Source organism: Panthera onca, chromosome D1 (genome assembly GCF_046562875.1).
Source record: "Panthera onca isolate mPanOnc1 chromosome D1, mPanOnc1 haplotype 2, whole genome shotgun sequence".
Lineage (NCBI taxonomy): Eukaryota > Metazoa > Chordata > Mammalia > Carnivora > Felidae > Panthera > Panthera onca.
This window is the reverse complement of record NC_138348.1, coordinates 98,901,377-99,159,709: the sequence shown is the minus strand read 5'-3', so window position 1 is coordinate 99,159,709 and position 258,333 is coordinate 98,901,377. Positions and strand designations below refer to the sequence as shown.

General features: G+C 48.5%; 7 protein-coding genes, 1 long non-coding RNA gene and 1 other non-coding gene across 39 annotated transcripts; 6 read left to right on the top strand and 3 right to left on the bottom strand.

Annotated features, from left to right (window-relative positions):
* The first annotated feature begins 16,922 nt into the window (after positions 1–16,922).
* Positions 16,923–102,931, top strand: KMT2A (lysine methyltransferase 2A). 10 transcript variants are annotated; one of them, XM_081790364.1, is made up of 38 exons: positions 16,923–17,447; positions 19,541–19,639; positions 44,494–44,563; positions 47,263–49,916; positions 51,483–51,660; positions 52,530–52,764; positions 54,683–54,747; positions 55,166–55,543; positions 55,866–55,939; positions 56,925–57,056; positions 57,810–57,923; positions 62,239–62,385; positions 63,042–63,137; positions 63,375–63,495; positions 64,540–64,662; positions 65,117–65,301; positions 66,484–66,657; positions 67,567–67,677; positions 67,985–68,058; positions 68,686–68,879; positions 69,215–69,321; positions 70,160–70,297; positions 71,343–71,501; positions 71,756–71,873; positions 71,996–72,074; positions 73,114–73,274; positions 73,647–73,829; positions 74,049–76,648; positions 77,447–78,291; positions 79,029–79,109; positions 80,178–80,236; positions 81,585–81,755; positions 83,581–83,655; positions 95,517–95,691; positions 95,852–95,959; positions 96,673–96,756; positions 97,184–97,313; positions 97,786–102,931. In XM_081790364.1, the coding sequence occupies exons 1-38, from the start codon at positions 17,016–17,018 to the stop codon at positions 98,059–98,061; spliced, it is 11,205 nt and encodes a 3,734-aa protein (XP_081646490.1). In that variant the 5' UTR covers positions 16,923–17,015; the 3' UTR covers positions 98,062–102,931. The 10 variants fall into 10 exon arrangements, with proteins under 10 accessions (XP_081646490.1, XP_060460871.2, XP_081646486.1 ...); XM_060604888.3 differs by having other exon boundaries at positions 74,049–78,291; positions 95,517–95,695; positions 95,856–95,959; XM_081790360.1 differs by having other exon boundaries at positions 16,924–17,447; positions 63,045–63,137; positions 74,049–78,291.
* A 622-nt stretch (positions 102,932–103,553) lies between these two features.
* TTC36 (tetratricopeptide repeat domain 36) lies at positions 103,554–107,507 on the top strand. The gene is made up of 3 exons (XM_060604903.3): positions 103,554–103,733; positions 104,275–104,463; positions 107,213–107,507. The coding sequence occupies exons 1-3, from the start codon at positions 103,616–103,618 to the stop codon at positions 107,473–107,475; spliced, it is 570 nt and encodes a 189-aa protein (XP_060460886.2). The 5' UTR covers positions 103,554–103,615; the 3' UTR covers positions 107,476–107,507.
* Positions 107,508–107,630: 123 nt separating this feature from the next.
* On the top strand, positions 107,631–112,323 carry TMEM25 (transmembrane protein 25). 5 transcript variants are annotated; one of them, XM_060604897.3, is made up of 8 exons: positions 107,631–107,730; positions 108,248–108,341; positions 108,631–108,942; positions 109,375–109,665; positions 109,871–110,002; positions 110,331–110,361; positions 110,518–110,618; positions 110,753–112,323. In XM_060604897.3, the coding sequence occupies exons 2-8, from the start codon at positions 108,272–108,274 to the stop codon at positions 110,941–110,943; spliced, it is 1,128 nt and encodes a 375-aa protein (XP_060460880.3). In that variant the 5' UTR covers positions 107,631–107,730; positions 108,248–108,271; the 3' UTR covers positions 110,944–112,323. The 5 variants fall into 5 exon arrangements, with proteins under 5 accessions (XP_060460880.3, XP_060460879.3, XP_060460881.3 ...); XM_060604896.3 differs by having other exon boundaries at positions 108,170–108,341; XM_060604898.3 differs by having other exon boundaries at positions 107,631–107,827.
* Positions 112,324–123,408: 11,085 nt separating this feature from the next.
* Positions 123,409–140,873, bottom strand: IFT46 (intraflagellar transport 46). 2 transcript variants are annotated; one of them, XM_060604901.3, is made up of 12 exons: positions 140,719–140,873; positions 139,915–140,011; positions 137,437–137,516; positions 133,153–133,286; positions 130,203–130,277; positions 129,962–130,055; positions 129,156–129,284; positions 128,001–128,122; positions 127,678–127,744; positions 124,730–124,790; positions 124,358–124,443; positions 123,409–123,870 (listed from the first exon to the last, which is right to left on the bottom strand). In XM_060604901.3, the coding sequence occupies exons 2-12, from the start codon at positions 139,967–139,969 to the stop codon at positions 123,775–123,777; spliced, it is 999 nt and encodes a 332-aa protein (XP_060460884.1). In that variant the 5' UTR covers positions 139,970–140,011; positions 140,719–140,873; the 3' UTR covers positions 123,409–123,774. The 2 variants fall into 2 exon arrangements, with proteins under 2 accessions (XP_060460884.1, XP_060460885.1); XM_060604902.1 differs by lacking the exon at positions 140,719–140,873 and having other exon boundaries at positions 137,437–137,496.
* A 6,267-nt stretch (positions 140,874–147,140) lies between these two features.
* ARCN1 (archain 1 coat protein complex I subunit delta) lies at positions 147,141–173,604 on the top strand. Its single transcript, XM_078432826.2, has 10 exons — positions 147,141–147,295; positions 159,250–159,513; positions 160,323–160,502; positions 160,613–160,818; positions 161,481–161,645; positions 164,367–164,532; positions 165,931–166,078; positions 166,398–166,506; positions 169,658–169,862; positions 171,824–173,604. Exons 1-10 carry the CDS (start codon positions 147,293–147,295, stop codon positions 171,911–171,913), a joined length of 1,536 nt encoding a protein of 511 aa, XP_078288952.1. The 5' UTR covers positions 147,141–147,292; the 3' UTR covers positions 171,914–173,604.
* LOC132662581 (U6 spliceosomal RNA) lies at positions 162,467–162,573 on the top strand. The gene has a single exon (XR_009602608.1). It is a non-coding gene; the product is annotated as a U6 spliceosomal RNA (small nuclear RNA).
* Positions 173,605–177,189: 3,585 nt separating the features above from the next.
* PHLDB1 (pleckstrin homology like domain family B member 1) lies at positions 177,190–222,875 on the top strand. 17 transcript variants are annotated; one of them, XM_078432822.2, is made up of 27 exons: positions 177,190–177,260; positions 183,898–183,978; positions 184,628–184,751; positions 185,718–185,888; positions 193,139–193,264; positions 194,706–196,051; positions 198,697–198,978; positions 199,398–199,538; positions 199,669–199,806; positions 202,386–202,514; positions 202,879–203,034; positions 206,131–206,241; positions 206,416–206,505; positions 207,085–207,216; positions 208,833–209,006; positions 209,541–209,681; positions 211,065–211,205; positions 211,372–211,474; positions 211,922–211,966; positions 212,529–212,823; positions 212,904–212,994; positions 214,816–214,962; positions 216,414–216,530; positions 216,792–216,894; positions 220,574–220,659; positions 220,782–220,814; positions 221,532–222,875. In XM_078432822.2, the coding sequence occupies exons 2-27, from the start codon at positions 183,919–183,921 to the stop codon at positions 221,670–221,672; spliced, it is 4,623 nt and encodes a 1,540-aa protein (XP_078288948.1). In that variant the 5' UTR covers positions 177,190–177,260; positions 183,898–183,918; the 3' UTR covers positions 221,673–222,875. The 17 variants fall into 17 exon arrangements, with proteins under 17 accessions (XP_078288948.1, XP_078288947.1, XP_078288949.1 ...); XM_078432821.2 differs by lacking the exon at positions 177,190–177,260 and adding an exon at positions 178,347–178,454; XM_078432823.2 differs by lacking the exon at positions 177,190–177,260 and adding an exon at positions 178,780–178,978.
* A 62-nt stretch (positions 222,876–222,937) lies between these two features.
* On the bottom strand, positions 222,938–228,789 carry TREH (trehalase; the record flags this gene model as incomplete). Its single annotated transcript, XM_078433926.2, is given in 15 exon segments — positions 222,938–223,246; positions 223,494–223,529; positions 223,532–223,549; positions 223,793–223,905; positions 224,273–224,384; positions 224,653–224,870; positions 225,384–225,688; positions 225,904–226,026; positions 226,135–226,251; positions 226,342–226,415; positions 226,417–226,435; positions 226,595–226,695; positions 228,226–228,313; positions 228,399–228,543; positions 228,663–228,789. Coding segments are annotated over 15 exon segments (1,737 nt in total), but the record flags the coding sequence as incomplete, so codon positions are not given.
* A 17,316-nt stretch (positions 228,790–246,105) lies between these two features.
* On the bottom strand, positions 246,106–248,542 carry LOC145712451 (uncharacterized). The gene is made up of 3 exons (XR_014135271.1): positions 247,893–248,542; positions 247,594–247,649; positions 246,106–247,346 (listed from the first exon to the last, which is right to left on the bottom strand). It is a non-coding gene; the product is annotated as an uncharacterized LOC145712451 (long non-coding RNA).
* Positions 248,543–258,333: the final 9,791 nt, after the last annotated feature.

The following is a 258,333-nucleotide window of genomic DNA, read 5'->3' as shown; positions in this document are numbered from 1 at the left end:
TCACCTTCTGCCACTCTTCCCCTCTCTCCTACTGCTTCACCGGTCTTGGTCTTCCTCAAACATGCCTGTCTCAGCACTGGCTGGTCCCTAGGCTTGAAATGCTGCTCCCCAAGATCTCTCCAGGGCTGGCTCCCTTCCCACATTCAATGTTTTCATTGTGGGCTTCCCCAACCATGCTAATTACAATTCCAAGAAGCCTCTCTCCAAATACACTTTTTTTTCCTGCTCTTCCCCCCCAAAATTTCCCAAAATCAACATCTAACATTCTATATGATTCACTGATTTATTATGTTTATTGTTTGTTTTACCTTACTGAAATAAATGCAAGCCCCCCAAAGGCAGAAATTTTTACAGGCTGACTGGGTGCCTCAGTCAGTTGAGCGTCTGACTCCAGCTCAGGTCATGATCTCGCAGTTCGTGGGTTCGAGCCCCGCATTGGGCTCTGTGCTGACAGCTCAGAGCCTGGAGCCTGCTTCTGATTCTGTCTCTACCTCTCTCTCTCTCTCTGCCCCTTCCTCCCCGCCCCCGCAGTCTGCCCCCCCAAAAGTAAATAAACATTAAAAAAATTTTTTTATTCTGTTTGTTCACTGATGCATTCCAAGCGCCAAGCTCCTAGAAGTCACTCACCAAAGATGTGATGAATAAACTAATTTACCCTTCAGTGAGCGCAGACCTTTATAAACTGCTGTTCCCTTTGCCTTCATCCTGGCTCTTTCTACCTGGCACATCCCTGTTCCACTCTAGGAGTCTCTTCTGATTTTCCCAGACTGCTTCTTTTTGCCCTCCTGTTGGACCTCTTACAACACGTACCATTGTACTCTAATGATATATTTACGTCCGTTTATTTCCCTTACTAGACTGTAAGCTTTTTAAGGAAGGTACAATATCTAACTCACCTTTGTAACCCTGGCCTATCACATTATCTGTCTGGCTTGCATATAGTAGGTTTTCAAACAGTGAGGCAGCAAACTCTCCTTACTGTGTTTGGAACCTGGTTGATAAACAGCAGACTTTAGTGGCAGTTTGCCACCGAGGGAGATGCAGGCCTGGGGGAGTCATTTCCTGAAGGCCTGCAGGCTGAGCCTGCCACAGAGCCGATGCCCGCTGAGTCACTCCTGCACCTCTAACTCCTGGCCTCTAACTCTGAAACAGAGATTGGGATCCCTGATTAACAGCCCCGACTGAGCAAGGTGAGTGCCGCCCTGCTTTGGCACAAGGCTTGCGAGGAAAGAACGAGACGGTGGGCAGCCGAAGATCTTTGCTAGAAAACCTAGCTTGAAACCTGCGAAGTGCAGAAATTCCTGAGCAACTGACCATTGTAACTCCTTTCCTCGGCCGAGCTGCATTGCTGGGTTTATTTATATCCTTAGAAGAACTGAAAGGACCACATCATAGACAGGTTTGCAAGCCCACACTCGTCCTCATAGGATTTACACATACAACCCATGGGGGGATTTTTCTAGGAATTGTATGTTGGACACTTGCAAAGTAAGAAAGCTTATCTTTAGAGGCTCCAAGTTTTAATGCACTCCAGCTTGTCAAAACCAAGAGCAATTAAAGCCCTGTTGTGTGGTTTCGAATGATAGCCTGCTTGTTAAAATAGCTATTGTTTCCCCTGAGGACAGCCTGCATTTTTACCTTGATGTCGTCTCACTTTGGGTCCCAAGGGGGCAGGGAACTTAACAGAACGAATAGAGTTCTGAGATAACAGTGAAGTCTAAGGTGATGAGAGGAAATTAGTTACCAATTTTAATGACCTTCGGGCGGAGTTATGGCATGAAAGCTACATAAAGCCCAGGATCGGACAAACAAACAAGTGACATCAGCCAACTAAATCTGAAGTCAAAAGTGGTATCTTGATTATCATTACTCTACCTTGGACGGTGTTAGGAAGTCATCTGCCTCGAATATGCTGGTAGAGAGGACTGTGCTTTATTATGGGATAGACGCGTTACTACCACATAGAGGAAACTATTTTCCGCTTCACCCAAGGCTCCAGATTTCACCCCCGCTGCACTGAGGGTAAACACTGAGGCCAAATGGTCCTAGATTTGGGACCCTTGAGTCTGTTTGGCCATCACCATCTGACTCTTTGCCCCAGAAGAAAGCTGCCTGCAAAGACGGAGTAATAACCTCTCAAAGTCGTCTGCGGGAAGAATACAAATCAGCAACAAAACCCACTTTTTATCTCTCTTAAGACCGTGTCTGTCGCTACATGGGTCCCTCATTTGTCCATCTCGGCGACGGCAAAGACCTGGTGCAGGTTAACAGAAGCCACTCGTCTTAGAAGATTGGAAACAAAATGTCACTCTCCTCACTTTCCACCGCAAAACGAAATGAAGTCCAACCATTTGCCTGAGGTGAGTGAGTCAGGGACAGAGGACTGGAATGCAGGACTTGATTCCTGGTTTCCTAACCCTAACCACATCCTCCCTATCTCGGACATTTAGGCTGGTTATTGTACTGTGAGTGGCAGGAATGGGAAAGGGGATGGTTTCCTTTTTATATTTTTATTCAGAAACTTACTTACATCTGAACTCTAAGCCACATGTAAGACACTCCATTTAAACTCTAGGAGGAGCAAGTGATGATTCTTAACATATAATTTGCATCGGAGCCTCAGACACCACGATTTTTCCTGCATCTCAAGCAATGGAATTGACTAGGTGTTCATAGGGCTCAAAACAGACAAGAGAGTAAGGCTAAAGAGGAGAGGCTAAAACCTAATCCTAAACGTCTTTTCTTTTTAAGTTTATTTATTTATTTTGAGAGAGAGAGCAGGGGAGGGGCAGAGAGAGGGCGACAGAGAATCCCGAGCTGGTCCCCCACCACTAGCTGGAGTGCGATGCGGGGCTCGTGAACCGTGGGATCGTGACCCCGGCTGAAACCAAGAGTCGGACCCTCAACCGACCAAGCCACCCAGGCGCCCCCTGCTCCTAAACATCTCAAAAGTCAAATGAACCAATGACCATTTAATTACCTAGTTTCTACCCATAATGTCTCAAAATAAGTTCTCAGTTTTTAAACTTCGTATCAGGAGCTCCTATGACTTCACATAGGAGAGACATTAATACATGTAGCTTTTAATTCAGGTTTACATTTTGCATCAGAGACTATAAGGCCTTTGCCTTGTGCAATGATGGTCATATTCTCACAGGTTTCTGGTTTTTTGGTTTTTTTACTCCAGTCATCTACCAAAAGAGTCTAGGAATAAACAACTAAACACAACGCATGCATTGTAATATAGATTCAGAAACATGTCAAAGCAACCTTACCCAACTGGCCTTGAAAAAGATAACCTTTAGGAAAACTTCCAGGCCTGTCCTGCTTGCTGAAGAGAAAATAACTAAACGCTTATTACTCGAAGTTCTTCTTCACCAGACAAGAAATTCTAGTCTTTCAGTATGAACACCTTCACTTGTGGAAACTCATCTCAGAGTGCAGGAACTGGTAGCATCTAGTTCCTCAGAATATTCTTCAGTCAACAAGTTGTCCACCTAGCTAAGGGACAGCTTCCTGGAATTAAGACTGCAGAACCTAGGTTATAATTAACTCAGACTTCCTCCTCCTTTTGTACCTTGGCCATGACCTTAATCCTCACCTAGATTTTCCATCCCATCTACGGATAAAAATTTGTTCTAAATTAGATCAACTGAACTCTATTCCTGTTAGCCTAAGATAAGTTGGCATTGGTGGCTGAAAGGAATCCTAAACCAATTTTAGACCATTTAGTTAGACTTTAAGCATGACTCCAAAAAAAAAAAAAAAAAGCTAGACATCTCGGTGAGAGGATAATATTGCTCACTTGTACCCTTTTTTCCCCCCCTAGTAAAAAGAAAACACTCACTTGATAATGTTAGGTCCAGTGAATTTTTTCAAAGTAATTTGGAGGCCAACAAAATGCCTCCCATTCCAGAACTGCGGGATCGACAACACACAGAATTAAAAGGAGTGATAAAATGGAAGGGACTTTGGAATTTAACAGGTTTCAACTGCATGGAATTGAAGTCCTATTTAAATAATGGTCAGTAGGTCCATTGCTACTTATTTAAAGAGCTCAGAGCCCTATCCTGTACGATCTCCTTGGTTCTTGCAACTTGGCAGAAGATAAGGTTTTGGGGATAGAGAACAGAATAAGTGTTTTCCAGGTGTGAAATTTGAGATTCGAAGAAGCTGATTCAGAATCTTCACTCACATGCAAGTCTTCCAGAAAAGAGGTATACTTTACCTACTGCATTAAGGAGAAAGTGGAGGGGCGCCTGGGTGGCTCGGTCGGTTGAGCGTCGGACTTCAGCTCAGGTCACCATCTCGCGGTCCGTGAGTTCGAGCCCCGCGCCGGGCTCTGGGCTGACGGCTCGGAGCCTGGAGCCTGCTTCCGGTTCTGTGTCTCCCTCTCTCTCTGCCCCTCCCCCGTTCATGCTCTGTCTCTCTCTGTCCCAAAAATAAATAAACGTTAAAAAAAAAAAAAAAAAAAAGGAGAAAGTCGAAACTGTCCAGCACGGACTCCTTCAATTTCCTCCCCTTCGCCTCAAACTAATCTGTTCCTAACTACCCTTCCTCCCTTTCTATCGTCCTAGAGGGAAGCATTTTGGACGTTCTTTCCAAAACTATCCTTCTATATTTGCTCTTGATTCTCTCCCTTTCTATTCTTCGGGGCCCTCTCCCTATCCACCCCCCATTTTCGTTTGTTCATTTATTGGTTCAACAAGCATTTATCACACTCTTGTTACAGGTCATATTAGGTTCTTGGGACACTAGAACAAAAGACATCTTTCCTACCTTCACAGTGCTCACAGTCTAGTGGAAGAGGTAGCAAAATGAACAATTTCAAACCACACAGTGACGATACAGCATGTAAATAGCCACAGCAGAAGTCTGCATATTACGCGGTGGTTGTACACACAGGACAGTTCAAAGAAGGCTGGAGCAGAGCGGGTAACACGTGAGCCGGACCTAGACGTTGGCCAACGGGACAAGTGGGGAAGGAACGGCATTTTAAACAGAGGGAATAACATGCACCAAAGCATGACCATGCAAGAAAATCGCCATCCAGGAAGGCAAACAACACAAGGAATCAGAGGTGTGTTTGGAGGTAAGAAGTGAGGGAGCATTTGAACAAATAATAAGGATCTTGAAGACGATAGGAATTATGCAAGTATCTTAAATATTTAAGTATTAAAAGTACGGTCTAATTTGCATTTGAGGAAGTTCAGTCTTGCAGCAGAGGACGATTAGACTGGGAACTATTGCAGTAACCCTGGAGACAAATGGGCAAGCGGGAGTGCACGGTGAGGCCATTAGAAGAGGTGATTCAGAAAGAGGCAGACTTCAATGTAAAGAGGAATTCAGTTTAAGGACATAAAAGTGAAGGTGCCCAACAGAATATTGGTTATATGTGTCTGCAGTTTAAAAGTTAGGAGCGCCTGGGTGGCTCAGAGCCCCACATTTGGGCTCTGTACTGACAGCAAGGAGCCTGCTTGGGATTCTCTGTCTCCCTCTCTCTCTCTGCCTCTCTCTCACTCTCTCTCTCTCTCTCTCCCCAAAATAAACAAATCCGGGGCACCTGGATGGCTCAGTCAGTTCAGTGTCTGACTCTTGGTTTCGGCCCAGGTCACGATCTCATGGTTCATGAGTTCAAGCCCCGCTTGGAGCTCTGCTCTGACAGCACAGAATCTGCTTGGGATTCTCTCTCTCTCTCTCTCTCTCTCTCTCTCTCTCTCTCTCTCTCTCTCCCCCTCTCTCTGCCCCTCCCCTGCTCGGGCGCACACTGTCTCTCAAAATAAGTAAATAAATAAACTTAAAAAAAATAAAGAAATAAACATTAAAGAATTTTAAACTAATATTGCCCTGTATGTGAACTAATCAGAATTTAAATAAAAACTTAAAGAAATAGGGGCGCCTGGGTGGCGCAGTCGGTTAAGCGTCCGACTTCAGCCAGGTCACGATCTCACGGTCCGTGAGTTCGAGCCCCGCGTCGGGCTCTGGGCTGATGGCTCAGAGCCTGGAGCCTGTTTCCGATTCTGTGTCTCCCTCTCTCTCTGTCCCTCCCCCGTTCATGCTCTGTCTCTCTCTGTCCCAAAAATAAATAAACGTTGAAAAAAAAAAAAAAAAAAAACTTAAAGAAATAAAGAAAACTGAAAAGTGGTTAGTGGCAGAGATGTGAATTTGGAAGTCACAAGCACATCGGGGATGACTGGGGACTTGAGTATGAGGTGAGGTTGCTTGGGAAAAGTGAGTAAGCTCCATGGGGGAAGGCAGGCATTTTTCCAGGTTTTGTTTATTACTATTTTCCCAACACCTAGAATTGTCCCTGGACTTTAATAAACAATCAGTAAGGTGTTTTTTTTTTAATGTTCTTTTTTTTTTTTTTTGAAGGAGACAGAGCATGAGCAGGGGAGGAGCAGAGAGAGAGGGAGACACAGAATCCGAAGCAGGCTCCAGGCTCTGAGCTGTCAGCACAGAGCCTGACGCGGGGCTCGGACTCACGGACCGCGAGATCGTGACCTGGCTGAAGTCGGACGCTTAACCGACTGCGCCACCCAGGTGCCCCAGTAAGTATTTAAATGAATGAAATACTGGAAAGAAAAGAGGGCTAAGAACATAACTCTGAGAAACACCGACATTTACATGAAAAGAAGCCAGTGAAGGGGTTTGAGATAGAGAGTTGAGAGAGGTAGGAGGAAAAAGTAGGAAGGAAAGAGTGGGGGTCACAGACACCAGAAGTTCAACGATGCTACGAAAAGACCGAGAACAAGAACTAAAAAGTCTTCATTAGTTTTAGCACCCCGAAAGTCACAGGGTTTTTTTTATGACAGCCGTATCAGTGGGGATGGCAGGCAGGTGATAGTGGTTTGAAGCGTATAGGCATGGTAAGAAAATGGAGGCTGTGAACGTAGATATTCTTTTCAGAAACTTGGTTGCATGGTCATTAAGCAATTTTCCCCATTTATTTTATCTTTTTTTAATGTTTATTTTTTTGAGAGAGAGACCGAGACAGAGAGAAAGGGAGGGGCAGAGAGAGGAGGACAGAGGATCCAAAGCGGGCTCTACGCTGACAGCAGAGAGGTCCCATATGGGGCTCGAACTCCCGAATCGTGAGATCATGACCTGAGCCGAAATCGGATGCTTAACCAACTGAGCCACCCAGGCGCCTACCATTTATTTATTTTCTGACCTAGGCAGCTCTTGTAATCTGTCACTCTATAATGAGCATAAATATATACATTCAATTCACTTAATCATTTATGTATCCATTCATCCTCGATGCTCTTTCTCTCATGCCCTACGCTTAACACATCGGCAAATTCCCACTCTGTCTTTGTAATATATCCTGAATCTGACCATTTCTCATCACTTCCACACTACCACCCAAGGCCAAGACCCCGTTATCTGTCACCTGGACCAGTGTAGTAATCTTCCAGCAGATCTCCCTGCTCCTACCCTTGCCTCTCTCTTATCTATTCTTTTTCCTTTTTTTTTTTTTTTAAGATTTTATTTTTAGGTAATCTCTACACCCAACATGGGACTCAAACCCAAGACCCGGAGAAAGAGTCACAGGCTCCACCCACTGAGCCAGGCAAGCTCCCATCCCTCTAGTCTGTTCTTTTACCCGCAGCCAGAGTCACCCTTCCAAGTACGAAGTCATGGGGCACCTGGGATGCTCAGTCGGTTGAGCGACTGACTTTAGCCCAGGTCATGACTTCAGCTCAGATCACAATCTCACGGTTCATGAGTTCAAACACCCGCATCGGGCTCTGGGCTGACAGTTCAGAGCCTGGAGCCCGCTTCAGATTCTGTGTCTTCCCCTCTCTCCGACCCTCCCCCTCTCGCGCTCTGTCTCTGTCTCTCTCTCAAAAATAAACATTTAAAAAAGTGTAAAGAAAATCCTAAGTCATATTTTGTCAGTCTTCTCTTTAGAACCCTCCAATGGCCTGTCATCTCCTTTTAAGTCCCTGTGTAATCTGAACCCCCACCCCCACCCCCGCCATTACTTTGTTCACCTCATCTCCTACCACTAGTCCCCTCAGCCACTCCACACCAGCCTCACTGGCCCCCTTCTCAACACACTCCACCTCAGGCCTTCGGTATTTGCGGGTTCACGCTCGGAACACTCTCTCCTCAGACATCATCGTCTCCCTCAGCGCTCTGTTCAAAATATCCAAAGGTCTTCCCCGGCCAACCTTCACAAAACCATCGCACCGCCGCCTCCCTCGCAGCCTTCTCTTCTCTTTGTCCTGCTTAATAGCACTTGTCCCCAGCCTGCCCATCACAGTCATGCATTTATTGTCTCTTTCCCTTCCCTAGACTGTGCACACCTACCAAGTACAGCTACCAAGAGCACCTCCTCCAGAGAAGCGGAGGTAAAGATAACAGAGAAACTATCCCTGCCCTTGAGGAACCCACACGTCCGTGAGTCATAGAACCTAACGAGTAATTAGGATGGAAACGCTCAAAGCAGTTGGATTCGAGAGTCTGAGGCCCCGGGGAACAGTGCGGTTTGGGCCACTCTGCCAGTAGTTCAAACCATGAGTTCACCCTAAGAGAATGTAAGAAATGAAAAGCACTCGGGAGACACCGATGTTTAAGGGGTGAAGGTCAGAGAAAGGAGGCCAAGAAGGGATAATAATAATAATCAAGGAAGTGAAAAAGAGCTGGAAGAAGGAGCCGCTGACCTCCGAGCTGCTAGAGCCTTCGCAGGACGCTCCGGATAATCAAGCAGGGATCATGCCTTCCGATTCACTCCGTGTCAGCTACCGTTCGAAGCACGTTTCCTATGTTCGCACCGTAAACCTCACGCCAACCCGGGGAGTTAGGCACTGGTGTGTCCCTATCTTGCAGAGAACGCCGATTCACTCACCCAAGTGCACACGCCTCCGGAGAGAGATCAGAACCCAGGCAATTTGAACTAGCCCTCTTAACCGCTGTGCTGTTATCCATACCGCTATGCTACGCTACCTCTGTACATTTTCTTTCCTATTTTACTGAGTACCTGCTAAGGGCCAGGAATTCTAGGCCCTGGACATAGAGTAGTGACGTAGACAAGGTCCCTCTCTTCACAGAGCTCATATCCTTGTGCGGGCCACCTACACCCGAACAGGGCAACAGACGCGTAATAGACAAGAAGTGCTGGGAAGAAAAATGAAGTCGGGTAAGGTTCCACAAGTGATAGGGAGTTGCCTCTCTGAGGAGGTGACACTGAGTAGCGACCTGAAGGAAATGAGAGAGGGAGCCAAGAGGATATCTGGGGGAAGAACATTCCAGGCAGAGGCAACAGCAGGTGCAGGAGCCTTAAGGTGTGAGTGTGCCCGGTGTGTTCCAGGAACTGCGAGGAGGTCAGTGCAGCGAGAGCACAATGAACTAGGGGAGAGAGAGGCAGGTGATAAGGTCGGAAAGATCTGGAAAGGTTTCCAGGTCGTATTGTTAAGTGAAAAAAATGAGGGCATCAGGCATACTAGTTTGTATGTTATAATCACATTGAGTATCTCTCTATACAGACTGTGTATGTTTCTATACGTAGAGATTGGTGAATTTTATATGTATATGTGCTTATTTATATTCTGAAGTATTAGACCACAAACTTAACAGTGATTACCTTTGGAGGGAAGGAAGGGATATTCAGACTTTTAATTGTTCCATGCTGTTTGAAAAATTTCACCTTGCATATATTACTTTTATAACAATCAAAAGTTAGCTTAAAAAGCTACAACAATGGGTCACCTGGGTGGTTCAGTAGGCTAAGCATCTGACTCTTGTTTTCGGCTCTGGTCATGATCTCGCGGCTCATGAGCTCGAGCCCCATGTCAGGCTCTGCGTTGGCAGCCAGGAGCCTGCTCGGGATTCTCTGATTCTGCCCCTTCCCTGCTCGCTCTGTCTCTTTCTCTCAAAATAAGTGAACTTAAAAAAAATCAAAATAAATAAACTTAAAAGAAAGTGACAAACGAAAAACTCTTAACCACATGTGAAGGGGCTCCAGCGAAAGTCTTTCTCTTTCCTTTTGCAGCCGAACCCCTCCAAAGAGTTGCCTCCACTCGCTTCTCGTCCTTTTCATTTCTTCCTCAACCAAATGCGACCTGACTTCAGACTTTGCTTTTTCCCTGCAACTTCTCTCACCACGATCGCTTGTGACTTCCCTAGGACTATGAGGGACACTCTTCAGTCCTTTTGCCTCTTGATCTGGCTGCCACATTTGACATTGTTTACAGCTCTTCTGTTTGAAACGCTTTCTCCTTTGGCTTCTCTCTAGCCCCCTTTCTCCCTCACTGAGCATTCTTTCTGAGTTTCCTTTCCTCGGCTACTTTTTGTCAGCCCACCCAGCAGATATGGGTTTCCTCTGGTTCCCTTCTTGACCCATTTGTCTCTGAGTGCTACCCACACTCTTTCTGTGTGGTCTCATCCAGGCCCATGGTCTTGGCGGCCAACTCGATGCCTCCAAATCCCAGATCTAGATTTTTTTAGCCTGTTCTCGAGCTCCAGTCGGATCTATCCAGCTGCCTATTAAACAGCCACACCTGCAGGCAGCTCATCACCTCCAAAATCACCTTCCTCCTTTTGTCCTTGTCTTCGAGGGTGGTGTCAGCATCTGCTTGATCGACCCTAGCTGGCAACCTGAGAAAAGCCTCTCTTCTTCACCCTCCATATCTGAATGGACACCAAAAGTCTTTCCCTCTACCAACTATCTTTGGAATCTCATTCCTACATCTCCACTACCACTGCACCCATAATCTACATAATCTGGGCTACCGCATACGGATGTATGAGTCTTAAGTCCTGGAAGAGCTCAGAGATATTCTAACTGCATTCTCTGCTTCTGGTTTCACCATCAGCCTGTTTCTTACACCCAGTTGTCACAGTGATGTGGCACAAAGTTCATGATGTCGGTCGCTCCCTGAAATCTTTCCATTGTTTCCTAACCTGGCTTGCATAAAATCCAAAACCCTTGGTATGATCTGTGCAGCCCTCTTTTGACGCTTTTCCACATGTACCTTTAAAAAACATTTTTTTTTTAATGTTTGTTTATTTCTGAGAGAGAGAGAGAGTGCGAGAAGGGGAGGAGCAGAGAGAGAGGGAGACACAGAATCCGAAGCAGGCTCCAGGCTCCGAGCTGTCAGCACAGAGCCCGATGCGGGGCTTGAATTTGGGAACGGGGAGATGGTGACCTGAGCTGAAGTCGGGTACTTAACCAACCGAGCCGCCCAGGCGCCCCTTAAATAAAATGTGTTTTTAAAACAAGTAAGTATATGCAACTGCTGAATTCCTCTGATAAAACAAGAGTCTTTGGGCATGAATCCTAACGACTGAGAGTTCAGCAGGGAAGGGTCACTTATTCTGCAAACATTAATTGGACTGGTACAGACACTGCTTAGCACAGAGGATGCAAAGACAGGTAATACACGGGGCACCTGGGTGACTCAGTCGGTTGAGCATCTAACTTCGGCTCAGATCACGATCTCAAGGTTTGTAAGTTCAAGCCCCATCTTTGACTCACTGCTGTCACTGCAGAGCCCCTCTCTCTCTGCCCCAACCCCGCTCACGCTCTCTCAAAAATACTAAAATAAAATAAAAGAGAAGTAAAACACGATTCCTGTTCTCAAAGAGTTCCTGGCTCCCAAATCATCTAGTCCTTACCTTTGGCAGGGACTATAACTAATCCTTTACTTAAAGCCAGCTGTCCACACTGGGGTCAGTACTTAAAGTCCTTTTAGTCACAGACGTAGCTATACCTAATTCTTTTGGAGCTCAGAAATGGGAACTCATGGATTCAGGGCAGTAGCAAAATGTAACCATTTCTTCCTTTAGGAAGGATGCCTGTGCAAAGGGTAATGGACTTGACCCTTTCTTCCCCACAAGACAGTAGCATCTAAAGATTCTGAACTGTCTTCTGTTCAGTGATGCTCAAGTCTTCCAATGGGCAAGTTGAAACGACTCAGCCACCGTTCTTTTTTTTGTTTTTCAAATGTTTATTTATTTTTGAGAGAGAAAGAGACAGAGCATGATTGGGGAAGGGGCAGAGAGAGAGGGAGACACAGAGTTCAAAGCAGGCTTCAGGCTCTGAGCTGTCAGCAGAGAGCCTGATGTGGGGCTCAAACGCGAGAACAGGGAGATCATGACCTGAGCCGAAGTCGGACGCTTAACCGACTGAGCCACCCGGGTGCCCCATCAGCCACCGTTCTTTCTTAGTTCAATGACTTTTGGGACCACTACTGCAATGTTTTCCAGTGGGGGCCTATTTGGAGAAAGGAAATTGCTGATTTGAGAGAGGGTATCTTCACTAATGCCTAAGGAAATCCCTGAGGGGAAATGTGTCTACCTGAATGAGAGAGAAGACACTTTATTTACATTATGTCATTCAACCTTCATAATACTCTTATGAAGTTGCTATTAATATCCTTATTTTTGCAAATTAGGAAACAGGCGTAATGAGCCTGGTGGCCTGCTTCAAGATCACATGGCTACAGTTTTATCGGACCTACAGTTCAAGCCCAGATTTGTGGCATACTGGTTTGCTATGAAAAGTCTTTCCAGGGAGGAGAAAAGGGAGTAAACATCTCGAGGTCCATTCAAACCAGAACATGAGCTTGCGGAAAGGGGCACGATTTGGGGTTCTTGTCTTAAATGTTTCCTTTTGTTGTTTGGGAAAAAAAAAAAGTGAAATATGTGCATTTCCAGTAGGTTGTCAAAGATCAAGAAGTTAAAAATCCTTTCTGGAAGGATGGGGGGGAAAGATGCTCTCTTAAACATTGCTGGTGGGGGTATGAATTAGTACAATCTTTACTGGGGACAACATCTCTCAAATTTCCAAATATACGTACCTTTTGACTCAGTAATCCCACTTCTAGAAATCTGTACTACAGATATATTTGCACACTGGCAAAATTACAAATAGTCAAAACAATGCACTGTAAAATTGTTCGAAAGAGCAAAAGTTTAGAAACAACGTAAGTCCCCACTGACGGAGAACTGGTGAAGTAAATTATGCTATATCTATTCCGTGCAGCCCTGAGAATGAGGAAATGCCATCTACTAATAGGAATTATTTCCAAGATATAGATTTCCAGGCAAGATCCAGGAAGCGGGGGTGATATTCTTTCATTTATGAGAAAACTTCTATACGCACTTGCTTGTATAGGCACAAACTATCCCTGGAAGAATTATATGAGACACTGATAACGTTAGCTGCCCCTAAGAAGAGGTAAGCTATGACTGCAGGAGGGGAGTTCAGAGCAACAGTGGAGGAAAGACTTTAATTCCTTTAAACATTTAACCATATGAATATATTAGGTATTCAAGAAAAAGAAACTGGGGGCACCTGGGTGGCTCAGTTGGTTAAGCGACTGACTTCGGCTCAGGTCATGATCTTGCGGTTCGTGAGCTCAAGCCCTGTATCCGGCTCTGTGCCGACAGCTCAGAGCCTGGAACCTGCTTTGGATTCTCTGTCTCCCTCTCTGTCTGCCCCTCCCCTGCTCACGCTCTGTCTCTCTCTTTCTCTGTCTCAAAAATAAACATTTAAAACAACTGAATTAAAATCAACAGATAAAGCACATGTCTTTTTAGTACATTCATAGTTGTACAGCCATTACCATCATCCAACCCCGTAATTCTTTTCATATTGTAAATCTGAGACTTTATACCTATTAAACAGAAAATCACCATTCTTCCCCACCCTACCCCTGGCAACCACCATACTTTCTGTCTCCATGATTCTGAATACTCTACGTACCTCACGTAAGTGGAATCATACAGTACTTGTCTTTTGTCTTCTTGTGGCTGGCTTATTTCACTTAGCACGATGCCCCCATGATTCATCCATAGTGTAGCATAGCACAGGTTTTCCTTCCTTTTTAAGGCTGAATAATATTCCAGCATATGAAGGTACCACATGTTGAATCCATTCATCAGACAACGTGAGTTGCTTCCATGTTTTAGCTATTACGAATAATGTTGCGACGGGCATGGGTGCACAAATCTCTCTTTGAGACCCCGCTTTCAATCCTTTTGGGTATATACCCATACGTGGAATGGATGGATCACCCGGTGATTCTATTTTTAATTTTTTGAGGAACCCCCATGATTTCTGTGACTGCTTTCCACCGCAGCTGTACCATTTTACGTTCCCACCAACAAGGGTTCCAATTTCTCTGCATCCTCACCAGCACTTATTGTCTTGAGTTTTTTGTTTTTGTTTTTTAGAGAGAGAACGCGTGTGAGTAAAGCCTGAAGTGGGGCTTGATCTCACCAGCGTGAGATGATGACCTGAGCTGAGATCAAGAGTCCCACGCTCGACTGACTGAGCCACCCAGGCGCCCCTATTTGCTTTTTTATAGTAGCCATCCTAATGGGTGTGAGGTGGCATAGTATGTCTTTTGGGGATCAGCAGTATGATTGGCGGATATAGGCGTCAGACCCCCATGACTTTGAGTGCTGCCGCTTACTAGCTGTGCGACCTTGGACGTTATCCTAGGCCTCAGTTTCCCCCCTTGTAAAATCAGACTTATCTCAGAGGGTTGGTGAGATGCGAATGCACCCAGGTCAAAGAGAGCACCCAACAAATGTAAGTTATTATTCTTTCTGCCTTAAAAGCCCCAACAATAAACCAAATTCTGCTTTGCTCTGGCTCCTTTTGGACTAGCCTGGAGGCAAAGAGACAAGCTAGATTTCTCAAGGAGTTTTTCTACCCAGATGCTTGAGTCTAGAGGACTTCTGACAATCTTCACTGGCATTCTTCCTTCCTGCTGCCCCCACCCAACCTACCGACCTCCCACCTGTGCCAAATGAAGTGTGCTTGAAGTGAGGTTTCTCAGAACCCGGCCGTTTATGTTTTCTCAGGGGTGGAGGACGGGAAGAAATCCTGTTGACATAGTTATGTAAAGCCTGTCACTCAGTCCCCTGCCTATTACCTCTGCAGACCGTTATGCATATTAAAGAAGGGGGGCGGCAAATACAAAAGAAAAATAAGCGAGAAAGAGTGAGAGAGTGAACAAATCAGGATGCATGAGGGAATCCACGTGGTCGCCAATCTGTAACTGATCAGAGCAGCTACACTGAAGCAAACCCCCCAGCTCCTACCGCCAAATATATTGCAATGGAGAAACCGTCCACAATGGGGTGTCTAATATCCTTAGCACAGTCCTGGGGCTGCCGTTTAAGAGACTCTCCCGCTACTCCCACCCTTTTTGCACCCAGTAAACCAGGCGATGTAACAACGGAATCTGGTTCTGCGTGTGCCCTGTGAGTGTGCGCTTTGCAAACCATCTGGGCTCCATCCTGCGCGGTTGGAACGACGATCGATCCCGGACGAGTTGGGGGAGTTGGAGCTTGCCCGTGTCTCCTCCCTTTCTCTGCTCCCCTCCAGCCCCCACCCGGTCGTTCGCTCAGCACTGTTTCGGCGGCGGAGGGACGTAGGTTTTCAGCACCAGGAGGCCGTGGACCTTCTCTGGAGGCGTGCAGTGCACCCTCCAGAGGGCCAGAGCTGATTGCAACCTGCTCACCACGACCCTCCCCCTCCTTCCCAAATTCGCCGCCCCGGGCTGTAATATTACAAGCAGTGTGCGCCGTACCCGTGCGGGAGTCCGGGAAGGCTGCGTGACCTTCCAGCGAACTCCACCTCGGCTGGGGGGATGGAGGCTACCCCGGGGCCTGCAGGCTGTGTGTATCGATCCCCCAGCCTCGGCCAACACAAGTTCTCCCGGCACAAACCCCTCCCTCCCCTCTCCGCTCTCCCAGCCTTGGAGGCTTCTAACGCCCAGCTTGAGGCGCCCTCCCCTCTTTCCCGCAATAAAGTAAACCGGGTGGATATTCATCCCCCGCCCTCGCCCTCCTTCCTTCCCCCTCCCCCCTCAGCCTACTAACCCCGCGCAATGAGCTCGCCGCCGGCGGGCCCCTTCCACCCAGTGTATCATAATGCCCAACGCTCTTCTCCTCCCCCTCTCTTAATCAGAAACGTGCTCGCGAGCCCCCCTCCCTCTGCATGCATACATTAGGGTCTGCTTTGCATGCAGCGGCAGGCAGAGAACTGAGGAAGAAGGGGCGGGGGCGCTTTTGCCCGCCTCTTCCCTCCAGGCCCCGTTAGCCATCCAGCTTCAGCTTCGTTGTAACACCGCCTCGTTAGCGGAGCACGCCGTGGCCCCAATGCCCGGGCTGGAGAAACACGACCCAACTCTCTGCAGAAGGGCACGAGAGACAGAGGTTCCAAAGCCCCGAGTGCGAGGAGGTGGCGGGAGACCTGCCCCTCGATGTGTGCATTTTGGAGAGAGCTCCAGCGTGAAAATGGGAGGGGCCCCCTCTCTCTCTCTCTCTTTTTTTTTTTTTTTTAATTTTTAAAGCGCGTTCATTGAGGGCCTTTCTATTCTGCATGTAGTAAACTGGGCAACGCTTCCGTTTTGCATATGGTACAATAAGGGCTCTTTTATCCTAGAAGCGTTAAATGAGGGCTAACCCATCTTGTCTCCGTGCCTCGAGGCAGAGCAGGAGGCTCACTCGTCCCCGACCCGGCAGCCGCGCTATACTGGAAGCTGCTCTCCCGGGCGGTTCGATTCCCAGCGCATCCCGGGAACGTGTGTAAGCGGCCTCTCGGCTCTCGAGGCTGCAGGCGGCCGGGCTCCCTCCGCCTCCATCCTCCCTGTAGTCCTCGCCCCCTCCCCCTCTCCCCGGAACCCGCGCTCCGCGTCGGGCTCCTGGGCTTCCTTCCCCCCTCCTTTTCCCCAGCAATGCCGCTCCCGGAGGGCGGGGCATGCACTTATCCAGGTTGCGGGGCGGACGGGCGGGCGGGCGGCGGCGGCCCGGGCCTCGGCCTGGCGTAGCCGCGGCCCGGCGTCTGGAGCGTAGGCCCGAGCCCGCTATACAGATTGCGGGGCGGGCGGGCGCGGCCCGGCGCTCTGCATAGCGGCCGGCTGGGTGCAGGCCGCCGGGCGGCGCCGAGCGGCTCAGGCAGGTTCCGGGGCCCTCGGCCCCCCCCTCCGCCTCCCCGCCCCCCTGTGTTGTCGCCTCTCCCTCTCGCTGCTTCACTTCACGGGGCGAACATGGCGCACAGCTGTCGGTGGCGCTTCCCCGCCCGACCCGGGACCACCGGGGGCGGCGGCGGCGGGGGGCGCCGGGGCCTGGGGGGCGCCCCGCGGCAACGCGTCCCGGCCCTGCTGCTTCCCCCCGGGCCCCCGGTCGGCGGCGGCGGCCCCGGGGCGCCCCCCTCCCCCCCGGCTGTGGCGGCCGCGGCGGCGGCGGCGGGAAGCAGCGGGGCTGGGGTTCCAGGGGGAGCGGCCGCCGCCTCAGCAGCCTCTTCGTCGTCCGCCTCGTCTTCGTCTTCGTCATCGTCCTCAGCCTCCTCTGGGCCGGCCCTGCTCCGGGTGGGCCCGGGCTTCGACGCGGCGCTGCAGGTCTCGGCCGCCATCGGCACCAACCTGCGCCGGTTCCGGGCCGTGTTTGGGGAGAGCGGCGGGGGAGGCGGCAGCGGAGAGGTAAGGGGGCGAGGAACCCCCAGGCCCGGGGTCTCGACCCTCTGCGGAGCCCCCTCCCCTCCCCCATCCGGGATTGTGGAGCATCCCAATTCCGGGACCCTCCTGGGGTCCCTGACCCGGGGCAAACGGCCCTCCCATCTTGGGACCCCCCCCCCCCCCATACATGGGTGCAGACCCCTAGGCGCTCCCACCCCGGGGTTTGGACCCATCCGGCTGAGGGCGTTTGCCCCCCCGCCTCCTTCCCCTGACCCTTCCCCAAATCCCTTGGCACAGACCCCTCGCCGGGGTTTCCCATCCCGGGACTGAACCCCTCCTCCCTTTCACAGATTACCTCATCCGAGCAAGATTCCTCCCTCCCTCCCTCCTAGAGACCTGATCCCGCCACATCCCCGCCTCCCTCTCTGGGCAGATGTTTTACTCTTGGGGCAGTTTTCCTCTTGGGCATCTCTCGGGTGATGGCCTCATCCAGGGCCACGTTCTTCTCCTACCCCTTGGGGACCGATGTCTCTTGCAGCACCTTGCTTCCGAAAACCTGATGAACCCTCGCCCCATCCCCGGGCCAGGTCCCTGCACTACCAGCCACTCCCCCTTCCTTCACCTCCACCCTCCACCCCCCACCCCGTGCAGAGAGATCCTCCCTCCTCCTTCCCTACCCCGCCAGGAAGAATCTACTTGCCTCTTCACCTTGCCTCCCTTCACCTCCTTTCCCGCTGAAGATAACGGTGATCTCCTCGACCAGCAGTCTGTTTCCCCCATCTTACAGAGCTACAGTTTCTAGCCTATTGGTAGCAGGGAATTACTCTACCTTCACTCCACCCTTTCCCTCCTTTAGAATGAAGGATTGGTGGCATCTTTGAGAGGAAAACAGTCCACTGTCCCCTAGGCTCAGAGAGGAGCCGCTTTCCACCGTTCCCCCTGGAGAGGAGGCAGGCTTTCCCTCCAGCTCTGGGGAAGGGGGCCCCTGTGAGGGGAGGTGTTTGTGGGGGGACTTGGGCAGCATCCTCCCAGGGGAAGCAGCTGCTCTCCTACCCCACCCACTGCGCCTGAGAGCACGCAGTCTCCAGCCCTAGCTCCCTCCCGCCCTTCTCCTTTTCTCCGTCATTTCACTATTGATCCACCTTTTCCTAGGCCAATCCTGGGGCTTGGAAGGGGTGGGGGAAGCAGGGTTGGGGTGAGGAGAGTAGATAAGGGACAGTTTTACTTTATTATGCTTCTGGTGGTGGTTGCTTTTGGTTGGGGGAAAGAGGGGGGGCCATGAAGCAAAGTTATTCCTTAGAAGGAGGAGTTAGGGTTATCTCTCTGATTCTTATAGGGGGACCCAAGGTGGACGAAGGCTCAAGAGTTTTGCCCCTTCCCCATTAGTACTGGGGCAGGAATGGGGATGCCTTGATCAGCGTTACTCAGCCCCCTTCAGCAAAAAGGAAAGTTGCCCTGGGAAGGGAAGTTGAGTTCAGGTTCAGCCAGTGGCGTTGCGTATTTGTTTTCCATTGGATGCAGAAGGGGGAGTTTGAATTGTAGGGGAGGGGGGATGAGATGGGGGATGCTAGGAGGAGGAAGAGCAGCTGCTAGGGGCTGAAGCGAAGGGGGGGGGTTAGGGGGTTGCTGCTCTGGAGTGCTCTTGATTGAAACAGAAAGGGAAAGATAACAACCAGCCGTTTCCTGCGTGCTCTGCCGTTGGTCCCGGGCAAACCCCTTGTCCCCTATTGTGCCCTGCACCCCTTTAGATATACGGAAAGATCCTGGGAAGAAGGGGAGGGAGAAGATCCCAGAGACCCTGGCCCCTCCTTTCAAGGAGCTGGCATTTTTTAGTTGTTAGTCTTCCTGCCTCCTTTTAAAAATCGTTTCTAAGGCAGCCTGATCAGGAGACTGACAACAGCCCGCCTTCTGACAGAGCAAGGAGGACATGATGGGGGCGTGTTCCTTGCTATGTAGCTAGCCGCAGCGTCCCTTTTCCCTGCCTCTCTCCGCTCTGTCTCCACCTCCTTTTCCCAGCCTTCAGAAGGCAGCTGCAGTCAGCAGGGTTGTTTGAGACTATTTATTGGTTGCTGTAGATTATTATTTTTTTTTGAAAGGCCAATTCTGTATTTTTTAAGCTAACAACACAGATCCCATGTAGTTGGAGAACCAAAGGCCTCATACATGACAAAAAGACTGAACCGTTCAGGTTACTTGCATGGAGTTGGTGCTTAAATGTGAGTTGATTTTGCTTTTTTAAAAGATACGGCAGCAAAAAAAAAAAAAAAAAAAAAAAAAAAAGACTTACTGACATTTCATTTACCTGCTTATTTTCAAAATTGAGACTTGCCTGGTTATATGTAGAATTTTAGCCCCATGTATATTTGAGTATGATAAGAAAGTCTCTATTAGGAGAAGTTAGTCTATTTTAAAGGGATCTTGAGACGTATTTTCTCCTTGTGTAGCATGCTTATGTATTTTGTATTGAGGGACCAAGTGTTCACATTCCAAATGTTATCACCTATTCAAAAGCAAAGTTTTATGCTGACAGCTTCCAATCGTAGCTTTTCAAGAGACTGGTTAGAAAGAGAACCACCTGGATTCAGGGACCTAATGTCTGGGCACCAGAATATTTTATCTGTTGGTCTTTGACAAATCACTTTTAAAGTTTTAATCAGGTGCTAACACTTCCTTATCCACTGGCATTATTTTGCTTAGCAGTAGTGTGTAGTGTAAAGCCTGTTAAGGAATTGCAGTTACTTCAAATAAGATCATATTAGTACTTTTTTTTTTTTTTCTTTAAAACTTTTGCCTGAACAGTTGTTGCTGCTTGACAATGAGAAGAGTGGTTGACTCCTTATATTAAATTTCAGTATTTTTTCTGAATTGGGTTTGAATGAGCTGTTGTTCCATTGGTAGGCTTTTTATGTGGTAGTTAGAGGCAATCTAAGATGTATACGGGTTGATGGTATGTGTTGATTAGTACTAACCCATAGTACGGTTCAGTACTAAACCGTAGTGATTGGGTCCTTTGACCTGGTAGTTTTCAGTGTAGAAACCAAGCGTTTTGTTACAGAGTCTCACAAATCAATGATAAGATTCCAGAGGGGAAGTTCAGGGTTCCCCTGGGCTGACATAGAATTCTAAAGATTGTTTCTCAGAATTCACTCACAGATCTGTATCAAGCCTTGTCTGGATTCATGAAGAAATGGTTTCGTGACCTAAAATGAGGCTAGCCTCTTGAAATTCTGGTTTGCTTTAAGTGATGACAATAACTTGTCTATAACAAAATGTAAGCTGATACTTACACAGCTAGTAAGTTCAGGTGGTTGAAAGGTGATAGAACTTCCAGATCACTTCCCTGTTTAAACTCCTTTAGCCACGGAGACTTGTCCTTCACTGCCACAGGTCCGTAACTTCCCTTGTACTGAATATCTCTGGGTAACGACTACGTGTAACAGTTCTTCATGACCAACTTCTGTCAGAACGGGATTATTTTAAGCAAATATTTAGGTGTTGCTGGTCTCCTCTGTTTCGGCTTTTTGTCTGACAATCAGGAAGCCGAATTTAAGTTTGACTTAACTGAGCACAGTAAGAAATCACAGAGGTCTGCTTCTTCGTCTCCCTTTCCCCTCCACACTGTCCCACTTTTCTGAGGATTGTCTCAGGTCCTGTTAATGCCACCATACGGTGCCATCTCAATAAACATGGCACGGCATCTTCTCTGTCGACTCGAATTTGAGCTGTTTTTAATAGAAACCCCAGAAATGGTTTATATATCAGCAGCTAGTCTTCGGTTATTACTTTCACAGTCCACTTACCTTCTTCCTTAACCACCTCATAAAATGTTAAAGGCAGAATTTCCCTTGCGATCGTAACATGGCACATTTTAAGTAGATCTAAGTGGAAATTGAATGACAGCATTGGTTGATCTTTGTTTTCATTCGAAACGGCAGTTTAGTTGAGGTGGACCAAGGCACGCTCTTGGGTTGGGCCTAGAAAAGATGATGTTCCTGTAGGCCAAGGGCAGTTGGAGAGTGATTTTGTTTTTTGTTTTGGATGTTCACTGGGCATGTGTACCAAGAGGGGGAGTTGTTCCTTCATCACCTTCACAGCTAATCCTGAGCTTGACAGAAAGAAAGTGAAGCAGAGAACACAAGCGGAGCAGAAGAAGCCTCAGCATGGAAGTCAGCGGACAAGGGCTCTCCCCGCCCTCATCTCTCATTGACCAGTGATGGGACCTTGGGCAGTTCACTTTTAACCTTACATATCTGATCTGTACAATGAAAAGGTCGGGCTAAATATTAGCTCATGAATCTTTTCTGCTCCAGTATTCTGATTCGTTTCTATTCTATTATTTTTGGGGGGCCGGGTCAGAACTTTGTATTCTGAGTTTATTTAAAGAGTCAAGAGTCGGTGAGCCTACTTGGTAATTTTTAATGTTAGTCCGTTTGCCCAGTTAACCGGTGTTATCCTTGGGAAGAGAAATTCCAGCTTAGTGGGAAAGTTTTCATTGTATGAAGATAGAAGGACTTACCTGTATGGGAGAAGCTCTTTGTTGAAATTGACCAATTTCATTTATAGACAGTTGAAGATCAGATTTTAAATACAAGTCATTGTCTTGTGTTTAGAGGCCCTCTCGTTTGGCTGACTTTTGTTTCAGGTTTTCAGTGTTGTGGATTCCGGACTGCAAAAGGGAAGTATTTCAGTCCAGGTGGTGTATTCCTTTAGGTGGGACAGCTTTTAAATGAGAAGAAAACTTCTGTGCGCTAACGAATATATGCATCCAGAGTGACAGTACCTACGTTGCCCGGAGTAGCTGTTACTAAGCTGTGAAATGCAGGACTTTGGTTTATACTGAGCATCAGAAAGGCAGTCTTGAGAACTTTTCTTCATTCTCACTGAAAAGCATATGACATGTGCCAGTCTTTTCCTTCCATTTAATATTCTGAAGGCACAGTTCTTCCCCTTTAGTGAATCATCATTCACAAAATAGTGATTTGCCCCCTGACTGGAAGTGGAGAAGAGAAAATACTCCCATCTTGACTCACTTTCCATCTCTTTGCTCACCTTGGAGCTGTCCCTCCGTGGAGCATCTGTGCAGACTCCGACTCCGCGAGTTGCCTTCCTTGCCCCGTAGCTGGGGGCGGGGGAGGGGGGCAACGGTGCCTTGCTTGCTCGGAGGCAGAACAGACTCTTCTCTCTCTTTTGGAGACTCACTGTTTTAATTGTAGGTCTCCTAATTAAGACCTCTTTGTGCCTGCCCACATTCCACTAGTGTTGGCACAGAACTTCAGTTTCCTTCTAGCACTTAACTTGAAGGCCTTTGGTAGGGCCTTTTGTGAATATCTTGTCTTTCCATTTTTCCTCTGCCAAGGTGGAGAGCCCAGTGGCATAGACCTTTGAGAAAGGGGGAAGCTATGTGACTGTCACTACTTGGGGAGGAATTTATTCTAGGATTGCTGGGATGGGAACTTCTTTTGTTTGCACATGTTATTTCCAGGGATTAAGAAAGGTTACATTACTAATGAGTCTGACATAACATACCTGTACTTTCTAAATCCTATTTTTAACCCCATGGGCCGTAGCGGAAAGAGGAAGCCTGAAGAGCTCACTGTTAGAAAAAAGTATTTGTGTGGGTCTTACCTAGTTTGGTCTAAAGCTTGATAAATACAACTTTATCATGGAGTAAATCACACACACTCGGGATTTGTGTGGACCGGTAGGTTGTGAAGATAATCATATGAAGTTATTGATCTGCTCCTAAACTGTATCAGATTGTAAAACGCAGACTGAATGAACATTAACTTTCAGGTTTGAATGAACTTTTTTCATTAGCAAAGACTTCAGGAGGTTCTAGAAATTATTGAGTTAATGAAGAATACTCTTGTAGGTTCCAGTATTTCTTGAGAAGTTCAGGAATTGGCTAGGCTTCTAGAGTAGTTTCAGAGTAAAGTCAAATAATTGGAAAATGTCATTTCACTTCACTTTCCATCATCATATCACTGCTCTAAATGCAGCCTGGCCTTTAATGGATCTCAATGTGGCATGTGAGAGGAAATGGAGTCTTTATTAGGAAAAAGGAATCTTAAATCCTTCACCTGGACCCAGATGGTTTCATTGATCACATCAGTATGGGGCAGGCAGACAAAGGGCTACTTTTTTTGTTGTTATTGTCATTTCGTTGGTTGTGAAGAAGGCCTGAAAGAAGGAAGTACAGGATCTTTATGGCATGCATTAAATAAAGCTGGAGGCCCGCGCTCTTATACCTGAGTGGGTGGTTTTATGGCCTAATTCTCTAATTGCTGGCATTTATGACAGTGTGGATGCTACTGGCCCTGTGGCCGAGGCGGATTATATTGGGAATAGGGAGAGAAAAGGGGTCCTTTTGTTAGCCTTTTCATTTTCCCCCTCAATAAGATCTCTGAGAAAGCCCCGAGGAAATACACAGACACTTGAACAGAGGGAATGACATCCCATAAAATGGTTCTTTATGTTTTTAAAAAGGATGAGCTGCTTTTCTTGACCTATCCAGAGAAATCCATACCACCACTGTTAAATATTTCAATGAGCTTTGTACCTTGTCAGGTTACACACCAGGGGAAGCCGACCATGAGGCTACACTGCCAGACGCTTGCTTTCAAAGACTAAGATATTTGAAAGACGGGTTTGGTCGTGTGATTTGTAGTTGTTTGGGACGATAGAAGTCCTCTGGTAGGATTAGTACGAAACTTCTTAGAGGCCACACTTGGCTAAACTTTTTAGATGCCGGACATATTTAATGAGCCTTAGTTTTAAGGAAATAAAGACATAAATGTAAGAGTTAGTTGGCAGTTTTCTGTACTGGGTATGAAAATTCCCCTTCCTTTGAAATGAGTAGTTGTTTTTCTATTTGACAAATAGACCGAAGGGATTTCCCCCAGAAAACTTACCTTTAATTATCACTGCAGCAGTGCTCTGTGTCCTACCAGTGGGTTGGATCTATCCCGCTGGCATTTAGCTCTAGAGTTGGGAGTCTCTCTCATATGTTTTATCTGTTTTCTTGCATTTTTGGTTTTGTTTGGTTGGAATGTTTGGGCATAGATGGTTTGATGTCTTTGAGCTGTATGAGCGATGAACCTTTCAAACATGGGGACTGTTTTAGGGAGGTCCAACCCTTCCGATCTGTGCTTTGCTGAAGCACCATTGTTTCATTCTCCTTTTACAGCATCAAAGTAACTGTGGCTTTCTGTCTTGAATTAGGAGAGTAATATTACTGCTGAGGAGTGTGGTTGGAGTACAGTTTTTTCACCAAGCCGTCCTTTGTACTATCTCAGCTCTGAAAAACTGGGGGAAGTTAATCACAAATGTCTCTATAATAAATATCTACACCTAGAGGAACAAATACGTACACATGTGTATATTCAACTTCTGTCCATCCATGAGTATTGACTAATTTTTAGATCAAACGCAAACATACAACAGTGTTCCTAGATGATTGCCTTTAATTATAAGCAGTAAAACCATGTGGATAACATCTCTTTCAGCTTGGTTAATGAGGAAATCCTTTTGTAATCTCTCCGGCTAGGATTTTTTATTTGTGCGTATATAAATACCTTTATAAAGGATGGGGAGAATCTCATTATCTAATCTGTAATAGTGTGAGATAGTATAGCACAGTAATTAAGAGCTGTTAAGACCATGGGCTCTGAATTTAGACTGCCTGGGTTCAAATCTTGGCTGCACCGGTCTATTGGCTGAATGACCTTGGAAAAGTTTCTTAACCTCTCCATGCTTCGGTGTCTTCATTTGTAAATTAGCAGTAATCAAGCTTCTTAAAATTATTGTGAGGCTTAATTGAAATTATGCATGCAAAGTACTCAGCAATTTGCCTGGCACATAGAAATCCCTAATTATTATTAGGACTCAAAGTCCACGAAAGTCCATGAGGGCTGTCATCTTTTTTTTTTTCTGCCGAGATAACTGGGTTTTATTACTCTGATGTCTGCGTGTATATGTGTGCACATACATACCTATTTGAGGGCTGTATAATCTTGATTTTAGAATGTTCTTGATTTGGGTCCCCGTGTCAAGTTCATTAACAAGCTAGGTGTAACCAGATTGAAGGCCAGCCACACACATCTTGGCAACAGTGGGTACCGTCGGTGTCCAGGTAGCCCATAATTAGAGATAAGGCAAAAAAGGGAGGAGAAAGAACAAGACAGTAAATAGGCAGGTGGGATACTGAGGAATTCAGTGCCTCGGTGAGTTGCATAGTTATCAGGCCAAGGCACCTTTGTGGGAGTTGCTACTTTTTGTCCCTGTAACTAGTGTTCTTTACCTTTTTATGAATGACTATAAGTACTTGGGTATCCCCTGCCATGATTCTGAGGCTCTTCAGGGTCCCCAGGTTCAGCTCCATTCGTCTATACTTGGTAACTCGTTGACATTTGCTCTCAAGTTTCAGCGTGGGGAGAATTAAGTGTTGGTCTACAGAGATCAACGCGATTAATAATTTAATTATAGAATAAATGCTGAGTTGTAGGTTACCATACTGGGGCTTGGAACTTAGCTTGAGAAATACAAAATAATCACGAGTAGAATAATCAGAACCAGATTAAAGTTTAAGAATAACTAGTAGAGGGTAGTATGCTTAAGGAGGAAGCATACAGTACTCCTTACCTCTTAAAAAAAGGTTTGCTGAGGGGGCGCCTGGGCGGCTCAGTCGGTTGAGCCTCTGCCTCCGGCTCAGGTCACGATCCCACGGTTGTGGGTTCGAGGTCCGTGTCGGGCTCTGTGCTGACAGTGCGGAGCCTGGAGCCTGCTTGGAATTCTGTGTCTCCCTCTCTCTCTGCCCGTCCCCTGTTCATGCTCTGTCTCTCTCTCTCTCCCCTTCAAAAATAAATAAACACATTAAAAAAAATTAACAACAAAAAAAAAAGGTTTGCTGAAATACCGAGTACACCCCATCGTCTACAGCTGGAGAAACTGAAGCACAGACAAGCTAAATGGTTTCCCGAAGTCATATGGCGAGGAAGCAACAGAGCTAGAATTCACATCTAAACCTGTGTCCATCGGAAGGCTCAGTCGTGCTCCCTCTGTTGCTGGCGTCACCTCTTTGCTCTCCGTACCCCGTCCAGTTAGTTTCGTGAGGCTTGTCCGTGATACCCTTGCGGCGTTTCCTTAATCTGTCCCCGCCGTTCTGTTTTTACCATCCTACTTTACATTTCCATTACCTTTGCGTGGATTATTACCATAATCTCGTAGCTGGTCTCCCTGCCTTCCTTTTCACTATAGGCAGCGTTGCCAGTGGTTTTCTTAAATATACATCTGATTATGTCACTTTATTCCTAAAACCCTTTGCCTCCTCGCTGAATATAAAATAAGATTTAAAATTCTCAGTCCTTTATGGCCTACATTTCTACGTTTTCAACATTATCTCCCGAAACACACATTCTCACTTCTATGCTTCGACCATCTTGAGATGTTCTCTGTGGTCTGTCTGCACTTGCCTTTATACCTTTGCTAGCGCTTCTCTTTTGCCTTAAAGTCTTTCCCATCTTGCCCTGCCTCTGGCTTATTTTTCTTTCACGGCTCAGATCCCCGGATCCCACCTCTTCCAAGAAGCTTTGACAAATGTCACTACTAGTGGAAAGTCAACTTCTCCTTTCCTCTTTTCTTACTGTACTTAATACCACCCTTAAAGAATTTACTCCAGGTTGCTTTATGTTGTAAATACTTTTGATTGTGTCCGTCTTTCGCCCGCTAGACTGTGATTTGCTTAAGACTTGACCATTTCCAAGTCACCGATTAGGTTTTGTATTGTTTATCGTGGTGACTTTCCATATAGAAGGTGGTCAGTGAATGTCTGTTGAATTGAAAATTTGGTACACACACAACTTTTAGGAATACTTTGCCAGGACAGTATGACATAAGCTATTACATTGTACAAGACTTATTAATAAGCAGGATAATTGTGAGTAATGTTTTCAAAATAGGAAGCTAACTTAAGTGTGGCAGAGGAACGTTGAAGAGCCATCGAAGATCATTTCTGTAAAAGTACCAGGTGGGGGGTGCCTGGGTGGCTCAGTCGGTTGAGCCTCTGACTTCGGCTCAGGTCGTGATCTCGTGGTTTATGGGTTCGAGCCCCATGTCGGGCTCTGTGCTGACAGCTCAGAGCCTGGAGCCTGCTTCGGATTCTGTGTCTCCCTCTCTCTTCCCCTCCCCCCTCATGCTCTGTCCCTCTCTCTCCTTCAAAAATAAACATCAAAAAAAAATTAAAAAAAAAAAAAAAAAGTACCAGGTGGGGCTTTACAAGTGATGTTGAGCTATCCTGACATGATGCCGTCATCTTTTGTATAGATAATGCCAGTGCTGACCATCCCCTCACTTGAGTGTTGTTTCCGTTTCTAGGTTCCTCAACTTAAAGGGGATGAGGAGACGTTGGAGGCGGTTCTGAGGAGACTCAAAAGATGATTATATGATTGGAAGTCAGTCCTGTGAGGAAAGGTTGGGAGAATGAAAGGTTAAGAGGCAACTTAATAACTCTTCAAAAGTCACTGAAAGGGTCTATTATTAGGAATGGTAACCAGTTCTTTTCCAAGTCAGTGGATACTAGAGTAAGAGAAAAATAGGTTTAAACTGAAGCAAAGGGTAGATACGTAAAGAACTCGTTACTAATGACGTTTGTCACTATAGTGACGATGAAAAAGATAACCAGAATAGCTTTATGATCTTCTGTGGAGGTGAATTTTTAAAGTACGGTCCTGCCTGTATATGTATAAGATGACCTCTCAAGCTACCTTCTCATTCTGTGAATCAATAAGTGTATTTTTATTCAGATCTTAGAGGATCTAAATAAATAAATAAAGCATGGATCATGTTTTAGACTTCTTAATGTTCCCCCAGGGGTCCTGGGGCCCTACTGGCTCCCTGAGTATTTGGCTTGAATCGTCAATTTGTGGCAATAATTAACTTTCAGTAGTCAGCTCCAGAGAAATGTCTTTATGCAATGATGTTATAGTGGTTTTATAGGCGAATAAGACTTCAGTAAATGGAGCTAAGAGAGAAATCTTAACATCCAGAGAAACTGGGGAAAACAGTAGGTGCGGTCTCAATATAGGAAACAAGTGTTTGTAGCTTTTATGTCCGTTTTCAGTTGTAGTTTCAAGAGATGTGCTGCAGAATAGCCCTTGGTAAGGTTTCCACTGCTTGTGGGCCTATTCTAACGAGTGCTTTGTAAATCCTTCCCTGTCTAATACAAGTTTGCTTCATGCGAATGAGGATTACAAAGGCTTCTGACCCTTGGTTTTTGAGGCTGCGTGGAGGGCTTGCATCACTCAGAATGAAACCTTTTTAGATATGTTGGGTTGCAGAAAGCATTTCCTGTACAGTCAGAGTGAAAACTGTGAATTGGGATTATTCATATAGATTACAAGAGTCTGGGCAGAGCCGATATTTACGCCAGCTCTTTTTCCTCCCAATTCTTAGTTCCAAAATGTTCATTGTTTTACTGAAGCTTTAGGACTTTGAATTTAGTCCTGGAATTGTATATAAATTCCTTCTTTTAGGTGAAGTGGTCACGAGATTTATTTAAGGTCATATACATATAATGAGGTTTCTAAGTTGCATATAGTAAATGCTGTCTACTCTTAACCAGACAGTCTCAGTAGATGACTGGAGGTCAAAGACGTAGCTGGCTTCTTGCAGGAATTCTGCAAGGTGGCAAAGTGAGGGCACTTTGGACTCCCTAACTGTAAGATCGGGTGTCACTTAAGAAACTCTGGGAATTGGAAATATAAGAGATTCTTACTTTTTCTGGAACTTTTCATTGCTAGTCCTACAGGTATAAATTCAGAAAGCAAGCGATTATGAACGCAAAGAATAATTCTCATGATTCTTTATTCTACTTGAGAGACTCTAGAGGTGGAGTAATAATAAAAAAAAATACCGGGGACTTTTTTTTTTTTTTGAATAGGTTAATGCCACAGAATGTAGGCTTCTCAGAATGTGATGGCAAACTTCCAAATATGATGTGGTAGTCAGAGGAGAGTCAGTTGGTTTTTCAAGATACGAAGAACACAAAACTTCCCAGCTCCTATATGGAACATTAATTCCTGAAAAATATTAGGTCAAAATGATGTTGGCTGACTCGGTGGCTTTGTGGTTTTGCCAAGGAGAATGTTGACACTTTTGACATCTAACTTCATGTTGCTCCTTCAGAAAACTGACTTTACCGAATGATAAACCCTGTTTACCTTCAGAGAGAAGGAAGTGAAAACCTCGTGTTACTGTAGTTGCTATTGGTCATTCAACAGTGCGTCTATCTTCCCAGAAGGAAGGATGCACCCTGACTTTTGTACCAAGATATGACCAACAAGCTGGAAGAAAAAAGCTGCAGTTTTATGGTAGAAACTTGTAATTGAATGAGCGTATAACTCAGAATGAAGTTAACTACTTAAAGTTGGCATATGGGGGGCCCAAACCTCTTGGAATAAAAAGAACCATCTCTGAAAACAATGTTGGTGTTTGTTTGCTTAATTTTTCTAGCCTATTCAGAGGGATCTGGTCATGTTGTGGTACTTTCCTTTTAGAGAAGAAGAAACCCTGTGAATGATGATGATTAACTTCATTTCTACAGTATATCAGGCTTATTTATTTCTTCTGCTTCAGACTTGGAACCTAGGAGTCTGGAAGTATACCTTTCTTGATCAGTTTTGGCTTGGTTTTTTAAGATCCTGCAAAATCATTTGGGACATTGCCAAGAATCTGTCTAGCTTACTATCTGATGTAGTGTGTTCATTTGCTGTGTTTCTTTTCTTCTCTTTTTCTCCTCTCCTTTCCTTCCCTCCCCTCCCCTCCCCTCCCCTCCCCTCCCCTTTCCTTTCCTTTCCTTTCTTTTCCTTTCCTTTCCTTTCCTTTCCTTAGACCAGTGAGCCACTTTATGAGTACCTCTTTCTGAAGCAGGATGGGTGGAGTTCACCTGCTCATTTGCTTGGCTGTTTTGAGCATCTTTGCTTCTTGCTCTTGTTGACATGGAATGAGGATGAAGGGTGCCACTTCTTTTGTTTTAAGTTTATTTATTTGGAGAGAGAGTGCGCGAGGGGGAAGGAAGGGCAGAAAGAGAGAAAGGGAGAATCCCAAGCAGGCTCCATCCACGCTGTCAGCATGGAGCCTGACGCAGGGCTCAGACTCGAGAACTACGAGACCATGACCTGAGCTGAAATCAGGAGTCGGACAGTTAAGCAACTGACAGCCACCTAGGTGCCCCAGGGGTGCTACTTCTTTCTCTAATTACAAAGTGGGTAATATTTCTTACGTAGGTGACAGTTGCTAGGTAGAATTGATTAAATATTTGAAAACTGAATTTCCTTCTTCTGTGGGTGAAAATTTCACCGACTACTGTTATTGAAGAAGAGTTGGCTTTACACTCTTCAATCCTAGGTGACTTTCTTACGTTAACATTTCTCAACATCAGGCAGAGATCATACTTAAAACAGTTTGTCTCTTCCTGTCTGTTGTATATGAAAATAACCACTCTTCTCTTTAATGTACCAGTAACCAGAGAGAATTTGGCTTTGGCCATACCTCTGCCAATCTGTTGACAAGACTATGATATTAGTTCAATAACTGTGCACACTTCTTGACTAGCTGGATTTCAGAAACCATCTTGGCTTAGGAGGTTTGTCTGTTAATGTCTTGACTATGCCTGAGTATACTATACTTCTCCCTTCTTGTAGAATCAACCAGCATTATTGCCACATTCCAGTTTTTGGAAATGAGTTACAGATGTCACTATATTTTCTTCTATTATAAATGATGAAAAAGTACTCGCCAAGAGGCTCATCTTCCCCCTAAATGGTATTCATAAATGAAATGTAGCACTCTACACAGTAAGAAATGGAGAGATTGGAAAATCTTATTTGTTTATTTTTGAGAGAGAGAGAGAGCACAAGTGGGGTGGAGAAGGAGAGGCTGAGAGAAGAGAGAGTGGTGGGGGGGGAGGGTGATCCCAAATAGGCTCCCAACCGTCAGTGGTCAGTGTGGAGCCCGATGTGGGGCTCGAACTCACAAACTGTGAGATCATGACCTGAGCTGAAATCAGGAGTTGGACACTTAACTGACTGAGCCACCCAGACGCGCCCCTCTAATTCATTTTTCAAAAAACCTCTTTTATGTACCAGACAGATGACCAAGTGTTGGCATTAGCATTGAACAAGTCTCTTCTCCCATGGAACTTGTTATCTGACCTCTTTTTATGGAGCTCTGCTTAAAATATCGCATGAGTGTAAGTACTAAAGTTATAATACTTTGTAAGGTTAACTTTGGAAATTGGCCATTTGAAGGTTGAAACTCCCAAAACTAATATTAACAGAATTGTTCGTGGGAGCAGTTTGAGTAGTAGTCTTCGTTTACTGATCTACTGATTCTTGAATCAGCTATTGAGGTATTTTACATAGTCTCAAGGTCTTTAATTGTTTTTCCCTTCCTGGTAAAAGGGAACTTAAGTACTACCACATCCTCTGGCACCTTCTACAAAGTACCACTCTGTTCTTGCACTCCGGATTCCATCCCTCTTTTCTACTCAGGGTTGTGTCTGCATTGGCAGTTTTTCTCACCTCTATCTGGACTGGTCTCAAAGCATCTAAAACTCTCTCTCTCTCTCTCTCTCTCTCTTTTTTAAGATCTTATTTATTTATTTGTTTTAAGTAAATTCTATGCCCAACATGAGGCTCCAACTTAACGATGCCAAGATGGAGAGTCGCGTGCTCTAGTGACTGAGCCAGCCCGGCGCCCCTAACTGTCTTAATATAATCCTTATTAAAAAAACAAACAAACAAACCCTTGACCCCCACATGCCTCCTCCAGCAACTACCCCATTCTCTGTTCCCTCTTACAGCAAAACTCCTTGAAGGTGCTGTGTGTCATTGCAGTCTGCACTTCCTCACCTCTCCCTCCTCCTCAGCCACTGCAGCTGGGCTCTTCTCCCCATGCTTCTACTGAAATAGCTCTTATCCAGTCCTCAAGGAGCCCACTCTTGCCAGATTGAATAGATAATTCTTGGTCCTCATCCTGTTAAACCTCTGGGCGGTATTGAATTGGCTGACCGCTCCCTTCTTGAAACACTTTTCTTGGATTCTGTAACACTGCACTCACCTCTTTTTTTTTTTTTTTTTTTAATGTTTATTTATTTTTGAGAGAGACAGAGCATGAGCAAGGGGACGGGCAGAGAGAGAGAGAGGGGAGACACAGAATCCAAAGCAGGTTCAAGGCTCGGAGCTGTCAGCACAGAGCCCGACACCAGGCTCGAACTCGTGAACCTCCAGATCATGACCTGAGCCGAAGTCGGACGTTTAACGGACTTAGCCACCCAGGCACCCTCACCGGCCCTTTTCTTAACTCACTGGTTGTTTACAGTATCCCGTATGGTTTCCCTCCTCTGCTTAACTTTCCTGAATGTTGGGGTCATCCAGGGGGCAAACTTTGGCTACCTTCTCTGTCTACACCCTCTCTTCCAGGCCTCGTCTACATGCCCAAGGACTATTAAATCTCTGTCTCTTATTCTTACTACTTCTTGGAGTCCCAGGGTTATTTGGCATTTCCATTTGGATAATAATAATAATAGAAGTAGTTAGCATTTATTGAATGTTTATTATGGGCCAGGCAGTATTCTGAGTACTTGACATGGATTATGTTACCTAATCTTCTCCACCAATAGGTGGCCTCCATTACTACCAGGCAAGAAGACAGGTGTGCATTGAAGCCCTTGGGGGTGTAATAGATATCTTACACTTAACACAGCCAAAAAGTCTCAGTTTTGTCCTTTTCTGTGTTTTGGAATAACTCAGGCCTAAAACTAAAAAGGTACCTTGGATTTCTCTCTCTTATTCATATCCCAAATCACCCATCAGCACATTCTTTCTGTATGACCTCCAAAATGCCCTAAATCCCACTTTTCCTCAATTCTGCCACCCAAACCCCAGACTTCTTATAATCTTTTGGCTGGACTACTCTGTCGTCTCCTTGCTTGCCTTTTCTCCCCCCAACCTTTTTTTAAAAAAAGATTTCATTATTAAGTAATCTCTACACACAATGTGGGGCTTGAACTCACGACCCTGAAATTAAGAGTCACAGGCTCCACGTACTGAGCCAGCCAGGCACGTCTCCTTGCTTGTGTGCTTATCTCACTGAAGGTCGTTCTTCACACAGCAGCTATGTGCTCCAAGTGTAAATTAGTCAAGTCTTATTATTCCCTGTCTTTAAACCTGCCAGTGACTCTCCCCTCACCGTCCATCCCCCCCCCACTGCTAGAATAAGTCCAGGTGCCCTGTTGGGGCCATCCAAGCCACACAGGCTCTGGCCTCTTGTCAACTCTGCTACTCTGGTACCATCTCTTCTTATTCTCACTCATTCTGCTGCAGAGCCATGCTGGCTTTTTCGTCTACCACACATGCGTGCTTATTGCTGTCTCTGGGGCTTTGCACTTCCTATAAAGCAAGAATACTGCCCTGCCTAGATCTTTTATTTTATTAAAAACCATTTTTTACGTTTATTTTTGAGAGAGAGAGACGGTGTGAGCGGGGATGGGGCAGAGAGAGAGAGCGAGGGGGACAGAGGACCCAGATAGCAGGCTCTGTGCTGACAGCAGAGAGCCCAATGTGGGGCTCGAACTCATGAACCATGGGATCATGACCTGAGCCCAAGCAGGACGTTTAACCGACTGAGCCACCCAGGTGCCCCTCTACCTAGTTTGTATGTCTGTCTTTTTCTCATCATTTAGGGCTAAACCAGGGTTCAGCAAGTTTTCTTCTGCAAAGGGCCAGATGGTCTCTGTTGTTTAACACTCACTTCTGCTGCCGTAGCGCAAAAATAAAAAAAATGAATGAGCATGGCCGTGTTCCAATAAAACTTTATTTATGTACACTGAAATTTGAATTCCATATAATTTTCATGTGTACAAAATATTCCTTTTTTATTTTTTAATGATTATTTTTATTTATTTTGAGGGAGGGAGAACGAGAGCAGGAAGGGGAAGGGAGAAAGAGAATCCCAAGCAGGCTCCTCACTGACTGCCCAGAGCCCGACGCAGGGCTTGAACTCATGAACAGCGAGATCATGACCTGAGCCGAAATCAAGAGTCATAGGCTTAACCAACTGAGCTACCCAGGTGCTCCCAAAATATTCTTCTTTGATTTCTTTTCAACCATTTAAAAATATTAAAAACCATTCTTAGCTCATGGACTGAACAAAAACAGGTGGCAGACCAGATTTAGCAAGTGACCCATAGTTTGCCAACCCTTGGTGAAGCATCACTTTAGAGCAGCCTTTCCTGACCCCAGGAAATAACCCCCACAGTGAACTCCCATCATCCTGTTGCCTTTGTCTCTTTATTTATTTGTTGTGTGTTTATTTTCTGTCTCCACCAGATCGTAGCCTCATGGGGCAGGAATTTTGTCAGTTTATCTTTAGAGTCTCATACAGTGCCTGGCAGTTCTCAGTAAATACTTGCTGAGTGAATGAATGCCAAGCATATTTAAATCGTGGCTGTAGACTGCTATCTGGTCTCTATTTATTCAGTCTCTGTCCTATTCTGTGTGTGTGTGTGTGTGTGTGTGTGTGTGTGTGTGCGCTTCCAGGGTAAACTTCAAACAGAGCCCCGGCTTTTCTGCATTTGAGAACCGATGGTAGGTAGCTCCCTGCTGCTTATTGGACCAGCTTTGACCATACCATCCCAGATTTAACAAGGTTCTGTTACTTCATTTGTCTTTTATCTTGGCCCTGCTGTGGCTACCCCTTTGCAACCAAATCAGTTTCTACTAATTCCTGCATCTGGTTTTTTTCTCCATTATTCTGCCCTCCCATTTATTCTTAATTAGCCATTGTCCATGATTTATGTGCCTCAGAGCTGTGTTCTTCAAAACTGCTGTAGGTTCTGAGCCTCTTTGAAAGCTGGAGAAATCTGTCGTGTTTCTCATCTGACAGGTCCCCATATAAACCAATTTTTGCCTGTCGTCTCAGAGAAGTTTCTCTCCTTACTCCTGCCCATAAACTTTTTTGCAGCTAAATCCTTGCTTAACCCCTTTCCTAGAAGAAGAGAATTTCCATCCCTTGTGCTTTGTATTCGTTCCCTCCCAGTGCTGATGCCTCCTTCTCCCAGTGCCTTTTCCGTTTATTACCGCTTTGCTTTTGAGGATTTTCAGCATCTTTTCTGCTGCTGTGTTCCCCTTTGGCATCTAAACATATTCCACTCAAGAACTAATCCTCCAGGGGCTCCTGGGTGGCCCAATGGGTTGAGTGTCCGACTTCAGCTCAGATCATGACCTCACTGTTTGTGGGTTTGAGCCCCACGTCAGACTCTGTGCTGACAGCGCGGAGCCTGCTTCAGATTCTGTCTTCCTCTCTCTCTCTGCCCCTCATGCTCTCTTTCTCTCAAAAATAAACATTAAAAACAAAATTTAAAAAAAAAAAATTCCTCCCAAGCTAGTCTTTCCCTATTTCTCAACTAGTCTGTACTCATTTCCATTTTGTCACTTTTTTTTAAAAATGTTTTACTTCTTTTTGAGAGAGAGACAGAGTGCAAGCTGGGGAGGGCAGAGAGAGAGAGAGGGAGACAGAGTCTGAAGCAGGCTCCAGGCCCTGAGCTGTCAGCACAGAGCCCGATGCGGGGCCTGAACTCACGAACTGTGAGCCAAGCCATGTTCCCCCCCGCCCCCCCACCATTTTGTCACTTTCTAATCACACCTCTGCCCTTTGCGGTTCGTTTCCTCCTACCTCTAACGCTGCATTCAAGTCAGCTGTGCTAAGGTTAGAGATGCCCTCCCAGTTTTGTTACCCTACTGTACAAGTTTCAGTCCTTCCCCAACTTCCACTTGACCATCCCTTGCTATGTATTCCTTCCCTTGACTGTTGTGTACCTTTCCACGCATGACCTTCCTCTTGGCCCTTCCATCTCCATCTCCTTCCTTGGCTTCCCTTTCACCTTTGTGTTAAGTGTGGGTATTCTGTAGACATCTGCCTTTGCCCCTCCTCTTCTCTTTGGTGTTCTCTCTTTGGGTGATTCCATTTATACATAAAGGTTCAGAATTTATAAATATATTCTGTGAAAATAAATATATTTATTCGTGGACTCAGTTGTGCTTTCTCCAGATCATTATCCTATCTTACAACTTGGATGAACATTTCAAATTCAAATGTCTGAAGTGATCTCCCTTCCCACCTCTGTAAACCTTTCTTCTTCCTTGTATTCCCAATCTTGGTAAATATCATCACAAACTAATCAACCCAAGCCAAACACTCGCCAGTCTTTACTGATTCTTTCCATTTCCTTAACCCTTCATATCAAAACTTTGTCCATTTTGCCTCCTGTCTGCGGAATCTGTCCTTTTCCTTCAACCCCCAATGCTGCTGCGGTCATTTTATAGCTGTTTCTCCTGCCTATGGTTTTAAAGGCAGTCTCTACGTACCCACAGCTGTCATAGTGATCTTTTGAAAATATCAATCTGATTCATACTTCTCTGCTGCCTGAAAGCATCACTGATCAGTTATAGCCTTCAGGATGAGGTCTGCACTTCCCTGAAGATAAACTTCAAACTCATGAAGTCATTTAACACCTTTTGAGATCTGCCTATGCCTTTTTCTCCTGTTCAATATCTGACACCCCTTTCGCACATCAGCTAGGGCCCCCTCAGCCATTCTAAACTGTTTGTAATTTCATTCCATGCCATGGTCTTTTGTACTTCTGTGGCTTTGTATGTACTCTTCTCTCTGCCTGCAATATCTCTCCCTGACCCTGACTTCTCATTCTTCAAAAGTTTTCATCCTTTCTGTAATGCCTTTCCTGACTCTTTCTCCTTGATTGGGTTCGTCTTTCTCTTGTGCTTCCATATTCTTTCCATTAGCAGGCAACACACTTGTATTCCATTAATTTAATCATCTATTCTTAACAGGCTAGCAGGTCCTGGAAAGCAGAAGCTGTTTTTTATCTTTATGAGCTGTCTTCAGGGTTCCTGAGTGGCTCAGTTAAGTGTCCAACTCTTTCTTGGCTTTGGCTCAGGTCATGATCTCACGGTTTTGTGGGTTCGAGCCCTGCATCCGGCTCTGTGCTGGCAGCACAGAGCCTGCTTGGGATTTTCTGTCTCCCTCTTTCTATCCCTCTGCCACTCACACTGTCTCTGTCTCAAAATCAATAAAATTAAAAAAAAATAAGGGGGGCACCTGGGTGGCTCAGTTGGTTAAGCCTCTGACTTTGGCTCAGGTCATGGTCATAATCTCACGGTTCGTGGGTTCAAGCCCCAAGTCAGGCTCTGCACTGGTGGTGCAGAGCCTTCTTGGGATTCTCTCTCTCTACCTCTATCTTTCTCTGCTCTTTCCTCATTTGCACTCTCTCTCAAAATAAATAAACTTTAAGAAATTCTTAAAAAAAAAAAAAAAAAGGAAATATATGAGCTGTCTTCATCCCTTAACCCAGAAAGGGGCTCACATATTTAAATGAATGAATGGTTGAATAGATGAATGAATTGCTTTCCTCTGTCCTGCTAGCTTGAGGACATTCTCCCTATGCATTCTTTCTTTGTTTTTCTAATGTTTATTTATTTTGAGAGAGAAAGCGGGGGAGGGGCAGAGAATCCCAAGGAGGCTCTACAGCTGTCAATAGAGAGCCTGACGCAGGGCAGAACTCCTGAACTGTGAGATCATAACCTGAGCAGAAACCAAGAGTCGGATGCTTAACCAACTGAGCCACCCAGGCATCCCTCCCTATGCATTCTTTTTTTTCTTTTTTTAAGTTTATTTTTGAAAAGAGAGCAAGCATGAGTGGGGGCGGGGCAGAGAGAGAGAGGGAGGGAGGATCCGGGCTCCACCCTGACAGCAGAGAGCCCACTGGGGAGCTCGAACTCCATGAACCATGAGATCATGGCCTGAGCCAAGGTCAGATGCTTAACCGACTAAGCCACCCTGGTGCCCCTCTCCCTATGCATTTTTAAAAGGAAGAATCATATTGTTTAATTCTTTGGATTCCACCAGTATGTTCTATTACAGTGCTACTACCACAGTAGCTACTCAGTGTTTTATAAACAATTGTGTTTCTTTTATTTTCATTTTACATTTATGGAGTGCCAAGTTTGTGCCAGATACAGAAAAAATACAAAAATGAATAAGTACACTGTCCTTATCCTCAAAGAGTGAACACGCTAGAAAAGAAAACAAACAGGGAACATTTTTTAAAAATCCCTTATGCTAATTAAATACTAGTGATTATGTATACCTGTCTTTAAAATGCCACATCAGGACTTTGGTGTTTTAGAGCTTGTAGCAGGAGACACAGAGGGAAATATCCCAGCAGAAGCGGCAGCTCACTGGAATAAACTCCTAAAGGAACAGTGTTAAGTGTTACCGTTAAATTTTTTTAATGTTTATTTATTTTGAGAGAGACAGAGTGTGAGCAGGGGCGGGGCAGAGAGAGAGGGAGACACAGAATCTGAAGCAGGCTCCAGGCTCTGAGCCGTCAGCACAGAGCCCAACTTGGGGCTCCAACCCACGAGCAAGATCATGACCTGAGCCAAAGTCGGACGCTCAACCAACTGAGCCACCCAGGTGCCCCAAGTATTACTCTTTTTTAACTAGAACTGAAATACACCGTACGCTTCTTGTATGTGTCTTCACCTTCTTGAGTTGTTCTTCTTAATTGTCTTAGTCCTCCTGTGGCCTCCTCATATGGTGAAGCCAATATATGATGATATCAACAGTCAGAAGCTTCAAATTTCAAAGAATTTGGAACAGTTATGGTATTGGGGTGATTTTTGATGCTGTCTGTGGTTATTGATGTTAATCTTCAGTTGATTCAATGATGAACCTTTGTAGTTGAAAAAGTTTGATTATTCAGACTCTTGAGACTAAAATTTTGAAGGCCCAATGAGAAGATACTATTGCCAAGGGGCATGTCTGAGAAACCTACCACTTAATTCAAATTGTGATCTGAAGGGAGGAGGAGTCTCTTGCTAGAAAAGAAGGGTGTGAGCAGACTCATCCTAGACCTTAGTCATCTGAGGCTAGAAGAGGTTGAGCTCGTTTATTTAATGGAGAAGTTTTCAAAGTAGCTTTGGAACCTCCACCTTAGCCTGGGGAGGTGAACTCCAGGTGAGTATTTTGCCCTGACAATGGTAAATTGGGAAGAATCTAAGAGAGGAACCAAAAATCGATGTATTTTATTTAGTTGAGGGTGGGGAGGAAAGGCGTTGAGGTCGACCAGTTGAAAGTTTATCAGATCACTGGTGTTTCTGGGAACTGTGTCACATCTAATCACTGCGGATGGTTTAGGTCGATTACCTAAACTCTGATCGCTAATGCTGGAGTGGTGCCTGGTTACAGTACTGAGGGATGGAGATATATATTGCTGTCTTTTGGAAGGATTTTGAAATTTGTTGAACATTTCTCTATGAACCAAATACTAATATATAAGAGGAAGAATGAACTATTCCAAGATGTAAGCCAACTTTTCTTCCAGAATATGATTTTCATGGTATTTTATCCTTCCCTGGCATTGGTTTTTGAAAGCAAGAGTGACATTGTGAACCTGCCTGTCTGCCTTTAGATACTTCATGGGATCAGGAATCGTGTCTTAATTATCTTTGCATCTAGAGCAGATAGCATATAAAATGGCAGGCGTATAGACGGTTTTTGAATGAATGAACAGGTAAAAGAAATAATACTTTGTTTGAAAAGTTGGCTTGGTAGTACACAATTCCTTGAGACACAGAATTTCACGTATGTTTCTTAAATGTCTTCATTATATTTTATATATAAACATTGTTATCTGAATACTTACTTTGGGTTCACTTAGGTTATCGTATGGAGAAAAAATATTCTTACTGCTCTAGCGCTTACCAATAAAACCAGACACAAAAGCTTTAAAATTCTTTCATTAAAATAAAAGCCGTCAGGGGCGCCTGGGTGGCTCAGTCGGTTGAGCGTCCGACTTCGGCTCAGGTCATGATCTCACGGTTCGTGGGTTCGAGCCCCGGGTCAGGCTCTGTGCTGACAGCTCAGAGCCTGGAGCCCGCTTCCGATTCTGTGTCTCCCTCTCTCTCTGCCCCTCCCTGGCTCACACTCTGTCTCTCTCTCAAAAATAAATAAACATTAAAAAAAAATGTTGTAAATAATAAAAAATAAAAAAATAAAAACCGTCAAATGTCAAGACATTTATGAGTTAAGTGGAATTTAGTAAAGGTATACCTGGTAAAGGTACGCTGGAAGTTCTCAAATAACTGGTTACCTTCGAGTTAGGGGTATGGGTAATACAGACATTCTACACCGTTAACTATTTTTGCCATTAGGTTTCATTTAGGAAGTGACATTAGACAGCCCCATTGCATTCTTAATCACTGGAAGCTAAATATGATATCACAGTATTTTACTTGGCAGGTGTGTTTCTATGTTTGGAGAAAAGAAAGTGTTAAAATCTTGGCAGTCTGGTCTCCCAAGGACATCACTGTTCAGAAGGCATCGGTTTGATGACTCTTGCCTGGACTCTGTCTTGGAAGGCTGTGCTCATCAGGGAAAGCCATATTGAAAGGAGAAGTATGTGTGATGAATGGCCATTTGGGCCCCGTTCCCAGGAATACTTGACCATGTGTAGCATGGTGTCTCCTGTCGCCTCTCTCAGGACTGTCCGGGCTTATGATGCCACGGTGCCAAACGTGGAGTTAATTGCAGCTCCTTTTGTCGTCTTTTGTGTGCGTGTGTAGTCATTTTGCCTTAGCCTTTTGGTTTTTTGGACAAGTCTGAATCCTTGGGAAGCCAGCACTGTTACCTTGCTGGCTACATCTTCCAGGAACCCCACGTGTTAAAGGGTGTGATGGGAGCAAGATGAGAGGGAGGCAGGAAGGGCTTGCGTTGAGCACCCTCCTGTAGTAATTCTCTCCCAGCGCTTTCTCGGCTTGGCGTCTCTCCTTTTTTTTTTTTTTTTTTTTTTTTTTTAGAGCTCTTGGAATTGGAAGTTCAGAGTCAGAAGGCTAGGGCTCTTTAACATAACAATGATGGCTTTTGTTTTTGGCTTAACTGTCGGGATTATTTAAACAATGGGTAGTTATTTTTTTTAAGCAGGTTTGCAGAAGTCAACCTAGATTTCAAGTGAAAAGAAAGTTCTTGGGTAGAAGTGTAGCCTTTTTTCGACTACTCATTCTTTTCTCATTCCAACTACAAGATCACAAGGAAAGAGTTAACGCTTTCTGTCACGTTGGAAAGTACTTGCGAAATTTAGACACTGGCAGTTCAGTTACCACTCGCTAGCTCAGTAGTACTCTGTTTTGGAGCCCACTGTGATTAGGAGTTTGTAGTTACGTTTTGTGAAAAGTTTGAAATAGAGAAAAGTGACCCACTAAGATCGCTGATGGTGAACAGAGCAGTGTGGAGCTCTTCTAATTTTCAAGATTCATAATCTTTCATTACCTCACCTGTTGAGTACTTCACCCCATAGTTTATTATGTGCACAGTTGCTAGAACTCTCTCACGGCCACACTGGGAGCATAAAATTCAGGCATTTAGCATCGTTGTCCCCTGGCGAAGTGTTCGGAAATCTCCAGGTGTCTGTGACGTGTCTAGATCCACGTGTTTGTTCCATGAGGATGATGCAGGAAAAGAATGAGTAAAATCAAACTTTAAAGATCTGAAAAGAGTTAACTTTCATAGTAGTTGAAAGAATAGCTGGAGATGATTTACTTGGTTCCTTGAAATATTTATCATTTTAAATTGTCACTATTTTGGTAGGAAGTCTTTGTAACTACATGCATGATCTTGGGCAAGTCATTTGGCCCCTCAGAACTTCAGTTTCTGAAACCACATCAAGAAGAAGTAGGGTATGGATGTCGCCTTACAGTTTTCTGAGTGCTTTTACATAAATTACATAATTGACATAAATTATTTCGTTTACTCCTTACAACACTTCAGTAAAATTAAATCGAAATACAAAAGTAGTAAGAGACTTGTCTAATATATAGCCTGCAAGTGTGAGAACCAAGTCCTCGGTCAAGTCCTTCGTGCTCCTCAGTCGTGTCATGTGCTCACATGAGAGATTGGGCTGGCTCCCTTCTAAAATTCTAAGGTACTGTCGTTCATTTATTTTTTTATTTTTTATTTTTAAAAATTTTTTACAGCATTTGAGGCCACTTACCCTGGGCTGTTTTATTTGTCTGCTTTTTTTTTTTTTTTCTCAAGGTACATTTTAGGATTAACTATTTTAAATGTCCTTTTTCTAGCCAAAAGTACACTTAAAAAATTAACGGGGGGCACTTGGGTGGCCCAGTTGGTTGAGCGTCTGACTCTTAATTTTTAATTTTCTTACTTTTGGCTCAGGTCATGCTCTCACAGTTTTGTAGGTTCAGGTCTCCTTGGAATTCTCCCTCTCTTTGCCCCTCCCTAGCTCGCTCTGTCTCTGTCTCTCTCAAAATAAATAAATAAACTTAAAAAAAAAAATTAACAGTATGGGGGCCCCTGGCTGGTGTAGTCGGTAGAGGTAGAGCGTGAGACTCTTGATTTCTGGGTCGTGAGTTTGAGCCCCACGTTGGGTGGAGAGATGACTTAAAAATAAAATCTTAAAAAGAGATGAAGAGGTAGATTTATTCTCACTCACAAATGATATTCACGATGAAAACTTTAATGATGAGAGAAGATACTGTAAAAAGCAGGCCTACTTCGTACTTTTTAAATTTGGGTTTTACACGTTCTTGGAGTTACAGTGCCTTTCAGACAAATCTCTTTGAAGAGGACAATTTCAGGTTTTTCTTAAATAGTTAAAGGCGTGAATAATGTTAACAACATCAGAACAAGCAACTTAGATTCTAAGAACCGTTTCTCAGTTAGGTCGTGTGCAAAGCCTCGGACCCAAACATTGTGCTACTCAAAGCATTCAGATTTAAGAGCTGAACCTGCTAATTTGTCTAAAAGGTTGTATGTATCTTTTCATAGCTTCCTGGTGAATAAGTGGTTAAACAGATTAGCACCTGACTGTAGCCTTAAACTAACTGGGGAAGCAACTTTGCAGAAAATCCAGATGTTGTCCATATGCATGTGGTCTTTGCTCTTGAGAGGAAAATCTGGGGGCTTTAATTGTTGGAACATAGCTTGGGGCTTGGCTTATCAGTATAAATTGGAGGTTCAAGAAAATCTGTCTTTCGATCTTTATTTTATTCTTGTTTTTTGTGGATTTTGTTTCGGGAATCTGAAATTCTCTCTCTCGTCTCTCCTCTGGAAAGAACTCAGTTTCTGAGTCAGTGAATTTCTGTTCATCAGTTTGTTTAAATAGACCACCTTTCTTGAGAACTCGTCCGAAATAAGTTAAATCCTTAAGGATTTTTTTGAAAGGGCAGGTTGAAAATTAGAGGTAAGGGAAGTTTTTGCCTTTTGCCTTTCCCAGGAGTAACTGAGAATAAGATGCTTCCCTAAGTTATTCTTGAATGCATTTCATCCTGTATGCGGTCAATTCATGATCCCTTTCACAAATGCTGCTGCCCACCATTAAGTCTCTTATCACAGGGCATTTTCAAACGATGCCATAAAATGCATGTTGAGAATCTTTGGATCTCAAATGTATAGAAATCACATCTAAATGTCAATTCCTGAGTTAAGGAACTGACAATTATGGCAATTTCAGTCTCTTCTATTAACATTTAGTAGACAAGCGATTATGGTATTGTTTATGTTATTCTTTATGTGTGCGTAGACTTAACTACTTGTTGAAAAGATTTGTTTGTTTTATTGGGGCTGTGTATTTCTGCCATTGAACTGATTTGCTTACTTGAATTAAAGTCGTTCTTTAATTGTTTTGGGCTGTATCTACAGTTTGAAATTTAGGACTATCCCCTGTGTACTATGCACCAAAGATGACATTTCAATGCATTGTTCAAATACTACACAGCTCCTATTTGTCTGTAATGAAGCTGTATGACTGGGTCCATTTATTTCAATATCAGTTATTTTATATTATCCATATAAATGATAATGATTAATATATAGAGTCTGATTTTCCAAATTCATTTGTGTCTCCTCTGGGCATTTCTTTGGGATATGTTCACACCCATGTTTTTGTTTCTGATTTTAAAATAATTTTCCTTTGTTGTAGGATGAGCAGTTCTTAGGTTTTGGCTCAGATGAAGAAGTCCGAGTACGAAGTCCCACAAGGTCTCCTTCAGGTATGGCCAGTTAAGTGCTCGGTGCCTTTTGTTTATGAAAAAGACCGTGGCTTCCCCTTGCCTTCTTTGCATTTAAAGGATGATCTTAAATACCGGGGTTTTCTTTGTGCATCCTTGCCTTTCCCTCACACTGAGTAGGAGATGGCTTATGAACTAGACCTCTTTACGGGGCTCTTTGTCAGGCCGCTTCTGCCTTATTCTTTATTATGCTTCCCTGTGGGAACCACTTGAGGCATGGGAGGCTGGGAGGGTTGATTTCCATGGAATGACTGAAAAACCAGGGAGTTGCATTGAAGGTAACCCTGAATGAGCATCCTCAGATTCTTGTGTTTTGAATGATAACGGTAGTAGATGCAACTGCGGGAATAATCTGGCTATTTTTTACAGATGAAATTTGGTCTACTGTTGTCAAAGAAATAAAAACAAAATATTAGCACTGTATGAAACTATTTTATGTGATCCTTCAAAGGCTGTATTAAAATAAAATAAAAATGATATGGGGGTATCATTTTTATTTTTCCATAAATAAGTTTCCATTTATAAGCAATATTTGTCACTGTTCTCGCCAAGAAAATATCTAGAATGTCTTGAAATTCTAGACTTATGGCAGTTTCCTGAGAGACAATCCTCGGTGGAAATAACATGTAATGGCTTGCAGAATTCCATTCTGTATAGGAGAAGGCTATGAGTCTTTTGATGAAAAAAACATTCCCCATCTGTGCTGCCATTCTGACTTCTCGTTTGGTTTTCTTTGCTCTGATTTGGGTAGACAGTCTAGTTAAATGTGATGTTCTTAGGTGGTTTTGCTCTTTGACACTGACTTAGTTTGTCACGTATGTTAGTTAGCATTTGAGTTTCATCTAAGACTCACCGTATGTGTGTCGTAATTTGTTTCAAACGCGTAAGTTGACAGTTTCTTTTTTCCCAAATGGTGGTAGTATTGCCATCCCAGCTGGGAGGAGTTACCCAGCAGTATCACGAGATCTGTGCTACTTACACCATAGCCACGTTCTCCTTGAGTTGCGATGAAATCTTAAAACTTCCTATAGGAACATGATTTTAGAGACCATCTGGTCGAACCCTTCCTCTGTAGATGACAAAATGAGGTCCAGAAAATACACGACGCAGTTGCTCATAACCGACTTAGGACTCCTTCGTGTGTGTTGAGTTTTGTGGAAATCAGCAACAGGGCCGAGCTTCTCTCTGTTCTGGTTTTTCACGTGTTCATTTAAAAAAATTCTTTTTAAAAGTGGTTAGAAGAGGTTTTCAGAATCAACAAAGCCCTATGAGTGGCCAGGTTTAAGTCTACCATGATGATAAGGAATCTTGTGATAAACTTCTGGGTAGAAGTTTATTTTGTGAATTCACAACCATTTCTTAATGGTCCCCCCCCCGCCCCCCGCACTTGGCTATCAGTCTACCCTGAATATTGTCTTGTTTTTGTTTTAAGCCATCTGAATATACTTCATTATTTAAGAAATGAAAACGTCTTTTTGTTGTTGTCTCCTAGTCCATTACTTTTGTTGTAATTAGTATATATGGAGAATGGATTTGTGAATTCTTAATGTATTAAAAAAGGAAGTTGCAAGTTAATTGGTGAGAAAAAGCATTTATATTTAGAAAGCCCAGCAGTGAGACCTTTGTTGATTTCTGTTCTGTTAGAAAGTGGGTCCTGTAGTCTCAAATGCTCATCATACTGGCCTGAATCTCTTTTGCTGCCTGTTAGGGGAGATTTTCGTTTCAGAAGAATGTTGTCATATAAAACATTGGAAAGTCACGAGGGAGGAGAAGATGTGATAGACCAGGAAACTCTTAATACATTTAGAAAATATAGGTATAAACAAAGAATTTTCGAAAACAGCCTTGTTTTCTCACGTCTCTTGATAAGTGGCAAATTGAGCTGATTTATAAATTGGCAAATTCCTTTTAGTTAGAATAGAAGAAGTCTGATTTATGAATTCGTTGATTTGTTTTTGACATCAACTAGAGTTAAATCTTTTTTGTCACTTGGGACTAACTACTTCAAGAACCTGTAAGTAGGGGAATAGATTAATGGACACATCATCATCTTCCTTCACTCATTAGTTCACATGCCGCTGAGTTCAGTGATCTTATTCTGATGTCTCCAGAATGAATATTTTTCTATCTAGTGAAGCTTTCTTAGTTTACTTTGACAAAACAGATTGCAAATGTAGGAAGCCGAGCTGCCCAGGTGTTTTCCCTACGGAAGTTACGCTATTGATTGAAGAGCTCCATGTTCAAATTTATTAAAGCAAAAATTTCGCTGAAAAGATGGGATGACTTTCTACAAACATGTTCTCAAATATTAATCTTAGAGGCTAGGACACGGAAAAGGTGGCAGCTTTTTTTTTAAACCTTTTTTTTTTTTTTTTTAATTAAAAAAAACCTCCTTGCTCACCTGAAGTTGTAGGAAAATTCGTTTCGCATATTAATCAAAATCTCTTATCATTATCTTAGTTTTTCTGTCAAATGTTCTAGGTGGAATGTTATTGACTTGGTTTCTTTGAGGCAAGTTTTTGTTGGAAGGAAACTAAACCCAATTAAGGTGTTTTATTGACTCACTAGACCCAGCTAGAGGTCCGTACAAAATGACTTGTGCTAAAAGTGTATTCAGCTTAGTAGCGACCTGAACTACAAAGCTAAATATATGCTCTCCATTGTTTAATTTTTATACACAGTTAAAACTAGCCCTCGAAAGCCTCGCGGGAGACCCAGAAGTGGCTCTGACCGGAATTCGGCTCTCCTCTCAGACCCGTCTGTGTTTTCCCCTCTAAATAAATCGGAGACCAAATCTGGAGATAAGATCAAGAAGAAAGATTCTAAAAGCATAGAAAAGAAGAGAGGAAGACCCCCCACCTTCCCTGGAGTAAAAATCAAAATAACACACGGAAAGGACATTTCAGAGCTACCAAAGGGAAGCAAAGAAGATAGCTTGAAAAAGATTAAACGGACACCTTCTGCTACGTTTCAGCAAGCCACAAAGATTAAAAAATTAAGAGCAGGTAAACTCTCTCCTCTCAAGTCTAAGTTTAAGACAGGGAAGCTTCAAATAGGAAGGAAGGGGGTACAGATTGTCCGACGGCGAGGAAGGCCTCCATCCACAGAAAGGATAAAGACCCCTTCCGGCCTCCTCATTAACTCTGAACTGGAAAAGCCCCAGAAGGTCCGGAAGGACAAGGAAGGAACACCTCCACTCACAAAAGAAGATAAGACAGTAGTCAGACAAAGCCCTCGAAGGATTAAGCCGGTTAGGATTATTCCTTCTTCTAAAAGGACAGATGCGACAATTGCTAAGCAGCTCTTGCAGAGGGCGAAAAAGGGGGCTCAGAAGAAAATCGAGAAAGAAGCGGCCCAGCTGCAAGGCAGAAAGGTGAAGACACAGGTCAAGAACATCCGGCAGTTCATTATGCCTGTCGTCAGTGCCATCTCCTCGCGCATCATTAAAACCCCTCGGCGGTTCATAGAGGATGAGGATTATGACCCTCCAATTAAAATTGCCCGACTCGAGTCTACCCCGAACAGCAGATTCAGTGCCACGTCCTGTGGGTCTTCTGAAAAATCAAGCGCGGCTTCTCAGCACTCCTCTCAAATGTCTTCGGACTCCTCCCGATCCAGTAGCCCCAGCGTCGATACCTCCACAGATTCTCAGGCCTCGGAGGAGATCCAGGTACTTCCTGAAGAGCGGAGCGATACCCCCGAAGTTCACACCCCACTGCCTATTTCCCAGTCCCCAGAAAACGACGGCAACGACAGGAGGAGCAGAAGGTATTCCGTGTCCGAGAGGAGTTTCGGGTCGAGAGCAACGAAAAAACTGTCCACCCTGCAAAGTGCCCCCCAGCAGCAGCCCTCTTCGTCTCCGCCTCCGCCCCTGCTCACCCCACCCCCGCCGCTGCAGCCGGCCTCCAGCATCTCTGACCACACACCTTGGCTCATGCCTCCCACCATCCCCTTAGCATCACCATTTTTGCCTGCTTCTGCCGCTCCCATGCAAGGGAAGCGAAAGTCGATCTTGCGAGAACCGACGTTTAGGTGGACCTCTTTAAAGCATTCTAGGTCAGAGCCACAGTACTTTTCCTCAGCAAAGTATGCCAAAGAAGGTCTTATTCGCAAACCCATATTTGATAATTTCCGACCCCCTCCGCTGACTCCTGAGGACGTTGGCTTCGCGTCGGGTTTCTCTCCATCTGGTACTGCTGCTTCAGCCCGATTGTTTTCACCGCTCCACTCCGGAACAAGGTTCGATATGCACAAAAGGAGCCCTCTTCTGAGAGCTCCCAGATTTACTCCAAGCGAGGCTCACTCTAGAATATTTGAGTCTGTAACCTTGCCTAGTAATCGGACTTCTGCTGGAACGTCTTCTTCAGGAGTGTCCAACAGAAAAAGGAAGAGGAAAGTCTTTAGTCCCATTCGATCTGAACCAAGATCTCCTTCTCACTCCATGAGGACAAGAAGCGGAAGGCTTAGCACTGCTGAGCTGTCACCTCTCACCCCGCCGTCTTCTGTCTCTTCCTCGTTAAGCATATCTGTTAGTCCTCTTGCCACTAGTGCCTTAAACCCAACTTTTACTTTTCCTTCTCATTCCCTGACTCAGTCTGGGGAGTCTGCGGAGAAAAGCCAGAGACCAAGGAAGCAGGCTAGTGCTCCGGCAGAGCCGTTTTCATCCAGCAGCCCCTCTCCTCTCTTCCCTTGGTTTACCCCAGGCTCTCAGACTGAGAGAGGGAGAAATAAAGACAAGGCCCCTGAGGAGCTGTCCAAAGATCGAGATGCTGACAAGAGCGTGGAGAAGGACAAGAGTAGAGAGCGAGACCGGGAGAGAGAAAAAGAGAATAAGCGGGAGTCGAGGAAAGAGAAAAGGAAAAAGGGATCAGAGATTCAGAGTAGTTCTGCATTGTATCCTGTGAGTAGGGTTTCCAAAGAGAAGGCCGTTGGTGAAGATGCTGCCACTTCATCTTCCGCCAAAAAAGCAACAGGGCGGAAGAAGTCTTCGTCGCTTGATTCTGGGACTGATATGGCCTCCGTGACTCTTGGGGACACAACAGCTGTCAAAACCAAAATACTTCTAAAGAAGGGGAGAGGAAATCTGGAAAAAAACAACTTGGACCTCGGCCCAACTGCCCCATCCCTGGAGAAGGAGAAAACCCTCTGCCTTTCCACTCCTTCATCTAGCACTGTTAAACATTCCACTTCCTCCATAGGCTCCATGTTGGCTCAGGCAGACAAGCTTCCAATGACGGACAAGAGGGTTGCCAGCCTCCTAAAAAAGGCCAAAGCCCAGCTCTGCAAGATTGAGAAGAGTAAGAGTCTTAAACAAACTGACCAGCCCAAAGCACAGGTACTCTTTTCCATCTTGCCTGTTAAAAGTCAACAGCTCCTTCTATGAGCAAGTTTTAGGCGAAGGGTTTCCGTGACGTCTAGTTACGGGAATCAGGAGAAGGGCAGAGGAGGTGGGGGCACTCGCACCGGTCCTTCAAGGACTGGTAGGATTTTGATAGGTGGGAGATGAGAGGGGAGAACATTCTAAACAGAGGGCACTGTGTGGGTAGAGAGGCAGAAGTACGAAGAGGAACGGCAACAGCGGCGGATCGCTGGACTGGGACACACAGGAAGGTGGTGAATTAAGACTGAAAGGCAGTTTGGGGCCACTTGACAGAATGCTGACTTGTTTGTGCTTAATGGGTTTGGTGTAATGGAATCTGTGACTTAATTTTGAAGGTGCGTTTTTGTACTCAAATTGTTTTGCTATTGTTTACTACAGAAAACGGGGGTGGGGGGATTCTCTTCCTCTGAGTACTGAGTGATTAGCGCCACAGATAATAGGGCGTTTGTGGAATACAAATGAGAAGCGCTTAGCCTGAGAGCTGTAGGATTCAGTTAGTTAAGATGATGACAAACAAATTTTACAGAGAACAGCATTATTAATTTTTTACGTCTTACTATTTTTTTCACAAAGTGAGCTCAGGCACCAGCCTTTTCAGAGAAAGCCCACCGATCTTCAGGTTCTTTTTTAAAATTGCCATGTAGTAGGTCCATATTCATGCCAGCCCACCAAGTTAGATTTAGACGGCCACACACTTAGGTTTATTCATGTTACTCAGCCAAGGGCCATATTGACATTTAGCAGTTTCATCAGTTGAGAGTTCTAGCGGGAACACGATGGGATTTGTTTCTGACACCGTGTGGGGTGGCTTTTGGTTAGCCTCCTAGTGATAGGAGCAGTGGCTCTTTAAAGTGCGAGACGTTTCTGTTTAGAGCTGTGGCCTTGTATCCGTACATTTGTAAGCTGTTCCCCCTACCCCTCTGTTGATCAGGGAAATAGAAGAAATAGTCTGTGATTGGATAAGCCTTGTTAACTGCAGACCAGACTTTTTGATAATATAGATTGGCAGCTTGAATTTTGATGGGAACTTTAAAGCAGTAGTATAATCGGGAATAAAAACTTAGTTCATTTTTTTTTTTAAGTTTATTTATTCATTTTTGAGAGAGAGAGAAAGCATGAGCAGGGGAGGGGCAGAGAGAGAGGAGAGAGAGGGACTTCCAAGCAGACTCTGTGCTGTCAGCTCAGAGCCTGACTCGGCTGGATCTCACAAACTGAGATCATGACCTGAGATGGAATCAAGAGTCGGACGCTTAACCAACTGAGCCACCCAGGCATCCCTAGTTTCTGGGGTTTTTTGGCTTTTTGTTTTTTAAAGCCGCACCCCCTTTTTTTGCTGCCAGTTTTAGGATAGAGAAGTAGTCGGTTTCTGCAGATTGTCATGGCTTATCAGCTGGGAATAACTAGGGTTGTATGTGTTGATTTTAGATTGTAATAAGCAAAACGAGTCTACCTTGGCTTCAGTTAATTACATTTTCAACATGTGTGGTTGCTGTTGTTTGTTTTGACTTGCCTCTTATTCAGGGTCAAGAGAGTGATTCATCAGAGACCTCTGTGCGAGGACCCCGCATTAAACATGTCTGCAGAAGAGCTGCTGTTGCCCTTGGCCGAAAACGAGCTGTGTTTCCTGATGACATGCCCACCCTGAGTGCCTTACCATGGGAAGAACGAGAAAAGATTTTGTCTTCCATGGGGAATGACGGTAGGTCAGGGAATGCCGGCCTCAGAGTCTAAGCAGACATTTGATTTGTTTGCTGATCATTCTGGGGACGCCTAGTAGGCTCTTCGTAGCATTATGTGTTAGTCTGGGTTTCTCCAAAAAACAAATGGCAAGGGTGCATTCAGTGGGTAAGGATTATACTAGAGAAAATGGCCCGAGAGAAAAAATGGGGAGGGAGCTGGGGAAGGCTGGGGGAACTATCAGACCGCTTTGCAAGTCTGACCCCTATGAAAGAGAAAGGGGAGGAGGGTTGGACAGAATCTTCCCAGACTGTTTTCCCAGAGAGTTTGGCAAGGCTGTCGAGGAGTCCCTGGGCAGAAGTGGACTGTCAGAGTAGTTATGTGTCTCCCAGGACCAGCCCGCCTCAGTGTCCCTGCCATGCTCGGTCACTACCTAAGAGAGACCCTCATGGTAAGTGTGGCCTCTGTGATGCACTGGATTTCACAGCACAGCAGTTGGGGCCCTTGGTCACTTAGTTACATGCCCCGTGGTTGGAGGTCTGAGGTACATTCTCATGGTTGCATTTAGATGCTGGGTGACTGCTCATATAAAATGTAGAGGTTTAGAGAATCTTAGGAAGCACTCAGTTCATATTTAAGTTAGACTGTGTGGTGTTCTCAGTGTTTGGATTTCTGCTTTCATCAAGCTGTAAGGTATAGACATTTTTAAACATTTAAAGAATTATCTCTGATGGGATATTTTTATTATGCCACATTTCATTTTTGGAGTCCCAATTAAAATGAGGCTCGCGTGTATATAACAACATCTGTGGATTTTGAGGACCCCCCCCCCTCTGCTCCCAAGAAGGAACTAGATGCTCCCTGATAACTAACGCCCCGTTTCTTTAACAGACAAGTCATCAATTGCTGGCTCAGAAGATGCTGAACCTCTTGCTCCACCCATCAAACCAATTAAACCCGTTACCAGAAACAAGGCGCCTCAGGAACCTCCAGTAAAGAAGGGACGACGGTCCAGGCGGTGTGGGCAGTGTCCCGGCTGCCAGGTGCCTGAGGACTGTGGTGTTTGTACTAATTGCTTAGACAAGCCCAAGTTTGGTGGCCGAAATATAAAGAAGCAGTGCTGCAAGTGAGTGGGGGTCTTACTCTGAGGCGGTGGCCTCTCAGCCGTGAAGGTTGTGTGTTTATGCCTGGTTTGTGGCAGGGACGCAGCAGAAAACTGAATGTGGTGGTAATGAGTCCCCTTGAGGTGCAAGGTTAAGTTGCCCAGTTGGATTTTGTGACGTGGCTAGGTTTGGGCTGCCCTTCAGTAAGAAATAGTCTGGGGCAGTGCTGTCCAGGAGAACGTCCCGCTGCAAGTAGGAATGTTCTCGGCTTAGTTCAGTGTGGTAGCCATTAGCCAAACGTGGCTGTAAAACACTTGAAGTGTGGTTAGTATAACTCAGGAACTACATACTTAATTGCATTTCATGTTAATTAAATTTAAATAGCCACACGGGCTGACAAATCTGTGGGGCACCTGGGCCGCTCTGTCGGTTAAGCGTCCGACTTTTGATCTCAGCTTGGGTCTTGATCTCAGGGACGTGAGTTCAAGCCCTGTATTGGGCTCCACGCTGGGTGTGGAGCCTACTTTAAAAAAAGAAGAGAAAAGAAAAAAAACCTGATAAATTATATATTTATATATTATATATTGTATAAATTATATATAGGCCACATATATATGTAATATTTACATATACTCGATCTATCATTTATATATAATTTACATATATATTATAATATTATCTGTATAAATTTTCAAGTCAACTGACATCACGGCATTCAGGACATTGTGGTGATATGTTAGTAGAAAACTCTTGGCTTTCTTTCTTTTTTTTTTTTTGATTTTTTTTTTTTTTTTTAACATTTATTTATTTTTGAGACAGACAGAGACAGAGCATGAACGGGGGAGGGGCAGAGAGAGAGGGAGACACAGAATCGGAAGCAGGCTCCAGGCTCTGAGCCATCAGCCCAGAGCCCGACGCGGGGCTCCAACTCACGGACCGCGAGATCGTGACCTGGCTGAAGTCGGACGCTTTAACCGACTGAGCCACCCAGGCGCCCCAACTCTTGGCTTTCTAACTCCTGGAATATTTTCATGCACATGGGATTTTTGATCTGAAAGTTTTGATTACTCGATCTTTTCCCCTTGTTTTAGTCAGCTTATGGATGCACTTTCTGCTCTCTGGGATAATTTGTTTGAAGTGAATCGAGACGTTTGCACAGACAGAAATGTTGGTGACTGAGCATAAGGAGTACAGTGCCCAGACAAGGAGGAGATGTTAGCAGTAGGTATTTGCTGAGTGAATGGCAGCACGACAGTGATTTATAGAAAACGTGGTTGGGAGAAAGTACTTCAGGGGAGACAGTGTCTAGGAGACCGTAAGTAGTTCTGTGCTTTGGTTTAGTCTGTCCTTAAGCAGGAATCTTGCCTCCGTCCAGTTAGTAGAAAGAAGTGAGATAATTCACTGATCAGCAGAAAGGTACCTGACTGCAAGATAAACCTGCACTATAATTTAGGGGTTGACATGGATTTAGACTTCAAGTTAAGTTTCAGTTTCACTAAGTTGAGGGGTGGAACATATACAAAGCCCTGAGATAGACCTATAGCATTGTAGTCGCAGAGGCCTTGTTGGTTAATTTCAGTCCATTTGTATTTAGATTACTATATGAATATTAATCTCCTAAGGGAGCAGAAGCGATCTGACTACAAGAAATACCAGCTGATCATTTTGTGTGTGGTGCTGGTCAGTACTAGGTGATAAGAAATTTGAGTCCGTTTCAAAAATAATTTGATACTGGCTCCTTTTAGAGCCTACAGGTAGGTAAAATTGCTGATTGAAGCATTCAAAGGCTCAGATTGAATCTGAGCAATCAACAGTGCCTTTTTTCAACTCTCAGAATGAACCTGAATAAAGGTTCACTGATTCTCGCAGGCCAATTGACACTTGTTTCAACTGCTCTTCTTCTAAATGTAGTTTACTTTATGATATCCCTTGTCATCCTAGGATGAGAAAATGTCAGAATCTACAGTGGATGCCTTCCAAAGCCTACCTTCAGAAGCAAGCAAAAGGTAGTGTTGTAGAAAGATCTTCCCCAAATGCTTCCTGCTTTAATGCCATACAATCACGTGCATCTAGCGTAAAGAGAATGCTAATTTGTTGTTGTTGTTGTTGTTGTTGTTTAAGTACCGCTCTTTCCCAGCAAGTTGGTGTTTGTGGAAGCTGGATGGTAGTTACATGAGGGTTCATTTTATTATTTCCTTTACCTTGAAATTTTCCATAATAAAAAAAAAAAAAAATTAATTCCTGTAAAAATTACAGTGCATTCCATTTCCTAGAGCAACAAAAGTATCCCCATTTCACCTGACCAGCATGAGCCTTCCAGCGTGAACTTCAGCTGCAGGAAACTGAGAATAAGGTTATGTTACATTCGTCTACTTCTGTCTTAAGTAAAATTCTTCTCACTTACAATCTTGTGTTTCCTCCTAGCTGTGAAAAAGAAAGAGAAAAAGTCTAAGACCAGTGAAAAGAAAGAGAGCAAAGAGAGCAGTGTTGTGAAGAATGTGGTGGACTGTAGTCAGAAGCCTACCCCGGCAGCAAGAGAGGACCCTGCCCCCAAGAAAAGCAATAGTGAACCACCCCCTCGAAAGCCCGTCGAGGAAAAGAGTGAAGAAGGGAACGCCTCTGCCCCAGGACCTGAATCCAAACAAGTTACCACCCCGACTTCCAGGAAGTCCAGCAAGCAGGTCTCCCAGCCGCCTCCAGTCACCCCCCCACAGCCACCAAGCACAGCACCGCCAAGAAAAGAAGTTCCCAAGACCACTCCTAGCGAGCCCAAGAAAAAGCAGCCTCCGCCACCGGAATCAGGTGAGTGAGGAAGGCAAGGAGGAATAGCTGAACCAGAAGAACACCTCTGTCTTTCTTAAACAGCGTGTGGAAACCTGACGTGTATGTTTTGAAGCCTTTAATTCAGAAAAATTAGCTCTCTTTTAACCTGTTTACAGAATAATAGAGAAATAGAAGCAAAAAAACCCAGTGAAGTCGGAGGTATTGTCTTCGTTTCCTATTTAAAGCCCGGAGTTTCAATAGTTTCCTGTGTTTTCTAATGCCCCTTTCCTCACAGGCCAGTAAGTCCTAAAAGTGGTCATTGCTATTTAGCACTGACTGTAATTTATGTTGAATTCTTCAGGTCCAGAGCAAAGCAAGCAGAAAAAAGTGGCTCCTCGACCAAGTATTCCTGTAAAACAAAAACCAAAAGAAAAGGTGAGGACAGATTCGTTTCTCTGCCATTGCTCGGGGATGCGTTCCATCCTGTAGGGCAAGAGTCTTGCCCTTGGCATTTACGTGATTGCGTGAATGAAACCGCGTATCTGCTTCTAGGAAGATGGCAGTGGACTTTCTTAAAATTGACAAACTTCAGGTTTAGGCTTTCACTCGTTTTGTTTTTTTGTTTCTTTCCCCTCGTTCCTTTCCCCTTCTTTGTGGTCCTCTATGCTTCGGCTTATGTCGCAGGCCACTTTAAGGTAATTGTTTCTGCCTTCAGCATCCTTTAGTGACATTTGTCTATAACTATCACCCTTCCCTGTGTCCACGCTGTTATAATTATATGGAGAGAGACGGGTCTTCAAGAATCTTCTGGCTCTTTCTGCTGTCTCTCTGTGCCACCGTAATGGTGTGTATGAACTTCCTGGTTGATACTCTCAAGAGTATCAGCAATGCCAAAGAGGGGCAGATGCCAGGGTCTTAGGAGGCCTTACTCCAAGGTCATTGTCTGGCTTCTGACTGTAGTGATAATCAAGCATGGTCATACTGACAAATTGAAATCATTGACGATCACAGAGCTGGGAACGCTTCTGTGAGCATCCCAGGCGGGTTAAACAGGAGTGGAGCGATCGGCCCCACATTTGATGTGCAACTGAAAGATCTAGAAAAATGGCAGAATACACTGCTCCCGTGCTGTCACTTCCGTTTCATTGTGCCAACAACCTCGGCCGGCGTCACAGACCACGAAGAAGCAAGCCAAGAACCCACAGGGGAGAGTCCTGGAATTCTTCTTCTCGGGTTGTAATACATATGTAAAATGCCTTTCTGGAGAAAAGAATCTGCAGATTGACTCTCTGTGTCTGTAGGGTACTTCCGTGGAGATGTGTTTTCTAGATCTGTTAGACTTGTCGTTTGCGTTATCTGTTACAAAGGCAAAGGCAAATAGGGTGTGGTGGTGTTCTTCATCCATCTTCTGTCTCTGTAGGAAAAGCCACCTCCAGTCAGTAAGCAGGAGAACACAGGCACTTTGAACATCCTCAGCACTCTCTCCAATGGCAATAGTTCGAAGCAAAAAATCCCAGCAGATGGAGTCCACAGGATCAGAGTGGACTTTAAGGTAAAGGTGTTTTCGTGACCATGTAGTGTATCAAGCGTCATGGACTTTAAATCAGAAAAATGATGTTAACCAGGGGTGCCTGGGTGGCTCAGTCGGTTAAGTGTCCGACTTCGGCTTGGGTTGTGATCTGAGTTCGTGGGTTTGGGCCCCGCGTCTGGCTCTGCGCTGACAGCTCGGAGCCTGGAGCCTGCTTTGGATTCTGTGTCTCCCTCTCTCTCTGCCCCTCCCCCGCTCACATGCTGTCTCTCTCTGTCTCTCAAAAATGAGTAAACATTAAAAAAACAAAACAAAACAATGTTAACCCAAGGTATTGAAAGAAAGGCAACTCGACACCAAGTCAGGGAGTAAGAACTACCATCAGAAGGTGGGGTTCAGGGGTGAGAGACACCACTGTTTGTGGGCTGGCTAAAGAACACAGGCATTGACGCACTCCTGACCATCGTGAGCAATAAAAATGCATTTGGATGAGAACAGTGTCTGAGGAAAGAATTCATTCACATAGGAAATATCGAACCACGATGATGGCTTGAATCAGCAAAACTTTAAGGAAAAGTCAGTCCCAGGGTATCTTTTAACAGTGTGTGTGTCTGAGATTCTAATTTTGTAAAGCAGCAGTTCTTTTCAAACCCACTGAAGTGAAGTATTCTGGACCCTATGCTGTCACTCTGGTTCTAGGCTTTCCATCCTCACTTTCGTTCCAAAGCGGTGTCATTGTAACACTTTCATAAATGACCTGTGTCTCTCTCTCTGCAGGAGGATTGTGAAGCAGAAAATGTATGGGAGATGGGAGGCTTAGGAATCCTGACCTCTGTTCCTATAACCCCCAGAGTGGTTTGCTTTCTCTGTGCCAGTAGTGGGCATGTAGAGGTAAGAAATCCTGCTTCTTGGTACCCCAGAAAGTTGAATGGTAGATTATTTTGCTGTAATGAGAGAATGATTTATTCTGTTTCGTTGGCGTGTACCAGGTGCTACCCCCTCTTTAATTTTATTTAATTTTTAAAGTAGTCTCCCTGCCCAACGTGGGGCTCAAACTCACAACCCCGAGATCAAGAGTCGCATGCTCCACAGGAGGCCTCTAGGTGCCCTGGTATCTCCTCTTGAAACCAGCCACCGAAGTATTTTTGAAGATTTTGTAGAGGTTTTAGGAAGGAATCTGCCTCTTAGTAGAGTAGCAAAAGTATTGAGTGTGAAAAGTTTAATGGTCTCATCTCTTAAATTCACTCTTTTTATTAGAGTTCTGATATTTCTGCTACATGTCCAAACATGGAAAAACTGTTACAGTGCTCTTCTAGAGAAAGATATGGCTATCTTATATTGAATATCAAAAACCCCTTGTCTATAAAGAGCTCTTGGCAATTAATAAGAAAAAGGAACAACACCCACTAAAAGAAAAGGCTAAGGACAGAAATATGTAATTCACAAGATGAGAAATAAACATGGTGGGAGGTGTCCTAGAGCCTTCTGATGAACAAAAATTGGACATTAAGCATTAAAAAGATCATGTGGGAAGGGACACCTGACTGCCTCAGTTGGTGGAGCATGTGACTCTTGAGCTTGTGTTGCGTGTTAGCCCCAGGTTGGGTATAGAGATTACTTAAAAATAAAATCTTAAAAAAAAAATCACGTGGGAAAAAAAGATTTGGAAATAGGGACTTTCCGCTGGTGGAAATCTAAATGTTACAGTCTTTCTTTCTGAGCAGATTGTTCGGAAATATGTATTTATCTTTAAAATGAGCATACTGTCTAACCCAACAATTGTCCTCCAGGCATTTATCTTAAGGCTATAATTAGATCAGCAAATAGGTATAGGTGTACATACATATGTACGTGTACAATACATACACGTGTATATAAACATACATGTACATAATATATACATGTATACGTACATGTATATAATAAACCTTTCTCTATATATGTAATAAATACAAGACTTTATTTCAGTACTCTTTAGAGTGATCAAAAATAGGAAACAGCCGAAAGTTTGTCAGTAAAGAGCGGGGGCTTGCTTAAAATAATCATAGGACATGCATATAAGGGCAAGTATGAAGTCCTACATAATAATACAGATTGATATTGACATGGAAAGGTGTCCTTGACACGTCACTGAGTTAAAATAGCAGGTTACAAAGTAGTATGTAAAGCGTGATCCCATTTTGGTTTGGACATTGTTTTAAAAATATATTCAGAAAGAGTTGTGGAAAGATTTACATCAAAATCTTAAAAGTGTGGTTGGGTTATGGTTGACTTGTTTTCTCTTTATTTTTCTTTATCCTTTTGAATCTTTTGCAGTGAATATCTGCCACCTTTACAGTAAGAGAGAAAAAAAAGCACAATTTAAATAGAGAGCAGAAGTTTGTCATTCATACAATCCTCAATTCCAGAATGCCTCCTTCGCTTATTACTTTATCACATATGTATTTTAGTATCAAAACGAAATTCCAAACCCAGATTGTAATGTGGATATTGAGCAGTCCGTGAGACTCATTCACTAGCTAAGAGATTCAGCCCTGCCCACTTGCTATGTTAAATTATACATTAGCAAAATTATACATTATTGTCTGGTGTTCATTCATTAAGCAAATCTATTAGTGCCTATCGTGAACTATAATATTGTTCTAAGTGGTGGGGTTGCTTTAGATACCATTGAGATTAAGAATATTCAGTGTAGGGGCGCCTGGGTGGCTCAGGTTAAGTGTCTGACTTTGGCTCAGGTCATGATCTCACAGCTCATGGGTTCGAGCTCCACGTCAGGCTCTGTGCTGACAGCTCAGAGCCTGGAGCCTTCTTTAGATTCTGTGTCTCCATCTCTCTCTGCCCTTCCTCCGTCCTTCTCTCTCTCTCAAAAATAAAAAAAAAAACATTAAAACATTAAAAAAAAAAAAAGTATTCAGTCTATAATTGATTCTCCGCCTTTTGGCTAAGAGCAAGTGAAGATTATTCGGTCTATAACATCAAGGGTCCGCTGTATCTCTTGTATGTAATCTTTATACTTTGCATCCATACATATGCTATCCACATGAATAACTTGTAGCACCAGTCCTTCAACTTCTATGATAAAACGATTTTTTTCAGACTATAATTGCTTTAATTTAAATTGTGTAGTTATGCACAGCAATCCCACAGGATTCCTAAAAACTGAATTAGAAAAGGAATAGCCCACTGCCTGCATTGCACTCCTAAAACATAACCAGTGCCTAATGAATTCTGGCATTTGAATTTTAAAAATCTTTTTATGGTGATGTTATTTCAGGTTTGCAGAAAAGTTAGAGTACAAAGAATTCCCATATATCCTTCACCCAGATTTCCCAAATGTTAATTGTTTAAGTTTATTTATTTTGAGAAAGAGAGAGAGCCAGCAGGGGAAGGGCAGAGAGAGAGAGAGAGAGAGAGAGGGAGAGAATCCAAAGCAGGCTCCGCACCGCCAACATAGAGCTAGACGTGGGGCTCAAACTCACCAACTGCCAGATCATGACCTAAGCCGAAACCAAGAGTTGGAAACTTAACTGACTGAGCCACCCAGGTGCCCCTCAAATGTCAATATTTTTATTTGCTTTATCCTTTTCTCTTTGTGTGTCCGTATTTTACAAAGTGAGAAGTTAAATATGTGTACACATTTTATATGCAGACACATTTTTTTCTGAAACTTTGGGAGTAAGTTGCAGACGTGTCCTTTTACGTCTGAATATTTGGTGTGTATTTCCTAAAACCAAGGACATTCTCATGTAATCACAGTATAGTTATCAAAATCAGGAAATTAACACTGGCATATTACTGTTAACCTAATCTATAGACCTCATTTAGACTTGACCAGTTGCCCCAATAATTCTGTTATGGCAAAATAAAATTCTTTTTTTTTTTTTTTTTTTAAGTTTATTTATTTATTTTGAGGCAGGGGGGAGCACAAGCGGGGAGGGGCAAAGAGAATCCCAAGCAGACTCCACTCTGTCAGCATCAGGCCCCATGTAGGGCCTGAACTCATGAACCGTGAGATCATGACGTGAGCCGAAATCAAGAGTTGGATGCTTAACCAACTGAGCCATGCAGGTGCCCCAGCAAAATAAAATTCTTACTCAAAATTTTTAAAAATGCCCATATGAAAATATCATTTTAAAATTACAGATGGAAAGGATAAACCAGAGCTTACAACTGTCTTTAGTGTATTGTCGGAAACCTTTAAAACCTTCCCAGGGTACCTGGGTGGCTCTGTCAGTTCAGTGTCTGACTCTTCCTTTTGACTCAGGTCATGATGTCACAGTTCATGGGTTCAAGTCCTGGTTCATGGGTTCGAGCCCTGCATTGGGCTCTGCACTGACAGCACAGATCCTGCTCGGAATTCTCTTTCTGCCTCTCCCCTGCAAACACACAAAACCTCCCCATTTCCCCCTTCCCATAGCTCTTGTAGCTTGCTTATGGCACTTAGCCACATTCTGTTAAATCTGGGAATGTATTTATTATATATTAAAAAATACATATCTATATAGTTACTTTAAAAATATTTTTTAATGTTTATTTATTTTTAAAAAAAAATTTTTTTTTTTTCTTTTCAACGTTTTTTTTATTTATTTTTGGGACAGAGAGAGACAGAGCATGAACGGGGGAAGGGCAGAGAGAGAGGGAGACACAGAACTGGAAACAGGCTCCAGGCTCCGAGCCATCAGCCCAGAGCCTGACGCGGGGCTCGAACTCACGGACCGTGAGATCGTGACCTGGCTGAAGTCGGACGCTTAACCGACTGCGCCACCCAGGCGCCCCTGTTTATTTATTTTTGAGACAGAGAGACAGACCATGAGTGGGGGAGGGGCAGAGAGAAAGGGAGACCCAGAATCTGAAGCAGGGTCGAGGTTCCATGCTGTCAGCACAGAGCCCGAGGCAGGGCTCGAACTTACCAGCCGCGAGATCATGACCTGAGCCAAAGTCGGACACTTAACCGACCAAGCCACCCAGGCGCCCCTGTATAGTTATTTTTTTAATTCTACTGTTATTACCTTAGTCCCCTGAATCACCTGCGATGCCTAATATTGGACTTTTTTTTTTTTTTTTTTTTTTTTACATAATCATTGGTGAATGATTATATGTTGAATAAAACATGTTGGGCTCCTATAGCCTGAAGTATATAGATAGGATTTGGTTGCTATTTCTTCATGTTATTTGACAACTTCTATGTTCCCATCTACCCTAGTTTGTGTATTGCCAAGTCTGTTGTGAGCCCTTCCACAAGTTTTGTTTAGAGGAGAACGAGCGCCCTCTGGAGGACCAGCTGGAGAATTGGTGTTGTCGTCGCTGCAAGTTCTGTCACGTCTGTGGAAGGCAGCACCAGGCTACAAAGGTATAAAACGAAGTGATAGAACTCTTTAGAGGAGTATCCCCTCTCTCCATCTCTGCCTTTTGTTTTTGGGTTTTGTACCTATATTTTTTCTTTGTTGGCTTAGTCTAGCGTGACTATTTAGGTATAATTCATTGCCTATTTTTGTGTTTTAATTTGGGGCATATAGGAGAAAACATTGTCATTAGGTAAAATCCCCCAAAGTAAATCAAATCTACCCGATAAGAACATTCATCACCGAGGACCTTTCGCAGGACCTCAATCCGCATGCTTTCACTGAGAATAAATAATTCGCGAGAAAATTTAAACTGTTGTCATGATGTGCTATACTTTACTTGCAGATAAATATGAAAGGGACACTGAGTCATAGGTGTTTCGAGTGAATTGATGTGATATCCACCTTTGCCTTTAAATTTTCTTTTTTATTACAAGTGACACACAATATTATGTTAGTTTTTGGCGTGCAGCTTAGTGATTCAGCACTTCTGTACATTACACAGTGCCCACCGTGAGAAGTGTCGTCGGCATCTGCCAACGCACGACACCGTTACAGTCCTAGTGACTATATTCTCTACACTGCACTTTCCGCGTCTGTGACCTACTCACTTTATACCTGGAAGTTGGTAGCTATTCATCCTCTGCCTTTATATTTCCTACAGCAGCTGCTGGAGTGTAATAAGTGCCGAAACAGCTATCACCCTGAGTGCCTGGGACCAAACTACCCCACCAAACCCACAAAGAAAAAGAAAGTTTGGGTGAGTGCACACATCGTGCTGTTTCAGAGAGAACTGGCATGGAGCTCTGGGGCTCGTGCACCTTGTAACAGGGAGAGCCTTGCTCGAGGATGTCATTGTAACAATGTTTTGGTCTCGTTATTAAGGAAAGGCGTCCCAGGGAAGAAGTCCACTCTGGAAACTGATTGCATCCGAGATCTTTTTAAATGAGATGAGATACTAAAAGTGAATTCCTATTGAATTTCTTTTCTTTTCCAGATCTGCACCAAGTGTGTTCGCTGTAAGAGCTGTGGATCCACGACTCCAGGCAAAGGATGGGACGCACAGTGGTCTCATGATTTCTCACTGTGCCATGACTGTGCCAAACTCTTTGCTAAAGGTACATCAAAAAGGCCGGTTTTATCAACTCTCAGGGGTTATATTTGGTTGCTCTGGAGGTGAACCGAACACTCCAGGGAAGTGAAGTAGAAAGTCTTGCGCATTTTGTCAAGGGTACCATTTAGACCATTTCCTAAGTTCCTGGCCTTGTTCTTTTCTTTACGCAAAGTATCACAGCAACTAGAAATATTTTGTTAGCTTATATGGGAAGAATTAGGGGACTTGTTGTAATAACTAACCACAAAGAAAGGCTCTAAGCCATTATTTCCGAAAGTAAGGTACATAGACGTTTCATTGTTTCAGAAGTGATTTTAGGTGGTATTGAGTCAAACATTTTATTTTCATAGATATGCTAGAAAAAAATTAATAACTAATACGTTAAACTCGTTTTGCTGATTTAGGATAATAATGATACAAAGTTTACTATTGGAAGTTATACTAATATAAGCAAGTTACTAATATAAGCAAATTAATGTTAAGTCTATTAAGAATGATAGAGGATATTATGGATAAAACAAATTGACGAAGGTTGTATGTTGTGCTGAACTTTTCGAAGTGCTGCTCTAAGCTCTAACTTAAATCACTAGGAATAAGGAGGTGTAAATTAACTGTGTTATTTTACACCCATATCCTCACCTTTTTTAAAAAATATAGACATTTCTTGGGGATGTTCAAGAGAGAAAATTCTCTCTTTCATTCTTTTTTTATTGTGTCGTCTGTAGACTCTACCCCACGACCTTTAAAAATGAGTCTAAGTAAGGGTGCCTGGCTGGCTCAGTCCATAGAGCATGTGACTCTCGATCTCAGGGTCGTGAGTTCAAGCTCCACGTTAGATGTGGAGGCTACTCCAAAAGGAAAGGAGTCTAAATGGAATTAGTGGTATGTTCTAAGAGCTCAGAATAATCTTGACGCCGCACAGATGTGTGAGCATCCCATCGGAGATCTATGCTGGCGTTGTTAAGAAGTTCCGGCACATAGAAGCCCCAGCCTCAGAGGTGCCGGCACGGGGCCCAGAGCCCCGCTGAACCGCGTGCTTTGCTCACAGGGAACTTCTGCCCTCTGTGTGACAAGTGCTATGACGACGACGACTACGAGAGCAAGATGATGCAGTGTGGGAAGTGCGACCGCTGGGTCCACTCCAAATGTGAGAATCTTTCAGGTACAGAAGGTTGGAGTCTTTTTTTTTTATTACAGTTTTCTTCTTTCTTGGTACATTTACAGCCCCCAGAGTAATCTGTAAACGTAACATGACGGCCATGCTGTTACTTAGAGTCGTTTTAAATTTCCCTTCTTGGTCTCTAGAATAACTTAAATAACTTCGGTCTCTAACACTGTCGTGTTAAGTTGTGCTCGTTTATCGGGAACATAAACATATACAATATTCATTTGCTAGCTCTTGGTGGGCCCCGTAACCGGTCGATCCTCCAGTAACCAAATCCTGGGTTAGTGTTGCTGGCGTCCCTTTGGAGCTCGGTATGTGGGGATGAGTTCCTCGGGGACGTTAGAGTCTTGCTACTGTTCCTAACCTACAACTTTGTATTAAACTCAGTGGAGTAATGTCCTCTTCTCCCTGTCTGCCACCCTTCAGAGCACCTCAGCATCGTAGGTTTTTGTTTTTCCAGATGAGATGTATGAGATTCTATCTAATCTGCCAGAAAGCGTGGCCTATACTTGTGTGAACTGTACTGAGCGGCACCCTGCAGAGTGGCGACTGGCCCTTGAGAAAGAGCTACAGATCTCTCTGAAGCAAGTCCTGACAGCTTTGCTGAACTCTCGGACCACCAGCCACTTGCTCCGCTACCGACAGGTAGGCCCGAGTCTCACGTCGGTTCCTAAGAGTTTGTTCTGAAGTGGGTTTTCTCCGGTGATGGACTGTTGGTTTTATTTTGCGTCATTCTTCGTTCAGTTTTGTAGAGTCACTTGTTGTGGCTTTCAACCATTAAGAAAATCTTCAGGGCCGGGGTGCCTGGGTGGCTCAGTCAGCTTCAGCTCAGGTCGTGATCTGGTTCAAACCCCGCGTCAGAGTCTGTGCTGACAGCTCAGAGCCTGGAGCCTGCTTCGGATTCTGTGTTTCCTCTCCCTTTCTCTCTGCCCCTCCCCACTCCTGTTCTGTCTCTCTCTCTCTCTCTCTCTCTCAAAAATGAATAAACATTAGGAAAAAAAAAGTTTGTTTGTTTTTTTTTTAAAGAAAATCTTTAGAGCCCAGAGTAAGATCTTGTCTAGGGAACTTCTTTGCTGTTATGATAAGAAATTTGGACTTTCTACTCTGAAGGGTCTGAGAGGCACCAATGAAGAGCTTCACCCAAGAGTAACCTGATCAGAATTGCTTTTTTAGAGAAAAAGTGATTCTGACTAGAAGAGAGAGGAAGGATTGGTGAGGACTGAGGCTAGAAGCAGGGAGAGTGGTTGGGAGGCAGTTAGATCAATCTGGGGAAGAGAGAGATTGAGGGCCTGACCTAAGACGATAGTCATGTGGCTAGAGACCCTTTGCCTCTGGGAAATCCCTAGGCTCCTCGGGGCACAATTTGTAAATCACTACTTTTTGTCTATTTTAGTCGTGAACTATATACACCTGTAGAGCAGTCATTAGAAACTCAAGGTAAAATGCTGAAAGAACCGCACGGATAACTTGAACTCAGATAGGCTGTTGCTTTGTCTCTTGATAGAACTCCACATTTTGGATAGGAACATTTGCAATCTCTGTCTTCCTCAGAAGGGACTGGAGGGTGTCTGTGTTTTCATACGAGGTTTGGAAGTTATCAGGCAAAGCTTCTAAGTTCAAAGTCACAGACTTGCATGGTCAAAGTCTTAGAGAACTGGCTCGTTCCGATTACTTTTTCTGTTATTTAAGAAATCTCTGATTATTTTCACGTTCTTTAGGTTTAATAATAGGAATCCTTCCGTGCTATCTTTATTAATTTTAATAGAATTTACACGGGTGCCTCATTTTCAGTGTCAGGTAAAAGAAACCTGTCTTTCCTGGCAACAGGCTGCCAAGCCACCAGACTTAAATCCTGAGACGGAGGAGAGCATACCTTCCCGCAGCTCCCCGGAAGGGCCTGACCCGCCGGTGCTTACCGAGGTCAGCAAACAGGAGGAGCAGCAGCCTTTAGATCTGGAAGGAGTGAAGAGGAAAATGGACCAAGGGAGTTACACATCCGTGGTACGTCTCTCCAACGAACTACCAACATTCCAAGTGCCATTTTAGCTTCTTTGGGTCTTTTGGGGGATGAGGCTTGGGAGTAAGCATTAAAAGATGGTTTGTATTATATTTAGCAACGTCATGTGGATTTAAATACCTAAAAATATGTGAGCTCTCTTAGCTCTGTGTTTCAGAAGACAGGGAGGTAGTGTCTCAGAACGGTTCTCTGGTTTGGCTTTCATCTGAGTTCGCTGAAAATCATTTTTGCCTTAAAATTATTTTTATATTTAAACTTTGTGGGAACATGCTAACGTGAAGTTACTTGGTTTGCCCCTTTTGAAATCATGTCTGAATAACGTGTCTTTCAGTCTAGGATCTTTATTATAGACAGATGTCTTTTAAATGTATGGTTTTAAGGATGTATGGGGATGATTGTTATCTCATGGTCCATATTTGACATTTCATTTGTTGATGGGGCATCCAGCTGGCTCAGTCAGTGGAGCATTCGACTCTTATCTCCGAGGTTGTGAGTTCAAGCCCGACGTTGGATGTAGAGATTACTTAAAAAATTACAAAATTTAAAATAAGAAGAACGTATGGGAACATCTGTAATCTCATGGTCCACATTTGCTGTTCAGTTGTTTTATTCATTTTAATCTGAGTAAAAAATCATGGTTCTATTTGGGTAACTTGCCATGATAACAGCTAATTTATTTGCATACTTGCTTTATTAGCCTGGCTTCTCTTGGCTGCCGCAAGTTAATTGAGAACTGAATTCAAAAAGCCTCCACTAAAGACAAATTACACTGCATTAAAGTAGGGTGTCCATTTTCTGTTGGATTTCTGTGCTGGGTGATTTAGGAGGGAACAGGAAGTGGTTTTGAGATCACACTGCTTTTTGAATAATTAATACTTTGTTTTTGTATACAGTTGGAGTTCAGTGATGATATCGTGAAGATCATTCAAGCAGCCATTAATTCAGATGGAGGACAGCCAGAAATTAAAAAAGCCAACAGCATGGTCAAGTCCTTCTTTATTCGGGTGAATGATATTAATAGTTCATGTTTTTAATGCGCATCTATGGGTAATTACTCTGTGAGCAAAACGGATTTGTTCTCTTCTCCGATTTGTTTTGCCATGTGTGCAAAACATCTTTTGGTTTAGTTAATTCCTCTGATTCTCTGGGAGGAGATTGGCGAGGTTGCCAGAGTGGATGGATCTTTCCCTTAGTGGCCTGAAATCATCCTCATATTGACAGGGAAGCTGGTGTGAAGTTGTTAGTTTTTGTGTGGTTTCCAAATGGATGTTCACATGCTTACATTTGTTTGTTTGTTTATTTTTCTGTTAGCAAATGGAACGTGTTTTTCCATGGTTCAGTGTCAAAAAGTCTAGGTTTTGGGAGCCAAATAAAGTATCGAGCAAGTAAGTAAACTTGGTATTCCTTTTTTTTCCTCCTCATCAGCTAGAAATTTGAGAGTTCTGACATTTCTAGATTAAGGTTTCTTTAAGCTAGGTCTTAATATTAACAATTAATCATTTGAAATGCCTTTTCGATGCTGCTTTAGAGATAATACTTAATGTTTATTATAGTCTGTTGCCCATTTTTTTTCTTTCTTTATATGTTATGTTTTCCGGAATTTGGCTTAACTTGTGGCAGAGGTACAATCCACGTGCTATATATGCAGCTCAGTATTTGGACTTGTGATAACCGGGTTCTGTTTTATTTGGTTCAAATGGTGCTCTCTCCTGCTCTTGAGTCTCCATATTTAACTTAAAAATTTGATTCTACTAAATCCTTTTGAGTCTTTGATAAAGTTATCATTTGTTTCTGGAAGTTTCACCAAGAGTCATGTATCGAGAATATATTTTTTTAAATAATAAAGTCCTGTATGTGTAGGCCGTTTTCACAATCTGTGGCTTGTTCTTACGTTCTGTGAATGGCTCGTGCATGGGGCTGTAACCTGATGATGCCAAGAATTTGATAATTTTGTGTAGTTCTAGGTGTGTCGTAGGAGGTCAATAAATACTTGTTGAATCAATTATTTTCAGCAGTGGGATGTTACCAAACGCAGTGCTTCCACCTTCACTTGACCATAATTATGCTCAGTGGCAGGAGCGAGAGGAAAACAGCCACACTGAGCAGCCTCCTTTAATGAAGAAAATCATCCCGGCTCCCAAACCTAAAGGGCCCGGAGAACCAGACTCTCCAACACCACTCCATCCTCCTACACCACCAATTCTGAGTAAGGCACCAAATGAGTCATTATCCATTTCTCTCTAGATGCAAATGATCAACTTCGTGAATCTAAATTTAATACGCTTGCATATTAGAAAGAAATTTCGAGGTCATCCTCAAATGTAATACAATCATCGTTTTCGCTTAGCTTGGACCGATAACAAGAAATCGATAGAACCGCTGTAACACATGGCGAGATAACATAACTTTGAACACTTTTTGAAAGTGTTTATTTTATAAGCTGCAGGCTATTGAAGCCTAAGTGGGGTTTTTTTTTTTTTTTCTTCCTGGAAATCAGACGTAGTATTGCCAATTTTAACTGGTTGTCTTTTGGGTTCTAAGGTACTGATAGGAGTCGAGAAGATAGTCCAGAACTGAATCCACCCCCAGGCATCGAGGATAATAGACAATGTGCATTGTGTTTGATGTATGGTGATGACAGTGCTAATGTAAGTACCTTGGTGTAAGGGGTCCTACTTAGCAGATGCTCACATGAACTGTGTGTCCTTTGTGTCTAAATTTGATGACTGGGTGCCATTTATTTAACGAATGTTTGTCACCTGGCATGTGGCACTTGGGGTTTTTTCTTTTCTTTCATTTAAAAGATGATTTGCCTTCAATTAACCTGCTGATGTCTCATAATTTCTACAGGAAATTCCTCAAAAAGATTTTATGAGAGTCCATAAAATATGTAAGTTGCCTATTTAAAGGCTTGTGTTTAACATAGGATAGCAGAGTGGTTAAGATCCCCAGCCCTGGCAGGCTGCCTGGATTCATTTCTCTACTCTGCTGCCTACTTATTGACCTTGGCGAGGAGCTTAACCTCCCTGACTCTCAGTTTCATCTTTAAAATGAGGATAATGATAATACGTAACCACTGCGGGTTATAAGGATTAGAGGAAATAATGTTCATAAAGCTTTATTTAGTGCCTGGCCCATAGTAAGCTTACAATAAGAAAGGTTTTATAAGAAAGAAACGCACGCTAAGAGAACTGGCTTGGAAATACGGTTTTAAAGAAGTCAGTGTGCACTTCCATAAACTTAGCATGTACTGCTAATGTTTGTGTTCCCTATGTTTGTAAAATATTTCCAGTCCGTGGAAGAGGTAATCTAGAAAGGTGAGAAGTAGAAACAGAAACCTCGAAAAATGGCTTTTGATCTCTGCGTGCATCCCCAAGTTAAAGAATTACTGTTGATGCTACCTTGACTGAGATAAAGCTAATACCAAGGAAAACCTTCTTTGGCATTATATTCTTTAAAGAAAAAAGAAATCTCTTGATTTCATAGGATGCTGGCCGTTTGCTATACATTGGCCAAAATGAGTGGACACACGTAAATTGCGCTTTGTGGTCAGCAGAAGTGTTTGAAGACGATGATGGATCGCTAAAGAATGTGCACATGGCCGTGATCAGGGGCAAACAGCTGGTAAGCCCTGTGTAAATGTTACAGAAAAGATCCTCTCTCTGTTTCCAGGTGTTTTCTCTTGGCTGCCTCGCTGATGCTTTTCATAGTGCCTTCAGAACGGTTAGCCAGCAGCAAATAGTGGTGTAGACTATAGGCAGATTGCTATTCTGACCCCTGGAGGATGGTACAAAAGAAACAGAAAACAAAGTACTGTCTAGTTTGGGAGATAATTTGTGCAAGAAGGGTGTTACTTTGTTAAGTGATTTAGACAAAATGACCTCAGAGGTCCCAGCTGAATCAACACCCTGTGGTTCCATAGGATAAACCCACATAGATACACACAGGAAGAGGGATGTGGAAAATGATCAGTAGAAGCTGAGAGTAGTCCGAAAAGGCCACGAAGGAGTAAAATTTTTAACAACTGTATTTGGAAGGAGGGACGAAGATGAAGCATTGTCAGAAAGAAAGAAAGAAAGAAAGAAAGAAAAAGGGAGAGAGACAAGCAAACAAAAAGCACATGCAAAGAAAACATGTCAATTGCATGGAGAGGACGAAGTCTTCTGTGGGGAGGAGCCCAGGCTGTGACTGACAGAATAAGGTGCTGACATACAGGCTAGTTGAAGGAAGTCTTTGAATCATATGATAAATTTAATCTGTTAATAAGCCTAGTAACTAGAGAACCCTTATGTTTCTGATTGGTATACTCTTTCCAGAACTGAATTCTTTTGGATATAGTACCTTTCTAACAAGATGATGTTTTTAGTATCAGTCTTCGAAATTTGGTCTTCTCTAAAGCAATCGTGCATCCTAGAAAAAAAAAAACAAAACTGTTTGGTTTAAGTTCTAAATCAAATTGTGATATTTAATAGTTCTAGGGCCTAGGGGCAGTGGGAGAGAGAGGATTTGTAGAGGAGGATTTATGGCTCATATCATTTCTCTATAATTCAATTACCAATAAAAGAAATGAATTGTAGGAAACGCAGAATGGGGTAATTCTTTAGAGATGGAAAGTGGCTTAAAACATCTGAAAGTCTGACTTAGGCCTCTGTTCTCTCTGGATGGTTAGAGATGTGAATTCTGCCAAAAGCCAGGAGCCACTGTGGGTTGCTGCCTTACATCCTGCACCAGCAACTATCACTTCATGTGTTCTCGCGCCAAGAACTGTGTCTTTCTGGATGATAAGAAAGTATATTGCCAACGACATCGGGATTTGATCAAAGGCGAGGTGAGAACTCCCGTTACTTTTCGAATTCTATAGGAGTTCAGGGAAAACAGGCTGGGGACAGCAAGATGGTAAGCTTTGTGTTACCTTCCAACTGTGTGTTCCTAGAATCACCTTCTCTTGCAAATACAGAAGTCCTCCTGTGAAACAGCAGGGTGATTTCGAGATCTGCTCTGTACTTTGCCCTCTGAGAGAATCGGTATCACGCATATAATGTGTAAAGGGGCAGCCTATTAACAGCCGGATTTTCATTTTAGGTGGTTCCTGAGAATGGATTTGAAGTTTTTAGAAGAGTGTTTGTGGACTTTGAAGGAATCAGCTTGAGAAGGAAGTTTCTCAATGGCTTGGAACCAGAAAATATCCACATGATGATTGGTATGACATGGGCCTCCGTTGTTGGGGAAGGTTCCGTGTATCACTGGGGTACTTCCTGGTCTCTGGTTTAAAAGTGAGCCTTCTCATTATCTCCTCTAATTAGTTCTTCTTTCCTTGGTCAGGCTCCATGACAATTGACTGCTTAGGAATTCTGAATGATCTCTCTGACTGTGAAGACAAGCTTTTTCCTATTGGATATCAGTAAGTAGCACTGTAGAGAGAAGACCCCAACCCCCGCAGCTTGAGCACCCCGACCCAGGAGCAGGTCGTTGAATGGAGAGCCATACTTGTTAGCTACTTTTAACTGCTACTGCAAATTAACTCCGTTTTTTGCTGCTTCTTGTAGATTGGGACTAAAGTATCAGTTTATGTCCGCTAAATCCACGTATAGAAGGAAAGTAGTATTGACATACTTTCAGAATCATTTCCAAACAAAACCTAAATAGAAAACGTGAGGTCAGTCTCTTAAGAGTTCCGTTTATCTGGATTCAGAAGTCCAGATTGTTGTAGTGGATCAGACAAACCCCTCATGCCTCTGTCCTCAGTCCAAAAATATAAACCCCCCCCACGATAATAATCATATTCTCCAGTGAGAATTTATCATCTTTCCTATGTGAAGCAAATGTTTGAAACTTCTAGCAGGCTGACAGTGTAAATTTAAAATTCCTTTTCTAGCTCTCCCATTTTGGAGTCTCATTTTGCTATATATACTCACAATTTATTCTGCATTCCAATTCTGGCGGCACAGTCTATACTCTGCATTTAGCCGGCAGCCCTTTGTATAAACCAGGCTCCATCAGCATCCCGCAGATTGGAAGCAGTTACATTTCCCTTGTCTTGTGGGGCTTTTCTCCCAAAGGAAACACTTCAGGTTTGCTCTGTCCTCACTTTGTACACCCGGTGGGGCAGTAATCCCTTCCCGCAGGTCAAGAACTATTTCTTGTAGCAGTTAGTATTTTTCTTTCTCTGCATTTTAGGATCTTGTACTATTTTTGTCTCCTGCTTACGCTACAATAAAAAAAGATGTTATGCTATTTTCTGAGAGACTAGGAAAAACCAAGCATTTCAAAAAGCTTGGAACGGCCTAGCCAGGGGGATCTATAATAAGAATCCATGAAGTGAAGCTGAATTCTGTCAACCCAGGAGGCCAGGGAACCGAGGATGAGGAGAGGTTTGGGCACGTGTTCGTCTCCGCCTCTGTACTCTCGCTGGTGGTGATTTTGATGGATCTGTTTGCCAGGTGTTCCAGGGTGTACTGGAGTACCACGGATGCTCGCAAGCGCTGTGTGTACACGTGCAAGATAGTGGAGTGCCGTCCTCCGGTTGTAGAGCCAGATATCAACAGCACTGTGGAGCACGATGAAAACAGGACCATCGCTCACAGTCCCACGTCTTTTGCAGGTGAGACTTTCATCGAGATGGGACTTGAGTTTGATTTTTGGGAGTACCGTGATTGAAGGCAGAAAAACGTCATCCCTCTGGGAGGTGTCATTTGTTTCTATTTTTGATTTTTACCTTAATTGCTTACTTTTTATTGGTTTGTTTATTTTATTTTATTTTATTTTATTTTATTTTATTTTATTTTATTTTATTTTATTTTATTTCTTTAAGATTTAATTTTTAAGTAACCTTATATACCCAACGTGGGGCTCAAACCCACAGTCCCGAGTTCAAGAGTGCATGCTCCTCCCGCGGAGCCAGGCAGGCGCCCCCATTTGATGGATATTTTAATTGGACTTTTTTTTAGTAACGAGTGTTTCTTTCCTACCACAGAAATTTCATCTAAAGAAAGTCAGAGCACAGCTGAAATTATAAGTCCTCCCTCACCAGACCGACCTCATTCGCAAACCTCTGGTTCCTGTTTTTATCACGTCATCTCGAAGGTCCCTAGGATTCGGACACCTAGTTACTCTCCAACACAGAGATCCCCTGGCTGTCGGCCATTGCCTTCTGCAGGTAAAGGACCTACCTCGTTGACGAACTTGACCCGAAAAGGTTAGCTCAAAGATTAGCCTGTGGTTCTTGCAGGCGACTTTATCTCAGTGACTTTGGCTCGTTGAAAATCTTGATCGTTGCAGTTTTCAGTGAAAAGTCATTGCCGAGTCATTGAGAGCAGTGGCTACCGCACGTTTGTCCCTCTCTGTAATAGACTATTATTTTCTCTCTCTTGTTCAGGAAGTCCTACCCCAACCACTCATGAAATAGTCACAGTGGGTGACCCTTTACTCTCCTCTGGACTCCGAAGCATTGGCTCCAGGCGACACAGCACTTCTTCCCTGTCACCCCAGCGGTCTAAACTCCGGATAATGTCTCCAGTGAGAACCGGGAGTACTTACTCCAGGAATAGTGTTCCCTCAGTCTCCGCCATCGGGACTGCCACAGATCTTGAGTCAAGTGCCAAAGCAGTTGATCATGTCTTAGGACCGCTGAACTCAAACAGTAACTTAGGGCAAAACACTCCCACCTCTTCAAATTTGCAAAGGACAGTGGTTACTATGGGCACTAAAACCAGTCACTTGGACGGATCTTCATCTTCAGAAATGAAGCATTCCAGTGCTTCCGACGTGGCATCCAAGAGCTCCTCTTTGAAGGGAGAGAAGGCCAAAGTGCCAGGTGCCAAGAGTTCAGAGGGATCTGCACATGCTGTGGCTTATCCTGGCATTCCCAAGCTGGCCCCGCAGCTTCATAACACAGCATCTGGAGAATTAAATGCTGGCAAGATCGGCACTTTTGCTGAACTCTCTTCGGTGCCATTTTCTTCTAAAGAGGCCCTCTCCTTCCCCCCACTCCATCTGAGAGGGCAAAGGAACGATCGAGACCAACATGCAGACTCTAACCAATCAGTAAACCCCTCTCCCGAGGAAGATGCGGAAGTCAAAACCTTGAAGCTATCTGGAGTGAGCAACAGGTCATCCATTGTCAATGAACATGTGGGATCTAGTTCCAGGGACAGGAGACAGAAAGGGAAGAAGTCTTGTAAAGAAACTTTCAAAGAAAAACATTCCAGTAAGTCTTTTTTGGAACCTGGTCAGGTGACCACCGGCGAGGAAGGAAACCTAAAGCCGGAGTTTGTTGATGAAGTTTTGACTCCAGAATTTATGGGGCAACGACCATGTAATAATGTTTCTTCTGATAAGATTGGAGACAAAGTCCTGTCTATTCCAGGAGTCCCCAAAGCTCCATCCATGCAAGTAGAAGGATCTGCCAAGGAATTACAGACACCCCGGAAACGCACGGTCAAAGTGACACTGACGCCTCTCAAAATGGAGAGTGAGGGCCAGTCCAAGAATACCCTGAAAGAAAGTAGTCCCGTTTCCCCTCTGCAAATAGAGTCGGCATCTCCAACAGAACCAGTCTCAGCCTCTGAAAGTCCAGGAGATGGTCCGGTGGCCCAGCCAAGCCCCAATAATACCTCATCCCAGGATTCTCAAAGTAACAATTATCAGAATCTTCCGGTTCAGGACAGAAACCTGATGCTTCCAGATGGTCCCAAACCTCAGGAGGATGGCTCTTTCAAGAGGAGATACCCCCGTCGCAGTGCCCGGGCACGCTCTAACATGTTCTTCGGGCTCACCCCACTCTATGGGGTAAGATCCTACGGTGAAGAAGACATTCCATTCTACAGCAGCTCAACTGGGAAGAAACGAGGCAAGAGATCAGCTGAGGGACAGGTGGATGGGGCCGATGACCTAAGCACTTCTGATGAAGATGACTTATATTATTACAATTTCACTAGGACAGTGATTTCTTCAGGCGGAGAGGAACGGCTGGCATCCCATAATCTATTTCGGGAGGAAGAACAGTGTGACCTCCCGAAGATTTCTCAGCTGGATGGTGTCGATGACGGCACAGAGAGCGATACGAGCGTCACAGCCACAGCGAGGAAGAGCAGCCAGATTCCAAAGAGAAACGGCAAAGAAAACGGAACGGAGAACTTAAAGATGGAGCGGCCTGAAGACGCCGGCGAGAAAGAGCACGTCATTAAGAGTTCCGTGGGCCACAAAAATGAGCCAAAGATGGATAACTGCCACTCTGTGAGCAGAGTTAAAACACAGGGGCAGGATTCCTTGGAGGCTCAGCTCAGCTCATTGGAGTCAAGCCGCAGAGTCCACACGAGCACCCCGTCGGACAAGAACCTACTAGACACCTACAACACCGAGCTCCTGAAATCGGACTCGGATAACAACAACAGTGACGACTGTGGGAACATCCTGCCCTCCGACATCATGGACTTCGTCCTAAAGAATACCCCATCCATGCAGGCTTTGGGCGAGAGCCCAGAGTCCTCTTCGTCGGAACTCCTAAATCTCGGTGAAGGCTTGGGTCTCGACAGTAACCGGGAAAAGGACATGGGTCTTTTCGAAGTGTTTTCTCAGCAGCTGCCCACGACAGAACCTGTGGACAGTAGCGTCTCCTCCTCTATCTCAGCAGAGGAGCAGTTCGAGCTGCCCCTGGAGCTGCCGTCTGATCTGTCCGTCCTGACCACCCGGAGTCCCACGGTCCCCAGCCAGAATGCCGGTAGGCTGGCTGTGATCTCCGACTCAGGAGAGAAGAGGGTGACCATCACGGAGAAGTCTGTGGCCTCCTCTGAAGGGGACTCGGCACTGCTGAGTCCCGGGGTAGATCCGACGCCCGAAGGCCACATGACTCCCGATCATTTTATCCAAGGACACATGGACGCGGACCACATCTCCAGCCCTCCTTGTGGTTCAGTGGAGCAGGGTCATGGCAACAATCAGGATTTAACTAGAAACAGTAGCACCCCCGGCCTTCAGGTACCTGTTTCCCCTACTGTTCCTATCCAGAACCAGAAATATGTGCCCAACTCTACCGAGAGTCCTGGCCCATCTCAGATTTCTAATGCAGCTGTCCAGACCACTCCACCCCACCTGAAACCAGCCACTGAGAAACTCATTGTTGTTAACCAGAACATGCAGCCACTTTATGTTCTCCAAACTCTTCCAAATGGAGTGACCCAAAAAATCCAATTGACCTCTTCTGTTAGTTCTACACCCAATGTGATGGAGACAAATACTTCAGTATTGGGGCCCATGGGAAGTGGTCTCACCCTAGCCACGGGACTAAATCCAAGCTTGCCAACTTCTCCATCTCTCTTCCCTCCTGCTAGCAAAGGATTGCTCCCCATGTCTCATCGCCAGCACTTACATTCCTTCCCCGCAGCTACTCAAAGTAGTTTCCCACCCAACATCAACAGCCCTCCTTCAGGCCTACTTATTGGGGTTCAGCCTCCTCCAGATCCCCAACTTTTGGTTTCAGAAGCCAGCCAGAGGACAGACCTCAGTACCACAGTAGCCACTCCATCCTCTGGACTCAAGAAAAGACCCATATCTCGTCTGCAGACCCGAAAGAATAAAAAACTCGCTCCCTCTAGCAACCCTTCAAACATTGCCCCTTCCGATGTGGTTTCTAACATGACACTGATTAACTTCACACCCTCCCAGCTGCCAAATCATCCCAATCTGCTAGATTTGGGCTCACTTAACACTTCATCTCACCGAACTGTCCCCAACATCATAAAAAGGTCTAAATCTGGCATCATGTATTTTGAACAGGCTCCGCTGTTACCGCAGAGTGTGGGAGGCACTGCCGCGGCGGCGGCGGGCGCATCAACAATAAGCCAGGACACCGGCCACCTCACCGCGGGGCCTGTGTCTGGCTTGGCATCCGGCTCCTCCGTCTTGAACGTTGTATCCATGCAAACCGCAACAACCCCCACGAGTAGTGCGTCAGTTCCGGGACATGTCGCGTTAACCAACCCCAGGCTGCTCGGTACCCCGGATATTGGCTCAATAAGCAACCTTTTAATCAAAGCCAGTCAGCAGAGCCTGGGGATGCAGGACCAGCCTGTGGCTTTGCCACCAAGTTCAGGAATGTTTCCGCAACTGGGGACGTCCCAGGCTCCTCCTGCCGCGATGACAGCGGCATCTAGCATCTGCGTGCTCCCCTCTGCTCAGACCGCGGGCATAACGGCCGCCTCGCCTCCGGGGGAAGCGGAAGAACACTATCAGCTTCAGCACGTGAACCAGCTCCTTGCCAGCAAAACTGGGATTCTCCCTTCCCAGCGTGATCTTGATTCTGCTCCAGGGACCCAGGGAGCCAGCTTTCCCCAGACAGTAGATGCCCCCAACAGCGTGGGGCTGGAGCAGAACAAGGCTTTATCCTCAGCTATGCAAGCCAGCTCAGCCTCTCCTGGGGGCTCTCCGTCCTCTGGGCAGCAGTCAGCAAGCCCCTCCGTGCCGGGTCCCACCAAACCCAAACCAAAAATCAAACGGATTCAGCTGCCTTTGGACAAAGGGAATGGCAAGAAGCACAAAGTTTCCCATTCGCGGACCAGTTCTTCTGAAGCACACATTCCAGACCAGGAAGCCAGCGCGACATCCCTGACCTCAGTCGCAGGGTGAGAGATGCCAATATCCGCTCTGCTGGGTGGGCGGGATCTTGTGCTCGGGACTAGAGGCTGGGGCAGTGGCAGTCTTCTGGGAGGGACGTGTTGCATTGCTCGGGGGTGTTCTGGGTTGTGACTTTGATTTTTTTTTATTTTTTATTTTTTTTTCCCCTCACAGCAGTGATTTCTAGAGCAAAATTTAGTTCCATCCGTGGGCAGTTTGTCTCTGGGATAGAACCACATCTCTAATTACTCTTTGATTTAAAACAGTGCTGCTGTTTGCTCTTGGCGTTTGGTTTTCTGGGGGACGGGGGGGGGGGGGGGGGGGGCTGGTGTTTGTGTTTTTGTTTTTGTTTTGCTGAGGCTTAGGATACTGAAGGACGATTATTCCCGTCCAGAGGACAAAGCCACCTGTTGTAGATCCTCATGAAGTCCCTTTTGAGAACACTAGCATGGGGTGTAACGCATGTAAAGTACACAAGTTTGACATATGTGTGCACCCGCATAGCCACCATGCAGATCAAGATCTAGAACATTCCTAGAGTTCCAGAAGCCTCCTTGTGCCTTCTCTTGGTCAGTACGCCCTCAAGATAACCACTGTCTAACCTGTATCACCACAGATTAGTTTTCTCAGCTCGTGAATGTTATCAGATCCATCGTGGTAGAGGCATTTCTTTAGACTGAGCTACACATTTGGCACATGTTTCCTGGTGGTTTTTCTTGAAAAGATACAAATGGTTCCGTTCCAGGACTCCAGGAGCAGAGGCTGAGCAGCAGGGGACTGCTGATGTGGAACAGTCGTCCCAAAAGGAGTGTGGGCAGACCACAGGGTAAATATGCAGATCATTTCTCTAAGGTTAAGCCCTCAGTTCTGTCCACCTCATTTAAAAAAAATAGTTCTTCCTGATTTGTATTATTTTTGTTGCCAAAGTTTTTTTTTTTTTAAGTTTGTTTGTTTATTTATCTATTTATCTATTGGGGTGGGGGAGGGGCAGAGAGAGACGGAGAGAGAATCCCAAGCAGGCTCCATGCTGTCAACACGGAGCCCAACCTGGGGCTCGATCCCGCAAACAACGTGATCGTGACCTGAGCCGAGATCAAGAGTGGGACGCTTAACCCAACTGAGCCACCCAGGCGCCCCTGTATATGCCTTTCTTACATAAAATGAATAATGCTATACATACTGTTCTGTACTTGGTTTTGTTTTGTTTTGTTATTTATTTAAACAGTCCCTTATCGGAGTACCTGGGTGACTCAGTGGGTTAAGCGTCCGACTCTGGATTTCGGCTCAAGTCATGATCTCATGGTCATGAGATTGAACCCCGAATTGGGCTCTGCTCTGACAGTGAAGAGCCTGGGCATTCGCTGTCTCCCTCTCTCTCTGCCCCACCCCTGCTTGCACTTTCTCTCTCTCAAAATAAATGAATTAATATAAAAAAATAAAAAAGATAAACCGCCCCTTATTGATATGCATTTGGGTTGTTTCCAAATGTTATTTAATTTAAGAAAAGGGAAACTGGTGGTGGTTTTCTGGCTCGGGCAGCTGGCTTTTATTTCTGGTTAAAGCAGTTAACTTAAGTGATTCCAGAACTGCTTTTTTTCGAATACTGAGAGTATGAGAAAAATTTCAAGGATATAATGTACAAACTGCAAAAGCAGAAATTTAATGTCAATATTTGGGAAAGAGTGTCATAAGAGATAGTTTTATGTTAGGTACCTTATAGTAGTGTGATGGTGTTTACTCAACAGGTAATACACAAATCATCCTGTGGTTCATTTCTAGCAGTTGTTTCATATAGCCCATACAACAGTATGGCAGACGACTATGGACAGTTTTTATCTTTGAATTAAAGACCTAGCTGATGTTACATCTCACATTTGGTTTTCCTTTCATTTAGGCAAGTTCTTCCTGAGATTCAGACAACACAAAATTCAGCAAATGAACAAGAAAGTACAGGTACGTGGGTAGGTAACAGGTTAGAATTCGAATTCCAAAGCCAAACGTGCTATAAAAATTGCCTACGTTATCTACTAGTTTTCTAAATTAAAAAATCTTAAGCTCCAAAGTTCGGTGATTGGCCAGAGGTGTAGACTAAACCTCAGAGCGTCTGTCTCCTGGTCCAGTGCCCTTCTACTACATTTCTATGACCAGCTGTCAAGTGGTCTTCTGTTCTACTTGTTCTATAGCAGTGTGATTTTACTAGCCCATGATTACCTGACTTCATCCCTCAGTGGTCACCGAAGAAAGCCGTATGTCTGGTCACAACCCCAGATGCATCTCCATAGCACTTTCCGTCATCTGTGCTGATGAATTGGGCCAGTAAAGAACCGGTCACTTCAAGATTAGTTAGATCTGGGTATAAAGCTTTGCCCGTTTTCATCGAGGGAACTTCTCAAAAGAGAGGCAGCTAGAGAAAATGCTCAAGTGTAACATGTGGGATGTGATCCCATTCTGCTGATTGGCTGATTTCTCAGGAGAACTGATACACCTCCTTCTGCAAGAAGGCGGGGGTGTGGGGGGGTTGGTGGCAGGCTTTGGAGCCATATGGGTTGAAATCTCATCTTATATGAACTTGGGCTACTTACTCTCTGCCTCGGGTTTCTTGCCTTTGAAGCGTACATTATAATAACACTTCCCTCACTGGATTGCTGTGAGGTTTCTCTGAGTTAATACACAGGAAGTTCCTAGAAGAGTGCCTCGATGCCTAGTGCTTCATTCATATCCATCATTATTAGTTTTTAGCTTTGACCCTACTGGGGGCAGTTGCTTATTGAAAAACTATCAAATTGGGGCACCTGGGTGGCTCAGTCGGTTAAGCGGCCGACTTCGGCTCAGGTCATGATCTCGCGGTCCATGAGTTCGAGCCCCGCATCGGGCTCTGTGCTGAACGCTCAGAGCCTGGAGCCTGTTTCAGATTCTGTGTCTCCCTCTCTCTCTGACCCTCCCCCGTTCATGCTCTGTCTCTCTCTGTCTCAAAAATAAATAAACGTTAAAAAAAAAATTTTTTTTTAAAAAGAAAAAAAAAAAAAAACTATCAAATTGTCATACCAGGAAGTCATACCACAGAGACAGCATGACTTCAGGTAAAAAAAAAAAAAAAAAAAAAATCCATTTCTGTCGCTCTCCAGCTATGACCTAGGGCAGGCTGCTCCACGGCTTTGAGCCTCAGATTTCGTTATCTGTAAATGGGAGTGATCCTACCAACCGTGGAATGTTGTTAGGCTTGGAGATAACGTATCAGTGCTCAGTAAGTGTTTGTTTGCTAATGCAACCACTTTGGCCCCTATCTGTTTTCTCCCTGTAGAACCTAAAACAGTGGAAGAAGAAGAAAGCAATTTCAGCTCTCCACTGATGCTTTGGCTCCAGCAAGAACAGAAAAGAAAGGAAAGCATTGCTGAGAAAAAGCCCAAGAAAGGACTTGTTTTTGAAATTTCAAGTGATGATGGCTTTCAAATCTGTGCGGAAAGTATCGAAGGTGAGTGGATTAAATAAGGTTGGGGGGCACCTGGCTGGCTGCTTTGTGGAGCATGTGACTCTTGATCTCGGGGTTGTGAGCTCGAATCCCACGTTGGGTGTAGAGATTACTTTAAAAAAAAACAAAACAAAAACCAGGTTGTCTCGCTAGCGCAGGCCCTGACTCAGCCAGATCTGCCCTTACGTACATTAATTAGTACCATTGATGTGGGTAGTTTTGTGCGAGGTGTTATGGAAGATACTCGAAGGCATTATACATCTAACTTGTCCTTAAGTTCCTGGAGAGATATAATCCATAACTTAGCTGAGCACATGAGACCTCTTCTCTCTCCAGCCTTGTCTTCTGTGATTTCTTTGTGTACCTTAACTGCCATTCTGTCTCACCCCTGTGCCTTCTCCGTTTCTTCCCTCTGCCTGGAATGATCTTTCTACCCTAGTATACCTGGTGAACTCTAGCTTGTCCTTCAGGACATCAGTGGAGAGCTGAAAGGTCAAGGTCAGAAAGTCTTCCCTGACCTTCTGAGGCAGATAAGCACTCCCACTCCTTCCTTTCTGCTCCTTTTGGAATCTTAAATGCTTCTCGGTATAGCTTAAACTTTGTTTTGTAAATGTCTGTTTGCTTTTACAGTTTACTCAACGGGGAACTTCCTAGAAGGGCTGGCATTTTATTTTCTTGTTCGTTAGCTGTTGAAGAACTAGTGAACTTTCTCTAGGCAAGAAGTACTAGAGGAGTTGGAAGGAAAGAGCGATCCCTGTGGGTCAGTTAGGGTTATTGAACCCAGGAAAAATGGTGGAATAGAAGATCCCATTAAAAGAGGTAATAGGATTTGAGTTAGGAAAAGAGAAATGGGAAAGGCTTTCTAAAAAGAGACACACGCAGTTAGACAGGATTGCATGTGGTGGGTTTAGAGCATCCTCAGGTGGGAGAGGACCTCGAAATCCTTCTCGGGTAGTAGTGAGACAGAAAACTGCGAAGGTTAATTGGGCACAAGTTTTGGAGGGCGTTCAGTGCCAAACCATGAGGCCTTTGGAAATCTGGAAAAGTGAAATAAAAGCAGAATTTCAAGAAGCGTAAGGTGGACTCAATTAGAGACATGGAGGTGGCAGGAGGTCACCGATGAGAGCATAGCTACAGTAGAGATGTCCGGGAATAAAGCCCGTTCCCAGCAGGCAGAGAGAGGAAAGAAGAATGGACATACTTCATGACTGCTTGGATATGGAGAGCAGAGAGAGAAGGTGACTGAAGATTCAGGCCTGGGTCACTAAAAATAATAAATGAATAAATAAAAAGATATGTAAGGAGAACAAAAAAACGACGTTGAGTGTATGAGTGCCACATACAACACATTGAGCGTGATGTGCTGGTGACAAGTCCAACAGACAGTAGGAGATCATAGAATCTTAAGTTGGAGCTGGAAGGGACTGAAGAGGTTTTCTCATCATACCTCATAGTTTTAAGGAACAGAGGTAAAGATCTCCCCAGAGTCTGGGTTAAATCATTAATGCTAATACTGTTTTGTTCAGGGGCATTGGGAACAGAAGTAATACCATACATTCAGGTTTGGGACCCGGACTGCCATCAAGGGATGTGAATGCTTTGGGGTTTCGGGGGTCATTTTCAGAAGGTGTGAACCTCCTTTCTAACAGGAGGAAGCACTGCTGGGTAGTGCTCCTGCCCAGCCTCTTATGCATGGAAAACATTAAAACTAAGAAAACAAAAAAACCATTTTAGAAGGGTGTTTTCACCCTGTAGGGATTCTAAGCTCAACGTTTGTGCATGCCATTGGTGTTGGAAGTAGTTGACCAAATATTTCATTTCTGCACAGATGCCTGGAAGTCACTGACAGATAAAGTCCAGGAAGCTCGATCAAATGCCCGCCTAAAGCAGCTCTCATTTGCAGGTAACGGCCACAGTGGTCATTTTATTCTGAATACTCTGTCTCAGGGTATTCTGGTAGCTTGTTGGTCTAAAACTATAGAGTTGATTCTACAAAAATGTCAAACTTTTTAAAAAAGAAAATGGAATTCTTATAGTATACAGCACACCCATTTAAAGCATACTGTTCACGGCACCTGGGTGGCTCAGTCGGTTAAGCATCCGACGTCAGCTCAGGTCATGATCTTGTGATTTGTGAGTTTGGGCCCCTCATCAGGCTCTGTGCTGACATCTCAGAGCCTGGATCCTGCTTCGGATTCTGTGTCCCCGTCTCTCTCTGCCCCTCCCCCGCTCACACCTTGTCTCTCTCTCTCCCAAAAATAAACATTAAAAAATAATAATAATAAAGCATACGGTTCAATGGCTCTCAGTGTATTCACGGAGTTGTGCAACCGTCACTACGGTATAATTCCAGAACGTTTTCATCATCCCTTCAGGAGACTCCATACTCATTAGCAGTCACTCCTCAGCTCCAACACCCACCGCCATTGATCTACTTTGTCTCTAGGTGTTTGTATGGAATCATACAATTATATGGCCTTTTATGACTGGATTCTTTGATTTATTTATTTAATGTTTATTTACTTTTGAGAGAGAGACAGAGTGCAAGCAGGGGAGGGGCAGAGAGAGAAGGAGACACCGAATCCAAAGCAGGCTCCAGGCTCCGAGCTGTCAGCACTGAGACCGCTGCAGGGCTTGAACTCACAAACCATGAGATCGTGATCTGAGTCGAAATCGGACGCTCAACCAACTGAGCCACCCAGACGCCTCTGGATTCTTTGATTTAACATAATGCTTTCAAGCTTTCTCTCTGCTGTAATGTTGCATCAGTACTTTATTGTATTCTTTTTCTTTTTTCTTATGCTTATTTTTGAGAGAGCACGCGCGCGTGCACAAGTGAGCGGGGGAGGGGCAGAGAGAGAGAGGGACAGAGGATCTGAAGCAGGCTCCACGCTGGCAACAAGCCCAATACAGGGCTTGAACTCAGGAACCACAAGATGGTGACCTGAGCCAAAGTTGGATGCTTAACCGACCGAGCCACCCAGGAGCTCCATTGTTTTCTTTCTTTTTTTTTTTTTTTTTAAACAGATGAATTTTTTTATTGAGGTAAAATTCACATAACATAAATTTACCAATTTAACCTTATTTTTTTCCAGGGTAACCCATTTTTAAGTGTACAATTCACTGGTGTTAAATGTATTCACGTTGTGCAACCATCCATCCATCCCATAACTTTTCTTCTTGTGAAACTGAAACTCCCCTTTCCCCATTGTCTCCCGCCCCCGGCAACCACCATTCTCCTTTCTGTCTGTATGGATTTTGATTACTTTCAGTACCTCATGTAAATGGAATTATATGATAAGTGGACTGGCTCATCTCACTTAGCATTATGCCCTCAAGATTCATCCATGCTGTAGCAGAGTGCAAAATTTCCTTCCTTTTTAAGGCTGAATAATATTTCACTGTATTTATATGTCACCGTTTGCTGATTGATTCACCCATCCACGGATACCTGTTGCTTCCACATTTTAGCCATTGTGAATCGTTCTGCTGTGAATGTGGGTGTATAGATATCTATTCAAGACCCTACTGTCCAGGGCCCCTGCGGGGCTCAGTCAGTTAAGCGTCCAACTCTTGGTTTTGGCTCAGGTCATGATCCCAGGGTCGTGGGATTGAGCCCCGCAGCAGGCTCCACCCTGGTTGCGGAGTCTGCTCAAGATTCTCTCTCTCCTCTCTCTGCCCCTCTCCCCTGCTCATGCCCTCTCTCAAAAAATCAATAAACAGGGGCGCCTGGGTGGCGCAGTCGGTTAAGCGTCCGACTTCAGCCAGGTCACGATCTCACGGTCCGTGAGTTCGAGCCCCGCGTCAGGCTCTGGGCTGATGGCTCAGAGCCTGGAGCCTGTTTCCGATTCTGTGTCTCCCTCTCTCTCTGTCCCTCCCCCGTTCATGCTCTGTCTCTCTCTGTCCCACAAATAAATAAAAAAACGTTGAAAAAAAAAATTAAAAAAAAAAAATCAATAAACAAATAAATAAAATAGTTCCTATTTAAAAAAAAAAAAAAAAAAAAAAAGACCTTGCTTTCCATTTCCGGGAGGCATATACCCAGAAGTTGAATTGCTGGATCATTGTTTTTTGGTTTTTTTTTTAATGGTAATTCCATTTTTAATTTTTTTTTTTAATTTTTTTTAACATTTATTTATTTTTGAGACAGAGAGAGACAGAGCATGAACGGGGGAGGGGCAGAGAGAGAGGGAGACACAGAATCGGAAACAGGCTCCAGGCTCTGAGCGGTCAGCACAGAGCCCGCCGCGGGGCTCGAACTCGCGGACCGCGAGATCGTGACCTGAGCTGAAGTCGGATGCCCAACCGACTGAGCCACCCAGGCGCCCCCCATTTTTAATTTTTTAAGGAAGCACCATACTAGTTGCCCCAGTGGCTGCACCATTTTACATGCCCACCAGCAGTGCCCGAGGGTTCCAATCTCTTCACCTCCTCTTTTTTTTGATAGAAGCCAGCTAAAGCGATGTGAAATGGTATCTCATTATAGTTTCGATTTACATTTCCCTAATGATTCGTGATGTTGAGCATCTTTACATGGGCTTATTGGCTATTTGTAGGTCTTCTTTGGAAAAAATGAAGGCTTCTGTTTAAGGCCTTTGCTTGTTTCTTAATCAGGCTTTGTTGTTGTTGTTGTTGTTTAATGTTTATTTATTTTTGAGAGAGAGAGGGAGACGGACAGAGTGCGAGAGGGAGAGAGGCAGAGAGAGAGGGAGACACGGAATTTGAAGCAGGTTCCAGGCTCTGAGCTGTCAGCACAGAGCTCGAACTCAACGAACTGCATGATCATGACCTGAGCTGAAGTCAGACTCCCAACCGACTGAGCCACCCAGGTGCCCCTGTTGTTATTATTGTTATGGTTGAGTTTTAAAAGTTGTCTCTACATTCTAGATATTAATCAGACAGATGATTTATAATATACATATCTATGTATAGAGATAGAGATAGATTAGATATAGATATATTTGTGAGGGAGATATTTGGGGGCAAATATGTCTCTACAATGTAGATATTAATGAGAGAGATAATTTACTATATATATATTTAGATTTGTGAGGGAGATATTTGGGGGGCAAGAAAATATGATTTGTTGGTCCCGTGCCCAACTGCGGTGGTCTTTGGGTGGAACTGTAGTTAAATTTGTACTTTGCCTCTCCCAGTAGTCATTTTGAACTGATTACTTATGATATGTATAAAATCCTACTCCTGGAGTAAGCCAGCATTCTGAACTTTGTTCGCAGTGTCAAACTGAGTAGCCAGCCCTTTGTTCTGGCCAAAAGGACAGAATTTCCTTTGATTTATCCAAGTCTTTTACTGCCACATGGAATGGTGGTAAGAAACCATGTACTTTGGAGGGAGAAAAAACTGAGTACAAGCCACATTTCTGCCCTTTTGCTATCAACATTCCACTGAGTGCAAGCTAATTGACTTCTCTGAGTCTCAATATCCTTATCTAAAAGGGAATATTGGGACACCTGGGTGGCTCACTTAGTTGAGAGTTCGACTTTCGCTCAGGTCATGATCGCGAGTTCCTGAGTTCAAGCCCCACATAGGGCTGTCTGCTGTGAGTGCTTCAGATCCTCTGCCTTCCCTCTCCCTGCCTCTCCCCCACTCATGCTCGCTCGCTCTCTCTTAAAAATAAATAAAAACATGAAAGAAAAATAAAAAGGAGGGGTGCTTGGGTGGCTCAGTCAGTTAAGCGTCCCAACTTCGGCTCGGTTCATGATCTTGTAGTTCTTGAGTTCAAGCCCCATGTTAGGCTCTGTGCTGACAGCTTGGAGCCTGGAGCCTGCTTTGGATTCTGTGTCTCCCTCTCTTTCTCTGCCCCTCCCCCTCTCGCACTCTTTTTCTTTCTTTCTCTCAAAAATAAACATTAAAAAATTTTTAAAAAAAGAAAAAGGAATTTTAATGTGACCTTCAAAATTTATAGTGAGGATTAATTAACATGTTGTGTCAACTATACTCAAACAAAACATTTTTTTTTTTTAATTTTTTTTTTTTTTTTAACGTTTATTTATTTTTGAGACAGAGAGAGACAGAGCATGAACGGGGGAGGGGCAGAGAGAGAGGGGGACACAGAATCCAAAACAGGCTCCAGGGTCTGAGCAGTCAGCACAGAGCCTGACGCGGGGCTTGAACCCACGGACCGCGAGATCATGACCTGAGCCGAAGTCGGACGCTCAACCGACTGAGCCACCCAGGCACCCCATAAAACATCTTTTTTTTTTTTTTTTAATTTTTTTTTTTAATGTTTATTTATTTTTGAGACAGAGAGAGACAGAGCATGAACGGGGGAGGGTCAGAGAGAGGGAGACACAGCATCTGAAACAGGCTCCAGGCTCTGAGCTGTCAGCACAGAGCCCGACGCGGGGCTCGAACTCACGGACCGCGAGATCGTGACCTGAGCCGAAGTCGGCCGCTTAACCGACTGAGCTACCCAGGCGCCCCTAAAACATTTTTTTAAAAAGGGACCTGACATTATTGACTACTTATATGTATGTAGATAAATACAGTTATTTATATGTATACAAGTAATGTTATTTATTTATACATCTTAATTTACCGAATATGCCAAATAAAGACCATTATCCTTACGGAAAAGATTTGAGACAATTCAGAGAAATCATCGAAGACTAGCTTTGGGGGGGAGGTAATAGTATATTTTCATATATGGTATGAAGTGAGGGTCAACTGCATTCTATTGCATGTGGATACCTGGTTTTCCTAGCATCACTTGTTGAAAAGACTGTCTTTTCCCCCATTAAATGGTCTTGGCACCGTGGTCAAAACTCATGTGACCAGGGGCTCCTGGCTGGCTCAGTCAGGGGAACATGTGACTCTTGATCTCAGAGTTGTGAGTTTGAGCCCCGTGTTGGGTGTGCACATTACTTAAAAATAAAATCTTTTTAAAAAAAAGGCATGTGACCAGATATGCAGCGGTTTATTACTAGACTCAGTTCTATTCCATTAGTCTGTATGTCTGTCTTTATGCCAGTACCACACTGTTTTGATTAATTACTGTACATCTGTGATAAACTTTGAAAGCAGGAAATTTGGAGTTCTCCGGTTTTGTTCTTTCTCAGGATTATTTTGGCTACTCAGGATCCCCTCAGATTCCGTATGAATTTTAAGATGAGCTTTTCTATTTTTGCAAAAAAATGTTATTGGGATGTTGATAGAAATTGCACGGAATCTGTAGATCACTTTGGTAGTATTGACATTTTAACAGTATTAAGTCTTCTAACCCATGAACACGAGATATGTTTCCTTTTATTTAGGTCTTTAATTTCTTTTAGCAGTGTTTTGTAGTTTTCATTGTACAAGTCTTTCACCTCCTTGATTAAGTTAGTTTGTACGTCCTTTTTTCTTTGTGATGCTATTGTAAATAGAATCGTTTTGTAATTTCCTTTTCAGGCTGTTCGTGGTTTGTGTATAGAAACTCAACTGATTTTTGTGTGTTGACTTTATCCTATTACTTTGATGAATTCACTTATTTTAACAAGTGTTTTGCGGTATCATTAGAGTTTTCTACATATAAGATCATATCCTCTGCAAACAGAGATAACCTTACTTCTTCCTTTCCAATTTAGGTGACTTTTATTTCTTTTTTTTACTTAATAGAAGTGGTGAAAGTGGGCATCCTTGCTTCATTCATGACCTTGGAGGGAAAGCTTTCAATCTTTCACTATTGGATATAGTATTCTCTGTGGGTTGGTCAGTACGTGTCTTTTATTAGTTCTTCATTCCTTTATATTGCCAACGAATACTCCATTTTGTGGATATACCATATGTCGTTTATCCATTCATCAGCTGAGGGACATTGGGTGTTTTTCCACCTTCTGAACCCCTGAACCGTAAGATCATGAGCCAAGCTGAAATCAGTTTCAGACGCTTAACTGACTGAGCCACCAAGGTGCACCATGTATAGACGTGTTTTTATTTCTCTTGGATATATACCGAGGCGTGGAATTGCTGGGTCATGTGGTGACTCTATGTTTATATTTTGAGGAACTGGGGCACCTGGGCGGCTCAGTCAGTTGAGCGACTTGACTTCAGCTCAGGTCACGATCTCGTGGTTTGTGAGTTTGAGCCCCATGTCAGGCTCTGTGCTGACAGCTCAGAGCCGGCTTCTGATTCTGTGTCTCCCCCTCTCTCTGCCCCTCCCCCACTCACACTCTGTCTCTCTCGCTCTTTCAAAAATAAATATTTTTGGGGCGCCTGGGTGGCTCAGTCGGTTAAGCGGCCGACTTCGGCTCAGGTCACGATCTCGCGGTCCGTGAGTTCAAGCCCCGCGTCGGGCTCTGTGCTGACAGCTCAGAGCCTGGAGCCTGTTTCAGATTCTGTGTGTCCCTCTCTCTGTCCCTCCCCCGTTCATGCTCTGTCTCTCTCTGTCTCAAAAATAAATAAGCGTTAAAAAAAAAATTTTTTTTTAATAAAAAAATAAAAATAAATAAATATTTTTTTAAAAAGAAAAGAAAGAAAGAAAGAAAAATTAAACTTTGAGGAACTGCTAGATTGTTTTTTGAGTAGCTACACCATTTTACACCAGCAATCTTTGATGGATCCAATACCTATATCCTTGTCAACACTTGTTATTGGCTGTCTTTTCGTTACAGATATCCTCCTGAATTATTTATTCAAAAATAAATACATAAACTTAAAAAAATTAAAAATAAATAAAAAATGATTAACTATTTTCTTAACAGGCTTTTACGTTTTTATTTTGAGAGAGAGAGAGAGAGAGAGAGAGAGCACGAGCAGGGGAGGGGCAGGGAGAGAGGGAGAGAGAGAATCACAGGCAGGCTCCACACTGCTAGCCGAAAGCCCGGCGCGGGGCTCAAACCCACAAACCACGAGATCGTGACCCGAGCCGAAATCCAGAGTCAGATGCTTAACCAACTGAGCTAACCAGGAGCCCCAACTATTTTATTCACAGATTTAGTAACAAAGATTCAGAACTTGGAGATGATCTAGATAAAGACGGAGGAGACAGGCTCTCTCTTACATTAATGGCAGATACATAAATTATGAATACAGCTGATTGGAGGCGCGGTTGAGCAACGGCTATGAAAATTTTCGACTCATTTGCCCCTCCATCCAACAATTCCGCTTCTAGGAAAGTATCCTCTAGGTAGTCTCAGCCAAGTCATGAAAAATGTATGAGGGTAGGTTAAGCATCCTTAAGTTAGGCTCAGCGGGGTAAGCGCCTGACTCTTGGTTTCTGCTCAGATCGTGGTCTCGTGGCTGGTGAGTTTGAGCCCCGCCTGAGGCTCTGCACTGACAGTGCTTGGGGTTCTCTCTCCCTCTCTGCCCCTCCCCCGTTCACGCTGTCTCTGTCTCTGTCTCTGTCTCTGTTTCTCTCAAAAGAAATAAACTTAAAAAATATGTACGAGGGTGGACTGGGAGAGGGGAGATTGGGAAGAGACTTTAAAAGAAAAAATGTACGAGGGTGTTCATTCCAACATGTGTTAGCAAAAAACTAGAGGCAGCAAGCCAAATACTCCTCAACGGGAGAATTTAGAAAGAGGTCCAAAGTAAATTAATTGGAAGGGGCTGGTTGTAACCGTATGTATCCGGTAGGATCATGACTCCCTTTAGATACGTTCATGCTATGCACCCACATATCCACACACGCGTACTCCGTCTCAGTGTATAGAATGGTTGCCTCAGAGTGTCACCTGGGGAATTCAAATGGGCAACTTGGACTTCCTGTACTGTTTCACTTTATTTCCATGAGTGGATATCACTTTTCTAAATCTTTAACAAAGAGTTAATTCAAGTGCAGTTGTTAAAAAAGCAGATGGCAAATAAACTTTTACAAAGATCTTCTGAGCATTGAGTAGCGTATAGAATTGTCGAATCATTACGTGACATGCTTGAAACTAATGTAATACTGTATATAAGAGAAAAAGAAAAAGCAAAGACAAAAAGAGTTCGGATTCTCCTAGGTTCTCAGCCTCTGCCCCTCCCTCTACCCTCGTGCTAGGCTTGTGCGGCCATTCTCACCCTCTCACATTACACTCCTGTGATTCATCCAGTCTTCCTACCATCCCTCGTATCTCAAGCCAAAAGAGTCCAGTAAATCTTGACTTTTTTCCTTTCCCTCACCATTCACATCCAGTTGGTCGCTGCCGTTGACTCTACCCCAGAAGTATGAGTCATGTTCCCTTCTTCTGTCTCCTTCTTTCCTCGGGAATAGCCTTTGTCATTCTCTCACCAGTAATCTCAAAAAGCCTTCGAAATGGTCCCTGAGTCTCCCGTCTCCTCCTGGTGGTGAATCCTCAGTGTCCCCAGAAGTACCTCAGAAGCTTCTTTGGTTGCCTACTAACTGTAGAATAAAGTGTTCAGCCCTTAAATGCTGGTTATTTAAAAATATTACTGAACGCTTGAATGTGCCTGGCTTCATGTGGGACACTTAGGATATAAGTGCTGAGTAGAAGCAGACTCAGGCCTGCCCTCCAGGGTTTCCAATCCATTGACCCCTTCACAACGGGGTCCTTGCCTCACGACTTTATATCTAGTGGCAGAGATAAGTACTCTGAAGAATGAAATCAAGGGCACAGGGTGGGTAGCTGGTGGCAGGGAGCCTCCTCTAGATAGAGTGGTCAGGAGAGGAGTTTCTTGAAGAGATGACATTAAATAAAGCTGAGGCCTGAGTGATGACAAGAAGGAGCGAGTCATGCGACAAGTAGAGTAAAAGCCCTCAATGCAGAAGAAACAGCACAGAGAAAAGCCCTAAAGTGGGAATTCCTTTGATGTGTTTATTGTCTGTCTCTTCCATGAAATAAGAGCTCCATAAATACAGGTGTTTGCCTGTCTCGTTCACCTCTGTATTCCCAGGCTGTGTCTGGCACAGCAGAACGATGGAAAGAAAATGTGGGATATAGTAGGTGCTCAGGAAATATTTGTTGCACGAGTGAATGAATCGTCCACAACAGAAGAGATTGCTCCCGTGGGGTTTTATACTGTACCTTTATTTGGATACTTTCACAGCGTGTGACTTGGGTACCTGTTGGCCTCTCTCTGCCAAGAGCTTGAGAATGGGGGCCATTCTTTGTTCAAATTCATCTTTGTTCTCCCCATTACTGACACAGTATTTAATCTCGCTTTAAGCCCTCCAGTGAAAGTAGAGTTGAACACTCAGTCTAAGTATAAAAATGAACTTTCTATGGAAATAAGTATGTTTTTCCAGTGTCTTTTTCTGCCTAGGAATCCACAACAATCTAAAACTCCTAGGAAAAAATTCTTGGGGAAAATCAGTGTTGTGTGGGGAAAAGAAAGATGTTTGCCATTGTCTTAATTGGCTTATAAGCTCTTCTATTGGAGGCTTGAGTTGTATACTTAGGTTGAATTCTAACTGGAACACAGTTGTGTCCAAAGAATGTGGCTGAAGACTGAACCTTCTACTTGCATCGAAACCAAATGATCTCCCTTAGAAATTCTCTTAAGTGAAATAAGAATCAGGCAACTAATAGTAACTTTCCACTCTTCTCAAAAAATTATCAGGGACATAGAAGAATTTTAAAATATGAAAAAGCAACCGCAAGAACAAAGTAAAAGGTAGACAGGGTCCCATCCCCCAGAAGTAATCCTTGTCAACATATAAACCCAGATAGCCTCCCAGGCATGACTATCAGTCCCCAAATTACACTGAGGTTGCATCTCTAAACATGCTTCATAGCACACAGGGTGTGACTGTTGGAATTGTGCGTGTGATCCTAGCACAACAGACACCCTTGTCTTGATATCTGTTAATAATACCAAAAACAATATTGCGACGAAAGAATATTGTTGACTTTATAAAAATGTAAAGAATATTGGCTATTTTGGGGCTCCTGGGTGGCTCAGCCGGTTATGATACTGGCTCAAGTAGTGATCTTGATGTCCTAAGATGGAGCCTGATGTCAGGTGCTCAGTCTCTCAAAGTAAATATATATATAAGATTTTTTTTTTAAAGATTTTACTTTTAAGTAATCTCCACACCCAACGTGGGGCTCGAACTTAACAACCCCGAGATCAAGAGTCACATGCTCTACTGACTGGGCCAGCCAGGCGCCCCCAACATTAGCTATTTCTAGTGTCAAAGTAGTGGAATTGCCCCATCCCTTTAATGCAAGGAGACAGTTCAGAAGGACTTTCACCATCCATGCCCACAACTTATATAAATGTTATTTTTATAATGGCACCTGGATGGCTCCGTCGGTTAAGCGTCTGACCAGCTCAGGTCATGATCTCACAGTCTGAGTTCAAGCCCTGCATCAGGGTCTCTGCTCTCAGTACAGAGCACGCTTTGGATTCTCTGTGCCCCTCCCCTACTCATTCTCTCTCTCTCTCTCTCTCTCTCTCTCTCTCTCTCTGTCAAAAATAAACATTAAAAAACTAGTAAGTGTAGGGGCACCTGGGTGGCTCAGTCGGTTGAGCGTCTGACTTCGGCTCAGGTCGTGATCTTGCGGTCCGTGAGTTCGAGCCCCGCGTCGGGCTCTGTGCTGACACCTCAGAGCCTGGAGCCTGCTGATTCTGTCTCCCTCTCTCTCTGACCCTCCCCCCATTCATGCTCTGTCTCTCTCTGTCTCAAAAATAAGTAAACGTTAAAAAAAAAAATTTAAAAACTGGTAAATGTAATTTTTGTAAACTAAAATCAGAAATGCTCATTAATGTCATGAGACTAAGTGAGTAAGCACCTCTCAAGAGTACTGTACTACTCCATACGCTCACTATAACAACAGCAAAAGAGAGTTCCGTGCTAGGGGCTTATTGCTAGCCATTCTTTTAAATTTTAGGGAAGTATCTATGTGAGTGTGAAGTTAGAGAACCCAGTTACCCCATTAACCTATAAACAAAAATGGGATCATGGTTGAAGCTCTCCAGTCCAAGGTTCAGAGCTCGTCCTACTAGCAGTGACCTCGGGTGTGGTGCTTAAATTCTCTGAGCCTAGATTTACTGACCTGAAAATGCAGCTGGTGACCCCTGCCTCATGTGGGCATTAAGACCACGAAGTGAAATAACACATACAACCTGTCTGTGTACATAAGAGCATAGAAAACAGTGTGGTGGTGTATGTGTGTGTGTGTGTGTGTGTGTGTGTGTGTGTGTGTGTGTGTTTTTCACTTAATCAATCGTGAATATTTTCCATATTGGTAGATCTGAGCCTGTGTCATCCTAATGGCTAGTTAATGCTAATTCTTGGCTAGTCTTTAATGCAGTTCACCCCCGAGCAGCCTCTGGCAGAGCTCTTCCCTAGCTCAAGCATTTTTCTTTTGATTTTTTTTTTTTTTAACGTTTATTTATTTTTTGAGACAGAGAGAGACAGAGCATGAACAGGGGAGGGGCAGAGAGAGAGGGAGACACAGAATCCGAAACAGGCTCCAGGCTCTGAGCTGTCAGCACAGAGCCCGACGCGGGGCTCGAACTCACGGACCGCGAGATCGTGACCTGAGCCGAAGTCGGACGCCCAACCGACCGAGCCACCCAGGCGCCCCTCTTTTGATTTTTTTAAGTGTTTGTTTAGTTTTGAGAGAGAGAGAGAGCATGAGCAGGGGCGGGGCAGAGAGAGAGGGAGACACGGAATCCGAAGCAGGCTCCAGGCTCCGAGCTGTCAACCCAGAGCCCGACGCGGGGCTGGAACCCACAAACTGTGAGATCCTGACCTGAGCCAAAGTCGGACGCTCGACCGACTGAGCCACCCAGGCGCCCCTCAAGCGTTTCTTTAATACCAGGCAGTCTCCTGTTGACTGCGCCCTCACTACCCTGGTGCCTTCTGTCCGACAGGTGTTAACGGCTTGAGGATGCTGGGGATTCTTCACGATGCGGTCGTGTTCCTGATTGAGCAGCTCTCTGGTGCCAAACACTGCAGGAATTACAAATTCCGTTTCCACAAACCGGAGGAGGCCAACGAACCTCCCCTGAACCCTCATGGCTCGGCCAGGGCCGAAGTTCACCTGAGGCAAGTTCCATTCTCTTGCGGAAGCAGGTTCGGGTCCCTATATTTTTACGTATGATGGCATTATTTTCCCACGCGACCTTTGAGATTTCCAGCGTCAAAGCTGTCCACTGCTTCTGTGAAAGCCTTTCTGTTACAACACGTTTTCATCTTTTGGCTCCAGGAAGTCAGCATTTGACATGTTTAACTTCCTGGCTTCTAAACATCGGCAGCCTCCCGAATACAACCCTAATGATGAGGAGGAGGAGGAGGTACAGCTGAAGTCCGCTCGGTAAGTCTGGAGTTGAAGGGTCGTTAGGAACACTCTTTGCTCCCCTCTACTCCGGCTGTTGAGGGCACTGTGCGGGTTTGCTCGCATCACAGTTTCCCAGACAACATCTAAGAAGACTATGAAATACAGTTTGTGTCAAGGTAGCAGCATTGCTTCCTGGCCCTTTGGCTGAGATCAAGCGTAAGGTAGCAGTAAGCGGGCTGGCACAGAGAGAAATGTGTTGGAGACGAGAAATCCAGACAACGCTAAGAGGCTGTTTTTCATTTTCTTTAACCAAAGTGTATATACCCTGTCAGCTTTGGACGTACCACCATAGTCCCCGTGGTCAAGTACTATGTATATTATAGGCCTAATTTTTTTTTAACGTTTATTTATTTTTGAGACAGAGAGAGACAGAGCATGAACGGGGGAGGGGCAGAGAGAGAGGGAGACACAGAATCTGAAACAGGCTCCAGGCTCTGAGCTGGCAGCACAGAGCCCGACGCGGGGCTCGAACTCACGGACCGTGAGATCGTGACCTGAGCCGAAGTTGGCCGCTTAACCCACTGAGCCACCCAGGCGCCCCAATTATAGGCCTAATTTTATAAGACACTTATTGTGCTTGGCACCGAACAAAGAACAGTGCAGTCATATTCTCTAGGAACCTTTGATCCAAGACTCAAAACTGATTATCTCCTGAAGAGAACTCATTAGTAATATGCCTGTCTCTTTAGGAGGGCAACAAGTATGGACCTGCCAATGCCCATGCGTTTCCGGCATTTAAAGAAGACTTCTAAGGAGGCAGTCGGTGTCTACAGGTATGGCTAAAACTGTAGAAAGAATTATATGAAACTTACTATTTTCCAAAGTCAAAGGGAACCAAATGCTGGAATGATCCCCCCCCTCCTTCACTAAATGAGGTTTTTCTCGCTCTTGTTGATGGAACCTGATGTTCTGGGATCCTGTACTTCCTTGCGTTGAACAAGGAACTTGACATAGTGAGCATTAAAATACTGCTACTTCTAGTATGTTACAGAGTGGAAGAAATCTTTCCTTGGCCGTTTGTTAAAACAATGAATGTACTCCTCAAATCAAGTGGGTCCAGATTCTTTTTTTCTCTTCAAGTGTCTGTCCTTCCTGGGGAACTAACAGACCAGGAGGCTTTAGTCATTTATTCATGTGTTCACACAGTTAACCAGATTTGCAAAATCCATGGCTGATCTCTTTTCCGTCTTTATGCCCTAGGTCTCCCATTCACGGCCGGGGTCTTTTCTGTAAGAGAAACATCGATGCGGGTGAGATGGTGATTGAGTATGCTGGCAATGTCATCCGTTCCATCCAGACTGACAAGCGAGAGAAGTATTACGACAGCAAGGTGAGTGGCCTGCTTTCACCGGCCCGCTTCCGGTGTTGCATGTGGAAAGGGGCCATCAACTACAAATACGATCCCTACAGCCCAAAAGAAATAGGATATTTTATTACTTTGAACATCTTTTTTTTTTTTTTTTTACACCTTTAAAATCTATGGTGGGCCCCAGGAAAAGCTCAGAATCTGCCTTAAGGATTGGTACCCAAAGAAAATCTTTGTAGGTTTGTCTGACTGGACCGAAAGCACATGGCGACGCGACGTTTTAGGCCTCTCCTTCCCGTGGAGACATTAAGAAACCTCTAGCGCGGCGGCTGGAGTATCGGAGGTTGTTACGGAAGGATCTGGAGAGATGGGAGGCGCTTTCCTAAAAGGAACTTTTCTCAGCAGCGGCTGTCGGCCACAGCAGAAGAAGGTTGGGAGGTGGTCCCCGGCCCGAGCTGTGCTAAGTAACAAGGTGTCCTTTCTCCTTCACGCGTAGGGCATCGGTTGCTACATGTTCCGAATTGATGACTCCGAGGTGGTGGACGCCACCATGCATGGAAACGCTGCACGCTTCATCAACCACTCCTGTGAGCCCAACTGCTACTCTCGGGTCATCAACATCGATGGGCAGAAGCACATTGTCATCTTTGCCATGCGCAAGATCTACCGCGGGGAGGAACTCACTTACGACTATAAGTTCCCCATCGAGGATGCCAGCAACAAGCTACCCTGTAACTGTGGTGCCAAGAAATGCCGGAAGTTCCTAAACTAAGGCTGCTCCTCTCCCCCGGTGGTGGAGTACGAGGACCCGGGGCCATCCAAAGCGATGCTGAAGGCCTTTGCCAGCAGCTAGGAGTTCCAGGATTGAGTGGGCACGGTTTGAGGGGCCTCCGTGATGGCCGGGCTCCCCTACTTACGTCCCACGTTCGCATTACACATGTGATCGCGGTCCTGGAGAGAGAGACGAGGTCTCAAAGCAAAGCTCCGTGACCGGCTTTCTTCTGGGGCCCCTTCTGATTGTATGCCGTTAAAGAGTGGAAGTGGGGTCGCGAGCAGACTTGCCTGGAAGGAGCCTGTAGAGGGTTAGTTACGTTGGGACATTGGGCCTGAGTGTCTCCTCAGAGAGAAGTTGCCACCCCCGCCTCGGCCCTTTCCCAAGCACTATACGCGAGGGGTCAGGCAGGGCCCCAAATAATAGAGTCGGTCGGATGCCTGATAGTGTGCCAGCCGGGCCCAGCCTGTAGCCATCTGTTGAACAAACAGAGAAGGTCTGGTGGTTTTCCCTCCTACCCTCCCGCTTGAGAGTTCACTTCTGGTTGGGAGACAGGATTCTTAGCACCTTTGGTGTCAAAAGGCTGTCTTGGGGTTGTGCCAATTAATCACCAAACATTGAGCCTGTGGGCTTTAAGTGGGAGCGTTCCCCCCATGAGCCTTATCTCAGCCAATGACCTTTCTTGACGATGGGAGTGGCTTCCCTCTCATTCCTTCTCCTCACTCCACTTTCTTCGTTTCCCCTGTCTCATCCCACCGCTTTCCCGATCTTTCTGGGTGGTAGAGAGGAGTGACTCCCTGCTCAAGGACACCCCCTGTTGGGCATAGTACGTGCCTACGAACCGATCCCTGAGCCTGTAAGCACTCCCAGTGGGGAAGTGGACAGGAGCCATTGGCCGGAACCAGACAGAATTCGGAGTTTTCATAAGGCTCCGCTGAGAGTTTTAAAGAAATATATGTAGCATGATTTTTTAGAAGAGGAAAAAGATTATTTACATAGGATCTGAATCATGCAACAACCAGAGTATCACAACCAGGACAAACCCCTGGGCCCCCTTCCTAGGACATGGTGACTTTATTTTCCCCTTGTTGAGACATAGGAAGACTTCATTTTTAAACGGTCGGTGTCCAGTTGAAGGCAGAACACTAATCAGATTTCAAGGCCCAAAACTTGGGGACTAGACCACCTTGTATCGAGGGACCTCTGCCACCTGCGCAAAATCCACAGATTAAGTAAATTAAATGACACTACTGCCCTGATTACTCCTTAGGATGTGGTCAAAACAGCATCAAATGTTTCTTCTCTTCCTTTCCCCAAGACGGTGTCCTGAACCTGTTAAATTAAGTCATTGGATTTTACTCTGTTCTGTTTACAGTTTACTATTTAAGGTTTTATAAATGTAAATATATTTTGTATATTTTTCTATGAGAAGCACTTCATAGGGAGAAGCACTTACGACAAGGCTATTTTTTAAACCGCGGTATTATCCTAATTTAAAAGAAGATCGGTTTTTAATAATTTTTTATTTTCATAGGATGAAGTTAGAGAAAATATTCAGCTGTACACACAAAGTCTGGTTTTTCCTGCCCAACTTCCCCCTGGAAGGTGTACTTTTGTTGTTTAATGTGTAGCTTGTTTGTGCCCTGTTGACATAAACGTGTCCTGGGTTTGCTCTTTGACAATAAATGGAAAAGGAAGGTCACCCAACTCCATTGGGCCACTCCCCTCCTTCCCGTGTTGAAGCTCCTCAAAAGGCTGTGGGAGTATCCTGACACAGCAGTGCCCCCCTTCTTTCCTGCACTCGCTCTCTCCTTTCTGGGGCCAGCTCAGAGCGGCGAGAGGTGTGATCTACATTTCCCTCATCTTTCCCTACTTCAGAGATAGCAACCAAGTTGAATGGCAACCTGACATTTCCCATCACCATCTGCCTCATCGGTCACCTCGTTCCCTTTCCGTCTGCCCGCCAGGTCCTCATACCTGCAAAGAACCCACGGATCCCCCTGTGCCCTCTTTCGGGGCAGCCCGTTGAAACTGAAGCACAGTCTGACCACTCACGATAAAGCAGATTTTTCTCTGCCTCTGTCGGCCACTGGGTTTCAGAGCAGTGCGGTCCAGTAGAGGGCAGGGCGCCCTTTTCTCCCACGAGAAGCCCATTCCTATGGAAGTCTAGCAAAGCAATACGACCCAGCCCTGCGCTCTCTGCCCCAGGACTCATGGCTCTGCTGTGCCTTCCACCCTGGGCTTCCTGTTCTTCCGTGACCTTAAGAACTGTGTCTGGTGGCTTTGCTGGAACATTGTCACTGTGTTCGCTGTCATGCAGGGAGCCCAGCACTGTGGCCAGGATGGCAGAGACTTCCTTGTCATCGTGGAGAAGTGCCAGCAGGGGACTGGGGAAAAACACTCTACCCAGACCTCGCCTCCCTTCCTCCTTTGCCCGTGAACAAGATACGGTGGCCCTAGGGGTCCCACTAGTGTCTGGTTTCCTTTATTATTGCACTGTGTGAGGTTTTTTTGTAAATCCTTTTACTCCTTTTTTTTTCTTTTTTCTTTTTTTTTTTTTTAAGAAAAAAAAAAAAAAAAACCTTAAGCTGCATTTGTTACTGAAACGATTAATGCACTGATGGGTCGTGAATTCACCTTGAGAAAGACCCAAAGGCCAGTCAGGGGTTGGGGGAGACTCAGCTAAATAGACCTAGTCACTGCCCTGCTAGGCCATGCTGTACTGTGAGCCCCCTCCTCGTTCTCTTTCTACCGATCCCAAACCCTGAGGCCAGAGGAGGGACCACATCTTTCCTTCTCTTGCCAGCTGCAGATGGTTTGCCTTGCCTTTTCACTCCCCGTCAACCATAGAAACGAGTAATTCCTCTTCTAGCTCAGCCTCGAGTCCATTGCCAAAATTCAGCATACCTGCCAGCAACTTGGGGAATAAGCTAAGGTTTCCCTACAAGAGGGAAAGAAGGCAAAAAAAAAAAAAACAAAAACAAAAACAAAAACAAAACACGGCCTATCTGTCTCCAAAAACACCCGAGTTTGTTTTGAAAGTGACCAAGGGAATCTCCGCACAAAAGTGCAGACCGAGGAACTGTGGTGAGTCATTCCCAGGAACCCCCCAAGGGGCATCCCGAATCCCTAAGGAGTAACACAGCTGCAAGCCTGGTCAGTTCTCAGTGAGAGAGCCAGCTCCCTTACAGCTTTGCTGCTAGAACCTGTTGTGGCTGCATTTCCTGGTGGCCAGTGACAACTGTGTGACCAGAACAGCTGCATGGCGCTGACCCTATGGCCGGAACTTGGTCCCCTGGCTCCCTCTGTTACCGTCCACCACCTCCAGCACAGCCCTCCTGGTTTTAGACCAATCACCAGAATTCAGGGGGAAGCCCTGGCAGCTAGATGGAAGATTTCAACCAGACTCCTTTGCCGGGATACGGTCCGCCACCCCGCTTGCCTCTGTCAACCCCCTCCCGGCCCCCCCACCCCACCTCACCCCTCCCCTCCCCTCCCCGGCCAATGCAGTGAGCACCATGCAGCTCCCTTGATTTAAAAAATACAACAACAACAACAACATAAAAACAAAATTAAAAACACACAAAAAAAACCACAAAAAACAAAAAACAAAAAAAATCTTTTAATGAATGTATCTTTCTAAAGGACTGACGTTCAATCAAATATCTGAAAATACTAAAGGTCAAAACCTTGTCAGATGTTAACTTTTAAGTTTGATTTGGGATTTTTTTTTTTTTTTTTTTTTTTAAACTAGAAATCGAGTTTGGGTTTTTCTTGGTTTTGGTTTTTTTTTGTTTTTGTTTTTTTTCTTTTTCTTTTTAAAGGAAAAGCGGGTCATTGCAAAGGGCTGGGTGTAATTTTATGTTGCATTTCCTTCATTTTAAAGCAATACAAGGTTATCGAGCAGATGGTTTTGTGCCGAATCACGAATACCAGTCAAGTCTCACACTCTGAAAACTTGCAACTTGTTTTGTTTTGGTTTTCAAATAAATATAAATATGATATATATAGGAACTAATATAGTATTGCACCATGTAACAAAGCCTAGTTCAGTCCATGGCTTTTAATTCTCTTAACACTATAGATAAGGATTGTGTTACAGTTGCTATAGTAGTGGCAGGAAAGTGTCGGTCTGGCGCTCCTCTGATCCTCCGAACCTGGGGGGAGACCCAAACCATAAAGGGACCGGGGAACGACCCATTCCTAGGATCAGAGAGGAATGCAGAAATGATGTCACCTGGAGTTTTTCTGCCCGTGAATGTTGCCAGTCAGTACCTGTACTCCTCGTTTCTCTATTTTTGGTTATGAATGTTGGGGTTACCACCTGCATTTAGGGGAAAATTGTGTTCTGTGCTTTCCTGGTATCTTGTTCCGAGGTACTCTAGTTCTGTCTTTCAACCAAGAAAATAGACTTGTGGTGTTTCTTTTATTGAACTTTTAACAGTCTCTTTAGTAAATACAGGTAGTTGAATAATTGTTTCAAAAGCTCAACAGATGACAAGCTTCTTTTCTAGAAATAAGACATTTCTTGACAACTTTATCATGTATAACAGATCTTTTGGTTTTTTTCCTTGTGTTCTTCCAAGCTTCTGGTTAGAGAAAAAGAGAAAAAAAAAAAAAAAAAAAAAAAGGAAAAAATGTGTCTAAAGTCCATCAGTGTTAACTCCCTGTGACAGGGATGAAGGAAAATACTTTAATAGTTCAAAAAATAATAATGCTGAAAGCTCTCTACGAAAGACTGAATGTAAAAGTAAAAAGTGTACATAGTTGTAAAAAAAAAAAAAAGGAGTTTTTAAACATGTTTATTTTCTATGCACTTTTTTTTATTTAAGTGATAGTTTAATTAATAAACATGTCAAGTTTATTGCTGCACACGATCAAACTTTCTTTTGGCTTTGGGTGGGGTGGAGGAACCGGAGCAGCTAGTGGCCTGTGACCTGACTGCAAAGTACCTTCCACAGTCCTTTCTTTTAAGGTGGAATCCTTGAATCTCTCTGCCTCGCCTTCCTCCGGGCACCGGGCCCCACTCCACACTGACCCTGAACGGTGTTTTCTTCCCTCCCTCATCAACGGTGTGTGTCCGGGACCTAATTAATCCTGGGTATGACGAGGGCATAAAGAGGACAAAGGAAGAGCTTTATCTCCTGCATAGCCCCTTTTCTTTTTTTTTTTGTAAAGCCACGGGGCGATCAAGAGGGCTTCTAATGACTTCCTCCCAATCTATGAATGTAATAAAATGAAGGCATTTCAGGAAGCACCCCCTCTCACTCCACCTTAAGGCAGAAATTGGATTTATTTACTCTGTTCGTTCCCCCTAGGACCGGGGGAGGGAGTTAAGAAACATTTTTAAATATTTTGCCAAGCCAGAGTTGCTAACCCCGGGCCAAATGAGGTTGGGTTTACGTTACAGCCAAGGATTGCAAGACACTCCTCATGGGGGATGGACCTCAAACAGAACCTCTGCCCTCCAGATGAGCTGGCTGTGAGGCTCAGCCCCCTTCCCCCCTGCCTCCATCCTGAGTCAGCTCGGAGTTGGGAGTGGGGCACCAGCACCATGGGGACTCCCAATGATCAGGCAGTGCTGCAGGCCATCTTCAACCCTGACACCCCATTCGGAGACCTTGTTGGGTTGGACGTGGGAGAGGAAGTGGAGAAGGAAGAAGGAGACGAAGGTGAGTTCGACTTTGGACGGCAGTGTTCCTCTGGTGGCAGAGGACGGTAGTCTCACAAGGCCCCTTGTTCCGTGACCCTTGAATGACGGTTGAGGTTGGAATCCGAGGTCTACTGATCGTTGGTGCACAGGCTGGGGGCTCGGCAAGAGTTTCTCCGCCAAAAGGAGAAAGCCAGGATTTGTCCTTCAGCCCTCACACCTCTGACCTTCCCTCACCACTTAGTCCACCCCATAATCCAAGCCCAACTGTACTGGGGCCGCGGGGAGGTGCTAAACTTTCACATCTTTGTCATAACAGGGGCATTTCACTCCCCACAGGATGGAAGGGGTGGGGAGGGGCTCTGCTCAACGTTTCTGACCTCGACATGCACAGCCTCAGCAGGCATTCAGGGTTCCGCACCGTTCCCAGCCAAGCCCTGAGCCAATCCTACGTCCCAGCCAACCCCTCCGGCTCAGGTCCCGGCTTTCCAAAGCTCCAGCTGGCTTTTGCTTCTTGCTCCCAGCTGCACACCTGTCCCTTCCCTGTTCCCTTCCTGACACAGATGGAGTTTTCCCTCGAGCACAGTTGGAGCAATCCAAGGCCCTGGAGCTGCAAGGGGTGATGGCAGCGGAGGCTGGCGACCTCGGCACGGCCCTGGAGAGGTTTGGCCAAGCCATCAGCCTGCTGCCTGAGCGGGCCTCCGCCTACAACAACCGAGCCCAGGCCCGCCGACTCCAAGGAGACGTGGCAGGTGAGGGGAGATGCCCTGGAACTTCCACAGAAGGGACCCTGGGGTCCACAGACCAGAGATGGAGTGGTTGTGGGACTGGGGCCTGGAGGCTGGGACTGTTCTGGAACCTATGTTCTTACCTATAAGAGCTATCGCATGGGCCCTGCTAGTCTCTTGGGGGCTATTGGGAAGGTCAAAGAGATCGCATTCCATTCGTTTATGTAACAAACATTTAATGAGAGTCTACTGTTGTAGCGGTGGGCTAGGACAAAGAGGAGAGATAGACCACCCACAGGAACTACTCCTACTCCGTGCCGGGTGTCTGGCACTTTCCGTGTAACTTCACAACAACCCCCAAAGCTGTGTGCTATTGGCACCTCCCTTTTATAGAAGAAGAAGAAGAAGACTGTAGCAGAATTGGGGTTTGAAGCAGGTGGTGGGGCTCCAAGGTCTGTGCTCTTAATGCCCCTGTGCTACTGCTTCTCAAGAAGCTCACGGTCCGAGGGGTGGGACAGACCCACAACCAAGAGACAAGCTGAGAAGGTTCAGCACAGGGTCTGCCCCCCACCCCTCACCCCCCACCCCCTGCCGCCAGGGGCGAGTTTGAAAGGGTGAAGAGGCTGCAGCTGGATGGAGGAGAGGAAGTGGGAGAAGGTACAGGCAGGTAGAGACCCAGAAGGCATGGAAAAGTACAGAGAACTTCAGAACTCCAGGCTGGCTGGAATGGGGAGTGGTGGGAGGGTGGAGTAGAGCCTGGAGAAGTAAACAGGGGCCTGATGGCAACGTTAGGCAGGTTGGACTGTGTCTTGAACACATGGGGAATCATTAAAAGGATTTTAACTGGGGAGTGACTGGATTGAACCTGCTGCCCTTGGGCAACTCTGACTGGAAGGGGGACAATGGGACAGAGAAGGCCGTGCTGGAGACCGGAGGGCAGACTGAAGGTGTAAACCACAGAAAACTGTCACGGTGGTTGAGGTGCTCCTGCAGCCAGGAACGCCAGCCTGAAGGGTTTTGAACATTCTGGGAACAGTGGGGGGAACCAAGGACCCCTTCTCCAGGCTTGGTTGCCTGGCTTTGGCAGGAGGGGGCTGAGTGGGGCTGTAAAAGCAGCTGAGGACAGTCTGTAGATAAAAAGCCCAGAGAGGAACAGAGGTGATGCTGCCTGGAAAAGGCTTTCCACTCCTCCAGACCGGCTCCTCCAAGGGAAACCCAGAAACGCTATGATCAGAGAGTTTCTGTGATCAGAGAGCTTCTTTTTTTTTTTTTTTTTTTTTTTAAATTTTTTTTAATGTTTTATTTATTCTTGAGGGAGAGAGAGAGAGAGACAGAGCATGAGCGGGGACGGGGCACAGAGAGAGGGGGACACAGAATCCGAAGCAGGCTCCAGGCTCCGAGCTGTCAGCACAGAGCCCGACGCGGGGCTCGAACCCACGGACCGTGAGATCATGACCTGAGCCGAAGTCGGATGCTCAACCGACTGAGCCACCCAGGCGCCCCGATCAGAGAGCTTCTTAACCATCTGGGTGGCCTGGGCAGCCTAGCCCTCGCTGGGTTCTGGGATCAAAACACACAGAGACTGGACAGAGATCAGCCTCTCTGTAGGGTGATGCTGGAGCTTCTCACGTGCCCTGACAGCTCTTTAGACTAGAGAGCATGAGTGACCTGGGCAGAGCCCAGAAAAACTGCAGCTGGGCCCTAAAATACCAACAGCTGCCTGAGTTTGAATTCAGAGTTTAGTGCCCAATCCGAGTATTTCATGAGAAGGATAGACACGACAATGTGCGGGGCCAGCCCTGACTCCAAGGCCTCCTTTAATGAAAATAGATAGAAAATAAGGAAGATCATGGAGACAAAGAATGAGGAAAGGCAGTCAGCAGGGAGAACAGGTGAGGGAGAAGCTGTTTTAAACATACGTTTTTTAATGTGTATTTACTTTTTTTTAAAAATTTTTTTAACGTTTATTTATTTTTGAGACAGAGAGAGAGCATGAACGGGGAGGGTCAGAGAGAGGGAAACACAGAATCTGAAACAGGCTCCAGGCTCTGAGCTGTCAGCCCAGAGCCCGACGCGGGGCTCGAACTCACGGACAGCGAGATCATGACCTGAGCCGAAGTCGGCCGCTTAACCGACTGAGCCACCCAGGCACCCCTGTGTATTTACTTTTGACAGAGCGCGAGAGGGGCAGAGAGAGTTGGACCTCAAGCACTCGGGGCTGACAGCACAGAGCCCACTTGGGCTCGAACTCATGAACCATGAGATCATGACCTGAGCCCAAACCGGCTGCTTAACCTGCTGAAGCACCCAAGTGCGCCAGGAAAAAGTTGTTTTAAAGCATACACTGAATAAGGGGAGAGGAATGCCTTCAAAAGGAAAAGAAAGAGAAATGGATTTTATTATACTTGTAAGAAATGCTTGTCAGTACATGATACATTTTTTGGACTTTGAGATTCAGACTCAGCCACCTGGCACGTGGTAGATACTTAATGGCCTATGACTGGAAAAAACGGCCTGCTTCTGCTGGACAATGAGCCAGATTCATGACCATAGTGACCATTCAAAATCGTCCCAGCACCCTTCACGTTTTGGTGTATTCGATGGTGAAAGGTGATAGGGACCACAGTCTCAGCTCTGTCACTAAACTGGCTGTGCGGCCCGGGGCAAGTGTGGCCAACTCCTCCAGTGTGCACGTGTGACGAGGAGCAAGGGCAGGCGGGTGTTGGGTGGCCCTGCCCCGGGGCCTCGGTTCTGACCGCCTTCCGTCCCGCAGGCGCCCTGGAGGACCTGGAACGCGCTGTGGCGCTGAGCGGCGGCCGGGGTCGCGCCGCCCGCCAGGGCTTCGTGCAGCGCGGGCTCCTGGCGCGGCTGCAGGGCCGGGACGACGACGCCCGCAGGGACTTCGAGCGGGCGGCGCGGCTGGGCAGCCCGTTCGCGCGGCGCCAGCTGGTGCTGCTCAACCCCTACGCCGCGCTGTGCAACCGCATGCTGGCCGACATGATGCGGCAGCTGCGCGCGCCCCGCAACGGCCGCTGAGACGACCCAATAAAGCTGCCGGCTCTCTGCCACTCGCGTCCGTGTCTGCGTCCAGCCGCCGGCCCCGCAGCGGCAGGGCACTTCGTGGTCGGCCGGGGTCCGGGGAGCTGGGCGGGGCGGGGCGGGAAGGGGAGGGGGCGGGTGGGCGTGCTCGGGCGTTGATTGGCCCCGCCTGGCCCCGCCCGGCCCCGCCGCGGACTGCAGCGCCCCGCAGACAGGAGCAGTCGCTCGGCAGGAGCGTGGGGAGGGCGCCAGGTGAGCCGCCTGGGGCGGCGGGGCGGAGCTGTCGTGCGACCCCCGCCGCCCGGACCTCCGCCGTGCCGGCCCGCTTCCGCCTGGTCCCCGGAGGGTGGTAAAGGGGGCGTGGGGCCACGGAAGGGAGGGTAAAGGGGAGTGGGAGAGAGGGGTCCGGAGGACGGTCCCCTTGGGGGAGGGGCACTGCGCCGCGTGTCCGCCTGTGCGCGTGCGCGCGAGCCGCCCAGTGCGGGCTGCGCGGTGGCGCGCGGTTTCTGCGTCCGCGAGCCGGCGCTTGATGGTGCCTTGGGGGCGGCGCCGGGTTCTGAGCCCGCAAGGTGGGTTGGTAGCCACTGGGTCGGCTCCGGCCTTGGCGCTGGGCTGTTCGCGTCCTCGTCTTCGCCGCTGCGGGTCAGGCTCTATTTGTGTGTTGGTGCACGGTTTATTTTTGTTTCTGGAGAGTAAATTCCCGGAGGAATTACCGAGCCTGCGTGCGGTCACCTGGCTAACGTCGAGGCCCGCCCCCTTCTCTCGGCAGCCTGGGGCCCAGGCCTGAGCCACCATGGCGCTGCCCCCAGGCCCAGCTGCCCTCCCGCATACACTGCTGCTCCTGCCAGCCCTTCTGAGCTCAGGTACACCCCCGTTTACCCCTTGGCCGAGCACTTCTGGGGGCAACCCCCCTCTTTCCCCTCTTTGTCTGCACCTTGGGTTTGGGAACCCGCTTCAGGCCACAGGGACCAGAGCTGGCTTCCCCTCACCCACCTCCCCAGGGTCCAGCCAATTCCTGGTGAGCGAACCTAACCAAGTGCACTGGCCCCTGGTCCTCTGCCCCTCTGTAAGCGGATGTCGTGCTGGTCACAGGCCAGTACCCCAGTACCGACCTTCTCCCAGCTCTCCCCACAACTCCCTGCTGTGTTCCAGGTTGGGGGGAATTGGCACCACAGATTGATGGTCAGACCTGGGCCGAGCGGGCACTTCGAGAAAACGAACGCCACGCCTTCACCTGCCGGGTGGCAGGGGGGCCTGGGACCCCCCAACTGGCCTGGTACCTGGATGGACAACTGCAGGAGGCCAGCACCTCAAGACTGCTGAGCGTGGGCGGAGAGGCCTTCTCTGGAGGCACCAGCACCTTCACTGTTACTGCCCAGAGGGCCCAGCATGAGCTCAACTGCTCCTTGCAGGACCCGGGCAGTGGCCGGTCAGCCAATGCCTCGGTCATCCTCAATGTGCAATGTGAGTGCCTCTGAGATGGGCAAGGAGAGAGGTTCTCTGCCCTGGGACCCCCAACAGCCACCAGGCAGGTGGTCTGATAGAGCATTTAACACACACGTACTTTGCAGATATGAACTCACATCATCCTCAGGGTGATCCTATGAGGTGATTGTTACTGTTATCCCCGTTTCACAAGTGAGAAAACTGAGCCACAGATTGGTTAAGTCCTACGGCTCATAAGCAGAGCCAGGATTCGAATGCAGGCAGCTTGGTTCTTGTGTTTCTGCTGCTGGTCACTATGACATGCTGCCTCTCAGGGACACCCAACCATCCTGTTTCCCAGAGCCTTTTAAAGGAGAGGTCGAGGCCCCCGGCTCGCTCCTGGGTTTGGGAAGAGTGGGCAAGGAGTACGAGAGGTGTGGTGAGAATATGTTGGCTTCTGCTTTGTACCAGTTAAACCAGAGATTGCCCAGGTTGGGGCCAAGTACCAGGAAGCTCAGGGCCCAGGCCTCCTGGTTGTCCTTTTTGCCCTGGTGCGTGCCAACCCACCTGCCAACGTGACCTGGACCGACCAGGATGGGCCGGTGACTGTCAACGCCTCTGACTTCCTGGTGCTGGATGCCCAGAGCTACCCCTGGCTCACTAACCACACAGTGCAGCTGCAGCTCCGCAGCCTGGCGCACAACCTGTCCGTGGTGGCCGCCAACGACGTGGGTGTCACCGGCGCCTCGCTTCCGGCCCCGGGTGAGCACTGCCAGCGACTGGCCCGGCAAAGCCTCGGGTGGGTGCAGGATGACGGTACATAAACGGGACGACTAGTTGCCCTTTGGGTGAGTCTCGTGAACGAGCTGTGCCGCCCACCTTGGGCAAGGAGCACTGAGTGGCACCTGTAGCGTCTCAGAGTTGGGGACCCCGCCCACTTAGAACCTAACCAGAGGACAACTTGCAGGGCTCCTGGCCACCCGAGTGGAAGTGCCGCTGCTGGGCATCGTTGTGGCGGGAGGGCTTGCCCTGGGCACGCTGGTGGGGTTCAGCACCTTGGTGGCCTGCCTGGTCTGCAGGAAAGAGAAGAAGACCAAAGGTAGGTCCAGAGCCAGGAGGGGGAGGGGGCTGGGCAGAGAGAGGATGGCTGAGGGGCAGGGAGAAGGAGGAGCAGCGAGGGCAGCATGTGGGGCTAGGCAGAGCAAGTCCTCTCTGACGAGCGGCAGAAAGGGTCTCCCTGGGCATGGCCATGTGTAAAACCAGATGCAACTCAGGGCTGAGCACTGGGAACCCAGTCTGTCCCAGAGGCTGGGCATTGGCGAGATCCTTGCCTGGGGGTCCTGGGGGTCCTGGGTCCGAAAGGGCATCGGGGAAGAGCCCAGAGTGAGTAGGCACCCTGAGAAAGTGTGTGGTTTCTTTCTCCCCAGGCCCCTCCCGGCGCCCATCTCTGATCTCTAGGTAACTCTTCCTGGGGCTGGCTGGCTGAGCTGAACTGAGATGCGGCACGGGGACGGTTGGAAACCCGGGGTTCTCCCTAGTTCTGGAATGGGCCCCCAAGCAGGAATCTGTGCCTGCTGGAGCTAGGGCATATCCCGGGCTCTGTCCACCCTGTAGTGACTCCAACAACTTAAAACTCAACAACGTGCGCCTGCCACGGGAGAACATGTCCCTCCCGTCCAACCTCCAGCTCAACGACCTCACTCCGGATTCCAGAGGTACACCCTTTGTTTGTCCCCGCTTTATCTTCAGAGGTGCTTCTGAGGAAAAGAGAGACCGTGGTACTAGGAGGGGCTAGGCCTTGTCAGGCACACTCCTCATCGTGGGCACCACCCCGTTTGTCACCCAACAGAGAAACCAGCAGACCGGCAGATGGCTCAGAACAGCAGCCGGCCGGAGCTGCTGGGCCCGGAGCCTGGTGGCCTCCTTACCAGCCGAGGTACAGGGGCATGGGCCCACGGCCCCCCTCCTCTCCTCCCCAGCCCTTGTGCTTATGCCAGAGACCTCTGGGTCTCCAAGCTTCCAGGCAGTGAGGCTTACTGAGACTCACGGCATCTTTGACCTTGCAGGTTTCATCCGGCTCCCAATGCTGGGCTATATCTATCGAGTGTCCAGTGTGAGCAGTGATGAGATCTGGCTCTGAGCCGGGCGAAATTGGGGGCGGGGGTGCGTGCCCTCTTGGCTCCTGGGCCCCCTCCTCCTCCTCCAAGGCAGCCTCTGCCTGGCTCTGTGGCCAGGTCGTGCCGCTACCACTCTTGCTCGCCCTTCTGGCTAGGGTGCCCTCTGTCATCCACGTGACACCTTTCACTGGGATCTGGCCCTCAGGGCACAGATCTCCTTGGCAGAGCCACCAGCTGGACCTTAGCCCCTTGTTCTAACTCAGGTTGGGGGCTTTCACTGATGCTTGTGCGCAGGCGGGTGGAGCTCTTATCCAGGTGTGTTGGCAGGTCATCCAGCATCTGACTGTGGCACGCGCCTGCCGAGTGTGGTCTGGGCCTGCCCTGTGTCACACGCCAGTACCCTTAGCGCTTTGTACGGCTGGCATGGGGGCATGCCCGGGTGGGGGAGAGGGAGGGCCCAGCATGTCTTCAGTTTCCTTCCCCTGCTATGCAGCTTTGTTCCCTCAGGGAAGATTTAGGACCCGGAGAGCTATCGGGAACCAAACTGCCCTTTGCACAGGAACCAACCCCTGGCCCAAGGGGAAGGGCCAAGCACAATCCAGTCCCTTTTGCCGCATACCTCTCTGCCCTTCTCTGTCTGTGCCTCCTCTTGGGCATCATAGGTTATATGTTGGACCTTCTCCCATTTCTTCACTGGGCACTAAACTTCTCCCTTGACCTGGCCCCCGGTGGTGCCAGTGCCTGGTATTAGCACAAGTCAGGAGGAGAAGAGGGAGATGGGAAGTCTAGGGGCACCCAAGACCGCATGTAGCTATGCATCATCTTCTTCCTATGTTAGCACTTTAAGCACATCCCCTGGGGAGGGGGTAAGTGAGGGCCTCTGGGCCCTCTCCTTGGCTTCCCTAAGTCTGGCCTTCGTGTGAATCGCTGTGAGCGCCCTGAGCCCTCGGGGTTGACAGTTTCCCTCTTGGCATGTCTCCCCACCATGGGACCCCATGACCATTCCCTAACTGCCTCATCGGCAGGAAGCCGCTCTTCCTGTCCATCCTCTTCTTCAGGGGATGGTCATAGTGGCACATTGTTTGACAGAGCTAGAAGCTTTAGGGGAACATGGAGAAAGAGGGGACCACACACCACAGAACAATCTAAGAACTCTTTGGAAAGCAACATGGAAATGATTGCAAATTAATACAGTGCAGAGTATATTTTTCCCTTGTTGAAACCTTGTTTTGTAATTTTTCTCATGTTCCTGCCTAGGACAGTGCTGAGCACATGGTAAATTTAATAAACTTGACTCAACGAATGTGACACGTCTGTTCATTTCTTCGTAGATGGTGTTAAAACGAAATCTTTAAATCACACATTAAGTAGGGGAAACACCTGTGTATCCACTATTCAACTCTGTTAAATTTTATCACTCTACGTTGTTTGCTTCGGATCTTTTATTTTTAAAAATAACGTTACTTCTTTAATTACACTGTTCTCAGCGGCAAGGCTCGTGTTTTCTATTTCGGGAGTCCTGGCGCAGGGACCCCAGCTCTCCAGCCACTGAGTCTCGCTTGCCAGACTCTCCATCTCTCAGGAGTGTGGCTAAGCCATGCTAGCCCTTTTGTCCTGACTAGAGGTACGGAAGGCTCAGACTAGGCTTTGATTTCCCGAATTTGTTTCTGGAGGATCGTAAGGGAGAAAAAAAGACTAGAAATGGGATGAAGTTTTTGAGGGCAGATTTATATCCTATTTTCTTGAACAAAGATGGGCTTGGCTTGCGTAGCTCTGAATTTTCCGGCTACCTCCCTCCCTTCTCTCTTGTTCTGTAGGGTATTTTCCTTCATGGGAGGGACTAAGGCTGCCCCAGCCTCCCCAGAGGAATTTTTGAGAGAGAGAGAGAGAGAGAGAGAATCCCAAGCAGGCCTGATGCAGGACTCGAACTCATGAACAGTGAGATCACGACCTGAGCCGGAATCAAGAGTCAGATGCTTAACCAACTGAGCCACCCAGGTGTCCCCAGCCTCTGCTGGTTTTGTTTGCAAGCTGCTTGGGCCTAGAACTTCTAAAGGCCAGGGTGCCTTGCTGTCGATTCTGTTGACTGTCCTCTGCCATTTCCTTTGGGAGGTCCCGGAGCCCTTTCCTTGGTGGTTCTTTGGCAAGGCTACAAGCCCTGTGCATCCCCTCGGTTGCCCTCATGGTCTTACCTCGTCAGAAAAGTGGGTTCTTCGTGGCAAATCCATCCTTGCAAGTATTTGTGATGCAGTGGACTTTGAAACTAGTGTTCCAGTTCTCTAGACGTATCCCTAGCATCCGAGATTCCTTGTTCCTTCGTTGAGTCCCAGACCCCTTGGAGAATTTGATGAGACTCTTTTCTGAGAAAATGCAGATGAAAAAGCCTGCTCATTATGCAAGTCAAAGCCCATCAGATGACAACTTGGGTGAACCTTGCAAACATGCTGAACGAAGAAGCTAAGCCCAAAGGCCACGTGTGACTCCTTTCATATGAAATGCCCAGGATGGGCAGAGACGGAACAGGCTAGTGGTTGCCAGAGACTGGAGGGAGGGAAGGATGGGGAATAGTTGCTGATGAATAGGGGTTTCTTTTTGGGGTGATGAAAATGTCCTGGAATTAGTGGTGACTGATGCACAACTTTGTGAATAGACCAACACTGAACTATATGCTTTACAGGGGTGAACTTTATGGAATACAGATTATATCTCAATAAAGCTGTAATTTTTTTTTTTTTTTTTTTTTTTAAGTAAACTCTACCCCCAATGTTGGGCTCGAACTCACGACCCTGAAATCAAGAGTTGAGTGCTCCATGGACTGAGCCATCCAGGCACCCCAATAAAGCTGTAGTTTTATTTATTAAAAAAAAAATTTTTTTTACATTTATTTTTGACAGATACAGAGCACAAGTGGGGGAGAGGCAGAGAGAGAAGGAGACATAGAATCTGAAGCAGTCTTCAGGCTCTGACCTGTCAGCACAGAGCCCAAAGTGGGGCTCGAACCCACAAACCGTGAGATCATGACCTGAGCTGAGGTTGGACACCCAACTGACTGAGCCACCCAGGTGCCCCTAAAGCTGTAGTTTTAAAGATCATCAAATGGTATTTGATTTGTACATTTCACTATATATAGATTTCACCTGACAACCATAAGTAAATATTGAACTCCAGTTAATTATGTGCATGATAAAGTGTTTAGGATGAAGTGTATTGATATCTCTAACTTCCTTTGAGATGTATCAAAAAACAAGATGGACTGATGAATGGATAGAGGGATGGATATCTGAGAAAACAAATTTAGCCAAAGGTTAGTTGTAGGATTTGGGTGGTAGATATATACATATAATTCTTCCAAAATTCTTTTATAATTTTTTATAATAAAATATTGGGAGGGGATTCCTGATCTAGTTCCTTCTCTGATATTTCTCAGATCTTTTTTTACCTAAGGATCATGAAGTTTTCAAGCACTACATATGTCCCTGACATGACAGTTGTCTCTTTCCTGGGAAGTTTTTAATATAGCTCAGTCACCTAATCTTTGATCTGTTTTTTTATTTTTTTTTATTTTTTTTAATGTTTATTTATTTCTGAGATAGAGAGGATGAGTGGGTTAGGGCAGAGAGAGACGGAGACACTGAATCTGAAACAGGCTCCAGGCTCTGAGCCATCAGCACAGAGCCCGATGCGGGGCTCGAACTCACAAACTGTGAGATCATGACCTGAGCCGAAGTCGGTCACTCAACCAACTGAGCCACCCAGGCACCCCTACCTAATCTTTGATCTTTACCCTCCAACAATAGGCATGTTGTTTGTTACCTTGACCTTGAATGTACAGCAGTCCAACATTTGGGGAGGCATAGCTCAGGTTGCATTCTCTCACCTGGACTTTGTTTTACTGAATTCCTCCCGACACAATAGCTGTTTGATGAGGACTTGTAAAAATTAATGCTCAACTTTGTGCATTGCTGGTGGGTGGGTAAAATGGTGCAGCCACCGTGGAAGACAGTATGGCAGTTCCTCAAAAAGTTAAACCAGCAATCCCATTTCTGGGTTTATTCCCAAAAGAAATGAAAGCAGGGACTCAAACATTTACATACCAGTTTTAACAGCATCGTTTGCAATCGCCGATATTGGGAACACCTCAAATGTCCCTTAGCAGATGAATGGGTAAAGAAAATGTGACCTATACCCAATGGAATATTATTCAGCCTTTTAAAAAGGAAGGGAATTTTGATACATGCTACAAGGTGGATGAACCTTGAAAACATTATGCTAAGTGAAATGAACCAGATGCAATAAGACACATTTTGTATGATTCCACTTAAGTGGTACCTAACATAGGCAAATCCATAGAAACCAGAAATAGAGAAGGTACCAGGGGCTGTGGGGAAGGGGAGGTGGGAGTTACTGTTTAATGGGAACAAAGTTTCAATTTGAGATGATGAAAAAGTTCTAAAGCTAGATGGGGGTGATGGTGGTACAACACTGTGAATGTACTTAAATGCCACTGAGTTGTATACTTAAAAATGGTTACAATGACAAGTTTCATGTGATGTGTATTTTACTTTTTAGAAAATTTTATTCCATTTATTTAAACTCAAAAACAGAAGTTCACTCATTTCTCTCATCCCCCATTGCCTCTTGGAACCAGCAATCTGTTCTACTTTGATTTTAAAATTTTGATTACTGATTCAATCTCCTTCCTAGCTACAGGTCTCTCAGACTTTCTACTTTGTCAGTCTTGGTAGGTTTTATGTTTCTAGAAATTTGTTCATCTCATTAGGTTAACCAATTTGTTGTTGTTGGTTTTCACCTCCCAGAGCAAGTCATATGGTCCAACTCCAAATCAAAAGATAAGGAACCATCCTGTGCTTATCATGAAGCCATGGTAAGAGGGGGCTGCATACTATAGGTGAGTGAAGAATTATTACCAGTAATTTAATCTGTTCAACCCTTTTATTGCCTAGAAGGCCCTACATGATCTGATCCTAGGTACTTTTTTTAAGTTTATTTCTTTTGAGAGAGAGAGAATCCCAAGCAGGTTCCACACTGTCCGTGTGAAGCCTGAGTGGGGCTCAAACCCATGAACCATGAGATCATGACCTGAGCTAACATCAAGAGTTGGACGCTTAAACCGACTGAGCCACCCAGGCACCCTGCTTTTTTTTTTTTTTTTTTTTAAAGTAAACTCTACCCCAACATGGGGCTTGAATTCGTGACCCCAGAGATCAAGAGTCAGATGCTGAACCGGTGGAGCCAGCCAGGCACCCCAAGGCTTTTTAATTTTGTTAATCTTTTTGAGGAACCAATTTTGGGTTTTATTGGTTTTCTTTTTGTTTTTCTATTCTCTATTAATTCTGCTGTAATCTTTATCATTTCCTTCTTTTTGCTAGCTTTGGGTTTGGTTTAGTTCTATTTTTTCCTAGTTTCTCAGGTTGTAAAGTTAGATTGTTAATGTGTGACCTTTTTTAAATGTAAATATCCTCTGAGCACTGCTTTTGCCACGTCCTGTAAATTTTGGTATGTTCTGTTTTCATTTCCATTTGTCTCTAGGTATTTTCTAATTTCCCTAGAAATTAGATTTCTAATTTTTTTCTGATTTCTTTTTTTTTAAGACCTCTTTTTTTTTTTTAATTTTTTTAACGTTTATTTATTATTGAGAGAGAGAGAAACAGAGCACGAGCATGGGAGCGGTGGAGAGAGGGAGAGACACAGAACCTGAAGCAGGCTCCAGGCTCTGAGCTGTCAGCACAGACCCGATGCAGGGCTTGACCTCACAAACCGCGAGATCATGGCCTGAGCTGAAGTCGGACACTTGACCAACTGAGCCACCCAGGTGCCCCCCCCTTTTTTAAAAATATTTATTTATTTTGAGAGAGAGAGAGAGCACACGTGTGCATGGTGGAGGAGCAGAAGGAGAGAGAATCCCAAGCAGGCTCTGTGCTGTGAGTGCAGAGCCTAACACAGGCCTCGATCCCCTGATCTGTGACATAATGACCTGAGCCAAAATCAAGACACTTAACCGATTGAGCTACCCAGGTGCCCTTCTCTCGTGATTTCTTATTTGACCCATTGGTTCAGAGCATATTCTCTGATTTTCCCAAAATTATGGGTTTTTCAGTTTTGCTTCTGTTATTGATTTGTGACTTCATCTCGTGGTCAGGGAGGATACTTTGTATGATATCTACCTTTTGAAATCTATTGAGACTTAATTTGTGGCCTAACATAGCACCTATCCTGGCAATTGTCCCATGGGCACCTAAGAAGTATGCTCTTGCTGCTGGACAAGGTGTTCTGCCTTTGTCTGACAGAGTTAGTCAGTTCACTGTGTTAAGCCCTTTGTTTCCTTATATATCTTCTGTTTCACTGTTATATCCATTATTGATAGTGAGGTATTGAAGTTTCCAGCTCTTATTGTACAACTATTTCTCCCTTCAATTCTGTCAACTTGTGCTTTATATGTTCTGAGGTCTGTTATTAGGTGTATAAATGTTTATAATGGTTCTATCTTCTTGCTTCATGTTCCTTTTGTCAAGTCTCCTGACTTCACAGATGTAGAATCTGCTCATCTCTCTGTAATAGCAATTCTCAAATTTGTCTCCATCTTGAAATACTCTGAGGAGCTTAGAAAAAATATGGATTCCTGCATCCTGCCTCCAGAGATTGTGATTTAATTAGTCTGGTGTGTTGTCTGTGAGAGGCAACTTTTCTTTAAAAGATCTCCAGGGGTGCCTGGGTGGCTCAGTCAGTTAAGCGTCCAGTTTCGGCTAAGGTCATGATCTCATGGTCCGTGAGTTTGAGCCCCGCATTGGGCTCTGTGCTGACAGCTCAGAGCCTGGAGCCTGCTTCAGATTCTGTGTCTCCCTTTCTCTGCCCCTCCCCTGCTCCTGCTCAGTCTGTCTGTCTGTCTCTCTCTCTCTCAAAAAGTAAACATTAAAAAAAATTTTTTTAAAGATCTCCAGTTGGGGATGCCTGGGCGGCTCAGTCGGCTGAGCGTCCCGCTCTTGATTTGGGCGCAGGTCATGATCTCACAGTTCGTGGGTTAGAGTCCTACGGCAGACTCCACGCTGGCTGGTGGTGCAGAGCCAGCTTGGGATTCTCTCTCTCTGCCCCTCCACAACTCACCCTCCCTCAAAAATAAATAAATAAACTTAAAAAAAAATAATAAAAGATCTCCAGTTGATTCTAATGTGCAACCAAGTTTGAGAACTACTGCTCTATGAATACTATTGTTAATTTTCTTAGCTTACCTGCTTTGTTTCTCTGATTTCCTTTGTTCTGCCAGTTTTAGTCTCTATTTTTCTGGTTTTCTTCAAATGTCTGGCAATCTCTGACTGTACATGGATATTTAACATGAGAGTTGCAAACAGGTGCACACACACATGAAATGAGAGCAAACAGATATTTGCTATTTGCTTCAAGACTCCCTGACAGTATCTATAGGTCTTTTCTCTTTGGCTGATCATCTTGCCAAGAGAGGACTCTTGCAATATTCTGCTTTGGAGGTATAAGCATGGAAGGGGGCTGAGGGTCTCATGGCTCATTCTTCTGTATTACCCTCTTCTTTTACTTATTTATTTTATTTTATTTATTTATTTATTTTTTTTTTAATTTTTTTTTTTTAACGTTTATTTATTTTTGAGACAGAGAGAGACAGAGCATGAACAGGGGAGGGTCACAGAGAGGGGGACACAGAATCTGAAACAGGCTCCAGGCTCCGAGCTGTCAGCACAGAGCCCGACGCGGGGCTCGAACCCACGGACCACGAGATCATGACCTGAGCTGAAGTCGGCCGCTCAACCGACTGAGCCACCCAGGCGCCCCTATTTTATTTATTTAAAATTTTTTTTCAAGTTTTATTTATTTTTGACAGAGCATGAGTTGGGGAGAGGCAGAGAGAGAGGGAGACACAGAATCCGAAGCAGGCTCCAGGCTTCCAGCTGTCAGCACAGAGACTGATGGCGGGGCTCAAACTTGTGAACTGCGAGATCATGACCTGAGCTGAGGTGGGACGCTTAACCGACTGAGCCACCCAGGCGCCCCCACCCTCTTACTGTCCTGCTCAGATTGCTTGTACTCTCATGTCCAGAGCCCCCGCCTTCTGTTGGGATGAAGAGGTGGGCAGCACAGATGGGGACATTTCTGGGTATCCAATCCTTCTACAAACCTTAAACCAATTCTCCTGTTTTCAGCCTCACCCTGTACACATGCCATCAGAAATATCTGGCATTTCAACCCCTGACCCTTTCCAGGGCTCTACACTGTCAGATGGCTTATCAGTTTCTCGGTCTCTATAGGCAACTTTCAGGCTCCCCTCACACCCCCATACATTACCCATATTCCAAAACTGTTGCTGTCTAATCACCCATCATTTTCTTTCCTATTATCTATCCTTGCTGGTTTATGTCTTTTTAAAAATTATTATTCTTATACTATCATTGTATAGGGTGAAAGGAGAGAGTGAAGATGTAAATATTGTGTTCAATTTTGTTTGTTTCGAAGTGTTGAGAGCCTAGGGTCAGCAGAGAAGGTGAGGGACACTTCGAGCAGGGGAAATAGCCTGTGTAAAGGTTTAGTTAGAAGAGGGACTTCCAGGGGCACCTGGGGGGCTCAGTCTGTTGAGCGTCCACCTTCAGCTCAGGTTATGATTTCACAGCTTGTGAGTTCGAGCCCCACATCCAGCTCTGTGCTGACAACTCGGAGCCTGGAGCCTGCTTCGGATTCTGTGTCTCCCTCTCTCTCTGCCCCTCCCCTGCTTGCGCTCTGTCTCTGTCTCTCAAAAATAAACATCAAAAAAAAAAAAAAAAATTAAAGGGCTCAGTCAGTTAAGCATCTCACTTCGGCTCAGGTCATGATCTCATGGTTCATGGGTTCGAGTCCTGCATTAGGCTCTGTGCTGATGGCTCAGAGCCTGGGGTCTGCTTTGAATTCTGTGTCTCCCCGTCTCTCAAAAATAAATAAACATTTAAAAAATTAAAAAAAAAAAACAAAAGAAGAAGAAGAAGAAGAGGGACTTCCTGAATATGGGTAGAGCACAGCAAGCAGAGTTTGGTTTGGTATTTTGCCTTGGGGGATTATGGAAAATGAGGATCTTGAGGTAGGGAGAAAGCAGCCAAATGCAGTCTCAAGAGGCCTAGTTGAAAATTTATACTTAGTAACATAGTTACTACATCTTACATTTTGTGGCACTTCATCTTCTCACATAGTTTTACCCACAGGGAAAGCCTAAGAGTTAATTAGTGTTTGTTGTAACTGTTTCCTTTTACTTATTTTTTTTAATGTTTATTTGTTTATTTTGAGAGAGAGAGCACGTGCGGGAGGGGGAAAGGGGCAGAGAGCAGGAGAGAGGGAATCCCAAGCAGGCTCCACTGTTAGTGCAGAGACTGATGCGGGGCTTGATCCCATGAACCATGAGATCATGACCTGAGCTGAAATCAAGAGTCGGACGCTTAACTGACCGAGCCACCCAGGTGCCACTATGATAACTGTTTCATAGCTAGGTTAACTGAGGTAAAGAAGTTACCGGATTTTTTTCTAGGTCCACAGAGCAAGGAGCCAGAAGGGAGTAACAACAGGTGTTGAGGAGAGGAGCCCACAACTGAGCAATGTCTGGGAGGGCTGTGCTGGAGCGGCGAGGTAAGCTAAGGCCATGCGTGAACAATGACTTTGGCAGGAAGTACGCTCGAGCCCTGTTATTTGTAGATTCTGCCTTTGTGAATCCACTTGCTTACTAAAATATGTTTGCGATCCCCAATCGATACTTGTAGTGTTTTCACGGTTATTTGCAGACATGCTCAGAGCAGTGATAAATGTAAGTCACCTGACACCTACCTTCCATGCTGAGGCGGAGAAAGGTGACGTTCTGCTTTCGGGTTTTAGCCGTCATACTGGAAACAAGTGCTCTGTGCACTTTCTATGTATTGCTACGTTTTCTGCTTATTGTTGGTGATTTTGCTATTTAAAATGACCTGCAAGCAGGGGCGCCTGGGTGGCTCGGTCAGTTAAGTGTTTGACTTCGGCTCAGGTCACGAGCTCACGGTTTGTGATTTCAAGCCCCTCATCTTGTCTGCTGTCAGCAGAGAGCTTGCTTCGGGTCCTCCGCCCCTCTCTGCCTCTCCCCTGCTCATGTGCTTTCTCTCGCTCTCAAAAATAAAAATACAAACATTTAAAATGACCCCCAAGCATAGCAGTGAGGTGCTGTCTAGTGTTCCTATGTGTAGTAAGGCCACCACGTGGCTCACGGAGAGACTGTGTTAGATGAACTTCAGTACAGCATGATTTACAGTGCTCGTGGCTGTGAGGTCAATGAATCAATGGCTGGTTGATGAAAATGTTATGACCGGGGCACACAGAAGCCTAATCTCATATTTCCCCTAGGAGCGATGGTTCAGTATTTGCTAATTGGGTGTTTGTGGTGGCTTTATAGAACGTAACTACTGTGGATAACAAGATTCAACCGTTTTCATTAGTGCTAAGTCTTAGCTCTAGCCAAAGAAGGAAATCTGAATGTTCCCTGAAAACGTAATGGAGAATTTGAGTTACTATCATACTTTGGGTTTTTTTTTCCCTATGAGTTAAATGAGAGCATTGGTGCTATCCAGTTGAGAGCAGAGCCCCTGGGGTTCCAGTATGATGTCAAAGCGAGGCCTGAGCACAAAAGTTCCTGCTCCTCAAATTGAAGCATGATGTGAACATCACACTTGGTTTAAGAGTCGGTCAGAAACAATTTCCCTCCTGTGTGTTTACTGTATATGTATTAGGCTGACGGTGTAGCATTTTTTTAAGTTTATTTATTTTGAAAGAGAGAGAGAGAGAGCGCGCGCGCGCACATGCGAGTGGGGGAGGGGCAGAGAGAGGGAGAGAGAGAATCCCAAGCAGGCTCCACACTGTCATGCAGAGCCCAATACGGGGCTTGATCCCACAAACCGTGAGATCATGACCGGAGTCAGACGGTCATCCGACTGAGCCACCCAGGCGCCCCTGACGGTGTAGCATTTTACTGTAATTCTCCCCGCAATCAATTCCTGCCCCACTTCCCCCCATATCAGTCCATAGCTCCTTTACCCCTTCAGCTGCTCAAGCCAAAATGCCTGGGGGTCATCCCTGATTCCTTTGCTTGCACCCCCACGTCCAGTCTATCAGCAAGTTCTGTCGGTTCTACCCCTGCTGTTTCTCCCTCTGTTGCCTCTCACCCCACCCCTCCCTTCTGTGAGGTCATCCCCTTGACGGCTGCAGATCTCCGCCCATGGGAGGCACCAGCAAGACAGAAGGCGGAGAAAGGAAGGTTGCCGTGGTAGTGAGGGGACGGTGTGCACGCTTCGGTGCCTGAGTGTGGCCCCCTCGCAGCCCATCGGGACCACTGCAGGATCCCTTCTGCTTCCGGCACCTGCAGTGGACGCCTCCCCCTGAACCTCTTCGTCCTGCGGCACGCTCTCCCCTCTCCCTTCTGCTCCGCGGGCCTTCCGACACTTTGTGACCGGTTTCCCGCATTTAGCACCCTCTGTCAGAAGTAACTAGTGTCGCTTCTGACTTCCCGACTGGAGCTTGGCTGACGTGGCTTCCAGATCATTTCCTGAATCGCTCCATCTTTACCACCACTACTTTCACCCCGGTCCAAGGCACGATCACCTCCCACCTGCACTGTGCACCAGCTAGGCTCTCTGGAGACCACAACCACACAGGTCTGGAGCCAGACAGGCAGGTAAGGCAGGCGGCAGCCACTGGTGAGAGACCCCTAGAAAAAGGAAGTTCCGGGAGAAAATAACCGCCCTCTACCGCCAACCCTGGAGAACTGGGATTTGATTTTATTTCACAGGCTGATTTGCTGAAGCCGCTATTCACTTAATGCCATTACTAGGCCTGGTTCCTTACCTCTGCCTGGTGCTCAGTCTGTCTTTTTCTTTTCTTTTCTTTTCTTTTTCTTTTCTTTTCTTTTCTTTTGGTTTACTTAGAGAGAGAGAGAGAGAGAGAGGACAGAATGCAAATGGGGGAGGGGCAGAGAGAGAGAGGGAGACACAGAATCCAAAGCAGACTCCAGGCTCTGAGCTGTCAGCACAGAGCCCAACACGGGCTCAAACTCACAAACCACGAGATCATGACCTGAGCCCAAGTCGGACGCTTAACCAACTAAGCCACATAGGCGCCCTGTCTTTTTCTCTTTAAATGTGTATTTACTTATTTTGAGAGAGGGCACTCGCAAGTCAGGGAGGGCAAGAGAGAAGGAGAGAGAGAATCCCAAGCAGGCTCCACACCGTCAGCGCAGAGCCTGACATGGGGCTCCATCTCACAAACCATGAGATCATGATCGGACCCAAAATCAGGAGTTGGATGCTTGACTGAGCCACCAGGAGCCCGTCTTTTCTCTTTCACATTACAGAACAGCAGGACAACCTGAAAGATACAGCATTTTATTTGCAAAATCTTTGCCAACTAACTTGAAGAATGAAAGAAAATAATTCCGTCGCTATCTCAAAAAGAACATCTTTTAAGCTTCCCTCCCAACCTGAGCACCCTGGAATCCCAGACATTCCAATCCTTCTGTTCTAACTCAAATCCCCACCATGGCATAGATGCATAATTCCCGTGGGAAGGAAACCTGAGACAGGCAGAAGCCATTTAAGGAACGCGCGCTGTTACTTTCCGGCAGAGAGGGCAGCAGGGAGCACACGTCCCTGAGTCAGGCAAGGACGCCACGTGGCTGACGGCCATCTCTCTTCAGCCAGCACAGCCTTGCAACAGCGTGACCTGGGGGGGCGTCTCAGCTGAAGATCAATGTCTCTGCATCTCCAGCTTGGGAGGCGGAGTTGGACGGAGGGGTGAATGCCTTCTTGCCTTCAGCTAGAGCTTTAAAATGCTGTGAGGAAAGAGGAGAGGGTACACGGAGTTTGTGGTACATTGGCTGCTATATCTGAGCAAGAACTAACCTCTTTACCACCCGTAATGCTCCAGTTTTTTCTAGGTTCCATTTCAGAACAATTCCTTGGTGCTGTTTTTGAAAAACAGCTAGAAATCTGCCCCGCCTCCTTCAAAGATGAACCCCTCTCCTGTCCTGCTTCCATCCGTTAGGCCACATGGTTGTCCCACAAGGAGTGTCCTTGGTAGACCCTCACAAGCCTGGCCACGCCAAAGGCCCACAGCCATTCCGCCCGCCTTCCTGTGAAAGCCCAACCCTCCTGCTTGCTGCTCTTTTAATGACAGAGAAGGGTGATGGTAACTCCAGCAGAAACATCTTTGTCAAAGGATCCTTCCCTTGTCAAAGGACACATCACAGCCAACTCGGAGGAGTGGAGACTATAATGATCCTCGCTGCAGCTTAAAGCACTTTCTAATGCTAGCCTCACCTGTGAGTTCTTGAATTCCGAGTAGAGGGAAAAGAGCAGGTGTAGGGATTGAATCCGACTCTTGTAGACAGGGATGTCGAGGATGGCTGAAATCAAGAACTCCCGTGAGCAGAACCAAACAAAACCGGGAATTATCTGTTTAGAATAGCCAAGGCCCTCCCAGATGGGACGTGTTACTATGCCTCTGGGGGTTAAACACCTGGCAGGGAGTCACCTAAGCCCAAATACCACCTTCAATGCTGCCAAATAGTAAACTGGCTTAAAGCGAGGGCCGTAACTCAAGATGCTGTCTTCCGAGAGTAAACAAGCCTTTTCGAAAGCCCACAATGTATTCATCCAGAAACGGAACCGGGAAGGGATGGGGGAACTTACCACAGATCATGTCAATGTACTCTGCCAGGCTGCAGTCGATCTCTGCCGTGGGCAGGCTCACCTAGGAGGAGCGTGGGACGGACCAAAGTCAGAGGCTGAAGCTTCAGCGGGGCCAGCACCCCTCCCTCTCTCTGAAGGAAGAGAGCTCCCAGCATAAGGCACGTCATGGGCCGAACTGTGCTCCCCCCAAATTCCTATATCGAAGCTCTAACAGCCAGTACCTCAGAATAGGACTGCACTGGAGACACAGTCTCAAGAGACATAATGAAGCTAAAATGAGGTCATCAGGGTGAATCCTAAGCCAGTAACTGGTGTCCTTATAAGAAGAGCAAATCAGGACACAGGCACACACAGAGGGAAGACGGCCAGGAGAGAGGCCCTGGAAGAAGTCAACTCTGCTGACAACTTGACCTCACACTTCTAGCATCCGGATGTGGGAGAAAATAAATTTCTGTTGTTTAAGCCACCCAATCTGTGTCATGAAAGCCCTGGCAAACAATACAATGTGCTTTTTTCCCTCTGATCAATAAAATGAGATTGGTGACATTCGTTAACCATAGTGGATGATCTAACAGGACCAAAACAAAAAAATACACTGCCATGCTATCTTCCGGTGTGTATTTGTGAGGAAGGGGCTGATCCCAGGCCACGGCCAAGTATTTATGGCTACTTGGTGTTATAATGCCTAATGGGCATGGAACACTATAGGAACAGAAAAAATGGAATATGACAGATGAGGTGATAGGCTTTGGGTCTAAACAAGTCATACTGTAAGTTTAAAAACCATTGGCTCTGTAAACAGTTTTTGTTCTTTTTTTTACAAGAAATCAGAGTGTAGGTAGGTCTGCAATTTCCTGTTTTCATTTAACATGTCATTGATATTTTCTCCTATCAGAGTAAAATAAAACCAAATAATATTCTACTGTGTAAGTATTTCACCAAATAAATGTACTACAGTCTATTCAGTTCCCTAATCAGACATTTTTCCTCAGCTACAGCCTTAAAAATGCTCTGAGGGGGGCGCCTGGGTGGCTCAGTCGGTTGAGCGCCGACTTCGGCTCAGGTCACGATCTCGCGGTCCGTGAGTTCAAGCCCCGCATCGGGCCCCTGTGCTGACAGCTCAGAGCCCGGAGCCTGTTTCAGATTCTGTGTCTCCCTCTCTCTGACCCTCCCCCATTCATGCTCTGTCTCTCTCTGTCTCAAAAATAAATAAACGTTAAAAAAAAAAAAATGCTTTGAGGAAAGAGATTGTTTTCAAATTCTTGGCTTTTACCACTGTTCCTCAATAAAATAAATATTTACCTAAAAACTCTGTCGTCACAGAGCTTATAGGGAGTTTTGATAGGGAGAAACAAAAACCGAAATAAGTAAGGCATACAGTATGTCAGAAGGTGAGTGTTAGAGAAAAAGCAGGGCAAGGGGGTGGCGAACGTTGTATGGCTGGTGTGGCCATTTTAAATATGATAGCCAAGGAATCTGTAAATTGTGTTTGCTCAGTTTCCTTTTCTTGATATAGAAGAGCTCTTTGCTTGGACAGTAATCCAATATATAATTTTTTTCAGTTCATCACTCTTTAACTTTGTTTAATGGTAAGTACCGGTACTGAGAACTTTTTATTTCCAAATCTAAAATGTCACATTTTCCCCATTATGACTTTGAAGTTTTTTTTAAATGTTTTTAACGCTTTATTTATTTTTGAGGGAGACAGCGTGTGAGCAGGGGAGTGGCAGAGAGAGAGAGAGAGGGAGACAGAGAGGGAGAGAATCCCTAGCAGGCTCCACACTGACAGCCTCTGATGCAGGGCTCAAACTCACAAACCGTGAGATACTGACCTGAGCCCAAACCAAGAGTCAGACGCTTAACCGTCTGAGCCACCCAGGCACCCCTTAGTTTTTCTTTATCCCATTATGTTTTTCTTTTATTTTTGAGAGAGACAGAGTGCGAGCAGGGGAGTGGCAGAGAGAGAGGGAGACACAGAATCCAAAGCAGGTTCCAGGCTCTGAGCTGTCAGCACAGAGCCTGATGCAGGGCTTGAACCCACAAACCACAAGATCATGACCTAAGCCAAAGTCGGACACTAAAACACTGAGACAAAAAGGTGCCCCGATTTTTAAGATTCTTAAAAGCAAAAGAAATAAGACACAAAAGAGTGTGATTAGATTTAGACACACACAAAATAGGCAAGCATGATCCATACTGTTAGAAATCAGGACAGTGAGGGGCTTCTGGGTAGCTCAGTTGGTAAAGCATGCAACTCTTGATCTTGGGGTTGTAAGTTTGAAAAAAAAATGTTTTTTAATGTTTATTTTTGAAAGAGTGAAAGAGAGAAACAGACGTGAGTGGGGGAGGGGCAGAGAGAGAGAAGGAGACACAGAATCTGAAGCAGGCTCCAGGCTCTGAGCTGTCAGCACAGAGCCGCCCAACGTGGAGCTGGAACCCAGGAACCATGAGAGCGTGACCTGAATCAAAGTCGGATGCTTAATCAACTGAGCCACCCAAGGCACCCCTAAGTGGCTGTAATTTTAAACCTCACATTAGGTGTAGAGATTACTTAGAAAAAAATCTTTAGGGGCACCTGGGTGGCTCAGTTGGTTAAGCATCCAATTCTTGATTTTGGCTCAGGTCATAATCTCACAGTTATGAGATCAAGCCCCATGTCAGGTTCTGCACTGGGCATGGAGCCTGCTTGAGATTCTCTCTCTCCTTCTCCCTCTGCCCCTCCCGCACTTGCACTCTCATGCTCGCTCTCTAAAACATATGTGTGTGTGTGTGTGTGTGTGTGTGTGTGTGTGTGTGTGTGTATATACATATGTATATATATATATATATATATATATATATATATATATATATTTCAAGAAAAAAAATTTAAAAAATACAGGAAGAGAGCAAACACTGGGCACTTGAGTAAATGCTACACTTTCATGGCCCCTGCTCCCTCCACTTACCTTGCCCAAAAGCTCTTCAAATTCTGGGGACCATTCCTGCATTAGCGTGTCAATATCAGGCATGGGCCTACAAACACAGAGGTAAATATGAACAGGAAACGAGGACAGGTAACGGGTAACATCAGCAACCTCTGGGTCATGAGATTCTAGGATGAAGGAAGGTGGTCAGTCAGCCACATGAGGATTTCAGGCTGGCCGGATCCACAGAACCTCAGGTTGATCTGGTATGTCCTCAGCCTGTGGGCCCTCTTCTCAGAAGCAATGGATCCGCAAGTGGGGAAGGTCACCAGGGGTTCCTCTGGTGAAGAGTGTGTATTTCTTACCTGGTGTAGTGCACAGTCGCAGGGGGCTTAGAACGGTGTAATTCTGAGATGCTCTCAATCCATGTGTCAATGGCTTTGGGATTCTTCTCTGCATCTTCTAGGCTCTTTACTTTCATATGTTGCTAGAAAAATAAGGGGAAACCCTGGCTGATGACATTAAATAGCTCTCTTATTTTAACAGGATGGCTCATCATACCCTGTTGTTTCTTAAACAGCAGATAGCCGATGAATAGGGTAGCCTAACAGCAGCGAAGTGAAGATTAGAGGAACACCTGATAAAATTTTCTGGAGCCATGGGAAGGGGGTGGGAGAATAGGACAAGACTGACCACACTGAGATGGCATTTCATACCACTAGGATGGCTACGATTCCTTTTTTTAAGTTTGTTTGTTTGTTTGTGTGTTTATTTAGAGTGAGCGTGCATGTGGGGGAGGGGCAGATAGAGGGAGAGAGAATCCCAAGCAGGCCCCACACTGTCAGCATGGAGCTGGATGCAGGGCTCAAACCCATGAACTGTGAGACCGTGACCTGAGCCCGAGTTGGATGCCTAAGAAACTGAACCATCCGGGCGCCCCTAGGATGGCTAGAATTCAAAAGACAGACAATCACAAGTGTGAGTGAGGATGTGGAGCAACTGGAACTCTCATTCCTTACTGGTGGAATAGTAAAATGGCTCAGCCACTTTGTGTTTTGTTTTTTTTGTTTTTTTAAGTTTGTTTATCTTTGAGAGAGAGAGAGCACAAGCAGGAGAGGGACAGAGAGAGAAAACGGGAGACAAAGAATCTGAAGCAGCCTCCAGGCTCTAAGCCGTCAACACAGAGCCTGATGTGGGGCTTGAACTCATGAATCGCAACATCATGACTTGAGCCGAAGTCGGACACTTAGCCGACTGAGCCACCCAGGCACCCCAAAGGTGTGTTTTTAAATGAGATAGCAGTGATGTTTGTACATCTCTGTGAATACACTAAAACTCACTGACCTGTACAATCTGAAAGGGCGAGTTTCATGGTAAGTAAATTATATCACAATAAAACTTTTTAAAACTAGGGCTGGCCTGAAACCAAGCTACCCCTTTTGATAGTAAGTCAACTGCACAGATACCAGTGGGGCCTCTGGCCATCTCCAGCTGGGGCCTGGACTGGACTAGTATCTTACTGTGACATTGTGCTGTTTGGAATTCTCAGTCAACCAGAGAGAGAGCACTGTAGGGTCTGACTGCTTTGTAGAAGGCTCATCCAATACCAACAGGCCAAGGTTGTCCGGCTTTCCATCAGGACGTGGGACCTGGTTAAGAGAAAGGAAGAAAGAGGAAAAAATGGGGTTGGGCATACATAAAAAGGCCATATCTGTTGTTTCCAATCAGCTGAAGAGGAAGAACTCTTTCCGGTTCATCATTATTACTAGTATTAAAAAGCATGTTTGCATACCATGCTGTACTAAAATATGATCTACGGGGCGCCTGGGTGGTCCAGTCGGTTAAGCTTCCGACTTCGGCTCGGGTCATGATCTCATGGTCCGTGAGTTCGAGCCCCGCGTCGGGCTCTGTGCTGACAGCTCAGAGCCTGGAGCCTGTTTCGGATTCTCTGTCTCCCTCTCTCTGACCCTCCCCCATTCATGCTCTGTCTCTCTCTCTGTCTCAAAAATAAATAAACGTTAAAAAAAATTAAAAAAATAAATAAATAAAATATGATCTACTACAAAACACATGATCTATAGTATCTTAAATATAAAGCTGATAATGAGGCAAATGAATGACAAATTTTTAACATATAATGGTAGAATGAAGTTATTACCTAATACAATGAATAGAATTTGGAGAGCAAGATTAAGAACGCCAATGAAATGAAGAATGTATATGAAGGCAGCCAGTGCTATCCAAGGAAATTAGTGGAATTGTTAAGAGTAAGAGAGGGGTCAGAAGAAACACCTAAGGAGTCATTTTTAGGATGTTTCGACTGTACCTTTAGGAATGCGTCAATATCCCCAACAGCAGGGATAAAATCAGGAATGAAAGGTTTCAGTTTGTGGTCCAGGTCGATCATCTGAGGGGTGTATCTAGGAGACATTGCCAAGGTTAGGTGGAGAAAGTCAGAGAAACGAACTTTACTGTTCAGGTTAAAAAATCTAAGGAGGATAGCCCCATTTCAGACTGGAGGTAGGAAACGGGTGGGGAGGTCATGGGGGGAAGGGCCTGGCGCTCACCTGCTGATATATTGGAAGAGTTCCTTAATCTCAGCCGAAACTGGCAAATGTTCATAATCTGTAGGATCATAGGCCCTGTGAAAAGGAAAATATGGTTCGAGGTGGCCAGAGAAGAGCAGACGTGGCTGAGCCCTGGTTCAGCCCCCTCCTCACTGACCACAGACTCCCTGACTCTGAACTTTGTTTCTGCCCTGCCCACAATTGCCCTTCCTGGGTGGTTCACAAGGCAACTTTAGAATGGATCATAATTAGCTTGGTTATCTCTGCCAATGAAGAAGAAAGAGTCGCAGAAAATGGAAAACAATTGCTAAACATTTTAGAATGAAGCATACATTTTGTTTCCCTTTTTTGAATGAAAGGGATGGAGAGAAAATATGGTATGAGATTGCAATTTTTTAAAATTCAAGTATAACTGACAACATGAGACTTCAATTTCTGACATGAAAATAATCTGTCCCAAGAAAGACAAGAATTTTTACAAAGATGCTTTTAACAGTGGGCACCTGGGTGGCTCAGTCAGTTAATCTTCTGACCCCTGATCTCAGCTCAGGTCTTGATCTCAATATGAGTTCAAGCCCAGCCTTGGATTCCACGCTGGGCCTGGAGCCTACTTAATTAAAAAAAAAAAAAAAATGTTTTTAACAGTGTTTATTTAAGAATTTTTTCAATGTTTGTTTTTGAGAGAGAGAGAGAGAGTGAGCACGAGAGGGGCTGTGAGAGGGGGACAGAGGATCCGAAGCAGGCTCTGCACTTTCAGTACAGAGCCCAATGTGGGGCTCGAATTCACAAACCATGAGATCATGACTCGAGCCGAAGGCAGACACTTAACCGACTGAGCCACCCAGGTCCCCCTTAACAGTGTTATTTATACAGGTAAAAAATTAGAAACAAAATACCCAATACTTGAGAGATGGTTAGGCATGTCAATTTGAATGTTTAGTAGTTATTATTATTTTTAATTTTTAAGTAAGCTCTACACCCAATGCGGGGCCTGAACTCACAACCCAGAGATTGAGTTGCATGCTCTACTGACTGAGCCAGCCAGGTGCCCCCAAATATTGTATAGTTATTAAATACAGAATATAGGAAATGTATACAGTAAAACAAAAACAAAAACCGATAGAACACATTAATTATAATTAAGTAAAATGTAATAAACATTGGCAAAGTACATAGGTGACTTGAAAAGTTATTAACAAAGGTCTGAGGGTAGCTTAGCAAAAAACAGAAATATATCATTATTGTTTTAATGTTCACTTATTTACTTTGAGAAGGAGAGCGAGAACCCCAAGCAGGCTCCACGCTGACAGCACGTGCTGATGCGGGGCTCCATCTCACGAACCACGAGATCACGACCTGAGCCAAAATCAAGACTTGGGTGCTCAGCCGACTGAGCCACCCAGGTGCCCAAAACTAAATATATTATTGACTTGAAGTTTCCATTTCCCCAGATTCTATAATTTATGAAAGCAGGATATGATCATGAAGTAAGCTGGGAAACATGAAAAGTCAGTCTGGGATTAAACTTTTGCCTCATTTGCTTAGTGTCTACCTGTGGGTGGATAGTCCACAGGTAACTTTTTATTAAACTGCTTGATTTAATAAGTGATACATACAGATGATATAAAAGGAAAGGCAGAAAATGTACAAAGTGAAAAGTTATGGCTCACTTCCACCCTTGTCCCCTTGCCACCATGTTCCCCTCCCCAAAGTAATCACTAGGATTACTTTCTAGGGTTTCCTAGAAATAGTCTACGTAATATTCGTTTTATACCCTAGTAGCACAGCGTAAACACTCTTCTATACCTTTTTAAAATTTAACACTGATGGGCGCCTGGGTGGCGCAGTCGGTTAAGCGTCCGACTTCAGCCAGGTCACGATCTCGCGGTCCGTGAGTTCGAGCCCCGCGTCAGGCTCTGGGCTGATGGCTCGGAGCCTGGAGCCTGTTTCCGATTCTGTGTCTCCCTCTCTCTCTGCCCCTCCCCCGTTCATGCTCTGTCTCTCTCTGTCCCAAAAATAAATAAAAAACGTTGAAAAAAAAAATTTAAAAAAAAAAAAAAAAAAAAAAATTTAACACTGTCTCTTGGAGATTGTTCTTTATGGTGCACAGAGTGCTGCCTTATACTTTTTAATGGCCAGACAGAATTCCACTGATTGGCTACACCATCATTACTTTATCCAGTAATGGTATATGAAATGGATGGGCCTTAGAATCCACTTTGATTAAAACCTATAGGGGTGGGTCATGAATAATCTATCCCGAGGACTGGAACAGGGTGAGGTTTTTCTTTTGTTTTTGTTTTTTGTTTTTTTGAGAGAGAGAGAGAGTCAGAGAGAGAGGCAGAGGGAGGGATACAGAGAATTCCAAGCAGGCTCTGTACTCAGTGTGGAGTCCTACGTGGGCGGGGCTCGATCCCACAATGCTGGGATCATGACCTGAGCTAAAATCAAGAGTCTGACGCTCAAACCAAATGAGCTACCCAGGCGTCCCAAGAGATGTTTTTACTGAAACACCAGCCAGGAACACGTGCTTCAGTGTAGGGCTCCCAAGCACTTATTCTCTATCCATCCAACAAAGATCTGAGCCTAAACTAGAAACTCTCCTGTGCCTGTATGTTTTCCTTGCTGAACAGAATTGCTTGTGTATGTATATAAATGTTATTTTCTTGTTCCCAACATTAGAGCTCCTTGAAGGCAGGGACCACCTTTTATATTCACTCAGCAAATCCTCATGAAACCACCGAACCTGCAAACATTTCAGATAATGCAAGTGATGTCATGGGACTCAATGAGGCAGTGTGGCCGGAAGAGAAGGAAAACGCATTATGCTGGCTTCTGAGACACCTGAAAATCCTAAGCAGGATCAAAGGGAGATGCTAGAATTTCACTCCTAACTGATGTGTCTTCCTCCCTGGCTTGAGTGTCCTCAGCGAGGCAGGGCTTTCCTCACCCGTCCAGAGGGGCCCCGTGCTCTTCATCATCATCATCTTCATCAGTATCCGTCTCAGAGGAGTCGTCGTCGTCATCATCATCATTTTCACTGAAGCCCCGTTGAGGTGTCAGCTGCGAGGGCTTCTTCTTCTCCTGAGGTAGGGCAGGGTGGGCATAGAAAGAGCTACATAAAGAGAAGGTTAGTGTGCCTATGCCCCATTCCCTCCTGGTGCTCCCACACATACCCTCCCACCCGGCACCAAATGACCAGAGAGGGTGGCTCTCCCCAGAAAGGCCCCAAGGACTGTCGTCTTTTCCTGCTTGGCTGCACCCTGGGGCCTCACTTTCTATAACCACATTCGATTTTTCTCCTTGAGGCCTGGGTATAGATTTTATCCAGTAGATATCTATTTTACCTTTTACTTAGGAGACCCCCAGTCAGCTCCAACTCTAAAAGTTAGAGACTCTTGAAGGAGAGGAAGGCAACTCTGATTAGTTATTTTGGAAGGAAATGAAGACAGATGAAGTTGGAAGACAATTTTAGGGGAATCTTAATACTCACAAAGCTCACGGGGAGGAAATCTAGTGTTTAATTTGCAAGACTGCCCAGAGTAAGCTGCTAATAACTATCAAAAGGATCAACTCCGTCCCCAAATTCTAATCAGCAGTTCCAGAGACTATGGGTTTTTCACTTCCACTCAGTCACACTTCTCTTCAGTGGGTATTGGACCTGCCCACAGTCCCCGTCCCTTCCCCCCCGAAGTCAAATGCAACGACTATATGTTATATCTCAAGATAAGAGACTCTTCTGTCCTTGGCATTACAACCTACCTTTCCGAGCTTCTGGTTCTCTAAGTATCATCCCACACTCTCAAGGGTATGAGGAGTCCAGTTTTGGCACTTGCAGGGGCATTTGGGACAGGGTCCATGTCTTTGCCTCTGTGGCCTGGAGCCTGTGGCATGCCCTCACTTAGGACCCGAAGGATGACCGACTGGTCCCCTTTAAAAGTAGGTTTGGGGGCACCTGGGTGACTCAGTTGGTTAAGCGTTCGACACTTGATTTTGGCTCAGGTCATGATCTGATAGTTGTGAGATCAAGCCCTGTGTTGGGCTGTGTGTGCTGAGCATGGAGCCTGCTTGGCATTCTTCCTCTCTCTCTCTCTCTCTAAATATTTTTTTTTAAATGTTTTATTTATTTTTGAGAGAGAGAGAGAGAGAGAGACAGAGAGACAGAGCACGAGTGGGGGAGGAGCAGAGAGAGAGGGAGACACAGAATCCGAAACAGGCTCCAGGCTCCGAGCTGTCAGCACAGAGCCCGACGCGGGGCTCGAACCCACGGACCGTGAGATCGTGACCTGAGCCGAAGTTGGACGCGTAACCGACTGAGCCACCCAGGCGCCCCTCTAAATATTTTTTTAAAATAAATAGTAGGTTGGGCATCCGACTGGGTGGCTCAGTCGGTTAAGCGTCCAACTTCGGCTCAGGTCACGATCTCACGGTCCGTGGGTTCGAGCCCCGCGTCGGGCTCTGTGCTGACAGCTCGGAGCCTGGAGCCTGTTTCGGATTCTGTGTCTCCCTCTCTCTCTGCTCCTCCCCCACTCGTGCTCTGTCTCTCTCTGTCTCAAAAATAAATAAATGTTAAAAAAAAATAATAATAAAAATAAAAATAAAATAAATAGTAGGTTTTGAGGGGCACCTGGCTGATTCAGTCGGTAGAACATGAGACTCTTGATCTCGGGGTTGTGAGTTTAACCCCCTCATGGGGCATACAGCTTACTTAAAAAAAAATAACAATAATTAATTAATTAAAAAAATAAAAGTAGGTTTTAAAAAAAAAAAGTTTATTTCTTTTGTGAGAGAGGGAGAGGGTGAGGGAGCGCGACACGGGGCTCAGTCCCACGACCGTGAGATCATGACCTGAGCCAGTATCAAGAGTCTGATGCTCAACTGACTGAGCCACCTAGATGCCCCTAAAAGTAGGTTTCGAAAGCTTGGCTTCCATATGCCATATGGCTTATGCCAAGGTTAACAAATGTTTGGTTCCAGTTTTAAAAATTATTTAACGTTTCTCTTACAGTCAAGCAACTATTGGCATATAAAACTGTGACATATTACAGAACATCAAAAATGCTTTTGGTCACAGGTTCCTGTAGGCGTAACACAGAATTATTATATATAGATAAAAATATATTTTAACTAACTGTAATATGTGTGTGACAAATGGCACCCAGTTGCAGAATTTATTCAATGACTGTGCTTTATTGGTATACAATAGATAAGGGTCTCCTATAGTGTTTTTTTTTTTTTTTTTTAACATTTATTTATTTTTGAGACAGAGCATGAACGGGGGAGGGGCAGAGAGGGAGGGAGACACAGAATCCGAAACAGGCTCCAGGCTCTGAGCTGTCAGCACAGAGCCCGATGCGGGGCTCGAACCCACGGACTGTGAGATCGTGACCTGAGCCGAAGTTGGACGCTTAACCGACTGAGCCACCCAGGCACCCCTAGTGCTCTTTCTTAACTCAAAATCTGCCAAAGCAATCCCTCATCACACAGGAAGTAGTTTGGCAAAGGCAGCTTTTTAAGAACACTAATGGCCAATTTAAAGGTTATTAAAAATAACCTCTCTGATTCTAGGTGCACACTAAATTAAAAAGATAAATTGAGTCCTGAATGTTGGTCACAGCATGATGAAGGCTAGAAAAATTTAGGGTGAACATGTAAAACTAGGAGGCCAAATTAGGAAAACTGCTCACTTTTCTTTTGTCTGCTTCTTCAAAGCTATGTTTTGCAAAATCTCTGATCTAAAGGCAGAGGGCTTCCTATGCCACAGACAGATGCCTAAAAAATTACTTTGTGGGTAAGATGTTAAAACAGCACACTAGTCACCAAGTGGAACGGCTTTATTTTTCTTAATAATTTATTTATTATATTTTTTAGTAATCTCTACACTCAACTTAAGGCTCGAACTCACAACCCCGAGGTCAGGAGTTGCGTGCTCCTCCAACCGAGCCAGCCAGGTGCCCCAAAGCAGGTCTACTTTAAAATGTGACCTTGCATAAAAAGCTACACTTTCTACAATCAGTCTATATTACTATAGCTTTTTGCATTACTTCAAATATCCTTCTTCACTTGTTTCAAAGCTCCTGTTCTTGAAGGATAATCAAAAGGTAACTAACCATTGGATCACGTGCTAAGGCTGAACACAATGGCTGTGCAGGAGAGCACGTGTGCACCTGTAGGGTCCTGCCTAGAGCTGGAGGCATCTTGCCATCTTTCTTTCGGAAACAGAGCAATCCTCCAGGTTCACAGAACCAACAACAAAGTGACATCTGGGTCTTAAAACTTCAAAACTAAAGTCTCTTTCACAAAATATTGGCAGTATCACAAATGTTGACAACGAACAGATACCTAGACCAATAATTCCAAACTCGCTTTATCATAAGAATTACTTGGGAGTGCTTGCTAAAAATATAAATTCTCAGGCTTTTACCTTCAAGATCCTGATTCAGTAGTTCTGGGTGGGGACTGGACATCTGTATTGTTAAGGGTAAGTACTCTAGTTGATTCTCACTGTCCGTAAAGTTTGCAAAAACAATGCCTATATTATATGAAATATATGAAATATATATATTCCTCACCAAAAAGTCAGCTGTAATAGTAGGCTTGACTCCAGAAGGAAACAATTTTTTTTTTTTTTTTTTGAGAGAGAGGGTGCAAGTGAGCAAGGGGCAGAGAGAGAAAATCCCACAAGGGGCAGACAGAGAGAGAAGCGGGGCTCACCCTCAGCGGGGCTTGTGTTTTTACCTGAAGCAGGGCTGAAACTCACGAACCATGAGATCATGACCTGAGCTGAAGTCAGATGCTTAATGACTGAGCCACCCAAGCACTCTGAAGGAGTCAAAATCTTAAGGCTCTTTGCTGATTTTCCTACATGAGCTCAAAGGTATCCAACCCAAGCCCTGGAGGTGAGTAGTCAAGAAATGTTTACTGCTGGGGTGCCTGAGTGGCTCAGTCGGTTAAGCATCCTGACTCTTGATTTTGGCTTAGGCCATGATCTCACCGTTCATGAGTTTGAGCCCCGCGTCAGGCTCTGCGCTGACAGCTCAGAGCCTGGGGCCTGCTTCTGATTCTGTGTCTTCCTCTCTCTGCCCCTCCCACCAATTCCTGTGTGCTCTCTCCCTCTCTCAAATATAAGTAAAACTTAAAACAACAACAAAAAAAGACATGTTTACTATTGACCTACTGTCAGCCAGACTACTGACAACTCAAAGTCCCCAAGAAACTGTGGGTCATACTATACCTTGTTATTTTCCTCTTCATACTCATCACTGCTGTTGTCAGCCATAGTCTTGTCAGGAAGCTGGGCAGAACCACGAAGTCCTTAGAAGAAAAGTTTTCCTTTTAGGTTAGTAATATGATCTTTAAAGACAAATATTTTTGGTTTATAGTATGTTATGCTCTGCTTTATGGCTAAAGGACAGAAGTCTGAATTCTAGTCATGGCTTTGTCAACTCAATTCAGGATATATATACTAAGCATTAGTGTGCATAAGGCATTAGGTTAGACATTATACTAGTGGATTATCTGCTGTTACATAAATTATATACAATCTGCCCTTAGTTTACACACTGGGAAGGCCAGGAGTGAAGAGCAACTCTATGGCTTGAAACTCTTAGCCTGAGTCTCAGTATTCCCACATCTGAAGGAAGGCAGTGACATCCATCACTCAAGACCGTTACAAGGATCAAATGACAAAACTCAGGTGAAAGGAATTGACCCAGCTCCTGGCAAGTAATAGTCACAAATATGAACTGAATCAGGGTCCAGAAAAGCAATAAAAATATTCTGAACAATTAAAAGTATAACCAGATATAAGATAGTAACTGGCATGGAAACCATGTTCAATGATTTCTAAATCAAATTAAGCCAGGGGCACCTGGGTGGCTCAGTTGGCTAAGTGTCCGACTTCGGCTCAGGTCACGATCTCACCGTTGGTGAGTTTGAGCCCCACATTGGGCTCTGTGCTGACAGCTCTGAGCCTGGAGCCTGCTTCGGATTCTGTGTCTCCCTCTCTCTGCCCTTCCCCTGCTCATGCTCTGTCTCTCTCTCTCTCTCAAAAATAAATAAACACTTAAAAAAATGTAAATCAAATGAATGCCAATTAAACACCACTTTTCAGCCTGCTACCTTGCCCAAACTGAAAACAAATTGTAATGTCAACAGCCAGCAAGATTATAAGCATGCTCAAGTCAAAAACCTTGTCTAGGTATATATATATCCCCAAAAGATTGAAAGCAGGGACTCAAAAAGATACTTGGACACCCGTGTTCACAACAGCAGAGTCACAATAGCCAAAAGAGGGAAAAAACCCAAGTGTTCATCGATAGACGAGTGGATAAACAAAATGTGGTTATACCTACAATGGGATATTATTCAGCCATAAAAAGGAAGGAAACTCACACGTGCTATAGCATCAATGAACCTCGAAAACACGATGCTAAGTGAAATAAGCCAGACACAAAAGGACAACTATTGTATGATTCCACTTTTGTGGAGCCCAGAATAAGTGAAGTCATAGACACCAAGTGGAACAGAGGTTACCAGGGGCTGCCAGGGAGAGGGGAATGGTGAGTTATTGTTTAACGAGTAGTTTCTCTTCGGGATGATGAAGGAGCTCTAGAAATAGACAGTAGAGATAGTTACACAACAATATGAATGCACTCAATGCCACCGAATCGTACACTCAAAAATGATTAAAATGGCAAATTTTATGTTAGGTCTATATACCGCCACCCCAGAGGTCATCCTTGATTCCTAACTCAAGAGCCAAACCCAATCCATCAGCAAGTAGCTTGTATTTTCCTCTCCTCTCTACGCTCCCCTTCCTCACCACCTCTGGGTCCCTATGGCCTCAGCTCGCCATTGCAACAGGAGCCTTGGCTCCCTACTTACCTCCTGCCTGCCTGCCTTGGATACCACTCCTTCCTACCACACGCTGGTCTCCTTCAAGGCCTCAAACGAACCCAAACTCCTTTTCACGTTTCACTTGCTTCTTCCTTTTCCTGCCCCACTTCTCCTCAATATCTGGATTTTTCTCATCTTTCAGTCTCAAATGTCACCGCCCCCTCAGGTCTTCCCTGACCCCCCTATCAAAAGAAGATCCCACTCCTCATCATTATCCTCTGTAACATCACACTCTTTGCCTCCAACAGTGCACTCACCACATTTGTCATTATGTCTGTTTGTCCATTTGTCATCTGTCTCCCGTGATTACGAGCATCGAATGGCAGGGTCAGTGTCTCTTTTAATACTGTATACCTAGTGCCAGGCAGAAGGCTGACACACAGGAGGCATTCAAACCATGTGTGTTGACTAAATGAGGGGGTCAAGTCCTGTTAACACGTTCCACTGAGATTTTGACTGGGATTGCAAGTTAAGGGCAGGTTACTGGAGCATCTTCAAAACTGTGCAAAAACAGTTTTGAGAAGTTAAAGCAAACAGACAAACGTGAATCCCTGGCCGACTGTGAGCAGAGCCGCAGCACCAAGCCACTGGAGATAGGGAACACTGGTCAGGTTGGAGGAAGACCCTGCATCTGGGGGGCTGGGTTTTCTCCTCCCTTAACTAGTTGGAAATGATGGCCAATTGTTCGCCAAACTGGACTCTGAAAGCCAACATTTGCTATTACAGTAAAACAGGAACTTCTTGGAGACATTCACGAATCCATCCTGCTCTTTCGTTCTGAGAGCTATTTCCTTCCTCTCCCATCCTTTCTTACCTTTGGGTCTGGGGGTTGGAGGATGAATACTTGCAACCTCTTCAGAGTCGTTCATCTCTAGACGCTCATCGTAGGTCTGGTTTTCTACAATTTTGGTCTAGGTAAAAGGAGACATAATTACATAGCTCGCATCACCGGATGCGAGCTGATTCCAAACCAGTAGTGGTTCCTCTTCCTTACCCAAGACACAAGTTTTACATGAAACCTTTACCCCCATTCAAATTTTCCTTGGCTTCTTGGCCCAAGTCAAGCAGTTAAATCATTCTGCTGCAGCTCTTGTTTAGGAACTGCTGGCAGGCTGGCTGAGGATCGAGGGAATCGTGGAGGGAAACGACAGCCAACTGAGGGGACCAGCTCCCCAAAGCTGTAACATGCACGCACACGGGCACAACAGTATTTGTCTTAAGAGGCAGCTCTCTCCTTATGGTCACTTTCCCCCAAGGCTGTTGGGGTGTCGGGGCTGGGGGGAGGGAGCCAGGGGGCTGTAGAGGTTCTAAAAAGACTTCTGTCTCTGGGGTCCCCTTGTTTACCTGCAGAGAGGGTAAACTCCAGTTTCTCAGTCCCATCCAATAATCCCAAGCGCATCACCCCCATCTCTACCCCCTGTCTTGAAGGTCGGACCCAACTGAAGTTTCTTGGGGAAGTAAAGGAAGCCGAATGATAGCTGGTGGCGTGAAGGAAGAGAAGTAACGGTTGTCACGGAGATGGGAAGAGATGGGGGGATGGAGGGAAGGGGAGTCCTCTTAGATTCCTCCCGGGAGGGAGAAAGGGACTTCTCTTTCTGCTAAGGTGAGTACGAATTACCTGTAGCCCCTCTGAATCCGTCTCCTCTATCTGGAAAGAACCCCAGCCTACGGCCGGAGTCTCACTCCAATATCAGACGAGGCCACTTTCGGGCTTCGACTTGGAGCTGCCTGCCTTGTTGCCAGTCGCTAGGAGGCAAAAAAAAAAAAAAAAAAAAAAAAAAATCGCGAGACTTGCTTCCGCTCTCGTGAGACCTACTCCCCTCGCGCTTTGCATCTCTCCCGGCAGCGGAGGTTCCGAGGAGGATCTGGAGGGTTTTGCGTGAAGCCTCTCTGGGCGGGCTAGTCGCCTGTTTTTCTATGGTTTCAGTAAATGCGTCTGTGGCGGCATCTAGCGACCACGGCTGGCAGAGCCGGCTGATGAGTATCGGTTCGTACAGTTAGCCCTCCAATCTGGAAACGCTGTGTACGTTTCTCCCGCTAGAACAAGGCAATTCGTTCTAAATCGGTCTAATCGGAATTGAGGCTGACTCTCGAGGCAGTATTCCTCGAAGCACCTTGAATGTGCTTTTATAGCACTTGTATCACATTAGAGTCCGTCCCCTCCACAGTGTCTCATTGCATGGGACATGCTTATACCAAGAAATCGTTCGTTATTTATATGCGATTCAAATTGAACCTAGTTTCCTATATTTTTATTTGCTGACGACTGAGCTTCGTTAGGGCGTTGCATAACTTAGGCACTTTTATTTTAACGTTTATTTATTTTTGAGACAGAAAGACAGAGCATGAACGGGGGAGGGGCAGAGAGAAAGGGAGACAGAATCGCAAGCAGGCTCCAGGTTCTGAGCTGTCAGCACAGGGGCCCGATGCGGGGCTCGAACTCACGGACCGCGAGATCGTGACCTGAGCCGAAGTCGGACGCTTAACCGACTGAGCCACCCAGGCGCCCCCCTTAGGCACTTTTAAAATGAGCGTTGGATGGGTGAATGAGGAATGATTAACGAAGACGTAAGGGATAAATATTTCAAAATCATGGACGTATTTAATCTGGGGAATCAGTGGGGTGCCTGGGTGGCTCAGTCAGTTAAGCGGTAACTTCGGTTAAGTGGGACTTTGGCTCAGGTCACCATCTCTCCGTTAGTGGGTTCGAGGCCCCCTTAGGGCTCTGTGCTGACAGCTCAGAGCCTGCTTCAGATTCCGTGTCTCTCTCTCTGCCCCTCCCCTGCTCGTGCGTGCGCTCTCTCTCTCTCTGAAAAATAAACAAACATTAAAAAAAATTAATTTGGGAAGTCAGACAGAGGGTGAGAAAAACAGAGAAAAGAATATTGGAAACTGACCCTGAAAACCTGCCAGACAAAAGCAGGAAAGTGGCTTTAAAAAGGAAAATGAGAGACACTTCTGGCCAAAAATGGAACTGCAAAATACTTAAAAATTTTTGTGTCCTCTGTTATTGCTAATAATAATGCATATGTATTATTGAGCACTCCCCACGCAGGAGCACTCAGATTATATAGTCTTATTTATTAATGGATTATCTAACTTCACAACCTTTTGAAACAGATGTTCCTGCCAATTGAGAGATTAGATCATCGAAGTTTAGGAGAGTTAAAATTACTTGCCTAGACCCAGCTAGTAAGTGGTCAAAATGGGAGTCAAACGCGGGTCAGTCCGACTTCTAAATCCCTGCTGTGAACCATTATGACATACTGCCCCTAAGGCACTCCTCAGAAAGCTGTTTGCAAGGGTGCTTTTCTTATACAGTTTAATTTAGCTAATGTTGTATTTCCAAAGAACGCGTCAGTTTGTCTTTGCCGCACTGCCCTTTTGCACTGCACTTCGGTGGTCCGTATGGAAGATCCCCAAAAGTGGCCACAAGAAAACAATAATTCCAGGCAAGATTTTTTACTATTTTTAAATTAAGAATTTGCCTTTTAAAAAATATGGTTTTTATAACCAAAATTAAAAAATACAGTTTGACTTACATCCCTCCAGGGATGTAAAATAAGTTTAAAAAAACTTTTTTTTAAAAAAAAAACTTTAAAAAAAAAAAAAACTTTTTCTGGGGCACCTGGGTGGCTCAGTTGGTTGAGCGTCCGACTTTGGCTCAGGTCATGATCTCGCGGTCTGTGAGTTCGAGCCCCGCATCAGGCTCTGTGCTGACAGCTCAGAGCCTGGAGCCTGTTTCAGATTCTGTGTCTCCCTCTCTCTCTGACCCTCCCCCATTCATGCTCTGTCTCTCTCTGTCTCAAAACTAAATAAAACGTTAAAAAAAATTTTTTTTTAAATAAAAAAAAAATTTTTTTTTAAACTTTTTTTAAAAAAAACTTTTTTTAAAAAAAGTTTTAAAATATGTGAGCTTTGGGGCGCCTAGATGGCTCAGTGGGTTAAGCATCCGACTTCAGCTCAGGTCATGATCTCACAGTCTGTGAGTTCAAGCCCCGCGTCGGGCTCTGTGCTGACAGCTCAGAGCCTGGAGCCTGCTTCAGATTCTGTGTCTCCCTCTCTCTCTGCCCCTCCCCTGCTCATGCTCTGTCTCTCTCCGTCTCAAAAATAAATAAAAAAAACTTAAAAAAAAAATGAAATATGTGAGCTTTGTAAAGATTCTGCCAGAAAGCCACTAGTGATGAAACTGCAGCAAGAGTGAGTATTCTATAATGCAGGGTTTAAGGGCACAGGTTCTGAAGTTGAGCAGCCTTTGTTCGAATCCTGGCTTTGCTACTCTCTAGTCCCAACACCTGTGGTAGAATAGTTTTCCTCTTTGGACCTTGTAAAAGAGATTATTAGAGATCCTCTTTCACAGAATTCTTGTGAGGATTATTATTATTATTTTTAGGATTACTTATTTATTTTGAGAGAAAGAGAATGAGCACATGAGCATGAGCAGGGGAGGGGCAGAAAGAGAGAGGGAGAGAGAGAATCCCAAGCAGGCTCTGAGCTGTCAGCACAGAGCCTGACATGGGGCTCGATCCCATAAACCGTGAGATCACTACCTAAGCCAAAATCAAGAATCAGATACCTACCCACCCAGGTGCCCCTTATTGTTATTATTTTTGACACTGGCCGAAAGAGAACTTGTTATTACTTTTCTGTACAGAAAGTACAACAGCGTCCACTTAGTCCAGTTTGGTGGCCAATTCTTTAGCCTTTGCCTTTTCCAACTTGGCAATGTGAGCCACTGACTTTGGACCCACGATGTCACCTCCCCAGTGACAGTGGATCTCATCGTATCTGTTATTGTAATGGGTCCTGATGGCTTCCACCAGCTTAGCCGGAGCTCCTTGGTCTTCCAAGTTACCTGGCGTGAAGGTGACAGTGGTGCAGGCCTTCCTGTAGACCGGATGCCTCAGCCTGGCCTTGCCCTTGATAATGCAGTAGGGAACCCCTGTCTTAACAACACAGGGCTGGCAGGAAGAAGACCAGCTCAATGGAATCCACATCATGTGCTATCACCAGCAGCTTGTTTTCCACCAAGGTGGTGACGTTATTTTTTTTTAATTTTTCAGTGTTTTTATTCATTTTTGAGAGCAGAGTGTGACTAGGGGAGGGGCAGAGAGAGAGGGAGACACAGAATCCGAAGCAGGCTCCAGGCTCCGAGCCGTCAGCCCAGAGCCCGACGCGGGGCTCGAACTCACGGACTGCGAGATCGTGACCTGAGCCGAAGTCGGACGCTTAACCGACTGAGCCACCCAGGCGCCCCTAGATGTCGATATTTAATAGCCCTACTGCAGCCAGATGTATGAGGGCCATTTGACAAAGCAGGTGAGGTCCCTTTGGGGCTGGATGTCCTGTCCAGTGCCAAAGTCCCGGGACCTTTTCTCACACAGGGGACCGCCTTCTTGGCCTCCTGTTTCTTCACAACAGCAGGGGCCAGGGCCACCTTCTTCCTCTTAGCCTTCTTTCCTTTCGGCATCTTGGATGACTGGGGGAAAGAGACTCTCTTGAGGATGAAATGAGATAATCTGTGTGAAGAATTTAGAGTAAAACCTGGCTCGTTGTAAGCGTTCAGTAAGTATTAAGGAATAAACAAGAGGTAAAAAGGGGGCAGTGGCATCATGAGGAAACCGGGGTTTCAATCCTGGCTCTATCATTTACAGGCTGTTTGAGTTTGGGCAAGTGTTTAACTTCTTTGATCCTCAGTGTCCTTATCTGGATTGTTGTAAAGGACTAGAGATAATGTGCAAAGTACCTGACACAAAATAAACACTCAATAAAAGAATGCTGTTTTTCCACGGCTGCCGTGGATGAGTGCTGCAGAGTTGAGCTAGTAGTGTGGGACAAAATGATATAGGACGCAGGGAACAACTGCTGAATCAGGTATACTCTGAGTCTGACCCTTGGCATGGGAGAAATGCCAACAGAATCAGAAGACTGGATTTGAGTTTTATTTCCATTACGTACTGGCTTAGAACTTTGTGTCAATTTCCTAAACTTGTCGTCATTTTCTTCATCTATAAAATGGGCATAAGCCCTGCTTCTCACACACTTTTTTTCCCCTGCACACTTAAAAATTTTTTTTCAATGTCTATTTTATTTTTGAGAGGGAGAGAGAGAGAGAGAGAGAGCGAGCGAGCAGGTTAGGGGCAGGGAGAGAGAGACACACAGAATCTGAAGCAGGCTCCAGGCTCTGAGATGTCAGCACAGAGCCCGATATGGGGGATCAAACCCACGAACTGTGAGATCATGACCTGAGCCAAAGTCGACACAACACTTTTTAAAAAGATATGATTTAGGGGTACATGGCTAGCTCAGTCGGTAAAGCATATGACTCTTGATCTCTTGGTCTTGGGGTTGTAAGTTCAAACTCCATGTTTATTTAAAAATAAAATCTCAGGGCGACCTGGGTGGCTCAGTCAGTTGAGTGTCTGACTTCGGCTCAGGTCATGATCTCACAGTTCATGAGTTTAAGCCCTGCATCAGGATCTGTGCTCAGATGCCCTGTCTCCCTCTGTCTCTGCCCCTCCTCTGCTCGTGCTCTCTCTCTCAAAAATAAATAAACATTAAAAAACAAAAATAAACAAAATAAAGATACAACTTACAAACCACAAAAATTCACCCTTTTAAAGTGTACAATCTAGTTTTTAGTATCGTCACAAGATTGTGTAACCACCATCTCTAATTCCAAAACATTTTCATCACTTTAAAGAACAAACCTCCCTCCCCATTTCTTCCCTCTCCTAATCCCTTGCAACGCTACTTTCTACCTCTATGGACTTGCCTACCCTGGACATTTCCTATAAATGGAATGAACAGGTTCAGAGCAAGTCTTCCAATATAAGCTATGGTGTTTTGTTACTGGTTTCCTTTACTTAACAGGTTCATCCATGTTGTATCATGCATCATTATCTTTTTATGACTAATATGACACATTTTGTTATTCATTCATCTATTGATGGACATTTGCATTGTTTCCACTTTTTGGCTATTATGAATGATGCTTCTAGGAACATCGGTGTACAAATTTTTGTATGAACATATGTTTTTAATTCTCTTGGGTATGTATCAAGGAGTGAAATGGATGGGTCATATGGTAACTCTGTTTAATTTTTGAGAAACCGCCAAACTCTTTTTCCAAAGCATCTGCACTATTTTACATTTCCACCAGCATTGGGAGAGGGTTTTAATTTCTTCACATTCTCACCAACACTTATTGTTATAGCCATCTTAGTGGGTGTGAAATGGTATCTCATTGTGATTTTGATTTGCATTTTCCTAAGAACTAAGGATGTTGAGCATCTTTTTGTGTGCTTATTGGTCATTTGTATATCTTTTTTACTTTTTTTTAAAGTTTATTTATTTTTGAGACAGAGAGAGAGAGAGAGAGGGAGAGAGAGAAAGAACACAAGCAGGGGAGGGGTGGAGGAAGAGAATCCTAAGCAGGCCCTGTACTGTCAGTACAGAGTCTGACATGGGGCTCGATCCCACGATCCTGAGATCATGACTTGAGCCGAAATCAAGAGTCAGAAGCTCAACTGACTGAGCCACCCAGGCACCCCTTTTTGTCTTCTGTGGAGACTTGTCTAGTTCGCCCATTTTTATTTATTTATCTTATTTATTTATTTTTAACTCATTTCTACACCCAGTGTGGGGCTCCTGCTCACAACCCCAGGATCAAGAACCGCATGCTCTTTGCACTGAGCCAGTCAGGTACCCGGATTGTCCCCATTTTTAAATGAGCTCATATTTTTATTACTGAGTTCTAGAGTTCTTTATATATTCTGAATACTAGTCCCTTATGCACACCAGTTAGTTTGTACATTAAATAATACGGTGGCTGCGAGAGCTTTATAAACTGTAAGAGGTGTTGCTAATCAAGCGAACGCGCTGACAATCTGGGAAAGCACAGAAACAGGAGCTTTCGGAGCCGTAGCGTGAGCCTCCTATACCTCCTTGGCAAAACCTGCCCAGCAGCCGGGTACTGCACATCCCCACCCCACGGCGCCCCGCCCTCCGCCCTTTGACCCGCGCCATTTCCGGTTGGAGACGTGGCTCGAGGCCGCCATCTTGGCAAGAGGCGAAGCGGCAGCGGCTCCTGACAGGGGGGCGGCAGGTCCGGAGCGGCCGGTGCTCCCCTTCCCCCGACCCCAGCCCCAGTGGAGCCGGAAGCGCGAGTGAGCCCCATCACCGTCCTCACCATGGTAAGATCCGAGCCGGTCCGAATCGCCGGGGTCTGCTTCCTTTGCCCGTTGTCCCTGCCAGACGGCCTGGTGCTGGCTGGGGCCAGAGGAGTCCCGCCCAGAGGGCCTGGAGCCGGACACTTCCCTCGGGGCTCGGGGAGCCGTGTGGACTTCCCTGCCCCGTGCCCGACCTCCCAGGAGATCCGACGGACCTGCCTGCAGTCCCTTTCCCGTTGCGCCCACACCCCTTCTTCCTGCCCAGCTGGGCACCCTCCTCTTCTGGGCCCGGGGTGTTGCTGTTCGAGAACCGCGTAGTGGAGTGGCTTAGAGCGTCTCGCTGCAGACCTCGGTGCTAGTGTCCAGAGGGTTCCCTGGGGGCCCGGGCTCTGCAGGCTGGTCTCCTCTTGGGGGGGGCGGGGGGCTCCCTTTCTTCGGTAATCGGCTCTCCTCTCATCCCCGGGGTTTGGTAGGCCCTTGATACTCGAAATCCAAACCCATTGGTGTTCAGGACTTCTTTTGTTTGTTCGGAAGGGGGAAATAGAGGAAAGTTCGAAAGGAAGATGGAACAGGAAGGAGGAACTTGTGACGTTAATTTGTAGGACCCAGGTGTCCCTGAAACCTTTCGCTACTTCTACAGAATTTAGGTGTGTCCGTTTGTCAGTGTTACCCAGTACATGCCGCGTATGGGGCCGTTAAGGAGATGTGAGCGAGTAATAGAGAACACAGGCTTTCTGTGTTCAAGGAACTTACCGAAGTAAAATGTGTAGGTGGCACATCGTAATCGGAATTCTCACGGGGGGGGGGGGGGGACGATAAGAAGGGGTTGCACCCTTCTTCAGATGTTCCTTGCCTTCAGATGCGTGATCTTCATGTTCTCATCTATCGTAGAGACGGGGAAGATTAATGTGTTTGAGGATGGGACAAAACAGTGCCGACAGCACGAAATCTCGCTGTATCACTACAGTTTGTGGATATTTATGAAGTAGGAGAAATTCTTTGGTTCCAGATGAGCAAGTGACTTAGTGTACTTTATGCTCTGAAATCTTTTGAAGGATTTTTTTTTTTATTCCGTTAATTCATTATTGATTTAAAGCATCTTCCTACACACTTGAGAGGTGACAGTATAGTTTGGTGTCAATCCTATTAAGTTCTGTTGACAGCGTTTTTAGATGAGAACTTGGATGGTGGAGGGGTAGGATTCATGCTTGGTTTTTACACCACTGAAGGATTTTTGTTTTCAGCTTCAGGCAAATAAATCGCCCCCAGAAGGTTTGCCTCATAAACTTTACTGTTGGACATAAATGTTTCAAAAACTCCCGTTTTTCATTTCCACTAGGAGGCTCAATATTGGGATAGGGATTCTTAAATTCCTTGGCTGTTTACATCCTGGGTGTATTTAGTGCATTTTAGAGCATATTATAATTTTAATAGCAAAATTAAAGTCTTGTAGTACATAAACCAAATACAGATAGTCTTTACAAAAACCGTGTTGGTTGAAAAGTTCTTGGAACTTAATATATGAGAGAGCACAAGCAGGTGAGGGGCAAAGGGGAGGAGAGACCAGATTCCAAGCAGGCACCACACCATCAGCGAAGAGCCCGATGTGGGGCTCAAACTCAGGAATCGTGAGATGGTGACCCGAGCCAATACCAAGAGTTGGATGCTCAACCGACTGAGACACCCAGTCGCCCTGGAACTTAATATTTTTAATTCATTGATAACTGAGAGATGATAAAGGTAGGTATTGAATGATAAACATAAAAATAAATTTTGCATGCTATTTGAATATGTGCATATACATACAGTTGTGTCATATTTAAATATGCATATTTTAAAAAATTATATGGGACTTGGCAAGAGTCAGATACCCACAGATTGGTGTACTCTGGAGAAAAACTTATCTCAGTGTATTCTGCTCTGCTGAGTGTTAAGAAATTATTAAGTATTATTTCCGTATAATGTTTTTGGGTCTTAGTCTTTTACTAAAAGATTCCTAGATAGTAGAAATGTCCAAATAGGTCACGTTTTGTAAGATTTATTCTGTCTAAAAGTTGTATCAGAACTTCTGAAAGATGATTTTTCCTCAGCATTTTATTATAAAACTTTCAAACATCTAGGAAAGTTGAAATAACTTCACAGTTATTTCACCCACATTTTTTTTTTTAAGATTTTATTTTTAAGTAATTTCTACAGCCAGTGCAGGCTTGAACTTACAACCCCAAGATCAAGAGTCTCATGCTCCACTGACTGAGCCAGCCAGGCGCCCCATCAGCAGCTAGATTCTATAATTAACATTTCTCTATGTTTATTTTATTGCTCATTTAATCCATCCATCCCTCTCTCTACCTTTTTTTTTAATTTTTAATTTTTTAAATGCATTTCAGAGTTAAGTTGAAGATATCAGTACATAAATGTTGGTGGGAGGGTTGTAGGTATGTCATTTTCCTGTTTTTCTTTTTTTCAAAGTTTTAAAGTTGACACACAGTATTGACAGTTTTAGGTATAATAAATGTTGATTTTTGAAAAATAAATTTCCTTTGTGAATGCAAAGAAGTTAATGCAAAATGCCCCATATTAGGAAGTCCTAGTAGGGGAAATAAATGAACAAATGCAGAAACAAATGGCTTATGATGACTTTGTCATAAAGTGAAGTACAAAAAAGGGCATCTTTTGATTAGATCTTCTTTCTAGTTTTTTGCAAATTAATGAGAACATGTTCTTATTTTCTTAACATTTGTTAGATAGTATGGTCCGTTCTTTGTCTTAATAAATTTAGAATTGCATAAACTTGATATGAAGTCTCATGGTGGCAACAGTCCGTAAAATCTTTGGTTACTTACAGAATGCTGTTTTATTCACTCAGGATAGCAATGAGTAAACTAGACTGGACACATTGAATATAAATGATGACATTCCGTTCCAAAAGTCATTAGTTATTAGAAAGCTAGATTTGGGTTCCTGTGAATGATCTGCACATAATGAGGGAGAAACTGAAATCCTACATAGTAATAACAGTCCCCAACTAGGGGGTTATTATTGCTTTTATTTACCTTCGTATATAACATAGCAGCTGCACAGCTTTTGTTTTCTTTATGTCTCTTTTTGATTGTTGTTTGAGAGCACAGCAAAGAAGAAAAAAGTTCTTGAGTTTCTGTTGATTTGCCAACTGTTTATTCTTCAAGTAGAAAGTTTTTACTGCAGAAAGTGAGAACAATGTCCTTTTATTTTCATTCTCTACAAGAAACTTGGGATGAGCTTAAAACTCTCACTGAGTAACTTTCAAGTTTTAGGTTTTGTATGAGGTGTAGATTTTATTGTAATCATCCCTCTGATTCTCTCTGTAATTACCTCCTGCAAACAGGAAAGACAAAGTGATCCTCTCTGACAGTTGTAGAAACTAGCCTTAATATGATCATGAATCACGTATATGTGTATATGACATCATTGCAGTCATTTACAAAGGAAAAAGTGACTGCCTAGTTCTGGGAGTGAGGAATATGGAACATGTAGAGGTTCGAGGAAATCTTCAGCTTTTTTTCTTTAGGGAATTGTGCGTGTTTATGGTGGATCACTACCTGTTATTCTCAGACCTTTATCACTAGTGGGGATGAAGACATGGTATGGCAGCTTATCTCAGACACCGCTCTGTCTGCACACACGTGATTTGTTTTGATGAGGCAGTTTGCCTTTTAGCAGCTTAATATTCATGTAAAATACTGTTCCAAAGTAATTGCTACTGGAGTAGTGGGTGTAAAGTGGGGGTATTGTACACTTTTAGTTGCTATAAAATTTTCAAACGCTTAACTTTAGAATTGTAAAGATGCAAAGGCACTGTAGATTTCATATAAACCTCTATTTTGGGGAAGCAATTAAGTGACTTATGCAATATATAATTAGTGACAGAGGCAGAACAGAAACTAATTCTTTAGGTTTCTTTACTCCAAGAACTTTCTGATCCATGTAGTTAAATCTGGGTAGAAGAGAGTTGTTATTTAATCCGAACACAAATGATGATATACTCAAACCATCTTAAGTGTTATTAAGAGAAAGGTTGTTTGACGAAGCTCAACTTAATGGTTTTTTGTTGTTGTTTTGTTTTAAACAGTCCTGGAGATGTCATCTAACTTTTGGGCCCTCAGTTTTTACATCTATAAAACCACCACGGGCTCTTGAAAGGTCCTTTTAGGTCTAAATGTTCTTTTCCAAAAATGTAATAAATAAATAAAGCAACTTTATAGAGAATCATACTTATTCATTCTTCCCCAAAGAAAATCAGATCAAATTACAGTCAGAAAAATTAACTTACCTTGTTGTGCATACTGTATTTTAATAAATGTTAAACGTTGGGGCTCCTGGGTGCCTCCAGTCATTTAAGCGTCTTGACTGTTGGTTTTGGCCCAGGTCATCATTTCATGGTTTGTGAGATTGAGCCCTGTATTGAGCTCTGTCTACACTTGCGGGCGTGGAGCCTGCTTGGGATTCTGTCTGTCCCCCCCCCCCCCCCCCCCCGCTCTCTCTGTCTTGCTTTCACAAAAAATATATAAACATTGAAAAAAAAAATAAGGAAATGTTTGACATTGGTAAACACTGATATGAAGGGGAAGCTTTATTATGTCAAGGCACTTAAGAAGACGAATGCTAATTTAGAATAGGTTAAATTTATCTTGTTTAGAGGTGACCATACCTTCCAGAGGTGACATGAATAACATAGTGAATAGAAACCTGTGTCAGCTTCATGGCCCTCTGATTGTGGTGTCTTGGGTATTTCAAGGTTTAGAGCCATACTTAGTGTGGGGCACTTTGGTACTACTTCAGAAGCCTTATTTTGCTTGTATCTGTATAATGGAATGACTCAAAGAGAGTCTCAGAGTAGAGCTCTTCTGCTTAGGTCCTACCTACTGTTTTACTCTACTGTTTGTTCATATTTACACACTCAACTTTCCCCAATTAATCAAAGCAGATTTAAGCGCTGTTTCTTTCACCAAGTCATCCCTGATCTTACCAACTAGAAGTAATCTCTTTGAAATCCCAGAGTATGTTACTTAACACATTCTGCCCAGTATTACACTTATTTGTGTCTTATCCCTTGTAGGCTTTTTTCTGAAATTGAGGTATAATAGGGTGCCTGGATGGCTCAGTCGGCTAAGTGTCCGACTTTGGTTCAGGTCATGATTTCATGGTTCATGGGGTCGAGCCCTGTGTCAGGCTCTGTGCTGACAGCTTGGAGCATGGAGCCTGCTTTAGATTCTATGTCTCCCTCTCTCCCTGCCCCTCCCCCACTCACATTCTGTCCCTCTGTGTCTCAAAAATAAATAAACATTAAAAATATAAAATAAAATTGAGGTATAATTGATATATAACATTATATCAGTTTCAGGTGTACAGCATGATGATTCAATATTTGTATATGCTGTGAAATGATCATTACAATAAGTCTAGTTAACATCCCTCACCATACTTACTTACAAAATGGTTTTTCTTGTGCTGTGACCTTTTAAGATCCTACTAGGCTTTTGGAAGGAAGAATGCTAATCGGTTTCCTCTTAGTATTCCTGGAGAACATCTGGTGTGTATAGTAGGTGTTCAATAAATAATCATTTAGTTATTTTTATAATAATGTTAAAATGGAGACCACCAATCTATAAATAGCCTTTGACAAGCCCAATTAATACAGCAAAGTAGATGGGGGTTCCTGGGGGGGCTCTGTTGGTTAAATGGCCCACTCTTGATTTATGCTCAGGTCAAGACCTCACAGTGGTGAGATAGAGCCCTGTGTTGGGCTCCGGGCTCACAGCATGGAGCCTGCTTGGGATTCTCTCTCCCCCTCTCTCTTTCTCTGCTCCTCCCCTGCTCCTGTTTCTCTCTTTTTTCAAAGTAAATAAACATTTAAAAAAAAATAAAGGAGGTGACTTGCTCCTCTTCAGAGCATATACCTTTCTGGTTACAAGTTGCCTTTTCTTTGTTTCTTTGTCCCTTTTGTGTTGCCTTTGGTGTTAGTTTTTACCTAAGTTCTATCTGTGTGGAATGGATGCATTTTTTTTTTTTAATTTTATTTAAGTAAGCTGTACACCTGATGTGGCCTCGAACTCACAACTCTGAGATGAAGAGTCACACACTCTTCTGACTGAGCCAACCAGGCACCCTGTATAATATTTTAATTGATATATCACACCTTTAAAATTATCAATAATTCCTTCTTATCATTCACTATCCTTTTACTGTTCAAATTTTCCTGTTGTCTTACATTTTTTAACAGTTGTTTGAATCAGGAGTCACATAAGATTTATATATTATGATTGGTTGACAGGTTTCTTCAGTCTCTCTTAATCTGTGGGTTTGCTCTCCTTTTTGTTTTATTAATTTAAAAAAATTTTTTTTAATTTTTAAATTTTAATTTAAGTAGGCTCCATACCCAACATGGGGCTTGAACTCATGACACTGAGATCAAGAGCTGCATCCTCTATCTACTGAGCCAACCAGGCGCCCCTGCCCTTCTTTTTATTTTTAATTGAGATATAAATCACATACCATAAAATTTAGCCTTTTAAATTTATATCATTCAGTAGATGTTTTAGTATATTCACAAAGTTGTACAACCATCACCACTATCTAAACTTAGAACATTTTCATAACTCCAAAGAGAAACCCTGTACTCATTTGCAGTCACTCATTTCCCCTTTCCCAGCCCCTGGCAACCACTAATCAACTTTCTGTTTCTGGTTTTGCCAATTCTGGATGTTTCATATAAATGGAAGCATGTAAGATGTGGCCTTTTATGTTTGGTTTCTTTCACTTAGCACAATATTTTCAAAGTTCATCCATGTTGTAGCATGTTCTTCATTTCTTTTTATGACTGACATTCCATTGTATGGATATACACTTTGTTTATCCATTCATCAGTTGATAGACTTTTGGGTTTTTGCTTTTTAGCTTATTTTCATCATTATGAATGATGCTGCTATGAACATTGATGTACAAGTTTTTTATGCAGTACAGCTCTTTTCTGAGGGACATTTTGGAGCAAAAATATTACTATTTGGACATGTGTGGCATGTAAACCAATAGTGAACCAGTACAGAGATTTACCTGCTTGTCCTTATTAGTAAGCTGAAACAGTGACTAAATTTTTATCTTTTTAATTATTTTGCCAGGGGCACCTGGGTGTCTCAGTTGGTAGAGTGTTGGACTCTTTTTTTTTTCCTTAATGTTTATTTTATTTTGAGAGAGAGAAAGCATGAGTAGGATGAGAGGGGGGAGAGAGAGAGAGAGAGAGAGAGAAGAAAGAAAGAAAGAAAGAAAGAAAGAAAGAAAAGAAAGAAAGAAAGAAAGAAAGAAAGAAAGAAAGAAAGAAAGAAAATGAATCCCAAGCAGGTTCCGAGCTGCCAATGCAGAACCCAACTCGAGACTCAATCCTACCAACAGTGAGATCATGACTTGAGCCAAAATCAAAAGTCAAACGCATAACCGACTGAGTCACCCAGGTGCCCCAAGTGTCCATCTCTTGATTTCGGCTCAGGTCAGGATCCAGGTAACTCATGGGATTGAGCCCTGGGTTGGGCTCTGTGCACAGCATGGAACCTGCTTAAGATTCTCTTTCTCTCCCTCTGCCCTTCTACCCTACTTGTGTGCACGCTCTCTCTCTCTCCCTCTAAAATTAAAAAAAAAAAAGAAAAAGAAAAAGAAAAAAGTAATTTTGTTTTGTCAGAAATCTGTAGATGGTTGAAATATGAACCTATGATAAAAATTAATGTGAAATCAGGGGCACCTGGGTGGCTCAGTCGGTTGAGCCACTGACTTTGGCTCAGGTCATGATCTCATGGCTGGAAAAAAAAAAAAAATGGCTTTCACCATTACTGTCCTCAATAAACACTACTACGGCGGCGGTGGCGGTGGGTGGGGGGGGGGGGAGATGGAGAACGGAAGGAGTTAATAGCCACTCACTCTGACAGCTCACAGCCTGGAGTTTGCTTCAGATTCTGTGTCTCCCTCTTGCTGTGCCCCTCCCTCATTCATGCTCTGTCTCTCTTTCTCTCAAGAATAAATAAGACATTTAAAAAAATTAAAAAAAAATGTGAAATCAAATTTCTTGAGTACATTTAGTTTTGGCCTTCTGTACAAATATAACTCTTGACCTGGTAATAATTTTAGGTCAGTTTCATCTACAAAGAGATTAAAATATTAGCATTATTTGTGTACCAAAAATTACCCTTCCGTTTATTTAAAGAAATCTTTATTTCACACGATTAATGTAAAGACGTGGGATTGCCACGATATACACTTTAAATATCTTAACAATTTTATATGTTAATCATACCTTAATAAAACCAAATTAAAAAGTAAAAATCTATAGCCAAAATAAATAAATAAAGTTAAAGACATGGATAATTTCCTTTGAGAAATGTGTCATAATCATTTTGCATTTTTTTTCTTTTTCTGGTATCCTTTACTGTCTTCAGTATATCTTTTTGCCTCATATGTAGGTGATGACAAAAACCTCCCAAGGCCAAGGGGTCAGTGTTGGTGATAGATAGATTTTTTTGAGTGCAAAACTATTTATTTTAAAATATGTAAATATTTGGGGAAAAATAACTGTTTTTGGACTTTTAAGCTAGATTATTTTCATTTTAAAAAAATTTAATGCTTGTTTTATTTTAGAGAGGGGGGTGAGGGGGGGAGGAGCAGAGAGAGAGAGGGAGACACAGGATCCGAAGCAGGCTCCAGGCTCTGAGCTGTCAGCACCCGACTGTCAGCCTTGACTCAGGGCTCGAACTCTTGAACCGTGAGATCATGCCTGAGCCTAAGTTGGACGCTTAACCGACTGGGCCAGCCAGGCACCCCTGCCATTCTTAAAGTAATCAACTGGTAATTTTTATACTCTGTGACTCTCTATCTAAAATATTTTCTTGAAATGGGCAGAAAACATGAGTAGACACTTCTCTAAAGAAGACATCCGGATGGCCAACAAGCACATGAAAAGATGCTCAACATCACTCCTCACCAGGGAAATACAAATCAAAACCACACTCAGATATCACCTCACACCAGTCAGAGTGACCAAAATGAAGAAATCAGGAGACTATAGATGCTGGAGAGGATGTGGAGAAATGGGAACCCTCTTGCACTGTTGGTGGGAATGCAAATTGGTGCAGCCACTCTGGAAAACAGTGTGGAGGTTCCTCAGAAAATTAAAAATAGATCTACCCTATGACCCAGCAGTAGCACTGCTAGGAATTGACCCAAGGGATACAGGAGTACTGATGCATAGGGGCGCTTGTACCCCAATGTTTGTAGCAGCACTCTCAACAATAGCCAAATTATGGAAAGAGCCTAAATGTCCATCAACGGATGAATGGATAAAGAAATTGTGGTTTATATACACAATGGAGTACTGCGTGGCAATGAGAAAGAATGAAATATGGCCCTTTGTAGCAACGTGGATGGAACTGGAGAGTGTTAATGCCAAGTGAAATAAGCCATACAGAAAAAGACAGATACCATATGTTTTCACTCTTATGTGGATCCTGAGAAACTTAACAGAAACCCATGGGGGAGGGGAAGAAAAAAAAAAAAAGAGGTTAGAATGGGAGAGAGCCAAAGCATAAGAGACTCTTAAAAACTGAGAACAAACTGAGGGTTGATGGGGGGTGGGAGAGAGGGGAAAGGGGGTGATGGGTATTGAGGAGGGCACCTTTTGGGATGAGCACTGGGTGTTGTATGGAAACGAATTTGACAATAAATTTCATATATTGAAAAAAATAAATAAAAATAAAAATCCCTGAAAAAAAATAAAATATTTTCTTGATCCTTTTAAAAGTAATTTACAAAACAAGATTTTTTTCTGAGGGTATTTATGATTTAGGACATTTTTTTAAAAAAACATTTTTTCCCTACTTTAAATTTTATTTACATTTATTTAAAAATATATATGTATGTTTTTAATGTTTATTTATTTTTGAAGGGGAGAGAGAGAGAGACAGCATGAGTGGGGGAGGGGCAGAGAGAGAGAGAAAGAGAGAGAGAGAGAGAGAGGGAGACACAGAATCCAAAACAGGCTCCAGGCTCCCAGCTGTCAGCTCAGAGCCTGATGTGGGGCTTGAACTCAAAAATTGTGAGATAATGACCTGAGCCGAAGTCGGAGGCTCAACCGACTGAGCCACCCAGGCACCCCATATTTGCACTTATTTTATACGGAATTGACTCCCAGGTCATCAGTCTTTGTTTCTTCAGTTTCTTCTGGGTTTTTTTTTTCCTTCTGTGCAATCTCCTCTTCTGGTTTAGGAACAGTCTCCTCTTTTTCAGTAAGTATCATCTCAGTGTGGCAGAGAGAGCTCATGTATGGGTAGATCTGACCATGAGCTCTGTAAGTTCTCCCCATCTTGGGGGCTTTGTTCACCTGGATGTGCTCAGTGATCAGAGAATCTACGTCTAAACCCTTAAGTTCAGCATTTCTCTGTGCATTTTTAAGCATGTACAGTAAAAATTCAGTATTCTTTTTGGGCCACCAACCAACCCTTGTGCAGCCCCACTGGTTGGCCTTGGGCACACCTACCAACTCTACCTTTGTGGTGACAGAGTGGTACAGATTGCTTCTGTAAATGACATCATTCAGATACTTAGTGGCTTTTCCAGTGCATACCCTGATGGCCCGGGCAGTTTCTTAAAGTGAACATGAAGATTTGAAGCCCCCCCCACCTTTTTTTTTTAATGTTTACTTATTTATTTTGAGAGAGAGCTCATATGTGTGCAGGGAAGGGACAGAGAGAGAAAAGAATCTCATGCAGGCTCCATGCTCAGCAGCCCTGAGCCCAGCACAGGGCTCGATCTCATGACCTGAGATGCAATCAAGAGTTTGTCGCTCAACTGACTGAGCCACCCAGGAGCCCCTGAACCTCTATAGACCAAACACTTCTCTAATATAAACTGTTTTCACCTAGCTGCTTGGAAATAAACATGATGGTAATTATCTCCCAAATAACCTAATTACCTAGTCTTGGTGGATAAGGACATTGTGTTCTCATCTAATTGTTATAGAACTGTATTGATGTACTGAGGCTATAGGAATATTTGAATTGACCAAATTGTTTTTTCTTCAAGTTGCTCGCTTATAGGGCAGTTTCTGTAAAGCTGCGAAGTCTGATTAGTGGGATGCTGCTATTTCAGATGTTGTATCCCAGCGTTGAGGCTTCTGAAATGTGTAAATAGTCCTTTTGTTACTTGTATTTGTGAATTCTTGGGTTCCTGCACTGTAGAGACGGTTAATACTGCACTTAATTTTCTTACTCCCCTGCTAATGGCATTTGAGGTCTCTTCGTCTTCTTTTGGTGCTTTGTTTTGTTTAATGAATGCCAGACTGTGAGAAAAGGCTGTAGGTCTTGATCACTGATTGGTGTCACAACCTGTGTAAAACATTGAGTCATTCAGTTTCTCATTTTACAGATTGTTTACCTATCTGGAGGTAAGATAGTGTGGGATGGGAACGTTATTAATCAAAGAGCAAAAGATCAACTTAGACTCACTAGATTGGATCCATGTTCTAGGTAAAAATGAAAGGAAAGGTCAAGGGGCTTCCTTTAAACCTTTAATCCTGGTCAGACCTGTTTTGCTGTGGAGATTTCTGTCCTTAGAAAAAGTTTTTAACTATTCTTCATGGGTCTGCCAAAGCAAAGAGCAGTCCATTTCTGAGTTCTAGGGAATCTGTTAACAAACCTATTTGTAGACTTGGAAAAAGGTGTTTTGTTTTTTTTAACTAAGTTTTTCTTAAGCTATGGTATTGAAAAATAGGAATGATAGTTTCATTTTCCTCTATTGTAGCTTTACTTTATGAATTACATACTAGAATGAAAAGAACAATGAAGTAGAGTTTGAAGGTTACGTCACTGAATAACTGAGTGTGGCATTCTGTGTCAGATCTGAGGATGCTAAGAAAACAGATTTGAAGAAATAATTTGTATTCACTTCATGTATGTTCCTGGCAGGTGCTGTTGGCAGCAGCGGTCTGCACGAAAGCAGGAAAGGCTATTGTTTCTCGACAGTTTGTGGAGATGACCCGAACTCGTATTGAGGGCTTGTTAGCAGCGTTTCCAAAGCTCATGAACACTGGAAAACAGCATACATTTGTTGAAACAGAGAGTGTAAGATATGTCTACCAGCCTATGGAGAAACTGTATATGGTGCTGATCACTACCAAAAACAGTAACATCTTAGAAGATCTGGAGACCCTAAGGCTTTTCTCAAGAGTGGTAAGAGTCCTTTTGTAATGGTGGGTTATAGTTTTCTGCTTTAAATTTTCTCTATGAAACTGTTTATCCCCCAAAGCAGCTGCTACCTATCAGTTTGCATGCCGCATGCCTCCCACCCCTACCCCAGCAGTTTATTGCTACAGCTTCTTCCCTATTCATTCAGCACTTTGTGCCCTCCTAGACTAAGTATCCCAAAAGAGAACGTGCAAACTGACCTTTCCTTTCGCAGACCTTAAGTGGTTCCTTCGATCTGTTTTTGTGGTTCTGACACTTGTGTGTCCGTATTTTTAGATCATGTTTATCAGATAAGATTTATTTATCTATTTAAATATTTATTTTAAGAGAGAGTGTGCACACACACTCTATAAAAATAAACATTAAAAAAAAGTTAGCTGCTTAATTCGCCTAAGCCACCCAGGCACCCCTATTTATTTTTTAAGATTTTATTTTTAAGTTATCTCTACACCCACCATGGGGCTCAAACTTAAACCTGAGATCGAGTTGCATGCTCTATCTATGGAGCCAGCCAGGTGCCCCAGATAAGACTTATTGATATAACACAATACAACACAACATGCACGCGCGCGCGCGCGCACACACACACACACACACACACACACACACACACACTTTATGCCAAAGTCTTGCTTAAAAGAAAGGGTAGAGGATCTAACAGAGGGATTCAGGATTATTGAAATCTGTGTATTTTATTTTACTTTTTTTTAATATGTGTACTTTCAAGAATAAGACTTGGGAAACATAAATGCTGATAGATCTTAAATCTCTTTTCCATTGCTGTCCACTATTAGATACCTGAGTATTGCCGAGCCTTAGAGGAGAATGAAATATCTGAGCACTGTTTTGATTTAATCTTTGCTTTTGATGAAATCGTTGCCCTGGGATACCGGGAGAATGTTAACCTGGCACAGATTAGAACCTTCACGGAAATGGATTCTCACGAGGAGAAGGTGTTCAGAGCAGTTAGAGAGGTAAATAGGGTCTTCTTTGGGAGTTCTTGTTCGTGTGTCTTTCTTTTAGGCTTTTAGTATTTTGATTTTCCTATATTCAAAGCCACATCCACGGATGTCTCTTTGTGTAGACTCAAGAACGTGAAGCCAAGGCTGAGATGCGGCGTAAAGCAAAGGAATTACAACAGGCCCGAAGAGATGCAGAGAGGCAGGGCAAGAAAGCACCAGGATTTGGAGGATTTGGGAGCTCTGCAGTATCTGGAGGCAGCACAGCTGCCATGATCACAGAGACCATCATTGAAACCGATAAACCAAAAGTGGCACCTGCACCAGCCAGGTATAGTCCAGTGTATCACCAGCAACCCTAGAATGGCAGGTGAAGGCTGTATGTGTGTGTTGCGGAGTGGTAACTGATTTCTGGCAAGTTGAAATTATGGATGACTTGATGAAGTAAGATGTAATACTAAATTTGGCTACATTGGCTACATGATAAAGGGATAAAGGAGAAATCTGAAGGTAGAGAATTTTTGTGTTAAAGAGTTCTTTTACAAATTATACCATGAGAGTTGCCTTATTTTGGGAAAGAAGGGGCTATTTAACTGTTTATGGAGCATTTTTTAATCTAAGTGTGAATGGCTTTCAGGGAGAATCTGAACTACCTGAAAGTACTATGTGCAACAGTTTATGCACAGGTGTGTTTATCCGGACGAAAAGTACAAAGTTTTCATCTGATCATGCATGCTTCCATAAATGTACCTTTGCTCTTTAGGTACTTGAAGCTTACATATTGATAGTGACTCAGCTGCCAGTTTGGGCAGGGAATAGTCTAATCCTCCACTAAACCCTAGGATACTTTGATTTTTCCCTTGAGATCTGCACATGCCTCTTAAAGAACAGCTTTAGGGAAAGCTTCAATGATATGGGGTTACTAATTCACTAATTTTTAAAAATCATGTGTATGTTTTTTCTTACTTTGCTATTTCTTATTCTTCCACTTAGGCCTTCAGGCCCCAGCAAGGCTTTGAAACTTGGAGCCAAAGGGAAGGAAGTAGATAATTTTGTAGACAAATTGAAATCTGAAGGTGAAACTATCATGTCCTCCAATATGGGCAAGCGTACTTCTGATGCAACCAAAGTGCATGCTCCACCCATTAATATGGAAAGGTGAGTAGTAACTTTTTCAGTAAGAACAGACCATATATTTAAAAATGTTTATTTTAGGGGCACCTGGGTGGCTCAGTCGGTTAAGCGTCCGACTTCGGCTCAGGTCATGATCTCACGGTCCGTGAGTTCGAGCCCCGCATCGGGCTCTGTGCTGACCGCTCAGAGCCTGGAGCCTGTTTCAGATTCTGTGTCTCCCTCTCTCTCTGCCCCTCCCCTGTTCATGCTCTGTCTCTCTCTGTCTCAAAAATAAATAAACGTTAAAAAAAAAAAAAAAAAAAAAAAGTTTATTTTAGCGCATTACAAATTCTTTATGTGACTTTTAGTTTTTCTAGAATTTAAAAGACTTAGGATATATTTTAGGGACACCTGGTTGGCTCAGTTGGTTAAACTTCTGACTCTTGATTTTGGCTCAGGTCCTGATCTCATGGTTCGTGAGATTGAGCTCCGGGTTGGGTTCTGTGACGACAGCGTGGACCCTGCTTGGGATTCTTTCTCTCTCCCTCTCTCTCTGCCCCTCCCTTGCTCACGCTCACTTGCTCTCTCTCTCCTTCTCTCTCAAGATAAGTAAACATTAAAAAAATAATGATAAAATCAAAGTGTTAAAAAAAAAAAAAAGACTTAGAATATATTCCAGATTTTAGCACGGGGTCTTTTTTTTTTTTTTTTTCTTCTTTCTTAACCGTGATTTTAACTGTGGCTCTCAGCTATTTATTTCCTATGAAGTTTAGAACTTACCTTTTATCAACTCTGCTGGCTAAATTTATAAGTAACTTGTCTTCATGCCTAGTGTGTGCCTTGTCTCTCAAAGTGGAGTTGAATTAGTGCTCTCTTGGGCAGCACATAAACTAAAATAGGAACGGTACAGAGAAGATGAGCATGGCCTCTGTGCAAGGATGACACGCAAATTTGAGAAGCTTCCATATTTAAAAAAAACAGTGGACTTGAATTAGAGAGCTAGAGGTGTAGCAGCCCTACGCTGTATTTTGGCGTGTCTCCTTCTAATTAAACTTTCAGGAGAACCAATCTTTAATACGAAATGTATAAATATCTTTAATGGCAAATTAACTTCGTTTGCCTTTTCAGTACTTAAACTCAGTATAGAATATTTTGATTTGTTTCTGATCTAAGGATTGGTTGGTAACATTTTTAGTTACCAAGTTCACATATTCATGACTCAGATTTCTTGTCTTGAAGCCCAGACCTTCTACTGTTGCTGATGGTTTTGGGGTCAAGTGAAAGATGAGTCTGGGAGGATACTTTCATGAGGTGTGCATGAAAGAGGAGTGTTTTGTATATCCCTTTCTGTACGAAATGAACAGGGATACATTGGGATAAATGTCTTAAATCACTAAAGCTCCTTTGCTATTCCTGGCGGTTGCTTAGTGTGTGGCACTATTTTAAAAAGATGCTGGAAACTGTCATGTATTAGAGAGGGCTCGAGGTTCTTTGCTAAATGATGAAATACTTGCTGAGCCCGGAGCAAACTCTTGTGAAGACGCACGGGCCCCCGCGCTGTTTGAAGATGCGCTCCTTTGTGGTCTTGAGTCTCATTCCTCTGTTTCTGGGAAGACTTCCGTGGTGGAACAGAGAACAAAATAGGATGCCAGAATATTCTTCTTAGCTTCTGCAGTTCACCCAGTTAAAAATAGTTTTAGTAAAGGATATGGATAGTTTGTACTTTGTAATTGCCCAGAGAGGCAGCACTTTTTGTTTCACTTATTTTTTTGTGTCAGGTTATACATTCATATAGTTCAAAATTCAGAAGGTTCAAAGAGTGTTACAATTAAAAGTCTGTCTCCCACCCAGCCAGGCAAGTTTGTCTTTTTGGAGGCAACTAGTATTAATTAGTTTCTTCTTGTATTCTTCTGAGGAGTATAGTCTATATGTAGATGAATACAAATATATGTGTTTTTTTTTTTTCTTTTTATATGTAAGTGGTAATAACATACTAGGTACATTTTCCAGTTGCTTTTTTCACTTACTTATTTTGGAGATGAGAATATCCTTATTTGAAGCTATAAAGACGTGACATCTAAATGGAAGACTTTATCCTAAACTGGATCTTGTACAACTTTAAAGGACATTATTAGGTCAGCTGACAAAATTGGCATATGGTTGGTAGATGAAACAAAGTACCAATGTTCCTTTACGAAGTTAATATGTACTTTGGTTATGTGAGAGAATATCCTATTCTTGCAGTACTCTGAAGTGTTTAGGGCTAAAGGGCCATGGTATGCATAATCTGCCTCTAAATGGTTCAGGAAAAGAAATCAAATAATAGTTCTAGAGAGTATGCAAATGATAAAACAGACGGTGGGGCAAAACGTTAACAGCATTTAAAAAGTGTATAAATGTATTTCTGGTATAATTTTAATTTTTTTCATTGTTGAAATCATTTTCAAATGAAAAGCATTTCAGTTGTTGCCCCCTTTCTTCACAGCAGTGTTCATTTTTGTGGACGTACCTTTATGTGTTTAAGCAGTTCCCTCCTGATAGACACTTGAGTTATTTCCATACTTCTGCTATTATAACCCTTTCTTTAGTGAATGACATTGTTTGCACAGCTGAGACTTTGTGGGCTGAATCTAGTGCTTTAAGTTTTGTACATACAGCAGTAGCACCTTAAAATAAGTTGTTGATGGCTCATTACCATTAAACCCTGGAGAAAGGGAATTCTGGTTCCTGCTTTTATGAACAGATTTTGTTACTTTTTCCCTACAGTGTGCACATGAAGATTGAGGAAAAGATCACACTCACCTGTGGCCGAGATGGAGGATTGCAGAATATGGAATTGCATGGCATGATCATGCTTAGGATCTCAGACGATAAGTTTGGCCGAATTCGTCTTCATGTAGAGAATGAAGATAAGAAGGGGGTGCAGCTACAGGTGTGGAGAGGTTTTGGATAAGGGAGTCAACTGGAGTTTCTCCTTTGAACCATAGAACACAGAAAACATTTCTTTTTTCTTTTTTTTATATTATATATTTATTTATTTTGGGGGGAGGGGCAGAGAGAGAGGGAGACACAGAATCCGAAGCAGGCTCCAGGCTCTGAGCTGTCAGCACAGAGCCCGACGTGGGGCTCGAACCCACACATTGAGATGGTGACCTGAGCTGATGTCGGACACTTAGCCGACTGAGCCACCCAGGTGCCCCTGATTTCTTTTTAAAGTTTATTTATTTATTTTTTGAGAGAGAGACTTAGAGTGTGAGCCGGGGAGGGGCAGAGAAAGAGGGAGAATCTCAAGCAGGCTCTGGCACTGTCAGCACAGAGCCCATGCGGGGCATCAAACTCTGCAAACTCTGAGATCATGACCTAAGCCAGAATCAAGAGTTGGATGTTTAACTGACTGCGCTATTCAGGCGCCCCATTAATATGATTTCTGTAGTCCATCTTACATGGCCTGAATTTTAACAACCTGAGTGCTCTTGGCACGATTGCAGCTAACCTTTCAACAGAACTTTTCCCTCTCCTGCCTGCTGACTCTAAGGCCAGGACTCATATCTGACCCTGGCAACTGATCAGTATCTAACCTTAGTCTTCTACTTGGCTTGCCTGGCTCTACCATGATGTTGCTTCCTGTGAAGTATTTTTAGAAAGGACTTGGTTGAATGTATTTAACTTTTTTCAATTACAAAGTTATTAACTTGTTCAATTACAAACAAAATAGTTTAGACTTGAAATTATTTTAATTATTACTTTTAAAATGTCTTAAATCTTTTTAAAATTCTTCAAAGAAGGGAAATTTTTCTTCAGAGCGAAAGGAATTGGCATTTTTTAGGCACTCCTATTCTCTTCTCTTCTATTTATTTATTTATAAGATTTTATTTTTAAGTAATTTCTATACCCAACATGGGCTTGAACTCACAACCCTGAGATCAAGAGTTGCATGCTCTACCAACTGGCCTGGCCAGGTGCCCCATGGTATTCTATCTTAGATATTTAGATTATGGGCCATGTAAGACCAGAAGGAATTTCTTTTCTTTTTTTTTTTTTTTTTTTAACATAAATTTCTGGTTGTTTTTTTTTTTCATGTTTATTATTTTGAAAGAATGAGCACGAGTGGGGGAGAGGCAGAAAGAGAGGGAGAGAGAGGATCCCAAGCAGGCTCTGGCTGGAAGCAGAGACACAGGCTCTGGCTGAAAGCTCAATCTCAAGAACTGTGAGATCATGACCTGAGTTGAAATCGAGAGTTGGACGCTTAACTGACTAAGCCACCAGGCACCCCTATTTCCTGTCTCATAATGCCTGAAACTCAGAAGTTTTCTTTTCCTTCTTATTTTAGACCCATCCAAATGTGGATAAAAAACTTTTCACTGCAGAATCTCTAATTGGCTTGAAGAATCCAGAGAAGTCGTTCCCGGTCAACAGTGACGTAGGGGTACTAAAGTGGAGGCTACAAACCACAGAAGAATCTTTTATTCCACTGACAAGTAAGTGCTTCTGGTCAGTCCCACTAAACTAGTCCACACTGAGAACCAGAAATAGCCCCGGCTTGTACACTCTACATTCATTGCCACAGCAGAATGCTTTTTTGACAAAATGACCTTCTTTCAAAATGGACTTAGTGCTGGGTTTTGTGTATGTTAATATGAGCTTTCATTTTTAATAGCTTTACTTGTGAAACTGTTATTTATAATAGTTTATGTTAGGATATTTAAGGCCTGCAGCTGTCAGTTTTGATTTGCCGTCTTAACTTTTCTCCACTCTCCTTTTAGTATTTGAGTATTCCTGCTTTGCTTTTCTTCTCAGTTAATTGCTGGCCCTCAGAGAGTGGAAATGGCTGTGATGTCAACATAGAATATGAGCTGCAAGAAGATCATTTAGAACTGAATGATGTGATTATCACCATCCCACTCCCGTAAGTGGTGTCCCCGACATACTCTGTTTTTTCTGTGCTGGGCTTCTAGAACTAATCTTTCGGAACTTGTTTTGGAGGCAGCACTCAGTTGGCTCTCCATCATAAAAATCTGCTTCCTAAAAAGATCACTTGTAAAAGAAACCAGATACAAAAGGCTTCGATACTATACGGTTCCACTTATCGGACATTGTGAAAATGTGTCATACTCCTAGAACAGAAGTCAGGAGATAGAGAGGAAGGCAGTTGACTAACAGGGCACAAGAGAACTTCTGAGGATGATGGAAATGTTCTCTGACTTGATCGTGACAGTGCTTACGAGATTACATAGTCAAAGTGCACGGAGCTGTACACTTTAAAAGGAGTGGATGTACGGTTTTAAAACCAACTCAAACAGCCAGTTGTAGTTCTAGAGCTGTGTTTTCAGATGTTGGGCCTGTTTGTTCCTGTAGTAATGAAGACTTCCAGAAGGAGGAGCCAGTTCTCTGTCAAAAACCATTCTCAGTTTTGTTTGCTACTCAAAGAAATTGAATCTGACTGAATCTTTCACTTTGCTCTCTAAACTTTCAGCTAAAGATGAGAGTACACTTTTTCTTTCTTTCTTTCTTCCTTCTTTTTTTTTTTTTTTTTTTAACATTTATTTACTTTTGAGAGAGAGAGAGAGAGAGAGAGAGAGACAGAGCATGGGCGGGGGGCGGGGAGGGCAGAGAGAGATGGAGACACAGAATCTGAAGGAGGCTTCAGGCTCTGAGCTGTCAGCACAGAGCCCGACATGGGACTTGAACTCAACAAGCTGTGAGATCATGACCTGAGCTGAAGTCGGACGCTTAACCGACTGAGCCACTCAGGTGCCCTGAGAGTACATTTTCCAGGGAACTATTCTTGCTGGAATACACATCTACATTAGTTTTAGTGAATTTTCTAACAGTTTTATTGTGGTTTAGTTGACCTACCACAAACTACACATATTTAAATTGCACAATTTGATAAGTTTTGACACATAGACACCTGTGAAACCATCACCACAATAAAGATAATGATAATATCCATCACCCCTAGAAAATCAGTTCCAATAAGTTTTTGTTCTGTGCTTAAATGGCCTACTTTCCAGGATCATCTGGAAATATTCTCTCCCTCAAGTTAATCTCACTAGCACTCACTTCCATTGAGTGTGCGCTATTATATCACCGATGAATTCCTAGCCCCTCTCCTCTTCCTCTCAGTACCTACCTCCCGTGATTAAGTATTGGGTGTCATTATACCTAATAAGCATATTCTTAATGTATTTTTATTGTTATATTGTTATTGCAGAGAAAATGGTACTAATTTAATTTGTAGTTTTGTTTCCTTTTTGATGTCCTTCAGACATTTATGTGGCCAGGTCAGGTTTTTAATCATTCTTTTTAAATGGAAGGATTTAAAAAAAATTTTTTTTTTAATATTTATTTTTGAGAGAGAGGCAGAGCACAAGTGGTAGAGGGACAGAGAGAGAGGGAGACACAGAATCTGAAGCAGGCTCCAGGCTCTGAGCTGTCAGCACAAACCTGATGCAGGGCTCAAACCTAAGAACTGTGAGATCATGACCTGAGCCAAAGTTGGACACTCAACTGACTCAGCTATCCAGGCGCCCCTGGTTTTTAGTCATTCTTATTTTTCCATTAAAAAAAATATGCTTGGGGCACCTGAGTGGCTCAGTAGGTTAAGTGTCCAACTCTTGACTTTGGCTCAGGTCATGACCTCTCAGTTCATGGGATCGAGCCCTGAATGGGGCTCTGTGCTAACAATGTGGAAACTGCTTGGGATTCTCTGTCTCCCTGTCTCTCTGCCCTTCCCCCACTCCTTCTCATCCTCTCTCTCTCTCAAACATTTTTTTAAAAATTTAAAAAATAAAAAGTATGCTTTATTACCAATCTCTTCTTTATTGGAGTAACTATCTTATTCTTCACAGCATGGTTATTCTTTTAGAACAATAGATGGCTACCTTGAACCATTGTAGGGGTTGGGCGTTGGTGACAGGTGTGGGTTTTGTTTTGTCAAGATTTGTTTTACTACGCTATTTTTAGGATGCCACAATTTTTAGTCCTCTCCATCTACCCTATAATTGTGGTTATGGTGGTTTCCTGTGTCTTAGTTCAGTTTTGCAGTAGTCTCCAGAAAAGACCCTTACACAACATTTCACTCTGTTGTCTAGAACTGATTTCGATTTTAGAGATCAGAATCGGAATCGGAACAAGAGCAGAGGAAGAAACATATATACAACTGGGACCATAAAATGGATAGGGAAGAGCTGATCATGTTGTATCGCCCTTAAAATGTTTGTCTTCCTACTGTGTCCCTAATACAAGCATTTAATGTCATTGGCGAATTAAAAGATGGTAAATTTAGAATGTGTAGGAGGGGTGACACTGCCGATCAGCCACATTTGGGGGTACAGAGTACATCCTAACTAGCCCTGGTTCTCTTGCAGACTAAAGAACAGCTGTGTGTCTTTTCTCCCGTCATGTTCACATTCTGGGCAGAGGAAATTGTGTTTTCACTTATCAAATAAAAGTCCGCTTACTGGATTGTAAATCAGACCTGTTGGCGTCAACTACAAGTTTTGAAATGTTCTAAGGTCTTTTTTTTTTTTTTTTTTTTTTCCTAAGGTCTTTTGAAAACTCTTCTCAAAGACAATTTATCTCCATTCTAAATAACCACGTAATGGTGTGTAAGGGTTCCCACCACTACAATCACCCTGTTTTCCCCGCATTGTCACCTACAAAGAGAGCTGCATTATGTTAAAAGTCTTTCTTGACAGGGCAACAGACCCTTGGTGCAGGACTTTTGGAAATACATCCCCCTTCACATGTTCATCAGTCTCAGTCCCCTGCTAGCTTCAGATCTGATCCACAAGTTGGAGCAGCCCACAGATATATCTGCCAGTTACCCATGGTTGCATGTATCCATATCTATAAGAGGCAGTGAGTGGGACCCTTTGGCCAAGGTGCTAAGACTGTTTGATCCTTGCGGTTATTAGGGAACCTCGTTTTTTTTTTCAAGGATCATATAAAGTGGGCAGAATTTGAGGAGCATAATCAAATTCGGGGCTGGTTTTCCTTGGCAGAATTCTTCCAGCTCTGGACAGCTAATGTGACACAGGTGTTTCTCATGACAGATCCGGTGTCGGCGCACCGGTGATTGGCGAGATTGATGGCGAGTATCGACATGACAGTCGACGAAATACCTTGGAGTGGTGCCTGCCAGTGATTGATGCCAAAAATAAGAGTGGCAGCCTCGAATTCAGCATTGCTGGGCAGCCCAATGATTTCTTCCCTGTTCAAGTCTCTTTCATCTCCAAAAGAAACTACTGTAACATACAGGTACCACCTTTTAATAGCACGTAACGGGGAAAGTGGTGGGACAGATGCCAGATAGGCAGCATGGGATCAAAAATTAGAAAAGTTGGGCGTCTGCCTGGCTGGCTTAGTCAGTAGAGCATGCGACTGTTGATCTTGGGGTTGTGAGTTCAAGTCTCACATTGGACCTAGAACTTATGTTAAAAAAAAAAAATCAGAAGAGCTGGTATTACTGCAGATTACATTATTGACTCTCATTGAATGGCCTTGGTCAAATTCTTCTCCTGTTTTAACTCAGCTTTCCTCTCTAGATTGGACAAGGTCAAGGAATTGAATATGAATATATATAAAAGTATTTATGGATTGTACACGATTTAGATCTCTTAGTTTCCTGCTTTTCTAAATAATCTCATATATTTTTAAAACCTTTTACCAAAACATGCAACCCAGGGTTTTCTTATCCCTTTTATATGCCACTCAGTTTGAACACAAGGAAGGAAAGTTTATTTGGAAGGCAAAATTACTTCCTCTCAAAAGTGATTCTAATACAAATGGATACAATATTTGGATTTTTTGTGTTACTGCATCCCTTCATTAGTACAGATAATCATCAACCAATTCTGTTATCAACTTTGTTTGCCCTTTAGATAGGCAAAGCAAAGGAAATTTGCGAGCTGTTTCTTTAGATCGTTATTTTTAACTCCTCGTTACTCCAGTTTTTGAAGTTGCATTACAAGGGCCCGGTTCATATTGTCATTGTTCCCTCTGACTTGGTGATTTGCTTGTTATTGTGGCACTATCTTATCTTCCCAGATGGTCTCTGGCTGTCCTCTAAGTATTTGGGAGATTACAGTTGCCTTCCTGTGTTGGATCATTTTAAAAAGCAGTTCTCGGGGCGCCTGGGTGGCGCAGTCGGTTAAGCGTCCGACTTCAGCCAGGTCACGATCTCGCGGTCCGTGAGTTCGAGCCCCGCGTCAGGCTCTGGGCTGATGGCTCGGAGCCTGGAGCCTGTTTCCGATTCTGTGTCTCCCTCTCTCTCTGCCCCTCCCCCGTTCATGCTCTGTCTCTCTCTGTCCCAAAAATAAATAAAAAATGTAAAAAAAAAAAAAAAAAAAAAAAAAAAAAAAAAAAAAAAAAAAAAAAAAAAGCAGTTCTCTCTCCACTCTTAATTATAGGCATAAGGCTATCAATATTGGGAGCACGTGGTTGAACCCAAGACATTAAATAGAAATGGTACATTTTCAGGCCTCCTGACTGGCTCAGTCGGAGGAGGAGCATGCGACTCTGGATTTTGGGGTCATGAGTTTGAGCTCCACGCTGGGTATAGAGATTATACTTAAATTAAAACAAAACAACAACAACAAAACAACTTAAAAAAAAAAAAAAAGGATACATTTTCCTGTTTGGGAACTTTTGAAAAACTTCATTAGAAAATATGAATCAGTGGTTCAGGCATCATGTTGATGCCATTACAGGCACTGTTGTTACAGGTAATTCGTTAGACTAGACATTTATAATTAAAAGGAAAAGACGAGATGTCACAGAAGGACACAGCCATGTCTAGAAAATACGTGTGATAGAGCCACTTAGACTTTGAGAGCAAGTCAAGCAAATAAAGTTGAAGAGTTAGAATTTTGCATTTGGGGTCAAAATATTAATTGATCAACCTGATAAAATGTCTGTGAACTTCATAGGTTTTATGGGGCAGGACCTGGGTAATGGCCACTCATTCAGATCTTTTACTTGATAACCACTCACTCTAATCTCATCCCATCAGTTGTCTTTTCTGTGTGGGAAGCCGGTTAATCATGTCATTGGGGAAGGGTGCCGCTGTGAGATCCAATTGTGAATTGAACTTTGTTAGTATTTTTGAGTTATTTTTAACGCTGCTTTAAGGGAATTTGATCCATTCTGTCCTGAGAATTTAGTCGGCACCTTGGAGACTTGCCCTCCTGCTTTACCTTATTCTTTGTTTGTTTCCCTAGGTTACCAAAGTGACCCAGGTAGATGGAAACAGCCCTGTAAGGTTTTCCACAGAGACCACTTTCCTAGTGGATAAGTATGAAATCCTGTAATACCAAGGAGAGGGAACCAGAAAGGAAAATTTCAAATTAATAAAGAAGAAGCCAACAGTGGCTGAAGAGTTTTTTCCAAATCTACAAGCCATTGGAGACCCTTTTTTCCTGGTACAATGCACGATTCTCTGCGCGCAAGGACCCTCAACTCACCCTCAGTGTTTAAGTGTCACAGAGACGTTCTTTGGCAAAGAAAGACACAAACATAAAGGGAAAGGCTGCTGATTTCTTTGGCAGATTTCACTGGCCAGCAGGAAAGCACGCTCTCCAGAGAATACCCCCAGTTAAACAGCTTCTCTGCCTTCACCTCAGTGGTTGCTCCTTTGTTTTAATCCCTGAATATAGTTACATTTCGTACTTTGTTTAAAAAGTTTTCTTTCACATTTTATTTTTATTTTTTTCCCTCTTTTTCTCTTCACATTTTGATCTTTCAGACTCTTTAACCCTCATTTTTTTCCTTTCTGTACATTCAATCAAGTGCTGGGATCATCTGTATATAGGCATTATATTCGGCACTCTTGGAAACAGTTGAGCTAACCAATTCTCGATCTTCAGGCTATTCAGGCGAACTGCTTAAGGGGTATGAGGTCTAGAAGTTAAAAGATAAGGACGTCCTTTGTCATTTTCCTATATCCACTCATCCCTCCATTCCTCTGCCAAGTTGTTTTCCTTCCAGTCCTGTCCCTCCAGTTTAGAACAGTACTGTGAAGCCTACCTGTGTCACTATTAAAGATAGCTGAGAAGCACCTTTCAAATGGCATAGCCCCGCTTCAAGATGCCTGAGAGGAGAATGGTTATGTCCAGTTAGGGATTTCACATCCACAGGTAATCATGTCTGCTGCTGGTGCTACCCAAGCTTCTAGTTCTCTACATTTTGAGTACTTAGCTAAAACGTGAGAGCTCGTGGTCTTTGTGATCTACTCACATTGCCTCGATTTCACCACCTCCTTCCTCTTGGCTGTTCTGTGCGTTACCCGGTCCTTTCCAACTCTCCCTGTCTGTGAAATCCTTCCTTTTCCTCCCTTGAGCCTTTTCTCTTGCGTGTCCTCATGCCCCATCTCACCCATTACTCTTGCAGTGAAGAAGACTCCCATCGGCCAGCCCCACTGTGGCTTTTTAACCCAGTATTGCACTTAATGTGCTGGCTGAGCTGCTGGGCTGTAGCCCCAGGAAGGGGGCGAGGTGGGTGACTAGGTGACCTGCTGCGCTTCCAGCTGGCTGGAGAGTACCACTCCCGCTGGGGACAACATCTGGCCTCCCCTGCAAAGAGTGTACCGTCCTCGAAGCAGAGCAGCCACACACAGATGGCCATGGATGGAATTGATTGCCAAAGAAATTTCTGGCCTTTCCCTTTCCCTTCACTGCATCAGGGAAGAATCCTTATCTCTGGCTTGGTTTCCACACGAGGTTTTTCTGAGGAAGGGGACTGGGACAAGAAATCTGTCATGTAGTTAAATAGGCAAGAAATCTTATTAATCCAGTTTTGTTTGAAAAAGTTGCTTGTCCATACGATTTTTTTAAAGCTGTTTAGTTTCACAACTTTTTTTTTTTTTTTTTCTGAAATTACTTTTGGGGTAATATTTAAAATGAAAGACGTTTTGTAACCCTGTAAAATACATAGGGAATATAACATTCCAGTGTACACAAAGAAGGAAGATTCTTTAATCAAATAAAGAGTATTATAAAATGAATGTTTCTTAGACTCTCGACTCTCTCGTACTTTGGTGTCTGCTTGCTGATTTGAGATGATGTAACAGGATCTAAGTTTAAAAATTAATGATATGTTTTTTTTAAGAGAAAATAATCTCTATCTGAGGGTATTCATTGCCTTCCCGCATATTAACAGGTATTGTGCCACCTCGTGTATTTTTCTACATTTGAGCATGCACTCCTGATGGTGGAGCTTTTGAATTTGATGTTACTTAACGGACTTTCGGTCTTAATTTTGTCAGGGGCAGTTGTAGAGTCAGAAACGGGAGGCTCCATCTTTAAAGAAGAACAATGGTTGGGGGCACCTGCGTGGCTCAGTCAGTTGAGCGTCAGACTTTGGCTCAGGTCATGATCTCATGGTTCGTGGGTTCACGTCGGCCTTGTGCTGACAGCGTGGAGCCTGCTTTAGATTCTCTGTCTCCGGCTCTCTCTGCCCCTCCCCCGCTCATGTGCTGTGCCTCTCAAAAGTAAATTCACGTTTAAAAAAATTTAAATATTAAACGTTCCCAATTAAAACAAAAAAAGAACAATCATCGGTGAGTATTCTCTTCCCCATCAGAAAAACAGTGGTAAGATGTAAGTGATCCAGGGGTGACTGATGAATGCTTTGGGAGTTTTGATAATTCCTTCAGAAAAGTCTTCATCCTTTCTTTTTATTTAACTTAGAAAACTATCGAATGGGGCGCCTGGGTGGCGCAGTCGGTTAAGCGTCCGACTTCAGCCAGGTCACGATCTCGCGGTCCGTGAGTTCGAGCCCCGCGTCAGGCTCTGGGCTGATGGCTCGGAGCCTGGAGCCTGTTTCCGATTCTGTGTCTCCCTCTCTCTCTGCCCCTCCCCCGTTCATGCTCTGTCTCTCTCTGTCCCAAAAATAAATAAAAAACGTTGAAAAAAAATTTAAAAAAAAAAAAAAAAAAGAAAACTATCGAATGTCAGCGGATTCTTTGGAAGACAAATTATTCTCTAATGAGTAATTAGTGTCTGGGAATGATAGAGTTTTTATCTTCACGGTGAAAGGCAAGATTCTGGATTTTTTTTTCCCCTTAAGAGAAATCCCAAGTATCTGGTCTGTGTTGCTGAAGTGTGGCTTGGCTCTCAGCCTGTAACCTTAATCCGGTGAAGCACACCAAACCCCTGTCACACCCCCTGACTGGCAGCTAATCCCTCCGCGGCATCAAGTGGACTCTTTTGTTGGCCTCTTGTGAAGGAGACTAACAAACTAATTAGACCTGACTGAGCATTCTGTTTAATGTAGGAGGTTTGTGGTTCCTGCTTTGAATTAATTAATTCCACATAGAGGAGGTAGGGAACACACCTCTGTGGTCAGGAATTCCTTTTAAGAAGGATCTGTAATTCATCTACTCGGTCGTTTCAAACCTCCAAGTCTATCAACCCATGCATCTCAGACACAGGAAGTTTTACCCTCCAATTAATGTGAAGTTGTTCGCACTGTGTAGGATCTGAGAGATTTCCAGGGTTGGTACAGACTGGGCTTTTTAGAAAAGTTCACTTCTGGTCTGCCTCGTCGGAGGAGGAAAATAGAAGAACAGAAAAAGTTCCCCCCATCCTCAAGATTAAAGTCTAACTAGAAGCAATGGCTGTACCTACTTGCAAAGCCTTTTTGTCCTCAGGTAGACAAGTGCTAACTACAGCTAGTGATACTCAGCATGGGTCTCAGTGAGGGTTGGGAACAGGGTCGTGGCGTAGGCTTCAGAATAATCTCTCAAAGCAAAAACTCAGAATTAACTCTCCTTTACCATGCACATCTCACTGCAACCCCTCTCTCCCTCCGTTTCCTCTCCTTGCCCCTTTGGTAACTATTGCACCTATCGAGCTTTGAAACTCCAAGAAGATCCACCAGTAATTGGTTGCTGTACATCGCTCTTACGTGAACTTTGACAGCATTTCTACAAGTGTCAGTCTCCCATCTTAACCCCTGGGAGTTGAGTGGTTTACACGGAGGCAAACCTTTAGGAAGATTATATTACCTTTCCAAACCCAGCTCCTGCCTACTCTCCCACACAAAAGGTCAAGCAACCAGGCAATTGTTAGAAGTTTGGGTCATTTCCCACTCCTGGCGCTCCCCCCACCCCAACAGGTTTTTTTGTTTGTTTGTTTGTTTTTTTGCCTTGCTGTTCATAGGGCAGGGGCTAAGTGGTTATTTAGGGCTTAGTCCAATTCTAGAAAGCTGCCACAAGCGTGTGTACGCTGCGATCGGGTTGATAGCCAAACAGGCTAGTTGAAAAAGGCATTCCAATTTCAAGGCGATGAGGGAAATGGAAACAGGTTTTGTTTCTTCTTCTTCTGCCCAAATGAATCCTTGTTCTTTTCAGTTCAGGGGAAGGTCCCGAGCTGTGGATGTGGACAAGACCAGTACCCCACCCCCACCCCGCCCCATTGCCCACTCTGCTTTGATGCATCTTAGCTTGAGGTATCACTGCTGCCACACCTACACTAACGATGCCTGAGTTCGGGATCCACGGCAACCAGAAAGGATAGCTTGAGCAAGTGTGAATCTACAGGGTTTGCCTGCCGTAATGAGCAAAAATCCCCTCCTTCTGGAGCTGGAGGGAGCACATTTGAAGTGACAGAGGTGGGAAATGCGTCTAGGCAAAGGCGGGAGGGGTGTGGAAATCCACCCCTGACGCTCCAAGCCAAGTGCAGAGGGCCTTCACAAATCCGCTCTTCCTTCCACACCCAGCCTTTGCCCTCTCCCCCTGCTTCCACTTCGGAAAGTCTGAAGCAAGCTTGGAAAGCTGTTTTCTGCTTTCTTCTCCTCTCTTCCTCCCCCTTTCCTGAGCTCCCAGCTGCTCGACCTCTTGCGTAATTGTGAGCGAGCACGGAGTTTTTTGATGGGCTCCAGATGTGCAGCGGGTGGGGGTGGAGGGTGGGGGCGGTAGGTCTGTAGTCCCCTGAGTGCTCTAACTGTGGGAACACAGGGCCTCAACACAGCAGGACTGAGGACACACTGCACTGAGCCTTCGTCCTGGGGTCAGCTGGTCCTCGGGCTGGGAGGGCAGAGCGGAGTGGGGTGCTGTTTTAACCCCCTGCCTCAGCATCAGCTGCCTCGTGGCAGGCTCAGTCATCCCCTGAAATTCCTCCTGGCCAAGGCGGTGAAGACGATCTAGGACTTGTGGAGCTATGTGAAAAGACCCCAGTCAGAACCCCTTCCCTCTAATGCTGGGATTTGGCACATACGATACAACAGTTTCAGTTTGTTTCTTTTTCTTTTACCAGGATAGTCGGAAAATTACTGTTGTGATCTGCTTCCTGAAAGGTGGCCAGAGTCAAAATACTTTCCCCGGCCTCAAGCAGTATGAAGAGAGGGGGGGAAAAAAAAAGGAGCAACCCTCTACCCTCCAAATCCTGAGGCTTCCTGGTACCATGATGCATGCTGGAGCCTTGCTTGTTTGACCTCTGTTAGCCACAGCTGGTAACAGCAAAGTGTCTTTCCCCTCCCCCCTCTCATCCATTGCCTGGCTCCAGTCAGCCCCAGCCTCCAGCGGGGGGGGGGGGGGGGGGGGGGGCCTGCTAACGCTGGTCCTGTCAATGAGTGACCAAAGATTCTTGCACTTCAGCCTCCTGCTGCTCCCCGGTTAGCGAAAAAGGGCACCAACTAAAGCCACTGAGTCAGAACAAGGTATGTTCATCCCAAAGAGGGTGAATTATTTTCTGCTATCTGCCCCCCGCTGGAAGACTTGGGGGCTTTTCACTCCCTTGTTCGGAGAGGAAGAGTCTCAGGGATCCCTCTAGGGCAAGGTAGAAGACGCTCAGCCTAGCCGAGTTCAGCTCCCTAGGGCCTCCCAAGTCAGTCCCCCGGGGCAAGAGCTGGCTTTGCAAGGTAAGGATCCACTGTCAGCGTTGAATTTCGGGGCGGGGGTTGAGATGACGAATGACTTCAACCAGGCTCAGTTTCTAGACTCGGGTTTTTAGTGCCTCCTTTTCCTCCTTCTTAAGCCCCTACTCCTAGAGAGACCCAAACTGCTATAGGACGGTGGGCTCAATTGTCTGCCTGTAGCTTGCCTCGCCATCGTAAAGCAGCAGGTTGCGGTAGGGTGGAGCTACCTGGATGGGGGCAGGATGATAATTCAGTTCAGGTTTGTACTTTATGGTTTGCGTGGCACTTTAACATGTCTTATACCTAGCCTTAGAAAAATCTGTGAAGCCGGATGTGCAGGGTTATCAACCCCATTTACAACTCTTCATGGTAGGGCCGGGGATAGGGTGAAGAGGAGGGGTGACCGGAGGTAAACCTGGGTCCCCTCAGCAGACGTTTTCTGGAGATATTGACTAGGCTGGGGGGCTGCGACCAGGAGGTTCACGGGAGCCATGGAGGACTCAGGCATCTAAGGTTAAAAAAATAAATAAAAGCGGGCGGGGGCAGAGAGTGAGAGATTGTTAAAAACACCCTTTCAGAAGAGCCTTAAGGCCCACGGGTGGAGGGTCTGGGGGAGTCCGGAGGGGAGGGGAGGAAGGCGGAGGTGTGCGTGTGTGTGTGTGTGTGTGTGTGTGTTTGATGGTAGTGGAGAGCCCAGCTGCAGAGAGGAACAAAGCGGGTGCTGTGCAGGCGGGGTGGGGAGTAGGGGGGGAGGTGCTGCTATGGGAAAGGGTGGGTGGGGGGGACCTTGGGCTCCAGCTCCACAAGGGCGTCTTCTCTGGCTGGCCAGGCGGACGGGACGGGGGACGGGGGCGGGGACTGGGGGGGGGGCGGGACCCGCTCGCTCTCCTCCCACTCAGCGGGCTCCCAAGGAAAAGCAACAGTGTCCTCCAGAGCCTGAGGCCGCGGCGGGCTTAGCCAGACGAAGGAACCGGTGTCCCACTCTCCCCCCGCGAGGTAAGGGAGAGGGGGGACTAGGCCCCCCTCTAGGCCCGTGGGTCTCGCCGGCTGCGCGGCTGGGACTGGATAAGGGGAAGTCCCAGGGCCTGGCGGGAGCCCCCAGATCAGCTCTGGGTCGGGAAGTTCAGAAGAAACCGTGGGGGAGGTGGGGGCGCCCCAGGTGAGTGCGGGAGGCCTAAAGGGGCTTTGTGCGGAGCCGGCTCCGCTGTTTTTCTGCGAGCTGCTTGCTTTTGCCCTCGCCAGCCGCCGTCCGCACAGCCGCCAGAGGGGGCTCTCGCTCCCTTCCCCGGTTGGGACGCTGGTCGTTGCCCCCCTCCGAACTCTCTCGTGGGCTCCCAGACGGCCGGGCGGACACTCGCGGGGTCTCGTCCGCCCGCGCCGCACACCGCCCACTCTCCGGCCGACGGCAGGACTGAGAGCACCGCACCGGGGAGCGGGCTCCCCTGGGCCACCTCCGCCCCTGTCCCGGGCCGGCCCGCCCTGATGGATGAGGAGTGCGTGCGGGGTCCGACCCGGAGGCGGTGGGTATCGGGGAGGGACTCTGGGATGTGTTCAGCAGACGGGAGGCACGTCCGGGGCCTCCCGAGCCCTCCTCCGAGGCCCCGCATCTTTAGGAGTCCAAGAGGCCAGATGGGGCTCCCTAGGGCAGTGAGTTCCAGGTTCTTGCCACGCCCGCGCGGTCCGGATTCGAATCCCTAACGGAGTTCCCCGAGGCGGGGGGCTGAGCCAGTCATCCGGGTTCCTCCGGGATGGGGAAGTGCGGGCGGGCGGGGGCGGCGGGGCCTGGGAGGGGCCGCCCGGCGCGGGGTTGCCGAGGCGCCCGCAGACGCTTCCGCCGGGGCTGGCGCGAGTGGGGGGGGGCTCGGCCGGGGGACCGCGCGGCCCGGCGGGGGACCCAGGGCGCCGGGGCGGGGCTGCATTCTGGGCCCGTTAGCTCAGCGGTCCCGGAGGCTCCCGGGCTGACTCATCGGACCGCTCACACACAAACACGCGCTGCCCACCACGTCAGGCGTCCCACGCGGCAGACCCGCACCGCGCCCCACCCCGCGTCACCCACGCGCCCACCCGCCGCGCGCGCCAGCCCGGGTCTCGGCCACCGTTGCACGTGTGGCAGCCCGGCGCACGCCTGGCCGTCAGCCCGCAGTCCACACGCGCTGCACACGCAGCACTCCTGAGCCCGCCGTTCACTCCGGCAACCCGTCGCTCTCACGCAGTTCCCGCCTGCACAAGTACCTCCTCGCGCACGCACATCCCGCCGCTCACACACTCTCCTCCCGTGCACACGCAGCACCGCCCCCCGCCCCCCCACTTCCCGCAGCTGCCCCGCGGGGAGCGGGCGGTGTCGGAGGGGCCGCCCCTTTCCCCGGCCGCGCAAACAAGCGGCTCCTTCTCCCTGCCCGGCCAAAGAAAGGCCGCTTGTCCGGCGTCCGCGGCGGGCGGGGCGGCCCAACACTGTGGCCTTGTCCCACCTGGCGGCCCCGGGCAGGGCAGGCCGAGGGCCAGCGAGGAGCCGCGCCCTGGCGGCCGTCCCACCCGCCCGCAACCTCGCAGAGCGGCGCTTTCCAGCACCCCCATACCCCCCATCCTCCATGAGAACCAGAGCCCCACTCCACACTCCCGCCTCTCGTCTGTGACCGCCTGCAATCCCGCCCCCACTTTTGGGCCCCGGCCTGCCCTCAGTCTCCCCTTTACCTTCCCCTCCCCCATCTCCCCGCCCCCTCGGTTTCCCCCTCCACTGCCCTCTGTACCTTCTAGGGCTGTCCCTGGCCGTCGTTCCCTTTACTCGACGACCTCCCTGTCCTCAGTCTCATCTCCTTTGTCCCCCAGTCCCTCCACCTCGCTGTCCTTCCGTCTCCCTCCAGCTCTGCGTCCCCCCGGGTTGTTCCCCCAACTTCTTGCCTTCCTGTCCATCTCCCCAGCTCTCATTTTTGTTCATCGCTCAGTCTCCGTCTTTCATCCACCCCCCCCCCCCCCATCCTTGCGTCTCCCCTTCCCCACCCAGTCCCGCCACAGACCCCTCATTTCCCCCTCCTCAAGTTCTCTCCGCCCCGGTCTTTTCACACTCCACCCCTGCCCCCACCCACCGGGCTCCCAGCCTCAGTTTCCTTCCCGTCCCGACTCCTTCCCCTGCCGGCGGCCCTTCCTCGAAGGCGGATGTGCGTCGGGAAAGCGAAGGCGGCGGCGGGCGGAGAGGGTCCCAGCTCGGCCCCGAAGGCCTCGGGACGCGGCCATGCGACGCCCGGGGCGAGGCCTCGGCTGGCCCCCCGGGCCACAGGTGAGGGCTGGAGCGGCCCCCCGGGACCCCGGGGAGCTCCCGAGCAGGGGCGCCGCGGAGGGCCCGGCTAGCGCTCAGGGAGTAGCCGGGGACCTTTTGCCCGCGGGCCTGATTTGGAGCTTGGGCTTCCTCTAGTGCCTGTTGGTTGCAGATCTTTTCGGCCCTTCCTCGGGCTTCCTTTCGCTCTAGTTCGGGTGCCGAGACCCCCGAGCCGTGACTCTGGACACCCACTCGGAGGAGAGGGCTGGGGACTGGCTGATCCCTCAGGGCCCGTGAGCCCGCGCGTCCGCGCTGGGCAAGGAGGCCGGAGGGGCCGGGCCTGAGCAGGGTCACCTGCGGGAGCCCGGGCCTCGCCCGCCACGGGGTCCTCCTTGTTGCACGGCAGCTTCCGGCTCCCAGGCCTCTACCCCCCACCCCCTGCGTCCCGGGAGGTGCGGGAGAGCTGTCGAGAGCCCGGGCTGACCGCGGCGCCTTCTTCGAGTCCCTCCTTCCCAGAAGCCGGCCTCGAGCCGCAGGGGCCTTTTTTTGGCAGTGGGACCGGGCGGGGCGCTCCGGGTGGGTAATTACTGCCCGGGGTAGTGGGCAGCTCTGTCCACGGAAGCGGGTTGAGCGGTGGGGGCGCCCCGGGGCGCAGCGCCGCTTCGCTTTCCCGGCCCGGGGTGGGGTCCGAGGAGAGGGCGCCCCCAGGTGGCGGCTCCCCGCGCCGTGGCGCAGCCCAGCCCCTTTGTCAAAGCGCCGCCTGGGTGCCGCTGGGACGCGTTGGTCTGGTGTCTTTCCACTTCACCTGGATTAGGTTTCCGAGCTGGGGCCACAGCCTCGAACCTGCTGATCTCTACATCTTTTCTTATCTTCTCGGTCCCTCCCTACACTTCTCCCCTTATCTCTCCCTCTCCTTTCGCTTTATTATTCCGCTCTCTCCTCTAATCACTCTTGTTCGCCATCAACCTTATTCCTTTACAGTCTTTATCTCTACTTGAAATTCTTTGGTGTAAATAAATGAACACATCCCCAGCCGCCTAACTGGGTGATAGTGGCGAATTTGAAAGATGAAAAAACTGAGGCAGTTTTATCGAGGTGTAATGTATATTTCATAACATCCCTTAATGTAAGTGTACCTTTCATTGACTTTCAGAGTATATTTACAGAGCTGGGCAGCCATCATCACAATTTAGTTTAAGAACAGTTCCATCACCCCAAAAAGAAATCTTGTGCCCATTTATAGTCACTCCCCATTCTACCCTTAGCCACAGGCAAGCACTAATCCAGGCAATCTTTTTTTTAAATCAGTATTCTACTTTTTATAGAGAATGACTTGACACTTAGAGAATTTAAGTAACTTGTCCAAGATCTCACAGCTAACAACTAATAAAGTCAGGGTTAGAATTTAAGGCTCTTGCATCCCAGTCTGAACCTCTTTTCACTAAAGGATGATGCCTTTCCTTCACCATTATTTATTTTTTATTTCTTACATCCCTCCCTGCCCCCCCCCCCCGCTTTTATGTAAACTCTCCATTCCCAACCCACTCTCACCTCTCTTCCGCAGAGAACACGGAGGGATTTCCCTAAGTGGAAGGAAATCCACTGACCCTGACCCTGGAAATTCTTCCCCGTGGCCAGATCTCCTGAGGAGATGCCAGGCCAGCTCGGTGCTTGGTGTAGGTTAATGGCCTTTGCCTTCTCTCTTCCCAGGCAGAGTTGGGGTGGGCCCCAGGCACTATTCCGGTCTCTCTTCCGCCAGCTTGGGTGGAAATGGTGACGGACATGATGCCGTCCAGGTCCGGAAGGGTGGAAGCTGGGAGGGTAAAATTAGTAACCCTATGGCTGAGGCCCTTGGTTCCCACTGCCAGGGCAGGGTCGGACACTCCTTGGAATGCTGGGCTTCTGCCCCCACTTCCTCTCCAAGTCACCTGGTCCTGGTCAAGGGCCGGAAGAGAAAGTGGAGGGAAACCCTGCCTTCCTGGGTCTCCCTCCTATCTTCAGCCACAGCCTCAGTTTTCCCCAGTAACATTTCAGCAGCAAATGGGACCTTTTTCGCACCTTAGCCAGATGATCAGGGGATGGGCATGGGGCACACATTAGAAACCAAAGGTCCCACACATTTCTCTGGTACCAAAATTGTGAGCCAGGGAGAAAGGGGTGGGTGGGTGGGAAGAGTTCTCATTCTGGCCCTGGAATCTACTTTACCCTTGGTTCTAAGGATCTAAGCCTCCTACAACACCAGATCAAGTTAAGAACCTTAGAAAACTGTGTTCTGGGCATTAGTCACCACTGAGGGTTTTTGTTTGTTTGTTTGTTTTTTCTGAATGTCTGGGGGTGAGATTGCTTTCTGGGGAAGAGGAGTTGAAATATATAGGTGACAGAAGTGTTGAGTTTTTCCTGTTGTGTCTCCTTTAAGAAAACACCCTGCTGAGGGGTGCCTGGATGACTCAGTTGGTGAAGCTTTGGACTCTTGGTTCTGGCTCAGGTCATGATCTCATGGTTTGCGAGTTCAAGCCTCGCATCTGGCTCTCTGCTCTCAGCACAGTGGAGCATGCTTTGGATCCTCTGTCTCTGCCTGTCCCCTCCCCCTCAGAAATAAATAAACATGGAAGGAAGGAAGGAAGGAAGAAAGAAAGAAAGAAAGAAAGAAAGAAAGAAAGAAAGAAAGAAAGAAAGAATACTCTGCGGGGACTCCTGGTGGGGGAAGGAGACAAAGGGAGAGGAGAAGTGGGGAAGGTGGGGGGGGCGGGGGACGGTGCTCCTACTCAGCCCTGCTGGGGGTCCTCTGGCTACCAGTGTCCCTGGGAGAGTGAGTTCCTTGGGCCTGGCTTCCCTCATTGAGGTAGATTTTCCCCACTCTGGCTCCAGACATCTAAGGGTCCTCTACTGCCAAGGCCTGGCTTCTGGGTGTCAGAGGCTAGAAAGCATAGAAATACAGGCTGGGCCCTCTTAGGGTTCTTGTGCTCATGGTCAAGGGTCAGGACTGGCATGGTGAGGTTGAAGATGTGGCACTGTCTTTCCCTCAGGAAGCTCCTGAGCTGCCTCCACTTTTTCTTCGGCACTAACTTGCATCGAACGATGGTAGCAGGTGCTGCCCCGCCCTAAGAACCTGGTCAACAGAGCCTGCTCCTTTCCCTCTCTTCCCCTGGTCTCCCCACCTACACCTGTTCTCCACTGTGTCCCCAGGAGCTCTGGAGCCCCAGGACCATGGATGCTCTTAATAGGAACCAGGTGGGCCCTGGATGCAGGACCCAAGCAATGGTCAAGGTGAGTGGGGTCGGGGCCAAGGGGCGAGAGGGCTGTTGGAGGGAATGGGTTCCGCTTCTCTACCCACCCGCGGCCCCAGCCCAGGGATGAGGACAGCAGCTCCTCTCTGCCCTTCCCCAGGTGCCAAGCCTATTAACAGCTAAGTCTTTATCTGAATCAGGTTAATTGGTTCACCCAGCAAATACCCTTTGGAAGTCAGGAAGCATTTTACAGATTGACCCTGGGCTGTGTTCCTCCTGGATCCATGCCCCTGCCCTCTGCTGTGACTTAGTTTCAAGAGGCAAGCGTTAGCCAAGTAGATCGCCACGGACAAGCGTACAGGGACAAGTCTTCATTGGCCCTCCTCTGCAGCACCCCCTTCTCCTACCCTGCTCTCCTTACTTTCTCCTTGTTTCTGTCTTAATAGACAAAGGGGACAGTTAAGCCAAGACTTGAGATAAATCCAGTGGGACGAGTGAGTGGCCTAGATTCAGATCTAATTGCAGTTTAGTGTAATAATGCTCCGTGCAAGATCTTGCGCCGAGCCTTTCGACACCCTCAGAGCCCTTTGGAGAGGGCCAGTCCTGGAGAGAGTGTCAGTGTGACTGGGACCAGGGTCTGAGGCCTGAAGTCTCTAATGATGCTCATCCCCCACCCCTACTACCTGCAGAAAGGGCCCTTGGACCTGATCGAGACAGGCAAAGGGCTGAAGGTGCAAACGGACAAACCCCATCTGGTGAGCCTGGGCAGTGGGCGGCTCAGCACAGCTATCACCCTTCTGCCGCTGGAGGAAGGTGAGTCTGGACGGGTGGTCCACCTGCCACCCCCCACATCCTTACAGACATTCCACCAGGTGTCCTCAGTGTTTGCCTCTCCCAAATGTGAGGCCATGCTACCGAACCCCACCAGCGTGTGTCCCTTGTCTTGGCCTTCTCGGACTGCCTGCCTTCTTTGGTGGATAATCTGGCTCCGTGATTGGGCTTAAAGATCAGTTTAGAAACAAGGAGGAGAGCACTGAAACAGGAGAGAACGTTGCTCTTGCTCTTAGCAACCAGCGTGGCCAGGAAGAGAGCCCCCCCCCCACCCCCCCACCCCCCGCCCTCCCCGTTCCAGGGCAGTGCCTGGCATGGGAGAAGCTACCTGTGGAGAATGGAGGGATGGGAGTGGGGGCAGACCTCCCAAGATAAGGCCCTGGCACAGCCCCCTTCACCGCCTCGCTGCAGCTTCTGCCGGTCCTCTCTGCACTTGTTGCCTGGGTGATACTACATTCCCCACATTCTCCAAATACCGGTCCCAGGGGCTCTGCCAGGGGGAGCTGTTCAGGCTGCAGCAGGGAGGGGAGAGGGGAGTGTAGGGGGTGGGGGCAAGGGTTGCAGGTGCAGAAAGGAGGGAGAGAAGACGGAGAGATGGCACATTTGGAGGAAAAGAAGGGGAAGCTTGGTGAAGGAGGAAAAGGACTTGGGGAGAAGGATTTGGAGGGACTAAAGGAACGTCTGCAGAAAAGAAGTTCCCCTTCTCTGTGGAGCCTGGATCCTCTGTGCCCTCCCGTCTCTGAGCCAGAGTTTCCTCTGCCTGACCGAGAGCTCCTGCCACTGGCTGTGTCCACCGGGCTCAGGGGCCCAAGAGGGGTGGCCAGCGGTAGGCGGCGATCCTTTGTGAAGTAGGAGGTCCAACTGTATTTCCTTTGTCACCCTCCTTGCCCCATCCCTGCCTCCTCGACCTGGACAAGCCCTCTGACTCAGTTTGCCTTCTGTCTTCAGGGAAGACCGTGATAGGCTCTGCGGCCAGGGACATCTCCCTGCAGGGTCCGGGCTTGGCTCCAGAGCACTGCTACATTGAGAACCTGCGGGGCACCCTCACCCTCTACCCGTGTGGCAATGCCTGCAGTATCGACGGGCTCCCGGTCCGGCAGCCCACCCGGCTCACTCAGGGTAAGCTTTGACGCCCCCAACCAGAGGTGGTCTCTGTTTAAGAGCCGGTGCAGGAGAGGTGCCGGTGCCCCGGGGAAGCCTGCTGTGGTGGTTGCCATGGTAACTGCCTGAGTGGCCACACAGAGGGTGGGGTGCTTAGGTGCCTCTGGATGTGCCTAAACAACATCCCAAACCCCTGTAGCATCCAGATCTGTCTTCAGCCTGCTTTTCTTCTCTGGTCGTCCCCAGCTTGCCTCTCCACACCTGGTCGGGGGAGGGGAGCAGAGGTTCTGATCACTGCCTCCAAAGGGCAGGGGGACTCCCCGATACAGAGGTCAGTAGGGATTGTTAGAGGACTGCGGCGGGTGCAGCAGTGGGCAGAACGATGGCATTGTTTCCTGATGCCGAGAGGGAGGTGTTCTGAGAAGATGGGAGAGGGGGGCAGAGGAGGACAGTCCCCCCTGATGGGGATGGAGCAAAGGTGGAACGTGAAGGCAAAAATCGGAGAACGTGCTCACTCCTGTTAAAATGCTGTTGACGGTAGCTTTTGGGTCATGAATATGGTTACCACCCTGCTTCCCAAAGCAGCAGGCCACTCTGTTGTTAGGTAGCTCTGAAAACCGGGCCCCCAGTCACCATGGTGACCGGGCGGTTGAGGGGTTGGCCCAGGTGGCACTTTGACAGACCAGGTGTGTTTGCCCTGGGCATCAATTTATACAATGAATCATCACCTTAGAGGAATGAGGAAAGCAGATTTGGGGTAGGGGGTAGAGGCCGTGAGGATGGGAGCTTTGGGCCCAGCCTCGCTCCGAGCAGCACTTAGGTCCTGGCATTGTTTTCTGGGGACTCTCGCCTCTTACCGGCCGGCAGCTCCCTCGAAGTGGGAATCCCACTCGTTCCTTTGTTTCCCTCTCTCCTTGTGTTCACATCCCTTAGGGTCTCTTTAGGTGCTCTTCCCTTCACAGCTGACCCAGGAGACCTGACCTTGCCCGACTCCTCTCTTCCCGCCCTTGCGAGTATGAGGGGCACACCTGACTTCAGGGAAGCAGGTCCCCCAGCGGCAGGCCCTTGCCTCCTCCGAGGCCTTCAAGTTGTCTCACTCCAGATGAGAGGAGGAACCCCCATAAATTGGGGCTTTGGCTATGATGCCGTCTGGCTCCCGACAGTCCCGTTAAATCTCAAAGAGGACATCTTCCCCAAGATGTGGGTGTGTGGAAGTGAGACAGTAGAGCAGGAAGGAGAGGGAGGGGCAGGGTTCAAAGAAAGCTAGAGAGAGAGCCCAGCCCTCACTCCCTCAGCCCCAGAGCCCCCGTATCCATGGGCAAGAAAAGCCTTCCCCGCGTGTTGTGAGCAGGGTCGAGGAACGGGCGCCCTGTAGGCCCCTCTTGCTCTGTCTTCCCAGAGCATCACTTCGCTCCCTGAGAAGAGGGCGGGCCTGGGTCAAGATGGAATTCTTAGGCATTTCCTGTGGCCCCGGTGACCCCTAAGTCTTCCCCAGCCCAAAGCCCACTCTGCCAAGTATGAACCCTCCCACTCGCTTCTGACCCTAAACCCCTTCCCTCTCGCTCCCTCCCACACCCATAGCCTTCTTGTCTGGGCTCGCCTGTCTCAGGAGCTTGGCAGCCTGGGGAGGGGTAGGCAGAGGCACAAAGGAACGGGTGTTCTTCTCCCTAGCACTCCCCCTCCCCTGGGCTCCGGGAGCTGAGGGTTTCCTTGTCTCATCTCTGGAGCAAGGCACCAAGCCCAGCCCTGCCTGGCCCCACTCCGGACATTCTTGGGAGTGCGTTTCCCTGGAAACTGGGTGGCTCGGGGGGTGCATGTGCTATCTCTGTGTGTCTGTGTGACTGGAGTGTGTTTATATATCTCCGGATGTGTTTGTGACTCCGGGCTTGTGTATCTCTGTTTGTGTCTTTCCTTGTGTTTATGGATCAGAGTGTTCAAGTGGGGGACAGGGGTGAACTCAGGACTGATGGTCCCGAAGTGTCCGTGTGTGCACTCCTCGGTGTATTTGAGAACTCGTTGGCCCCGTGCCTGTCTGTGGGCATATGTGCAAGAGGATCATTTTCCCTGTCTTGTTCCCCTGATAGAGCCTTGTAGAGGGGACCCTCCTCTTTGAAAAACAGAGGGCTACCCTGCAAGTAACAAACAAGGAGCCTGTTCTGGCTGGGCCAGGCTTTACTTAGATGCATCATTCTGGGCACTGTGCCCAGCCATAGGCAACTTGGAGAGGCACACGTCATGATGAGTAGAGATGGCAGTGACAGGCTCTTCCAGCAGGACGATGCCTGGGCCAGGGGAGGACGGAGCGGGGTGGGGGGGCCCACAGAGAGCAGATGCTGGCCTTTTGCTAAAGCTGTGGACACGGGAGCATGAAGCGAGGGAGCCGAGCAAGAGCCTGATTCCACCTCCATACCCGGTGTTCTGGCCCATCTCACGTTGCCCGCTTCTCTACAGAGCAAGAGGCGGGGCTGGGAATGCGACCAAGGAAATAAGGAGGAATCTCAATCTGGGTCTAGGCTGCCCCACCCTGGGACCACAGTGCCAGACCACATGAAAGATCCGGGAGGGGACTAACTAGGGGAGGACCCAGAAAGCCACACAGCTCAGGGCCCAGGCTGTCTAGACAGTAGGTCCCCATCCGCTCCCAGCCTCCGCTGCCAGCCCTGTCTCCACGTCCCTTTCCCTCCCTAAGCCCCTCATTGATGGGTAGAGGCTTGCATGATGGCCAGCAGGGGGCGCTCCCTGCCACGTGACTGGGGTCTGGGATTCCTGGGCTATCCAGCTATCTCCCTCGGATCCGGGACACGGAGCCTCTTCCTCTCCCATCCAGTTATCAGTTTTTCCTTCTGTAAAATGGGAGTTGAAGCTTCCAACTGTCCTCTGTTGTAAGATAAAGGTCTTGCCTAATAAAGCTCAAAGGAGGGAGAGAAAAAGCAAAGGCTCCTAGCTCCTCACTTCTTTGTGCCTGCCTCCTGCCCTATTTCTCACTGGCGGGCATCCTCCGTGTCTGTCTGGGTCTGTCCAGCTGGCCGTCACAGTTTCCAGACCGATGAATCATTCTTCCTGAGATTTTTTTTTTTTTAAGCCTCCCCCTATTTTGCATTTGACCCTATACGGTTCTTCCATTTTCCTTCAGAAGGGGAGTAAGATACACACGTGTGCGTATGTGCAGTATGGCCGTGTGGGTAGGTGTTTAGCGAGGGAGGAAAAATCATTCAATTATTTCTCTATGGAGGCCGACTTTGATTTCAGAGTCTCTCCAGGGACTGAGTGGAAGGATATCTGTGCCTGAATGAGTGTGTAACTAAGATGGGTGTTGAGTGGGTGAGAATAAGCGCGTGTGAGAGACAGGGTGTGTTTACCTGGGGATTTTGTGCGACTCAGTGTGCACAGCCAAGGTGGGGTCTGTGAGACTGAGCAAGTGTCCTGGGAATGTGTGTGAGGCCGTGTGAGCTCTGAGCACATAGCGTGTGGCTAAGAGACACAGTGTGTCCCTTAGGGTTCTGGTGTCCAGAGGGCAGGTCCCTGGAACAGGAGGAATTCGCTGGGGCCCAGGCTGGGTGGTGGGTACTTGCCTGGCGCAGAAGCTCAGCCTGCCCTTGGGGACTCCAGAGGCAGGTGGCACTGTGTTTTCCAGATGGGAAGGTACCTCGCTGGGGTGGAAGAGCTCTTTGCTGAGACTAGCACAGCTGGTGGTGGTGGTGGGGAGGAGGTGGGGTTGGCTTCTGGAGCCCCAGGGGAGCGGGCTGGCTTGGAAGGGGCAGTGCCTTGGTCCCACCTGGGTCTCTGGGTGAGCTGGGCTGGGCTGGGCTGGGCTGGGCTGGGAGTGTGGGGAGCAGGGGCAGAAGAGCAGGTGTTTCGGCTGCAGACCGGAGCTGGGCTCAGTGCTGCTCACGCTGCACAGAGGGTTGCCTTGGCCTGAACTCCCGGCCCAAGAGTGACCTTGTCACCGTGGCAGATGGAGGGGCAGAGCTGGACCTCCTGACCTAGCTGGATCTCTGGGAGCCATGGAATGTCAGAGCTTAACCTTTGCTGTCGTTGAGGACGACCTCATTCTGTAGATAAGGGATCTGAGGCCAGAGGGTGTGACCTGCCGGCCGGGTCCAGGGCTGGCCCCTTCCCGGGCCGCTCGGGAGGCCGACCACAGGGGGCTCTCAGGGCGACCCTGCTTCGCCTCACTCCTGCCTCCGGACTCTTCACCCTCTGACCTCTACTTACCTCTTACCTTTCCTCCCCGTCCCCACTTCTGCTCCTGCCTCACCCCCCACCCGCCCCGCGGAGCTCCCACCGCGCCGGTCGCCGGCATCCTCCCGCCCCGCCCTCTCCATCCCGCTCCCCTCTCCTCTCCTCCATCACTTCCTCTTCCCCTCCTCCTCTCCTTTGTCCCTCCCTCCCTGGCTCCCTTCCCCCGCCGGTGGCCGGCCCGCCCCTCCCCGGGCCCAGGCGGCGGCTGGCTGCCTGGCGGCTAGCTGCTCCCAGCCCCGAGCCCCGCGGCGCGGGAGGTCGGCCCGCCCCCTCGCAGGCCCGGGGCGGGCCGGGAGCCCCGAGGGCCTGAGCTAGCGGGGGGCCAGCGCTCCTGAGGTCCGGGTTCGGCGGTGAGTGCTCCGCCCGGCCGGCCGCGGGCAGCGGGCGCCCGGGGGGCTCGGGCTGGGAGGGGCGTCTGGGGGATGGGGGGCTCGACTAGGGGAGCGGGGCCCTCGGCTCCCCTTTACGAGCTCGGGGGTGTGAGACGATTGTGTGTGTGCCCGGCACGTTTCCGAGTGGGAGGTCTGGGCTCGGGGCCACTCCTCCGCCGGCCAGACTTCATCTTCCTCGGCGCTCGCTCGGAAGCCCCCTCCACGGACCCGCCTCCGGAAGGGGCTGAGGGGTCCCGAGGAGGATGGGGGAAGCCTGTGCTGGGGGCTGAGAGGAAGGGGGGGGGAGGGGGGGGCTGGGGGCCCTTCCTCCCGCCTTCCCCTCACCCCAGCCTCCCTTTGGCCGGTCCGTTCTATTGGTGTGGCCAGCTGAGCAGTGACTGTGGCCCTGGGAGTGTGTGAGCACGTATGCCTGTGTGTGAGCTTGTAGGAGAGAGTGTGTGTGGTGCATCCCCTCGGTGTCTCTCAGGGGTAGGATCCGCCCTCTTCTTTGCCTTGTTTTCCCTCCAGATGTGCAGCTTCCCCACCCACCTGCACACACACAGCTGGGCCTGGGCCCCACTGGGTCCTGGCCGGACCACAACTTTGCCTGGATGAGAAGAGGTTCTAGGGTTTCCTGAGTGGGCTGACCTCTGGAGGTGCGGGGCAGGAGCCGACAGAGAGGAGGTTTCTTCCCAGAAATAGGCTCTCCAGGCTCCTGGGGGCAGTAGGGACCCCAGTTGGGGCAATGCCTGGGGCCCCTGAGTGCAAATAGAAAGTTAATTTGGGCAGGAGCTGGGCTGCTCTCAGTCCTTGTTGCCCTCCTGCCTGCTCTATTAATACAGATCCAGCTCTCCTGCCTGGCATCACCTATTTATAGCCCAGAGGCAGCAAGGCCACACCCCCTGCGCGGAGGAGGCTGAGGGGCAGAGGAGGGGGCAGGGAACTCAGCCACAGGAGCCAGGGCTGAGGGTCCCTGGGTGCCCATAGCCTTCTTGGGTGGGCCTGGCTCTGATGGGCCGGAATCCACTCAGACTCCCCACCTCCGTCCCAGACTGGGCTGTGCAATCGGCCTCCAGATCCTCCCCCACCCCACCCCACCCCCATCAATCTGGGATTGAGTGGGTCTGTCTAGACCCTGCGAACTCATCATTAATTAGCTTGTTAAAGGGCTGAGAGGAGCGGGAGGGGCCAGCAGGGCTCTTTCTGAAACAGCTGTGGTTGTAATTAGGTGGAAGTGTGGTTGGCTATTATTTATTCCGGTTATGATTACTCCGGGATCAGCATCCCTGATTGGCGGCTTGTCTGGGAAGGCTCCCCTCTCTCCTAACCACCCGTCAGTCTTTGGAATTATTGGTGCCTGCCTGTTTGGGAGGGCCTCTGGGCGTGCCAGAGAAGTGGGTGGCTTTGTCCACTATGGTTACCTGTGGTGGGCTTCTCAGCCTACTGGCCCCTTCGCCGCCTGCCTCGGCAATGCCTAGGGTCCCAGCAACAGGCTCCCGAGCTGCTCAGTGGGAGGTCTGCCATGGTATCCACGTGGCCTGGATGCCCCTTGCCCTTGTGGCTTGCCTGAACTGAACTGTCTCAGCGTCCAGGAATGTAGACTTCCCTGCCAGTCTCAGCGCAGACTGGCATGAAGCTTGGGGTGCCAAGTGGCACCAGATTGGGTAGATAGGCTGGGCGCAGCGGTGTGGACAGATCGGGAGGGTGATTGGAGAGAGCACCAGGGCTCTCCCAACGTAGCATCTTTCTCAGGAGTCCTGCAGTGTGGCCAGGAGGAGGAGGAGTCCCGTTAGCCAGGCTCAGGAGCCTCTGCACACACCTGCCGCCGTGCACGCTCTTGGTGCCCCTGGCTACATTTCTGGCTTCCACATAGCCTCCCCTCTCCGTGTAGTCACCCTTACTGGGCAGGACTGGGCTTGTGTCTCCTGCCTGGGAATGTGCTTGGCTGAGGCAGGGCCCACTGGCCCTAGGCTTGGCTAGATTCCGCGGAAGACCAAGGAGCAGGAAGATATCAGGCCAGAGGGTGCTTTGTCGGAGAGAAGGAAGGTGGTGGCTCTCCCCCGGCCACGTCATGGTAAGGATTTGGAGCCAGGAAGCAAATTCTGGTTCCTGCGGAGGGGCATCTGACCGACGCACGGTTTTTCCCTGTCCCTTCTCTCAGAGCTTTTTTTTTGATCCTGGAAATTGATGCCCCTGAAACTGACTTTTCCACCCAAGGGGCAGATAGATGGATCATTGGTACAGTTTGGGGAAGGGGGACATGAGCGTCCATGTTCTCCGAAGAACCTTCTCCCTTCACAGAACACTTTCGCAGACATTGTCCCGTTAACCCTGCAAGGTCAGTGGTGTTGTCCTCACTTTTCTAATGACAGAACGGGACCCAGCGGTGAAGGATCTTCACCTGAAGGTCTCACAACCAGTAACAAGAGTTAGGACCAGGATATTCAGATCTTGGGACCCACAAACCAGAGCTCTTTCCGCTCTGCCCTGTGCTGTGGAGCCCTGCTGGTGCTTGTCAGGTCAGGCGTGGTCCGTGTAGACACTGTGAGTGCAGGTGGGGATGGCTGTCTGGAGCCCGGGATGAGCCCGCTCGTGCTGCGGGGTGAGGCGTACCCCAGCCCTTTCTGCCCTTCTCAGCATTTGTTTTCTCTGCAGGCTGTATGTTGTGCCTGGGTCAGTCGACCTTCCTCCGCTTTAACCACCCGGCTGAAGCCAAGTGGATGAAGAGTATGATTCCGGCAGGGGGCCGGGCCCCCGGGCCCCCCTACAGTCCTGGCTCAGGTAGATGCCCACTTGGGGTGGGGGGTCGGGTTGGTGGCTCTCCTGGACAGTCCTCCTCCTTGCCCATCCCAGCCATGCTCGTAGTGTCAGGGCAGGACAATGGCCATGATCTGGGCTTGCTGCCACCTGCCATGGGCCATTGGTGGAGAATGCCAGGCGGTCTGGCTACTGGGAGGGATCCAAGAAGTGCCGCTTGGCTGGAACTGGGGAATCATGTGCCCAAGGGATGGAGGGCTCTGCCAGCCCCACTGCCCTGGAAGGTGCCACTTCGGTGTCTGGGACCCTAAACCTCATGTGCCAACCACTGGGGAACCTCACCCTTGAGAGGGGCCCGAGGGGGCAGAAGGAAGCATTAGGTCGAACCCCTGCTGGCGGGTCCCACCTGCTGGCGCTTAGGTCCTTGGGCCCTGCCCCTCCCCCCAGGCCATGCCAGCTGATTACTCAGCGGAACAGCTGCAGTTTGTGTGTGAATTATTGATCCCCAGAGGAGAGTCGGTGATTGTTCCAGGGAACCAGCACAGCACCCCCCTCAACCCAGCTGCCTAGGGGGTGGGGTGGGGTGGGGTGTAGACCAGGAGGCTGCCAGTGAGCCTCCCGTCCGAGGCTTTGCAACGAGGGTTCAGATGGCCGTGGGATGACAGGTGTCAGTGTGGTACTGGGACAGGTGGACATGGGTGTCTGGTGAGCCCCTCAGAAGCCCGGGTTCCCAGCCCACTCCCTGGCTAGCTTTACCCGCTCTCCCTTAGCCTTGTCATGCCACTCCTTCCCTCAGCTGTTCCGGGCACTCGTTCCTGGGACTCCTGGTTGGTTGATGAGGCCTGGGGCAGGGCCAAGGCAGGCTCTTGCTGGCGTGGCTTGATGGGCTCATGATCGGAGGCGCCGAGCCGCCCCTAGTGGCTGGCCAGCCTGGCTTCCAGAAGCCACCCAGCAGTGCCAGGCCCCTCCCTGCCTCTGATTGGGCAGAGTAGTACGGCACACACCTCTTGCCCAGCGCTGGAGGTTTGGCCTGTGGTTTTTCCTGGGTCTCAGCTGCTGTGCTGGGAGGTCCTAATGTCCTATTAGACTGGACCCCCCACCCCGAACTTCTGGCCAGCTCCACAGCATCCCCTCCATAGAATGTCCATCTGCCCTTCCTGAAGGAGAGATCTGGGAGGGAAACCAAGGCAGGGAGGAACCCGGTCTTGGGGTGAGCCCGCGATAACTGGGCCTAGAAGTGCCTGGCATCGTTAGCAGCTCTGTCCTAAGTCATGAGGCGTTAGAGCCAGGAGAGCCGCACCCGTGCCCTTCCTTTCCGGACAGGGAAACCGAGGGCGGCTGATTGACGGTCGTGCAGCAGGTCAGTGGTAGAGCTGGCGGATCGCCTCCCTCGTTCTTGGGCACGTACAGCTCCCCGGTGGTTGGAGGCCAGGGCCTGAGGCACCTTTGCGTTTCCCATCCGCAGAATCGGAAAGCCTGGTGAATGGGAACCACGCGCCACAGCCCGCGACCCGGGGCCCCTCTGCCTGCGCCAGCCACAGTTCCCTGGTGAGCTCTATTGAGAAGGACCTGCAGGAGATCATGGAGTCGCTGGTGCTAGAGGAGCCCGGAGCGGCCGGCAAGAAGCCTGCCGCGACTTCCCCACTGTCGCCAATGGCTAACGGTGGGCGCTACTTGCTGTCCCCGCCAACCAGCCCTGGTGCCATGTCTGTGGGCTCCAGCTATGAGAACACCTCTCCAGCCTTCTCTCCGCTCTCCTCACCAGCCAGCAGTGGGAGCTGTGCCAGCCACTCACCCAGCGGGCAGGAGCCAGCACCTTCCGTGCCGCCGCTGGTGCCTGCCCGTTCCTCGAGCTACCACCTGGCCCTGCAGCCCCCACAGTCCCGACCGGGCGGCGCCCGCTCCTCCGAGAGCCCCCGGCTGGGCCGGAAAGGGGGTCACGAGAGGCCTCCCAGCCCCGGCCTCCGAGGTCTGCTGACGGACAGCCCCGCGGCCACTGTCTTGGCGGAGGCCCGCAGAGCCACCGAGAACCCCCGGCTGGGTGGGCAGCTGCCCGTGGTGGCCATCAACCTGAGTGAATACCCAGCTTCCGGTGCCCGAAGCCAGCCCACGAGCATTCCCGGAAGCCCCAAGTTGCAGCCTCCGGTCCCTGCTCCCCGAAACAAGATCGGCACCCTCCAGGACCGCCCTCCCAGCCCTTTCCGTGAGCTGCCAGGCACCGAGCGGGTGCTGACAACCAGCCCCTCACGCCAGCTGGTGGGCCGAACATTTTCAGATGGGTCAGCCACCCGCACCCTGCAGCCTCCTGAGAGTCCCCGCCTGGGCCGGCGGGGCCTGGACAGCATGCGGGAACTCCCTCCGTTGAGCCCGTCTCTGTCGCGACGGGCTCTCTCCCCCATGCCCACCAGGACTACGCCAGATCCCAAGCTAAGCAGGGAAGTGGTGGAGAGTCCCCGGGCCCGGCGCTGGGCAGCCCACGGGGCGTCACCGGAGGACTTCTCCCTGACGCTGGGGGCACGGGGCCGTAGGACACGGAGCCCCTCACCCACGCTCGGGGAGTCACTGGCACCCCGCAAGGGCAGCTTCAGTGGCAGGCTGAGCCCAGCCTATAGTCTGGGCTCTCTGACCGGGGCTTCGCCCCGCCAGAGCCCCCGTGCCCAGAGGAAGCTGTCCAGTGGGGACTTGCGGGTGCCTGTCACTCGGGAGCGGAAAAATAGCATCACGGAGATCAGTGACAACGAGGACGACCTCCTGGAGTACCACCGGCGGCAGCACCAAGAACGGCTCTGGGAGCAGGAGATGGAGAGGCTGGTGAGCAGATGCCCCGGAGGGTGCCGCCGTCCACGGTGGGGTCCCTGCCAGGGCGCAGGCAGGCCAGCTGGCAGAGCGGGAGGGGCCCTTGGACAGGGCCTGGGCTTCTCAAGCTTTTCTCCTTCCGGGATGCACCTTAGTGACCTATATCTCAGGGGTCTGGTGCCTGGAAGAACTTTCTTTGAAGTCTCTAAGGCTTTATTTCAGATGCACGTTAACTTTGCTTTTATTCTGTAACACAGCGTTTGTTTTAACGTGTAAGTTAAGTTTTGCGTTATTTACCTGATGATAACAAAGCTGTAGGAAAACACACCACCTTTACGGTGAGGTCTTGCACCTCTCAGTTTGAGGAGCAAGTCTTAATGATGAGAAGCTGAGGCCCAGAGAGGGGAATGGGTTTGTGCAAGGTCACACAGCAAGTTCTGGCAGAGCCCGTGTTGGAATTCAAGACGCCTGTCTTCTTAAGGCTTGTTTTTTAGAAAAGCACCTTGTTCTTTAGAAAAGTTGCTTCTTTTTTTTAAACTTTTTTTTATTTTAAGAGAGAGAGTGCGAGCAGGGGAGGGACAGTAGTGGTGGTGGGGGGGCGGGGGGCGGGACAGAGGATCCAAAGTGGGCTCCATGCTAACAGCAGTGAGCCTGATGTGGGGCTTGAACTCACGAACCTTGAGCTCATGACCTGAGCCGAAGTTGGATGCTCAACTGACTGAGCCACCCAGGCACCCCTCTTTTTGGTCTTTTACAAATGGGTGGGAGCTGCTCACCCTGGCCCAGTGAGGATCATCTGGGAATGTGGGTGGCAGGGAAGAGAAAGAGAACAGGACAGGTCGCCCCTGGCTTTATCCTGGGCCGACTGTGTGATCGTGATTGTATGCATCAGCATGCGTGCGTATGTGTGCATTCGGGGGCCGGGTGTGGCTCCGGGCAGCTGTCCTGGAGATGGCCTCTGAGCTGGGTGGGGGCCAGGATTCCCCAGATAGCGCAGGGAGCTCAGGGGGCTCTGGCTAATGTGGACAGTCGAGCACACGTACAGGAGAATGGATTCTGCCCTCTGTCCCTTGTGAGCAGAATGGGGTTGCTGGGGGGCCCAGGGCCCCTGGGATTGGTTTGAGGAGGAGAACCAGAAATGAGGAGGTTTGTCTGGAGGGCTTTTCAGAAGAGGTTGGGACAGCTTTGGGCAAGGTGAGGTGCAGGCTGGGTTGGGGAGAGAGGAGGAAGGATCACCAGTCTTCTCCTTTGCCACAGCTTCCCTTCACTGTCTTTGCCTTGACCTAGAGCGTGCTCGGACCACCCTGGGGTCTTAATCTGGAGAGGGAGCACCGAGTCTGGCAAAGGCAGAGTGACGGGCCCAGCCTCCCTCAGCTCCTCCATTCAGCCTCCCCACCCCCCAGGGACGAGGGCACACGGGCACACCTCACCGCCAGCCCTGACCTGCCCCACCTGCCACTTTAAATCTTGGAGACTGCCGGCCCTGCCCCTCCCATCTCCAGCAGGCTGCTTATCTGGGTCCTGGGGCAGGGGCGGGGGCACTGGCCCAGCCTCCTGGGTGCCTAGGCTCCTCTGTTCCTGGTTTTTTTTTTTGTTTGTTTTTTTTTTTTTTTTTTTTGACGTGGAACTGGGCAAGCAGCAGGAGGGAAGCTGGGTACGTGTCCAGGGGGGTCGTGGCCAAACTCTGCAGTGAGGGACCCCTGAGGTTGAGGTACCCTGGAGAGCCTGGGCTGGGGGTGGGGTTTCAAGGCTGGGACACGAGAGAGCGGGGGACCCAGATTGGGGAGCGTGATTGTACCGTCCCTCCTCCTGGGCCCCTGAGAGCTGTGTGGCTGGGGTTTTGTGGGGAGGGGGTGGGCCAGGGGCAGGGCCTTGGAGCGCTCCCAGCTGGGCCTGGGCATTGGAGAGCGGAGGCAGCAGCTCACCTTGCTGGAAGGGAGTGGAGGGCAGCCTGAGAGTGACCTGGAGCTGGGGTAGGGGATGAGGAGGACCGTGTCCCACGTCTGTCTGGCCTGGCGTATACACGCTGGGCACAACTTTGTACGAACCTGTGTCACATCCCTGTCGGCCCACGGGTCTGTTTTCCAGCCGTCTGTGTCCGTGCCCACCTGTCTGTGTGCTAGGCTGTGTTTATCTGTGTGAGTGTGCGCCAGGGTGCATCCGTGCGTGCCAGGGCTGGTACCTGTGTGCGTGCCTGCCTGTCCGTGTGAGTGCAGAGCACATGTTGTGTCCTTGTGTGTCCGTGTTGGTGGCTGGGGTGTCTCCGTACCCTCGTGTCTGTAGATCTAGGCGGACGAGAGTCAGCGCGAGTACCCGAGTGTTCATCTGTGTGCCATTGTGGTCTTCAGCCTGCTTGGCAGTCTGTGTCGCTGTGTGTCCCCGAGGAAGCCCATTCCGGGCAGAGTGAAAAGGGAAAGGAAACAGGAAGCTGGGAGGGGCTAGCCATGTGGGCAGGTAGCACAATGGCCTGGTTCCTCCTGCCTACTTCTGGGGCGCCCTTCTGCCCTTTGCCTCTCCTGACTCTGGGTTTGGGGCTCTCCTGGCTTGGTTCTGGGCCCCTGGCACCTAGTGTCATAGTTCTGTCTCCTGACTGCACACGGTGCCTCCATCAGGACCCAGCATCCTTCCCTCTCACACCCTGCTCTGTCCGCCCTCCCCAGGAACGCCAGCGCCTGGAGACCATCCTGAACCTGTGTGCTGAGTACAGCCGGGCCGACGGGGCACCCGAGGCTGGGGAGCTGCCCAGCATCGGGGAAGCCGCCGCAGCATTGGCGCTGGCGGGCCGGAGGCCCTCACGAGGCCTTTCAGCGGCCACCGGAGCCTCTGGGCGGGGCCCCGAGGAGCCCGGAGGTGCCACCCAGCGCCTGTGGGAGTGCGTGGACCGCTCAGATGAGGAGAATCTCAAGGAGGAGTGCAGCAGCACTGAGAGCACCCAGCAGGAGGTGGGGTGGTGGTGGTGGGGGGCAGCACCTGGTGAGGGGCTGGGGGACAGAGGAGGCAGGGGTGGTGGAGGGATGGCTCAGTGAGGGGGAGGTAATTGAAGGATCGTGTTTGGGAAGACATCGGGGACTAGAGGCTGAGATGTGAGGAGGCAAGGAAGAGGGAGGTGTCGATGCGCTTCCCAGGTTCTCCCTATACTCTGTGACCTGCCTGTCCTTAGGGCCGCCTCCAGGCCTGGCACAAAGTGGGAAACCTTCATTCCCTTTAGCTGAGCTGTACTGCTCCCCTTGCAGGGAGGGGAGTTTGCCTCCTCTCTGTCTGGCTACCCCTTCCGAGCGCCCTGAGGAATGGGGATCCCCTCTTTTAGTCTGGTCACGGAAGGCTCCAGGCTTCCCCAGCTGATGGCTTCCCTCCCCTCCAGCATGAAGATGCGCCCAGCGCCAAGCTCCAGGGGGAGGTGCTGGCCCTGGAAGAGGAGCGGGCTCAGGTGTTGGGGCGAGTGGAGCAGCTCAAGGTCCGTGTGAAGGAGCTCGAGCAGCAGCTGCAGGAGTCCGCCCGCGAGGTGAGCTGGGAGGGCCCGTAGCCAGACCAGCTGTGGCCACGTTCCTCCCCGGGCAGAGCCAAGGCCCCTGGAAGGGCCTGCGTCCGTCTGCCTTGACTGGCCTTGACGTGGACCTTGGTGTTGGCCCCAGGCTGAAATGGAACGAGCATTGCTGCAGGGGGAGAGGGAGGCAGAGCGGGCGTTGCTGCAGAAGGAGCAGAAGGCCGTGGACCAGCTGCAGGAAAAGTTGGTGACCTTGGAAACCGGCATCCAGAAGGAGAGGGACAAGGTAACCCACAGCTGGCCTGGCCCCGTGTTGGCTGCCAGTGGCCCCCGGGGAAGGACAAACGTCTTCTCTGGGCCCCTTACTTCTCATCTCATCAGTCTTCCTACAGGCCTGGTGGTCTCTGTGCCCGTCAGGGGAGGGGGGACCTTGTCCTCTGCGGAAGGTGTCAGCTTGAAGGGCACGGGCAGGGGCCGGACTGGGTTCTGGGATCTCCTCTGTCTGGGTCTCTGTGCTGCCTCTGGGTGCCTGCCCGTTCCTGGCCCTCCTAGGAAGTGCCGAAGCTGCTGCTTGGGCAGTGAGCATAGCCTGAGGGACAGGTGCTGGGGAGTGACTCGGGTGTGGGTCCCTCTGTCTAGAGAACGTGCCCCTCCCAGCATGCCTCAGGTGCTCAGGATGTGATCTTTGGGGGATGGCCTTCAGGTCTCTGCTTCCCCTGAGCCTTTCAGGATCTGCAGCTTCCCGTCCCAGGTGGTCCCAGCTCGTGCCCCCGACCCTTTCAGATTTCGTGCCAGCCTGCAGGGGTCACTCCGTCCCACAGGGGCCGTGCCAGCTAGGCCCAAGATGCCTACCAACGTGCCAAAAGCTCTGAAGTGTGGAGAGGGGCCATCTATTTCTGGACTTGACAGTATTTTTCCAAGACTTAATTTTCTTTCTGAATTTTTTGAGAGTGTCTTCCTCCTGTCCCAGTTTTGAAACTCTTAAAGATTCTTCAACAAACTCCCCCCACCCCCCAACTCCTTTTTTTGTTTTTGGAGCTTTGGCTCTGGCCCCCGAAACCACACTCCCGAATTCTGTGCCAAATTAACTCCACGCTTACCAACCAGGCCTGCACTAACGCCCCCTCTAATCACTGTCCTGGGCTCTCCGCATGCCCCTAACTGCCAGTGCCACCCAGGCAGGGCTGAGCCATGCCTGCTTTTGCACTAACTGCAGGGGCACCACTGTGCCCTTGACCTCTCCCCTCTAATTCTGCCTCCTTCCTTTCTTGGTGCGGGACTCCAGGGTTTTGATCAGAAAGGAATGGGCAGGGGGCACAGCTCAACTTGACTCAATGGTGCCTTGGCAGGAAGGGTAAAGGTTGGGGGAAATGCGTAGCTGAGGAGCTGCTCAGCCTGAGGAGTGTCCCCCCTTTGGAAGAGCCCAGGTGCAGCCTCCACAGATTGTTGGTGGTTTTCCTGTGCAGCTGGGAGAAGCAGGCTGCCCTCCAGCCGTCCACCTCCCGCCCCTCTCTTCCTTCCGGAGCGGAGGGGTCAGGAGGTCCGGCTGCGGCGGCATGGCCCTGGGGGGTTTAGACCAGTTCCCTCTGCCACACAGTGGCCGCCCTTCTAGCTTTCCTCTGGGGCTTCCAAAATCCAGATACCCCAACCGGAGGGTGGGAATGAGTAGGCCTCTCCTCTTCTCCCGCCCCTGAGCCATCCAGAATGTAGGGGGTATCCTAGAGCCTGAGTCCTAAGAGGGCAAAGTGCTTGGAACCCAGGACTCCTCTCCCTGATGCGAGAGTGGGCCGGAGGGATGGGGCAGGATTCGGCAGAAGAACTTGAAGTAAGCTCAGCATTTCCGAAGGAACCTGCCTAACCTCCTTTCTCATTGACCTGGCGTGGCCTGGAGGCCTGGACTTTGCCTTCTCTCTGGGCCTAGTTATTTGAGGGGGTGGTAGGGTGGGGGGTGGGGAGGCAGTGGCCGCGGGGCAGGCTCACTCAGCTTTCCTCCCCAGCCCATGGCTCCGCTCTGGTTTTGGAATCAGTAATCCTAGTTTCTCCTCTGCCTGTCCTTCGGAGGGGTGACTCACCAGCTCCTCCCCTCGTCCCCCTTCCCGCCCTGGGAGGTGTCATCTCGCCCCAGACAGAACTATCCACCTCCTCCCTGTACCCACTCCTGGGGCTCCTACTGCCATGGCAACGGCCGAACTAATTGCAGCCCTCATCCCGCTGGAGTTCAGCCTGGAGTGCTAGCACCCACCTCCACCCAGGGCGGGAGGGAGGGAGGCCCAGGGAGTCGGGCCGGGGTCCCCTCTGCGACAGTGCCGTAGCTTTAACATCCTCAGCTTCCGATTCATGCCGGACCCCTGGATTTAACCCTCACTGTCTATACCCCTCCCCACCCCCCAGGGTTAAATTTTGGTCTCTAGGCAGTGGCAGAGTCAGGGGGAAATAGGAGCCAGAGTCTCTGTGTTTGTGATGTGGGACCAGCTTTGGCCTTGACTGGTTTGGAGAGAAAACAGAAGGCTTTTCTTAGGACCCACCCCAGTGTTTCCAGCCCAGGGGACTCCAGGAGACCAAAATTTCTGCCCAAGACCCACACCTGCGCCTGTGTGACAGCTTCCCTTGCACCTGCCAGCGTCCTGTCTTCAGCCTCGCCTCCTAGCCTTTTCCACTCTTCTCTTCCGTGTTTTCCCTTTCTCTTCCTTCTCCTCTCCCGCTTACTCTCCTCTGTTAGTCCTCACCCCACCCCCTGCCGGCTCCCCAGCTCTCTCTCTCCCGCCCTGCACCCCCCATGGCCGCTGCTGCCCACGGGCCAGAGTTGAGGAGTGTGTGTTCTGTTTCTCCCTTGTGCCCGCCCTCCCCACCCCTCCCGCCGACCAGGAGAGGGCGGAGCTGGCCGCGGGACAGAGGCACCTGGAGGCCCGCCAGGCGCTCTACGCCGAGCTCCAGACGCAGCTCGATAACTGCCCCGAGTCAGTGCGGGAACAGTTACAGGAGCAGCTGAGAAGGGTCAGTTTCACCAGCCCCCCTTCCCTGGCCCCCGAGGGCCACCCACCCGGAAGACAGGAGAGCGGTGGGACGGGACCACCTGGGCCCTGCACTTCCTGCCGGACACACCAGGGTCGGTGCTGTGGCTTGGAAGGGACAGGGAAGGATTGGGGGGATCGATTTCCACCTTTCTGCTACTCCAGGCAGCGATGCCCGTGAAAGGGGCAAAAAGCCAAGCAGAGCAAAGGGGGATGGGTTGGGGGCAGGTCCCTTCCCCGATTTCCCTGGGGCCAGCCCTCAGAACTCCCACCTCTGCGGCCTGGCCTCCCAGGCCCGGAGCGGTACTGCGAGCACCATTCAACCCCCTTTGTCACTGTCGTTCAAGGAGGCCGAGGCCCTGGAGACGGAGACAAAGCTGTTTGAGGACTTGGAGTTCCAGCAGCTGGAGCGGGAGAGCCGCGTGGAGGAGGAGCGTGAGCTGGCGGGCCAGGGGCTGCTCCGGAGCAAGGCCGAGCTGCTCCGGAGCATCACCAAGAGGAAGGTGTGCCCTGCTCCCATCCCCTGTGGGGCCTCGGCGCCAGGCGGGGCGGGGCGGAGGCCAGTGAATTGGATCCCCGCTGATGACCCCATAAAAGTTAACTTTACCTCTCTGAGCCTCAGTTTCCTTAACCGCAAAACAGGAACAGGCTGTCAAGAGAACTAAGCAAGATGGTATATGTGAGGACAGCATGGGCTCCGATCCTAGTAAGCGCGGAGCGGACAACAGCTGTTGTTAGTAGGCGTGGGCTCCCAGTGGGGAGTGGACCGGGCTCACACCCAGAGCCGGGCTCCGGCCGGGCAAAGAAACGAAGGGTGGAGGTACAGGAGGAGGAGGAGGAGGCTGAAGAGGAGGCTCGCTGCTGCCCTTGCAGAGCATTCTGTCTGGTGGATGTGCTGGGAAGCAGGCAAGGTCCTGAGGTCCGGACGTTTGAGCCAACCAGGGGTCCTAGAAAGGGCACCACCTGGCTTCCAGCTGTGGCTCAGCTGAGCCACGAAATAAGGGCATTGCGTGTCATATCCTCACCAGTCCGGGAGCTCCAGATGCTGTGATCCCCTGCTCCTGATCTCAGCCAGACCAGGACAGGATGATGGGGCAGAGGTGCGTGCGTGTGTGTAGTAAATTTGGGAGGAGGTTTGTGTGGAGCACGTGTTAGGAAGAGGTCAGGAAAGAGAATGGGGAGGATGGTCCGGGCAGTTCACGTGACTCTGGCTGAGACTACCGTGTCCGTGCACACTCACGCATGCGTGTGCAGTTTGGAGTGAGTAGGTGGGGGGTGACGGCCACGAGATCAGGGGGAGGGGTGTCGAAAAGTGGCGACTGGCGTCTCGACGGGTTAGCCTGAGTTTGGTGGCTTGTGGCAAGCTCCTGGACCTCCCCCGGAGTCCGGATCCCTTGCCTCTCTCCCTGAGTTTCTCTGCCTTACAAATGCGTCTGCTTCTGGCTGTGAGACAGATGGAAGGAAGAAAGCTAGCATTTCCCAAGCATGTGGGTGCGAGCCAGGAGGCTTTCCTGGGTTATCTTGTGCCAACCTTAGGATGGTCTCACAAGGCCGGTGCTCTCATCCTCGTTTCACAGACAAGGAAATGAGGGCTCAGGGAAGCTACATATTTGTTCCAGACCTCTCAGTTTATGAGTTTGAGTCAGCGTGAGACCCTAGGCCTGCCTGGCCCAAAGAACCTTCCCCATTCCTCTGCAGAGAAAGCAGCAGGGAGCCCTAGATGAGCCAATCCCATTCCTCTGGGGTCTTGGTGGGTGTAAACTCCAGGAAGTTTGGGAGGGGTCGATAGTATTAGACTCCTGTTCTCACCTCCCCATACCCACCCTGGCTCCTAGGAGGTCAGCCACTAGGACCCCAGGGGTCACATTCTTCCCCTTGCTGTTGCTTTCTTCTTCTTCTTCTTAAGATTTTATTTTTAGTAATCTCTACACACAACGTGGGGCTTGAACTTACAGCCCCAAGATTAAGAGTTGCATGCTTCACTGACCGAGCCAGCCAGGTGCCCCTTCTCCTTGCCTTCTCGTGAGCCCTGCTCAGCTTCTGTCCCTCACACCCGCCCCTCCCCTCCCCTCCCCGTGTCCCACCCAATCCCAGGCTCTGTCTGCCCTCCTGCCCAATGTTCCCCTATCCTCTCCACTGTGATTCAGGACGGTTCAGAATCCTGGCTTTGGAGTCCTACAGATTTAGTTCCATTCCCAGCTGTACCACTTACTAGCTCCTGAATATGTCAGTGTTCTCATCAGTAAGATGGGTGTAAAGGCACCTGCGTCAAAAGAGGTTTAAATGAGGTCACAAATGCAAAGCGTTTAGCAGTTACTGCGTTCTAACAGGTTCACAGGTTCTCGTTAAACAGCTGATCTTGCTGTGGGAATTCCTGCTTGGGCTGACCCCAGATTTAGGATAGCTCCCTTCTTCCCTCCCTCCTTGCTCATGTCTTGCTCTTAAAGGTGGTGGTTTTAAGGCTGCCTCTTTCAGGAAGTCCTCCTGGGATTAACTCAGCCCGTTTTCCCCTAACCCCATTCTTCTCTCTCACGTGATTTTCTTTTCCTTTTAGCACATGGCTGTTGAGCCAGGCCCTGTGCTCAGCCCTACTGGGGATATGGAGACAGAAAAGACCCCGACCTTGCCCTTGGATCTGACAGTCTGGGCGGGGTGGTGATGGAGGCACATGTTCACAAATACCAGTAATACGAGGCAAATGGTGACGCAGAGTAATCTGAGCACAGAGGAGGGAGCCGAGGAATTGAGTGGTAATTGAGGAAGATGTAGGAGAAAAGTTTCACTCGGACTGGTCTAGGAGGAAAAGTGAGCTCTAGGTGGTGGAAAGACAGGGACAGCTCTCCTGGGGCAAGGGGGCAGTGTGAGGCCTGAGGGTGTGCAACTCTGTGGCTTAGTGTGCCCCACGGCTGGGCTGGGGGGGGGGGGTGGACACAGAAGGCCGGGGGCAGGGGGAGGGGGGTCGAAGAGCGTAGGCCCAGTCCCGGGAGCCCTCGGACGCCGTTTTCAGTTTGTGCTCTGTCCTGTGAGTAGCGAGTCAAAAGATTTTGAGGAGAGGAGTGATCTAACTTGACTCGTGGAGTTTTAAAACATTATTCAAGTAATACATATTCTTTTTGGAAGGCTTAGAAAATTCGGATAAGCAGACAAAAACAGACCTCCAGGGCCATTTTGAGAAGGTGTTCGTGGCAGTGTGGGGCACACTTGGAAGGTCAGGAGTGGAGGCAGAGGGCTGGTGCCAAAGTCCAGGCAGGGAAGGCAGCGGGCCTGGACTTGGGGGGTGGCCGTGGGAGTGGGGCAGGTGGAGAACTCTTCAGTAGCTCCAGGATTCTGGACTCGTTGATGGTGGGGAGGTTACACCTGGGGACTCGGGTTCTAGCCGGTGTGCCGGGGGGCACGGAGTCACTGGTGGAGGGACGGGTGAAGGGAGGAGCTGACCACAGTTGCCCCGGTATTCCGGGGGGTGGGTTAAGGCCAAGCAGAAGAGCCGGTCGATTCCCTTCACCCAAGCCAAGGGCCTCTGGACTGGAGAGACAGGGAAGCCTCGCCGTGGGCTCAGCCCTGTCTCCCAGGCCTGACCGACCTCCCACCCCCTCCTTCAGGAGCGCCTGGCAGTCCTGGACGGTCAGGCCGGGCAGATCCGGGCCCAGGCCGTGCAAGAGTCCGAGCGCCTGGCGCGGGACAAGAACGCCTCCCTGCAGCTGCTGCAGAAGGTAGCCTCGGTCAGGTTGGGCTGGGGGATCGGGGTCGGTGCAGGATGGGGAGTGGGAGGTGAGTGCAGGGGGGCTGGGGTGGAGCTCTGCCGGCTGCAGGAGGGCCCCCCTCACTTGGCTCCCCCCGTGCTGCCACCCCCACCCTGTTCTGACTCGGCCGCTCTGGGCTCGCAGGAGAAGGAGAAGCTCTCGATGCTGGAAAGAAGGTACCACTCACTCACGGGAGGCAGGCCTTTCCCGAAGACCACGTCGACCCTCAAAGAGGTAACGTGGTTGGGTCAGCCCTAGCTTCAGGCCCAAGGGGCTTCCTGGGAGGCCCTGGAGCGACGTGTGGCACCTTCTCCCCAGTAGCTGAGGCTGAATACTGGGGACGTTCTCCTGACCTGGAGAGATTGGAGTGCGAGTGGCCCTGAAGTCTGGGGTGTGACCTTCTGTGGCTACCAGCTGCTGCTTTGCAGATACCTTTCTGGCTCCTAGGAGCTTACCGATGTTACCATTTTGGGTGATCAAATCCATCTGGGGGATTCAGGAGGCATGAGCGGGGAAGGCGGGAAGCTCAGAGGTTTGGGAAGGGCCGGGGCCGGGCAGCCTCACTTCGAGGGTTCGCACAGGAATCCAGGGGCCCTGCTCTCGGAGCTCCTCGGGCTTCAGTCTAGAACGAGGCTCTTGGCAGCGTAGTGGGCACTGATATCCCTTAGGCGGTCCTTTCCTGAGTCTTTGCCTGCTTGGGGCGTGAGGTCCAACTAGGACATGCCCAGGTTCCCGAGCTCTTTCCTTTTCTCCCCACCTCCCTGCCACTGAGGCCTGGCGTGGGCGGCCCCTCACCATGTCCCCTCTCTGTAGGCCGAACTGCTCATCTCCGAGTCCTCAGGGACTGTGAGTCTGGTCCCTTTCCCGGGGTCTTCTCAGGCTGGGGCCTCCTCTGTCCCCCTAATCCCACCTGCTTCCACTCAGCTCTGCCCCAAAGCACAAGAGGTAATCCCAGCTAACTGCCTGCTCTGCTCTGCCCACTGCCTGTCTGCCTGCTTGCCGAGCTCCTGCCTCCAGCTCCTGCCAAGGGCCTGGCTCAGGGGCGTGCGGCAATAATCCTCTGGCCAGAGTTTGTGAGAGTGTGAGTGAGCGTGCCATCCTGCTGCTCCATAGAGGGCCCGGGCAGGCTATGCAAAATCAGCACCGGCTTGCGTGTTAATTTGCACGTGATCTGCATGCCATTCATCAGTGCTCACAACACACTGGATCCTCCCGCTCCTTTTCCCTTGCCCTGACCCCCGGAGGACAGTTGCCCTCTGGGGCTCCGCCAGGCCGGGGCTCCCCCTGGATGGGTCAGGCTTGGGACCCTGTGCATTCAGTGTGCATTTTGGAGGCCTGCCGTGCCCCCACCGCCTCGATCAGCTCAGGGGACTAAGGATATGCTCGGGGAGGGTGACAGTCCCTGTCCTCCCACACCGCAGTCTGATGCGCTAGTCTCTTCCTACGTACTAACCCTTGGGGGGTGGGCCCGTTTTTCCACCTGGGCTCTTAGCTGCTCCCTGCTGAGGCCTCTTTCTCAAAGCCCATCTAGCTCACCCACTTAGTGAGCCTACCCCTCCCAGCTCCCGCCCCGGCACATGGGTGCGAGGAGACCCTCGGGAATGGTGGCTGGTGCTCGATGCAGTGTGTGTGTGTGCCCCACTGGGGCCCAAGATGGGGGAGACGGAAGGACTCTCTGGGAGTTGGGTCCTGATTCTCGGTGGACTCTCGGAAGGCCTTCCCTAGGCTTCTCCTGTCCCTAGCCCAGAGCAAACCCAGGGATAGGCCTTCAGAGTCTGCCCCGGGCAGGGCCGGGCTGCCAAGGCAGCCTCAAAAGTACAGGTCAAGAAGTGCCTTCAGACAGTTCTGCCTGCCCTTTTCTGGCCCCTCCCTCTCCCCAGCTGTCTCCGGTCACAGTAGACAGCTGAGTCCCCCTCCTGCACCCCCTGCCACGCTCCTTGCTCTGGATCTTGTACTGAATGGAGTGATGGCCCTAAGGCATGGAGTGTGGGTGTCAGGTGCCTGGTTGTACCCTGTTGACCTCTTCTCTGCCCATCCCTCCCCCTCCCACCGGGCACCCTAGGAGTATGTGAGCCTGGCAGAGGTTCTCCAGCTGTGCTTCCGCTTGGACCCCCATGCTTCTGCCACCTCCCCCAGCGTGCTCGCCCAGCCCCTGCCTGACAGTGAGGTACCGGCCACTGAGTGAGCCCACCTGTGCCCAAGGGCCTCCTGTGGATGCCCAGGTTGTCCCTCAGTCCTGGGTGGGGCTTGGGGGACAATGGGGTCTGTGTCCAGCGGTGAGGGAGAAGGGCAGCCGGCATAGGGGGGTTGGGAGTGGTTCCCTGTATGGCCTGGGGCCTCGGGAGCTTCAGCTCCTGATGGCTCAAGGCCGGGCAGCCTTCTGCTTGGGCGTGAGGGCGTCGTCCTGCCTAGAGAGGACTTGCTTTCCTGGGCTCTGCAGGCCTCTGCTGCTCTGCGCTTCCTGTGCTCACCCTTCCCTCGCCTGTGGGCAGGGCCAGCTCCTGGGTTGCAGTTCCATTAACCTCTTGTATTCCCTCCTGCGTCCTGGCCTTTCCCCCAAGTACGTGACGCTTGAGCAGCTAAAGGCGATGTGGGGCACCTCGCCCATGCCCGCAGCCCCTGTGCCAGGCCCGCCTCTCTGGGCCCCTGCCTCCCGGGACCTGGTTCCCACCACCTGCCTTCCTCCCGCGCTGCCCTCTTCCTCCTCCTTCGCTTCCATCACGCCTTCACCCAAGGTTGGTGGTCTGTGTGTCCCTGCCACCCCCAGCCCGCTGCTGGCGTGGCTCTGTGTGTATGTGTGTGTGCGCCCGTGTGCGCGTGCGCGTGTGCGTGTGTGTGTGTGTGTGTGTGTGTGTGTGTGTGTGTTCCGCTCCTGCTTCCTGGCTTCTGAGCTCCAGGCTGGCCCCCTGGGAGCGCTCGGTGCCTGCGGACGCTGGCTGTCTGGCATCATGGTGGGCACAGCACGTGTCTCTGGTCTGGGAGTTGTGTCCTGACTGTTCCTCTTTGCCCTTAGCGCGTTCACAGCAACTGTTTTCTCACTGTTTTTCTCCTCCTTCTCTTTATGCTGTCCTCTCTCCCCTCCTTCCCTCCCTTCTCCCTCACCTCCGTGTTTCCCTGCTCGGTCTTCCTTTACTCTTCCTGCACCCTTCCCCTTTCTTCTGCCTTCTCTCCCGTCCTCCTACCCTTCCTTCCCCTGCTCTCCGGACTCTTCTCCTCACCCCTTCCCCACGCCCCTCTCCCCACACCCCTCCCCCCACGCCCCGCTCCAGATGGAGGAGCTGCTGCTCCCTGCTGTAGACTTAGAGCAGTGGTACCAGGAGCTGATGGCCGGGCTGGGGCCCGGCCCCGCTACAGCCTCCCCGCGCTCCTCTCCCCCGCCTCTGCCCGCCAAAGCTTCCCGGCAGCTGCAGGTAACCCCCTCTCTCCCTGCCCGTTCCTTCCCAAGCCCTGCTGCTCTCTGTGCCGGGTACCTCCTGCCAATGCAGCAGCCACACGGTGCCTCCCTAGAGGGTGGGGGTCCGTTGAGTCAGGGCAGTAGGTCTCCTAGCGCCATCCTGGCACTTCGGGCAGCTGGGGCCAGCCCCTGAGTCCAAGGATGACGTACAGGATTGACTGTCCAGTGGAGGGGGGTCCAGGAGCAGTGGTCGGGTTGAGATCGGCTTGGTGCCTTGAGCTACGGTAGGCTGTGGCCCTGCTCTGTCCCTGGCAGAGTTTCTCCCTGGGTCTGGGGGCAAGACGCACTCTTGGGCCCGTGGCAGCTGGAACTCGTGTCCTGGGAGAACTGCCAGCACTTTGCTCTCCTGGTCTCCCCGGGGGTGACACTTGGAGGCAGTCCTGATGGGACAGAGACGTGCCCGGCCTCCTCACGGTTTCCGTGGAGGGTGCAGTCCGAGCTGAGCCTGGAGCAAGCTGCTGACTGTGGTGGGGGCGGGTGGGGGGCGGGCACAGGTAGCGTCCTCCCCCAGGGTGCACGCCGCCGACCTGCTGCTGTGCCCGAGACCCCTGCCTTCGAGATTCACTCCTGGAGTGAAGGCACAGGACCTCTAAGACCCCGATCTCAGCTCAGATTCTGTGCTCCCTTTGGGAGGAGCCTGTGAGCCACCCTCTCTCTACTTTGTGTCCAGCTGGTTAGAGACTTTCCCATGTTTTGATTCCTTTCATCGTGAGCACAGTTAACTCTGATTTTACAGCTCAGTCACTGGGGCCCGGAGAGGATAAGCAGTCCCGCCAAGGCCACACAACTAGGACGTAGCAGAGCCGATGCCAAGAGTCAGGGATCTTGACTTCAGGCACCGGTGTTCCCGCAAACACGAGGGCCGTGAGGGAGCTTGGCGGTTATTTGGTCTAGCCCTGCTCCCTGCTCTTGCAGATAAGGAAGCCCGGGCCCAGAGCTGGGAGGCGCAGGGCCCAAGGTCACACAGCCCGTTAGTGGCAGAGCTGGGACCAGAGGGAACCCTGGCTTCTAGTCGGTCTCCTGTACGGCTCTGCCCGGCCCATGTTAGCGCCTCGCCTGGGTCGATTTACGAGATCTTTTCTGAGACCTGGGGTGGGACCGGGGATTGGCCGAGGGAGGAACTGCCCGGAAAGGAGGCTTGGCAGCCGCCAGTAACACCTGTCCGTTGGTCTGGCCCGAGAAGCTCAATGCTGTTGTCAGTTAGCAGCGGCCTCAGAGGCCCGGTGCCAGGGCGGTGTCTTGGATCGCAGCCAGCCTAGGTGACGGGGGTGGGGTGGGGGGGTGGGGGTGGTGGCCGGTGGGGAGCCGGAGTTGACCCCGCGCTATCTCTTCCCTCCAGGTTTACCGCTCCAAGATGGATGGTGAGGCCACCAGCCCCCTGCCCCGGACCCGCAGCGGCCCTCTCCCCTCTTCCTCTGGCTCTTCTTCCTCCTCCTCCCAGCTCAGCGTGGCTACCCTGGGCCGTAGCCCCTCCCCAAAGGTCTGAGGACAGCGGGTGGGCTGAGTGTATGGCAAGGTGGTGGTAGGGGGATGGAGACTGCCACACCGGGGAGGGGGCGGAGCCGCCCCAGGGGAGCCTGGGGGGGGGGGGGGTCTTCTGAGCCTCGGGTCCCCATGCTCCACTTCCCTCCCCCCCCTCGCCGCAGAGTGTCCTCCTTGCCCAGAATGGCACGAGCAGCCTTCCTCGCAACCTGGCGGCCACGCTGCAGGACATTGAGACCAAGCGCCAGCTGGCCCTGCAGCAGAAGGGTGAGTGGCCGCAGTGCCCACCCGCCCGCTCTCCCGGGGGGCCTGGATATCTGCCACCACCCCCCTCCCTCCGTGCCTCACGTTTTGTGGGATGTTTTTGCTTTACTTGAGTTCCAGGTGAGGGCAGAAAGCATTTAGGTTCGATACTGAAAGGAGAGCTTCCTGGATATTTGTCCAGAGATTCGGGGTTGGGGGCTGTGCGGTCTTCCCAGAGAGCACAGCAAACAAGGAAGATGTTTGTTGATCTGAGTCGGGATGGACGTTGCCCTGTCTGGAGGCAGAGGGTGGACGTGATGACCTCCGGAAATGGTTCCCTAAGATACTGGCTCTGGGGACCCTGGAGTCCTTGCTGCCTGTGTGCATTTTGGTTGTTTTGAAAGCCCATGTCTGTGCCTCTCTCTCGTCTCGTCCCCTCTGTGTCTCTCTGCCCGGGGCCCCCCACACCAGGCGAGTCGCTTCCTGCCGAGCCCCCCCCAACCGACGACCCAGCAGGTAGAGCGTTGGTCACTGAGGGCATTGCTTTGGTCAGGCAGCCCCGCCTGGGCGTCCGCATGATGTATTCTGCGCGGGTCCTCGCTGCCCCCAGGCAGGCTCCCCGGCTGACCCGGGGCCGACCTGGGGCCGGGTGTCTGGCTGGCCTCACGCCTCCCGCTGAGCTGTCTCCTGCCTTGTCGTCTCCCCCCTCTGTCCCGCTCTCGTGGCTCTTGCTTCTGCATCACGGCTGGCTTTGCATGGACGCCCTGCTCACGCCCTTCCCTCTCCCCCTTCCCCAGCGGGCAGGGCGGTGCATGAGTCCTGCCCCGCTCTGGGCCGGGGCGGAGGGGGAGGGGGGGTGGCGGGTGCTCAGGAAACAGGAGGAGCGCTGAAGCCGGACCGCACGGCCGCGGCCAGCTGTGCAGGCGACAGAGACCCTGGCAGGGCAGCCGGACGTGGAGCTGCGGGGGCCGAGGGGTGGGCCCGGTGCTGACCTCTCCCCGCTCGCCCCTTCCCTCTGTCTGTGGTTCTGCCGGCGGCCCCCGCAGGGCCCACCGTGACTGCCCCGTCCCTCCCGCAGGGCAGCAGGTGATCGAGGAGCAGCGGCGGCGCCTGGCCGAGCTGAAGCAGAAGGCTGCGGCCGAGGCGCAGTGCCAGTGGGATGCCCTGCACGGGGCGGCCCCCTTCCCGCCCGGCCCCTCGGGCTTCCCCCCGCTCATGCACCACTCCATCCTGCACCACCTGCCGGCCGGCCGAGAGCGCGGGGAGGACGGCGAGCACGCCTACGACACCCTGAGCCTGGAGAGCTCCGACAGCATGGAGACCAGCATCTCCACGGGCGGCACCTCGGCCTGCTCCCCGGACACCGTGTCCAGGTACCCGCCCGAGGGGGCCGGCCCCGCCCCCGCCAGCCGCCTCCCGGCCCCTTGATGCCCCCACTCTCGCCCTCCCCCAGCGTGAGCGGCCTGGACGTGGGGAAGATCGAGGAGATGGAGAAGATGCTGAAAGAAGCGCACGCGGAGAAGAGCCGCCTCATGGAGTCGAGGGTGAGGCAGGCCTGCGCTGGTGGGCCCGCGGCTGCCCGGGGCCTGTGTCCCACCCCCAAGCGCTCCCCCCCCCCCCTTTTTTTTTAAAGTTTTTATTTTCGAGAGACAGAGAGCGCAAGTGGGGGAGGGGCAGAGAGAGAGGGAGACACAATCCGAAACAGGCTCCGGGCTCTGAGCGGTCAGCACAGCGCCCGACGCGGGTCTCGAACTCACGGGCCGCGACATCATGACCTGAGCCGAGGTCAGCCGCTCAACCGACCGAGCCACCCAGGCGCCCCGAGACCTTCCCTTGAGGAAGAGTGTTTTAGAAGTCGTGTTCGTCAGATGGAGGAGGCCTGGTGACATGGCTCTTAGGATGAGAGGAGGCAGCACAGGAACCCTCGTCCAGCCAGGAATTTCCCTTTCGGCAACGTGCAGCCTTTGAGTGTTTGCTTCTGTGGGTGTTTTGGCCGCCACGAGAGTTCTGATTTGCGTCTGCGCGAGTGGCGGGTCCTTCCCCTTGGGGACGGTGAAGAAAGGCGGGAATGGGGGCCCAGCATGGGGGGGGGGCTGGGGCCGGAAGAGAAGGCAGGTGTCCAGGCCAGAGCAGAGGTTGGCAGAGGGAAGTGGGCCCAAGGTCGGGACCCTGGTTTGTCCCCAGGGCACAGCCAGGCTGAGGAGTCGGTGCCTGGGGAGGAGGGCGAGTGAAGGGTCTGTTCTGTCTCCACTCTTGGGGTGCTCTTCGTCTCTCAAGATGAGAGTGGGGTGCAGGGGGCAGGGGTCAGCAGCTAGACCAGCCAGAAAGGAAGGCCTCTCAGCCTTACATCCGCGGGGGCCAGATTTACAAGCAGCTCTTGGCAAACGGAGAGGAAGGAGACCCTGCTAAATTTTGAGCCGGGAAGAAACGGCAAGCAGGAGCCAATGGCACGGAAGTTGTTTGTGTTGATGAGGACATTGGGCATCTCTGACACGCTTTGTGTTTGATGATTTTTTTTTTTTTTATTTTTTTTTTAATGTTTATTTATTTTTGAGACAGAGAGAGACATAGCATGAATGGGGGAGGGTCAGAGAGAGAGGGAGACACAGAATCCAAAGCAGGCTCCAGGCTCCGAGCTGTCAGCACAGAGCCCGACGCGGGGCTCGAACTCACGGATAGCGAGATCATGACCTGAGCCGAAGTCGGACGCTCAACCGACTGAGCCACCCAGGCGCCCCTGATGATTTGTTTTAATGGCTTTTAAAATCTTCTAATAATGGCTTCTGTACGTGCACTTTTTTTCTCCGTAAAATTTGAAGTTCAACTACAAATGTTTGTAATTTGACTTCAAAGGGCCTCAGGGACTAGGGAAGGATTACTGAATATATTCAGTATCACAAAAACCCAGTTGCTTAGATTATCGGTGTCTTAGGGATTGAAGTAAACATTGTGAGAGCCATGTTTACTTATTTATTCAGTGCTTCCTTCATGCTGGAATCAGTGATGGGCATTTACATACACGACCTCATTACTTTTCACTATAATCCCCGAAGGTGGGCACTCTTGGCCCCATTTTACAGGCGAGGCAGCTGAGGCTTAGGGCGTTTACACGATTTTGTCAGGGTCACAGAGCTCAGACCGGTGACAGAGCCAGGATTGGAAGCCAGCCTGGTCTCGGTTTAAAGCATTTGCCCCTTACGAGCAAGGTGCTTGGGGAAGGTGGGTTTTGGGGCTGATGCCTCCTCGTGCCAGCCTGCTCTCGGAGGTGGGCGCCTCCTGCAGCTCTGCCCCAGCCTGAGGAGGGGCACCCGGAGAAGGGGAGGGAGAAGGCAGCCGTGGGCCCTGACTGCTGGCTTTGGGGGCAGGAGCGGGAGTTGGAGCTCCGCAGGCAGGCCCTGGAGGAGGAGCGGAGGCGGCGGGAGCAGGTGGAACGGAGGCTGCAGAGCGAGAGCGCCAGGAGGCAGCAGCTGGTGGAGAAGGAGGTCAAGATGCGGGAGAAACAGTTCTCCCAGGTGAGTGGGTGCTGGGGTGTGCTGGGCGGGGCTGTGGAGGGGTGGGGGTACCCTGGGGTGTGAAAGCTACCCTCCTCCAGAAAAGGTTGCTGTTGGCTCAGCACCAGGCAGAATTCTACGTGGGACTCATTCGGCCCCAAGGACCAGACACCTGGGTGTGCGTGTGTCTTGTGGCTGTCCTGGTCCTCACTCCACCAGACTCGAAGCTCCGCCCCCCCTGGCCCCCTCCCCACCCCCAGCCCCGTGGGCGGATGATGTCACTCTGACTCTTGGTTTACATCTCTAAGAGAGACTTGGACTCGTTTCTCCGTGGCACCGGAGTCCTGTGCTTTTGCCCTATGCAGAAGATTTGAGCAGAAGAAATTAGGTTGTGTGGGGAGGTCTGCCTGTGTCTCTGGTCCCAAATCCTGGCCCCCCTGTGAGAGCCCATGGGACTCACACAGGCTGTTCCTTCCCATTGGGTCTTCTAGTCCCCCAACACCCCTGCGTGTCTGGTCCTGTGGGATTTACCCCGACAGGGACCAGTGACCACAGCTCCCTGGTCCTGGGAAGCAACAGCATAAACTCTAGGGGGCAGGCCACCTGGATTGGGCTTGGGAATTAAGAAACGATCAGGGGGGTGCCTGGGTGGCTCAGTCAATTAAGCGTCTGACTTTGGCTCAGGTCATGATCTCACGGTTTGTGAGTTCGAGTCCTTCATGGGGCTCACTGCTGTCAGCACAGAGCCTGCTAGGGATCCTCTGTCCCCCCTCTCTCTTCCCCTCTCCTGCTCACACATGCTCTCTCGTTCTCTCTCAAAAATAAACACTGGGGCGCCTGGGGGGCTCAGTCGGTTAAGTGTCTGACTTCAGCTCAGGTCATGATCTCATGGTTCATGAGTTCGAGCCCCGTGTTGGGCTCTGTGCTGACAGCTCAGAGCCTGGAGCCTGTTTCGGATTCTGTGTCTCCCTCTCTCTCTGCTCCTCCCCCACCCACACTCTCTGTTTCTCAAAAATAAATAAACATTTAAAAATTAAAAAAAAAAATACTGATAAGGAAACTGAGGTCCAGAGAGGGCATGCGATCCAAACAAGGTCCAATAGGAAGTCAGAGGCCGGATTTCCTACTGGGCTTTGCTTTCCAGAGCACGTTCACATCTGGCCTCTTGCCTTATTTCGTTCAGCCCAGGAAGGAGATGAGGGGCAGGGACAAGACAGGAAAGGTTGTATCTTGGTCCTAGGTGGGGAAACTGAGGCACGGAGCCACTCAACAGTTGCCCAGGCCTAGGTTGCGGCAGTGCGGACCTGCTAGGTCTCTGCTTTTGCCACAAGCCCTGTGAAACCAGAGTGACTTCCCTGGGGGTGGGAGGGAGGGTTGGCATTGGTGGGGGTTCAGGGCTGAAGCCAAGAGACCTTGACAAGGGAACAGTGTGGGAAGAGAGAGACTCTGCTGAGCCTGCCTTCTGCTCCCAGGCACGACCCCTGACCCGCTACCTGCCAATCCGGAAGGAGGACTTTGATCTGAAGACCCACATTGAGTCGTCGGGCCACGGTGTCGATACCTGCCTGCACGTGGTGCTCAGCAGCAAGGTACGAGGCGTGCGTGGCCCCCGGGGTGCTGGGGGGAGGACCCCCTGCTCTGGGCATTTCCCGGGCCCTTGGGATAGTGGCCCTAGTTCCTGCCCTAACACCAGAGGTCTCTGTCCCGGGATCTGGTGTGCTGGCTTAAAGAGATGTTGGGGACAGCCCCCCAAAATACAGGCAGAGGGGATGGCCTTTCTGTTGCTGCTCGGGGAAGGAAGGTTTAGGGACTGCGCATTCGGGTCCCTCCTCACTCCCGCTTCTCACCAGGTCTGCCGCGGCTACTTGGTCAAGATGGGGGGCAAGATTAAGTCGTGGAAGAAGCGCTGGTTTGTCTTCGACCGGCTCAAGCGCACCCTTTCCTATTATGTGGGTAAGTTCCCGTGAGACTGTCTCAGAGCCTGGACGCTTCTGGAAGGAAGCCAGGCTTACAAGCCGGGGGCCAGGGGCTTGAGCTGAGCACTTGTCCCCTCCCTGACAGCATCCAGAGCACGGTCCACCTTCGTGTATTTGGCAACATAACCGAGCGCATCCTAAGTTCCGGGCACTGTCCTGGTCCTTGCTGACAGGCAGGTGGCCACAGCTCTGCCCCTCGGAGCTTGCTGTCGGGGAGGCAGATACTGAACGGAGTGAAAGCGGTACACGATGGGAATGCTGCAGGGGACCCCGGACGCTGTGCGCGTGTGCAGTCCTGTGGATTCCTGGAGGGGGCCCACAGGCGCCTCCTCCCACGGCTTCCTCCGCCCGGCCTCCGGCTCGGTTGCCGGTCCCTAGAATCCCCTCCCTCTCTCTGGACAGTTCCCACTTCGAGCGCAGGATGCCGTGTCGCACGCTGGTCAGCAGAGGCCAGGGCATGCCGCGGGGACAGCCAGTCCTGAGACCCCAGTGGCTCAGAACCACAAAGGTCGTTCTTACCCGATACGCATCCGTGTACATGGCGCGTCGCTGGGGGCTCTGCGGCCCTCTGCGTCACCGCCCCCTTTGTTGGAGAGCATGCATTTTTAGAGCACTGCTGGCCACCGTGGCGGAAGGTAAAGAGAAGCTTAACTGCGCCTTGCACTGGCATGAAATGCCCCAGCTGGGGTCTGTCCGCAAGTCATTAGCGGGGCTGCTCGGCCAGTCCAGCCACCCCGCCCCCAGCCAGGAAGAGCAATCCTGCTCGGAGCCTGAAAGGTCAGGGCTTAAATGTCTGGTGCCAGGGACCTCCAGGCCTGGAGTGCCTGCGTCCCCTCTAACCTGCTCCCTGAGTTCCACCCCCTCCAAGAAGCCTTCCCTGATTGCCTGGGGCCCTGGGTGTGCGGGCAGAGGCACATGCGTCTGGGAAGGGACTTCGTGGGGATTTGAGAGAAACAGGCCCGGGGAGAAGAGCTCCATTTTAGGCCTGTCGAGGTTGAAGTGCCCCTGGGACATGTAGGTTGAGGAGAAAGGTCAGGGTTGGAGTTGAATCGGTTGGAGTAATAGGGATAGCAGGTCATCCTCACCGAGCACTCGCCTGAGCGGGCTGCCGTGCTAAGCATTCTGCGTGCCTCGTCTCGTCTACTTTTCGTCATCGTCCTGGGTGGGAAGCACTGTTTCACGCCCATCTTACAGATGAGGAACATAGGCTCCAAGAGGTTAAGTAAGTAAACTCCCCAGGGTCTCACAGCTGCTAAGAAGCAGAGCTAAGCCTGAGCGGGGGCAGCTGGACCTCAGAGGGAGATGAAAGTCCATGCCCTGGGGAAGGAGGAAGCAGAGGGACGGGCAAAGGGACGAGGGGCAGGAAGCCACATGCCAGGTGCTGGGCTGGCCCTTGGCCTCTGTGACCTTCCTTAATGTCTGTGGAACGAAGGAAGACGACTTTCAGATGAGAGGCGGAAACAGGGAGGGAAGCCAGCCCAAGGAGCAGACGTTTGCAGGCAGGGAGCGTCGTGTCGCCGGGGACGAGGGATGCTGCAGAAAGGCCGAGAATAATGTGGACTCAGAGACCGGAGCTGTGTACAGGGGTGGGAGCCATTGCACACGAGGAGGAAACGTGGCTGGTTAGGAAGCAGAGGCAGGAGCTGTTAGTATTTCCAGTGAAGGGACAGGTGCTACTGGAGGGGTGGCCGGGCCTGGGGGCCAGGGTGGGGCTGCGTCCCCCTCCCAAGAGGAAGCGTCGGGTGGAGCTGGGCCCATCGGCCCAGGGGCGTAACGATCGCAGCTGCCACATGTTGTGTCCCAGACACTGTGCTGAACCCTCCGAACGTGTTCTCTCACTTAGTGCTCACGACCGCTTACAACGCGTAGATGCTCTCTCGGTGTTCCCAGCCGTGCTGTCGAGGTCACGTAGCTAATGAACGCCTGTATGCCTGTGCTTTCCCTTCCCACTGGATTGTAGGTTCCTAAGAGAAGGATCTGTGATTGCTGGTGATCCCAGCGCCTAGGGCTCCTTCAGCACTGAGCACCTGCTGTGTGCTAGGCACATAGCTGTTGGTGTTGGAGGAGGTAGACCTACAGACGGGTAAAGAAGGGCTCAGATTTAGTATGGTTAAGTTCTGTAGAGGAACATCCATGCTGTGGGAACACAGGGGAGTGCAGCCAGGCACCACAGCGGTGACACTCGCAATAGGTCTGGACGACCATTTAGGAATTTGCCAAGGGAATGGGCTGGAGACCGCTCCAGTGTATGCAGAGCATACTCTTAAGGGACTGGTCAGCAGCTCCACCTGGCCAGATAGAACGCGTTGGTGCAGGGGAAGGATGTGAGATAAGACCAGAGGGGCGTGTTGGCACCGGCCTGTAAGTACCCTTTGGCAAGCCAAGATGGCGGCAGGTTCCCGGGGAGGGGACTGGCCGGGAGGCTCGAGGGTTGAGGCAGCAGGATTAGGTTTGCTTTAGGAAGATCGCTCCCTTGTCCTTAGGGGAGAGGAGTTGAAGGGGCAGAGGGTGGGGCCGGGGCACATCGAGGAGGCTACAGCAGTGCTCCCGGATGGAGGACTCAGGCCGGATAGGACACAGGGGTGGGGGAAGGGTGCGGAGCAAGGTGCAGGCCATCGGCTGTCACTGTCTGAGTTTAGTGACTGTGTGTGACCTTTCGGTTGTGGTGCCCGAGCAGTTTGCCACAAGACAAGATGGCCCAGGCCCTGGGCTTTCCCTTGGCAGTTCCCCTCCCTCCCCACTGGAACGGTCCCCTCTGCTGTTAGCTTGCCCACCTTCTTCCTGTCACCCCTGCCTCTAGGTGCTACGCGTCTTTCTGTCTTTTAATATTAGAGGCGAATAGGCCAGTGCATTCATAGAGTTCTGATATCAAAACGCCCAAAAAGCTTTAGATTGGGACTTATGCCTCTGCTCACTCCAGATGACTGTTTTGATTATAAATCTCTTGTGTGTCCTTGTAGAGTTTTAGAATGTAAGCAAATGCAAACATAGACTGTTACTCGTTTTCTTACACAAAAGGTGGCATACAATGCATTCCTTCTTTTACTGCTAACGTATCAGATCTGTGTGAGGTAGATCTACATCTGATACATTTTAAGTTAAGCTGTATTTCTGAAACTATGTATCAGAGATTTCTGAATCATTTAAGAGCGGTGTAGTATCCCCTCATGTGCTAAACTATAATTGATTAACCAATCTCTACTCGGGGACACGTGCGTTGTTTGCAGTATTTCATGACTACCAATACTGTTGGGGTGAATACGCGTGTAAATTTGTTACTTGTAAAATAAATGTCCGTAAGTGCAATCATTGGCTCGAAGGGCAAACACCTAATCCTGGTAGGACTTACCTGTCTGTCACTTACCAGACCACCTCCCCTGTTTCTCCAGAGCCCCACCTAAGGGGTGCTGTTTATTGTTGGCATATTTTTGCCATTCTGGTAGGTGAGAAGTGGTATCTCAGTGGAGTTCTAATTTGCGTTCTCTAATTCTGAGCAAGGCTGAGCACTGACCAGATCTTCGGGGCTCCATGTTGGGCTCTGTTCTGGAGTCCTGGGACTCACCCCATTTCTCAGACTGGGGGCAGGGGTGCTCCTTCAGCAGCACGTCACCTGAGGGACGACAGGCCTCCTCAGCCCGGCCTTATTTCCTTTGCAGACAAGCATGAGACGAAGCTGAAGGGGGTCATCTACTTCCAGGCCATCGAGGAGGTCTACTATGACCACCTGCGCAGTGCGGCCAAGGTGAGGGCGGGCCCCGCGGCGTTGTGGGACGACAGCCTCCAGCCTGCGTCCTCCAGAGACTTGGACCCATGGTTTGGTCTCTTTGTAAACTTTCTCTTCCTCTCTCCCTCTCCCCTTCCCAGAAGAGGTTTTTCAGCTTCACTGTGGTGACCGAGGTACCCCTCCCCCACCTACGTGTAACCAAAACTACTGCGCATTAATGCCTCCTGTCCCCTACTTGTCCCTGACCCTTTACTCTCCCTCCGCCCCCCTTCCCCAGGCCTGAAGGAGGAGCAGTGGGGGGTGGCTTGCGGCCCCCTCTCTTGAGATGACAGCAGGCTGTGTCCCTGTGGGGGGAGGGGTGGGCACCATAGAAAGGATGGCTAAAGGGAGGAAGGGGTTCTCCGGGAGGGTTCTGGCTGGGGGGACTGATAGAGGGGATGTGTCCGAGGCCTGGGCTGTCTGCCCTCATGTGATCAGCCTCCCTCCCCCCAAGCCTCGGGTGCCCACCTCAGCCCTGACCTCCCCTCCTCTGCGGCCCAGCATCCCACCTGCAGCTTTTTCCATCGGCCCCTCTTGGGCTGAGAGGAGACTCTGGTCCTCACGGGAAGGGCCCTTTGTGTCCGATTCCTGTGATACTTTTGTGCCCCCGGGCTCGCTGAGGAACAGTGCCCCCACGACGCAGGGTACGGCCCTGCCAGGGCCCAAGGATGGTCCGGGTGTGAGGAGGGGACCGTCTCCAGCGGGGGCCCGCTGGACTGATGGGCACTAGGTTTGGGGCCTGTTTCAGACTCCGTCCTGAGCTCTAGGGTGTCCTGGAGACGGGGAGGGGAAAGGGCAGATGGGGGGTCAGAGGTGAGCCCTGGCTTAGACCTTCCTCTCTCCCTGAGCAGAGCCCGAACCCAGCCCTCACCTTCTGTGTGAAGACCCATGACCGGCTCTACTACATGGTGGCCCCATCTGCCGAGGCCATGCGCATCTGGATGGATGTCATCGTGACCGGAGCTGAGGGCTACACTCAATTCATGAACTGACCGGTGTGGACCTCCTGGACCCTCGGGCCAGCCCACCTGCTGCTCCGCCCTGGAGACAGAGGTGCACACCGGGCCACACAGGCGTGCCCCCAGAGGCCTGGAAGGGCGGAGCGTGCCTGGGGCTGTTGTAGGTGACTTTGTACTGTTCTACGGTGTAAGGAGCTCATCCTGTGAATTTCTGGGCTCAGGCCCCCTGAAGAACCAGCCAGCAGATGAAAAGTGGGGAGGCTCCCGGGAGCCCAGAATCTGCAGTAACCTTGGAGGGCCCTGCCCCAGGCCTGAGGAGCTGTCACAAGAGGGGGCCTCAAGCTCTGACCTGGCACCTGCACTCCCCAGCCTGTGTTCTCTTTTGCAAAAGGACAAATTATGGTACCAGAATCTGCCAAAGATCCCTTCTTGCCTCAGCCCCCTTTGCGGGGGCCTTGGGGGCTGAGGAGAACCACATCAAGAGTGGGGTAACAGCTCAGGCGGTGTACTTCTCCAACCCCGCTCTACCCTGTTCTCCCCTTTGTTCAAGGGCCAGAGACCTCCAGTGCCATCCTTGAGGTCCTAACCCCATCCCCTTTTTGCAGACCCCCAACCACGATCTCCACAGTGACTGCTTCATCGCCATGGTCATACACTCGTTGCCGTGGCTCCGCCCATGCTGCAGCCGTGGGCCCATCCGAGGGTACGTACTGCGACCTCTCCAGCCCAGGACCTTGTGCATCTCATGCCGGGGGAAGGGACCAAGCACCTGCTCCCTGCCCCCTAGGTCTCCAGGCCCTGGTGCACAGCCGGCCGCCCCCTAGTCCAGACCTCTCCCTTGCACTCGTGCCTTGCTTAGAGCCAGAAGGGACGAAGCTTGGACATCCAGAGACTGGAGGAAGGAAGCAGATGGGAGAGGCAGCTAGACTGGGTTCTACAGAACTGGCTGGGTTTCTAACAGGGATGGAGGGCCGCTCAGACGCCCGCTGGGGGAAACCTGAGCAGAGGGGGAGGACCCTGGGGGCTGGCTGCCCTCCCTTCCGCCTCAGAAGGATGACAGAAATGGAGAGCAGAGGATCAGGCCCCCAGCTGTCTGGCCTCAGCCCTTCACGCCTTAACACTAAGCCCACAACCCTGCTCCTCTGCCCAACACTGGGCCATGGTTGCCCGGCCTGGGCTGGGCGATTTTCAGTATTTGTAAGCATCTCAACAGAACAATAAAGCATTTGGAGTATGTGTTTGGGAAGCCAGGTTGTATGGGATATGGGGCCAGGTGTTCCCCGCAAAATAGGATTTCCTCCTTACTGGGGTTCTAGGAGGGATAAGGGCACACAGCCCATGACTTCCACGTCCCTATCCTGACCACTCCAAGGACTGGCTCTGGGTGGGGTATGGGGTCTCTAGAAGTAAGAAAACATGAGGACTCACGCAGAGGTTTAATGAGGCAGACGGGGCAGGGAGGCCCATCACTGTGGCAGGAGGCTGAGCAGAAGGGCAGTTGTGAGGCACTGGGGCACCAGGAAAGCGGTCTGGGTCCCCGAGCTCAGTCGGTCGCCGTAGCAGTCCAGGAGCATCAGGACCACTCCACTGGTCCAGCCAAAGCCCTCCTGGAGAGAGGAATGGCTAGTGGGGCAGGATCTCTGGGGAAGGCCCTCAAGCCCTATTTTAGGGGGTGTGAGATCTCCACCCAGGGGCTCTAGAACTGCCTAACCCCAAGAGGACAAAGGAGCTCCAGGCAGGCTCCTCCCTGTGGACCCACATCCACAGGAGGAAACAGGCCCAGACAGCGGAGGACATGGCCAGTCGCGGGGACAGCAGAGCCCTGTAGTTCCTATGGGATGTGGGCCCACTCACCTGAACTTCATACTCCCCTCCTCCACCTGGCTGACCACACCGTTGCTGATGTCCTACTGGGAACAAAAGGACAGGCTCTAAGGTCAGGCACTACCCACCCCACCCCCGCGCCCCCTCACCTCAGCCCTCTAGGGAAAGCCAGAAACGGGAGCCCCTGTGGGAGAAGCTGCCCTGGCCTGCAGTGCCCAAGAATGGCCACTGGGTGTCACCACTGTCCCCGGGCTTTGCAAAGCCTGGCAATTCCCCCATCTCCTCGTGGGGAGGAGGCCCAGGAGGGTCAGGGCTCAGGAGCAGCTCACCTTCTCATACATGGCTGACTTTCTGGAGTAGACCTCAAAGTTGGTTAGGATCCAATTCTGAGCCAGCTGGAAAGCCACTTCCTGGGCCTGAGGGGAAGGACACTTGGCCAGAGCTAGACCCCACCCCGCCCCAGGCGGGACCCTGAGCCACCTGAGTCCCCAACCCAGAGGGAGCATAGGCCTGAACCTTACTCTCCTCAAGGAGGGAAAGAGGCCCGAGCCTCAAGACCTCCATCTTGAAACCACGTGAAAAGCCAACATGCTCTTTCCCCAGGGCCTGGGTTTGGAGAGAGAAAGGAAGGCTGGTTCCCTGGACAGGTGGGGGCAGACACAAATGTCTGCTGAGGGGGAAGCCATGAGAACAGAAGAGCCAGAGAAAGCCCTCACATCCTCTGTTCACACCTCCCCAGTACCAGGGGGCTGACCCTCTAGATGCAAGGAGGGCAGGCCCTGGGATGTGCCCCACTGCTGCCTCCCTACCTCTGATGACCAGGTCCTGCAAGGGGGCCCAGGCATTGGGGAAGTCCCACTGCTGGCCTGTCTTCTGGAGAGAGGTCGGGATCCCGTACTGGTAGGTCAAGATCTGGCTGTCCTAGAAGGTTCCAGACATTTCTCGGACCGTGGGTGGGGACTGGATGAGGAGCCAAGGGGCCGGGCCCTCCTAAAGCCAGATGGTCCCCTTCCTGGACTTTCTCTTCTTGGCTCACTGCCGCCCCCTGGTGGCTCCAGCGGGACCTGCAGGCTCAGGCACAGGGGTGGAGCAGGAGGGAGTGGAGGTCACTAGCTCAGAGTCAAGGAGAGAGCAGGTGGTTCCGCCCCCAGTATACCAGCCCGCCCTGCTGCCCCTGCCCCCTCCTCACCTCCAGATATTTCAGAGCCTTGTCCACAACTCCCGGGTCAGAGAAACAGCCAGACTAGAGAGGACTAAGGTTGGATGGGTAAAACTCGAGGTTCTTCCTTCTGTTCTCAAGGTCATAGTCAAACCAGGCACCGTTCTCCTCATTCCACAGGATGGCTTTCATGGCAGCCAAGCGCTGTTCCCGCGTATTTCTGTATTTTGTGTCTTGGAGGTCGTTCCCTGGGGTGACACTGTCTTTAGACTGAGCAACCTGGGTCCCATACCTTCAAGAGATCTACTTTGGCCTCCTCCTGTTGTCCTTCCCAAGGGCTAGAAATCCTGAGCACCAAGGGGACATGCATACCTGGGGGCCACATTTCAGGCCTCTAGGACCTGGAATTTCCTGAGCAGACGGCCCTGTATAGCTCTCAGGACCTGCACTGGCCTGTTACCAGGTCCCTCCTAGGAGGGCACTGGCCGTGTGTATTCCCCTAGTTCTGGCAGGACAAAGGGAATGGAGGGAGTTTGAATGTGTGGACTGAGGTGCCCTCCCACAGAACCTATAACTCCCTCCTGGTGAGAAAGGGACCGTGAGTGGAGAGTGGGCTCCATTTGTACTCTTGCTCTAGCAGTACCAGGGGCGGGGTACAGACCCTTCACCCAGGGTCCTACTTCCAGCTCCATGGCCAAGGCTGAGGCAGGACCAAAGCCGGCCGAGCACCGTTCTCCCTCTCCTCCTGCTGGCGAGCTCACCGGGTCTGGAGTAGAAGTCGCTCATCAGCTCCTCTGCCTGGCACAGGAAGGCATTGAGATCAACAGGCACGAGTTTGCTGGTCCGGATGCTGCTCAGCAAGTTGGGGCTCCCGCCTTTGACGAGCCAACGTGAGGAGAAGTCCCAGCCAGACTCGGCCCCAGCCTTGAGCTCGGCCCACAGAGCTTCCCGGTCCCCTGTGATGACGAGGCAGCAGCAGACCGGGGACCGGGGACTGACACACAACATCAGGGTCCCAGCCCCACCCAGATGCCTGACCTCCCCGTCTCTGCTGTAAGACTCGGGCCTGGAGGAGGAAAGCGAGCGTCCTGGCACCAGGAAGCTCTAAGCCCAAGCCGGAGGCTGCGCCATGTTGCCTCACCTGCCCTTGGCTTGTCTTTCAACAGCCCTGCATTGTCCTGGACTTCTAGCATCACCCATCGGAGACGTGGGGCGAAGTCACTGGCCCTCACACCAGAGTGAACGATGAGAGACTGAGAGGCTAGCGGGGCGGCTCCTTACCTGGGTCCCCCATAAGGGACAGAATAGTGATTCAGGACGTAGCTCTTCCCCCCCGAGCTCACAGAGACGTTCCTGTGCTCAGTCCAGAAGTCCAATTCCAAAGCTAGGGTCCCGAGGTTGTCCCTGGGGCGGAGCCAGATACCGCCTTAGCCCAGGCACGCCCCCTCAGTCCCGCCCTGGGAGGTCTCAGGGACGGGGGCCTGCAGGGCCGCAGGGGGCCGGGGTGCCCACCTCAGGAAGGCGGTATCGTTGGTGTGAGCCACGTAGGAGTGCAACATGAGAGTCAGCAGGGGGGGCTGGCTCCGCTGCAGGGAGTACACGCGGGCCCCGTTGGGGACATGTCCACAGCTGCCGAGAAGGAGGCCTGCTGAGGGGCATCTGCCCAGCGGCCAAGGCCAAGGCCAAGGCCAATCCAGCGCCAAGCCCGTCCCCTCTTACAGTCGCACCAGGTCCAGGAAGTTCTGCAGCATGCCCTTCACGGTCTCGGGCATCTCAGAGAGGGGCAGCCCCCCCCATCACCCAGTAGGAGTCCCTGGGGAAAGGGGCAGCTCAGGCACCCACCCTCCCGCCCCCCCCCCCCCCGCCACCCCCTGCCCTGCACACCCAGGCCAGTCAAGGTGCCCTACCCTGCTCAGGACAGCCTGCCGGCCCCGGGCTCCCCCACTCCCGCCCTAAAGCCCCAGCCGCTCACCAGTAGTAGAATTCGACAAAGCGCCCACCAGGCACAACGAAGGGGTGTTCTGAGTAGAGCAGAGAGAACTGCTCGGGGTGGCTGAGGACCTCTGGCTTCACCTGCAGTCAGGAGAGAGGGCACAGGGAGCCCAGGACCCCCACGGTGTGGAGTCCAGAAGAGGCCGGGTTGGGAGGGGGGAGGGGGCTGGCAGCTGCGGCTTTGGAGCCAGGGAGCCAGAGCACGAGTTCTGGCTCTGCTGCTGGTCAGCCGGGTACGGCTGAGGTCAAGGCCTGAGCTGCGGGAGCCTGGTCTGCTCGGCCCCACGTGGGGGCCTCTGGAGTCCTGGCTAACCCAGCCCGGCCCTGGCAGGTGCTCACCAAACAACGGCTATTATCAGGACCGGCCAGGGGGACCACGTCCTCCACTCCCCTGGCCTCGTCTCTGGGGCCACCACCAAGCCAGGCCCAGAGACTCGGGGCCCGCATCCTCTGACCCAGGCGTGGAGTGTGAAAATGAATGAAAGGAAACCTCATTCACAACCTCCGGGAGGCTGGCAGGTGAAGCCCTCCTGCCCTAAGACTCTTTGTCAAGTGCAGATCCCAACTAGCAAGTGGATGCTGCCTTCCTTCCTCTCCCAGCTGAAGGGGTAGGTTTCTTCCTCCCCAGCAACAGCCCAGCCAATGAGAGGCCGTCACAACTCAGCCAATGAAAAGCCACCGTACTCAGAACGCCCCAGTTTACCGCAAAGGGCTTGTTGTTCGCAGCAGCCTTCCCAATGCTCCCCTTCCTCCACAAAGCAGCGTTCCTGTTCTGCGTGCTGCTGACTTGCCCACGGTTTTCTTGTGGTTTACTCAGCCCAGATGGCTGTTCGCTGCTATTCCTAAACGAACCCCTTTTTGCTGGTGAAGTAACTGGCAGTTTTATTTGTAAGGAGAAAGGAAACCCCAAACTGCTTTCCCAATGAGACAGGCGTACATGAACGTGGCCTCGGGAGAGCAACTGTAGGACCAGAGTAGAGATGGCTGCCTCCTTCGGGTACTTTCTCTGTTCGTGGCCTCCCGGTTCTGTCCCAGTGAGTGTGGTTTCAGTGGGAGAGCGGTGGGCTGTCAGTTATTTTGAGGGGCGTCGTGGAACAGAGCTGGGTCTGCTCCTGTGGGGCTGGGTGGGGAAGGGCCCTGGAGCACCACTCTGTGCCAGCGGGTGCCAGGGCCCCGGGGGCCGGCTGGGAGGACAGATGCTGTGCAGCCTCGGGCAAACCTCTGCCCACTCTGAGCCTCAGACAAAGGAGAGAAAGTACATAACAGACAGTGCTGACCACAGGCCACAATCAGCAGTGGCAAATAGTCCTGAGCCGAGGCCTGGCCCGAGGAGATCAGGGAAGGGAGAGCCCAGTTGGGCAGCCTGGAGGTGACAGGACAGGCTGAATTTGCCTGGGGGGAGGATGGTGAGGAGGTGAGAAGTTAGAAGTAGATGTTCCCTTCTACCCCTCCAGAAATTCCTTCTAGAGAACTCTTTTCAAGGACCCAGTGGATAGGGTACAGACTTTTAGGAAATGTCTCCCTCTCTGTGCTCTGCAGGCAAGGTGGGCCCCAAGCCGGCGAAACTGTCTCCCAGCTCGGCCCCCCTGCCAACACCCAGGGCAGTCACACCTTCTTTCCCAGTTTCTTCCAGAGCTGGTGCAGCTGCTCCCCCCAGATCCGTGGCTTGGGGTCCGAGATCTTCCCCAGGAACCGGGGGCTGGAAGAACACCAACCGAACCCCCAGGGCTCGGGGAGACAGCCCTCCCTGAAGGGCCCTCTTTCGTTTTTTGTCCAGGCTGTACCTGTCCTTCCAGTCCTCGGGGGTCCAGGCCTGCAGCTCCTGCCCTGCGGCCTGGAAGTGTTCCTGGATGAAGGCGCGAAGCAGTGGCATGGGAATGCTGTGGTTGTGGCGGGCGGCCAGCTCCCGGAAGTGCTGCAGAACTCGGTCTGGGGTGCGGGTGGCCAGGAGGGATCAGCTGGCGCCCAGGAGCCCCTCCCTGCCGGGCCCTGTGTCCCACTATCTTTCGTACAGAAGGTTCAGAAGGTGGGGCCCCCAATCGCCTTACCTGGAGTCGAGGACAGTGGCATGTCCACAAACTGCTTGTCGTCCTGGTAGAGCTTCGCCATCTGAACCTGGTACGGGAGCTCCCCGTAGCAGTAAATCCGGCTGCCGAGAGTGTTGGGGAGGGGAGCAGGTCAGGCCACCCCCGGGAGGGGAGAGAAAAGGCTGGAGTGTGGGCATGTTCCCTGGACCGGACCAGGGCTGTGTGTGTACGCACCTATGCACGTGTGTGTGCATGTGTGGTAGGCGTGTGCGGGTGGTGGTGACAAACCAGGCTGAGACAATGAGGACACTCTGCAGTACAGGATGTAAACAGGTACCCAAGCCCACACCGGGTGGTCATTTGGAACAGTGCGGAATACCCAGCGGGAACAAGGAGACTACCACTGTCATCAGTGACTCGACAGAATGGGCTGGATGGATTCTCTGTACAGCGGGGCCTGTGTGAAAGGGATCAAAAGGGCTTAAGGCCAAATCCCGTAAGTTACACCCAGTGGCAATTGCTGAGACCTTGGACCAGAAAACCTGCAGGTGTGGGGCAGGATGTATGCCCCTTGGAAGACAACTACGGGCCTGCTGTTGGGTGTTTGTGGAAACCAGCTCTCTGACTGAAGGATGGAAGACATTCCTAAGGCCTCAAGTAGCCCTAATGTCCTGTCAGAGAAACACTCTGAGAAAGAAGGCAGTGCCCGTGGGTGCCCTGGTGGCTCATGATTTTTTTTGAAGTTTGTTTATTTTGAGAGACAGAGTGAGATCATGACCTGACCCAAAATGAGGAGTCGGACGCTTAACCGATGAGCCACCCAGGCACCCTGTGACTTCACGATTTGTGAGTTCGAGCCCCACATGCGCTCTGTGTTGATAGCATAGAGTCTGCTTGGGATTCAATCTCTGGCTCTCTCTCTCTCTTCCCCTTCCTGGCTTACTCTCTCTCTAAATAAATATTAAAAAAAAAAAAGTGGCAGTGCCCCCAAAGGGCTCCTCAATACAGTGGAAACGTTTTATGCAGGGATGTGCTACGTGGGGCTTCGTGGGCAAGTCACCTCCTTTCCCGCAGGACCATGGGAAGCACTGAGGAGCCACGGGGAGGTACCCTGTGGACAGCTCTCTGTGACCAACAAAGAGCTGCTTGGTTACCGATGGCAGCTCCAAGGCAGACAGACAGTATCTTGTTTGGAAGGCCAATGCACTCCGACCAAATGATGGAAATCTTTAAAGCATGAAAGAACAAATCAGCTCAGTGGGCTGAACTGCATGCTGTTTCCCTTGCAGTGATGGAAGAAGTGAGTGCAAAAAGTCCCTAGGTTGGGGTTTTTACTGACTCACAGGCAGGGAAAAACTGGACTCGTCAAGGGGATGCCCGTATGGGGCATAACCCTCGGGAAATCACTCTGGAAATTTAAGGGGCATGATAAAGTAGGCTTTACATACCTGATTATAGAGGAATATGCTTAAAATACTACATTGGAACAGAAGATACTGTGCCAATTTGGTCGGCCCACAGTCCCAACAATGGACCGAGAGATCATGTCAAATGGACACATCATGTGGCTTATCACCTTCGGAGTGGTGGCTCCATACAGAATCGGAACAGGCAAATGAAACTTTTCTTGTTTAAAATGGGAAGGGGTTCCTGGGTTGCTCAGTCGGTTGGGCAACTGACTTCACTCAGGTCATGATCTCACAGATTTTGAGTTCAAGCCCCATGTCGGGCTCTGTGCTAATAGCTCAGATCCTGGAGCCTGCCTCGGATTCTGTGTCTCCCTCTCTCTCTGCCCCTCTCCCACTCACATTGTCTCTCTCCTTCAAAAATAAACATTAAAAAATTAAAAAAAAATAAAACAGGGAGAAATCGGGGCACCTGGGTGGCTCAGTTGGATAAGCATCTGACTTTAGTTCAGGTCATGACTCACAGTTTATGAGTTTGAGCCCCGCATCGGGCTCTGTGCTGACAGCTCAGAGCCTGGAGCTTTCTTCGGTTTCTGTGTCTCCCTTTCCCTCTCATACTGTCTCTCTCAAAAATAAATAAAACATTAAAAATTAAAATGGAGAGAAATAAAAGCATGAGGGGCTGGCTTACATAGCTTCACAAGTGTGTGCTCACACTCAGCATGGGATGAGGGCCAGAGGAGGGTCCCCACTGGATATATTCCTCTGGTTTTCTGGGGGATGGGTGGAGAGGTTGCTGGTGGGACTATACAATTCTTTCCCACACCATCTCAACTTACCTTTTGCCTACACAGTGGACCAGACTGCCATGCGGTGCCAGAAGCATGAATGATCCCTGAGCAAGAAACTGTAGCTATCTTTTCAAATATTTTCTTAAAATGTTTATTTCTTTATTTTGAGCAGGGGGGAGAGGGACAGAGAGTGAGAGAGACAGAGAATCCCAAGCAGGCCCGAGTTGTCAGCACAGAGCCTGACACAGGGCTTGAACTCACGATTCGTGATATCACGACCTGAGCTGAAATCAAGAGTTGGACGCTTAACCAACTGAGCCACCCAGGTGTCCATCTTTTCAAATATTTATGTCAGAATTCCCAAGGGCCTGGTGGGGCGACTTGTGCCATAGCTCATCTGGCTAACTGGGGGCTAACAATGAATGCAGCTATACTCTCTAGTGGTGGGAATAGCCACGCATTCTGGGCCTTGTAACTCTATCCTGAACAGATGAGAGGAAACTAGGGAAGGCACTAGCAAGACTGGAATTGCTGTTGGCAATCTGGATAAGTACAGTGGCCAAACCTAATGTCTCTTCAAAGGTTGAAAAGTTTAGTGAAAATCAATGACAAATGGAAAGAAGGTAAATGACAGCCAGGGACTTAACACAGATACAAACAAGATGTCTGAACCAGAATTTAGAATCACAATAATAAGAGTACTAGCTGGGGTTGAAAAAGAGCATAGACTCCCTTTCTGTAGAGATAAAATAAGTAAAATCTAGTCAGGATGAAATGAAAAATGCTATAACTGAGATGTAATCTCAAATGGATGCCAGGGTGGCAAGGATGGATGAAGCAGGGCAGCAAATCAGTGACATAGAGGACAAACTTCTGGAGAACAATGAAGCAGAAAAAGAAAGAGGGAAACTAAGGCAAAAGAGTACGATATAAGACTTAGAGAACTCAGTGACTCATTAAAAAGGGATAACATCTGAATCACAGGAGTCCCAGATGATGAGAGAGAAAAAGGGGCAGAAAGTTTATGTGAGCAAATCATAGTGGAGAACTTTCCTAACCTGGGGAAAGACACAGACATCAAAATCCAGGAAGCACAGAGAACTCCCATTAGATTCAACAAAAATCAACGCATCAACAAGGCATATCATAGTCAAATTCACAAAATACTCAGGCAAGAAAAGAATCATGAAAGCAGCAAGGGAAGAAGAGTCCTTAACCTACAAGGCAAGACAGATCAGGTTTGCAGCAGACCTATGCACAGAAACTTGGCAGGCCAGAAAGGAGAGGCAGGATATATTCAACGTGCTGAATCAGAAAAACATGCAACCAAGAATTCTTTATCCAGCAAGGGTGTCATTCAACATAGAAGGAGAGATAAAAAGTTTCCCCAGACAAAAACTAAAGGAGTTCATGACCACTAAACCAGCCCTGCACGAAAATTTAAGGGGGACTCTCTGAGGGGAGCAAAGACCAAAAAAAAAAAAAAAAAAAAAAAAGACCAAAAGCAACAAAGACTAGAAAGGAGCAGAGAAGATCCACCAGAATCTCCAACTCTACAGGCAACATGATGGCAATAAATTCATATATTTCAGTACTCATTCTAAATGTCAATGGACTAAACACTTCAATCAAAAGGGTAACAGAATGGATAAGAAGACCACTGGAAAGAAGGAGACATGGCAGATGAGGGCAGAGAGGCGAGTAAATGGATATTCAATGAAAATGGGAAATCTAGCATGACATTAGTGCCTGGAGAGAGCAAGAGGTTAACACTGTCCTTAGCACAGTTGTATCAGATGCCTGGGAGGGTGAGGCCATGAGTCTGCCATGACCACTCTGCCTTTGGAACCCGACGAAGTTGAATGGAAGCCTGCAGACATGACTGGAATCTCTCTGGGAGGCATTCTGGTTTTAGGATACGATAATGAGCTGGGCTGCTGATGACTGAAGGGAACTCTAGTGATGTGCTAACATCTTCTGACTTCAAGTTTTTAGATTACACTTACTACGAAGGGTATCCGTTGGGGAGGAATTTCCCAGAACAGCTCCCCACTGGGCCTTTAGACTGTGTGGTTTACAACTCTTGGCAGATTAATTGCTGTGTAACATAAACCTTGATAATCAAATACTTGGAAAGGCCCCTGATGTCAATGGACAAAACAGAGTAGCACGTGCAGTGTGCTATAAGCACAAATGCAGATCACCCTTGTTTTTGTGAACAGAAAGCTATTAAACAGGAGAGAATAAATGGGTTTCTTGTGGGATTAAAGCAGTAGGCATCATACAGTGTGTCTAAATTCCCCTGGGGAATAGCCCCATCAGGGATGAGAAAGGCTATGGGAGGCCTTATGGCATGCTCAAAATAAATTGCATCTAGGCGTGACTACCACTTATCTAACCCACCTTATCTGAGCTGCACTCAGGCTTTTAGTATCTAATGGCAACAACATGCACGGTAGATTAAACAACTTTGGACCATGAGGCATAAAAGAGCGTTGGGGGATATAGGTCCCCCACTGTTGAACAAACTGAATTTGCTTTTAATGAGGAGAGGCAGAGGAAAAATACTTATTAACTAGAATAAGCAGATGAGAAGGAGTTCTCTCTTCCAGGAGGGAAGCGAAGGATGGGAGTCAGACCAGGTAGATGATGAGGCTTTAGTGAAATGGGTCAGAGCAAGGCAACACATAATGCTGGATGATGCCAGGATCCAGCACTGGGAAAGGGCCTGTACCCTCACCCAACAGGGCCTCTGGACTATTTTAATGCTGATGGGACCCAATGTACACATGCATCAGTGGCCTTCCATTGTAGCTACTGAGGCTCAAGGGCCACGTCTCTGGGAATTTAGAGGCCTGACAACCTCGTTCTCTGGACACTCGATGCACTATGACTGCCCTTGCTCCAAGAATAGATCAGAAGAAGACATACCCTGTAGTACAATCATCAGGGATAGGAACTATTCTGAATACCACCCAGGTCCTCCCATAGGAAGGAGACGGGTCCTGTCCTGAGATGCCTATGAACAGAGACAGGGTGACTGGCTTTGCCTCCAACGGACTTGGAACCCAGAAATAACACATAATAATTTGTTATAATAAATAATAAAATCATGGCTATTTGTAATGATGCCTGTCCATAATAATATCTGCTATAAGGGCAAGGTTTGAGTCCAACGAGAAGGAACAGAGGAAAACCTCTGTAATTCTTCCAGATTTGTTCTGTAATGAAACCAAATTGTACTGTGACCATACCAGGATATGGTATAATACTGGTATTATCGGTACGATTCAACCACCTTATGTAAATTAGCCACATGATCACACTGATACTGATGACTGAGTATGTTGGGACATTGAGTTAAAGCCTCCTCAGAATGTAAGACCAGTGGGAAATGCCTGGCCTGAGGAAGAACTGGATTGAGCTAATTTCTATGGTAAGTAGTTCTGCACAAGTTTACCTAAGATACAAATAGTGGTAGATCAAGGAAGGAAATGAGCAATCGAATCAGTACAAATATACAAAAACGTACGTAAAGGCGTTATAGGCTGGTTGTTAAAATAGTTGTTTCTTTCAGTCTGTCCCTAGTCTGCACTGACTCCTCCAAAGGTTAGGCACACTCATGCCAATATACTGCTATACCTGTTACATAATTGCTATACTAAATGCAGATGCTCGAGGATGCCTGGGTGGCTCAGTCAGTTCAGTGTCCGACTTTGGCTTAGGTCATGACCTTGTGGCTCACGGGTCAAGCCCCACATTGGGCTCTGTGCTGACAGCTCAGAGCCTGGAGCCTGCTTTGGATTCTGTCTCCCTCTCCTTCTGCCCCTCCTCACTCATGCTGTCTCAAAAATAATAAACATTAAAAAATATAAAGAAATAAATGCAGATGCTCAAATATGACAATTATGCTATAAGAAAGCCCAGGCCGAGGGGCAGAAGGGTGGTGGACAGATTTAACTTCTGATGCTGACCATCTCGAGTTAGTGCAGACTCTGGATGCTTAAGAGCAGAGTCTCTAATAAAACTGCCCTCGCTCAGTTCACTTTCACAAGACATATAGGGAGGGTCCTCAACATGGAGCTTCTGTGTCCTCTCCCCGTGGAATCAGGATTGATCACCCTCCTGGCACTTCAGTGTGTTCACCAAATAGGAAACTCCATTGAGCCTTGGTGTCCAGAGTTTTTATTAGGTTTCCATCACATGGGCATGATTGGCTGAATCACTGGCCACGCGATTGAACTCAATCCCCGGCCACCCTCTCCTCCCCAGAGGTTGGGCTGATATCACATGGCCCAAAGTTCCAACCCTCTAATCATACGGTCAGTCTTTCTGGCACAGTCTGCCCCCATCCTGAGACATCTCATTAGTATGACCATCTAAGGGCTCACCATGAGTCACCTCATTAATGTAAACTACCAGAGCCCACCCGAATGCCCAAGACTCTCCCATCACTTGGGAAATTCCAAGAGCTCAGAGGTTACATTGCAGGAAAATGGGTCGAAGGACTGCCACGTTCTTTGTTATACAGCAGACTACCCTCTGATCTTTGGCAAAGGGTCCGTGTTAGCAAAATATTCCTACCTGTTTGAGCATCTACATTTGGTGTAGCATTTATGTAATAAAGCAATAGTATCAGCACGAATATACCTAACATTTAGAGCTAGGGTAGGGATAGGAGGCTTTTAACTCAACTTCCCAATACATTCGACCATCAAGATTAATATTATAATCTAACCAACAACGTTAGTGTTTCACCATATCGTACTATGGTAGATATAAGCTGAAAAGAAGGTCGAAGATGTTGGCATGCTACTCAAGTCTCATATAGTCATGAACAATTAGTCTACTCCATCATCATATCTTACGGCCAAAATGTTTCCTGGCGAGGCCACTCAGGTTTGCAGGCTTCCGTTTGATCTTGTCAGGTTCCAGGGCAGGAGTGATTTCAGCAATATGTACACTCACCCTTTTTAAAAAAATTTTTTTAATTTTTAAAATGTTTATTTTTGAGAGACAGAGACAGAGACAGAGCCTGAGCAGGGGAGGGGCAGAGAGAGAGGGAGACAGAATCCGAAGCAGGCTCCAGGCTCTGAGCTGTCAGCACAGAGCCCGGTGTGGGGCTCAAACCCACGAACTGCGAGATCATGACCTGAGCCAAAGTCAGATGCCCAACCGACTGAGCCACCCAGGTGCCCCACGTTCACCCTTTCGAACTGAGAACAGCATCGCTTCTTGCTCTGAGCCTCTTTTAAAGTGTTAACGTAGGGGCGCCTGGGTGGCTCAGTCAGTTCAGTGCCCAACTTGATTTTGGCTTTGGCTCAGGTCATGATCTCGCGGTTCGTGAGTTCGAGTCCTGCACCGGGTTCTGTGCTGGCAGCACAGAGCCTGCTTGGGATTCTGTCTCTCCCTCTCTCTCCCACCACCCCCCACCCCCCACCCCGCCGAAAAGGGCTTTCTCTCTCTCAAAATAAATACACTTAAAAAAATTAAAGTGTTAATGTAATAGTGGATTTCCTTCATTGCATTATTATCAATCCACTCACTCATTTCTTTACCTGCGGCTACTGTTTCTCCTTCTCTCCATTTCTATCCAAACTTTTCAACCTTTGGAAAGGACACTACGTTCAGCTGCGGTGCTGGGCCAGGTTGCAGAGCAACGTTAGTGCAGCAAGTGCCTCCCCGCAGTCCTCTCCCACGCACAGGTGCCACACAGGTGCGCTTTGGCTGGGCCATTCCTACCCTGTTCCCGAATACAGTCAGAGACGACCCCCATTTAGCCAGATGGGAAGGCACAACACCCCCCCCATCAGGCCCTTAGAAATTAGGACATAACAGTCGAAGGGTATAGTTACATTTTCTTGCTTAGGAATCATCCCTACTTCGGACGTGTGGAGCTGCTGCCTTGGTCCTGGGATCTCTGCATCGGGTGGAGAAAAGAAGGATGAAGAAATGTGGGGAAGAAAGAAAAAAGCGTCGTCATACCATCGTCTCCCTCCTGTGGAAGAATCGCATGGGCATACCAGCCTCCTCTGCACCCCTCTTCCCTAGAGTCCCCCGAAAAGCAGAGCAGTCTGGCTGATAGCCACCCTCCCGGGACCCCCTCACGATGAGTGTTGAGCACACACTGGTGAAGCCGCGTCGGCCGGCCCTTCCTGTCTGTGTCTCCCCGTTTCCGACAACCAACGTTGTAACCGTCCATCCCAGCTCTCTATCAGACCCTCACTCGGAGGATGAAAGTGTGTTCCCTGTCCGAAAAAATGTAACTCCGTGGTCCAAACTGCTGCATTCTCTTCTGTTCTGGTCCTTTTACAGTATTTTGAGCATTTACAGCTACACCCAGTTCAGGGTCACTGTCTGATCGTGCCAGGTCTGCCAGCATCAGTCTCACTGGCCGGCTCCATGTGTGTCCTTCCCTCCAGGGAATCTGCCCCGCAGCCACGTGGAGCCCGTCTCTCTGGTTGACAGAACAGCTCTTATCGGCATTTTGTGCCTCAGGGGGTGTGAGTGCAAGGTGTCTAGATTTGGGCCACCTCTGCATTGCTGCAAACTCCCGACGTCCCATCGGTTCGTGAACCCAAATGACCACCTCATGGGAACACACTGGGACACCTGCTTGCTGGCTCTAGTCACTTTCCAGTCTAGGAAGGGAGGTGTTTTTTTTTTTTTTTTTTTTCCTTGACGTTTTCATTCATTTTTGAAAGACAGAGAGAGACAGAGCACGAGCAGGAGAGGGGCAGAGAGAGAGGGAGGCACGGAATCCGAAGCAGGCTCCAGGCTCCGAGCTGTCAGCACAGAGCCCGATGAGGGGCTCAAACTCGCAAGCCGTGAGATCATGGCCTGAGCTGAAGTCGAACCCTTAACCGACTGAGCCACCCAGGAGCCCCATAGGAAGGGGGTTTTCTGATGGGCATCGGCGGTTCTACCTCCGGGAACCCCGCAAATTCCCATAGTGACTTCCGTAGGACCGTGCCACACAGGGCACTGTTTCTACAGACCACGTTCCCATTGCCCTTCTGCCTGACCGTGCGGCCAGGACGGGGGTCACTGACTAAGCACAGGTAAAGGCCCAAACACAGTGGCAAACAGCATGCAGTTCAGCCCACCAAGCTGATCTGGTTTTGTCGTCTCTGGTCAGAACGGCAGCCTTTCACTGCGGTTTGTTCACCTCGGAACGACCGTCCATGAACCAAGCAGCTCTCTGTTGGTCAATCAAGAGCTGTTTATAGGGCACTTTCCCAGTGGCAATAGTATCCAGAGCCCCTCGGGGCACCTGGGTGGCAGGCGGTTAAGCATCCAACTCTTTTTTTTTTTTTTTAAACTTTTTTTTTTTTTTTTTTTTAAATTTATTTTTGGGACAGAGAGAGACAGAGCATGAACGGGGGAGGGGCAGAGAGAGAGGGAGACACAGAATCGGAAACAGGCTCCAGGCTCCGAGCCATCAGCCCAGAGCCTGACGCGGGGCTCGAACTCACGGACCGCGAGATCGTGACCTGGCTGAAGTCGGACGCTTAACCGACTGCGCCACCCAGGCGCCCCAAGCATCCAACTCTTGATTTCGGCTCACGTCATGATCTCATGGTCTGTAAGATCGAGAGCCTCGCATCAGGCTCTGCATTGACAGCGTGGAGCCTGCTTGGGATTCCCCCCCTCCCTCTCTCTCTCTCTCTCTCTCTCTCTCTCTCTGCCCCTCCCCCACTCGCATACACACGTGCTTTCTCTCAAAATAAATAAATAAACTTAAAAAAAAATCCAGAGCTCCTCAGGTGGTTCCAGAGTCAGTTCTGGGAGAAGGGGATCGATCTGCTCTCGAGCACATGGAGTTAACCTCACATTCCCCTAGCAGCACGCTCCTGCATGAACCACTTCCATTGCGTTACGGAACCCTGCTGGGCACCGCCCTCCCTCTTACGTCATGTTTCCAACACCACCCAAGGTGTTACGGGCATGTCAGGTTTTAAGATTATCTTCCGTCCTTTAAGAGAGGAGGTCTGAATTAACGTCTGATAGCAAGTTGGTGATTGCCTCTCAAATGGACATTCTCTAGCCCAAAGTCTGGCCGGCTGGGAGGGGCCCCAAGACTTCCACTATAACGGCAGCCTACGCTCCACAGAAGGATGTGATCTGTGTGACCTCAGGCAGTCATCCCGGCGCCCATTGAGAATGTCCAATGAAGACAGCAAGCGGGAGCACGATGGCAGATGTATATGCCTTTTGCTTTATAATCCTAGAGAGTGGAAACACTCCCCACTCAGACACAACATCCACCCCTGTAACACATTCAGGCAAAACAGATGCAACCACTTTGCATGAAAACTATTCGAACACACCAACGGCACTTTCCCCATAGTCCCTTCCACCCTTGTGTTCCTAACCGTGGCTTTGCCAACAGGTTTTCATTTTACGATACTGCTCGGGGTAAGTGTTCCCCGGCCAGATGTGGAAGCCATTGCGAGACAACATTCAGGGGAAGGAGAAACAACCCCTCAACGTAAAGTCTGTCTGAACATTGCACTTTCCATCCAAGCATTCACCTTGATCGCCAAGGCTTGCATTTTCACGTCCTCTGAATATGACTCACCAGTGCTCCTGCTACCGCGGCGCATGGGACCCCACGTCACAGACTCCAGGACCTTCCATACCCTCTGACCATTTTGCCCACTCCCAGGCAGGGGACAGAGCTAAGGGACCCTGACCCCGTCACCAATCTTTATCTTAACTTGTGCGGCCACTGCCTCAGTGGATTGGAGGTCAGCTTTCTCATTATCTGCTTTGCCTTGCAGCTTTCTGAATTCCTCCAGAGTAGGGTAAATGGAGATGGGTTTAGGTCCCTCGCATCTTGGGTGGGGGGGGGTGCAGCGGGTCCAATTGGTCCACTCAATTTCTAAGTGCTGCATTAACAACTTTCTTTGGACTGTAGCCACAGCTGCTTTATTCACCCCATCTTTTTTAAAGTTTATTTATTTGAGAGAGAGGGAGAGAGGGAGGGGGAGGGAGAGGGAGAGAGAGAGAGAGAGGGGAGAGGGAGGAAGGGAGGGAGGGAGGGAGAGGGGCAAAGGGAGAGAGAGAATCCCAGGCAGGCTCCACACTGTCAGCACAGAGCCCGATGCGGGGCTCGATCCCACGAACCACGTGATAAAAACCTGAGCCAAAACCAAGAGTTAGACGCTTAACTGACTGAGCAGCCCAGGTGTCCCACGCCCCACTTCTTAATAACTGTTTAAAGACTCTGCCCTGCTGGGATGGGTCCACCGGCTCTCTCCCCTCTATCTATCCTACTCTCTTGGGAATCAGTCTAACCTTCTTCATTCTTTGTCATTTTAGAATTATTTTTTTCCCCTTTGGAAATGACTCTGAGTCCAGGGCCACACCTAGGCCAGCCAGAATCAGGATCTTCCCCAACACATTCCTTAGGCGGGGGCCCTGAGACGAGAGAGGCTATGGTTTGGACTGGCCAGAAGCAAAGCCTGGCCCATCTCTCACTCTCATGTTTGCCATTAGAGGATAATAATAACAAAAGGATCGCATTTTCCCCCCTATTTTTCTGCATTTCCTTAGGCATCCAGTGAGACAACACCCTGGGCCCTGGACCCATCATTTCTAAATTCCACTGACAACTTTCACCTCCAGGAACTGATCCCAATACAGCTGCTGTTCCAAACCACGGGTGACCTGGCAGCCACCCAGGAATCAAAGGGTCCTCATTCCCTGTCCTTTCGTCTTGCTTTTCCCGAGCCACCTGTTCCAGTGAATCGAGGTCATTCTAGCAAATGACACGTTTTGTCACATTGACGACAGTATTGCAATCTAATCTCAGTACTAACCAACAAGCTCAGGCTGTGGGCACAGTCCCCAACAAGACTGCCCTCAGCTGGGGCTCCAAGTTCAGGGCTTCCCAGGCTTCCACTACTTCTGACCAACTGGCTACAAATTTGGAGGTTCCCCAAACCCATCAGGTTCAATAATGTGCTAGAATGACTCACAGAGTCAGCACTATCCTTATTATTACAGTTTTATTCTAAAGATACAAATCAGGATCAGCCAAATAAAGACACACAGAGAAAGAGGTCCGGGATTGTCCTGAATGCAGACCTTCCCTGTCTTCACCTCAAAGAATCCAGACATACCACCCTCCTGGCACATCAAAGTGTTCACCCAACAGGACACTCCCCTGAGCTTTGGTGTCTAGAGTTTTTATACACACCATTGGTTCAATCACTGGTCATGTGACCGAACTCAATCTTCAGCCCCCTCCGCCCTCAGAAGTCAGGAGGTCAAGTTGATATCCTGTGACCCACAGCCCCAATCCTCCAATCACATGGCCCATCTCTCTGGCATGGCCTGAGACATCTCATCAGCATGACCACCCAGGGGCTCACCACGAGTTACCCCATTAATGTAAACTATCAGCACCCACCACAAATACCAAAGACTCTCCTATCCCTTGGGAAATCCCAAGAGCTTAGAGGTTATATCCCAGGACCCCAAGACAAAGACTAAATACATTATTCATTGTAGAACAAGTAGCTTGTGCAGCAAAAAGTTGACTTAATGGGTTTGCTGTGTTCCCACCCTACACATTTCAAAGACAGCACAGCGTGTGCCCAGCTCCTGAGAAATAAGCCATAACCTACTGGATTTCTGTCTGATAAATCTTTACGTGGGACCTTGGGCCACACCAGATATTTTATACTAATAATGTGATTTATGGTGGGGACTGAGAGCCACCCAGTATCCCTCTGACTTAGAGGCCTGGAGACTGAGTAATTAAGGTCAGGCATACAGACACTCCAAGCCTCTATAACTGAACCCCAGTGAAAGCCCTGAACACAAGACCCAGGGGAACTTCCTGGTTGGCCATACTTCATGCAGGTTGTCACACGTGCTACTGGAAAAAGTAAATGCTGTTCATACAAGTCCACCGGCAGAGGACAACTGGATCTCATGTCTCTTCTCTCCGGGACTCTGCCCTATGTGCCTGTTGCCTTTCCCAATTTTAATCCGCATCCTTTCACTGGAATAGACTGTAACCACAGATGTAACTGTGTGGTGAGTACTACCAAATCGCCGGAGCTGTGGGTGGTCTTACTGACCCCTGACACAGTCTTCTTTCCATACTTTTGGCAACCAGCCTCGCACTTGACAAAACTCTTGATCACACAGCCTCTCTGAAATCCTTATTACAATTGCTCAGGACAAAAATCTCTGCACCATCCCAGGTAACCCCCTTCCCTTTATACTCCACGATCATCCGGCTCCACCTTCAAAATACCTCCCAGACTGAACCACTTCTCACCTTTCTGGTCCTACCACTGGCGCCCAAGCCCTGGTCCTCCTCTGTTCCCACCCCTGACCCAGCCTTCTTCCTGACCCTTGAACAACGACCTCAGAGCCTTCGCACTGCCGTTTCTGGGCCTGGACGGTCTTCCGGATCTGCACAGAGATGGTTCCATCTACGATTCTGTTCAAACGTCTCCTCACAGACGCCTTCTCCCTGCATCCCTCTGCACCGCTGTGCCCTCCGCTGGCCCCGAGCAGCCCCCTCACTTCATTTTACTTTTAGTTGTGCTTCGATCGGCACTCTCCCTGCTAATTACGTAAGGTCCAGGAAGATGGGGATCTCGATTCTCTCGTTTGCTGCCACAGCCTGAGACATCATGAGAGCGCAAGAGAGCCATTGAAATGAGAAAAGGATGATGCCCTGTGAGTCTAGGAGGCAGGACAGGGCCACTTAGGTCTCTTATTTGGGAAATGGGAGCTATGGCTCTACAAAGAGCTCTGACCTGCTCTAGGTCACAGAGGCCAAACTTAGGAGCACTTTTCAGGTCCTTACACTGCTGCTCACCTCCAGGCTAGGGAAGCTGGGCAGAGAGTTTCCCAGAACAACCCTGAGAAGAGCATGGTTTGGTTAAGGGGAGGGAGGACACTGGCCAGCAGGTGCCTGGGTCAGGAGGCAGCACCCTCTTCCCCCAGCCTGCTACACAAGGAAAGCTGACATCCTTCCCTCCCCTTCCCTCAGAAGGACTGACCCTCAGCGCCTGAGATCCCACCCCAACCTCCTTCCCCAGCTGCTTCCCCACTCCTACCTGTCACAGGGCGGGGGCAGGGCACCCTGGGACCCCAGCCCCAGCAGAAGCAGCTGGCACAGCGTGAAGGCCCTCCCAGGCATGGTGGCTGTGGCCTCAGCCAAGGAGTAAGCCCAGGTACCTCTTGCTTGCAGGGGCGCAGGCTGATCACCTGCCTACGCGGGCTGCCAAAGTCCACAACTGAGGCGTGGTCACCCTGGGCGCTGTACGTCAGGTCTGAGCGGCCTTGCTGTCCCGGCTCAGCTTGCAGAAGCCGACCCCTGCTCCCCACTGTGGACTTTTTCTCTTCGTTTCTTAGTCTCAGCGGGTGCCACCTGCTCAAGCCCTTCCCTCATGTGGTGGGGTGGTGGTGGGTGACTGGGGTGCCCCGGTGTCTGGGGCACAAGTTGGTCCCACATCTGTGACCCAGATGCCAATTGCCCTGGTGGCTCCAAGATCACCACGGCAGAGAGTTACCTTTTCCTTTAACATCTCAAACAGAATGGCTCAAGGTTCTGTCCCACGTGTGGATCGATGGCCTGAAATGACATTGGGGTGGGGGGAGGGGAAGGGCGCATGGGAAGATATACTCTGCAAACCTGTCACCATTTGAGATTAGTGGCTGTGAGACCCTCCCTTTAGGACTCAGCCTCACTGTCCAGGAGGTCAGTTGTGGTGCCTGAGAACAGTATCTGTCACACGACAAAATGGCCCTGTCCCTCTCCACAGCCCTGGTAGCGTGCCCCCTTCCATCCTGCCTCCAGATGCTACATGCTTCCTTCCTTCCTTTTTATAAGTGTTTTTCTTGTGGTTAAAACAGATATCACATAAAATCTGCCATTTCAGCCATTTTAAAGTGTATAATTCAATTTATATTACATTCACAATATTTTGAAACTATTGCCACTCTTTATTTTCAAAACTATTTTTTTTTTTATCATCCCAAAGAGGGGTGCCTGGGTGGCTTGGTTGGTTAAGCGTCCGACTTCAGCCCAGGTCATGATCTCAGGGTTCGTGGGTTCAAACCCCACGTCACACTCTGTGCTGACAGCTTGGAGCCTGGAGCCTGCTTTGGATTCTGTGTCTCCCTCTCTCTCTGCTCCTCCCCTGCTCGCACTCTGTCTCTCTCTCTCTCAAGAATAAATAAAACATTAAAAAAATTATCATCCCAAAGATACATTCTATAACCATCAGGCAGTAAGCCCTCAGTCCTCTCTTCCCATGGCCCCTGGAAGCCACTATTCAACTTTCTGTGTCTATAAATTTACCTATTCCAGACACTTAATGCAAATGGAATTTATTCCTAGGTATTTTATTTTTTAGCTGTTTTTGCACATGGGATTGCTTCTCAAATTTCCTTTTCAGGTTGTTCTTGGCAGATGTGTGGAGACACAACTGATTTTTTTGACTGGTGATTTGCGTCTGCAGCTCTGCTGAATCTGTTTTATTAGACCCAGCAGCCTTCCTGTGGATCCTTGGGATTTTCTATATACAGAATCATGTCATCTGGGAATAGATATGCTCTTCCTTTCCAATTTGCATGCTTTTTTTTTTTTCTTGTTCTTGTTCTGTTGTTCTGCTAGAACTTCTGGTACAAAGTTGAATAGCAGAGGTGATTGTTGAGGATTTTCCATCACATGCATAAAAGATATTGGACTGTAATTTTCTTTTCATGTGATATCCTTACACGGTATACGCATTAGGCATTGCTGGTCTCTAGGAGGAGTTAGGAATGTTTCCTCCTCTTCCATTTTGGAAGATCTTGAGAAGGGTTGGCGTTAATTCTTTCGATATGTGGTAGAGTCAGCCAAGGAAGACATTGGTCTTGGACTGTATTAGGGTTCTCCAGAGAAACAAACAATAGAATGTGTGTGTGTGTGTGTGTGTGTGTGTGTGTGAGAGAGAGAGAGAGAGAGAGAGAGAGAGAGAGAGAGAGAGAGAGAGACTTATCTTTAAAAATTTGCTTATGGGGCACCTGGGTGGCTCAGTCGGTTAAGTGTCCAACTTCAGCTCAGGTCATGATCTCGCAGTCCATGAGTTCGAGCCCCACGTCGGGCTCTGTGCTGAGAGCTCTGTGCTGACAGCTTGGAGCCTGGAGCCTCCTTCGGATTCTGTGTCTCCCTCTCTCTCTGCACCGCCCCCCCCCCCCCGACTCATGCTCTGTCTCTCTCACTCTCAAAAATGAATGTTAAAATTTTTTTAAAAATATGCTTATATAAAAAAAATAAAATAAAATAAAAAATTTGCTTACGTGACTATGGAGGCTGGCAAGTCCAAAGGCTGCAAGTTAGATCCTCAGGCTGGAGGCCCAGAGAAGTCTAAAGGCAGTCTCTAGGCAGAATTCCCTCTTCTTTTGGGGAGGTCAGTGTATTTCTATTAAGGCCTTCAACTGAAGAGATGACATCGACTCACAATAGTGAGGGTATGAAATGAATAAAGGAGGGGTGCCTGGGTGGCTCAGTCGGTTGGGCGGCCGACTTCAGCTCGGGTCATGATCTCGCGATCTGTGAGTTCGAGCCCCGCGTCGGGCTCTGTGCTGACAGCTCAGAGCCTGGAGCCTGTTTCGGATTCTGTGTCTCCCTCTCTCTGACCCTCCCCCGTTCATGCTCTGTCTCTCTCTGTCTCAAAAATAAATAAACGTTAAAAAAAAATTTTAAAAAAATAAAAAAATAAAAAAATAAAAAAGAAATGAATAAAGGAAACTCTCATGTCAAATATAGTCAGGGGGCACTTGGGCGGCTCAGCTGGTTAAGTATCCCCCGCTTGATTTCAGCTCAGGTCATGATCTCACAGTTCCTGAGTTTGATCACTGCATCAGGCTCTGTGCTGACAGCTCAGAGCCAGGAGTCTACTTTGGATTCTGTGTCTCCCCCTCTCTCTGCCCCTTCTCAGCTCACGCTCTGTCTCTCTCTCTCAAAAATAAACGTTTATTTATTATTGAGAGACAGAGCATGAGCATGGGAGGGGCAGAGAGACAGGGAGACACAGAATCCGAAGCAGGCTCCAGGCTCCAAGCTGTCAACACAGAGCCCAATGCAGGGCTTGAAACTCACGAACTGTGAGATCATGACCTGAGCTGAAGTTGGACGCTCAACCGACTGAGCCACCCAGGCGCCCCATAAACATTAAAAAATTTTTTTTAATAAAATAAAAATTTCTGAGACTTGTTTTGTGGCCTAACATATGATCTTATCCTGGAGAATGTTCTGTGTACATTTGAGAAGAATATGTTTTCTACTATTGCTGGGTACAGAGTTCTATATATCTTAGGTCTAGCTATTTTACAGTTTTGGTCTCCTATTTCCATATTGATTTCTGTCTAGTGTTCTATCCATTAAAGGGGCACTGAAGGCTCCGGCTATTAACAGAACTATTACTCCCTTCAATTCAACTTTTACATACACTCTCACCCTGGGATGACAGTGGTCTTAGCAGGCCTCTCTTCCTCTCTTTCCCTGAGCACACAAAGCTGATAAAAGAAATGTCACTATGCCTGTATTGTTTTCCAAAGTTCCCAGGGGCATAAAATGATCTAGACTAACACATTCAAATTCGGACTCCTTTGAAAAGGACAGTTCAGGAAAACAGTGTTTGATGTTTGTTCGGATCCCACCTCCGGGCCCTCCTTCACAGCACTTGGGGCCCATGGCAGCTGGGACCCTGGGGCTGGGTGATTTTCAGTATTCGTAAGCATCTCCACGGAACAATACAACATTTGGAATATGTGTTTGTGAAGCCAGGTTGTGTGGGTTATGGGAGGGGGGATGAGGGTAGGAGAGCTAGGTGTCGCCACAAAACAAGATTTCCTCCTCATTGATGTTCCAGGGGGATAAGGACCCATCCCATGACTTCTAGGTCGCTACCTTGACCCCACTGCACTGTGGCCAAGGATTGGCTGGGAGGGTACAGCAATTATAATTGCTCAGAACAAAAATCTCTGCATCATCCCAGGTAACCCCCTTCCCTTTATATTCCACGATCATTGGCTCCACCCTCAAAATACATCCCAGACTGAACCACTTCTCACCTTTCTGGTCCTACCACTGGCGCCCAAGCCCTGGTCCTCCTCTGTTCCCACCCCTGACCCAGCCTTCTTCCTGACCCTTGAACGTGACCTCAGAGCCTTCACACTGCCGTTTCTGTGCCTGGACGGTCTTCCAGATCTGCACAGAGACGGTTCCATCTACGATTCTGTTCAAACCTCTCCTCCTCACAGACGCCTTCCCTCTGCATCCCTCTGCACTGCTGTGCCCTCCGCTGGCCCCGAGCAGCCCCCTCACCTCATTTTACTTTTAGTTGTCCTTCGATCGGCACTCTCCCTGCTAATTACGTGAGGTCCAGGAAGATGGGGCCCTGGTCTCTCTGGTTCATTGCCATAGCCAGTCGGTTGCCATAGTGGTCCAGGAGCATCGGGACCACTCCACTGGTCCAGCCAAAGCCCTCCTGGAGAGAGGAATGGCTAGTGGGGCAGGATCTCTGGGGAAGGCCCTCAAGCCCTATTTTAGGGGGTGTGAGATCTCCACCCAGGGGCTCTAGAACTGCCTAACCCCAAGAGGACAAAGGAGCTCCAGGCAGGCTCCTCCCTGTGGACCCACATCCACAGGAGGAAACAGGCCCAGACAGCGGAGGACATGGCCAGTCGCGGGGACAGCAGAGCCCTGTAGTTCCTATGGGATGTGGGCCCACTCACCTGAACTTCATACTCCCCTCCTCCACCTGGCTGACCACACCGTTGCTGATGTCATACTGGGAACAAAAGGACAGGCTCTAAGGTCAGGCACTACCCACCCCACCCCCGCGCCCCCTCACCTCAGCCCTCTAGGGAAAGCCAGAAACGGGAGCCCCTGTGGGAGAAGCTGCCCTGGCCTGCAGTGCCCAAGAATGGCCACTGGGTGTCACCACTGTCCCCGGGCTTTGCAAAGCCTGGCAATTCCCCCATCTCCTCGTGGGGAGGAGGCCCAGGAGGGTCAGGGCTCAGGAGCAGCTCACCTTCTCATACATGGCTGACTTTCTGGAGTAGACCTCAAAGTTGGTTAGGATCCAATTCTGAGCCAGCTGGAAAGCCACTTCCTGGGCCCGAGGGGAAGGACACTTGGCCAGAGCTAGACCCCACCCCGCCCCAGGCGGGACCCTGAGCCACCTGAGTCCCCAACCCAGAGGGAGCATGGGCCTGAGCCTTACTCTCCTCAAGGAGGGAAAGAGGCCCGAGCCTCAAGACCTCCATCTTGAAACCACGTGAAAAGCCAACGTGCTCTTTCCCCAGGGCCTGGGTTTGGAGAGAGAAAGGAAGGCTGGTTCCCTGGACAGGTGGGGGCAGACACAAATGTCTGCTGAGGGGGAAGCCATGAGAACAGAAGAGCCAGAGAAAGCCCTCACATCCTCTGTTCACACCTCCCCAGTACCAGGGGGCTGACCCTCTAGATGCAAGGAGGGCAGGCCCTGGGATGTGCCCCACTGCTGCCTCCCTACCTCTGATGACCAGGTCCTGCAAGGGGGCCCAGGCATTGGGGAAGTCCCACTGCTGGCCTGTCTTCTGGAGAGAGGTCGGGATCCCGTACTGGTAGGTCAAGATCTGGCTGTCGTAGAAGGTTCCAGACATTTCTCGGACCGTGGGTGGGGGACTGGATGAGGAGCCAAGGGGCCGGGCCCTCCTAAAGCCAGATGGTCCCCTTCCTGGACTTTCTCTTCTTGGCTCACTGCCGCCCCCTGGTGGCTCCAGCGGGACCTGCAGGCTCAGGCACAGGGGTGGAGCAGGAGGGAGTGGAGGTCACTAGCTCAGAGGCAGGGAGAGAGCAGGTGGTTCCGCCCCCAGTATACCAGCCTGCCCTGCTGCCCCTGCCCCCCTCACCTCCAGATATTTCAGAGCCTTGCCCACGACTCCTGGGACAGAAAAGCAGCTGTCTCAAAAAGAAGTGTGGCTGAATGGATAAAAGTCCAAAGTCTTTCCATGTTCAAGGGCATAGTCAAACCAGGTATCTTTTTCCTCATCTCATAGGATGGCTTCAAAACAGCCCAGTGCTATTTCTGCAAATTTCAGTAATTCATAGCTTTGGAGGCATATTCTTGGGTGGAACTAGTTTAGATAGAAGGTGCATAACCTTGTATTCTACTGCAGTTTTCTAGAAAGAAATTGACGGGGGGAGGCGGTAGAAGGGGAAAGTTTACTTCTAACTCCTCATCGCCTCCCTGAAGCCCTTACCAGCCTCCTCCCAGGTAAACTCACGCAGACCTGCTTCTTATACCTATAATTGCTCACTCCCCAGCTGGGCTCTACCTTCCCTGAGCTAATCAGCTAGTCCTCAGCTCAGGACTATTTGCCACTGCTGATTGTGGCCTGTGGTCAGCACTGTCTGTTATGTACTTTCTCTCCTTTGTCTGAGGCTCAGAGTGGGCAGAGGTTTGCCCGAGGCTGCACAGCATCTGTCCTCCCAGCCGGCCCCCGGGGCCCTGGCACCCGCTGGCACAGAGTGGTGCTCCAGGGCCCTTCCCCACCCAGCCCCACAGGAGCAGACCCAGCTCTGTTCCACGACGCCCCTCAAAATAACTGACAGCCCACCGCTCTCCCACTGAAACCACACTCACTGGGACAGAACCGGGAGGCCACGAACAGAGAAAGTACCCGAAGGAGGCAGCCATCTCTACTCTGGTCCTACAGTTGCTCTCCCGAGGCCACGTTCATGTACGCCTGTCTCATTGGGAAAGCAGTTTGGGGTTTCCTTTCTCCTTACAAATAAAACTGCCAGTTACTTCACCAGCAAAAAGGGGTTTGTTTAGGAATAGCAGAGAACGGCCATCTGGGCTGAGTAAACCACAAGAAAACCGTGGGCAAGTCAGCAGCACGCAGAACAGGAACGCTGCTTTGTGGAGGAAGGGGAGCATTGGGAAGGCTGCTGCGAACAACAAGCCCTTTGCGGTAAACTGGGGCGTTCTGAGTACGGTGGCTTTTCATTGGCTGAGTTGTGACGGCCTCTCATTGGCTGGGCTGTTGCTGGGGAGGAAGAAACCTACCCCTTCAGCTGGGAGAGGAAGGCAGCATCCACTTGCTAGTTGGGATCTGCACTTGACAAAGAGTCTTAGGGCAGGAGGGCTTCACCTGCCAGCCTCCCGGAGGTTGTGAATGAGGTTTCCTTTCATTCATTGTCACACTCCACGCCTGGGTCAGAGGATGCGGGCCCCGAGTCTCTGGGCCTGGCTTGGTGGTGGCCCCAGAGACGAGGCCAGGGGAGTGGAGGACGTGGTCCCCCTGGCCGGTCCTGATAATGGCCGTTGTTTGGTGAGCACCTGCCAGGGCCGGGCTGGGTTAGCCAGGACTCCAGAGGCCCCCACGTGGGGCCGAGCAGACCAGGCTCCCGCAGCTCAGGCCTTGACCTCAGCCGTACCCGGCTGACCAGCAGCAGAGCCAGAACTCGTGCTCTGGCTCCCTGGCTCCAAAGCCGCAGCTGCCAGCCCCCTCCCCCCTCCCAACCCGGCCTCTTCTGGACTCCACACCGTGGGGGTCCTGGGCTCCCTGTGCCCTCTCTCCTGACTGCAGGTGAAGCCAGAGGTCCTCAGCCACCCCGAGCAGTTCTCTCTGCTCTACTCAGAACACCCCTTCGTTGTGCCTGGTGGGCGCTTTGTCGAATTCTACTACTGGTGAGCGGCTGGGGCTTTAGGGCGGGAGTGGGGGAGCCCGGGGCCGGCAGGCTGTCCTGAGCAGGGTAGGGCACCTTGACTGGCCTGGGTGTGCAGGGCAGGGGGTGGCGGGGGGGGGGGGGGCGGGAGGGTGGGTGCCTGAGCTGCCCCTTTCCCCAGGGACTCCTACTGGGTGATGGGGGGGGCTGCCCCTCTCTGAGATGCCCGAGACCGTGAAGGGCATGCTGCAGAACTTCCTGGACCTGGTGCGACTGTAAGAGGGGACGGGCTTGGCGCTGGATTGGCCTTGGCCTTGGCCTTGGCCGCTGGGCAGATGCCCCTCAGCAGGCCTCCTTCTCGGCAGCTGTGGACATGTCCCCAACGGGGCCCGCGTGTACTCCCTGCAGCGGAGCCAGCCCCCCCTGCTGACTCTCATGTTGCACTCCTACGTGGCTCACACCAACGATACCGCCTTCCTGAGGTGGGCACCCCGGCCCCCTGCTGCCCTGCAGGCCCCCGTCCCTGAGACCTCCCAGGGCGGGACTGAGGGGGCGTGCCTGGGCTAAGGCGGTATCTGGCTCCGCCCCAGGGACAACCTCGGGACCCTAGCTTTGGAATTGGACTTCTGGACTGAGCACAGGAATGTCTCTGTGAGCTCGCGGGGGAAGAGCTACGTCCTGAATCACTATTCTGTCCCTTATGGGGGACCCAGGTAAGGAGCCGCCCCGCTAGCCTCTCGGTCTCTCATCGTTCACTCTGGTGTGAGGGCCAGTGACTTCACCCCACGTCTCGGATGGTGATGCTGAGCGGGTGGGTGCCTGTGTTGTCAGAAAAGCAGTGCCAATGGGAGCCAGGGGAGCAGCATGGCCCCCCCACTGGCGCAGTTCTCTCCCAGCTCCTTCCTACCTGGCCAGGCTGCGTAGCGACCACATGAAGGCTGCAGAGGAAACTTGCCCCAAGGTACTGGCCATGCAGTGGCTGCGTCCCCCTCTGCTGGGCCGTCCCTGGGGAAGGAGAGGCCCCAGAGGACAGAGACAGCAGACAGGGCATCACCAGGATCGCGGGCAGTGGCACGAAGAGAGGACGGCTGTGGGTGAGCTCTGTCCAGGCCAGAGGAGAAGGAGAGCTGGCAGAGTGAGGATAAGGAGGACAGGACGACAGACTAGGAAGACCACGGTGGGGGCTTTTCTCCTCTGTAGCATGGCCACCAGCCTGCATTGCAGGGTCCCCCTGCCCTCCTCCCAAGGCAAGACCGATCTGCTCGCCAAGGCCTGGAGCAAGACAAGGAGCCTCACGGCCCCTCCCTCTGCACTCCTGCTCAAACCACAGCCATCTGCGGACCAAAAACACCTCTCTCTCTTTCTTTTTAACCCCGAGTTGCCTGAAACATGTGCGTGGTCGGGCTGGGCCTGTGTCACAAGGGCCGCCTGCATACACGGGAGGGCGGGGGACGACTCCTGGGCACTGGCTCTCAGGCATTGCACGTTTCTGTATTTCTGCACGTGGCAGCAATTTTTGCAGAAAGAGTGAAAAGGGCGCATCTGGGCCCAGGCACCAGCCTGCTGCAGCTGCCTGTGGCTGCCTCTGCCCACCCAGGGCAACCTCTTGTTCTCACCTCAACCACTGTGACTTCCTCTCCCCGTGGGAACAGGGTCAGGGGCTCCTGCCGCACCCAGACTCCTGGGCATCTCCCTGCCCGGCCAGGAGTCTCACAACCACAGCTCAGTGTCCACAAAATTCAGATGCTCCCAGGTGACCCCAACTCACGGCCCTGTAAGCAATGTGATTAGCAGTGTTTGTAAGTGTCCATGAGAGATGCTTTAAGTCAGAACCGGGTCCCAGGAGACCCTGACTGAAGACCTGACTATGCCATTACAGGCCCTGTGCCCTGGGCCACTCACTCCATCATCCTAGGCCATTGTTACATAAATTGAAGGCTTTGTTCTCCATTAGGGGTTGCAAACTCCAATTCTAGTAACACAAATGTGCAGAAATATGTGAGGGCAAGGGAACTAACAGTACAAGAGCATCATCTTGGGGAGTTAGGAGAACTAGGGTGAGAAAGTGCACTTTATAAAGAAGCTTTCTGCCTCGGAAGGTGGTTGACACAAGGGAATGTGGGCTCCTTATTTGCTAGATATTCTGATTTAAAAAAAAATTTTTTTTTTTGATGTTTTTATTTATTTTTGAAGGGGAGAGAGAGAGAGACAGAGCATGAGCAGGGGAGGAACAGAGAGAGAGGGAGACACAGAATCCAAAGCAGGCTCCAGGCTCCCAGCCGTCAGCACAGAGCCCGATGCGGAGCTCGAACTCACGAACTGTGAGATCATGACCTGAGCTGAAGCCGGACACTCAACCGGCTGAGCCACCCAGGCGCCCCTAGAACTTCTGATTTTTTGAAGTAGGGTGGGACCCGATATTTTGATGCAAAATATCCCAATTTTTAAATGTCTCAATGTCCCAAATTCTGACTGGGGATGGTTCCTTGTGGGTGTGAGGAATGGTAAGGAGGAGATTTGACCCGACTACGGCACCCCCTTCTCCCCGAAGCATTCAGGGCCCTTCGGTCCAGTTAAACCTCAGCCTGCATTGTTGACTCTTGACCGTCAGTGCCCCTTTATATTGAGATACTCTGTATGTATTGAGATCCTTAATATGTAGAGATCTCTTACAAATCAAAAAGTAAAAGAATAATACTATCACGGGGCACCTGGGTGACTCAGTCATTTAACCATCCGGCTCTTGATTTTGGCTCAGGCCATGATCTCACAGTTTGTGAGATTGAGCCCCTGATAGTACACAGCCTGCTTGGGATTCTCTTTCCCTCTCTCTGCCCCTTCCCCACTCGTTCTCTCTCTCTCCCTCCCTCCCTCTCTCTCTCTCTCAAATTAAATAAATAAATAAAAACTTCAAAAAAAAACCCCCAATACTGTCACGCTTAGAAAACATCTATAGATGGGCGCCTGGGTGGCTCAGTCGGTTGAGCGTTCGTCTTCGGCTCAGGTCATGATCTTGTGGTCACGAGTTCCATCCGCACGTGGGGCTCTGTGCTGACAGCTCAGAGCCTGGAGTCTGCTTCGGATTCTGTGCCTCTCTCTCTGCCCCTCCCCTCCACATGCTCGCTCTCTCTCTCTCAAAAATAAATAAGCATTAAAAAAATAATAAAAAAAAAGAAAACATCTATAGAATAACTATGGATAGTCGATAAACATAATGCTCTGATTGTTCTTCTCTGGGTCTGGATCGGGCGTCAGCCCACAAGGATGCAGCCTCTGGTTGCCCTCGGGGTGTCTTGGCTTTGACCTTCTGGGATGCCCTTACTCAAGCTTTACCACTTAGTTCGGCTTAACGCATTTACAAGCAGCCTCATCGGTGGGGAGACAACACTTTAAAGTATTTATTCAGCTTTGATTTTGTAGTGAGGCTGCAGGCTGTGTAGGAAAAGGACCGAGAAAGGGACCCGAGAGGCAGCTTAGCCTTTTCTAAATCCTCAGTAATTCAGCTCTGGGCCCAAACTTGCACCCTCACCGATCAGAAGTCCCTCTGCTACTTCCTGGACCCACCGAACCTGGGAAGCAGCTGGTGGGGGTGGGGGTGGGGGCTTGTTCTTACTGCCTCATGGCTCCAAAGTATTTCTTTGAGGAAGAACTCCCAGCTTCCTTCTCAATGTCTATCCTCAGGGTAGCAACGTGACCAGTCCCTTTTCAAAGTTCATTTCCCAGGCTCCCCTGCAGTTAGGGGTGGCCAAGAACGCAGTTCTGACAAATGAGAAGTGGAGGTCACTGGAAGAGGCTTCTTGAAAGGGGAAAGACTCAGCTGCCTTGGCCCTTTGCCCTTCCCCTTCCTGCCCGCCTTCAGCATGGATGAAGTCCTAGGAATGGCAGAGGCCACCCTGCGACCACGAGACGATGAAAGCTGAAAGCCTTCGTGAGGCTGAAAACCACACACTGAAGACGGCAGGGCAGAAAGTTGGAGACTGTTGTCAGTGGCGCCTTTGAGTCATGAGAGCCCTGGGCCCCATTATATGAGGAAAACAACCCCTCAGTTGTTTAAGCCACCGGCTTTCAGTTTTTGGTCACTTGTGGCCGAATAAAGTCTCTAACAGGTCCTTCTGCTGAGGCCTTTTGGTCACTATAGTTTCCTTCATTCCCACCACGCGTCCAACCATGTTCTAACGTCCCAGCAATATCGTGGGGCTCCTGCCTGCCTGGCCTAATCTCAGGTGTGAGGGGCAGACCGATCCATCTGTGTGTCAGTCTGTCTGTCTACCTACCCACCTGGATCCATATGTATCAGGTGAGGCCGAGCAGGTGCACGGACCACCTTCCTCACAGCCCCGTCTAGCGGCAATCAGCTCCAGGCCCCTGGACTTCTCACTAGCACGCGTGCAAACAATTCCTGGAGTCTCCAGGAGCAGGAAGGCCAACCTGGGGAGTGACTGCCAGCTGGAAAGTAACAGGCCCAGCTTCCGGGGTGCTGTGAGTTCCATTTCATGACCCGATTGCCAGCTGTTTGCTTTACGACCATCTGTACCCTGGCCAACGTGTTTACGCACTTTCCTGTATGGTGCTTTAGTTCGTAATAAAATCAGCTGGCCGTTTACGCGAGAGTCCATCGGCCTGCTTGGTCTGGCCCACTTGGGCAGGAGGGCAAAGGGCCTGTGGCGGCCAGAGCCGGGAGCGTAGCAGGCTCCGGGCTGAGCAGGCGGCAGCTGGGTTGACTGATCCACCCCAACGCGAAGAAGCCACCGGGTTGGAGCTCTTAGAATAGCGGCACACCTGCAGGTAAGCAGTTTCTATTGTGGTGAGGAGTTAAAAAAACAAAAGGGCAGGCGAGGAACAAGTTTGCCTTTAAAGCGACAGCTGTGCGTGACTGCCGCCGCCTTGGTGGCCCGCCCACTCCCCCTGCAAGCTCTGTGCTAGCCATGAGCTGGGCCTGGGGAGAGGTGGGGGGGCTCCCGGCACCTGCGCCTGAGCCCCGCCCTCGCCCCCCCACCAGCCGCCTTTGACCGCTGACAGAGGCTGCTTCTGAGTGGGGGTCTCGGAGATACTGACCTTGGTTCTGCCACATTTGTGACATGAGTGCAGGCGAGCCGATGGTCTCTCTTTGAGCCTCAGCATCTTCATTTGTGAAGTGCGGATGGTATCTCTTCTAGAGGTCGTTGTAAGAATTGGAGAGGACGTGTTTCAGGCACGCAGGGAGCCAGCCAAGGGTAGTGCCTATTTGGTAATGGGTGAGACGCCCCAGTTAACTCCATCCCAGCAGCCCAAGGCTGGGGGAGAGACCGTGCTCTCCACTCCACCAGGCAGGTCTGACATTGCACAAGCATTTCCCAGGCGTCCGAGAAGGTGCATTTAAGGCCAGGCCTCCACTGGAGGACCTCCTTGTCAGCCAGTCACCGCAGGGATGCTCCTTCGGGACCCTTCATGCTCTGAGCCTCGTAGGACACAAATCTGTGGCCTGAGGTAGGGCGCCAGCAACCACCTGAGCCTCACAGACGAGGACCACTGGTGCTCAGAGAGGCAAAGACCAGCGTCAAGGCAGGCCTCACGGCAACAAAGTCAGACTGTCCTTGGGCCGGAGTCCAGCTGAGCCTCTTGGCACAGCCATCTGCATGGCAGTGAGGAGGGACAAGAGGGGCTCCTCAGAGCCAGCCCACCTGCAGAGGCCTTCAGCTCAACACACGAGGTGGAAACCCTTGTCGGAAACATGGGGATTCATCGTAGTCAACACCTCTGTCTCAGGCTCAGGCTCATGTGGGAAGGTTCTCATCATTCCTCATGGGGAAGGCTGAGCCCTGACATCGACCACCTTCCTCACAGCCTCATCAGTGTGGAAATGGACTCCAGACCCCCTGACCCAGTCCCTACAAGCTCTCGTGAGGTGAGGCTTGCATGCTGTGAGGCCGCCCACTGGGAAGTAACGTTTCTGCATGTCCCCACAGAAGGCGTCTTTTAGCTCACAGCTTGTCGGTAGCTTGGATTCCTCCAGTGGTTTCTCTGCCCTCCAATTCCCCGGGGTTCTTGCAAGAAGGATGTGCTTTGGCCAGCCTGGAGAGGGTGGGCCTGGAAGGATGTTCTGACGTCACAACGTCCAGGCTCTGCTCCAGACTTGGCAAATAAGTGGAGGCTGCTCAGGCCATGTGAGGAGGGTAGGCGCTTATTCTTAACTTTTTTTATTTTTATTATTATTTATTATTGAGAGACAGAGCATGAGCATGGGAGGGGAAGAGAGAGAGGGAGACACAGAATCCGAAGCAGGCTCCAGGCTCCGAGCTGTCCGCACAGAGCCCGACGTGGGGCTCGAACCCACGAACTGTGAGATCATGACCTGAGCCAAAGTTGGACGCTCAACCAACTGAGCCACCCAGTTGGAGCTGAGCTCCCTGTAGGAGCTTATTCTTAAGGTCGGGTCTCTGAATGACTCCTACTTACCAGGCATACATAATATCTTGTTCCTTCAGATTATGAAAAACTCAAAGCATATTACAAAATTTAGAGTATAGGGCCCCTGGGTGGCTCCATCGGTCAAGTGTCCGACTCTTGGTTTCAGCACAGGTCACGATCTCACGGTTCATGGGTTTGAGCCCCAGGTCGGTTCATGGGGAAACTGAGGTTCAGAGAGTTTAAGTAACTTGTGCAGAGGTAGCACCTTTAGCAAGTGGCAGAGCTGGGATTTGAACCTACCACAGACTCCAGAGCCTGTATCCACCTCTATCATCCTCTGGACTTCTTCCAGGTCATTAGTGATCCGTAAACATGGAGAGTCCAGACTGGAAGGCCAGCCTCAAGACTGACTCAGACTGAGGGCGCCTGGGTGCCTCAGTCGGTTAAGCGTCCAACTTCGGCTCAGGTCATGATCTCACCGTTTGTGAATTCAAGTCCCACGTCAGGCTCTGTGTTGACAGTGTGGTGCCAGCTCGAGATTCTCTCTCTCCCCTTCTCGCTGCGCCTCTCCTGCGTGCACTCTCCCCGACCCGTCTCTCTCTCAAAATAATAAATAAACATTAAAAAAAAAAAAGACTGTAATCTAATCTGTATCAAAAGCCTAACATCTGTGGGGCGCCTGGATGGCGCAGTCGGTTAAGCGTCCGACTTCAGCCAGGTCACGATCTCGCGGTCCGTGAGTTCGAGCCCCGCGTCAGGCTCTGGGCTGATGGCTCGGAGCCTGGAGCCTGTTTCCGATTCTGTGTCTCCCTCTCTCTCTGCCCCTCCCCCGTTCATGCTCTGTCTCTCTCTGTCCCAAAAAAAAAAAAAAAAAAAACATTGAAAAAAAAAGCCTAACATCTGTGAATCCTTTGACCTTGAGAATGCCTGGGAATCTCACTCAGCCGTAAGAAAGAATGAAATCTTGCGACAACCTGGATGGACAGTGAGGACATTATGCTAAGTGAAATAAGCCAGACACAGAAAGGCAAACGTTGTGTAATCCCACTTACATAAAGAACCATAAATTCCCAGGGACAGACAGTAGAATCGAATGATGGTTGCCAGGGGCTGTGGGGAAGGGGATCGGAGTTCTTGATCAATGGGCACAGGTTTTCCGTTTGGAAAGATGAAACAGGTCTACGGACGGAGAATGGTGATAGGTTGCACGACACTGTGAATGCAACTTAATACTACTGAAACATACACTTGAAAAGGGTGGAAACGGTAAACTGTATGTTATGTATATTTTCCCACAATAAAAATAACATGCAAAGCAATACTATACATAGCTTGTAGGTGTATACAGCAAAAGCATAAAGACATGCGTGAGAATGGTAAATTGCGAAAGGAGGAGAGCAGTTACACTGAGGGGGGCAGGGATCCCAGCAGGC

Excerpts from the sequence above, each read along its gene's own strand:
- KMT2A (XM_060604888.3), top strand. The coding sequence starts at position 17,016 with ATGGCGCACAGCTGTCGGTGGCGCTTCCCCGCCCGACCCGGGACCACC. Across the intron at positions 62,386-63,041 it reads GGCAGCACCAGGCTACAAAG|CAGCTGCTGGAGTGTAATAA; the intron begins GTATAAAACGAA and ends TATTTCCTACAG. Across the intron at positions 73,830-74,048 it reads TCGGCCATTGCCTTCTGCAG|GAAGTCCTACCCCAACCACT; the intron begins GTAAAGGACCTA and ends TCTCTTGTTCAG.
- TTC36 (XM_060604903.3), top strand. The coding sequence starts at position 103,616 with ATGGGGACTCCCAATGATCAGGCAGTGCTGCAGGCCATCTTCAACCCT. Across the intron at positions 103,734-104,274 it reads GAAGGAAGAAGGAGACGAAG|ATGGAGTTTTCCCTCGAGCA; the intron begins GTGAGTTCGACT and ends TTCCTGACACAG. Across the intron at positions 104,464-107,212 it reads ACTCCAAGGAGACGTGGCAG|GCGCCCTGGAGGACCTGGAA; the intron begins GTGAGGGGAGAT and ends TCCGTCCCGCAG.
- TMEM25 (XM_060604897.3), top strand. The coding sequence starts at position 108,272 with ATGGCGCTGCCCCCAGGCCCAGCTGCCCTCCCGCATACACTGCTGCTC. Across the intron at positions 109,666-109,870 it reads CGCCTCGCTTCCGGCCCCGG|GGCTCCTGGCCACCCGAGTG; the intron begins GTGAGCACTGCC and ends GACAACTTGCAG. Across the intron at positions 110,362-110,517 it reads CGCCCATCTCTGATCTCTAG|TGACTCCAACAACTTAAAAC; the intron begins GTAACTCTTCCT and ends TCCACCCTGTAG.
- IFT46 (XM_060604901.3), bottom strand. The coding sequence starts at position 139,969 with ATGAACGACTCTGAAGAGGTTGCAAGTATTCATCCTCCAACCCCCAGA. Across the intron at positions 137,517-139,914 it reads TCCAACCCCCAGACCCAAAG|GACTTCGTGGTTCTGCCCAG; the intron begins GTAAGAAAGGAT and ends TTTTCTTCTAAG. Across the intron at positions 123,871-124,357 it reads CGGAATTCAAGAACTCACAG|CATTTTAAAGCTCTAGCTGA; the intron begins GTGAGGCTAGCA and ends CTTTCCTCACAG.
- ARCN1 (XM_078432826.2), top strand. Across the intron at positions 159,514-160,322 it reads TAAGGCTTTTCTCAAGAGTG|ATACCTGAGTATTGCCGAGC; the intron begins GTAAGAGTCCTT and ends GTCCACTATTAG. Across the intron at positions 166,507-169,657 it reads ATTATCACCATCCCACTCCC|ATCCGGTGTCGGCGCACCGG; the intron begins GTAAGTGGTGTC and ends TTCTCATGACAG.
- PHLDB1 (XM_078432808.2), top strand. The coding sequence starts at position 180,688 with ATGCGACGCCCGGGGCGAGGCCTCGGCTGGCCCCCCGGGCCACAG. Across the intron at positions 199,539-199,668 it reads TGCAGGAGTCCGCCCGCGAG|GCTGAAATGGAACGAGCATT; the intron begins GTGAGCTGGGAG and ends TGTTGGCCCCAG. Across the intron at positions 220,660-220,781 it reads ACCTGCGCAGTGCGGCCAAG|AAGAGGTTTTTCAGCTTCAC; the intron begins GTGAGGGCGGGC and ends TCCCCTTCCCAG.